Here is a 255972-nt window from a genome sequence, read left to right on the forward strand (position 1 = left end):
TGAACATTTGTGATCCCAAATGGGAAAAGATGGCTTATGGCTTCCTCACTGTCTCTCCCTCATGTCTGTCTTATTCTCACAGCATGGGCTGTCATGTATGACCTCAAGTAAACAACTTCTTCAAAGTTTTGCCCTTTTAATTCATGACTAAATTGCTGCATCGCCTGTAAACTTTAACAGCTGTTTGGTTGCTCATTTGCACTTTCCTGTGTGGCTCATGTTTAGAGTGGAAAATGTCCCTGACAGCTTGCCTGTTATGAATCTACTTGTTCTCATAAAACTTTTTTTTTTTTTCCAGTGCTTGAACATATAGGTCAGTCTCGAAATTTCTTCTCATTGGGGGAAACTTGTAAAGACAAACTACTGTAAAGCGGTGCAGTAAAAGAGTTTATAACTGCTTGTTGATTAAAGAGCTTTTATTTAAAAAAACAGAGATAATTATGTGCACCTATTATAACAGCACATCACTAGTCCACTTTGCAGTCTTATTAGGCATCAGCTAGAGACAAGAGCTGGAGCAATCAAATACATTTACATCAACAGCAAATACTGAGTGTGATTTTCTTTGAGTTTTAAACTCTGAATCACAGCTTTTAAAGGCTTACAGTTCTATTTCATTACCAGTTAACTGTTGAATAAGCAGAAAGAGTCTAAATTAGGTCTTATTCACCTGAGCAAACAGCTGCTGAATACACAGTTTGGTGTTGGATACTGGCTTCCCCTTCCCCAGTTTTAGAGTGAAAGGTAAATATTCCACCCTGGGATGTTGGCAGCACCTGAAACAGTCCAGACCAGGCAACCTTCAGTCCTAGATCTGTTCACTGCAATGAGAAATTTACCAAATGTATACATCTAAATATACTGAACGTGCCAGCTGTGCACACAAAACACATCACCCTCAAATCCACAGTTTATATAGATCTTAAATATGCTGTCATGTTGAAGCATTTATGCCTTGTTTATCAGAGTGTGTGTGTGTGTGTGTGTGTGTGTGTGTGTGTGTGTGTGTGTGTGTGTGTGTGTGTGTGTGTGTGTGTGTGTGTGTGTGTGTGTGTGTGTGTGTGTGTGTGTGTGTGTGTGTGTGTGTGTGTACACTTGTCCCCATTGGCAGCTGCAGCCCTTCATTTTCAGTGCAGTAATAAGCGACTTTACCTGCAGTAATCTTCAGCAATGCGTCTGCACGGCTGCAGCAGATGTGTTCTCTCCGCCCATAATGTTTCAGAGGAAACAGACTCACTGTGGGAAAGAGTGAAGAAAATAATGCCTCTCCTATTCAGAGACTTGAGAAGAGATACATATATTTCCACTATTTGAAATCTGGTACTGCTTCCCTGTGGAAAATTACAACATAATAATGATAATTATATTAGACGTTTTGATCCGGTAACTTTAGTTATAAATAGTAATATTTAGGAATTTGATTTTAAAATATTATTTTAAAATACGTAGGCATATACTTTAATGACAATGTAAGGTTTTAAAGTAATGGTCAAACTTAAAAGATGGTTTGATGAAAATAACAAACCATCTGCCTACAAGGCAATGCAAGATCTGTACTGTTCACTTATTTGGTCATATTTAGGCTATGTAAAGCAATGAAAGAAATATACGCCATTTTTATTTGACATTCATAAGACATTTTTAAATACAGAAAGAGCAGTAAGAATTAATCCATGAAGTGGATTCAAGAGAACACACCAGCAGACTGTTTATTAAGTCAGGACTATTGAAACTTAAAGATTTAGTTGAGTTACACATAGTATATGTTATGCACAGATCAAAATCAGAGTATTACCAGAAAATATATAAAGAACCATAGAAGGAAATTTGATTTTAAACATTAATGTGCACGGATTACTTTAAGGCAGATGTTTATTTCAGTGGTTGCCATCAAACTGTGGAATTCTCTACTGAATGATTTATAAAGAGCTCTAGAAATATTTTTCAGTTCAAGAAAATATATAAAGACAGAATATTTAGTTTTCGGTAATCTATTTACTCAGTAGACAGTTAATTTTTGTATATGGCTCCTGATTCTTGTCTCATGTTACTGTAAGTAATTGTTGTTAAGTAACTTTAATTGACAGACCATGTATTTTTACTGTTTATTTACTTTTTCAGCAAGAGGCAAGCAAAAGAAGAGTCTGCTTCTCCCTGGTCCTTAACAGTCATAGGGTTTGTAAAAAGAGTTGTGTTTTGATTGTGAATAGCTGACTTTATTTTTTACGTTTTTTTGGAGTTGTGCATTACCATGAGCAGAACAAATAAGAAAGAAATGAAAGTACCGCAACATTTTTGTTCTTATCAGCTCAGATCAGCCTTTGAAGCCTTCAGAGTTGTGAAACTCTGTTTGTTCTACAGTTTGGAAGTAGACATTTTATTTTTCAGCATGGTCTGACCTGTCTCACACACACACACACACACACACACACACACACACACACACACACACACACACACACACACACACACACACACACACACACACACACACACACACACACACACACACACACACACACACACACAAACACACGGAGGACAAAGTAGTAGGTGGATGTTCCAGACAAAGTTGTTTGCTTTATAGTCAAACTTGGGAGAGAGGCTTTGAATTCTCATTAAGTAGGACTTTATTTGGCTTATTTTTATCAGTTATTTATTTAGTTTTTTGGACAAGTCTCTTATCAGTTAAAGGAAAAGTCTGATGAGAGGAGCCTCCATGAAGATCAATTAGACTGACAAGATATGATATGTTAATTATTAAGCTTTCGAGGTGCTGGTAGCCTGGTCTTGTTGTGTCTAGACTGAGCCAGACTTAATATTTTCCCTGCTTCCAGTCCTTTGGCTAAGCCAAGCTTACCATCTCCTTGCTCCAACCTCATAGATGATTAAAGTAGGTCTTCATTATATATATTGGTTAAAGGTAACCAGTGAGAAGACAGTTAAGGAATAGTTTGATATTTTTGGGAAAAATGCTTATTTGCCTTCTTGCTGAGAATAAGTTGAGGAGACTCTCATGTATGTTTCTGTTTGTTAAATATGAAACCAAAGCCGAGAGACGATTAACTTAGAGTAACTGCAGGGGAAAACAGCTAATTAACACATAATATCCAGTGTACAAAAAAAAGAGGTGTAACATTGGCCCGTTATATGTGTATAGTTGCATGCTAATAATTTTTTGTTGGCGAACTGCAGGTATCAGCCAGCAGAAACCTATAGGTTTGGACAGAGCCAGGGTAGCTGTTTCCAATGCTTCCAGTCTTCATGCTGGTAAGTTATTTGACTTCAGCTATTGGCATCAGCTCCATACTTAACACATACATAGTGGAAAGCAAGAAGCATATTTGCCAAAATATCAATATATATTCCTTTAACATTGATTGCAAACTATTACGTGTACTTCAGCTCTAATTAAGTATTCACCTAACTTGAGTGCCATACCAGAGCCCTGTGAGGTTTTGGTCTCTAAATTGTGGGTGTGTAGTTTACACCTTACCTGTCACATCGTGGCCAGACTGTGTGGTTTCTGTTTATTTATGTATGAAAAACACAGGAATATATGTGGGCTGAATTAAAGAGGAGGAGGCCCTAAAGACCCACTCTGAGCCCACCGGCAAGAGAACCAACGGGGCCGAAGAAACCCTCCATTACACCACAGCTTTATTTTTAGCCAACATTCTTCAACTCAACAAAGAAGTCATTCAAGTTAATCCTGAGGCAAATATTTCATAGTGAGTTATAGAAATATATCATGGCATTTATTTACATTAATGCTAGGATCACTTCATCAACATTTGATGAAGATGGTGAATCCTCACACAAACATTTTCTCAGTGGGATTAGGAGGAGAGAGGGAGAGCACAGCTTCTTCATAAAGTATGAGCTGAAAGAAAAAAACAACAACGATCCTGCTCATTGGATATGACCGCTCGGCTACTTCAACAACATTCGAACATTCTTCAGTGGCATTAGAAAATATTTGGAGAGAGAGGGAGAAGGAGAGAAACCCAAGACATAAACATGTGGGGCTGGGAGAGCTAACAGGCTCAGTAGGACAACCTGCCAACGGGAGCTGTGGCTTCCAGGAATGTGCACAAACACACCGCCTCTCTGTTGCCCTCAGTGCCGGGTATCATCTGTGCTCCAAATTTTCATTTTCTGTCTGTCTCACCTGCAACTTTCAGACGTTTGAAAGTGGAAACTGATATTTTTGAGCTAAAAACTGCTGAATGCAAATATTTTGTTCCAATTTTTGCTACGGTTATTTTTTTTACATTTTTACATTTTACATTTTTGCAAAAGAAGACTTAAAGGAATAGTTCAACATTTGTGAAATATTTTTATTTACTTTATCGCCAAGAGTAAAGTGAGAAGATTGTTACCACTATCTTTGTGGTAAATATAAAGCTAGAGCCAGCTGCTGATTAGCATAGCTAAGCATAACGATGTGAACCAGGGGTAAACAGCTAGCCTTGCTCTCTCAACAGGTAGCAAAATCTACCTACCATCACCTCTAAAGTTCACTGATTAAAGTGTTTGATTAATCCATACAAAAAAAGATGACAACTGTTCATTTTAGGCATCACCAGATACCGTTTCTCCTGTCTGCTTCTCCAAGTGCGGAGCATGCCAACTGCAATCCAAATTACTGTATGTAATACTGACTATGCACAATATATGTATTATGTAGAAAGTCATCTTGCAGTAACCTACCTCAGGTCAAGGTTTTTAGAAGGGCTTGGGAAAAAACATATGTACTTAGAGCTAAATTTGAATGTTTGGTTTAAAAACACAAGGAACACCACAGGGAAGCTTCTGAATTATATGAAATTCTACAATAATAATAATAATGGACCCACCCTTTAAGCTAACCCACTGCTGGCTGAAGCCTTACATTTACTGGACAGACAAGAGAGTGGTTTCTCTGGAATTATATAGAGGGGTGTCTGAGATAGCATTTTGAGTTACATGAGGTAGTGCTCTCAAATAAACACCTTAAAAAATGTATTTCTTTGTAGATTCTCCTTAAATAACTATAATATATATCATGAAAGTACAAAATGTGTTAATCAAACTTTTGGTCTGACCTTGCTCCCCATGTCCGTTTTATTTAAGTACTTACCGTTTTGGGGCAGAGGTGTGATGGCAGCATGTTGTTGTTCCTGCCCCGTTCACTTCACCTTGACGGCTCACCAGCTGCTCGCTCAGCAGTGAGTCGACAGCACAGACAGCAGCTCGTTTACACAACCCCCAATTCCAATGTTTCCCTCCATCAAGTTTGTGTAATTTACTTCATGCATGTCACTCATGATAGTATAATTTTCTTCATCACATGCCACAACAGTAGAGTTTTGGTCACAGGTGATGACAGTTTAAGACGTTTGTGGAGTGACTTATAGCCTTCTGCATGGTCCACAGTTGGTCTCACACTGCAGCTTCACACCATATGCCCTGTTGTCTTTGCACCATGTGTCTGCCCGACCTTTTTGGAATTTCAAAATAATACTGCACCAATGTCACCCAAGTAAATTATTGTGTTGCATTTGGTCCAGTACTGCAGGGTATTTAGAGGTGCAAGTCTGAACACTATTTGATCCTCCGATGTTTCTGTTATCAATGTGACTGTGAATGCTGCCAAGCACTTGATTCATTAAGAGCTTTGTTCCTCCAGGAGCAAAAACAAAACTGTCAAAAGAGATTTATTGCAAGGTGTGTTTATTAGAGATATTGCTCCAGGAACATAATCGGTATTTTACAAATACAGTCTAGGAAAATAATAATGCATGTGTCACCAGATTTAAAGTCACAGTGGTTTGATTGTTGAAAATGCACAGAAAATTCTGAATGAGAAGGTTATGTTTTATGCAGGGAAAGGCAATCTAGCAGGTGGATACGCACCCCATTCAAATTGTTGATTGTTTTTTGAGTAATGTAAACTCTAAGTGTTTCTGGCAAGGTGCCATTCCAGGAAATTCATTTGAGTGAGTGGCAGATAAAGACTCTTTTCATTGCACTGGGGCACTGGAGCAGGCCTGTCATATAGTTTCAAGGCAGAGCTGTGCCCCTGCCTGAATGAAAATACAGCATGGAAAGAATTTCCTGAAGTGAAACTCAATCACATTTGCCACTAAACAGCCGAATATGCACTGAAGGAATCATCAGCAAAGTCTTGAGTGGCTTGTTAAAGCAGTCCTTGAAAACTATAGAATAGTAGCCCAACAATCAAAGTTAGGAAAAAGAAAAAGCTACAGCCCCATGAAAGGAAAAGGTCAGTGGATGGAACAATAACAACATTATGTGTAATTCAAAAATGCACTGAATATTGGTTTTCCTCTTTACAATTATTCTATTTCTTCCATCAGAGACCTTGAAATGTTCTGACTTTGTCTGAGAAGTTTTTTCTCAGAGTAGAAGGATGGACTGGCCGCCAAGGGCGACAGTGGCATTGCTGAAGATGGTGTGGCAGCGGAGGCCATAATCCGTGGCTTTCCTGTGCTGACTGGTCTCTCAGAGCCCAGCCGGTGTTGGGTTTCCATCCAAGCAGCTGGGCGAGGGTGTTTTGTGGTCTTCTTCAGTCCTCTTTGAAAGAGGATAGTCGAGTCGAGTCCCTCCATGAGGCCCTGAGGACCCTGCCACTGCAGCCACACTGAAGAGAGACGTCCCTGTTGCAGGCCGGCATGAGCAGCTGGAAGACTCTGGGAGACATTGGCAACAGGTGAACACAGCACCAGTGTGAAGGAGAATATCTGGCAAGTGACTTGGAAGGTCTTGAACCAATGTGGGAACTCAGGATGTTGTCAATATGGGTGAAATGTGTCTGACTCAAATGGTAGAAAGAAAGAAACAAATGTTTTCAGTTTCGGGAAGGTTCAGACAGGGTGGGGCGTACGGAACTTGTGAAGCAGCTCTCCTGCTGGGAGAGACCCAAAGTTAGTTGAAGCTTTGTCTCTTACCCCCCACAGAGGGAGTGGACACATCTAGGAAGGGCCTTGACAGTGTGTTGACTAGCCTTTTTGTCAATCTGACGTATCTAGTGTTTCTAGATCCAGGAAGGCCTCAGGGTCTAAATGGTTTTCTTGTATTTTCGCTGGCCACACAGATGGTGGAAAATAGCTCTGTAGTGGGTTTTGCTTGGCCGGGCAGCTCTGTTTTATTTGGAGTCCTGCACTAAAGGATGAGTCGCCCAGTTTGACTGGAGCGGGCCCAAGGCCTTTGGACATCACACAGGCACTAAAATCCATATGCGAAATGTATAAACAGCGGCCAGTGTTTATTTACAGCATTTTAACCTTCAGCATGTACCCAATTCTTGCTAGCTCCACACTCTTGAAAAAAGTGACTGAATTCTAGCATACCTGTGTTCATTAAGGGCAATAAGCACATACAACAAACACAAACAAAAGCAGGTTCCACGGGCATTTTTGTCAATGCAACTTAATTTTAGTATCCTGTTAAAAAATGTAGTTCAACTATATCTTCTTAATTTGCTGCAGGCTTGGAGTTGGTAGAAACTAAGCACAGCAAGAAGACTCGTCCTGACTGCTCTCAGAGTCCATGTAGATTAATGAAATACTTCCACATTTTGGGAAATGTGCAGATTCAATTTATTCCCAAGAGTTTGGTGAGAAGTTGGAACAGTCATGTCTAAGATAAGGCCTAAGCAAACCCATAGCCGAAGCTTTATATTTACTGGACAGATATGAGACTGGTATCAATCTTCTCATCTAACTCTCTGAAAGAAAGTAAATAAGTGTATCCCAAATTACTCTTGAGGTGTTTTGGATGTTTAGTGGGTCCCTTGTGACCATTTGGAGTGGGCAAGTTTAATCATGGGAGTTTAAGGGATGTGTTCGGATCTGGTTTAGAGACCTCCATCACTCACAGGGTTAAACTGCGGCTGCTCCGACCCCCAACAGAAAAAAATGCCTAATTCCATAACTCTCAGTTAACTTTCAAAGAGTTAAGCAGCATATTCACACACACACAATGGGATCCAATACATTACTCTGCGAAAGTAACAGCGCCTTGTTTCACAGATGTCACAGCCATGTTGCATGGATCTCATTTATATGTATAGATTCATCTTTGCAAGGACACAAGCAGCCACAAGGACATTTGAAGCTGACCAAGCATTCACGAGTGTTTGAGAGCTTCTGTAACTTTTCATTGAACACATTGACATGAAAATAAGGGTATTTTTAAACGTGCCTTTTTTAGCGAAAGGTCTATGGGTTATATTTCAGAAAAATGCTTTCTCTGCTGTTGAACATCCAAATATATATATATTATATAAATTCTTTGAATACTCAACCATTGGTTTGAAGATGGATACACATGGGCACATGAAAATAATAAGTCAGCAGAATTCTCATCCTTATTGTGACTAGACACCAGGATTACATGAAAATATGCAAGTAGTCTTTTATTTCTCTGGAAAAACAGAGATTGTTTGAGCTGTACCTCAGAGCAGTGATTATGGTGGTGCACTTGGGATGGCTGAGGTGGTCGAAATAGGAGCCTGGGGATTTTATGACTGTTCTGAATCCAGGAATGGCATGTCTGTTTCTGCTTCTCTTGGTTGTCGACCAAACTGTGATAATCCATGAGGAGAGTGTCCACCACAAACCACAAAAAGGCTTTGCACATAACCTTACCACCCATGTTAGCTCGAAGCATTAGTTTGTTCAGACTTACACTGTACTTGAAGCTATATAGAGGTATACTTCTGCTTATACTCGAAGTACCTGAAAATCAACCCAAACAGCTATCTTAAGCCTAAGAGTGCAAATAACATCAAAGCTTGATAACAGATAAGAAGTTGGTGCTGTATTTTTATATTATGAAAATGATATACAGTCAATCATGACCCTCATTTCTAAGCCCTCTAACATTTATTTTCAGACCTAAAGCATTTGCATAGATGTTTTCATACTCATCTAACAGGACGTATTATGTTCAACAATAATGATGCACTTTCCAATATCATGAAGTATTCAGTTGGTGTACCTCAAGGATTGGTGTTAGGCCTTCTACAATTAGGCATCCCACAACAGTGTAAAGGGATAGAGTTGCAAATGTATGCCGATGACACTGTTGTATACACACAGATTAGAAACTTGTTTGTCTCTATGTAGCAAAATGTAACGTAACAAAATAACTAAAAATATTTGGATTCTTTCATTTGTATACAAAATCGTTTTTTTTTAATTTGTATAATTTGTGCTGACATGCTGTGTAATGCACTTGTTTTATCCTGTTGGTTTATTGTTGTTCTGTCATTGTACAATTGTGATTATGGTACAATACATCGAATAGAAACATTGAAGTTTTATATCATACATTTGTCCCTTACTAGTAACTGACATAAAACGCTAGCACACTAGTTGATATTATTTCTTTTGTCCTATTTTTTTTCATTGTCACATGGCCAGACCATAAAGTGACTTTAAACAATCACCTCACAAATATTACATTAATTAGCTTCTGAATTAAGTTTTATTTGACATGCACTTGCTTTAAATACTAGAGTACTGCTTTCTCTAAACTGTTATTTTAGATGGCAAAATATCCCAACTTTCAGAGAGAATACTCTAAGCTTATTCCCATAATTGCTATCCTCTAAATGTGTGCTCTGAGCCCTCATGTTTTCTTTTTCATCAGCTCATTTAAACTAAGTTATGTGTCTTTCTCTATCTATCACAGCATGTCTTGTACCAGTACGCGTGGAATGATTATACCATGGCACACATTTTCTCCGGTGGCTGACTGTGAGGGCACCTTGAGTTACAGCCACTTCAAAGTCTGGTGTTAGTGGTCCATTAACCTCTAGTAATTAAAGTGTCACTTTAAATGGCATGGAGCTCACTGCTCTCTCTGGACTGTGAAAAAACTGTAGAATAAAAAAAGCTGCATAGAAAGCATAGTTTCCAACAGTCCAGCCTCATTACCAGCATAAAGGCAGAGATATTTTGGCAGTGGAGTTGTAATGATTGGGCTTTCCATGCGGGCCCTATGTAACATGTTGGCTATAATTTCCTCCCTGTGTTCACCTATGTTTTGTCAGCTTGTAAATTTGTCATGAATTAATTGGAAGGTACAATACTGTGTCAGAGAAGCCATTTGCTGTTGAAATAACCTTTACTGTATGTGCTCATTTAACATATTCTGGCCCCCTTATTTTCAAATGGCCTCATATAAAGTCGATACTGCAGATATGGAGTGAGGACTTAAAAGCAGAAATACTTTCCATACCAGACAAGCACGGAGCAAATCAAAATGGAAAAGTCTCAGGGTCCATTTACCATTTGACAGAGAGACGATTCAAATGTTGGTTATAGACTCAACATCTGTCCAAGTAACGATGAGCAGCCTTACGAGAAAGGCCATACCCTTATGATTGTACATGGGGGTGATGATGGTAAGTATGTGCATGCATGAGCACTTACTGCCTGTATTATCTAGAGATTAAAAGGACACATGTGATGGCAAATTACCCTAAAAAAAGAATTCAGCAAAGTTTAAAATGTCGCCCAATAGCATTTCACATTATGATACTGTATATCCAGTATTAAATCATAATCAGAAAGTTGAAATAAGCTACTGTCAGCAGTTTACTTTGAAGTTTTCCCATAAATGACACAGTCAGTTCAACAGTTGGGCGATTATGACTTTCTTTGGACAGACAAATAAAAAAGGTCTTGGAAAATTAAATTAGGTTTTCAGAGTTTTAGAGGCACTATGCCTTGCCAACCTCAATATAATAACCGTAAAACTATTACAACCTGAGAAGTGTTGGTATTGGCAGCTTGTCAGAGCAGGGGCAGTTAAACAGTGCCATTTGAGACTAGCTGCCATGTGCACACATTTGTAATTCCATGAATTTGACAATGACCTGCACTATCTGTTCACAATCCAACAACTATACCAATGAGACACATTCTAGAAAGGTAGAAATTAGTTTTACTCTTATTGATGTGTAACTGATGCCCAGAAGTTGTAACAAAAGCATAATAGTCCACTCTTCTCATTACTTTTCCAGCAGTATAACATATGACGTTTTGGGCCCATGTCCAGCACACTCGCCACCATCTGTATGGCATTACTTGGTACATTTTTAAGTGCATGGCTGTGTTTCAAAAGAATGTATTTCCTAACTTTCTTCACAAAAGACAGAATATCAATCTACAGACATACTTAACTGTAGATTGCTATTCTGTTTTTTTAATGAAGAAAGACAGGAAATACGCTTGCACTTGGCTGTAAATATCAGAAACATTAATGAGGCCAACCAGATTGTCTGTCTGGTCTTTTTATGCACATTACCATACAACTACCTTTGCACTGCCCTCATTCACACCTCATGGTTTTTGAACATCTGTATATATAAATTTCAATAATTTAACATATTTGAATATTTCCTATACATTTTCAGTATGTGTAGCAGGGAGCAATCCAGTATTGTATAATGGCAGTACAGCTGAGCCTTGAGCCTTGTTAAAGGAAATGGACACTGCAGGTGTGATAAAGGCTTTGGCCAGTTTGTATGAAGGACATTTCTCAGCTGGATCCTTCCCAGCACCGGATCACCCGCAGGCAAAGGCCAAAAAAACAACGACTATAAACTGGTTAGAGTCACAGCAGGAGTTCAAATTCTGCTTGTTTTATTTGGTTGGTTTCTTAGATTCTCTTGTTGAGCTACTTTACTACCTGTTATGATATATGGAGATCTCTAGGAGTGTGTAAGTAAAACAAATCACTATGAAGGTATGGGTCTCTGTTGGAGAATTATTTTTCACCTCACTTTTCTTGGGGCGAGGATAACTTACCTTCTCCTCAACCGGTTGCTTTCTGCAGGCAACTGGGTAGCGTGCCAGAAACACTAAAAATAAAGAAATGAGAAGAATTTAACCCCTATCACAAACATGCCTAAACTGGGGAGAGATTAAAGGCTGCTTCCGAAAAATAACATTTCTGGAGGTGGACAATAATTCCATTTATTCCATGAGATATTTTCTTTTTACACATGAGCCTCTTTCCTAGGTTGAGAATGAAAACTGATGCTTTTGTTTTTGGTTTGTATCATTTTACGCAGAAGCTAGGCCACTGAGGAATTTCTCTTGCCAGAAATAATTTAAGGGGATATTATGAGTCAGTATGAAAAGGCTACTGTTTCCCAAATTGTCATACCTTAGACTGGGGAACTGCTGATATAATACTTCAGATTAGTTAAAGTTAGATTATTCCCCTGGAAAAGTTAATGATGAACAATTTCTTATGAATAAATTCTAACAAATGTGTATACTGTAATAAGCATACATAACAACAAACCATTTAAATACTTATATAAATTGACTATAGAAAACCTTTGTGTGGATTGATAAAGTATTTGAATAGTAAAGCAACATCACTTATACATTATGAAAATGCCCTTTGATGCTGATGCTGTCCTAACAAAACATGCTGGCAGCAAAGTTCTGTTTGATAAGGTTCCTAATTTATCACCCTTTGGTTTCTTCGTGAACCACATCTAATTCTGTTCCTCCCTGACAGACTTTTTAAATATTTTCTAAAAATACCCAAAGCAAAATTATTCAAAAAAATATTATTATTACGAAACATATTTTTATTGTTTACATTTTACAGCCAATAAGCCCACACAAACACTTGTTTGCACTCTGGCATCTGACATAAACAATTGCCAATTCTAATAGACACATACCCACTTGAAAAAGTTACATTAAGTGTGCATTATTTACCTACCACCTAACCCCACGCTGCAACAGCAGAAAGCTGAAGGAGTCAAACAAATTTTCTATAGGCAAAAAGGCTTTAATAGCTAACTGCACCTTGTACTGGTGTCTATTATATGATACTGATATCGATTGGTATGTGACGCTAAATGTCTAATTGTTTGAACATAATAGCATAAAAATCTGTTAAAATCAGTCCCCTGTTTGACACCCCTTAACACGCTCTAATGACAAGAAACCTCTAAAGAATAGATTAGAATACATTTATAGATTCATGTTTGATATGCATGAATCCATGAAAAATGTAAGTAATGTAATGCAATAACACCAATCACTGTGAGATTTGCTAAAAAAGGAAATAGATGAAAAAAGAGTAGCATGAGAATGAGTATCCCTTATCTGCCATTAAAGAGCAACACTCCCCTCTGCTGTCCACCAGTTGTGCACTATCCAACTGCTTCATATATCTTCATTCATTTAATTCATTCTGGCAGTTTGGCACATGATGGACATTAAATCTGACACCTCAGTACAGTGTATTTGGTGTTAAGACATCACCACACATCTGACTGAATCGCAGTGATGCTACATTCCTGTTTCGCCACTAGATGGCGTAAGGGCATCACCACTAACAGGTGACATATTCTGTTGCTATGGTGATGACGCTGGTGATTGAAAACTGTAGCACAACCGCTGCTTCAACACTTCATGTCCTATAAGGTTATATTAACATGTTTGTTTTATGTCGTAGTTTTTTAAAACTTCAAATGTCTCATGTTGAATGACGTGATTAGAAATATAACCGTGATTGAACGCCTCTCTATCTCTATCTCTCTCTATCTCTCTCTATAGGCCCTGGTTTTCCCATGATGCATCGCTTTATTGTGTCTCGTAGCTCGGGGAGATGACAGAGAACTGACACACAGCCACCCTCCCCTCTCACGCGCGCCCCGGAAAGCGACCGCGCGAGATGCCACACAAGGCCGGACGTTCTTAGCCGGTGAAGGCTCGTGTGCTGCGCGACCATCCAAGACCTGGAGCAGGACACTCGACGGGGCTGCGTGTCTGAGCCATAAGGCAAGCTGTCTATTGGAGATGTGTGGTCGGAGCCTCGTTAGCTGATCGGCTAGCCTAGCATATTTAAAGAGCATTATTTAATTAAAAATGTATTTTATATGCTATTTTGAAATTGTAGTGTGCAAATCTTCATTGATATCAAGTGTTTTTAATTTAGATATGTCGTCAAAGAATAAAGGGGGGGTTGTTGCTCATATATGTTCATTGTTTATATTATTTTTTGATCATTTCCTGTTGTGTATAGCAAGGGAGTATTGGGACTGGACAGCTCCTCCCTGGACAGCTGCAGTACACAACATCAGCTGCAAGGACAGTCTTTGTGATCATCCTACAGCACATCAGGTCATAAAGACAGCAAGGGGGAGTGAAATGTGTCGTCCAGTCCTGGATTTACCACCACTAATGCTTTAGTTGATACTGGTAAAGAAGGTTAATGTCATGTGTTGAGAGGCTTGACAGTAACATGTGTGTGTGTGTGTGTGTGTGTGTGTGTGTGTGTGTGTGTGTGTGTGTGTGTGTGTGTGTGTGTGTGTGAAGTCATGATCCTGTGAAATGTGGGTTTGGGTTGCTGTCCGCAATGCAGGTGCTGAAATTGAAAGTGCACGTCGCATATGTCCCGTGGGCTGTGTTTTTAATGGGTATGCTGGTTAACTTTTAGTTGTTTACCATGTTTTATATGCTTATTATTGGCACGACAGGCGTTCAGATGTTACAGTTACCTTAAACATAAACGTGTGCAAGTACTGGCAACAAAACTAGAGAAGGTATGCTAAGAAAAGCAATAGCTTCACCACAGGAAGACTTGTGACTGCTAAGCGCTTGTTCAGGCTGAAGATGGTAGCTACGAGCTAATGTTTCATGCTGCTGCAGTTCATTGATTATTTATGTTCTCTGTATAAGGGAATAAGTGGTTTGTTTATTAGGAAAAGAAAGACACGGGGATGGGAGGGACAGGTCGCACTGGTTTAACATTAATCTGTTTTCTCTAGAACAGACAGTTACTAATAGATTTGGATTAACCCCTACATTGTCTCTGAACAAAGGGAAATCAACGTTATTGACTCTACTCCTATACTCCTGTGTACCAGTGTCACCTCCACGCTATGGCATGAGCTGTGTTTTGAGGTGAGGTCATGTCTTTGCAAATGGAAAGCTATCCAAGCTATTCTAGGAAAGAGCTGGGATGAGAGAAATGCTTGCAGCACAGGGTTTATCGGAAGGACTCCACATTACTCATCAATAATAGATTATCTCCTCAGCTTTTATGTGCATCACTGGTTCTGTTTGTGATTACCAGTTTGTGTTTTGATTAAAACATGCTTTCCTTTTTCCTCTGTAAGCCATGAAAAAATAATGTCACACAGAAACTGGGAAGTGTGTCCAGCGAGGTGTCGTTGGATATATTATTCATGTTAGAGAGCTGATGATGTAAGAGTGAGAAGCTATGGGATGTTTTATTGAAGCACAGTAATGTATGCAGGGTGAGAGTGAGGCTTCCTCTGCACTCAGAAGGGTTGTTGCAGGGATCAATGTGCTTTCAACTCTCAGCCCAGTACAGTTGTCTGGCAGACGATGAAGATGTTGGGGCTGAGTGATTGTTTCTCTCACTCTGATTTGGCTCTGGAGACAAGGACATCCAGGGAAGGGGGGGACGTGGAAGGTTGGGTCTCCTTGACACTGCAAGCCTTCATGCCACGCCCAGTGTCATTGTGTTCCACTTTGTTGTTATTTTTAGTCTTTGTTGTTATCGACCATGGTATGGACACCTGCCATCTATTGCATTTATTCACACACAAAGTGAAGAGAAAATGTACACGTTTCTAATTTGCCAATTTAATTCCAGTGTAAGAATTGAACTTAATATTCTCACATATCTGCTCTGCTGTGGAAAAGTATTTCCTTTAGAATGTCCTAAAATAACAATATACAGTGTAGATTAGATTAGCATAAATAAGATTAGTGTTACCTTTCAGATGTCTGATTTTATGAGGCCCACACTGCTCACTCTCAAATTCTTAATCAATAACTTCATGACAGTGATTGGTTGATAATAACAGCAAGCAAAAAGGGAGTGTGCCTATTTATGGATCGCTTGCCCTTATTGGCTCCAGTCTGAACGTAGCATTGACCAGCTTTCTTAATGATGATAGCGTACACACCTGCTCTGCAAATTAATAAATGTGCATCCTCAGCATGTTTTCTTAATTGGTGCTCTTTTTACCAATGAACATTTTTTCTTGCTTGGTAAGTTGAAGTGCCAAATGCCCTCCATTGTGAATGACTTTGATGGTATTATTTAATGCTAATAAGGTCGATCTGTCATCTGAAACAGATCTTGGCAGACAGAGCAAGGTTGGAGCACGTCCCTAAACCCAGAAGTTTAGATGCGAAAGGGTGAGAAATGACGGCCTGTTTGCCGGATAGATTGACTTTACTTTTATCGTCTTCTCCTTCTCTCTCTTGCTCTCTGTCTCTTCTAGTTTTCTGTCACCTGTGTCTGGAGGTCGCAAGGCTGGTGTGTGTCTGAACATTATCAGCCATGGCATCAGCAAATGTTACACTGGAAAATCAGCTGCACAGTACACAGAAAAACCTGCTCTTCCTCCAGCAGGACCATGCCAGCACGTTGAAGGGGCTACACGCAGAGATCCGCAGGTTACAACAGCAATGCACAGGTGAACACGGCCGCTAGTAGCCACCTCTCGTCTCCTCTTGCTGCGTAAAACCAGAGAGGATATCTTATGAGATCAGATGGATCACTTGCAAACAGCGAATTAAATAATAAAGTATCCTTGAATTCATAGCTGGGGCAGATCAGATGTAAAACCTAAATGGATATTTGAGACCAAGAGTCAACAAGATGCTGTGGGGCCACTATTAAACCTTTTAGATAGAATATGATGACTTATGGGAAATGCACTCAGGTATCAGTAAGTACACTTTGCACTGTAGCAATGCGAAACCTGTATTAAGCATTCCACCAAAAGGAAGGATATAAAGATCGCTCTGATTTCCCGTATGCTTGGCTAACCTGTCTCTAAAGCTGACGTGGAACTCTCACTAATCTTGTTAAAGGAATACTTGGCCATATGGAATCCACGGACACGTATGCCCCTGACATGCATTGCTGCTAGTTAGTGTGTATAAGGAGGATGCTGTTTGATAGCGGTCCTTTTTGCAACCTCATGTGACCCTCTCCTTTTTTCACAGATCTGACATATGAGCTCACTGTGAGAAGCTCTGATCCCTCAGGTAAGCCTCTATCGTACAGTACAGTACAGTACACACACATATCTGCTTTTCTACAGACTTTCAATGTCTAGTGTAATTAGTTACAACCAGTATTAATTTGCTGTTACACTGTGTCACATTAGATTGACTAAGAAAGGTCTTATAAAGTACTTGCAACAAGTCGTTTCCCCCTGGTCTAATAATTATATTAAATCTAGTTATATTTAAGAGTACAGTTTTATTTCTAAACAACATAAACTGTAAAAGTGCACAGCAGCGGCGACAAAACAGTCAAGGCTATAAATCTGTGTTTTCTGCGAACATAGAGGTCTGTGTCATTTGAAAGAGCAGGGGGCTCTGCCTGTTTCCTGGTAACAAAGTCCCACCCAGGAAGCATTGCAATGTGGGACTCCCTGGTGTTCATTAGAATTCCCACTGCCCAATGACCCTCCCCCCACGTAACCATGGCCATGACATGGAGTCACAACACTGATCTGATTCACGCCCAGCTCCTCTGTCTTTATACTGACAGCAGAGTACAGTCAGGGAGGCCCCTGGCAGGCTGCAAACAGCTTAATTTATTTACATGCTACCGATGACCCCGCCGATGTGTGTAGCTGAACAGGAAGCAAGATGCGTCTCACCAGGGTCACTATATGTTGCTTGCTTTTTAACATGGCTGGCCCAGATCTGAGCAATGATGTCAAGGCCTCCAGCTAGAGTCACTATCATGTTAGCGTGGGATATCTCTGAGCTTGGAGTGCAGTAAATGAGATTATCTGTCACAGTGCTAATGCACAGCCTGCAACCTGCTTAGTGCAGCAGGCCACAGCTGCTCCAACTGGTCTGGAAATGTACCACCCCCACCTTGGAGAAATACTGAGAAAGCATCTTTCTATCCATCCCTCTATTTGATTGAGCAATAAATTATAAACTAGACATTGAGCACTTGAACATTGCATTATATTGTCCATAACCGTATATACATAATACACAGTTGTATTTTATTCCACCGTTTTTGCACATGTACAAACATGGTTGTGTAGACAGTAACTGGGTGGGGCAGGCCAGCGTGGCGGCACAGTGATGAAGGTCAGAGAAGAGCACTGCTCTTGCCGTCTACCAGAGTTGTAATGTGAGACTGGAGCTCTCTGCCCACTGCAGATTAGTCTCCATATGATCATACTGTCTCTGTCAGCTGGCAGACTTTCCATAGTCAGTGTCTGCTCTTAATGTACTAATCATTGGTGCCGTCCGGGGAGAGTAATGTCTCCGGTCTCTGTTTCTGTATTTCTTGTGTAAATATGTGTACTTATGTTTGCTGTTTACTACATATATACATCTGTCCACACACATCAGAGCTGCTTTAACAGTTTTTTGTTGTGTGTGTACAGACAGCGGTGAAGTCCGCTGCAAGGAGCTGCAAAGGAGGTGTGAGGAGCTTGAGGCCCAGCTCAAGAAGAAGGAGGAGGAGAACACAGAGCTGCTCAGGGACCTTGAGCAGAAGAACGCCATGATCTCTGTCCTGGAAAACACCATTAAGGAGAGAGAGAAGAAGTACCTGGAGGAGCTGAAGATGAAGAGCCACAAGCTGGCTGTTTTATCCGGGGAGCTGGAGCAGAGAGCGAGCACGATTGCTTACCTGACCTCACAGCTTCACGCCACCAAGAAGAAGCTGTTGGCCGGCAGTTCGTCTGAGGCCAGCCCCAACGTTAGTCCAGTCACTTCATACAAGCCCTCGCCTCCACCGGCCAAAGACAGGCAACCTGAAACCCCACGGCGACGCATGAAGAAGAGTCTCTCCCAGCCTCTTCACCCAGAGTTGACTGAGGTGTATCGGCTCGGCCCGGACGGTAGGCGGTTGGTTCTGCGGGAGACCGTAGACGCCATGCCAGACCCCACACCTTTCCTGCAGGCCGGGAGAGACTCTCCCGAACCGCAGGTGGTGCGAGAACGGCCTGCCGTCATCCCTCCTATATCCTCCGAGCGCTCCCCCATGGCTCCCCTGGGTGCCAGCCCCCGACACAGCCCTGCTCGGGACCGTCAGCACAGGGCTCACGTGGGCGTGGCCCACCGCATTCCACATGGCACCCCTCCAATGGCCCCACCGCAAGCAGAGCTGGAGACACTGGCAGTGGACCAGGTCAAAGATGAGAAGGTTGTGCGGAAGCGCTCGGGAACTGACAGAACAGTTTAACACTGCAAAGCTAACATGCACATAAATGCACACACACACACACACACACACACACACACACACACACACACACACACACACACACACACACACACACACACACACACACACACACACACACACACACACACACACACACACATCCACTGTAAACACACTGCAAGAGCAGGAAGGAGCCTGATCCACTGTGTAGCCTGCTTTTTACGCAACACTGCAATATGAAAAATGATATGTTAAAAATTATAATTTTGTCCATGGTATTCCATAAAGACTTGTTTTTCTTAATATACATTAGAAAATGACTACTATAAAGCATGCCAAATGTTTCTTATTTACAACCAACGAGATCTTGTATAATACACAGCTTGACTTTTGCTTAGACTTTCTCTTCATTCTGTTTTATGAAGTGCATACAACAAATTCTCAGCCAAATATCTGCATCAGTGCCTGCTGGACCGGATCAACCATACACAAACTGTGTCGTGTATTCATGGCTCATAGTTACAGTTACATATCTCTATCTGCTATATCTTCTCAACAACAGTCTGGACATATCAACAAACTATACAACACGATGTCTGCAGCTGCATAGGATAGAACTGAAATTATTAAACTACTACTCCCAGAATGTCTCTTATCTTCTAGTGATATCAGTATAATAACATTACTGTATGTACGAGCTGCATAATGTGCAATTGAGGTTTGCTGGTGGAGGGTGAAAGCTGTAATTTCACCTTTCCTCTGTTGACTTGCATAAACAGCACTGGTGCACATGTGTAAATGCAGTATGAAATGATGGTGAACGGGGCGTAAATTTGTGTGTGTGTATGAGCGAGAGAGTGTGTTTCAGAGAGAGACAATGAAGGCCATTGTGAGGATAAGTTTTGGCTTAAACAATATCCACTGAATTTGTGATACAAGGGCATTTTTTGCAACACTGCTGTAATAGGATTTTGTGATATTATTAACTGTACTTTGTAAAGGCTGTACATTTGTAATGAATTCTTTTTTTTAATTTATTGTTTAATAAAGAACACAAAACCACCCCCAAATATTGACAGTAGACACTGCACCACCAACATAACGGTAATTATCACTTAATAACCTGCTTTCTCATTAATATTACTTGTCCTTGAAGTATACGAATGAATCAATACAATAAAGCAATGCTTTTTTTAAAATTTGGTTACTTGGTTTCCGTTTGTAAAGATGAGTAAACAATTTAAGGAAAATACAGTTTTAGGTGTCTTAGTAAGGTTCTGGGGCCATTAAGAGCCTCCAGAATAACTTCAATTCAAATCTATTACAAGTCCACAGGAGAAATGAAAACCACTTTTCCAGAAGAGATTCCCTCATTGTATGTTTTGAAGGTTGTTGTGGAGAGCACTTTCTAACATGTTTGTTCAAAATCTCCCACAAGTTGTTGGAAAGGTCATAGCATATGATTCTGTACATGTTCAAACTCAGTGAACCATTTAATGTCCCCTGAAACTGTAATCAGATACTGGTACCAGGGCGTAAGCACAGGAACAATATTAATCACTGATCTGATGAGTTAAAAGTTAAATGTCTGGTGAAAGTGCACTTCAGATCTAATGAGATTGATCAGATTATCATGATGGGGAAAGTGAGCATTATACACTAATCTTTATCCGTATAAAACAATAAACATTTAGTATCATATTAAACATGACTGTGTTTTACACCAACATCAACTTAATGTCACTCTGACTCTGCAGAGTCTGCCGATACTGAAAAGCGACACCAATCACATTGAAAAAGCAGGAAATCTGTGTACGTACTTTAACCGTTTGCCCACTAGGTGTCGTCCTTTATTTACAGTAAAAGCTTAGTGGAACTAGGACATGCTATCAGTATACATGCCAACACCACAACACTTATTTTGTAATGCTACATTATTAAATCTTTGGATTTCAGTTCCTGCTCCATATATTTTGGTCTCCCAAACAAACCACATCACACACAGGACTCTCATGTGGGCTACCAGAACCAGGATTGAGAATGTGATCATAAAAACAACTGCTGGACTCTCCACACTCTCCATACTGTAAAAATGTTATAATAAAAACAAAAGAAGCACAAAACAAGTTGAAAAGAAAAAGGACTTTGGATTTTGAAACATTATCATCCCAGGTGTGGATTTGACAGGCATTTTATTCAAATGGTTTTTGTATAGCCTAATATCACAATTCACAAATTGTGACAACCTGGATTTTAAACCAGATCTCACCACCGGTTACACCCCGGAAACACCCACCTTTTTCACTCTACGCACCGATTCGTTGACAGTTTACGCGGCAATTCAACCTGGATTACCTGCCGGCATATCTGTCATTCAGTTTAGCAGGACCTCGAGAGAGATGACAGGAGGCCGGAGCTAAACGCATATAGAGGATACAACCAGAGTCAGGTCCTCAAAAAGAAAACCCTTCAACCTGGTAAAACCTCCACCACCGACAGTCCTCCGATACACTCTGTCCACAATCCCATATCGCTCCAGATCCACTGGCTCACCTGGAGACCGGCCTTCACCTGTAGCTGAGAAAGAAACCCTGGAGTGGAATTTTGTGTTTGATTGTTTTTTGTTGTGTTGGCTTTGGGGACTGTGGGATTTTTGAGGGTTCTTGTCTTGTGTGTGGAAACCTTAAATATATTAATATTTTGAAATTCTCTAAACTTGTGTGTTTGTGTTCTTGTTCGGGGTAAATTAGGTCATTCAATGTGTGGGGTGTACATATAAAATGGATGTACAGCCTTTGTGACGGTTGTTTGTGTATATAAAAAGAGAAAAGGACAAAATGACTAACATAAAAAGCAACTGTGACTGACGCATCTTAAATGCCAGGAGAGAAACCTGGCTGGGACCCCTGACAAAAGAAAATTAAAAGACCACATCTCAGTGAAGCTGGCACAAAATGTACCTCATGGGGCTTTACAATCTTTACAACATATGACATTCTCTGTCCTTGGACCCCCGCCTCTGTTAAGTTACTACTCCCCCCCAAAAAAAAAAAAAAAAAAAAAAAAAAAAAAAAAAAAAAAAAGGAAAAGAAGGAGGCAACCTCAAGCAGAGCAGCTTAAGAGAGCTCCCTCTCCTCATGCATCGATTACTAGGAATGTCTTACCCTCATTCCGATGCACGTTTTGATTAGAGTAGTCCTCAGTGGCCTCTGCCTCTCATCCATCCTACATGTTTTCCCTTAACAAAAACCAATCCTCTGCTCTGCCACTGCTATCAGTATGTATCCAAATATGTTTTTATATTACTCCCAGAAATAAAGAATTTAGGTTTAATTTTGTTTTTGTTTTAATTTAGGTAAAAACAGTCTTAAATCAAAGATATTTTGCACAAAGATTGACACAATTCCATAGCAGAGCTGATTCTTTTGCCCTATTGGCTTTATTATATTTGGGACCAGACTTTACAGGCTAAATGCTAAAGAGGCGGTGCTTAAAACGACCAGTAAAGCAACTATAGCTCTATTTAAAAGAAAGCAGTTAATTATCTGGGCCAGTTAAAATATAAGTGTGAATGACAGTGACCCCTGGTGGCCAAATTACTCTACATACTTCAGTAAAACATATCTTTATTTTGAGTAAAGAAATGGCTCTTTTATCAGATATATCCACTAAACGTTTAAACAGTACACCATCTTATTAAACATTACTTTTATTAACCATGGATAGTGACGAGTTGTGGAAAGGTGTGTGTATAATAAAGACTGAGACTTTTTCGACATACTATGACTATTTTTTAACTTTTTTCGACACCTTATATACTATCACTTTATTTAAACATACTATGCTATGACTTTTGTCGACTCTTTATACTTTTTTCAACATACTATAAGATGACTTTTTTATCATTTTGTTCTTATACTATAATATGACTTTTTTTTGACATGCTATACTATGACTTTTTCATGAATTTTTTTTTTACATACTATGAATTTTTTCATGACATGCTATACTATGACTTTATTTTTTCGACACCTTATATACTGACTTTTTAAACATACTATACTATGACTTTTGTCGACTCTTTATACTATGACTTTTTTCGACACCTTATAGACTGACTTTTTTTCAACATTCTATACTATGACTATTTTTCGATATAATATTCTATGACTTTTTTCCTTACATACTATGATTATTTTTATGCTTTTTTTCAACAAAGTCATAGTATATATGACATTTTCGACATATATACTATGACTTTTTTGACACCTTATATACCATGACTTTTTTTTAAACATACCATACTATGACTGTTGTCGACTCTTTATACTTTGACTTTTTACGACTTACTATAATATGGCTTTTTCAACATATATACTATGACTTTTTTTGAAAAAATTTGACATGCAATTCATCTATACTTTTTTTTTTTTATACTTTACCCTCAATTTGGTAAAAATATCCTCACTTTTTAAAAATATCCTCAATTTGGTAAAAAATCCTCACTATTTCAAAATATACTCTTTTTGGTAGAATATCTCACTTTTAAAAAATATCATCCCTTGGGTAAAATTTCCTCACTTTTTAAAAATATCCTCAATTTGGTAAAATAGCCTCACTTTTTAAAAATATCCTCACTTTTTAAAAATATCATCCCTTGTAAAAATATCCTCACTTTTTAAAAATATCATCCCTTTGGTAAAATCTCCTCGCTTTTTAAAAATATCCTCACTTTCTAAAAATAACATTTGGTAAAATCTCCTCAATTTGATAAAACTGCAACACTTCCGTACAAAACTGGGACTCAGACGCAGAAGGAAGCAACAGAGAATAATTATAATACAAAATAAAACTTTACTTGATACTCCAGAGGTCATACATCGGAAGGCAGTCAAAGAAAACGACCAAGTCCATTCAGGGAAAAAAAACACAACATCCAAAATCCAGGCAGAGTCAAAAAACCAGGCAAGCCAACACAAGGAAATCCAGCTAGGAAAGCATGTGCACACTAAGGAGACGAAAACAATCTGGCAGAGGGTGAAATTACAAACAAGCTACAGGTGTGTGGGGAAACCTACAGAAAGTAAAACTAGACACCATACACAAGAACCGTGACAACAAAATAAAACAGGAAGCGAATACAAAAGAAAACAGACTGAACAGATCACACTTTTGAAAAATATCCCACTTTTGAAAAATATCCTCATTTTTTGTAAATATATTTGGTAAAATATCATTACATTACAGTCTTTTGAAAAATATCCTCACTTTTTAAAAATATCCTCACTTTTGAAAAACATCCTCACTTTGGAAAATATCGTCAATTTTTAAAAATATCCTCACTTTTGAAAAATATCCTCACTTTTGAAAAATATCCTCACTTTTGAAAAAAAAGCTGTGACCGGGTGGATCGGCCGCAGGGACCTATCCTCACTTTTGAAAAATATCCTCACTTTTGAAACTAGGAAGGAGCTGTTCCCTATATCAAGAAAGAAGGGAAGTCACGTTTTAAAAAAATCAATTTGGTAAAAAAAATCCTCACTTTTGAAAAATATCCTCACTTTTGAAAAATATCCTCACTTTTGAAAGCTATCTCACTTTTGAAAATATCCTCACTTTTGAAAAAATATCCTCACTTTTGAAAAATATCCTCAATTTTGAAAAATATCCTCACTTTTGAAAAACATCCTCACTTTGGTAAAATATCCTCACTTCTTAAAAATATCATCCTTTGGTAAAAAAATATTATCACTTTTTTAAAATATCCTCACTCTGGAAAACATCCTCACTTTTTAAAAATATCCTCCCTTTTGAAAAATATACACACTTTTTAAAAATATCCTCACTTTCAAAAAATATCCTCACTTTTGAAAAATATCCTCACTTTGAAAAATATCCTCACTTTTGAAAAATATTCTCACTTTTGAAAAATATCCTCACTTTTAAATATCCTCACTTTTGAAAATATCCTGACTTTTGAAAAATATCCTTTTGAAAAATATCTTTTGAAAAATATCCTCGCTTTTCAAAAATATCCTCGCTTTTCAAAAATATCCTCGCTTTTCAAAAATATCCTCACTTTTGAAAAATATCCTCACTTTTTAAAAATATCATCCCTTTGGTAAAAAATCCTCACTTTTTAAAAATATCCTCCCTTTTGAAAAATATACACACTTTTTAAAAATATCCTCACTTTGGTAAAAAAATCCTCACTTTTTAAAAAATATCCTCTCTTTGGTAAAATATCCTCACTTTTTAAAAGTGTCCTCACTTTTCCTCACTTTTTAAAAATATCCTCACTTTTGAAAAATATCCTCACTTTTTAAAAATATCATCCCTTTGGTAAAATATCCTCACTTTTTAAAATATCCTCACTTTTTAAAAATATCCTCACTTTTGAAAAATACCCTCACTTTATAAAAATATCATCCCTTTGGTAAAATATCCTCACTTTTGAAATATATCCTCACTTTTGAAATATATTCTCACTTTTCAAAAATATCCTCACTTTATTTTTACTTTTTTCTTTATACTATGACTTTTTTTAAACATACCATACTATGACTGTTGTCGACTTTTTATACTATGACTTTTTAATTACTTTTTTTTTTTACTTACTTACTTTATGACTTTTTTCACTTGCCTTTTGGAGGCCTTTGTATTTCATTTGTTTGTATCCCTCTTATTATTACTATTATTATAAATGTGAATATGACACTGAAATTATTAAGTTGGTAAAATGACTATGACTTTTTTTTCACAACTTTTTCGACACCTTATATACTATGATTTTTTTTAAACATACCATACTATGACTGTTGTCGACTCTTTATACTATGACTTTTTAATTACTTTTTTCAACATACTATAAGATGACTTGACAGGGTACTATACTATTAAAATTGTATAACTTTTCTCAACATGCTGAACTATGATTTTTATGTCTTTTTCGACATGCTATTCTATGACTTTTTTATCACTTTTTTCAACACATTTCGATATACCATCCAATTACTTTTTGTAACCTTTTTTTGACATGCTATACTTTGACTTTGTTATGACATTTTTCGACATGCCACACATGCCATGACTTTTTTCTGACTTTTTCTGACCTACTAGTATGACTTTTTGGGGCATGCTATACTATGAATTTTTCAACATGCTACTTTTTATGACTTGTTTGATATACTCACTTTGACTATTTCGGACATGCTATACTATGATTTTTTCATGACTTTTTTCGACATGCTATACTTTTACTTTTTAATAGCTTCTCACAACATACTATAATGACATTTTTATGACTTTCTTCGGCATGCTATTCTATTACTTATTTCGACATACTTTTGGACTTTTATTGACATGAGTTTTTTACAACTTTGTTTCGAAAATATGAAAATATGTATTTTTTTTAACATGCTATACTATGACTTATTTGATATACTATACAATGTCTTTCTTCAACTTACTATATACTATGACTTTTTCCACATACTAAACCATCACATCATGAATTTTTTTAGGGATATTCTACTGTCACTTTTTAGGACATTTTCTTTTTACATACTATAGTTGGACTTGTACGTCATACCATACAAGACTCAAGGTTCAATGATCATTTATTTAAATTTTATTCAAAAATAGAATGGCATCCTTGAATTTCATTTTTGAGTTGAAATTGGGAGGTATTTAAACGGCAACAACAAAACCATTTTCTGGGCTGATGATATTCTCAACGTGTTAACATTAAAAATCCAACAAGGAGACATTGTCCATCCAACTTTGAATATACATGCATTATTGATACAAACACAGAATCAGCCTCCTCTCGTCCCACCAGAGTCCTTCGCTCTGTACTGCGATCCACCCATAAAGTGCAGTGTTATCCAGGAAGCCACGATGGAGCCAGGTCTCGGTAAAGATGTAACATTTTTTAAGACATTTTTATTTTGACATACTCTACTATGACTCTTTTTCCACATACAGTATTATGACTTTTTTCAATATACTATACTGTGACTTTTTTAGGTATTTTTTGACATTATAATATGACTTTTTAATGACTTTTTTAACACCATACTATGACTTTTCTCAACATGCTATACTATGGCTATTTCATGACTTTTATTTTGAAATACTATACTATGTTGATTTTTATGACTCTTTTCAACAAACTATACGAAGAATTTTCTCAACATTATAAAATATGCCTTTTTTTCGACATACTACAATGTGGCTTTTTATTTCATTGTTCAACACAGTATACTGTGCTTTTGATTAATTAATGTTTCAACATGCTTTACTATTGATTTTTTTGCTGAAATATGACTTTTCTTCACTTTTTTATTTTATATTTTATTTTATATACTCTACTATGACTTTTCAAAATACTATACTATGACTTGTTCATGATATTTTTTATGACATTCTGTTCTATGACATATTTCATTGCAGTTTCCCAACATCCTATGCTATGACTGTATTATGAGATTTTTGGCATACTTTACCATGACTTCTTATAACATTATTTGACAGTTTTCATGAAAATGTTCAACTTACAATACCATGACTTTATTTTGACATACTATTCTTTTACTTTTTTCATGATATATTTCGACTTACTATACTATGACTTTTTTGACGAACTGCTATAAGCCTTTTTTTAAATAAAATTTTCAAAATAGTAGAAACTACCTTTCACATACAATACTATGAGTTTTTACGTGAAACTTTTTGAGATACTACACTATGACTGTTTTTCAGACGTTCTATACAAATACATTTTTCATGAAATTTTCAACATACTACATTATGAGTAATCATGACATATATGATTATATTACTATAATTTCTTTGACATTATATAATATGATAATGGATTTTTTTGTCCTTTTATTTAAGGGGTGATTCACAATATCTGTCAGTTTACCCACTTTTGTAGTAAAATGTTTTATAGCAGGATCCATTTTATATGTGGGAGACCTAAGAGAAAATGAAAAAGAAATGTTTTGTTGCACCTCCGTTAATAGTATATTAATATCTCAAGATAATAGGTGCCTTCCCACTACAGTCTCTGGTGCTGGTACCATAAATGAATCTCCACTGCAGGTTGAAAAAATAATAGGCCCACAAGTCTCCCTGTCAAACCTCCTGAGGTGTGGTGTTACCACTGGAATAAACAAAATGTCCAATAGCCTTCATCTTAGTTCTGCTTCGAACACCGTGACGGACACCAACGTATAAATACCACGACAGACAAGTGATTAAAATAAATTTTATTTTGGGAAACATATTTGGTTAAACTCACTTAAGGTAGGCTTGTCAGTCCTCACAGGTATGTTGCAGTGAAGCTAAATATACTTATTGATTAAATCATTTGGCATAATATTCTCTTTACTTTCAAACTTACAGTTCAAAAGGCCACTTAATGCACTTTACAGGACTTTCAATAAAGGACATTTAAAGACATCAATAATCACATTCTACAAACAACAAATAAACTTGTTCTCACACAAAAAGACCAGAAAAATTAAAAGCATTACTAGTCTCGCAGTTTAAGAACAGATTTTAAACTGTAAATATATTCACTTTTGACTTGAGATCCTTGAGATCCTGATGGAATAGCAGATCTAAAAACGTTCAAGTTGAAAAGCATTTTAATTTAGAAAAGAAAAAAATATATTTAAAAAGGCCTTTTTGGCACGCCTCCACCGAAAAAGACATATTTTTATTTTTTATTAATGAAGGAAAGTGCCTTGTTTTCATTATGATATTGATTTGACATCACTTACAGTAATGATTTAGCAACTGCTAATGTAGTTCTTCAGTACTTTTTTTTACTCCTATGAATTCTAGCTCACAGAAATAGTTTTAGGAGATACAGTTTGATATGTTGATGCAGAGCTTTGGACTTGCCATGTGCTGCCTGTGCTGTCACTGTGCAGGCTCTAATCTCTTGGCTGGCGATGTCATCTTCTTCTGTTGAAAGCCTGGACAGAGAGGTGACCATTTGTTACCAAAACATTTATATTACAGTCCAAAAGAGTAAGAAATCTTAAAGTGCAAACCTGAATCTGTAAGGGTTAACTGATTTAATTCTTCCTCCAGCTGCTCATCGGTAATATCAAAGGGTCTGTAAGGAACCGCAGGCAGAGAACTGAGCAGGTCGGTACCTGGGAGGCTCGGCTCCCCGGGGATTCGCAGACCGTTTGTTGGAACTTCAGGAAAACTTGAGATTGAATCCGGCTTTGATTCGTCCAACAAAGATTTCAGTTCCTCCTCCAACTCATCTATGTCTTCATCTACAAAAAACACATGACAAACTTAAACCCTCATTGATATTGATATATATACACAATGTATTTAAGATCTAACAGTATGTCATACCTGCGCTGGTCACGCCACTGGATATAGTTTTGTTCACTTCATCTTGAGTGTCACACAGCTGGTTAAATCATAGGAAAGATACAATAAGATGTTTAAGTGCAAGATTTAATTAAAATGATAAAAAAAACAATTAACTATCTGTTAATATACATCTACTGTACCTCCTGTATTTGATCCACAAGACTCTCAGCACGTTCCACAGTCACATCCTTAAGAGAGAGTCTCAGGGCCGACACTCCGGCCTGATAAGCTTGCATAACCTACAAACATGATCAGCACACACTTACAATACTGACAACACACTTGGTTACTGATAACTAAACAGAAAGAGAGCTGAACTTTGCCCTCTTACCATCTTATCAGTCTGCGACTGGGCTATTCTGTCCAGGATTCCTCTGATGGACTCCAGTTTTGCAAACAAGCTGTCTGCTCTCTTTTCCACCCTTTTGCGGCCCCTTAAACTCCTCAGCGCCTGTGGGAGAGACAGTGAACATTACCACTGAAACCAGTGCTATGATGTTTGGTTTGCTCACAGTAAGACGTTTTTTGTTATTGTTATGGTAAATGTTATTAGTACCTGGGATTTCTTCCCTTCCCTGAGAAGTGTCCTTGCTTCCTCTTTGCACCTGCACGTAGATAATGCAAAGCTTTAGCAATGATTACACGTAAGTCTGACTTTCAGAACCATTTAAATGTAATGCAGACCTTCTGACTAATTAGTCCAATACCTGGGAAAAAAGACAACTAAAGCATTCGGCGCAGCATTCGGCGCAGGCTGAAAACTCACTTCTTCAAAAAGTACTACCCTGAGCCTTCCTCGTAGCACTTATTGCATTCGTATTAGTTGTTGCACTTATTGTATTCGTATTCGTTTACTGCACTTATCCTATTCGTAGTAGTTTGTAGCACTTATTGTATTCGTATTAGTCTGTTGCAATTATTGTTTTCGTAGTAATTTGCCTCTGCACTAGACTTTTGCTGTGGTTTATGCTTTTAAGATGCTTGTTTAAGAAAGGAGATGCACTTATGACTTCTGGTGACTAGTAGTTCTCTTGAATACCTATGATGAATACACTTCCTGTAAGTCGCTTTGGATAAAAGCGTCTGCTAAATGACTGTAATGTAATGTGTAATGCATCAAGTTGCACATTTGGTGCTGGTTATTTCACAATTGGAACAAGTTAATGACTACATCACATAAGGTAATGTAATTTTCTAAAATAAAAGTACCATCTTCTTTGACATCAACCAATCAGGGATCAATACTCATTCTGTTTCTACTTTAAGTTCATATTTGAGTTGATGTACTTGTCAGCTTCAAGGCCCAGTTTCTCCACCCGCTCTCCCAGCAGCTTCTCACTGCGCTGCAGCTGGTAGATTCCCATATCCACATCGCTGACTGGGGAAACATTATCCTGCCCAGCCAGACAAAACTTGACAATCTGTAAAGAAGACACATGAAGACAGTTGAAAATAAAAACATTAAACCAGCAATCTGAGTATATCTCTTATCAGGCCTTGACGTAAAAGATAACTTGCAAACAGTGGGGGTTTTCTGAATGAGAGTTTGTTCACCTTCTCGCCCTCGTGCACAGAAACCGTCACTTGCTTGTCCCTCTGCAGCTGCAGGAGAGCCATGCACAGGGTGCTCTCATCAGCACAGACATCAGAGGAGAGAGTGCAGAGTTCTGGAAATGACAGGATGGAGCGGCTGGCAAATCCACTGCTCCTGTACACCTTCAGTAATTCAACTGCTTTCTCCTGGAAAACAAAAGAAAACTAGCTTTATATCCAGCAGCTGCCACAATAACAATTATTGCCAGGCCTGAAAAATCAGAGATTGGGAAAGAGAAAACCATTCAGCGTGGTTGCAAGTTGATCTGCCTTCAATTTTTCAATTCAATTCAGTTTATTTTGTATAGCCCAGAATCACAAATTACAAATTTGCCTCAGAGGGCTTTACAATCTGTACACATGCGACATCCTCACATCGGCACAGGAAAAAACTCCCCTAAAAAGCCCCTTCAACAGGGAGAAAAAAGGAAGAAACCTATGGGAGAGAGACAGAGGAGGGATCCTTCTCCCAGGATGGACAGAATGCAATAGATGTCATGTGTACAGAAGGACCAGCATAACAGAGATACAACACATTCAATGTATATGACATAAATGATTCATATAATAAGAGTAGTAAGCAGAGTAACGAAGGAAAAAACAATTAAGACTACTTATAATAACAGCAGCAATTATTATAGTAGAATTATAATGTGCTTCAAAGTAACGTTAACTTAGGCACACTGGTTTGCATATTTCTATTTTTATTCAGATGCATACTATATTTAATTAAGATAATTATATGTATCAACTTGTTGTACTGGACATCTGTTGCCAAATGCTCAACATTTTCCTGCAATAAGAAATGCAACAACAAAACAAACAAAAAAAACATGGTGCCTCTTAATCACATCAGGTTAAACAAACCTTCACTAGCTCAATGACAACAAAGGACTCCTCCAAAGGCACCCGGTTGCTTCCCAGAAGAGTTGAGAAGGTCCATTTCAGAGGCTTCACCAGCAGCAGGCCAACACCCCAGGACAGCCAGCCACAGTCCACATTGGCAGCAAACTCTGACTCCCTCTGGATCTTCCCACACCTGGCAGAGGTAGAAACACAGGAGATGTAACCAGATCGACCCACAGAGGACAGTAAGAGTAAGCACAGTGACTGACACAGGACCAGTTACCTGGCCATGGACTGGATGACAGTCGCCAAGCCCAGAGGGGATTTGTCTTTCCTCCTGAAGGTCTTGTTCAGGTCCTGCAGGTTGACGCACACTGCGCCTCGGTCCCTGCAGCCTTTAACGACCAGAGCCGTCCAGAAGTCCATCTTACTGTCCCAGTCCGTCGTGTTGACGTCTCGGTTCTCATTAAAGTCCGAGAACATAAAGTTCATCCGCTCGTCGTCGCACCATTCGGGTGGCAGGGACATTTCTGTGGCGTGAGACATTTGCAACACCTAAACTTTAGCTCAACCTTTATCCACGTAAATGTTAACGTTATGTTCGCTAACAACACCCACTACCTGCTCTCCTTCTGAGCCAAAACAACAAACAAACACGTGACTGAAGGAGAACAAGCCCTCACTTCAACATGATGCGTCGATGTTCGGCTAACGAGAGCTAAGGCTGCACATGTCAACAACAACACAGGTCGCGCGTGTTTTAGAATTCAGAACAGTGCGAAAAGGCGGTGATACTGTGTGGTGGTAAGGAATGCTATCACTCCGCCCACGCAGACACCCCCCGAGAGACAAAACAAGCGCACCTATAACTCTGCTCAGGAACATTCATTTTGCGCACTTGACGCGCATATCCCCTGAAACAGATGAGTTATATTAAGATAAGATAAGATAAGATAAGATAAGATAAGATAAGATAAGATAAGATAAGATAAGATAAGATAAGATAAGATAATCCTTTATTAGTTTATACATTTGCAGGCTTACAGCAGCATAGAGTAAAGTGCACACAAGAGACATAGTAGAAGAAAGACAAGATCAAATAAAATAAAAAAATGAAAAGTATTATAAATAAGCAATAAAAAACAGTAGAAAATCAACAATAACTGAAATATTATATTTACAGACAGAAAAAACTATTTTAACTATTATTGCACAGTGTAATGTATATTCTTCCCATAAGATAAAATAAGATAATCCTTTATTAGTCCCGCAGCGGGGACATTTACAGGATTACAGCAGCAGAGTATAGTGCAAAACAAGAGACATAGTAAAAGAAAAACAAGATCAAATAAAATGAAATAAAAAACAAGTATTATAAATAAGCAATAAAAAACAGTAAAAAAAAAAAAATCCACAATAACTGAAATATTATATGTACAGACAGAAAAACTATTATAGCTATAAATTGCACAGTGTATTTTATTGCACATGTGGCATGTGGTCTGCTGGGAGCAGAGTTGATACATGCGTGGTTTAACTGGTTTTTTTTTTATTATTTCTTAATAATTAAGCCTTTATTAGTCCCACAATGGGGAAATTATTTCTCTGCATTTAACCCATCCCGGAGGAGCAGCCTGTAGTCTACAACTCAAAGGGCCATATACGACATTACCCAGATTTAACAGCTTACACTCTGATATGGCAGTGGTTCTCAAAGGGGGGTACATGTACCCCTGGGGGTAAGTGAAGGCACTCCAGGGGGTATGTGAGATTTTTTTAAAATATATTTAAAATTACCATCCATTCAAAAATCCTTTAAAAATAGTTATTTAATAAATATTCCATAAAATATAAGTGTAAGTTCATAAACTGAATTCAATGCAACAATGCAATCTTCAGTGTTGACAGTTTAATAAATCAGACACTGATGACACAGCGCTGTGTATTACATCTTTTTTTTCAACCAAAAATGCTTTGCGCTGGTTAGGGGGTACTTGGCTGAAAAAATATTTCACAGGGGGTACATCACTGAAAAAAAATAAAAGGTTGAGAACCACTGTGATATGGTACCAGTTCTTTAAGACTCATTCGTACTGCAATACAAGAGAAACTACTGGTGGCTGCATGAGTTGAGTTATGGGGTTATCTAACCACATAAGACAGGACACAGAATGGTTCATGGGCTGTAAACTGAATTTAATCATAACCTCTTCCATGTGCAAATGTAAAACACAACAATTAAATACAGTTTGTGACTGTACATAAAAAAAACCCAGGAGATTATTATAACTTTTTTATAACTTTAATATACATTCCTCAGAATGTTGTGTAATGTCTCTCAAATTGTTTATTGGTTATAATCCCCAAATTTGCAATCCAATTGCCTCTTAATTCCAATTTCCCCCCCAAAAATCCCACTGTTGGGATTTTAAAACACTACATTCTAAAAAGCAGTTTCACATTTTCAGTTAATTTTTGCCCCCAAAAAAAATTAGTTTGATGATTAGTTTTCTCATGCTTCAGAATGGCTCTGATCCTATGTTATTATTGCAGAATGAACATTAAATCCCCGAAAAATACAATGGTATCTCATATATAGAGATAGACATAATCAAGGATTTGAAGTATTGCAATGGTAAGTATTGCTTGTACATAGTTCTATCATATCTATTATACTGTGTCATGCAAAATGCTACACAGATAAACTATACCGCGTCATTTACAAAAACGTCATAGTTTTACAGTCAGTTAAAATATCCAGACTCATCCAGTGAATAATTCTGTCGATGCACATGCATATTTTCACATTAGTAAAATGCAGCATACAGTATAATATTTTTGAAAAATAGTTAATGTTTTGTAGAACAGAAGCAAATATGCGGCAGTGACACAACACTTATGTTGGCATGTTACTCATGCTGTGTCTCGTCACATTATTTCATTCAGATGTTTAGGTATAGTGCATAAAAATAGATTAATCATTTAATCAGTTCCCTCGCTTTAAAACATCAGGTGTAACAGCAGACCTTAAGTTACATGGCTTTAACATTTTGCAGTCATTCCTTTATTTGGCACATGTTGATAATTGCTTAGAAACACCTCCTTGCGCTCTGACTGTAGGATGTCTACTTGGCACTGAGATCCACCACCAGGTGCTGGTAGGCCAGGGTGTTGCCTTTGAAGCTAGCAGCCAGCATTATGTCCTTGTTGTCTACAGATACCAAGCTGAAGGCTCGCGGGGCTCTCATGTTGAGCTCCTGGAAGGGCTGAAAGCGTTGTGTGAGGTCATCCCACAGGTATACTCTGGAGAAGGAGAAATCACTTCCAAGAATTAGGTACTGGCGGAGGCCTACTGTGAAGGGATACACTGCCATTGAGCCTCGAGAGGGAAGAGTCTGGATCTCTGTGAAACGCTGCCCTTCCCAGCGGAGGATCTTGGAGTCGCCTATGAAGCGTGTGAGGCAAAGGTAAAGAACTTTCCTCACCCAAAAGTGCTTAACCATCTGCACATCTGCTAGCTCTGTGATTTGGGAGAAGAAAGCAAACTGCTTCTGGCCTCTGTTCCACTGGTAAACCACTGGCGGCTGAGAGGCGCTGGAGAGGATGAGGTGAGGCTTTCCCCCAACATCAAGGAACTCCACATGTGTGTCCCGATGCCAGGGGTGAAGGGACTGGTGGGTATAGAAACCATTGCTGTTCCAGCGATAAATGCTGGTGGAGCCTGCCTTGGAGCTGTCTGCTACTACAAAGTACCACTCGTCATCCAGCTGGAAGGTCTCCACAAAGTTGGGCTTCCTCACACGAGTGGTGTCAATGTCTTGGATCTTTACAAAGCGCTGCGGGTCCTCTTCCCACCTGCGATTACAAACAGGTTGTCATATTATTCCTACAGATTTCCAGAGTTAAAATAATCTTTTGGGAAACACATTTATTTACTTTCTTGCCAAGCGTTAGATGAGAAGATTGATACCACTCTCAGCACACATTGAGGAATTTATTGCTTTATGATTGACTACATTTACCATCAACACCAATGGGACTTCTGCATAAAAGGTGGCGACTTTCTTCCCTTAAGGTTATGTTTTTGATATGCTGGAGAAATTCAACAGGGGACTAAACCTGCAAGATTAGATTGAAAGACTTACTTGTAGATATGAGATCCACCAAAGAGTTGAGCGACAACCATGTAAAGACTGTTGCTTATCACCACAGGTTTGCAGTACACAGCAGAGCGAGCTGCATGAGAGATACACATAAGCAGAAAAGCCATTAGGATTATTTTTTAACACATGGAATGGTACGATATTTGTGCTTTCATTGCTGACAACTTACAGGTAATGTTATGAAACATCCTGAAGACCATCTCCACGTGATCCCATACAAACAAGGTGCAGAACCCTGAGTCAGGCTGAGCAAAGACCACAAACTGATCCTCATTGAACTCATAGGACTCCACTGACACAGAGTGGAAAGGGAAGGTTTCATAAACAGCAAAATCTATGGGAAGACAATGTGGAATTACAATACTTATAAAACAAGAAGTTATGCCGTGACACCATCAAAATGTTTTGATAGAGAGAAGGTTAAACCGGCGCTGATGCAGTTGAAGTCTCGTGGTGTGAGGTCGTGGATTCGGCGTCCTTGGAATTCAAAAGGGCTGGCACAGTAGATAGCAGGAACAGAAGTGTTGGTCTTCTCCATCCAGTCAACCAGCCATTTGATCTTACAGTCGCAGCGGAAAGAGTTCCCGCGCAGGTCTCTGAGTAACAAATAAGGAAGAAAGACAATATCAGTTTATATCTCAAATGCTCAAATGTAAATCAGATTCAGCTTTATTGGCCAAGTATGTTTGCACATACAAGGAATTTTAATCTGGTTTTTTTCTTCATTTTTCTTCATCTTTCTCGTACTCACACAGTGTTAATAACTGCCAATAACAGCTAGGGACAAAGAATGTTATGTACACTAGTAAAACAAATCTTTTTAGACTGAATAGAAAGAAAAAACAGTGTTTTAGTGCACAAGCATGGTTTGACACAAACCACACTATGGAGCCTGACAGTTTTGCAGCGGAGTGTGGTTGTCCACTAAACCCTCAGGGAACCCCAGCAAACCAGTGTTTTGCAGTGACAGATTGTAGGGTCAAAGTTCTTGGATTGTATAGACACTGTTTTTATTTCAGTGAAGGCACACTTACAAATCTGTGAGGATGTCCAGATGTTTGAAGAGATCTCTTGGCAGCTGCTGCAGGTTGTTGTTTGAGAGAGATCTGGAAAAAAAAACATGTGCTGTCAGTTGTATTATATATAATTGCTAAAGAAACTGTACAACTTCTCTTTCTAGATTATTTTCAAACATTCTGGTTTCTAAATGTATTTTAGCTTTTTTCTGATAGTCTATTGTGCAAAGTTACAACTGGTAGACAGGGTTTCTGATTGTATTAGCTCAACACAATACTTACAGATGAGTCAGGGACTTGAGTCCTCTGAGGGTGTACTTTGAGAGAGCCTGGATGTCGTTATTCTCAATAAACCTGGTGAGAACAAACCACTCAAATGTCACACAGTGATGACAAACTTTGAAATTCAGCCTGTATTATAGGATGTCATGCTTGTTTAAGAACCAGGTTGTGTTGTCAGTGCAGGGTAGAATAGGAATTTGAATGTAATTATGTCAGTTATAGCACAGTCGGCATCTGGTTAATCTACTGTCAAAAGGTAACGGCTTGTCTATTTTGAGGAAATACGTTTTAGTTGAAAACAAATGGAGATGTGACAATGCAGGTAAATATTTAATTATTTTTATTTTCTATTTGATAGATCCTACTGACTAACACAATCAGTGTATAAACTGCAAGAAGTACTTAAAAAATGTTGTTTTATGCCTTTGATTAATGTGATAAAAATAAGTGCAGCCAGTGTTACCAAGGTCTGCATGTCAGCATCATTTGATCCCATCCTGTCAACGTTTTGTCTATTGATAGACGAGGACATACAGCATGTGCAGAGGTGGTTGGATATGAAAGTGGGACTTTATTAGTATTCATAGAGGGTAGTGACGGTATTGGCAGTGATGCAGAGAGCCCTGATGGCTGGGCTGCAGCCAAAGCCACACAGCAAGCAGCCGGAGGCAGGGCCATAACTGAGAGCTGCATGCTCCAAGCCATCAGCTAACTACTTTCTAAAGCCCATCAATTCACAGAATGGCATATTCAGCTTTATCACACTATAGAGGCAGTGTGCTCGCTGTCCTAGGAGGATTTATTTTCAGTAAACTTTTGGCATTCTTCGCAATACTGCAGTCCCCTCCTGAAATCTTAAAGTGCAGCCTTGAGGTTAATTATATTCACTTTACGGGAAAATAAAGCTACCTAGGCCCATTGTCATTAATCATTCATAAAGCTAAGTAATGCATGACAGGAAGAAAGGAATGCAATATTCAAAATCTGTGGAGAACTTTGCTATTAAGCGAGCCTGCGTAACTTTTGCTAAATTGCAAACACATGATGCAAAACTGGTAGAAGTAATGTGGTAGTCAAATTCAGCAAACTGACTCAGCAACAGTTACACAGCAGTATTTATTTAAAGTGTGTATTGAGTTTTGAACTGATCAAGGGTGTGTTTTACAGCTTATGCATTTCATTTTCTATTTGTGATAGAAATGTGCAAGAGTATTTATTTGTTCAAATGTTACATGGTTTCACCTTAAAACTGTTCCTTTAGCTTTAGCTTTTACCTTTTTTTGTCATTACACACACAGTAATATAAGATTTAACATTTTATCAATATTTTAAAAAATCTGATGCACCAAAATGCAGCAAGTTAAAACTTACAGGTACTGCAGGTGAGACAGGCCAGCAAAGGCATCATCAGCAACCATGGTGAATGTGTTGGAGTTCAAGAGCCTGCAAAAAGGAGACAATAATGATCAAGTCATGTAGATAGTGCGGTAAATGTTCAACCGAAGTGAGAAGGCTAAACAATCAACTGACACATCAATATCTAAAAGGAATTATTTCTATTTGCCTTTGGGTTAATTCAGAGATGCGTTCTAAAGAAGAGAGAACTAGGCATTCATTTAAAACAGTTTTAGTCTCTATCACATAAAACATTCACACTATATAAAGCTAATTTAATATTAACAGATAAATACTTTGAAATCACACAAACACACATAGACCTAGACAAAAAAACACACACAGACGTGACCACACATTCATGATTGCATCTGAGTAGATAAATGGCCCTTTGTCCGGCAGAGCAGAACTGAAGGGACTCAGTGATTGGCAACGACACTGATACAGAGCCACTTTACTCTTATTACTGCTATGTCACCACTGTTTTCAATAAGCATTCATTTCTAGTAGCTGAAGTCACTTCCATTGTCACTGCAATACAAGAGCTGTCTGCGAGCGCTACAATATCGGCTGTGTTATAACACGTGTGACATTAGTTGTTGTGAGTTTATTTTTAAATAGGAATTAAGAGTTTATGATGTTTGAAGTTTGTGAAAGTGCTCTGTTGTGTTTCGGGACACTCACAGGAACTGCAGTAGATGAAGGTGCGAGAAAGCTCCCTCTGGGATTGTAGTAAAGGCTGCGTTGACCATCGTCCTGTTCAGACAAACAACATCATCATCATCAGATAGTGTAGAAGAGTCTCTTCATGTGTTTAATGGTGGAAAATGTCTGATTCCAGCATTGACTGTCTTTTATTTCATTAATGACTTCTCTCAGGACCTGGTTTTCCTTGGGGTTTAAATATGAAGTAGGGCTAAATCTTAAAAAGAACTAGGACACACAAGTTCCTTCTTCACATCTTCTTCCCTATTGTAAAAGGAGGACACCTCCAGCAGCCTGTGCTCTGGAATTCCCCTGACTCAATATTCAATCCTATGGCGATGGGGGTCACTGTCACGTGAAAGGGAGCACCTTGTATTCTTCTCAGCAAAACATTATATTCCCACATCGAGTGTTAAGCTTTCCATTTCATTACATTTGCTCCATGTATTGAATGTATCTCTGAACTCTCTTTCAAGATTATATCTCTCAGAGGAGAAGCAGGTCTCTTGCAGAGAAATAGGGAATCTATTGTTAGTATCACTCTCTGGAGCTCGACAGGATTTCACAGCTGTGCTCCCCCAGCTAAGTTCAGAAAAGAAGTACAGTAAAGGGACATTTGTATTATCATTATTATTAATACTATCTTGTAATTCTGTTGGGTATAAATCTCTCTGTTAATGCAAAGACACATTGCATCAAGAAAACTTCAGCTGGCAACATAGCTATATTCACTTTTAGTTAATTAAAAGACAACTAGGAATTCACACATCATTACATAACGGAGAATGACATCAGTGATGTAGCCATCTCTACCAGCCTGCATTATGCTCACACTTCATACAGGTTATGAAAAGATGCCTTTGAAGAGTAGAAACCACAGGCATGTACAAATGTTGGACTCACAGAGAGATGATTCCTGGTGGGAAGCTCTTGGGGATGGCCTTGGTATCCACACAGAAGGCACTGTCTTTGGTGCAGGAGCAGGTCGCAGGACATCTGGGAATCTTTGGGGCTCTCCTGGCGTTTGATTCCCTCGGCAGGCAGAGACACAGACACAGGAGCGACAAGCAGATCAGCCTCGTCCATCTCTGTCCGAGCTCCAGCATCCTTGGGCAGGAGAAAAGGGAAGCCGTGTGGATGAGCTTCTTGAAGTTTCTCCTCAGAGGCGATGGTCAGCCTGCCTACAACCCCAGCAGCTCTGATAATGCTCAGCACAGAGTTGAGCATGAGAGTGAGGGGATGGGTAAGAGAGAAATAAAGGGAGGGAGGAGGGAAAGTAAGCGTAGTCCTGTGTATCCCCAGTGGGTGGGTGTGTGCTGCAGCTTCCTTGGATCTGTGTAATCTTTCTCTCTCAGGAGCTGCTGCCAGAGAGCAGACTGCAGGAATGACGAGTAAGGCTGCTTTCTCCGCACTAGGACCTGTAGGAAGCGTAGCTGACAATGAATTATTTACTACTGCACACGCAGAAAACATTAGAACAACAGCAGAGGGAGAGAGGGGTGAGGAGGTTGGGCCAGTGCTGATGGAACATTATACTGCCATGTTCTGTGAGGCTCTTATCAGGTGTGAAGTCGTGTCGAGCTGCTGCGGTCATGAGAGCTGATAAGGAGGCATCAAGGATGCAGGGGAAAACCTGTGTGCATGCATCCATGTGTCAGTGGCTGTTTGTGTGGGAGGGTGTTTGCATTTTGGCAGCTTTAAACAGCAACCAGTGATTTTTTGGTGCACACCAAGAAACACAGCCTAATGATGCAGCCAATAATGCTTAACAGAATACCCTAGTGATGTACCAGAAAAGAGTGGTGATTGTATCAAAACTTGTATTTTAAAGCCATTTTAAAGCCACTACCTCTCAGATGACAGTGACAATGAATAACATATTTAACCCTGTGAAGCCTAAGTTAAAAAAGAAAAATGGTTTTAAGAAAAAAAACAAAAAACTGTGGGCCTCACAGTGTTGCTCCAGTGATGAAGTCATCACTGGATGATAAGTGATAAGTCCCCCAACCTCTAATAGGTTGGGGGACTTATGAGAGACAGATCAAACAGGAATGGTCTAATTCAAAGAAGCAGAAGTTGAGATATCCTAACTTTTGGTTTGTAATATGGGTCGAGCGCCACCAGGTCCTACAATTCCCATAATGCAACTGAACAGCGTCTTGGCCCTCCCTGCCTGGTAACCCCACATCTTTCAAACTTCTACCTCCAGTTTTTAACGTTAGATTTCTATTAAAAATCTGATTGTATTTACAGGCTGACCTCTTTTGACATGTGAATATTAATGTGTAAAATTGTTGGAGGACTTCTTTAATATGGTTTTAGAAAATAAAAGCCTTCTTTTTTTGTTTCTGCTCTAATGCCATCAGAGACACAATGTGTGCAAAATATATTTTGCCTTCTTACATTGAATGATAAAATGCACAAACAGCAGATGAGAAACAAATACTCGATATGACACTATGACAACATTTCTGCCCTGTGACTCAGTCTTGAGACGCCAGAGGGCGCTGTTGACCACAAAATAAAGTCAAACCCAGGCAGGTGACCATGGAGAGCGGCTGAATGGCCACTGGCAGGGCTGCAGCCTCAGTGCCAGGCATTACCAGCCTTCCCTCACAAGGACTCTGTTGTCACAAGCAAAGGGACCCTGCAACACTCTGTCTGTCCAGGTCCCGGCACATTGTTCCCAACCCAGACAGGCAGGAGGGACACAGCATGTGGCGTTAAACATCCGAGACGAAGCAGCAGTATTTTTTAATGATAACTATTTTAGACAACATTCAACAAAATACAACTTGTCAATGAATCAGTGTTGTTTTTCCTTCAATTTTCTTTCTTCCTCTCTTCCTTTATTTTAGTCATAGCCCCATGTCCTCTAAATCTGTGCCCACTGTAAACCATGAAATTAAATAAAAAGCATTATCTCAATGGATGAAATAGGAAAAGCTCAGAATGTCTTCAGGGGCTTTATTTAAAATATGTTAGATATTGTATTTGTCTTGGGACAGTTTGATGGTTATCAGTAAAAAAAATAATATACTGTCTTTGAACAGAAATCTGTCCATCCCTCAAGTCTGTGAGGCCTCATTGTACATAACAGACACTTTTACCCGGTGATTTCCCATGTGGATCAGTTAAATTATGGGCGTCTCTTTGCGCATTAAGGAATGCCATTTCCTGTACAGGAGCTATTTTTATGCTTTATTTTCTCTTGTGCTTTGGTACAGTGTGTTTGCATGCATCTTAGTTTTTATGTTATGCTCAGCTAGGAGCAGTTAATGCCTGAGCTTACTCCCTGCTGAACTCCACCCCATCCAAACCTCCGGTGGGAACCAACATAATTGCATGGCATAGAGAACAGAGCATGAAACAGCAGCTGGAACCCTAACACGTCCCGTGTGAGGCAGAGGAATCTGAAATGCTACTGAGATTAAGCCACTAAATTCTCTCCATACAAGTATACTTAACTAAATCATAGGTTTCCGTCTAAAATGCTGTTTTGGAAAATGTGCTTTATAAAGTAAATCAACCATGATATCTAAAAGAAAATGCACGCTTTTGTCTTCACAAGCAACTGTTTTCCATTTGACAGACTACTTTTGTAGCAACTCTTAAAGGAATAGTTTAACATTTTGGGAATTATGCTTATTTTCTTTCTTTGCGGGAGTTCACTATATACCACACCCATGCGTGTACGGTAAATAGCATTCTCGAATCCATGGCAAATAAATACTGGTTTGAGTCTAGAGCCAGCAGCCAGTTAGCCTAGCTTAGCAGAAGGGTGGAATTGGGAAACAGCTAGCTTGGTCCTGTCTGAACAAAATCCGCCTACCATAACTTCTAATGCTCACTAATACGTATCCTGTGTGTTAAATCTGTACAAAAACAAATTAAAGTGTAAATGCATTAATTAATGAACTTGAGGTGTTATTTTAAACTTTGGACAGAGCTAGCTAGCCGTTTCTGCTCCCACTCCTAATGCAAAGCTAACCACTTTGAAAGAGAGCGATGAAGCATATTTCCAAAATTGTCCAACTATTCCTTTGATGCATTTTATTTTCATTTTTTTAACACGTTAATTTGATTTATATTCTTACTCAAACTTGCAAAAACGTAAAACATTAAATCTTCTTTTAAGTTGATGTGGCGAACTTTAGCAAACAGTTGTTATTTACACATCCGGCAGATACAGAGCAACATTATTCATTTGGAGAATTTCGAGTTCAACATTCACTCTCTTTTAGCTTTGATTTTGGTTTCTCACAACTCCTGACTGTTAAACTGCTAAATGTTCCACAGTGTTGGCCAGCTAATTGCTAACTGCTGTTTGATGCTGAGCAGGTTGTGTACAGTGGGTTTTTACCTGCCTTCTGCGGTTGAAAAACAACACTATGAGAGCAGAGAAAGTAAACCAAAACTGTAAAGTTGGAGGCTGGACAACTAAACAACAAGCTGAAACTTGCTTTTCAATTCCAATAAATTGAGGGGATTTGAAGATTAGGATTAGGATTCGTTGTAGGAGCATCCCTACCAGTGAGTCCATTTACATTGCCACATCATCATTTATAAAATATTTTTAAAATAAAAGGCAAACTGTGAGGATTCAGTGTGTTTCTACTAAGAGAGCAGCCTCAGCACATCTCGCAGTCAGTCAGGTCATGCATAGCATTAGCAGCTGTGCCTCTTGAACCGTCTTGTTTCATATCAACTTTTCAAGTAATAAAAGAAGTTCAGCCAAACTACCACTCAAGGAGGAACACTTGGCCATGCTGAGTTTGGCAAAAATGAGTCATCAAACATCACAAGTGTTTCTTTCTCCTGTGCCAGACCCTCATCATCTCATTATACCCTCCTCTGTAAGGCACGTTTGTATTCCAAAATCAGAGCTTTTCCCCTCTCCACGGGCCGGCCCTGCTTCAGAGGGAATCAACCCTGTTTGGACAACTTTAACTCTACGTCAAGGCTCGTTTAATGCACGTTTAATACTTCAGCTTCAAACCCACATCCCACTCTGATTATGGGCCAAGGAGTCTGAAAAGACCTCTCTGTTTGTCTGTTTCCTTTTCTGTTTGGCTTTCACGGTTTAGCCTCCTGGCTGCACAGGAAGCAGGAAAAAACAAAGTAGGAAAAAAGACTAAATGAGTTTCACCTCAGTGCTTTTTCGGGGAAAATCCCAGGTGCTCCAGGCAATGTGCTTAATACAGGAGTCACAAAGGTGTTGAGACTTCAGTCAGACATGTACGCACACGTTATGGTGTTTCTATTCTGTTGATACTGTGCTGTTGGAGACATGAATGTAATATGTCTGCAGCTCCTCTGCATATCTTTACACAAAGTGATTAACAGAGAGGGACAAAGGCACAAATAAACAGACAATTCGGAGGTATTAAATCATAAACTTAATCTTCATGCGTCCTCATGAGGCCACTAGCTGATAGATGCCAATAATTCAGTTGGCCAAGTCTGAGGACAAGTTGACGTCAGATGTCCTCCTCGGTGAGTCAGGAGCAAAAAATGTATTCACACGTGACCAAGAAATTCAATAAGGTAAGTGTTTGTCACTACAAGGCTTGCTGAGTGCATGTTTTCATGTTTGATGAGTCTGTCTTTAAAAAGCAATCGTCGGGCTGCAAACATGCCAATAAAATTCACAATTATTTCATATAAAACAATAAAGGTTGGTGCTTTGGGCAAGTCTAATAACAGCAATGAAATCTGTGAAATGAAACTGCAATGCTGTAGGATACATTTAAGATTTTATACCAAACTGTGCCAAGAAAACAACTGTCCAAAATTGCTCTTATTCCTCGCCTCCCTCTTTAAGTGCGGCTCAGTCACTGGAAGGTATGTCAGCCAATCTCATCCCAGGCTCAATTCAATTAAAGAGAGTACAAAGACATACGGCTCAGGGTCGCGTGATATGATTAGAGTTCTGTGCACAACGACGCTGCTGCTTTGATTCATGCCCTCTCTTATCTGGTCACTCACAGCGACGGGCTCAAACCACTGAGCCAAGGAGGGCTCCCTCAGGTGTGCTGCAGTATCCTCAAGGGGCTATTGAAGGCATCCTGAACGGATCTCCGACAATCATCAGGTCATACTGTCATTGCAATGAAAACAGGCTGCAGGGACAGAACAGGCACAAACACAAAATCAGTTTGTTCTTAGGCAGGGATTTTTGGTTGATCAGCATTCTGACATTTTTAAGACACATGGGATGAAGAAAATCCTCCAAACCAAAGGCCATGCTGCTATCTTAGTTTTCAATCAGGACAATGCAGAGGAGCAACTGTACCCCAAACCCCTCCCTCCCCATCTTCTAGCTGAGCTGCCATAAAAGACAGGTGATACGCCTCTTGGGACAGGGATGTGTCGGAGGAATGCGTGTGCAGGTAACCTGCCGCCTGTGGGGACTGTGGAGAAAGGCCCAGCACACCAGTTGATCCTGTTTGATAAAGGCCCTGACAGGCCCAGATTATATGTCTCAGCCTGGAGGAGGTGTCTGTGTCTCATTCCTGCGCCGAAGAAAGTCGATCTTGTGGGAAAGAGGCGGGGCCATGCCTGTAGGCGTCAGTTTTTGTATGGACGCCAACACACACCTTGTTGGGAAGACACCACTACCACCACCCCCCCATCTCCACCTCCCTGCTAGCTCAACACCAAACAAACACCCTCACCCATCTCATTTAACTGACCACACCCGTGCCTCTAGACGCCATAAATACTCTTTCCCTGAATCGGGACAGAGATACATTTTGTGGCCAGAAATGTTTGCTTCAAAATGTAATTTTTAGCCTTGTGCATACAGACACCTTGAAACACTTACTAGGTATTAGTCTGTAGTTACAACAGGAAGCATACAGGGGATAGAGTAACACATTTGTGTTTCAGGGGAACCTTGGATTAAATAACACAAACTTTAACTTGTTTTTTTCTATTACTCAGTATATAATACAAAGTTTTTTCCTTTTATGTTTTTCATAATAAATGCAAAATATTGCAGGCTTCATAACCACTATTTACTTTAGAATTACCATCAAAATGGGTAAACAAGAAACATGGGTAAGCAAGATTTATTTTAAATATTATGTAATTATAATTGTCCATGTTTAATGTGGAACCTGTGTCCTTTTGTTGTTGTTTTTTGGTGAATACTTTGAAGTTTGTTATGTAAAGGTTGCTTTGTGACAGAATTAAATCAAACCAACTACAACTACATAATTAAAGAGAGTGAAATAGGGGGGAATAAAGGACCACATATAGATAAAGGCATTCTCTATAGATAGAGATTCTCATTGATTTGTCCTGATCATAGTGTGAAATTAAAAAGTAACGTCCATTCCCTAGCCTGAAATTCCTTATGCATGCTTTTCAATAAAAGTGTGTAGAACTATGTGATACTTTAATGAATACTATGTCCCGGTACTCTTTATGTTGTGTGTTGACCTATAAAGTAAATGGTATTAAGTATTCCATATTTAATTGCTTTTTACAATGTAATTTCTAAATAATAACTGCATTTTGCGGATTTTAATTCAAAGCCTTATCCCATTTAAATCCAACTGATCTTAACATATTTCTTGTAGTGTAGGGATCGGATACTTCCCCATGAACTTATTTGCTTATGGTTTGTGATGTGGAGAAAAGATGGAAAAAGGCAGTGTCTCAAAGACAATGGTGAGACACAGTGAGTGACAGGCCGTGCCCCAGGCTCACCCCTTCTGTTCTGTCTGTCCCACAGAGCAGCCGGGGCGCCGGGGACCTGTCATACAGACAGCCATCTCACAAACAGGGGCCCAGGCCCTCTGTGGGGACAGAAACGTCAACAACCAAATAGCACAGACGAGGAGAGGACGCCGACTGCCTTCGTCATTTCAGCTTCAGGAGGCAAACAGAGGGTTCAGCACTGAGACTTCCACATCCGTTGACAAAACATTTATAAAATATCATTAAAGTATTACATATTTTGTTCTGCAAGAGTGAACTACACCCAAAACCACAGTGGCTGCATTTAGATACAAAACAGCTGCCTATCATTTTAACTATTGTTAACGGAGGCGGGGAATCTGTCACAGTGAGCAAACAACAGAAAATTTTAATTCCTCCTCTGTTTTGAAATCAACAATCTATGGTGAACCGGAGCCAAGCCTGTCTGCTGTGGTTACCCACACACTTCATGTCTGAGGTCTCGGTTTTTATGTGCTCATCATAAGGAGGAATGCAAGGATGAGACACATGTCTCCTTCACCTTGCACATGGACACTGGCCGGAATGATATTCATGAGTTCCAGTATTGCACTGCTGTAACCCTTGTCTCTGTCCCCTCATGTACGCACATCATGAAAGCTCCTCTACACTAAACTCTCCTCCCTGGCTCCCATAAATAATCAGTTAATTTGTGAGGAGACAGAGGTGCACAACAGCGGGCTGATGTCACCGCTCCTTGATTCCAGGAGGCTCAAATAAGCAAAGACACACACACACACGCTATCACCAGTACCATCATCACCACTGGCGTCACCCTCCCAGGATCGTCTCTCCTAACTGCGGCTGAGAAAGACACTCTGATTGACGACGTGTCTTCTCCACAGGGTGGCAGAGAGTTGAAGGGCAGGTCATCTGTCACCACTGACAGGAAACGCACAGGGTGGAGATTAATGGTGAGGCTCCGGCTTTTTCTCTGGACCTGGAGATGATAATCCCAAACTGGAATAAATCAACCCATCTCTGGTAAACAAGAAGATAAAGCAATTCATCTAACAGGCCACCAAGGAAACATACATGTCTCATCTTGCTCAGATTACTGACTTTTGAAAAGATGTGCAGTTTGCAGATGATATGTTGATGTTTAGTAATTTATGTCTTCAAGATGTGACGATGCAACGATGCATTCATATTGAGAAAGGCAACCAATTTGTGTTATTATGCAATTAACTGAGATATTTAAATTAACAACTTCAATGAATTAAAAAGATGAATTGACCTCAGAGGAGATGGCAGTGAAATGAAACAAGTGGGACTGTCTAAAAATAGCAATATATACTGTAAACTATATCATATTTACCTTTTAAAGGCTTACTCCAGCCATCATACTTCAACATGTAAAGCTAGGGGACTCACAAGAAACAGATTTGAACAAATCTCCATGCTAGCTGCTCCCTGAGGCTGTCCTTTTTTACAGCATGTTCTTTGAGTTAAATGCTAGTGCTAGCATGCTAACAACAATATCAAAGGAAATCTAATGTTCACAATGTTAGTTTAATGTGTTAGCATGCTAACATTTGCTAATTAGCACTTCATACAAAGTAAAGCTGAACAAGTAGAAATTTTATACCAACATGTCATTATTTCTTTGTCTTTTTTTTGCCCATTTAATAAGTGATACTGATGAAAATTACCTCACTGAACCACTCTGCAGGTTGGAATAATAAACTCAACCGTCATTTTTGTTCGTATTTAGACTGAAACAATAATAGGATTTCTTATGTTTAATCATGCAAATCTCAAAGATTACATGTTTGTTAATGCCTATTTTGCTGTAAAATAATATATTTTGACTCTTTTCTTTGTTGCATTCCAACTGAAGGTGTAATATTGATTTTAGGTAGCCCACATTTTGCAAAACGTCTTAAAAAATAAGCTTGTATAATGGGAGACATATTAGGCTGACCAGAATTGAACAAGGAGTGTGGCTGAAGCTTGACATAATAATTACAAGGTAAAGCTTGGGTGAGTGAAATTCGAGTATTACAAAATCAGTCATAGAGTAATTTATCTGAGAAGGCAAAAACAGGACATGGTGGTCTCTTTAATCATAGTGTTAAGAAACCATTTAATTAGATGCTGTCGTCTTCCCCAATCACCACAGTTGACAATAAACACCTTCCTGTGTGTGTCCCCCATCACTGCAAAATAATCACAAACACACTAATTGAGTTCAGAAATTGCAGCTATCAGCAGCACACTATACTGGAGGATGGCTGATGAACTTTGCTCTACGAAACTCTTCCTGTGCCATCTGTCAGAAGTGATAACACGTCGCGCCTAATGGCACCTGTGCTCCTCACTCTGCACCATTAGCAGGTTATAAAGCGAGGCCTCTCAAGTCCTTTCTATTCTTGAATAGTGCTCTTCATCATCACCTAGACCACGTCACAGATGATACTGTTTATTATCCCCGTTTCCAGGAGTGGATGATATTTATCCCAAAAACAGTAATGTTAAATGTTTTTTTAAATCTTGGAAGTGTATGTGGAAACCAGGACATGGCTGTACACATTAAGCCAGACATGACATTGTACACTAGAAGGTCATGACGTGTATTGTATAGCATACAATATGTTGGTGTATATAAACAAATCCCAACTGCTTGGATTCAGAAAACTGTTGGAATAAAAGTAACACGGATCCGTTTCTGATTAACAAACTGTTCTCCTCCTTCTCCTCCTCTGCTGTAATACAGTATGCACAGAAGGCTAACTGCATTGACCCAAGCAGTAAGAGCTGGCTTTTAAAAAGGTCGAGAGCCGGCCGCGCTGTGTGGCTGATTTTAGCCTGTTGCGTGGAGACTGCAATCCAGGTGATGCATCAGCCAATGGCAGGAAGCCAGAGCCAGACACGGGCATCAAGGTTGGTGTAGCTGATGGATGGAAGTGTAGCACCAGCACTTGCCAAGCCATTCCCACGGCCATAAATTACATGTTTACTGCCGGCTGTGGCTCTCTGCGCTCGCCAACATTTCGTCTGATGTCAGCAGCACATTATCATATCTAATCAGGCCCCAGCAACCTGTGTTAAATGGGTGGGGGATTTGAGTGGCCATCGTTCCATCTCTGTAAACATGATTTACATCACAAACATGAAAATCTCGATATTTATTGACCCGTTTATGGAGTCGAGTTCAAACTCTGAAAGCTTTGGCGGTTTGTTTTTCGATAGCATTTTATTTAATGTAATCCTTTTTACGATGACATACGTGTTCTGCAACCCTTCGTCAGAAGTTATATGGCAGCAGATGTAACTCCTGTTAAAGCATTTACAGTAGAAGATAAGTTCATCATATGGAAGGCATGCACAGTGGAAGTGCATGATGTTGACTGAAGCAAATTACTCTGGATTTAAACAAGCATGGCATACAACCCGGAATATTTACAGTTGTGACCATCCTTGAAATCAATGAACAATATTGAATGAGTCGAGATAAAATTTTCCACAAACATCCAGCATACATACAGACAGTCAAACAGTCACGCACACAGACATACAACAAATATTTTCATAAATCTATCTCTTCTGATGGAGAGAAACCCCAAAACACTGAGTTACACTGTATTGCAGGTTTGTGTGATGAAAAGCACTTACAGTTAAAAAATAGAAAACCCAATATATATTTTTCCATTGATGATTATGCAGTAAATTTAGGGGAATCAAAGCCGTGATACAGCAAAAAAACTGGCCATGTTATCCTCAGCAATTTAACGATATTCTCATGTAACAACTGCCCCTACAGACTATATTAAAAAATGGATCAAACAAAAGCATCCTTGTACAAAAGAAAATAAATCAATTATGGTAATAAAAATAAGAGTACAATGTAAATATATATTCATATTTATAATTTTCTAACTGTATTTACAAGAAGGTAATGAATGATGCAGAGGACCACGGTGCTGCATGTCCCTTGGTAGTATATTCTCTGGATTTGGTCTGAAAAGCAGAATATTGTCCTTCACTACTGAGGAAACAACCGCGAAAGGGAAAAAAACCCCAACAGAACGAACAAAAATGTGACATTATCATAGTCAGTCCTTTCGATTCTCCTCACCCATGGAATGCCGAAAGCGGAGAGAAGAGTGGGGGTCTGCTCTTTTTTTTTTCTGACACTGTGCCAAACTGCCATGTCTGTTAATACAAAGTGCCCCATTAACACCGTCACCACCAAGAACCAGGGAAATGGCTGCACTCCTCAGTCCATGTGATCCAACAAGTTCTACGAAGTGTCTCCCCGAGCTCCTTTCTCACAGAGCACTGAGGGTTTTTTAGCTTCATCTCTGGGAATGCGGGGTAGATTCCAACCCCATGAGGCAGGGAGCGGAGGAAATGTCAATGTTTTTCTGAATGGAGATGAGGTATCAGCGTTTCTTAATGGCGGCACCATTAGAGTGGGGAGGGAACTTTGGCAGGCAGGGCTCCTCCGCTCCGGCATCGTGGGAGAAGACGGAGTCCTCGCCCGAGGAGCATGTGGAGCTGCGGGTGTCCGGGTAGTTGGGGGAATATTGGTCCAGAGGCACTGACAGCTCCAAATACTCCTGAAAGCAACAAAGAGAGGAAGACAGAATTTATTTTACATTTAATCTCCAAAACAGACATTTCTGCTTCATCGTTGCATGATGAAGAGGGAAGGACTGACCTGGTTGGCGGTCATGGCCAGGCAGCGATCCAGGTCCTCCACCAGCTGCTTGAATGTGGGTCTATGAGAGGGCACAGCATGCCAGCAGTCCCTCATCATCATGTACCTGCAGAGATCAAGAAATTTTAAAATTGAGCAGTCAAAATGATCTTGCCTTTAATCTTTGCGCAGATATAAAAAATAAATAAAAAAGTTTATGTTAAATTCTTGTGAGGATTGGTTATAAACCTGACGTCCAGCTGTAGCTGGAAGGTGACAGTCTAAAACCAATTTGTTCCATTTGGAGCTCACTCAAGTGGGAGTGTTTCCTTTTATTGGCCATCACACAAACAATGGTAGGTATCATTATTATGTTGCTAAGGACCTGGAATTTTTCTGATATAAATCATGGCAAATATAAATATTGATTGCAAACTGTTTTTGCCAAGCATGAGACACATCAGCAACACTGAGCGTCAATATCCTTGCACATTGTCAGTCACCTTCAAATGACTTTTTTTAAGCAATAAACCTGGCTTACTCTCTTGTCAATTATCGCTCAGATAGGGAAAAAAAGATTGTTTTAATCAAAACCCAACGTCATCCCTTTAATAGTTGTAATATTAAAGCAGGCAACATCTGGTTCAGAGTGAGTCAGGTTGTGACCGAGAAAGCTCAAAAACAGAAAACCTCTCAGCATTATATTTGCAACTCATTTAAGATAAGATAAGATAAGATAATCCTTTATTAGTCCCGCAGCGGGGAATTTACCATCACTTGCTTAAAAAACAATCCTCATGATTTCTCCAGTGTGATAACAACAATGTAGCTCTGTCATAACTACAGGGTTGTTTTGATCATGTCGTGTTCATATTCTGTATGATCAGTGTCAAGTGTGCTTAAAAATAAATTATTATAATTATAATGCATCTGGCAAATCCGTACCATTTAATATTCTCCCTATTAGTTTAATTTAACCAAATAAGGAAATGCTGGGAAAGAGATATTACGAGTTCTGTCTGACTGAGGAACGTGTTTGATTTGGGGTTTGCAGTGTTTCCTTACAGTTCATGAGTGCATGTTGAGGGCTGGTCCATACGGTGACCTTCCTTCAGCAGCTTGAACAGCTCCTCCACTGGGACTCCGGGATACGGAGAGCCCCCCAGGGTGAAGATCTCCCAAAGCAGCACCCCAAATGACCAGCTGCGGACAGAAACAGTCAGGAGCATCTACATTTTCTGCACCACTAAATATTTTCCTCACATTCCTTGGAAGAAATAATGACTTGTGATACTCACACATCACTTTGGTGGGTGTAAATCCGGTCAAACAGAGCCTCGGGGGCCATCCACTTGACAGGTAAACGACCCTGTGGAAAATGTATGCATGTTATGGCTGTCTACAGTATTGAGGCTGTTCCATGGGCCTGTGTGCCCAACAAATGATAAGGATACTCACATTGGTGGTCTTCTTATAGTAATCAATGTGGTGGATATCTCTCGCCAGGCCGAAGTCCGCTATTTTCATCACGTTGTCCTCCGTTACCAAAACATTGCGAGCTGCTAGATCTCTGTGGATGCACTACAGAAATAACAAACATTAATAAAACTGAACCAATATCCTGGGAGTCAGTTTCTCAAATACAAGGCCTAATCTTTTGTGCATAGTTACTATTCAAAGTCATGTACATTTTGCATAGAGACCTATTTCTCTTCCTTTCTCAACCTGGGTTGAGAATGAATACTTGTACTTTGTTGTTACCTTTTTGGAGGACAAGTACTCCATGCCTCGTGCCACTTGATAAGCACAGGACACCAGGTCTTTGATGGACATGTTCTCCACAGGAATCTGGTCTGGGTTGTAGCAGTACTCCATGCCTGGTGGGCGCCGAGCTCGCAAGTACTCCCGCAAGTTGCCCTTGGATGCATACTCTACTATCACATACAGGGGACCTAAAAACAAATACAAGAATAAATCTAAAGTAAATCATCGCCCTAAAATTAGGCCATGTAACATACAATTTTGAATAGGGACATTGGGATTATTTTGTGTATTTGATCAAAATGATGGCCGCATTTAGAAATTATCATAAGGGCAAAAAATAATCTTTATAATGGGAGAGGGAGTATTCACAGTGTGCATTTACAGCACATGACCAAATACTTAAAACTGAAATCTATGACTGATGGTGTCACATAAGTAAATCCCACAAGTAAAGCTGCACCGTACAATTATATTTCTATTGATTCATTTTATGATTATTTTTTGGATTAGTCGATTAATCTATCAACCAATATATTCATTTTAATAAAGACATGTTTTTAAAGTCAAGATTGATATAACAAAATAGATAATAAAAATTTGTCTGACTAATATTTTGATATCTTATTCAATCATCTTCTCTTAAACACAAACGCGTGCAAAAAAATAAGTAAACAAAAATAACGGCACTTACTGGCAGAAGTTGTAAATACTCGATAGATATACGCAAATGAGTTACTTGAAATACAACTACATGTCAAAACAGTCATTAAAGTGGAGTAAACGGAGAGCTTTATGTTTCAGTGTTGAAGCAACAGAGCAGTGTGCACTGCAGGGTCATTAGAGGTTAGTTTTCTTTAGTTTTTTTGTCTGGGATGATTGGCGGAAATGGCAGCAGCCGTGGTCGATTCAAACTGCGAGTTCGGAACTTGGTGTCGGACTGGTTTACTCATGCTGTTCTACACATCTCTCAAAGTTATGTTAATGTGTGTGCATGTGCGTGTGCATGTGTGTGTGTGTGAGGGCAGGTCAGTAGCAGACCCGGACTGTCTGGTCCTACCATCCTGTGTGCAGGCTCCCAGCAGATTAATGATGTTCTTGTGCTTCCCAATGATCTTCATCATCTCCATCTCTGAAATCAGGTCCGACAGGTCTTTCTCTGTGGCGTCAGCTGTGGGGATTAACCATATTAGGGCAATTAGTCATGTTCTGTTGGTGAAAACGCCCAAAACGACCTCACAATAACCATCCTGCAAAGTATATACACCAACACTGCAGCTCTTGCGGAGTTAGGCTGGCGTTTGTCTTGGAGAACGCTCCCTGGGGAAAGGCACTTAAAAAGTAGGAGACAATAAATGCTACTTTCCCCACATCCTCACTCCTCCGTGTAGTTTAATGAACACTGTTTTATATGGGATGTCAAGGGTTCTCATAAATTTGTACTCTGCTCTCCCATTTGCGCCGTGGCTGGGATCCAGTGGCAGATGTCTCCTAGTATCTGTTCATTACTGTTTGGGTGTTGGAAGTTTTCTCGTCCCTGGAGCAGTGACTTCATGCTTCTATAAGATCTATTACTATAAACTGAAGAGCTTTCCTCTCCGCCAATCTTATTCCATCAGATGTCCTTAGGTTCACTACCAATCAATCCAAGTCTACAGTTTACCCACAAGACTGAGAACAGCTTACTTACATTTCAACATTTTGACTGCAACCTTGGTCACACGGTTTGGCTTCTCTTTGTCAAGACCCAGCGCCTCTCCCATCACCACCTGACCGAAGCAGCCTTCACCCAGCGGCTTCCCAAGAACAAGTCTGTGAGGAGGAGAAGTCACTTGAGACAGTCATCAACAGTCAGGGGAGTTCAACTCCAAAATCTTTATTATGCGAGTGTGAAGTTTGGCTTTTCATTATGAAGCTTCAAGTTGATTATAAAACTAAAATTAAGTTCAATTTCAGACACTGTGCTTTTTCAGGTTTAGTTCAGTTTTGCACAGACTGCTGCTCTGTAAAACAACATTGTTCTGGTGCAGTTTCAGTGCCTTTGTGTACGTGAAAGAGAGAAACTCACTTTCCTTGTGCAGCTGGTTTCTGTCCCACAGACAGACCATTTCAAACCAGTAACTTTACTTCCAGAAGGTCACTTGTCTAGCCTCAAAGATGTCCTTGCACTGTCTAAAGGTTTTGACCAGGACATACCTTTCCCGGTAAAGCTCCCAGCGGGGATCCTGGGGCAGTTCATACTCCGACACCCCTGACAGCATTGGAGACCCGCTGGAAGAGAGGCGGGAGGGACGAACCAGCATCACTCCAGAGTGGATGGAGGAGCTAGAGTCCACAGACACCTGAGGAAAAGAAGACTGAAATTACTTCTCTCATAGAGGAACAGACACCAGCAGCAAGAGCTTATTTAGTAGTTGAAGAAATGTAGGACTGTATAAACCCCACCCAAACCAGCCAGGTTTATCAAACCAATGGAGAACAAATACTCCTCCAATGCACATACTTACCTGATGAACAAGACCTCAAGGAGCTAAAATAAACCGGAAAGCCCTTTGAATAGATGCTTTTAGTTTTCTGTTAGCAGCTGAGCCAAAGAGCTCAAATACATTGTGAAGCTTTGAACTTACAAATAACCTGAACAAATGGCATACTAAGAGAGAAAGAAGAGATGAAAAAGGTATATATGTTCCAAACCCCCTATCTACTTTCTGTTACCTGTCTGCGCAGCGGGATGCTTTTGGCCAGCTTGTGGACGGCCAGCTGACTGTTGAAGTCACTCTTCTTTGAGGAGGTGCGAATCTTCACTATAATTGCGATGGCAATCATGACCGCGATGAAAAAGAAGCCCACGCAGTAGATGACCACCTCCAGGTAGGTGTGGTTGGCTGGAGGATAGTGCGGGACCGCTAGATGGGGGCGGGGGGGAATGCAGGGTGACAGGGAGCAGGAAGGGGAGGGGTCAGCTGTCATCCATGAAATTAAACTACTACAGAAGGTCTGACTTTATTTATCCAATAATCACACCAAATCATACCCATGCTTTCATGTACACTGCAACACAAATAAACCAAACTGACAAACCAAAAACACACACACACACACACAGCTGCTCTGTCTAAAAACCAGAGCCTTTGACACATTAAAAGGACAGAAATAAATTTAGAGCACAATTATCACTTCTTTGAAACACATGGCTTCACTTTGCTAATATGAGAAGTAGTCAATGAATCACTGAGAAATAGTTGGGAAAAACCCAAATGACTCCAATTCTGTGTTACACAAGCATTGTTTGATACAGATAATCTGGTTTTTTTTTAGCAGACACATTAGATATTTTGATACGGACTTAGTAATATATATATTTTAACAGTTTACCAGTGTGCAAAGGATCTGACTTTCATACAGAGCATCAACACATCATTTCTACAATGTTTCAAACATCATTAATTACCATTTTAATGTCTACTTGTAGGTCTAAAAGCAGCAACAAAATATTAAATTCTGACTCCATTTGTAAAGCTATTTTTAACGAGTTGTGTGTTGGTGCTGGTAATATAAACAATGTCTCTTTTAAGAAAACGACATATTTATGTGTTAAAATAATTTCTCAAACAATAGTCCAATTCAGATCTTGTTTTTTTCCTCCCATTAAGTGAAAACACCGACATTTATTCATACCAACTCTAGGGGTGTAATGGGTTCCATAATTCAGTGATGCAAGAAAAGATGCATACCTTGGCTTGGGATGTGGCGTTGTGTTCAGTTCAGAAAACAGTTTTGATTGCGTTTCTTGTTCATACACAAGTCTACCCATAAACTTAAATCCTGTTGAGGTCATTAATGATGCAGTTAAAATTATTACGCCTCTTCTTTATCCTTGAACATTTTAAATCCATACAACTGCTCATTCCTGTCTGGTGCATTGCTAAAAACACTTCAGAATGAACATGAACATCCATTTTTGCAATGCACAATTTTATTTAATTAACATCAGCTTTACTTGTTCAGGAGAAGATGCAAATACTGCAAATAGTTAAGTTGCTAATCCAGAACCTTAATAACTGCTAGGTTTGTAATTAAATTTAGATGCACATTTGCACTCACGATAAATCTCTAATAATCGCAGCAAGTTTACTAATGAAAATATTATTGTTGGAGGCATTGTGTTGCCTCCTGTTATTGAGAGGCAACACATATATCACATGCAAGTAATTTGTGCTGGAAGCATAACATGTTAAACAATGCATCCCAAACCAAGGGTGCCAAACTGACTGCAGCGTACCGTTACACCCCTAACCAACACCAGCAACACAAGTGAGCTGCACTTGTGTGAAGAGGCTGACTGACAAGCAGCTTGATAATTGGACAAATGCCCATTTCAACCCTGAGGAATGAGACACATCCACTACAGCGGGCCAATTATCAAAGCATGCCGCTGTGATCACAGCAGGAAATGACATAAGGAATACATGTCATTTGTAGCACTTGTCAAAGAAAATCAGCTTTACACCAAAATCGAATGCAAACACCAGTTAAAGAGCAGGATAGGAGAGACAGTTTATGATCAGAGCTGCCAAACAACCCCTCCATGTGAAGTTCTACATGGCTGACACCATTCATTTTACCTCTATGTATGTGGTCTTGTTTTTACAACACTACTGGCCTGTTTCTATATGTTAATTTTTTTGTCATGGTGGATCACGTAGCTGGCAGATCTTGGGGTTGTTTGGCATTTGCTGATTTAATTTAAGAAACTGCAGAGCATGGCTCATACTCTCCCATCTAGAGACTTTAGATGGAGCAGGAGCCATGCTGAGGACAGACAGAGGCGAAGTTTTAGTACTCGTAACTCGCACTGGCTTCCCCCTCACATTGTTTTACAGAACTAGAGTCAGACAAGACCCTTTTCTGTCAAAAATGTGAAGGTGGACAGCCAGGCTGGAGTTGGAAAAGGGGAAACATGAACAAATAGGAGAGAGACAGAACCACTGATACCTTCAAAAACGATCAACCATGCAGAGTGATGAGAGAACCCGATAGAATTGCCCGCCAAGCAGGTGTACTCCCCAGCGTCATCAAAAGACACATTTCTCAGTTGGAGGACTTCCATTTCCTTGTCCGTGGTGTTAAGGCCAGCGGTCTAGAAAATAACAAAGGAAGCAGACCCAACAAGAGGCCCAAGAGGGGAAAAGGAACCATGAGTAAAGGATTCTGAAAGAGAAAAGGGATGGAGGAGCGTTCTCCTCCTCGATCCAACACCATCTGCCCAAAAAGTACCAGCGAGAGCCCCTGCAGGGGACTCCAGTATCTGTTAGTGGAGGAGCAGGTTAGGTTGACTGCGCTTCGGAACCCCACATTGGGTCACCCCATCACCACATCAAATACCTCAGTCTCATCTCTACATGCAAGAGATGGGCAACATGGAAAACTCCACAGCAGAACAGGGCACACTCAAATTCACACTCATACTTATGATAGGTTCTCAGAGGAGGACAGCTGGAAATAGACAAAGGGGAGAGAGCTTGTGAGCCGTGAAAGGAGGACTTTGAAGGGCAAGGGAGCAAGAGTAATAGAAGAAGATGGCAAGAGAGGCCCTTATTAGGAGGGCACAGCACAGGCATGGGGCAGGAATGAAAAACGGGTCCAACATCGACCTGAGACTAAACACTTTCAACTGTTCTGCTGGGAATTTTCCATAGCGTCATTTACAGTCAGGAGCACTGAGGCAGGAGAGAGGGAGGGAGAAATGGAGAGGGAGGGAGGAGAGAAACAGCTGAGGTTGTCTGGAGTTATACAGCCCTAGTTTTTCCAGGTGGTCCTAGAAGCGCCTCCACTGTGTGGCCCCTGAACTGCTGCGTGGTGGTTACCTGTGGGCTCATATCTGGTGACAGTCAGCCAGGCCGACTGATTGGCCTCTCCTATATAATTGGACACTTTACATATATACTCTCCGCTCTCCTCCTCAGTCACATTGTAGAGGGTCAGCACCTGAGCGTCCGAGCTATTGACCCCAGAATGCTGGAAATAAAAACACGTCATGTGCAGCACAGAAAAAAAATAGTAGCAAAACACAAAATGTAATTAGAGTAGAGAATTCAGGACATTTTTTTCAAATTTGTTTAGGTTGTGTTCAGAGTTAAAATAACAAGATAAAGTTCATATATTGCACATGGTGCCATATTGACCCCTTTAACAGAAGTATTGGCTATGTCAGAAAATAACTGACATAGCAAAATAGGACATATCTAATCTAAACCAAATTCCTCCATTTTCCTATTAAGCATTAACAAAAATATTTATACAGGCTTGTTGCTGCAGAATTTATGAGAGAGCTTCTACCTTGAGGACGCGGACATAGGGTAAACCATCAGGACCAACTCGGCTCCCGTTGAGCTCAATGTGCTTCAGCCACTGGATATGAGGCTGAGGGTCGCTGAACACTTTGCACTCAAACTCCACGTCGCTGCCCACCACTGCGGTGCGATTAGCTGGCAGGCCAGCCTGCAGGATTGGCCTGTGGGGAGAACGCTCTGCAACACAACCAAAACACGCACAAATGTTAGTTTAGAAGAAGTTTGGCGAGCAGTAGTGTTGCATAACAGGACCTTTCTCGACACAATGTGTCAGTGCTAAAGAATGGTCTGATCCACACAATCATTCTGTTTACACTCTTGTTTGTATTTTTTTTAAACAATCACAATCCTATTCGGCAGTGATAAACACAGGATGCAGCAACTTTGACCTTGGAAAATAGATACAGACACAGATGGCGCAAGGAGAGGAGAATGTCCTGTGAAATATGCAAACATCTACGAGCTTATACGGGTTTCCAAACTTTTTCATGAAATCTCAAGGACTCATAATAGAATTTCCATGAGCGTTCACAACCTATAGGTACACAAACGGTATAGTCCAAATGCAAATAATTGTATGAAAATCAAAACAGCAGACTTTTTAAATCTGTAAAAGTTATTATATTCATATTCAGTTAAATACTTCAAACTACAGGCGCATTCAATACATTGTTCACCTTTATCAGTGTGAAACAAAACTGAATTTATAATCAAATGCATTAAGAATACACCGATAAATCATTAAATCATAAATCATTTCTTGATGCAAATCTGAAAAAACAAATGTAGCAACATAACGATACACGTTAAAATACATTCGCCTTTATGTGGCATTAAATGGAAGGTTCTCCAGAGAAGATCTATGTAACAATTCATTTCATAACACACTACAAAATTCCATGACTTTTCCACGAAACCCTCAAGGATTTCATCAATTCCATGACTTTTCCAGGTTTTCCTTGACCGCAAGAACCCTTTTTTATAGACCGACAGACTAGGCAAGCAGTGAAGCTACCACGCAATATCAAAGACAAACACATGCAATAAGTACAAAGTACACACGGCTGACTGATTTTCAAACACAAGCTAAATAAAACCTCCGTCACGTCAAGGCTCTGGAAATGCCCGGGGCAGATGGCAAACAAGGTCACCTGTATAAACTCATGTGTAAATTTCAGATTGTCATTTCTTATCTTGAGAATTAAAGCGGCTATTTTTTCAGCTATGAGCTGCTTGTGTGATTGTTAAGAGTTGGCCACAATAGCATGTTACGTTATCTGATCTGGAGCGGTTACTGTGAAATTAAATGTTGGTGCTCTATTTTGATGACCGATTACTCCAAAATAAAGTTACAAGCCAAGTATCTGGACGAATTTCAACTGGCCAGGAGTTTCTGACCAAGACATTTGTGGCAATATCACTGCTCATCAGGGTATAGACCTCTACTGAGGTCAGGAGAAGCCCAGGGGACAACAGTGACTGAGGAAGTGGGTCCGTGATTTATTAAACCAGTGGCGTAAGAGCGAGTCACAGGGCAATTCCTAGAGGAGCCATAACTTCTCTCAACATGGACCCATCATTCAAGCCACAAGTAAACAGGCTATATTTATCAAACGGCTGAAAAAGGGACCCAGCTCCCTCTACACAACACCATGCCCCTGTGCTTTTGTGATAAGAATCACATTCGACTGGTTAGTCAGATATTTGTGAAATTGCTCCAACATGACTCTAGAGCCTTATGAATATTCAACAGGTGATTAAAACATGGTCAATAAAGCTTGATCGTAGTTTAACACACAAACAACGTAATTACAGTTAACACTTACCGACAACATCGAGCTGGTAGGTGTGATTGATGCTGCCGTACTGGTTTTCCACCACACAGGTATAGTTTCCCTTGTCAGAGGGTACTACAGATTCCATGATGATGGTCCAGACATGGTCACGGACCTAAGAATTTGGGAAAAAGTGAAGGTTACAGTGGTTGGCTTGGCATAAAGTACAGACAGAACTTCTGCTCATAGTGAAATATGTTGCATTTGTTAAGCTAATGACCATTTCAGGACATAGAGTTAGGTATGAGATAGAGCAGGTAAAACCCCCAGCTGTGTGCACAGCTCCTCCAGTCTGCATGTCGAAGGGTCTTTGGTCAAGATATTGAACCCCAAATTGCTCCTGAAGGCTGTGCGTTTGTTGTGAGAATGATTAGATTAGATTCTGGCGCTGGTGTTACCTTGTATATCAGCCTCTGCCATCAGAGTAGGAACATGTGTGTGAATGGGGTAAATGTTGGCATGTAGTGTAAAGCCCTTTCAGTGGGCGGAAGACTGGAAAGGCGCCGTTTACCATCAAAGCTAAAATGTTTTCAATCAAATTTAATTAAAATAAATGAGGCCAGTAGTAACTCAATCATTGCAACAGGGAGCTAGACTGCAATACTGTGTTTAATAGCTAAAAACTTAAAGAACTAAATAACTTTTGCATTTTTCTCCATCTGCTTTCTCCCAATATGAATTGTCGTAAATCCATTTTATTTTTCATTTCAAAGCCTCGCCTAACAAGGTCAATGATGTGTGATAACAAGATAAACCACTACTCCTTCTTCCTGTGACACCACCCAATGTTCTAAACAGCGGATCTTTGTCTAACCAAACAAAGAGCACAGGAAAATATGTACATGTTTTATATACATCTGCCCCAACCTGTCTTGTAAGCGCCAACTGATGTCTGGCTCTTTTTTTCCAAGACATGTTATAGTTTTTCTTCCATAAATCTGCCAAGACCGGCAGTGTGTGATTAACCAACGGACCTCTAAGGCAATGGCAACATCAAACATGCATATACACAGACTGAGCCATACGGTTTCCCTCATTTAGCTAAAAACGTGATGAGGGAGTCCAGCTGCCTGCTGCCAGATGTGTTTTGCTTGGCTTCATATACATGTGGTCTACATTATTCCCTCCCTCCTGCACGTCTCTACGCAGACGATATGAACAATAGAAGACTGGCTATAAAAGCAAGAGTGTGGGAGGGATATGAGAGACGTCCCCGGACGCCAACGCAGACCTTTGCACCTTAACTGAAAAAGAAAAAAAAATCAACGGCAGCCAGATGGTTAAGTGTGCTGCCTGGCTGGGTGGGGGGCTTGAGGATGGGGGGAGGGGAGGCAGCTGAGAGGAAACTCCTAAATGTGTCCCAGCTGGGGAGGGAGATGGGCTAGGCCAGCATGAGACAAGGCTGGACTGGCCTACACCTTGATGGGAAGAGCAGATGCAGGGAAGGAGGACGGCTGTTTCTTAGTGCACAAACATCACACACCTGTGAGGCAACTGCCACTGAATGCAGCTATTCACAGAGAAGTCAATGTAAAAAAGGTACAAAAAGCACAATATTTATACAGCCCCCAAAAACATAATGACCACATCATATGATAGTTGATTACATTTTGGATAAATACAATGGCGTCCTTGTGCCCAACAGGAAAGGATAGTTGGCATTAAAGCTCAGACCAAATCATAAAATCAGATACATTATGGTGATCTTTAAAGGGTCATGATGCAGTTTACTGTAAATTGTGGTATATAACAGGACATCAGAGGGTGTAACCTTATGCTCTGTGTGGACATCAGCGAACCAGCAAATTTGTTGTGACCGCCACTGAGCTACAAGCAATCAACTGCATATGTATCATAACACGTCCTTTAAGCAGAAAGTACAAAAAGGACTACTGCTCGTATGTGATGTCAGCAGCGGTCTATGTACGCGTCTGTTTTGGAGTTTAACCGAGACTGTGGATTTACTGCTGCGTGGATGTAATTACAGAAAAGACAATACTCTGAAACCCAGAATGAGGACAGCCAATGTTATCCTTCATCTAAACGGGTGGCTAGGATTGCCCACCTGGAGGTATTATCACTATGGCACACCGTTCCTTTTTGTGGCATAGGGTATCATCTTGTGTTGTTTTTCTCAGGTCAAATGTAAAACTTGCCTCCGTTTACCACTTGCAGGATGCGTTTCTTATTCCGGGGGAGGGGGTGGAGATGTAATGTGGAGATGAGATCACTGATACATCTCGACTAGTAGTGAATGAGCTTGGAGAGACTCAATAACAAATACTAAGGAAGGTGTAGTGTCACTAAGAAGAAGCTATGGGGAACACATTTCAAAAATATATGTATTCTTAAATTATTAACCTTGAAGCCTCCAATGCGATGGTCCCTCTTGAACTCCCTGCCATTCTTGTACCATTTCAGGATGGGATTTGGGTTTCCACTGGCCTGGCATCGAAACTTCACCGTCTTACTGGCTGGGACAGCATGAAGCTTTTTCTCCATCTTCTCTGGATGAGCCCATTGTGGGGCCATTGCTAAAGAATAAGACAGAAAAAAAAAAACATATGAGTCACATAAATCTATATTAAATTTAGTATAGATCACACATTACATTGTGTGTATTTTCTTAAACTTGAGGGCACAAAACACTAAAGCTTTTATTTACTACATTACATAATGACCCCTCTGAGAATCACCACCTTATCTTGGTGGAGGGTCTATGCTATGACCCTGGGAGCTGTGTTGTCTGGGGCAATTGCTCCCAGTAGGGTTTCCCAAGGCCAATTGGTCCCAGGGGAGGAGCCAGACCAAGAGCAATTCAGAGACTAAATATGCAGAACTTTGGCCTAAACAGAGAAATCAAGGCCACCTCTTGGGGACAGACCTTGGAAGGGAACGTCTGGTGCCCAGTCGGGCAGAACCCGACAGAAGTACATGGAGCCACGGCCACGTTTGGTACACCACCCAAAGGGATGAGCCTTGGGGTCAGCAAGCAAAGGCTGGACCCTAAGTGTGCTGACCCTTGGCATCACAGGGCTGGACCCTCCATATCCGGAGTTGCCCTAGGTAAGAGGTGTCAGGTGGGTGTCGGTGGTTATGGGCTAATCGCGCTGTGATGTAGTTTTGCTTAAACATTGCAGTCATATCATCAGCCAGCCTTGGACATTTGAGTTATGACTGAAAGAATGAGATTGACGATACAAGTGGCCGATATAAGTTTCCTTCATATGGTGGTTGGGCGCACCCTTAAAGACTACTGTACTTGGCATGCTCCCACCGCAACCCAGCCTTGGTTAAGCGGCGAAAAATAGAATGATTGCATAATGCATGTTCACCCAAAGAGTTCTTAATTATAGTCACAAGGCTTGGCTGAACTGGATGGGGGGAGATATTGAGTTTCTTTGAATAAAAACAAACACATTTTTAAGATGCTGTGGCGTCAAAATGGCCTCAGTTAAATAGAGTGATGTTGCCGGATGGGTCAGGGGGGAGATAAAGCTCTGGAAGTCAGAGTACAAACTCAAGGTCGGCATGCTTAACATCCTTAGCAGCCGCTGGATTCTTTGTGGGCAGTAAGAGCCAGATGATAAAGCCTGAGTGTCCTAATTACTCTGTAGACAAATTGGATGACTCCTAAGGTTAACCACGATTAGTCACAGCAGAGACATTCCTCATGTAAAAGTTGTAACTGAGGTAGTGAAAACACTCTGATTCAGAGTGAAATCATTCACCCAAGTGTGACCAACACACACATGGCAGACCTATAAGTGAATCATAAAGCTTTCAAATAACTGACCATTCATGACAATTACTCATAACCCTGTGACTCCTTTTCTCACAGTTGCATTATTAACTTCAAGAGATCAGCAGCACACTTACGCAGCAGTTTTTGACTGCCTAACAGTTTGGCCTCCTCCGATGAAGACTCTTCATCTTCATCATCATCCTCTGATGAGGCAAGGGTATCAACTAGTGAAACACAAAGTGACAGTTCAATTAAACTGATATACAGTGACACTACAGGTTGAAGACCAAGAAAAGAAAAGACAAAGTATGGGCACAATCTTTGACAGGGGTCAGTATTTGATCCACGCTTTACTTGCTACAAATCAAGTATAAACATATTTTAAATAATACAATATTAATATGAATTAATACAATACAATACAATATGAATTGAAAAAAAAACTTTTGTTTTAGTGATAAATACCAAAGGACATTTCCATGCCCCTTACTTTTCATTTTTGATTTCAACATTGTGATGCCTTTTTATGATCGTTATCTGAATTATTTACTTTTACACTATGAGTAAAAGAATTTGACTATGCAGTGACAAAAAAAAAAAACAAAATAAAAAATAACAAAACCACAAAGGCTGCTCTTATTCATCATTCTATGACTTTACCTGTGACGTTGAAGTAGACGCTGTGGTTGCCGAAGGTGGTGCATGCATACAGACCAGAGTCCGTCAGCTCAACGGTCTCGATCTCCAGCTGGCCGTTGCGGATGCGTGTGTGCTCTCCATCCACCACTGCCACATGGTCTTTGGTCCAGTTGACTGCATGGAGGGAGTCTTTGGCAGAGCAGCTCAGATCCAGATGATCCCCAGGATAGAGAGTGAACAGGTCCGCTTGTGTTTCCACAGAGACTAACAAGAAAAATAGTAGGAAATTGTTTAAGTGACAGTTTAGCAGTTATTTAAAACTCAACCTTATGCAGCCTTATCATAAAAACAATAATGGCCAAACGAGAAAATAAAAAGCTAAAAAGGCAGGCCCAATTAACTATATGACAAATGCAAGTAATTCACAATAAGATAAATGCACAATATGTGTTTAAATAATAAATAGTAACTGACGAGGTGAAGAGTGCATAAAATGTTCAAGGAGCTTTCGCACAAAACGTGGCTGTATCTGTACTGTAGACACATAAAAATGAACTTCAATCAACAGGGTCCAAGAGGAGAAGAGCAGAAAAGTCCTTGCATGATTTCCTCCCAGCAAACTGCCTGCCTAACCTGTCCCTCAAATTTAATCATATCCAAAATTAGTTAAGGCCCTATCGTCAGGCAGGCAAGGAGCTACTTGGGGGAAGGAAGGTGAAATTCAATTAGAGGATTGAAGAGATGGGAAGGTGTCATGGAAGCGAGACACCTGAGCCCCCCTGTTCTAAATGACTACGTAGTCAACGAGGGGGAGGGGGTAACCCAATTACCCCGACACGTTCTCCATCACGATAGGGTTGTTTGTCTAGTTACAAAAAGGTAAAAACCGTCACTGGCCAAAACATAAGGTGCACTGTTCTAATTAGCATCCTGATTTTATGGACAGTACGGCTGCAACTACCTATTATTTTCAATAACAATTCGTGGACAGATTATTTTCTTCTTGAATTATTATTTATAAGATGTCAGAAAATAGTGAAAAATGAAAAAGAGCCCAAGAGGATGTCTTCAAATGTCTTGTTTATCCAAACAGCACTCATAAGTATTAAGTAGACACAAGCAAAGACAGAGAAGAAAAATCATCCCATTTGAGGAGCTGGAAACAAACAATAGTTTGACTCAAATGATTATTAAATAGCTGTCAATACATCTTTTGTTGACCGACTGATTGAATAATCAACTAGTCCCGTCAGCTCTAGTTCACATAGTTGTTGTTGTTTTAGCCAAGTAGCAACACAAAAGTAATTCCCTGTGGCAGAACCATAACGTAAAATATCGAGTGATTTTACTCTTCCTCCTTTCCCATTTCCTACATAGCCCCTCTGGTATTGGAGCAAGAAATACAGAACCAGATAATCAAATGGCCCCGGTGGTAAGCGATCCGTCAAGATGAGATTATTCCGAAATGTTCTCAAAGTGCACTGTGTTTGTAGAACGCACTTCCTCAGAACAGGAAGCACATCTATAGAGCATAAGATCAGCACAGCATCAGCAAACCTGACTAATCCCTCCCACCAACACAACAAAGGCCTACAAACAATAAAGGGGAAGAGGGAGCAGGGAGAGCGAGCCAGTGAGCATGTGCACAGGAGCGAGCCAGAGAGGGCCTGCAGCGGCAGGTTCTAGTGCCAGTTGCTATGGTGACCCCACTTGGGCCTAGTAAAGGTATTTCCTGGATCACATATGTCTGACAGGCCCTTAATCCCAGCAGGAAAAGGGGCCAGGGGGTAGGATCAACTTTCTCCTAAAAAACAAAAACCAAACGGGGGGAAAGCCGGACAGGCATTCAGTGATGGACTCCAGCTATCCAACCAGGACGCAGCCTTAACCTAACAGTGCTGTGTGTGTATGCGTGCATGTGTGTGTGTGTGTGTGTGTGTGTGGGTGGGGGTGGGGGTGTTTCTGTCCCTGCCCTCTAAATGGAGATGCCACTGATAAGACTGTGTCAACATCCCAGCTGTTAATCTGGCCGCAGACATCATAAAGTGGCCATAAAAGCTGTAAAGTTTGCGTGTTGCTTTATTGTAGGCCACAACCAGGACCATTTGTGCTTCTGCGACAACCTGCTTTAAACTGGAGTTAAGATATAACAAGATTTAGTCAAATCAACCTACTACTGTGTCAATTAATGTGATACAAATAAACCCCAGCACACTTTTATCACTCACAGTGAATTTATTTTCAACTCTCCACACTGAAGGAGGTGCCAAGTTTCCAGCATTTCCTTTCAATTTGTGGACGTTTCATCAATCATCCTGCCGCTATGATTGGATTAAAATGGATTAAAGACCATATTTTCAGAAAGCGACCAGTCTGGAATGTGTTCTACCGTCCATTAGGAAAAATTGATTGACATCGTTTAAAATCAGCTTAATGACAAATCATTAAAGGATTTATTTTGTGAATAAGAAATCATTGAGAGGTTTTAAACTAGAGGGGGAACAAAGCTCACTAGTCTGTCAATTCAAGACTAACTAAAAAAGAGTTGGCGCCAGACTATGGAACCTACTCTGGCTGCAAAATAGGAAGCAATATGCCGCGTGAATGACTTCTGGGATTTCCTGCTCTCACTGGAGTGATGGTTGAATGCAGTAAAGTCCAGCTGGCTGAGGCTCTGCGGTGGCACACAGAGGAAAATGGCCATGTCAAGTTTCCTCTGCTGATTTGACCACAGCAGAGTGAAGGGGAGGCTGACATGTAGAGAGGAATGATAGGAGACAAAAGGCAGGCCTTGCAGGAAGCAAAAGAAGAGGACAATGCCTATTAGCAAGCCCAAAAAATTCACTAAGCGAGTGTCCCTCCTGAAAGCACTCCAGTGGAGGAGCTTTTCATTCCTAAATGAGCCGCTGACAATCAGCATGGATTAACACTTGGGAGCTACAAGAATTACTGTGTCATTCAAATGAGTTCAGCCACATTTCACCTCCCATAATGATCTTAATGACTAACGCAGCTAAACCAGGACTTCCTAGAAGGAGGAAACTTTATGTTGATCTAGTTATTTTACTACGATTATAAGTACAGTCTGTGCTGCTGCAGGTTTGTCTAAGGAGACACACATGCTCACACAGTTTGAAAAATACCATTAAATGGCTTGCAGAGACATGTTGCAACATGGACTAAAGTAATCCTCTACACTCAAACAACACATGCGTCGCTGTCCTTTCTAACCAGATTTTTTACCTTTGACCTAAAGTCCCATGAATAACTGATAAAAAAGTTTTTTATTGTGTCTAAGCTGTGCATAGTTGTTCAGCCATGTTAAGCATTAGAAGATCAAACTGCATCAGAAAGCTTCATTTAAAAAAGAGAAAGACTGGAATGAGGTTCTTCCAAACTTTTGCTCATGCTTTACAAATGTAGCTTTGACATCATGTTCATTGCCCTGACTCTATACATAAATAGCTTTGGGGGAAATGTGCTTTTTCTCCTTTTATTTTCATGCTTATCAACACACCAGGAAATACAGAATGGACAAAAGGAAATTTGACTTCTGAGCGTTTAGATTCACAAAAGCATAATCATCATTAACCACCATGATAAAAAGTTTGTCTACAAAATCTTGTCTTGACAGTATTTTGTATCTCAGCTCCAATGTGTGCAATGCATGCGCAGCTCCTTTGCGGCCTTTATGAAGTATCTAGCAGATTTGACACTGGTTTGAGATTTTAGTCATTTGAAAACAACAAATTATTGCTCCTCTATTATCAGCTGGATGTGTGTTATGAAATGATATTCGTTTTACTGTCATAATATCTTTATATTGGCATGAAATTGCTTGCCTACTGAATGGTTTAACCATTTGTCTAATGTAATTCTCAAATTTCATCTTAAATTGTTGCTACCGTTTTGTTTTTTTAATGTCTTTAATTTATAAAGCACCATTTTAAAATTCAAATTAAAGTAGTTTTGTACATCGATGTTGAATTTTCTAAACAGAAAAACAGCCTTCATCTAAGAATGTTTTATATTTTCTTATGTTTACTGCCAACAACGGGTTTGTACCAAAGGATAAAGCATAGGAGTTGATCTGTGTCACCAACGCCATAATAACCAGTTGGTTATCCTTGAGTGGAAATGAATGCTGACAAGGGAAAAGTAAAATGAATCTGGTGTAATCCTTATACTCAGTTCACTTTGTTTTGTCCACAGAGTCATGCTCCTCTGGGCCTCCATCACTGTCTGAAAAGAGTCTTTCTCAGGACTGTGGCAGCTCTAGATTTTAAGAGCTCTCAATGAAAGGGTCAGCGGCTCATCTACTCTGAATGACAGCAGAGCATCGAGTCAAAAAAAATCCTCGGAGAACGACATAAAAATAGCTTTCTGACATTACACTGTCGCATCTAAAAGGATGTTCTGACACCGAAATGATTCCAACAAAACACAAGTTGCTCTGAAAAATCTCACTGAGAAAACTTTAAGACAGGGCTGTAATTGTTTGAATGGCTATCCATGTGGCCCCTTAAAAAAAAAGTAATTAAATGAATTTGTTCGGAGAATATTCTTTTCTTATGGGAACAACACAAAACAAAAATCCCCAAGACAAACAAAGAATCATGCATAAAACATGACCACTTCCATAGAACTGTTGTGTTTCCCCAACCAAGACAAAAGGAATTCAACCAAATGCTTCTGCTGTGATTGTTTGTCGACAGCTGAAGCCATCCGTCACCCAGCGGGGGGGGAGGGGGGGGAAAGTGAAGCATTCCCTGGCAAGAAGTCAGTGGGGGAGCAGGAGAAAAAGCACAGAGGCGCATAGATAGTACCTGGCCATTTGGTGATTAAGAGCTGGGTGGAGTGTAAATGCATCAGACTTCCCCCACCCTCATGGAAATTTATGGCTCACCTTAGAAGACAAACATTCTCCTCAGAAACCTTATCCTCGGGGATAAGGGAGGGCTCAAAGTAGCATCTTCTTTCCTTTTCTTAAAAAAAAGGAAAAACTAGCTAATTTATGGTTTCCCTGGCAGTTAACTCCTCTCTCAGTGACAACAAATACCTTTTCATTACAAAGGAGGAGAGGAGCATGGACGGCTAGGTAGTGGGGCTGCCCTGAGGCTACAGATGGGAGTCATTTACTCCTCCCTGTCCCACCGTTGGCTTAAACACAGACACACAAAGTTTATTTTAGGGCTTACAGCCCAAGAGAGACCCTCTTGTTTAATTACTCTAATTATAATGTTGAGCTTTATCATATTCTTTTGCTGCTCCCCACTTCCGACTGTAAAGTGTAAACATCCAAACCCCATCTAGCCACAAGTCCGGGCAGCTATTACACCGCTGGACTGAATCCAAGAGACACATTTTTAAGGATTTGATTTCAGAGCCTCGTTCCCCTTTTCAGAAACTTATCTTGTGTAACAGCCAGACTGGTCTCCATACTTTATAGGGAATCTCAAAGTTGCACGGTCCAGTTTAAGAACAAAATAAAAATCATTAGAGCAAAACTTCAGACTGTAAATTTTTTTAAGAAGAGAACCCATTTCCCTTGAGTTAGTTTAGTTAGCCAGGAAAAACAGAAAAGGTATTACTAATAGTCAGACACACAGTTGTGCCACATCTGACACAGTAAAGCGCAGTCAAACATCAGACTCAGGCAAATGGGGGTGGTGGAGGAAACACTGACGCTACAAAGGACAGACTTCACCAAGGCCTGGAGTGTGTTAGGATTACATTCCTGTACAAAGAACAAAGCTTTGATTATCAATGGACTGTTTCTCAAGGCAAGAGTCGAGATAAGTCAGACTTCATAAGTTAAAAAGGTAACATGATATTAAAAAATACTGCACCCAGGACTAGAAAAAAAAAAGCAGTGTACACATGAAATTTGAAAAGCCTTACGACATCAAGCCATCTTACCTTCATCAGTGTTGGGAGGCCGGCACTGGGTCCTTAAAACTTGGGAGAATATAACCAGACACAGAAGTACACTTGGCCTCATCAGCATCCTGCTGAGGGAGCTACAACTGTTGGCTTTTCTGCGACTGGCACTCCATTCAGGCCGTTGGGGCATCAGCAGTGGGTCATTCACAGTGGTAATCTAAAAACAAACAAAGAGTAATTAAAAAAATGAATGCATGGCCAAGTGAGCAAGCCTCATACCTTCACAGTTCTGTTATGGGTACGAAAAACAATGAGTCAAAATCAGTTCAGGCTCCAAGTTTTTTTATAAAGAAATTTATGGAAATGTTAGTGGAAAATAAACTCTGTTATGCAAGAGAGACAAATCTGTTGTGTGGCTCTTCATAATGAAAGAATCAAGAATGATGTACTTTTTCCTTTTTTTGAACAAATGGCAATCTTTATTTTTGTTGACAGGGAAATTCCTCTCTCGTCTAAAAAGAAGAGAATATTCTGTCTGACCACAAGGTTCAAGGTAGGTACTTGAGCGTTTAGGTCAGCTTGTACAAGAACACCGATAAGAAGCTCGCTCTGATTGCTCAAGCAAACAAACTCTGGATAAATCTTGCCCATTTCTTGGGCATTGAAAATTTTCAATGCTTCAAAGTAACTAATCATTCACTCACTCACAAGTATGAACTTGTAAAGACTGCCACTCAGACAATGTTAATGTTTTTGCTGTTGGTGTTGAAGAATGTACAGTACCCTCCAAAATGGGGGCACAGTACTATTGGGTGACCCTGACATGCACATCTGCTTGCATCATCACCTCTGCAGCATCTGGCCAGAGATTAACACTTGCCCCGAACCCCCATAACCCCCCTTGAGGAATTTGTTTAAGACCAACCAAATAAATCCACAGCCCGTTATGTGACACCCTTGTAGAGAGAGTACGCTGGGCCATCATTTCCACGCTGAGAGATCTATCACCCAACAGTTGGTTTTGGTCCCAGAGCCCAAATTGACCCCCCTGCAACCATTTGCTCCAATGAGTTGTCAGGAAGGGTCCAACAAATGCTGTTTTTTTTTTTTTAATCCTAGTCAAGTCAAGCCTAAGATATCAAATAAATGGAGTCATAAACTAATCTAAAATATCGTAGTCCATAATGTAAAACAACAACAAAAACAGCAGCTTCACATCTGGGTCAAAGAAACCCAGACTGGGTTTACGTCCTTACACAGAGTCATGTTCAGATGCAGCTGTGGTTTTCTTCCAGAGGTGAACCCTTGTGTGAGTGTTCGTCCCTGAAACACTCATTGTGTTCTCCTCAAACTCAATTCAATTTCACTTTCTAAGAAAAGGCCCAGTGTTCCAGCAGCTGAGCTGTGTCAGGAGGTCCGAGGGGGATAAAGGAGCGTGGTCATCGCGGCTCCGTAAGCAGTGACTCAGTGTTTGGGGGCGCTCCAACAAAGTGCTTCTGATGCCAGACAGAAGGAACCGCAGAGAGCGGCCGACCACGTTCCCTTGGCCCTCGTCACTACGACAACCGTCGATAATTGAGAGTGGAGGAAGTAGCTTCTTCAAAGTATGACACAACACTTTGTCATCTTCCACTCCCGCGGGAGGAAGCCTTAAACATACAGTGTGTCTTACTATCCACACAAGAGGGCACACTTGTCGGGAACGTGCGAGTTACTGAAAATACAGACTGACCAACACAATGGAATGATGATATTGTTGGCCAATATTGGAGGGTTGTTTTTACTTAAAGTTACTATCAGAGCTAAACCGATAAACTGGCCGAGCCACTATTATCTTAATGCTGGATAGATATATTGCAATGGTTGGCCAATAAGTTTGATAAAAATTTCCTAAAAATGCCAAACTAGATCTGAGGTCATTTAGAGACCATGTAACCATTGCGTAGTTTGTTTTGCTGCAAAATGTCCTATTAAGCATGTATATTGGTTACAATACTTTAAAAAAACAAATCTAAATCAAGATTGTTATTCGTTTCTCAATTAGCAATACAAGTTTGGCCTCAAAACTCCAGCATCTGTTGGGCTGCAGTTACTATGTATAAAAATGTAATTTTGTGTACTAATCAAAATGTTCTTTTACTTTGTGCTTACTGTCATTGTCTTAAAGTATTGCTGAATTGTAAAATATACTGCCTCAGGACAAACTGAAAAACCACAACCAACATCTATCCATAGATCCTGTGTTTCATGGCTCTTTTTAGTGAGCAGCCCTCTGGTTTACCACTTCCTAAACCTTTTTATTTTGAGAGCTCTCATTATTTCTAATACTTGTTGGTGAGGCATGAAAATACATTCTGAGTTTTGCTGCTCACATTGTTAGAAAACAGGTTTTGCATATAAATGTATGAAACGATATGGAATAAAAAAAAAAATCAAAAAACAAGCCAAGAATGATCCGTAGCTAATGAACACTGACTGGACATTGGAAAGAAATCAGATTTTTTTCCCCTGCATATCCAACCCCGCTATAAGAGAGGACAACACTTCACACAAAACCTGGCAAATAAAAAGGGGTTAAACTAAACAGATTAGAACATGCAAGACATATTTAGCTTCTCTCATTATATAAAGACAAAGGTTACAGGCCTAACCCATAACATGGCCTGCACCATAATTACTGTTCACCGCCAGCCATGCATAAAATTCCTCAGCTCCCTCAATTATGGAGCCCCCTCCCCAGTTATCTCTGCACTCCCAGCCAGCAACAGGCCAGTCTGCACACGGCTGCAGCCCAGCGGACATAAGAGCATCAGACCGTCTCCCCAGGCTTCTGTTTTCACAAAAACAGAAACTTCTGTGTTTTGTTTTTTTTTTCCTTCTTTGCAGCCTCACAAACTGAATCGCTGGTTTGCCACCTGAGTGCCATGGAGGGAGATCAGGTGTCATGAAGATTACACTCAAATGTAAAGACAATCAATGTCAGGCCATCCGACACTGAGCCATTTGGTCGACACTTAAAGTGCTTTAAGCTACATTCAGTCCTTTTCAGATGCATGAACTATGTTTATTTTTGTTTCTCCCCAAGGGAGGTTGAAGCGGGACACACAACTCTATCCCTGAAGATGTTACCAACATGCACAGAATACTTTACATTAAATTAAATCAGCCTAAAAACATCCTCAATGCATGCACACACAATCAAATTAAATCCTTCCCTTCTCGAGAACAACGTACTTAAATCTACAACTTACATCTACTTACTAGGTAAATAAAAACTCACACAAAGCTTGCAACATTTGAAACATTAAATTCAATGCCACATTTATTGGTGGATGTAGTTATAATAAATACAATCTTAAGTCCCAATAACTGTGTGCAAAGGGAGCAGCCTAGTAAATTAAAGGGCACGGCTATTCCTCACTTCCCATTATATGGTTAAGGAGAAAACTTTTTTCCTCCTGGTGAACTCCCTGTAGACATGCTGCTTTTCCAAACCATCCATCTTCTCCCTCTCCCATTATATCAGAACATTTAGGGGCTTTACATAACATCAGACTGGCCCCTCCAGACCCAGTCTTCATGACAGATGTAGTAATGATGGCTGTCCTCAGAGAATATTAAGACATTACTTCACCGCATTTCAAAGTAATTTGTCCCCATGATTTGAAAGAAATATTGCAATCATGTTCATTTAACTTCTTCAGTTTAGTTGGAGCCTGGGACTTAAAAATCAAACAGTGTTTAATACACTGTTTGATTTGACTGCGGATAGATATGGTGAGAAGGACCTGGATCCTTTTTGCAGAGATAAAACCCCAATAAACAGCTACTTGCAAACACATATCACAAGAAAATAAAGAAGTTCAGAAAAGTGCAACGGATCCATTAAGCCAAACTCAATTGTTTAGGAGAAGAAGAAAAAAAGGAATAGCGCCATCACGTGCAGCTCTAAACATTTGATTTCTTGCTTTCACCCTTGATGTTATTTTTGTCTTAGTCAGTAAAGTAGATGATCTAATCTGATCAAAGGCGTTTGCTGTGACTCGAGACAGAAAAGTGTTGTTTGCAGGACTGCAGGCAACATTTGGGCCTTGTGCTTTAACCTTCCCGTTTGTTCCCTTTTCATTTTCCAGCATGGAGGAGACTGAGGTGTTAGCGCGCATTAAACAGACACCGAAAAGGCTCTCTCAAGAAAGCAAAAATGCAAACAGAAACATACGTTTTCACCAGATTTCTCAACCAACTACAGAGCGCACACATATTTTCCTAAAACAAAACAGGTGGTTGTTTATAAGAAATAAAAAATAACTCCATATCTCACTTTTAAGAAGCACGATTCTTGAATGAGCTCCCTCATTGGAAAATAGATTCATCAATAAATCAAAAATGACTAAAATGTAGAACAATATCCAAACCCTTTGGCACGTGAACATAAAGTAAAGCTAAATGAGAGAGGAGGAATAATGGGGGGGGGACAACTCACCTTACTGGCGGGGGCTGTGAAGCAGCCAGTGTTGGGCTGAGAAGGAGAGACTCCGGAGCCAAGATTTGATGATCAGAAAAAAAAAAAAAAAAAAAAAAAAAAAAACTTCCCCGAATATCAGTAATATCCAGGAGTCAATGCGATGTCCGCTAACGAAGCTCACTGGCCCCAAACTATCAACGTTTGGCTACAAAGCGTGCGCATATTTCTGCAAAAACTTGCGCGAGAGAGAAAGAGAATGAACGTGCGTAGTAGCCCACTCCAAGAAAAAATACAAAATAATACAAAATAATCAAAGAGGAGCTGGAAAAAAAAAAACCTTCCTTTTCAACGTTTCTTGATTAACTTTGCATTAACCCCTTGTTGTATCTTCCCTAACAGAGCCGGAGAAGAGCGTGCGCTACTTCTCGGTAACGCTGCTCTCTTTATCCCGAAACGTTTCGCTCGCGATGAAATGAAGTCGCCTCACCTCCGACAAAAACAAACTGTATCCCAAAGTTGTTCAACTCACTCTAACTCAATTTCTGCAAAGAAAATGTCGTTCGGTACTATGTGTCTACAAAAGATGCGGTACTTGAATGAATCCTAGAAAGTATTTTTTGACGAATCCTGGCGGAGAAATGCTGTTAAACAAGGAGAGTCCGAGCTGCTCCAAACCTCCCCCCTTAAATCTGAGACTATGCGCATCCTCCGGACCATTGTCGAGACAGAAGCAGTAACAAGGACAACTTCCTTCTTCTGCTACAAAATAAAAGGCATCCTCGGCATCTGGAACTAAACCGGACTGAATTGGCTAAATAAAAGCCTGAAAAAGAAAAGGGTACACATTGATTGGTTAGAGTGGAAATGACTGGGGTGATTATAACTTGGGGGGGATGCATTTATTAAAGATAAAACCGAAACCCACCATTACATTGAAATGGAGAGCAAACATTACTTTTATTTGGTTATTTGCTCATGACCAATTGTTGTCACACACATACACACACACGTTTGGTTCGTGTGATACCTACATCTTACTTGTACTTGAGTTCACCCTGGAATTAATTTGTTGTTCTTTAAAGTTGTTGCACTGTGTGTTTCTATAAAACAAATTAATAAAAAAGACTAATGTTGGTACAAATCACCTGGAAATATTGTGCATCTGCACCGTATTTCAATGAGAATATATATATTTTTTTTTACAAAACATTATCCACTCCATGTTCCATGCACCGTCTGTTTCAATGTTGTGTTTGTTGTTGAGCTCCACACAAATGTCATTTTCCCCCCCCTTGTGGCTTTTATTTTGAATATAAAACAGCCGGAATACCGCCATGCTTCAGGCTGTTACTTTCTAGCTTGACGCAGGTCTGCACGGGCTGGTAGAAACCTGGCTCTCCCCTGCCATCCACGGCACCAGAGCTCCACCAACTCCCCACACAGAGCTCTTTGCATTGTGGGATTGGAGACTAAACGACACAAAGGCTAATACTGTGACTTTAAATAATTATAGTGCTCCTTTGCAACTTTCAACTATAACAGTGGATATAAACAACAAAAACTCACCTTCAATCTACAAACTCAGTCCTGATCACAACAAAAACAAGAAATATACAGAATAAAACATGAGAAATATCAAATGCATGTTCAATCATATACTTCAACAAGAATCCTATAAGATCACTGAATTCAACAGACACATAATAAGAGCCATAGTAAACAGGATTCATTCCTATCGAACACCGCTTTTATTTAGGACACTCTGGAATCACTGAAAAAAGCCCCATGTAGATATAAAAGAACAACAATATGTTTGTTGCATTTTACAAAGAAGTTGAGCTCTTAGTGAAAACTATAACTACAATTTCCGAACTAAAAGCATATTGTTCCTTGAAAAGTTGCACTAACACAGAGAGAGCAGATGCTGATGCTAGACCTGAGAAGACAAAGGGATATCAGTGTAAAGAGATGTTTACTGACTAATTGAGCGGGCAATACCATGAGTGTATATCTGAGGGGAGACATTTGTTTGATAAGGACATTAAGAATTCAGATAACCAACATGAATACCAATGCACTGACAGAAAGTAAGCACTTTCATCAACTTCCCGTTCAAGGCAACTATAAAATAGCTTTGTTGTGCTGGCGTGAAGATCATATGCTTTGGCAGCATTTCAAACAGCATCAGAATTTCAAATGTGAACCTCAACTCAGCACAAACATAAGTTTGCACTGTCTGATGAAACGCATAGCTCAGCTAATATGCTCTTTGATTTCATGTCACAAATGATTGACGACTGCAGAGACACACGCCGTCCAGCTTGGTAGTTAGATTAAAGAATGGGATGACAAAGAAACAGATCTGTGTTTCAACATGTGTCAGCCTTTCATCTTCCATGCAAAGTTAACCTTGTGTGATGTCAAAGACGTTTATAAAACGAGTCGACTTTATTTGCTTTACATTATAGAAAATCCAATTTAAGTATTCTAAAGATCAGTACTAAGGAGTCATACATAAACAAAAATGCATGAGTTTACAGGTTGTATGACCAAGTGTTGATACTGGGATCAATCCACTGAAAAATGAGATCAAAACAGAACAATCAACTGTATTAATCAAAACTTCAGAAAAGGAAATGCATCAAGATACAAACATTGTCTTTGAGTAAAACACAGTAGAATTAAGGGTCTAGATAGGTGAATATACTTTAAATACTAAATGTTGTGATACTGTGAAGTTATCTGAAATTATTATTTTGATAACAGCAGCTTTGTCACGCTTAAACACTCAGTAGAAAGAACGTAATTACATGCACAACACACGCAGGTTCAAATTGTGAATGTTATACTGATAACTTTGTCCCTTGTGTTGTCATCAGTTTAAAACCACAGTTGTGTTCAATAACTTTTCTTAACTCAACTGATTTTACACATCAAAGTCTGTAGCGAGTAGTAGCCTTCTATTTTATATGTGAAATAGTTCTATACTTCCTATGTGGCTCCAGAGGTTTCTTTGGGAAGTTTAAAAAACGTGCATCATTTGATGCAATTTATCAGCGTTCAGCATCAGTTGGTGTTGAAAAAAATCAGGTAGTTAGAAGAAAATGAGGGGACCAGACCTCTGTAGCCCCCTTTTCATAGAGTGTTGCAGGAAAGAGTCCATAAAGCTGGAAATGTGTGAGCATTTTTCTTTCTTTTGTTCCACTTTATAAATCCTCTTTTGATTTTTGTAGCTCATACGTGTCTAAAAATAGGGGTTGCTTACAAGTGGCTAAATTAAACTACAAAACGTCATCACGCCTTCACAGCCTTGTTGTGTATACTCGCACTCATGCAACTGTGGTAGTTTTTTTAAGGCACTTCAAAAATCATAAAAGCTGTGTTCATTTGTAAATATTATCTTAGTGAGTATCATAAACTTGTGTTTTCCACAGAGTGTATTTTCCGCAATGATCCAAAATCTATTAGAAAGATCCCATCGGCTTTTTGTCAAGGAAACTGGTCGAATACTAACTTCTGGGTTGGCCACCATAAATAAATGATCCACGCACCGCTCTATTGCAGCCACTAACTGAACATACCAGAATCTCAGACCAAAACGTGGGTGGTCAAGTTGCATTTTGGGTAATGTAGAAAACTGTTTTATTCACAAGAAAGCCAAATTTAGGGAATTAAAAAGGAAAAATCTCTGGTTCTGTTTAGTTAATTTTGATACTTTTTTAAGTACCCATAGTGAATCAGAGAATGTTAATGCTAATCCAAACAGGTGGAGTACTCTTTACACGCATAATGACATTCACACATAATGACATTCTGTTTTTTTAATTGGTAAGCTTTTGAGGTGCTGGTAGCCAGATTTAGTGAGACAGAGCTAAACTAGCTGTTTTTCTCCTTCGAGTCTTTATGCTAAGCTAAGCTTACCGTCTTCAGGTTGTAGCTTTATATTTCACGTAGCCTGCAGACATGACAGTGGTGTCCACCTTCTCAACAAACGCTTGGCAATAAAGCAAAAACGCAATATTTATATATTATATATATATATATATATATATATATATATATAGCCTTTATTAGTATATATAGCCTTTATTAGTCCCACAATGGGGAAATTATTTCTCTGCATTTAACCCATCCCGGAGGATCAGTGGGCTGCAATGAAGCGCCCGGGGAGCAACTTGGGGTTAGGTGTCTTGCTCAAGGACACCTCGGCATGTTGCCGGTAGAGGGGTTTGAACCACCAACCTTGTGGTTACGGGACAAGCGCTCTACCTCATGTGCCACAGCCGCAATGTATATTATAATATATATATTATAATCATTATATATATAATCATTTCTTATTCATACTGTCTTTATGTTACATGTTTAGATTGGTGTATTTCAGTCAGACACTCTTTTTGTGCTTTTTTTTGTCAAATGCACTTTGAGTTGAAATTAACTTGCAGCTTCAAAGAGAGCTGCTGACTATGTAGCAGATGGACTGTGAATCTGACAACCGCATACATACCAGAGAAAAACCCAGCATGTTTATTACCGTATCTAATAGTGAGAGTTAAACAGCCATGTGCTGCCATAAGCCACATCTTAGGAATTCATAGCATCAAAACACGACTGAGAAGATCTTTGATGCCAAAGCAGTTTAAAAAAACACATCTTTTATAGACTTTTCTTTTTGTGTCGCAGATAAAGAGTTCCCTTGGGATGTGCAACAAGCTGCTAATGATTCAAAACAGTTTTACAGAGGACAAGAAAGCCTTGGCAGAAGTCATGACATATGGAGATTGTTTATTCATTCTGTTGCCTATTGTTTTCCTCTGATGATAAGAGGTGATATATCTGAAACTCTGGAAATCTTCATCTCAGTCTAAACAGTGACAGTTTGGGTGGTAAAATTGGTGCAAAACAGATGAGACTAATAAAAGATTGGTTGTTTATAGGAGCACAGGGGCGACACACTGTCTATATTTCTGGTTCACTAGCACACATAGGAGAGTGAAAGCAGATCTTGTATTATGTGGGGGCTAATTTGAAAAAGCTCCAGTCATTATTCATTAACCTGTCCCTGTGATGTGTACATACCATGGTAGCTCAAGAAACATATAGGTGAACTTACCGACAAAGCTTAACTGAAAGGCTATAAACATGAAGGCACAACGTTTATGATTTTAATTAATTATTACACAGTGCAGTTTCTTTTCATCTGTGAGGAAATGCTAAAAATGTCACAGGTTGTCTATAAAGGGGGAAATCCAGTAAATAGGACCAGGATAGGTTTTAACGTCAGTTGCACTTAAACACAGTCTGTTTTAAGATGAGGTGGGGCATTTCTGGTCACTCCTCACTTCCTTTCAGCGTAAGGAAATGTGCCGGACACTGTTAAAGCCAGGAATACCTTATGCAAAAGCAAACTGAAGGCAGACTAAGCCACAAATCAGCATGAGAACAAACAGAGAGTCATGCAATCCACAGAGTGAACAATATCTGCCCCAGGAACTCTTTGCATGATGATTTCCCTAGCAGCTTCTTCATCGCCCCAAAGTGGTGTTTTATTGTCCTCGTGTTTTTCAGTGTTTGCATTCCATTGTTACTGGGCAAGTACAAATATCCTCCTTTATGCAGAAAAAAAAAAAACCTCAGACAGGCGTTCCACTACGTTGTTTGAGCCCAGCCCTCATCCATCCATCAGCAGTGGCCCTGTTCTACGCAGGGCCCCCCAAAACTCTGCTCACCACCCCCGGCCTGCTCTTTGACATAACGCTGTTGTGGCTTTCCGGGCCTTTATGCTGGCTGTTGTCTGAGGCAGATTGAAGACCCTTTGTGTGCGTCAGCCCCTGTCCTGAGTGGCCGGGGAGGAACCTGCTGGGCTGCGAGTGGAGAGACAGGAATGTGCATATGAATGGGCCAGTGTGTGCCGGGCACCTGCTGACAGAGGGACGCCGTGCCTCTATGAGTCTTAGTTCATCAGCGTAACCATCTTGTTCAATTACACATGCAGCGCGGTGCTGCGTTCCCTGGTCATTCACACTGAATGGGAGTATTGTCACTGCAGTCGTGAATATTTTGCTGTTTGGTATTGTAGGGGAGGTCTCAACAAATGTGGTGTCATTGTTTCAGGTGTGAATAATCACCAAATTCAGCGATTTACTTCTGTCCTTCAGTTGTACTCCAACTACATTGCAATGAATGAAATGAAGAATCAGATTTATCTGATCTGATTTATACAAAATAAGGGCTTGCAGGAGCTTGTCTTTACATGAAGTATGCCTTTAATGCTTCACTTCTGACGCAGAATGAAAAAAAAGCAGACCCTATTCATCAAAGATGACAGTTTTAGATATGACTCTTATCCAGTTCCCGAAAGTCTTTATCTGACTATTTATTAAAAAAAACAACAACACACACAGCACTACTCAATTTCAGGCTCACAATTTCCACCTAAACAATGGTATATATTGATGATCTTGGTTGTCCCTGTAGGTAATAATATAACACATTATGATTTTATATCATGCTATAGTGACAAAAAAGAGGAAACAATAGGTATAACGATATGTCATGAATTGGTGCTCGGTTTAATATATTCTACATTTTTATTAGAACTTTTAAACTAATGACTAATGATTTAATGACATTAAATCATGAAAACCAGTACTATCACTTGCTGATGGCCCATACACCCACATCTGCATATTTATGTACCAAATACTGCAATTATTTGATCAATCCTGCAGGGCAAAAATGTTTGTCTTAACAAAATCCTATTTTAAATTTATATGGAAAACTTATCAGCCCCCAGTTGCCTATTTACACATGAAGATGATACATATAGTATTCAACATAAGACCTCATGGTTTTGCCCACCTGATGAATGCACGTCCACTATTCACTATTTTCTTGAAGCCTGAGGCAAATATCGGACTATTAAGCTGCTGCCAAATGCTCTCAAACTGAAAAGTTGTTGGCTCGAAAACAAAAATTTGCAAAAAGAAGCCAAAAAGCACCGTAGAGCTGAGAGGAAGTAGAGAGACGGGTGATAATTCTCTATGGATTTGTCACTCCGTCTGTCTTTCAACATCCTTACACATGATCATTTTATCCACTTAATTAATATAAATAGTGAGCATTGGTGGTTTAAGGTAGTACTTTTTAGGATAAGGTTTTTTTTTCCAGTTTTATTAGAGACTTCATGTAAAACCAACCTTACTGATAATTGTATCTGTAAGACAAGCATCATCAACAGCACATCAACAGCCATCTGTTAGTGCAGTAGTCTGTAGGTGAAACTGGATGAATTATTAATCTTTTGCTATAAACTACAGAAGGAAAACAAACCACATGTAAAATAGACATGCCTTTTAAAACGCTGGAGTCTGAGGATGGATGACAAATAAACCCGTGCAAATGAACAGTGAAATGAAATGAAAAAGCTCAGCAAGGGGCATGGGCAGTAGATGGTTCCTCTGCAGATTTGGCAGATGAGAAATAATAATCTGTCTGGTACGATGGGACCTAGAAATATGAGCCCAAAAGCTTCATTAATTGTCCTCTGACTCATATGGTAGAGCTTATGGGTTGTTTGTCTGGCCCTGCTTTTGAGAAGATTACATCTCCATAATCAATAAAAAGAAACCATCCACCACAGAGTCTGAAAAAAAACATCTGGGAAAATAAACTTCCCTCCCTCAAATATACCCACAATAACAGAGATATGACCGCATGTTCACTAAGCACAATTTCTTGGGGAATCTTTTTCATGATTTCATGATTTTCGGCGGTAGAGATGTTGTGACATTGCCCAGATGTGTCGGTTGACTTTTAGTACAAGTTTGGTTGCAGGAACCCAGATCCTGTTGACATGGCTTCTACATCAAATATTTAAATAACTGTGAGATCTATGATGTGGTTTTAAAGTCAGATCAAAATATGAAGCGAGAATGTTGATTATATCTACAAAAAACATGTATCACATGGTCCCGATTTGTGTTTGGCCGGATCACCTGATAAACCTGACATTTCCCACAGTCACTGCGCCGATTGCCTGGAAGAGCTGAGCTGCAGCCTCTGGACTCTTGGCTTTCATCACCCGCTGACCTGGAAAATGGGAGCGTAAGATCTGCAACATCACTTGAACAGGCAGACAACATGCTGCTTTGAGGTGGGAGTGGGCCTAAATTGGATTATGCAGCATCTCCAAGCAGCAGCTCCCGTAGATTTGATTACACACGCCCCCCCTCACCCATCACCCACACCCCTACTTCCCCGATTTCCCCGATGCAGATGAGACAAAGTGGGGCGGTCCTCCATGCCAGAGTCTGGTACTCCACTACTTAATGTGTGCCCATCTGCCAGCCATTTACCTGATTACTTCGGGATAACTCCGACAGCTCAGGCTCTGCCAGGGCAGCTGGGAGGCAAGAGAGGGGCATTAGTTTTGTACAGGTGGACACAGGAAAGATAAAGACCGGATGACCCTTTTTATCTGTGAAAACACCCATCCGGATATCACCAAAATGGAATTAACTGACATTTGGCACAGTTGAATAGAATGGTGAATTATACATATATTTTTAGCGTTGAAAAACTTGATTTTTTTTAACCGCAAAAACTCATTTTACAGCTTATACATACTTGTCAAACTATATGAAACACACACAAAGGACAAGCTGTTCTCATCATCCGACTCGTAGGCGAAAGCGAAGTTTAAAATAAAGTCTCTGACTTCAGATCCTCCATGCAAGCTTGGCAAACAGACCACCTTCTATTTCTGAGGAAAATAAGATCCAGTCCTGGTTTAACTTGGGCTCATTATGGTGGAAGTGGGTTTCAAGGCCAGGAAGTTTCATTGCTTTCCAAATAAATCTCACTAAACAGAGCTGTAATCCAAATTCTTCATCTTGTGGAGTCCTCCCATTACGAGAAAGCTCTCAAAAAGCTAGGCTTAAAAAAAAAAAAAAAAAAAAATCATACTTTATCCATCAGTTGTTGTAACATTTGTACTGACAATGCTGAGTAGATTTAATTAATTGATATGAATATTTTTTTAAAGACCACTCTGCCTTTTTCACCAGCCAGTCTGGTTGTTTCCACATAAAAGGTCAAGCAGCTCTCGAATTCAAAGGAGCACATGAAAAATTATCAAAAAGGAAAGAGGCAGTTTAATATTCCTTCGCTTTTACTGAGCGACACAGAGGGTTTTCATTACCTCACTCCCTGCTCGCAAATCTCAGACATCAACTTTGATTATATTACGTAGAACCTGGCAAGGGATCAATCAGAAGGTGTTGTGGGTGGGTGTGATAGTCTGAGCACCAGTCAAAATTTCTGCTGTGATTCAAACTGCATATTATGCTTTGTTCTTCCCGCCATTGCAAAAACAAACATGATATCTGCTAAACAATCTCCTCAGTGAGCAGTGGAGCAGTGAAAAAAGACTTGGCAAACCCCTGCTATTACTGACATGTGGCATTCAAAATGGGGGATCTGAGTTCCGAGTACCTTGTCCCTAACAGCTCCTCAGCTGTGTGGAAGGAGGGACTTGTCACTGAGCGTAAACAGCTCTTTTGACTTAGTTCTGCGAGCTAAAATACCCCCACATCTCACTCCATCTACCCCCCGACACCCCATCTACTTGTGCTGTTTGGCGTCAGCTGCAATGAGCTCCAGATGTGGCCTGGCACCCCTCCAGTCACGGCACTGGATGTGGTTTGAAGGTAGTTTAGAAACACCGCCCACCAGCAGACCCAATGAAAGTTCCTCAGAATTCAGGGAGAGGTTTCTGTCGCAGGGTCGTATTTGTGGCGACTGTAGGAGCGCAGAAGAAGTACAGTACAAACAGTGCACATCTGTGAAAGGCTAAGGGGATCTACTTCTTGTATGTGCATATGTTACTTATTGAACATGTTTTGAATAAGTAAGTATATGAGACAATATTTGAAAGTATTTCCATCTGTTTCAGTAGATATGGAAATATCAACATCCTTTATTCACCCCTAGGCTTCCATCCTTTGTTCACTTTGCATAAAAATACTGGTTTTAAAAAAAGCACTCAGTTAAGTGTCCTGCCTTCGATAACTAAAGATAGTTTGTGCTATCTCAGCCGGAGTGACAAGACAAACGCTAACAACTGCTAATCCTTAAAAAGAAAAAAGTTTGAAAGATATTTCAGCCAGGCAGTTTGGTGAAACTACTATTTATTTTTTCTTAATCTGCCATTATAGGTCACTATAATACACAGGGATGTATCAATAACCACAGGAAAAACAGACTAGCAACCGCAGTTCCAGGTTGGTGGACAGTTGTGAGGCTGAGATCATTACTTCAACAAAAAATATGCTGCGTATTTTCTCACAGTAGAAGAGTGTGAATAATTTAAACCAGAAGCAGGATATGCCAAATATTTGCTGAAATACTCAGCAACATAAATGTAGTACTGTAGAAGCAGCTGAAGCATGCTGCTAGCAACGGGTCACGAGCAAAATATGTAGGCTGAGCTTGAGTGTTCCTAAAGACCATGTCAAATTTTTAACTTATGTGTAAAGATGCCAATGTGTGAAAATGAACTGGAATTCAACAGTTTAGATAAAGAAAAACCCCCTCTTCATCAGTAAACAACCCACTGGGCAATAAACATAATTATACCGTTAAACAGTGGTGTCCTTCCATGATGTCTCACTATCAGCTGCAACAGTCACACTGATGCTTTTCTCTCTTTGTAACAGTTACCCTGTTTAGTTTTCCAACAGTGTCCTGGAAGGATCGGATGAGGTCACTGTGTGTGAGCTGCCAGCTAATTCACTCGGTGTCCTGGAACAAACAACATGCTACGTTTAAGACAATAGCTCCCCCTGCTGCCACAGGAAAAGCCCAGCAATGATCCCTTCACAAAAAATTGCCAGAGAGAGTTGTACAGATAAAAAAAACACAGGCTAAAAAATGTTGGGCTCCAGTTTTAATACAAACTTCTTTGTCAAACATGCCGCATGTTCAAAGAAAACCATCCTTAATTCTGCAGGGAGAGCAAACGCAGGTGCTTGTAGGGCACAGCTCAAATACAGTTTAAATGCTACACATTGTGGGTTTAAGTGCAGTATTTCAAAGAGAAATTTCAGTACTCATAACAAGACTTTGTGCCTTTTAAACTGGACTTTTGATCCCGTCTGTCCTGTCAGTAGCTACGTTGTTCTCCTGCTCTTCTCTTGTATTGAACTTAGAAATATGTATGTCAGGCTAATTCCAAGGTGAAAAATCCACATTAAAGATCAGTGCACCGCACCATCTGGTGATGTGGGGGTATTCATTTGATTCTTCCGACTGGTCAATAACATCTGTCTGTTTCCTCATCCCCACTCAGCCCTCAGACTTAAACTATATACCTCTGCCTTAACTTGCTCTTCATAACACAAAGGCTGATGTGTGTAAACAGAATTATTAATAATTTGACAACTACCTGATAAGAGTGAAGCAGCAACAGACTCTGGATGCTGGTGTTATTTAACAGGTTTTACGAGTTTCTACAATTTAAAACTAGGAGGTGTAAATATTACACATGCAGTAAAAAAGAAATCAAAAACAGGATGATGTTCATGGTATGAAGATAGAAAATGTAATGTTGTGTCCTCCCAGTTTTGTTCTGTGGCTCTTTGCTGATGTTCAAATGAAAAAGGTGTAGCCAGATGTAACAAATCCAGGTCAGGATGAGACTGAAGCGAACCTCACCCAGTAGGTTTTAGCTCATGTTAATTATATGACCTCAGCGTAGCCCAGACACAGTGTGTCTGTCGTCACCGAGGAGGTTTTAACAGCTCCTGCAGATCTTGCTGCGGTGCCAGCTGGAAGGGAAGCTGGAGCCTCTTGTTCACCTGGCTGCAGAGTGCTGGACAGTGCTCCAGAAGCAGCTCACACACCTCTGCATGACCCTGCTCTGCAGCCTGCTCAAGCATTCAACAGAGCAACAAATACAGGCACTGGTTAAATGATTCATCAAACTATCTCTGGCATGCTTTTATTATTGTTGGCAGCTCTGTACCTTATGTAAAGGGGATGCACCATCGTCATCACAGATCATTGGATCTGCTCTGTGGTGCAGCAGGAGTCTGATCACATCGAGGCGGCCGCAGTAAGCTGATCGATGGAGTGGTGTGGCACCGCCTGACGTCTGGGGAGATGCACAAGCACCATTCTCAAGAAGAAACTTGCATACAGCGTGATGACCACTGCGGCTTGCATAGTGCTGAGAAAAAATACACAAATATGATGCAGGAATTTAGATACATGGGGCCACTGCAGCAATTACAGCAAAACATCCTCCCAGCAAACTCACCAGAGCTGTGTATCCAGCTGAGTCTCTCAGGTTAGGGTCAGTGCCCTTATGCACCAAGAACTTGACCCTCTCCAAGTCCCCATCCATTGCAGCAGACCAGATACCTGCATAGAAGAATGACAAACAACAAACTTCTTAGACAGATCAGTCAAATAGTTGTTAGCCAAGCCCTTTAATCAAAAGGTGAAAGCAGTCAATTTAATATATGTTGTATATAATTTCACTCTATCAGAACTGTGTGGTTTACAGTTGAATGCAAACCTCGTTCAAATTCCATTTCACTCAAAGTCTGGTAAACACTGGGAGAGGAGACTGGATTGGAGCAACAGGAACAAGGGTGTCTATCAGACGCCATTGTATTATTTGCCGCATGCAGGATAGAAATAGCTGCAGACTGATTGTAAACTGAAGCTAGACACTGTTTTTTGAGGTATATGCATAGGTTACAGGCATCATGCTGTTGGACAGTTCCGTGTTTTTTCTTCGTCTATCGTTGATAACTTAGTGGTGCATTACTATCACCACCAGGCGTATCTTAGAAACACACACTCCCCAAAATAACATCAATAAACGATTATTTAACCGAATAAAAAACAATGTTATGAGTCAGAAACGAGTTGAAACAACGCAAATGGCTACTATTTGTTGTATACAAAACGAAAAAATACTCAGGAGGTCTACTATAGGTGGCTACACTTTGAAACCAGGCACCCCGATGCATAAAACAAGCGTCTCTATGTCACGTGTAAACACTCCGACCAATTGCAGAGCTGTAGTAAGAAGGCTTCCTTCAAGTACTCTGTGATTTGCTCGTTTTGTCAAGGTCTTGTCCCGGTTTGCGTCACAGATTTGTTTTGGACAAGCGGGGGACAATTACACAGCCTTCCTTTGTACTGTGGCAGCATAATAATAATGAAAAGCGAATATTTTCACTGGTGCAAAGGAAAATTTAAATTGCCTGTAAATATCACCAATAAAACTACTCATCAATTTTGTTAGTGATGTATTACGCCTATATAACTTATATTTTAGGTCCCCTTTAATGCCCTAGTACAATGTAAGTATGTGAAACGCTGCTAGTAAATACTTACTTGAAACTGTATCTTTAAATAAGGGTGAGATATTACAATTCAAGCCAGACCCTACCCTTACTTGGGCGTATTGTCCGTGACGTTACCTGTTTTTCCGATAGCCTTTGAAGGCATCCTTTGTCTCGTGTTGTTGTCTGATGCAGCTAGCTGTCTTTAGCCAGGTTGAATCTGCAAAACCACATTGTTCTTGAAAGTTGTAACAAAGCACTTACAACCAAAGCGCCTAAAGAATGAGAAGAGTCACCCTGTTTGTTAACGGGACATCTAAAGATGGCAAGGTGGGTAACAACTCTGTGGGGCTGTTTACTTCAGTGCTTGGGCCGCAGAATGACTGGCTTTTCCCCCTGAACATACATGTGTGTGATCACAGCTGTGGACTATAGTAAAGTGTACCTGCTATCAACACTGTTCATATGAAGCCAAGGCACACGTGGGTCTGCATGACATTCTTTGATAAATGTAACTGTTAGATCAACCTAACTGCGACACATTCATCGACACTAATACACTGTGCATTACAGTAGTTATAATAGTTTCTGTCTGTATATATAATATTTCATTTCATTTTTTTTTAAGTATGTCTCCTCTATGCTGCTGTAATCCTGTACATTTCCCCCACTGCGGGACTAATAAAGGATTATTTTTATCTTATCTTATTAGTCAGGAGGAACCTATTTCCTTTAACACTTACATCCCTAACAACCAAATGCTTTTTAAACATGTCTTTTTTAGGTTGTAGCAGTATATGGGACCTTGGCCGACTTACTATCTGTAGCAAGCAGTAAGTTAGGAATCAAAGCTGCCTCTGTATACAATGGAAAGGGTGGTCTCATAGATGACATTGCTCTCATAAGGTAAGATCATCATGATTAAAATACATGTAAAGCTTGATCGCATTATGAGCATAACCATCTTAATCTGTGACTTGTCTGTTTCTATAACAGAGATGACGACGTGCTGTATGTGTCAGAAGGAGACCCGTTTGTTGGTGAGTGCTGCAGGGAGTCTCATCCATTGTCAGGTTAAATATGGTCTCAGTCACTGGACACTCAGTCATCTTCTTCTCCTTTGTTACATCACAGACCCTCAAAATGAACCCAAGGTTACATCTGATCAGCAGGGAGCACACTCTGACTGGCTGACCCTTAACATTGGTGGTCGTCTCTTCACCACCACCAGGTATCTTTGTTGTTAATGCTGATTTCACTAGTAATAAACTCATTATAAAATACGTCTGATTGCTGTACCACAGTGTGCATTTATATTTGTTTTTCTTTCGTTACAGTTACATTTCCATTTCCATTCATTGTCTTTTTTTGTTGAATGTGTCTATTTTGTGTTCAGGAGTACCTTGGTCAGCAAGGAGCCAGAGAGTATGCTTGCTCATATGTTTCGAGAAAAAGGTAAGTTATGGCTAATCGGCCGACTAGCCAGTCAGTAATCATTTCCTTTTGGTTAAATGTGAAGCATCCTTTAAAATGTGTTTTCTCGACCTCTGTGTTTGATCCAGATGTGTGGGGGAACACGCAAGACGAGCATGGGGCTTACCTAATCGACCGCAGCCCTGAATACTTCGAGCCTATTCTCAACTACTTGAGACATGGTCAGCTCATTATCAATGAAGGCATAAATATACGAGGTAAGCTGTCTGATGAAACCCCGATATTTCGGAGTCTACCGGAATCAATCCGAGGAGGGTTAATTAATTAAATTTCCTTATAGAATTTGTGCTAAATGTCTTCCAGGTGTCCTCGAGGAGGCTCGGTTCTTTGGAATTGAGCAGCTTGCTGAACAGCTGGAAGTAGCAATCAAGGTAATATGAAGTGTGGAAAGTAAATAGTTGTAATTTGGAAATGCAATCACTCCCTTGAATGCATCGTGACTTACCACATTATGCTTCCTTTCAAAACAGAACACACAGCCACCAGAGGACCACTCTCCCATTTCCCGCAAGGAGTTTGTTCGTTTTCTTCTGGCAACCCCCACCAAGTCAGAACTTCGCTGTCAGGTACAGCTACATTTAAAATGTGTTCATTCACCCCTTCATTTCACCGTTTCAAGTCAATATTTGACGTCATCACTCTCAATGTTTTTTTAGGGTCTTAATTTCAGTGGTGCCGATCTGTCACGACTTGATTTGCGCTACATCAATTTCAAGATGGCTAATCTCAGCCGCTGCAACCTGACACATGCCAACCTGTGCTGTTCCAATCTGGAGCGGGCTGATCTCTCTGGAGCCAACCTGGATGTAAGTCTTAAAACTCTCTTCTTGTCAGCACTTAATGATCCACGTGCACATAAAGTATTAACAGAGACACACTATGTGCAGAATGTTCTCAAAAGTCTCTTATGTGAGGAAACAAACATTTTCTAATTCTGTGGAAGTTGTGTGTCATTTTTGTGATTTTTTATTTTATTTTTATTTGTTGGCCTTCCTGCTGTTGAACAATGGACTTGAGTTTCTTTGGTTTTAGCCACTTCACACTTACTGCCCCCTCAGTTGTATGGAGAAAGGACCCTTCTGTTCTCAAACACCTACTCTCACATTCACCTCAATAAAAGAACAATGAGCAGACTGTTTTTTTCCTCGGTCTGGTAACTAAACATACATTCCTTGTAGGGCGTAACTCAACCTGAACTTACATTAACATTATGAATGCTTCTGATCTGTGTTGTCTTTTGAAGGGTGCTAACCTACAAGGGGTGAAGATGCTCTGTTCCAATGCGGAGGGAGCTTCTCTCAAAGGATGCAATTTTGAAGATCCATCTGGACTGAAGGCCAACCTGGAAGGTAAACCATCACAACTCTTAAACAAAGTATATAGCAGTTAAACAAATATAGTCATGTTTTAACCAAATGTTTTTTATAACCAGGCGCTAACCTGAAAGGTGTTGACATGGAAGGAAGCCAAATGACCGGAATCAACCTGCGTGTGGCCACTCTGAAAAATGCAAAGCTGAAGAACTGCAACCTGCGGGGAGCCACTTTGGCAGGAACTGACCTGGAGGTGAGTTAGGCCATCAGATGGGATTATCTCTGAAAACACTCACGTTGACCTCAGCTGGTAATCTTATTTACAGCTGCTATCTAGGGGGTAAAAAGGAACATAAACAAGCAGTTAGTACAATGGATACAATTAATTCAATTTTTTTTTTGTATCTTTGTTGAAATGTAATGCTTTTTTCTGCATTAGGTTTTTATGTTTTAGGCTTATTTTGCAAGTGAATTAAAGTGTTGGAGGTATCAGTTTGATTTGTAGAGGACTAGCGTTTTCAACCTGAAGTGTGCATGTGATAATCAATGTATATATTAAATTGGGAGGCTTCACTGATTCTTTTTCCTGGGGGATAACATAACATGTTGACTGTAAATGTTCAAGGTTTACACGAGCCTTTGGAGGCTTACAAAAAGTAACAGGACTAGACTATAGCAACAAAAACTTTGGTTCTCAGGCTGTTGGTTGGACAAAACAAGCAATCTAAATATGTGAATTTAACCTTTGGGAAATATGTATATTTTGGGGCATAAACTACAATGATTAAAAATGACAGATGTCACCATATGTTAGTATGTTTTCCAACCTGCCCCTGTAAAACATCTATAATACACAAACACAGTTCTCCAGTTACATTGCAGGTTTTTTACCTAAGCCATCTAATATTCCTTTTTTGTTTTGCGTCTGCTTCCTTTTTGCAGAACTGTGACCTGTCCGGCTGCGATCTACAAGAAGCCAACCTAAGAGGCTCCAATGTAAAAGGAGCCATCTTTGAAGAGATGCTGACCCCTCTGCACATGTCACAGAGTGTCAGATAACTGAGCACACACATCAGTGTCCAGTGTGAGGCCAAAGCTGGCCTCTTTATTGCTCTTTCCTTCAACCCTCTCCTCCAGTATATTCCCCTACTCTCACTCTTTACCTGTCTGCAGCACAGGTAGTTATATGCACATCCCTGGCATTCCACCTACATTATGTTAGCTTTAAATATCTTGCACTAGAATTTATTCAGGGTTGTCTATATATGTTTGTACGGTAGGATGTTTTTAAAATGTTCAGCTGCATTTATCACCAAAACCAAATAATGTTCCTTGTGTATGTAGACGTGTTCTGGATGCAATCCAACGACTATACTCGTTTAATGTTCAACATAATTTATATTCACTTTATGTTACTTGACGTGTTAGCGAGAGTCAAAATCACATTATCTGTGTGCAGTGAAGATCGGAGTGCTGAGCTTCACTGAATGCTGCTGTAGCAGAAATAGAGGGTGTCGCTCACCAATAACTGTGTCGTTATATATATTCCTGTTTAAGTATGTAACCGAATTTTGCTGGAATTGACATATTACAAAGGAAGCAATGCAAGCCAAAGCCATAACAATAGCACAGTCTCAAAGGCTAAGGGTGCTGTTGGTTCACCGTTAAACTATACGTCAGGCTAGTTTTAAACACAGCTTGGGTATGCAATACATTATTTACAGCTGTGAGGTTTCTTCTTTCCTACTTTTAAATATTGTTTCTTAAAAAGCTTTCCCTTGTCTTGCGTTCTGTGAATCTACCTCTTTTTTTAATCCGGTGTGCGAGTGATCCACAAATTGCATGCATTCGACTTCTTATTGTAATGTTTATGTATGACACTTGTTACTCTTAAGTTTCCCATTCGGAGAAAACTTGGTGTGCTTTAACAGAATGACATTTTTACATGTTGATGTTGTTAGTGTGGGTTCGCCTGGAAACATGTTCCATGTATGGATTTATATCACTTAATCATGCTTTGAACTTATTTGCACAAGTATATGTTAAATTGTATACATGTTACACTTTTTCACCAAAAATGTTTGGTGCTTGTAATCTTAATGAAAATCAAATCCAATGTTTCCAAAACTTCCAAAACATGCATTATTAGAGGTTGTCAAGGATGTCACGTTGCATGTGTGAAGAGCTAAATTCGTCTCTGACTAGAGAAGTTTCTCTAGCTGTAGCTCAAAGCTGCTCTGATGCAATACTATTCACTCAGTTCAATAGTAGGTACCCAGCCTGTGAGAATGAATGATGAAGGCAATCATATTGTGTATTTCACCTTGAGCGTGAAAATCAATGGAAGAGCTATGGTTATTTATTTTAATACATCTCACTGAATGCAATATGGGGCAATGGTTGGTTTGTGTTTGAGACAGAGTGGTGTAGGGCTCCCCATCTATGATTATTGCACTCGACCGTGGAAATATATTTCCATGAATGACTGTTATAAATAAACTGCTATGAAGAAGAAAAAAACTTTGTCATCACATTTTTTTTTTGTCTTAGTTTTGAATGAGCTCGTGTTTCGTACAATCAAAATGTGTCATAAAAGGGTCAGACAGGAAATAGCTGAAAATGGTCGTACTATATAACTAACACACCAATTGTAATCTTGTAAACTCTGGAAGTCGCCTATAAGTGTTGCTTAATCCCACTTTGTGACCCCCTGTTGTGAAGTGACGGGCTAAAAAAGGGGGTGCGGGGAGCATAGGTTTATATAAACCTTGGAAAATATTGTGTGCAGAAGGATTCAAAAAGAACAGCAGACAAGAACAAATCAGAGAAGCCTCATGAACAGAAGGTAAGAAACTATGACAGTGTTTGTGGGTTAAACTAAAAGTATATGTTAAAAACATAATATGCTTATACGATATGTGCAATCTTTCCCCCCCCATCAGAATGGCGACAAAAACCTTGGCATTGTGGCTGCTACTGGTGGGGGCAGTATTGCCTCAGGGCTGCTGTCAGCACTGGTCATATGGACTGAACCCAGGAGGGAAGAGGGATCTGGACAGGCTTTCAGACACACTGGGCAATGTAAAGGTTATGTCATTATTTATCAGTCTCATGGCTACTCAAATGTTTCCTCAACATCGGTTTCCCCCTGTTTGTGTTTATCCTTTGGCACATATTCATTGTGATGTTTTCTTTCTTCAACAGCTAGTCGAGGCGTTTCCACAGGTGGAAACTCCCTGCAGTGTTTTGGGTTGTGCAGAGGAATCACCTATTGCCAAAATCTACAGATCGAAAGGATTTCTTGTAAGTTTTGCTCATTTGTAATTCTGTTTATTTTTTTCTGTTGACGACTACAGTATCATTACCATGTATCACCTCATGGTTCTTAGAAAGTTTGAAGTTATTCTCACAGAATTAATCTCTTCTTCTCTCTTAGGGCAGTATCACCGACAGGGAAAATGGACACATAACCTACTAAAGATGATGTATATTTGAATCTACAATAAATATTATATAAGCATATCACCATTGTTGTGGTTGTTGCTCGACATTATATATTTCCAAATCACAGACGCAAGCTACACTCTTCTACTTTACTATAAGGCTACTGCTCTACCTCTAAATGTCTCAACAACTTAATTCATAAAAATAAAAATAAGGATTTTAATTCCTAACATGATTCTGATTTATGTACCAGCAGTTACCAAATTCATGATGAATAATTTCAAAACTAAACATAATAGAGTAGCTTGTTATAAAATTGTTATACGGGTGATACGTTTTTCTTAAATTCACAAAAAAGTTAAATGATGTGGCTGCTGGACCTTGGATTTTAAATAAGTGAAGGTGACGCACAACATGTAACAGGATTTGGGGTTTGGCAAGGCTTAGTGTGAAATATATACATTTGTTTGAGTCTTTTTTTGCATTGTTAGAGAGCAAAAGGCTGTTTTTCATGCATGGTTGAAGAGCTTGTGAATACACCAGCTGTAACATCAAGTGGGTGAGAGACCTTGGTGCAATCCCCTGATACATCAACACCAAAAGTTTAAGACTTGGGAAATGATTTGGGACGTGTCTGTCATGAATGGAGTGACATGACTTTACTTTTGACTTGCTAAACAGTTACTTGGTCCCTCTGCTTCAAACAGCAGTACAATTTAATTCATCCTCTGCTTAAAAAAGGGTGTTTTTTCCCTGCAGTGTCACAGAGAATCACAGGGTTCCATGATTATGTCATGAGTGTTCCGCTCATTATGACATCTATAATGATGCATCAGTTCTAGAACCAACCGGTCCACAATACTGGACTAGGATTCTACACAGATCACTCACTTCTACACAGAGCCTGGACGGAGAAACACTTGTCTTCAGCGGCAAATTCACAACCAGCCAACTTCCGCCATCTGGTTCTTCACACTCAACAATATCTGTGTTCAGCTGACATGGAGAGCAAACACAGAAGAAGAGACGGTGCCATTTGATTGACCAAGGTAAACATTATTATTACAAACATGTTCAGAAAAACTGTGCTTATCTAGGCCAACTCAATACTTTTGTTTCTTTATATTTTGTCTGACGTTTTAACAAATTATATTATTTTCCTAGAAACCATGTGAATGTTACAATACTAGTTAATCAAGTGTCAAAGTTGAAGCTATTATAACTGATATTATTTCTTATCCAGGCAGTCAGTCTGTGTCAGTAGCTGCTTACAACTCAATAATACACAGATAATTAGTTATTTGATTAACATAGAATGACTTCATGTTGCTTTTACTGATACATTTCCTAAAAGTTGATTGTACTGTTACAAGTTTGTCTGGAAAAAACAAATTCATATCGGTTTCAATCAAGCCGTTGCACTTTTTATTGCAATTCCTACTGATTTTCATGCAATTAATTCAATGTTTATCTCAAGCAATTTTTCACAAAACTGCGCCATAGTTTAGCATTAACTTTACTCCTGACAAATTTGTACAGTACATGAAACTACCCACAGTATATAAAGTAGTTACACCGAGGTCAGCAACAATATTAAATTGCTGCATTTCACATGTTAATGTTTCAGGATTTAATACTATATCATAATAAAACATAGACATAGATATGTAGATTTTTCTGCATATCTTAACTTTTTACAATTTGCTAGTAAAACATACCATTAATTATTTTTGCAGAACTGTGACCTGTCCGGCTGCGATCTACAAGAAGCCAACCTAAGAGGCTCCAATGTAAAAGGAGCCATCTTTGAAGATATGCTGACCCCTCTGCACATGTCACAGAGTGTCAGATAACTGAGCACACACATCAGTGTGTGCTCAGTGTCCTATTAATAATGATGAATACAATATTTATTCTATAACGCAAGATCAGACTTGAAATTAAAAAATTGTGTCAGGTACAGGGCAACTTACAATAGTAATTTCCTGTGCTTTGGTGGAAAGTTGCCAGAAGAAAGATTTTGTAATATCTTGCAACAAAAAGAGTATAAATATTAATATAAATTAATTCAATACTTTAAATTCACATAGATGTTTTTGATTGGTTTACATCATAGCTTTATTTCACAGCATACTATTAATTACGACACAAAGTATGTAGCGTATTCACACATAGTTTGTGGATCTTTGAGTAACAGATGTAAGCTTAGCGTCTGTTCGCCGTGAGACTTGCCGTCAGACTTCTGAGATTTTTGAGCCCGGCTAAAAGCTTTAAAGTGGCCCTATTATGCTTTTCCACTTTTTTCCTCTTCATTAGTGTGTTATATATATTTTTGTACAGGTAAAAGGTCCGTAGAGTGTTAACCCTGAAGTCCAAGCCTAAAAGGAGTTACCCTCCCCCTCAGAAACACTGCTCCTGAGCTCCTGAAACGGCTCCATTGAATTCTCTCCTTCACTTCCGTAACTTCATGAGGTCACAATGTTACAGAAGTGACGTAAAACTCTCCGGCTAGTTTGGCCTGCCCTCAAACAACAAAAGAGAGAGACAGAGCTGGAGCTCCGGAGGAAAAGTTTTTTGAAATGTGAAACGTTGACCAATCTCAAGAGAGCAGGCTAGCTGACCAATCAGAGCAGACTTTGCTTTCTGGAGGGAGGAGCATGCGCTACAACGGAGCGTTTCAGAGAGAGGGTGAGAAGAGATGCTGCAGGACAGTCAAGTAAGAAAAAAAAGATGGATTATGAGCATTAACGCATGTAAACATGTTGTAGTTGTAACTTAAGATAAAAATATGCACCCGGAAAATAGCATAATAGGGCCTGTTTAACCTAAACTTTACTCCTGACAAATTTGTACAGTACATGAAACTACCCACAGTATATAAAGTAGTTACACCGGGGCCAGCAAGAATATTAAATTGCTGCATGCTACATGTTAATGTTTCAGGATTTAATACTATATCATAATAAAACATAGACATAGACAGACCATTCTTTCTGAATATCTTAAGTTTTTACAATTTGCTGGTAAAACATATATTTAATTCTTACAGGACCTTTAAATACAAGTAATGCGTATTTTTAACATTGTTGTATTGCACCTTTTACTTAAGTAAATAATCTGGATATTTTCACCAGTGAAAGCATTGAAAGAGATGTTATTAATAATGATGACAAGACAATATTTATTCTATAACGCAAGATCAGATTTGAAATAAAAAAATTGTGTCAGGTACAAGGCAACTTACAATAGTAATTTCCTGTGCTTTGGTGAAAAGTTGCCAGAAGAATAAAATTGTAATATCTTACAACAATAAGAATATAAATATTAATATAAATGAATTCAATACTTAAAATCCACCTAGAGGTTTTTGATTGGTTTACCTCATAGCTCTATTTCACAGCATACTATTAATTACGACACAAAGTATGTAGCGTATTCACACATAGTATGTGGATCTTTGAATAACAGATGTGAGTCTACTGAACATATTCACAGTCTTGTGAGATTTTGAGCCCGGCTAAAAGCTTTAATATGTTTTAATTTGCTTTCATGCAAGAAAGTTACCGTTTGGATTCCCAAAATATGGTCAGTTTATTCAAATCACGCCTGTCTGACAATTTGCAGCAACGTTTTCAGAGATGTTCCAGAGCTACTCTCACATAGTACGTACTGTTGCATGCTCATATATCACTGCCCAGAGGATTGACTGTCAGAAAAACTAGAAGAGCATGCTGGATGGCACACTGCAAAATGCGACCAGATGCAGTAGGACATCTTGGTATTTTTGGGGCATTTGACTATGTATTGACTATGTTATGTTGGGATAACTAAATTGTTTTCTGGCATACTAAATAATACGGTAGTCGGGTCTTGGAACACACAGAGTACTTGTGACCGCAAACAGATTTGACCCCCCTTGTCCTCGGGTCAAAGTGACCCGCCGCCGTCGTCAGGCCGGTCTGACCGAACCTCTCCCCCCTTGTCCTCGGGTCAAAGTGACCCAACGCAGCGGATCCTTCGCCGCCGTCGCCTTCATGCCGGACCGTGACCGGGTCAAGGTGACCCGTCGCCGTGTTCTTGTATACAGCGTGAGGACAACGGGAGGGTTAAGCCTACTTTTTACCGTCCATCTTCCTCGTCTACTTCTGTCTTATATCTTTCAACTCCATATGTCCTTAAACTTCCTACTGCTTCCTTTCCGTAACATTTACCCTATATATTCTTCAACGGCCTTTCTTTATTTCCTTAACCCTAGCTTCCTCTCCCATCCACCCTTCCTCTTTTATCTTGCTTTCACTACCTCTCCACTCATCTCGGTCTGACCGAACCTCTCCCCCCCTTGTCCTCGGGTCAAAGTGACCCAACGCCGCGGACCCTTCGCCGCCGTCGCCTTAACGCCGGTCTGACCGAACCTCCCCCCTTGTCCTCGGGTCAAGGTGACCCGTCGCCGTGTTCTTGTATACAGCGTGAGGACAACGGGAGGGTTAAGCCTACTTTCTACTGTCCATCTTCCTCGTCTACTTCTGTCTTATATCTTTCAACTCCATATGTCCTTAAACTTCCTACTGCTTCCTTTCCGTAACATTTACCCTATATATTCTTCAACGGCCTTTCTTTATTTCCTTAACCCTAGCTTCCTCTCCCGTCCACCCTTCCTCTTTTATCTTGCTTTCACTACCTCTCCACTCATCTCCTTGTCTTCCGTCCTTCTCCCCTTCACCCTTTCTCCTTAAACTTTATTCCTTTTACCATCTTTCCTTCTCTGTCATGTACCTCTCCTCCTTTCTCTCATCCTTCTTGTACATGTACTTCACCCTTGGATGGGAGCACGGAGGCCTTTTCCCTCCTTGTTTGTATTCCTCGTCTTCCTCTTGTACATATTTTCCATCCTTCCTCACTTCCTCCCCCAGCTTGTCTTTAGTCTGTCTCTCCTTTTCCCTTTCATCTTCCTTATTTTACCTCTATATTGCTCTGGCTCTGACCCCCATCCACCCTTCCTCTACTTCATCCCCCTTTTCTTTTCATGTCTGCCCTTCCTCTCCTTTATTTTACGTTCTTTCCTCTCCACTTTCTACTTCATCCTCCGCCCTGTCTTTCATTTCCTCTCCAACCTTCCTATCCTGTTTTCCTTTCTCTTTACCCCATCTTCTGTCCATTTACCACCCACCCTTCTTCTCCTTTATCTCACACGGTTAAATCCTCTTAATTTCTTTTTATCTTCATCCATTACCTGTCCATGTATTCTTCATCAGCCCTCCATCTAGAAAGGGTTATATCTCTCTCCATTTCATCTCCACCCTTCCTCTCTCTCTCTGACTTTATCTTCCTCCTTCCATCCAGCTATTTGTCTTTGAACTTATTTCCTTAAATTCTCCATCCTTTCTATCCCACATCTTAACTTCTTTACTACTATATTTTACCTCCCTCCATCTCTATCCAACCTACCTCTGTTCTAAATTTACCTTCCTTATCTCTCCATCTTCATCCTCCTTTCCAACTTTTGTCTCTTTTAACTTCCTTCCTTTACCTCACTGCCCTTTCTTTCCTTCATCAGATGTAGAGCCCTCTCCCATCTTTACTTCAACTATTCTGTCTTCCTTCTCTTCTCGCTTCCTTTCCCTTGTCTTTCCCTTTCCACACTTCCTTCTTCCTGTCCTTTACATCTCCATATTTCCTATAGCCTTGCTGTTTCATATTCATGTGTTTGTCATCTTCTCTCCTTTCCTTCTTTGATTTTTTCAACTTTCTATCTTTACCTCTCAGCCCTTCTTCCATCTTCATCATTTACTTCCATCCACTCTTCCTTTCTGAATGGTCCGTCCTGCACTTCTCTGTTCTTTTTAACGATCATCTTCCTTCCTTTAACAACCATCATTCCTCCTCATCAGCTTCCTCCCTTTCCCATCTACGCTTCCTCAGCTTCATCTGCCTTCCTTTACCTCTCCCCCTTCTACCTCCCCAATACTTGTTCCTTCTATCTTCCTTTCTTCCTTAACTTCTCTATTGTCTCTTCGTTTCTTCTCATCCTCCTCGCTCTCCCATCCACATTTCATCCATTTTAACTTCCTTTGCCTGCTTTCCTTTACCTTTCCTCTTCTTCATCTTCTTCTCTCTTATCTTCTTTCATGTACATCTCCCTGTTTATTCTTTACTTTTCTTCTTGTACTTGTCCTTAACCCTTGGATGGGAGATGGAGAGGTATTTTCCCATCTTCACCCTCTTCCCTTTAACCATGCACACTTCCTGTCTTTCATTTTCCTCTTCACGCTTTTGTCCACTTAAGCCTACTTTTTACCTCCATCGTCCTTGTCTACCTCTGTCTTTTCTATCTTTCTCTACTCTTTAGCTCCTTAAAAGTCCTGCTCCTTCCTTCCCTTAGCATTTCTACCTAATAGATTCTTAAAACGCCTTATCTTCATTTCCTTAACCCTTGGTACACTTAGCTTCCTCACCCATCCATCCTTCCTCTTTTATCTTGCTTTCTCTACGTCTCCACTCATCATCTCCTTGTCTTCCTTCCTTCTCCCCTTCACCCTTCCTCTCCTTAAACTTTGTTGCTTTTACCATCTTTCCTTCTTGTCTTGTCTACTCTTGCTACCCTTTTTATTTATCCCTCATCTTCCTTCCTTCACCTCTCCATCTCTTCCTTTAACATCCATCCTTCATCTTTGTCATCTTCCTCCCTTTCTCGTCTATGCTTCCTCGGCTTTGTCTTCCTTTCTTTACCTCTCCGCCATTTCAATCATTCCTCTTCCTCCCTTTATATCCACTCATGTCCTTTACAATTTTCTATCGAGTATTTCTCTCCTTCATGATGGGAGAGCAAGGAAGATGAAAGAGAGAAAGAGAAAGATGTGAGTCCCATCCCCCTTTCATATTTTTCGACTGCCTTTGCTTTCACTCATTCATCTTTCTCATCCTCTGTCATGTACCTCTGCTCCTTTCTCCTTTCTTCTTTCTTGTACATACTCCACCCTTGGATGGGAGCTTGGAGGCCTTTTTCACTCCTGTTTTTGTATTCCTCATCTTCCTCTTGTACATATTTCCATCCTTCATCCACTTCCTCCCCTTAAACATTTCTCCCCCATCTCTAGCCTGCCCATCATTCACCTGCCTCCCTTTATTTCCTTTCACTTTAATCTTCCTACCCCATTCCTTCAACCCTTCCGATCCCTTATATTTCTTTGTTGCCTTACTTACTCTTCACCCTTCTCTCCCACCCATTGATCTCATCTTCCTCCCTCTTTCATCCACCTTTCCATCCATCTTCATCTTCCTTACCTTAACCATTCAATTAACCAACATCTTCCTACCCTTCAGTTTTCTTTCTTTCCTCTCCTAAATCCCCCGTCCTATGCCTGTCTTCACCTTCATCTTCCTCCTTTTGCCCTTCTACCTACCCAACATCTTCCTCACTGTTCTTCCTGTATATCTCCACCCGCTCCTTAGTTCAACTTTCCTCTCCACCTTTTCTATCACTTATCTCTCGCCCTCTCTGTTCTATTTCCATCAGCTTGTCTTTAGTCTGTCTCTCCTTTCTCTCATTTTCCCTTCCATCTTATTTTACCTCTATATTGCTTTTGTTCTAACCCCCATCCACCCTTCCTCTACTTCATCCCCCGTTTCTTTTCCTGTCTGCCCTTGCTCTCCTTTATTTTCCGTTCTTTTCTCTCCACCCTCTACTTCATCCCCCGCCCTGTCTTTCAACCTTCCTATCCTCAATTTTCCTTTCTCTTTACCCCATCTTCTGTCCATTTACCACCCACCCTTCGTCTCCTTTATCTCTCTAAGTTAAATCCTCTTAATTTCTTTTCATCTTCATCCATTACCTGTCCATCTATTCTTCATCAACCCTCCATCTAGAAAGGGTTTTATTTCTCTCCACTTCATCTCCACCCTTCCTCTCTCTCTCTCTGATTTTATCTTCCTCCTTCCATCCAGCTATTTCCCTTTCAACAAATTTCCATAAATTAAATTCAATTCAGTTTATTTTGTATAGCCCAGAATCACAAATTACAGAGGGCTTTACAATCTGTACACATGCGACATCCTCTGTCCTTCCCTCACATCGGCACAGGAAAAACTCCCCTAAAAACCCCTTTAACAGGGAGAAAAAAGGAAGAAACCTATGGGAGAACGACAGAGGAGGGATCCTTCTCCCAGGATGGACAGAATGCAATAGATGTCATGTGTACAGAAGGACCAGCATAACAGAGATACAACACATTCAATGTATATGACATAAATGATTCATATAATAAGACTAATTATAATAACAGCAGCAATTATTATAGTAGAATTATAATTAATCCTTTCTATCCCACATCTTAACTTCTTTACTACTATATTTTACCTCCCTCCCTCTCTATCTCTTTTCCTCATAGCTCTATTTCACAGCATATTATTAATTACAACACAAAGTATGTAGCGTATTCACACATAGTATGTGGATCTTTGAATAACAGATGTGAGTCTACTGAACATATTCACAGTCTTGTGAGATTTTGAGCCCGGCTAAAAGCTTTAATATGTTTTAATTTGCTTTCATGTAAGAAAGTTACTATTTAGATTCCCAAAATATGGTCAGTATATTCAAATAACGCATGTTTGACAATTTGTAGCAACGTTTTCAGAGATGTAGCAGAGCTACTCTCACATAGTACGTATTGTTGCATGCTCATATATCACTGCCCAGAGGATTGACTGTCAGAAAAACTAGAAATGCATGCTGGATGGCACACTGCAAAATGCAGTAGGACATCTTGGTATTTTTTGGGCATTTGACTATGTATTGACTTTGTTTTCTGGCATACTAAATAATACAGTAGTCGGGTCTTGGAACACACAGAGTACTTGTGACCGCAAACAGATTTGTCAGCTGTGTTTCTCCTCTTAATGCGTGTAAAGTTGCAGCTCACACAGTTTAGGAGGTCAAGGTCAAAAGGAGATCCTGGAGAAAATAATGCAACTGTTTGACTGGCTTCAACAGGAAGCATGTACTAATCAGTTTTTGTTCACTCAATCCTCTTTGACTTCATCTCCCTCCTTCACACTTCCTCATTGTTCCTCTGTGACATATCTGTGCTCACTCGCCCTCTCTGTTCTATTTCCATCAGCTTGTCTTTAGTCCGTTTCTCCTTTCTCTCCTTTTCCCTTTCATCTTCCTTATTTTACCTCTATATTGCTTTTGTTCTAACCCCCATCCACCCTTCCTCTACTTCATCCCCCTTTTCTTTTCCTGTCTGCCCTTGCTCTCTTTTATTTTACTTTCATTCCTCTCCACTTTCTACTTCATCCCCTGCACTGTCTTTATTTTACTCTCAAACCTTAACCTCAATTTTCCTTTCTCTTTACCCCATCTTCTTTCCATTTACCACCCACCTTGTTCTCCTTTATCTCTCTTTCTGATCAATCCTCCTGATTTATTTTTATCTTCCTCCATTACCCGTCAATATATCTTTTATCAACCATCCATCTAGAAAGGGTTATATCTCTCCACACTTCATCTCCATCTTCTTTGTTTCCCTTCCAACGTTTGCCTTTTTTTTTAAACTTCCTCCTCTTTTCTATCCTTCATGGATGGTATTTGTGGGTTACTCTCACATCCCTCCTGATCCTTTGTTACTTTAATTATCCAACTTTACTGTCCTCCATCTTCTTGATTCCTTTTTATTCCTAATGGTTCTCATTTCCTCTTCATTTTTCTTTCCCCTCCATGGCAGAGGTAATATCATCTCCCTTCTTCTTTATCTTGCTTCTTTTGTCATCCTCTCCTTAATTATCATGTCCTTCTTTTCCCTCCCTTTTCTCTTACCCTCTCTTACTTCATCTTCACACTCTCCATTCTACTATAATTTACATCTCCACCTTTCCTGTGTTGAACTTTCCTTCCCTTCACCTCATCACCATCTCCATCTCCTTCTATCTCTCACATCATGCTTTCCTTTCCTTGCACCCTGTCCCTTCCAACTATCACTCCTCATCATTTTTTGTTTACGTCCCAAACTTTTCTCTACATCTCTCACCCTCTTCAATCCACAACCATGTCCTTCAATTTATCCTCTTACTTTCCATTTCCTTCCTTTTTAACCAACACTTCCTCCCCTTAATCCTTTTTTCTTTTCTCTCCATATCCTTCATGGATGGGATACTTAGGGCCTATGTCTTCCTGTCTTTCATCTTTCCTGAAAAAAAGAGAATTCTTTATCAACTTAAAAAAATGACTTCAATTGTGAACACATAAATGAAAAAAGTTTACTTAACTCAATTTCAAAGTAGTTGTGTTAATCTTTTTAACTTCATCTATATAAATTCAATATCAGACATTCTCCTTTACCTTGCATCCTTTATAGGCTTCTTTTGTTTCCCATCTGCCCTCCCCTTCTTGATCTTCTATCATTTACCCATTCACTCTTCCTCTTCTTCACCTTTCATCCATCTGCACTTCCTGTGCCTTCACTATATGGTTTTATCCATCTTTGCCCTTCCTTGATTTAAATGTTTTCCCTCAAATTCCCTTTTCTTCACATTTCATCCTTTACACATCCACTCACCCTCCCTTATTCATCCTCTCTTCATCGTCCTTCCTTTACCTCTCCACCTTCACCCATTCTTCTCCCTCAGCTTGGTGTTCAGCACCGTGGCCTCACAGAAAGAAGGCGCTGACGTTGTCTCTGTTTCAAATAAACAACTTAAAATTATTACTTTGAAATGTCTCTGTGTCTCGTACTTTATCATATGAATTATACTAAAGCCTTTGTTATAATGATTAGTTTAATATGTAAAGTAAGCATTCTGAAATTGGACATTTGGTACATTATTTCTGTTTTGTAAAGAAAAACACTATCAAAAAATGTTTTCAATATAAAAGGGATAATTGCAGAGCCAAGCTGATGAGGTATCAAATAAAAATGCTTTCAATGTTTCATATGTAGCATTTTTCCATGAATGTAACGGTATGGTATTAAAGTAAAAGATCAGAACACTTCTTCCACCACTGGTCATGAGCAACACCAACCCAACAGATGTGAATGTGTTGACTTATAGATTTAGAGGGGTGGAGTGAAAAACATTTATGTGGCAACGGACAACTTTTTACAGCAGACATTTTGACTTGCAGAAAAAACCAGGAGTAAAACATTTAGTTAATGATGGCTCCTCATCATGGCTCATTGGTGTCTTAGCAAGCCGTGCCAGTGAGCCAGCATGCACAATACCAGCACCCTGGGACTAGCTCACCTAAATGGACGGCACTAATTATTAATTCTGATATGTTAAAATATCTGCTGTGAAAAAAAGTATTTTAAAGTATTATATACTATAATAGTTATATTATGAAGAAATATTGTGTCAAATTGACCTGGTCAACACCAGATGAAAGTACTAAAAGTTCAGAATATGTTTTTTCTTTTCGCAAAAATTTTAACTGGGTCATTTTGACACCAAACAGCACATTTAGGTGAACTGGGCTCAATGTTCAGCCACCAGATGGCACCAGAAAACAACCTGAGATTTCATCCTTGAAGTTTCTACTCTTTCATTACTGTAGTGTTTTAATGCCTGTCTGATTCATTAAATAACGTACCATTAAATAAAAATCTAAACAATCTCTCTGACTGCTGCTGAGATTTTATCTACTGTATTTTCCATAAGGCTGGATCAGACCCTGCCAATACTTATTTTAATTTACTGCACTTTATGGTGTTTGTTCACCATGAGGTCATGTGTCTAAAGCCAATTTATTGTATTGTAATAGCTCGTTGCTTGCTTGGCTCCACAATCTCCTTTGAATTCTAAAAGTGATTGTTCACGGTTGGATAAGCAACATGAAAATGATTCGACCTGGCGACACATGTGTGTGTGTGTTTGCCATTAGCGCATGGAGTTTAAACAAACTGAATAAGAAATCGAAGTTCATTCATCATGGAGATTTGACGGTGATACAACAGCCTGTAATATCCTGCTGAAGAGCGTATAGCCAGGTCACACTCTTATCTCCAATGGAAAGTGTTTTTTTCACAAGTAGTTCAATCAGTTTGTCACTTTGCTGTTACTCAGCAGACAATCACCTCCGTGGGTTTGAGCTACTTTTGTTCACATACACCCGACACCATATGGGTCAAGTATTGTTCTTCAGTGAAAGCGATTTGATAAGGGATTAATAAATGCAAAGCAATAGCACAGCAAGACACAAACCATTTACTTATGATCAACTGATCTTTGTGGTCTTGATGATTGGTACTGCTAACATTGTGGACAATAACTCTCAGTGCTCATCTACCCTCTATGTTCAAATCAAACATATCATATTAGAATTACTGCAGCAAAAGTTATTTACATTTTTTTAAAAGTAGCCCTAAATTGGGTTCTTAAATTATATATTCAGACAGAAGCAGGCATTTTATATTTTGCAAACTATATCAATAAAATACCTGTTGGAGACATGCAGGTCTACAGACCCTGCTGAGCTTCTAGGCTACTTTCACAGCTGTGAGGTCCACCGGGTTACTTCTAATTAGTCTTACTGAGACCAGTCTGAAACAAATTGAATTAATAAAAGAGAACATCTGTCATAATCTAAGAGCTGAGTAAGGCCAGCAGCAGAGTCTAAATAAATGTTATGTATTTAATTCTTGCAGAGCCTCTGGTCCCTAAAATTGTGGATGAATCAATAATAAGGATTTTTAATGGCCGATTTTTTTATCATCATAGCAGGAAGTGCTAATTACCTTAAAGGAATAGGTCAGCATTTTGGGAATTACGAATATTTGCTTGCTTGCCGAGTGTTAGCTGACTAGATTGATATGCTACTTTATGTTTTAATATGAGGCTGCCACCAGCAGCTGGTCAGCTTAGTTTAGCATGAAGACTGGAAATGGGAAAACAGCTAGCCTGCCCCTGACCAAAGGTGATATCTAGCCTTTAGCTTGATGTTTAGCCCAGATTGCATTCATTATGTTAAGCTGAGAGTGAGAGATGTAGGTCTATCGATCTTCTCTTCCCTCTTGATACTCCCTTGTCTGCTGGATCATTATGAAGCCCAGCTAGCTAAATTTAGCATATAGACTGATGGAACCAGGGCAGTAAATTAACAAATCTTCCACGGCTTAGCACCTCTAAATCTCACACTTTTACTTTTTTTAATCATCACATTATGGACTGAAGTTATACCATTTGCAATTCAATGCTCAGTTTATATTGTAATAATTTTCTCATAATGTATTAACTGATTATACTATGCATTAAACTGTTATTACGTTATATGCTCATGGTTTCTTACATTATGCACTACTTATTACATTTTGAGCTTTTATTACATTTAAATGATTACATTATGGGCCGTTATTACATAATGAGTTGCTTAATGGCAAGTCATAGTGTCTGCTGTAAAATAAAACACTATTACTTTGTGTGACTGCTTACGATTCTACCACCTTGATAAGCCAGTTCAAGTCAAAAGGACAGGTACTGTATGTGCAAGCCCCGACAAAAGAATGTTATGTCTCACTTTCTTTGTCATCCTTCTTTTCAAACGAGTGAACCATGAAACTGAGCTGGTTCAAGTAGAACTGCCCAGCATAGCGTAGCCCTCTTGGTGTTTAATAAAGTGCCTTTAATAGCTTGGTGCTGTCTATCAGCTTGAAGGAAATCCATTGAAACCCCCTAGGAAGCTGTAACCAGGCAACTAAAGCAGGCCGTGGTCCACCTGTTGTCTTCTGATCAAAGGAAAGGTAAGGTCAGACGGAGAGGCCAGAGCTTAAATGGTCAGGTCTTTGTTTGTCCGTTGAAAAAAAATAGACCTACCTACCTACCTACCTACCTACCTACCTACCTACCTACCTACCTACCTACCTACCTACCTATATATATATGCTTATATTCTAGTCCTATTTTAATTTTGTGAAGACTGCACATGCATCCCCTAAACCAATTCTCTGGAAAAACTGGCTGACACCAATTAGGGGGTTTCTATTCCTGGCTTTCAAGTCTGCTTGTGTTATGCAAGACAGAATTGTGTTGGTGTGTGTATGTGTGTGTGTGTGTGTGTGTGTGTGTGTGTGTGTGTGTGTGTGTGTGTGTGTGTGTGTGTGTGTGTGTGTGTGTGTGTGTGTGTGTGTGTGTGTGTGTGTGTGTGTTATTAATACTACAGAAGAAACAGACAAAATTGAGGCCTAGAAATATCTTCATGTATACACTCGAGATTTCTAGATTTATTCCAAAAGCGCAGACCCGCAGGATTGTTCTACCTTGAATTCATCTCGGAGGATACCATGTGTATGCCTCGGGTCTTGCTAAAAGTGGTCTAACATTACAATAATGCTGTTATGGTATCAGACACTACAATAGTAAACAGGTAAAAACAGGAAAGGCTCCCTGATATAAACCCTCCCATGACTGATGAATGAGGAAGCGCCTGATCCAAGCCACGAGGATAATTTAATATAAGAGAACAAGGAAGTATCGACTGAGCTGATCTAAATGTTTGACCCTTAGATGAGTTACCTGTCAGCGCCCTACAGATGTTAACATGTATAATACCATGATTATGATTCCCGAGGCAGCAGCCCAACTTCCTCTGACCTTTTCATCTGCCAGAACAAAAAGATTAGTTCCTTCTCACAAGGGGATCAAAGGTATACAAAGCCCATGACTTTGTCTGACATCAATGCATACAAGATTTTCCATGAAAAAGAATCCTTTTGAAGCGTATCAATTTTGTGACACATTATGTACCTTTTATCACAATTCCTTAGCTCAGCATGGAGCCTGCGGATTCACATTATACTGTAGATCATGTGAATACTCTCTCTATATATATAGAGAGTATATATATCTTGTTACATTTTCATCTTCACCAGTGTTAGTGGAGTAACATTCACACATCAGGGAAGGTGTTTGTTTCGATGAAGCAACAGAATAAATTGCAAGCTATTATTATAACTATTAATATGGGAACGAGGCAGAATAGGAGTCATTATGCCCTCTTATTACAAGAGGCAAGGCAGTAAAAAAGTTTGATAGAAGAAATTTAAATGCTCAAAACAACAGCTTGAGGAAATCTCTCGCCAGCTATGTGGTGCATGTTGTTCCTGTGATCTGGAGAGATTGCTTATGAGAATCTCTCTAAATGAAAACGCAGAGAGCCAAGAAGCTAATCTTTCTGGAACTGCTCCACTGACAAGGAGAGTCTGGCCCTGTGGAATCATTAAGGGTCTGTCTTCAACTGTTCTTCATTTCATAGCTGTCACGTGCCCATAGCCCTTTTTGCAGTTACTGAGGTAACAATGTTAAACGGTATCTTTTAAGTTCCACTCATTGTCAAGTGTCGCTGGAGTACGTCAGCACCTCCAGCATCTTGGGTCCATTCATCCAAACAAAATGAACACCGCTACTTCACTCAGTGGTGTTCTCAAAAAGAAGGTAAGAGGAAGGAAATATAGGAAAGGAGAGGGGATTGACAGTCTGTGAAGGTCAGCTCAGGCAAAGGCAGCGCAGGAAGCACATTGTCAATTATTCTAACAAGGACCTCTGAGAGCTCTCTTTTGGGCTACATTGCCCTTGTATAACAGTTTTGGAGGTTGTATGAGACAAAAACGGTTTGGCTTCCTGTAAGGTGTAAAAACATGCCACACAACCTCCTGACGTTCCCATGAAAGCTAAAAGGCAGCAACAATCTTACCCTCTCCTTTCCTTTCAGTTGATATCTTCTTCTTTAAAAAAGTACAATTGTTAACATGCGTTCCCCCACAACATGAATATTTAGCACAATTCCCACTGATCTCTCCTACTGTTTTTTTACCCTCACCATGCTGTTTAAAATCGAAGGCACCAAAAACAAGACTGATTTATTCAACACTACAAGCACATCTAAGATGTGTCGTGATCTCAGACGTCCCCCTGAATAATGCACACAGAGGCAGCACACTGAATTTGACCTCGGAAAGAAACAAAGATTTCGCAAAATTGACTGTTTAGAAAATATTCTTTCCCCTGTACCAGAGCATTGACAAGTGATGATTGACGCACGTGTATGCACATTAGCGCTATGATCTCTGGGAAATTAGGATCACACACTCCACTCTCTTTCCTAAAGTGGAAATGCCTGGTCTAATCAGAGACTAAGGACTGATGATGTGATTGAACTGACTTCCAGGATGACAGTGAAAATTGTATTCTGTGTTTAACAGACACTCAGAAAGCAGACATGAGATCTGGCAACAAAATGAAATACAAGTACAAAGTACAAGAATCAACCGTCAAAATTGTGACTCATCAAAACAAAATATTACACATAGACGTAATCATTAAAGATGATAGTAAATGTTTTAATTCAGTTCAATACCACAAACTTACAACAGGTTTCCTAAGAGATATCTGCTATGCTACACAGTGCTCTTTATTCCCCACCACACCATAAGCCATAACTGTCACATAATTTCCAGGCCTTACATGTATTTAGCAATGTTATATACAGCCGACGAAACCCGCTCTGATAAAAATGTCCTTTACTGCCTCTTTTATTTTGTTTTATGGCACTTGATATATGGTTGTTAAATGGCACATCTTATGAGAAAAAAACATCCCACGCTCATAATACACTTGAGCACAGACCTTGGCGGACAGCATGGAATGTATATGGGCATAGCCAAGGTTCTCTGTAAAAGATCATTACATCGTTGTGTGGTGATTTTAGGTAATAATAAATGCATTAAGATGATGCTAGTAAATGGTCTCAGTGAACGCCCAGAGACATTTAATGCACTAATGTTTTCTCCTTCAGTTATGTCATAAGCTACTCAGGCAATAATCATTAACACATCACAGTTTACTTAATATTTTCATCAATACTGATAATAGAAAACAGCTAAATTGAAAAGAACATTTGCAGTGCCCCAACCCTTTTGTCCTTCCAATTGTCTCGGGTGTTTCCATTGCTCACATTTAAAGCAGGTAAAAGTGTGAAAAGCAAACCCTAAACAGCTGATATTCATTAAAATGTGACAATCGAAGTAGATATCAGTGCTTTAAAAATAAAAAACCTGACGGATGTATACCAAATGAAATGCCGTCTCTTCATTCGTATGTGCCCACAGCACACGGAGCATGAACTATACAGACTACAGTTGCAAAAGTGCTCATCTAAAGTGCCTTCAGTCGCAATACTTAAACTTGTCCAACCTTTGCACCATCAATTTGTTATCTACTTCCTCTTACATGTGAGCTCATACTGATTCAAGGGCATCGTGCCATGCTGGTTTAGTGTCTTCAGTCGTCTCTCTATGGACTGCTGTTGTAAGGTTTATAACTTTGTAAATGTCAACCTCGCTTTTGGAAGCAACGAAGCCTGAAAAGCTCCAAAGGATGACACAATGAGGGCTGAAGAGGCCCTAGCAGTCTCTTTGTCTTTCACTGAAAAGGCTTATATCTAGGTATTGATGCTGATAGATCCATTGCTCAAGATTGAACCCTTGGTGACCTCTGTGCTGACAGTGGAGAGCGGGACACTCTCGTACCTCTCCGTCACCCCCCAGCAGCGACAGCGCAACAGGGTGGACTTGAGCTGTTTCTGGAAGTTGCTGTTGAGGAAACCATAGATGATGGGGTTGACGCAGGTGGAGGCCATGGCCGTGAGGTGGCAGAATGAGAAGATGACGTCGTGGCCACAGGACGGGATGGCCTCGTGGTTCCAGTCAAACACTGTGTTAAAGACATTGAGAGGGAGCCAGGCGATGGCGAACGCCACCACTATGGAGATTAACATGGCGTTGATCCTCGTGGCGCCTTTGTTTTTCTTCTGGGTGTTCCTGCCGCGCTCCACCATGTCCTTCCTCCTCCTGAGGCGCAGGTAGATGTGCAGGTAGCAGAGCATGATGAGGGTGAGAGGAAGGAAGTACTGGAAGACAAGCAGGAAGGTGGTGTAAGCTTGCCGTTCTTCAACAGATGGCCACCGCTCCATACAAAAGAGGTGGTCGTTGATTGGGAATGGCATGCTGACGTTCTGGAAAGGCAAGGTGAGAACGCTGTATGGGAGGAAAGGCACCGAGATGAGGCAGGCCACGATCCAGGTGACAACCACGGCCAGGTAAGACTGGCCCACCATGGGCTTCCATCCAGTCGGGTGGACAATGAGCTGGTAGCGCTCCATGGCGATGAGGACGAGGGAGAAGATGGAGACGGTGACTGATATACACTGGATGAAGGGCGTGAGCTTGCAGAGGACTTCCCCTAGGATCCAGTGGTCCATCAGTGTGTAGATAATAGTGACCGGCAGGCACATTATGCACATGAGGATGTCAGAACAGGACAGGTTGGCGATGAAGATGTTGGTGACGTTGCGCATCTCCTTGTGCCGCGTGATGACAAACACCAGGCAAGAGTTCCCGATGAGACCCACCGCCATAACTGTGCTGTAAGCAACGATGAGAAAAGTGGTGCCACTCACGGAGAGCGAGCAGTCCTCGGTGAAATCCCACGGTATCTCTCTCCACAAGGCTTGGTTGTGATTGGTGTTGTGCTGCAGCTCCATGGCGGGTTTTCCTGGGCTCGCTTCAAAGGCCAGGCTACTAATTAGACTAATTTAATGTGTCACACCTGGTGTAATTACTTCATGAATAACATTTGCATTTTTTTATAGCTTTGCCTCATCCTTAATCTTTGACGGTCTTCACAACAGACTTAATTTGCTGCCTGAAAAAAAAGGAAGAAAAGGAAATGAGTAACCAGAGTTTATTTGTAAAGCTATAAACTCTTGAAGTATTAAGAGGTTGGTTTATCAGTGAAATATAATGCAGCTCCCATAAAAACTGTAGAATGAAATGAAATGAACCCTTACTTGCTTGTTTTTAATTAAGATATTTGGCAGAAGCCGATGCAGGACTTTATAATCATAGTGCACACAAGTGTCTTTTTAGTGTGTTTAGTGGTCCAGTTTAACCTTAACAGTGTATTCAGTAGATCAGAAATATAGTCATATGAATGGAATAATCAACATTAGTATAGAGATATCATGAGGTTGATCTTCAACCCCCACAAGGACTGGCTATAAGAAGAAATGATGCAGATCCAGTCTCCGTGGAATCCCTATAATGGCATGCTGATTTAAATTTCCATCACAATACCGTTATGATGACTGCTCCTTCAGAGACAATCACTCCCTCTCACTGTTTTCTCCCCTTAGACGGCGGGGAATTTACTCTGTTTCTGTCCATAAAGGAACAGATACCTCTCGTTGTCAATTAGCATTCACACAATAGCTTCTCAGATTCTAAAGCACATTCAGCATTTACAATCTTCTCCAAATTAATGTACTGGAAAACCGAAAAGAATTACACCAAGACCAAGAAAATCTGACTGGTGTGTGTGGATGTGTACGTACATGCATATTTATGTGTTTGTGTGCATGCAGCACAGTGAAAAACAGTACCAATTATCCAAGATGTTTTGCCCATGGCTCAATTCCTCAAAAATGAGTTTTGCAGCACAGCTATGCAAACAGAAGGAAATCTACAGGATTCAAAGGATTTATCATTTTTAATTGAGCACTCCTTAATGATGACAAATGTTGACAGGTAGGAATATAATTCCTTGTGGCTGTCTCTATGATGAGTAGAAATGTCCTATTATAATGAGCTGCTGCCTCTGTGGTGATTACAAACAAAGCCAGAGTATTCATAACAAAAGTGAACACTTGTACCTGGAGCTAAGTACGGCAAATACCACTTGAATTCATTGGCACATATTATATCCATGCTGCAGCCTTGATGCTGGGTATTTATGGCAGAATTTGGACACTTGCAGTGATGCATCGCTTTATGTTGTGTCTGCTGGTAAAGGATAGTCCAAAGTAGTTTACTATGATTATACAGGTTATTTGCAGGTTACACACCAAAAAAAATCGACCGCAGAAAAAAATCGATATGAAATTAACTGTGAAGTCCATGCAGAAAAAAAAGAAATTTGAGCTCATGCTATTTATCTCAAAATGGAGATGTTTGAAAATTGTTAACACGATATTCAATCTGTCCTTCACATGATTCAAATCACCTCATCAAACCACTTTGGCATGATGCACAAGTCTGGATTTTGTCATGCAAAAAAAAAAAATATCATAAACATCACGAACCGGCGGATGAAAAAAAAAAACGCACGAAGGGATGGAAAGTGTGTGAGAGGTTTGTGTATGTGCACCCTACCCTCCGTCTCTGCAGCTGTCCTGGATCCACCGTCTGTCTGCAGCTGCGTGTCTGCAGTGTGGCGGACGCTCTCGGCTCCGGACAGGTGGAGGAGACTCCTCTCTGTCCTCCAGTGGACCAAACCACCTCCTTGCGCTCACTGCTGTCCTGTCGGGGGGGGATTGATCACTCATTTCCACCTTAATGTCCACTTAACACCTTAACACTAAACAGCGTTGCTTTTAAGCATATCCTCCTAAAGGAGAGCAGTCTAACCAGTTAGTTAGAATAAAACTAAAGATCCCATCAGCATAACTACTAAAGCTCCTGACAACACAGGGAATTCAAAACAGATAAGGTTATTCTAACTCACTATACCACACCTTGAAGAGGCTATAAAGAAACAGTGGACAGAAAAACTAGAGCCATTATAGCTGTATCGAAGACCGAGCCTATAGGAAAATGCAATATTTACTTTAATAATCTCACACCATAAAAGAGTTGCAGGCTAGCACGAAATTACAATTAGCTGTCAAATCAGCCATCGTTTCTTACCGAGATGCTTCTTTCTTCTCGGACTTCCAGCGTTGCTTTGCCTCAGGTGAGACACAACCAGAGTTTTTGGTCGAGGAGAAGGTAGGAGGCGTCCTGCCACGATCACTGATAGGAGCCGAGATATCCCTTAAAGCGACCTTATGCCTCCGACTCTCAGGCAGGGAGAGATGTGATTGGGAACATGTTACATAATAAAAATTCTCCGTGGCTCGCACGCACGCACGCACGCACGCACGCTTGTACAGGCACGCGCCCTCAGAGGGGCCATTGGGGAAATTGAGTTATTTGAAATTTGTGCTCGTGGTGGGTTTCACCCAAATGTACTAGTGAGCGGCACTAGATGATTCATTTAGTCCGTCATAAAGGAGCATCATGCTGAGCCCTCTCATACTGAGGCAAGTTTCATATATCCCCAATGAGAAATAGATGTAATATGTGTGTGATGTTGATATGTGATATTATCTTTGAGCAATGTTTAAAATGACTTACTGCGATTGCTATACAATGTCTATATACAGTATCATGTATTATTTTCAAATCAGGACTGTACAGAGTTTAATTTGGATGTACTTAGCTGAGGATAAACAGAAATTCAAACACATATTTTGTTATGGTTTCACACCCTGCGATGGTCTGTGGGTAAAAAGCTCTTACGAATAAAGTGTTAGTTGAAGAAGATAAATGTCAACTATAGAGGACACATTCATCATCTTGTGTTCCCATTTCAATTTAGTTTATTTTGTCACCCAAAACACTATGATGCATACGCTACATCTAAAATACATTCTAAGCCAGAATTTTTAGCTACCACAAGAAACCTATTGTGTTGATTTTGGCAGTCCCTCTGGATGAAAGTGGTTGTGGTTTAAAGCACCAGAGTCCCTTTAGAAAACATCTCTCGGTTCTGACAGTCTTCAGGCTTGGTTCTGGTTCTCCCGTGCCCCCCTTCTGACATGTGGACCCAACAATACAGCTTGTGTCTCCAGACGTTGTTTTTTTTGCGTAAAAGGCACAGAAGTCTACTCCTCCAGAGCTCAGAATACAGGTCGATGGTGGCAGCAAAGGCGGATCTGGGTCTGTCCGCGGTGGGCTGAGTCTGAGCTGAAGGACTTTCTGATGAACCTGCATTATTTTTCTGTTTTTGCATGGAAGCTTACTCTGTAACCAACGACAAGCATTAAGAAAAAAATATATAGAAACTGGCAGTCATCTTGCTGATGGTCGCGTTTACTATTGAAGGTCCTATAGAGGTCAAAGTTCCTCACAGTAACTTTGAACAGAATATTGATGGATACTGATGGACATCGATTGATATGTGTATGTATTCTTCACCTTGTCGATGTGTAATCTACTGCATGCATACCCAAAACTTACCACACAGGTCCTCTGCGTCTGCTGTGTGCACCTTTGCATAATTCTTTGACGTCCATACAAACTAAAACATCATCACGATTAGGATCTCTGTCCTTATCCCTTAGCAGATAACACCTAGAGCTATTTTAAACCCATTCTTTGCACCTCTCTTGCCTGTGCAACAGATTGTTAACGGCTTCTTCACACTGTCCCCACACACTCCTGTTTCAAGTGGAGGCAGTATGAGAGAACAGTAATAGCTGTTTGTCTGAGAGGCAGAACGGTGAAATGACTTGCCACCAACAACAACAGGTCTGTGGGTGTTTACTTGACACAGACAGACGGGTGTCAAGTCACTCAAGACGATTAATATATGCACATATTTTTCAGAGAAAAGCAGGAATGCTTAAAAAGAACAGGATGAACATTACTGCAGGACTGGATGTTTTGCCTCAAATCAGCAAATATTCAATATATTGAAACACGGAATGGCCGTTGTACCTCTTCCCTTGTGCAATCTCTTCTACTGTCACTCACATTTAGATTTTTCTTTCAGCTGGTGTTGTTTTGCCGGTAAAAGAGAGAAAACATTTCTTAGAATAAGTCTTAGATGTCGAAAGACAATGGAGCACTATGGTGACATGATATTGTTGTTGTTTTTTTAAAGTGTGTCCACCAGTTTATCTGTGATTGATAAGTGACAAGTTGATGGGCTCGAGGGTGTTCAGCACAATCAAGTGTGACCCTTGTGCAATCTAAAAGAGAAAGGGAACATGGTTTCTAAAACAAACATTTCTTTCACAGAGCACATGTGCATAGACAAACAGAAAGCAAATGACATTTTGTTCCATCTTTGGTAAGAAGGCAGAACAAGGACAGATAACATGTTCCAAACTGTTTTGAAACATTATCTCACTATCGCATGAAATATTTGATTGCTCTTTGATCACTTCTTTTATTCGGTACACTCTATCAACTGTTTAGACTCCCATCCTGTGTCCATTTACACAATCCATAATTTGACTCGATTCGAGGACATGTCCATATTAGGATTCAGAGAGAGACCAATCTTACACAACGCATTTGTGAGTGGTTCTTGTGGGAACATTTCAAATAGTTGTATGTGTCACTGCCAGTGTAAATCAGTATGTAGCATGCCCTATTGTGGAGGATTGTTCCCTTACCAACTTTAATAGCATTCGGGGAGCAGTTGTTCCTCTGTAAGCCCATTGTAGTTTTATGGGTGATTCATTTTATGTTGACAATAAAAAAAATCACTTTAACAGACCTTTAATATCTTCTGCTGTGTGCAGTGAGGCTTCACAATTGATTTTCAACGCCAGCCAGCCAAATCAGAAATAAATGGTGGCTCTCTGTAACTTCACATTTTGTTCAGTCGTGAAAAGGGGTACAGAAAGAAATACATAAGAAACCGTTAAAATACACACAAGGAAACCACAGTTTGTGTTGCCTATGACACCTTTGTAAATATTTGGTGATGGCAAGAAGGCCCTTAATAATGTAAAAATAATGTATATTATTAAACCTGGATCAAAAAAACACTTCATACTGCTGTGAGAGGGGCCTTTATGTTGTGGATCCAGGCTAGAAATTTTAATGATGGAATGGAAGGAGTCAGAATTATAAATAAAACTAAATAAAAAATTGATTGTGATGGCACAGATGAAATGTAGTTATGGCAGAAGCATAAGTATGATGTGTTTAATTTTGTGCAAGGGTTATTGTTAATTAATGGGATCATAGTTAAGTGTCTGAAGCCATAAGAAAGCTGGATCACAACAAAATAAATATTAGGGGATAATACATGTAATTATGCCGATAAGAATGTGATGCTCTTCACGCCACGTGTTGTAGTTCTGTGCAGATTGTAAAGCCCTCTGAGGCAAATTTGTGATTTTGGGCTATACAAATAAATGTAACTGAATTTAATTGTAGTTGGTATGGTATTCTATACGAGTTCAGGGCTGATAGTTCCTGTTATTAAAGATAAAGGATGTCTTTGTGTAATAGTATTAATAAATATCAGCATGTAGGGTCATTAGAATTGTGAAAATGGAAACAACAAGGATAGAAAATAACTACTTCTGAGTTCTTACAGTGAACGATACGGTCAAACGTTTTTCCGATGAAGTCATGGATAGCAGAAATACAGTATACATAATGGTAATAAATTGATAGTGACAATGTTGTAAATATTGACAAAGGGTACCACATTTTGATGTAAATTTCACATTACTGTAAAATTGGGTCAACGTCTGTCAGAGATTACTGTATGGTCCTGTTTATATCTCACCTATGGTGTTAGTATAAAGAGATGTGAATGAAAAGATTTACAGTCACTAACACTTACTCCATGGGAATGTTATTCCGGGCCAATACTTTACAGTGCAGGTCATACATTAGTTTGTATAAATATAAACATATGTCAGGAAGTAATAATTATCTTAAAGCAAACGTGTACCACATTATCAAAAACCAAACCGTATACATACCGTCTAGTTTCTACTGTATACTATATATTTGTTAGTTTTGAGAATGAGAGATTCTGACTGACTGAGTTTTTTTAATCTCAATATTTTATTGTGATATATATAGGTGAATGTATTAATGATTTATGATTCTTATGTGATGCCTGTCACATCCAATATGTATTCTGTTTGATGTCAGTGATATTGTGTAGGATATTAGAAAGAAAGAAAGAAAGAAAGAAAGAAAGAAAGAAAGAAAGAAAGAAAGAAAGAAAGAAAGAAAGAGAAAGAAAGAAAGAACGAAAGCATTCAAAACAGTTAAGAAAAAAAGTTGATATACATGTCAAATTAAATCACAACTCTATGTTTAGTTTAACTTTTGACCTGCCCACTGTTCACCTCATATAAGCAGCAAAATTATTCCAGGATTTTAATGGGCGTGAAAGGCCAAAAGCTTACAATACAAAATCCGAACAAGGCTGGGGTCTAATCCATCATCCAAAATCAAACAACCAAACACAGAAACTGTATTGATCATTTTGCTTAATTTTCCCTTCAACCCCTCCCTCATTGCAACCATAAATCCATACGCATTGTGTACAGGGAGCTACTCATTGAACAGAGGACAATTTCCCCTGCAGTATTACAGCCCCTTACAAGGACTAAGTTGAAGTGATCCTTGACACCATCACTGGAACACAGTCCCATAAATCCCCCCAAGGCTTTAAATAACCCCAGCCAAGAACAAATGCCACAATGCCATAGGTACTCGTGGAGGACAAACGACCCCCATCAGGTGCACAGATCAAATCTGACACAGGAGCTCACCCTGATGCTCCTCTGTTCAAGTGCGACTTTTGTGAGCAGCTGGTATTATACTGTTAGATTTAAGAGGTTGTTCGTCGTGACAAACCCACAGATAAGTATCACCCAAGTACTGCAATTCCCCTTAACGCTACAGAGCTATAGCAGGTTTTTTTATTTCCGGCCAACAGCTGAACTGATTTAGTCGAGTCTCACCACTTTCATCAACAATCTTTTTCGGCCACAGTAAACAGCTGTTTTCATCTGGAAACAAAGGTCTTGGGCAGACTACCTGGACTATATAGGGGAGCATTTAGCAGCTAAACAGCCAGACATCTCCCTCAGGATTAAACGAAAAACAATCATGTAGCTAAAACGAGGGTTAATACTGGACCTACAGTTGACAGGTGGAAAACAAAACTCTAAATGGACGGTGATGTAGCTCCATATCCGTTGGATGTGAAGCTAAATAGGCACCAGTTTGCCATCACGTTCACCACATCAATTTAAAAAGGTGATAATATGTCAGGGTTTCGTCCGCAGATTTTTTCTGCTGCACCCAAGCGGTCAAACATCAAGAAAGCAATCACAGGTTTATACAGATAAGTAATATACTTCAAACTAGGTAAAGGAATAATTCTTCATTTTGGGAAAAAGATTTTTATTGTTTATTCGCTTTTGTTATTGATTCACTTTCTTGTGGAGTGTTTTATGAGAAGAGTGATACCACAGATTGTTAGCTAAGCTTAACATAACGACAAGGTATTTATATATTTTTGCAAAACTAGGCAACTCTCACCAAAACAGAGTTAGAGGTGCTTGGTAGGTAGATTTTGTTACTTTTGGCCTGAACCAGCAGTTTTCCTCCTGTCTTAATGCTAAGCTAGCTGCTAGCTTCATATTACCATACACGCATGAAAGTAGTATAAATCTTTTCATCTAAATTTCGGCAAGAAAGCCAATTTATCCACATTATATGTTTCCAAGTCACTAACCTATATGGAAAACTTAGGGTTCTAGTTTTACACCATAAAGTCTGCCAAATATGAAATGAAGCAAAGCTAAATAAAATTGATTTCAATTTTGGTATGTGCTTCTTCAGAAATTACATTTAGTATGGTGGAATAAACTGATTTATGGAAAGGAGAAAAGAGCAATAGAGAGAGATGGAGAACTGGAGAGGAGCCTGAGATTGGGGTTTATTAAAACACAATTGCATTAGCGAACTGAAAGGTAGAATCAATCCTGCGTGCATTAGACCAGCTGACCCTCCTTTAATTCATATAAATGTTCTGCATGTCCGACCTCTTTTCTCAAGCAATATAAGTATTCTACTCAGCTCCAGTCACATCTGTGTGCAGCACAGACAACTCCTTTTTCCGCCTCCCTTTTTGACTGTTCCTCTGTGTCGGCATATGATTCAGGATTTACACTAACGTTGTCACAGCGAATAAGATGGTGGAAGTCACAGCCCAAAAATAGCCCTCATCCCAATAGCAAGAGGTGAAAACTGGATTCAGAGGTAGCACGACGTGATAAAGTTAGGACAGCAGGTTGTTATTGATCCACAGAGGTCTTGTTCAATATGAGTCCCAATCCATTCCACTGACACATGGCAGATATGACCAACCAACCATTCAGGTTATTGGCCACAGTTCAGCTTTATCCTGATTTAAAAAGTCCCTTTCTTTTTGGCCTGGTTGCAAGTGTTGGAAAAGACGGCAGTTACCAGGGTTACTGTATATGGCTATGTTCCCGAAAAGCGCAGGATGTGCATACTGATCATGCTTCGATAACCATAATAATAATTATAGTTAATTAGTTAATAATATAGTTATAGTTAATTATATAATTTCATGTCAGCATCAAACCAGAGACATTTTCCATCGCTTCCGATATTCCACTAGCAGGGCAGGCAAACTGTTTGGGATGCAGAGACCAAACCTCTCCTTTGAGAACAGCTGTCAAAGCAGTACAGCCGAGCTATTTGGTGTTATCAAGTCTCTGCTTGCAGTCTTGTATAATACTTCCCACTGGGAATGGTTTCCTGCCACGTGTAGGCCATGCGAAGAAGTGATGATCCAGCCTCCGTCTGTTGTCCGAGCACATGGAACAACTGAAAGAAACGGCTTTTTATTTTACTCAGTGTTTTCTTCTTTATATTAATACGAACTGACATCCCTGCATCCTTTAGAGCAGCACATATTGTTAAGACGCTTAAATATTTCAGTGCCATTGGTTTGTTTTCTCTAAGTCCCCAGTGAGGCAGGCAGATCTCCCAGCCTTTTAAAAGACCAATGACTCTCTGACCTCAGAGAGGGCCAAACCCAAGGAAGATAAAAAAACAAAAAACATTGCTTTAGCTAACTCGGGAGTTGCAATTATGTTCAAACAGTAAATGTCAATATTTTTAAAAGTTAAATCATCCAGATTCCTTATACAATACAGAGTAGAAATGGCTTTTTTCCCCAACAATCCCACAGTGCCGTGACTTTGCAATTCTCACAGAGTGATGCATAATTACAAAAAAATATAGTCATGCATCTCTGTCCAAATCCTGTGGCAGTGTGAATGACCCCCCGCTGTTCATCATTTCAGGAGAATTACATGTATGGATCACCCAGTGGATGCCGTACTCAGACGGTTGGCAGGCTTCATCAAACAGCCTTGCTGGAAGTTGTTGCAAACAGGATTCTGGTGCAGAGGAAAATTGATTGCTCGCCTCACAGTCACAGAGCAGCCCCAACAAAATTGCACCTGCCAGGCTGCACCTCCGTCACTTTACAACCCACCGTTCGACGTATGAATCACAGAGCGGGGACTACTGTCCCATTTCTTATTTTGAAGGGCACTCTTTCTTGATTATGACTCTACAGTAAAACTTACAAACAATTAGAAGAAACTATTGTATGTAGAAAGGCTGCTCATAAAGATTTCAGCTCTTACATGAAAAAAGCCGTCTGGATTTAAGTCAAGTGTGCAACAATGATGGTACAGTTTTTTTCTATTTCGTGGCATATTTACCTGCCAAATTTCCTGTGCCATACTAAAGGTGGCAGGTAGTTGGCAACCATCTCAGATGGGATGCTGATAGAATGAATGGCACTACTGGAGCTGTGCTGTCCCAAAGTAATTAGTTGTATTGTGCTCTGGTCTTTCTTCTCTTGTCAAATGCACCATAAGGGACACATGCTGCAGAGCAAGGCATGTTTGCTTTTTTCCAGCAACCTGCTGCACTGGATGATTCCTTGTTAGAGCCGATAATGCTACTCACTCACTTTCCTTATCAAAGGATTGCCACAAAAGGCATCAAAAGATGGTCTCCTGTAGTAAATATTTGAATGAAGGTTAAACGTCTTAACAGGGCAGTATTTGTGTAACAGAGATGCTCATACCAGCTCAAGGTCATGGACTATTTCAAGTCTTGGTAACTGCTTTATCCAACATCCCTTTTTAAAAGTCTGTTTTTAGTATAGATTGACAGTTAATTCTGTAAATGCCGGCCCACTTTGTTTTCATCTCTTTGTCATTTCTTCCTCCAGCTTGCGGAGCGCATGCTGCACAGCCTTTTCCCTGATGAGAGGAGACGGCCCACTGCAAATGTACTGGAACGCTCTACTCAATATGGGCAAATCCAGGCTCTCTTTGACCTCCAAGAAGGTCCAACAAAAACAAAAACCATGCTCTCAGGCTTTGTCAGTGATTATGCCACCCTAATCAGCATGGGAAAATGCTTCCTTATTCATATTGTGCAATTAAAAAGTAAAATGTGCATCCCTGTGTGATACCAGCCGCTAAGAACGTTTGACACCTTATATTATTATTATTATTATTATATAAACGAAATGTAGTATCACTCTCAACATTATCTTAATTGTCTGAGACTGATGACTATTTTTCTACTGTTGCCATTTACTGTGAATAATTTGTAAAAAAATGTTGTGACTAGAGCTACAACTAACAATACATTTTCAAATGAATCATTTGGTCTATTAAATGTCAGAAAGTAGTGAAATCGTATGTCACTTGTTTTAAAACAATCAAATCGTTCTTTTTGTCCAACAATCTTTCCAAAACCTAAAGATATTTTGTTTATATGGCATAAGAAAAAGAAATGGAAAAGGAAATTAATTTTAAGTTTTAAATAATATAAAATAAAATAAAAGTCTTCAACAATTAATTGATCATTAAAATAGTAATGTTCCTGCCCGTTGGAGAAACTAACTTTGGTGGAGTAGGTATATATTTGCAGTGCATCATGTTTGTTCAGGGAGCTGCAGCAGACTCCACATCTGGTAGGAACTATGATAGGGCATTTCTTCAGCCACATGACAGATGTGTCAGGGAAAAAAATGTATGATTTGCCATTTGAAAAGGGCATTTTTGCACCTTAGACAAAAAGCCAGGGAGCTTCCCCCCTGTGCATTCCACTGCAATGTATATTAGACTGGAAAATAAATCAAGTGATGGATTATTCCAACAGTGTTATTGCGAGTGGAAAAATCTCTCCTCTTCATGTCAGGAAATGATATATGCAAATTGAAACCTCGGCAGAAGATAAATGAGATTGTAAAACCTAATATGGAAGCCACAATTTTTATAAAAAGAGCATCATGACTGGCTCCCTAAGAAAATCTATCTGGCAGCTCATGCAGTTATCAAACAGTGGAGAATCAATCTGAAAAGCATTTGATCAGATGGAGACCAAATATTGGAGGGGCGAAAATAATAAAATCAACAAAAAGTTGGCCAGAACAATAAAAAACTTTTTTAGCACAGTTTAAAAGTTTTTCCTATTATTTGATTTGATTTGATTATTTAAACACAAAGATATATTGTATATTTCTTGTTTAAATAAACTTTTGATATAAGTGTTTTCACTGCCATTTTGTATTTCAAAAGGTGAACTGTGCTAGCAAATGGAGGAAGAAAGTAGCAATACCATATTAAATTCCCTTACCATTTAAAGTGAAGAAAAAGTACATAAGTATTATCTGTCATAATGATGTAATTGTCTGAAATAAAAGTACGAATGACAAAGAAAGGCCCCTTCAAGATGTTTAATTATTCATTCAACAATATGTATGCATTATGTGTCTGTTTCAGGTTGTCCTCAGCATAACAACTGTTTTGTTGTTGATCAGGCTGTGTAATGAATAGGTAACAGAAGTCGATAAAATATACAAAATTAATTAAATTAAATTAAATAAAGGATTGTGTAAAGTGTAAAGTTATAGGAAAATAGAAGCTCCAGTGCCTTTATACATTAAAGAGCAAATGTAATTGGTACTACTTCCAACCTCTGGTGCTGGTGTATCTGTATGACATGCAGTGTGACAGCAAAACCGGGTAGAAATGGCCTTTGAGACATTTGAGCAGGAAACAGCATCCTCTTGTGTTTAGATAAAGAGTCACAGTATCTAAACATTTTTTTAAATTAATACTTATATCATCAATATGAATAATCAGAAACTAAAAATAGAGATAAAAACGAATGACTAATTCTACACACTCATGTTTACCTTATCATGTTAAAGGACTAATTGAAAATGTCCTATTATTGCCTGCAGTGTAACAGGAGTCTCTGATTGGCTCCTTCTTTGAAAGGGGGCGGGACAAAAACAACAGCAACGACCAATAGCGTGCGAGCTCACAGTCCGAGACCAAAAAGTAAACAGACTTGTTTTGATCTGTCAAAAAATCAGACGACAGTGCCAGTCCTTCTACAGGAGTATTTATACATGTCATTGTGACCAATCTGTCCTTTTAAATCTGTTTGTTTTTGACGAACACGAAGGTCTCTTCTTCCCTCAGGTTTGATACCGTTACGAGTATTTATCTTAATGATTTATAGCGTGTTGCATTAGCTAGCAGGCTAACCAGCTGGCAGCTTACCAACATGTCGTTCGCAGTGTAAACCAACTTACCATTAGCTGTGGCAGCTAGCAGTAGGTCAACGGAAGGGCGTTCGCATGTAACTATATGTGTGCACTGGACAGACAATGAAGCCTGAACATCAGTACTCCTGCATGGCTGAGGAGGGGAAGCTGAGTCGGAGGGGAGGACGCGCTGGCTCGTCGGGCCGCCCGAGCCGACAGACCTACAAGAGTCCAGCCCATCTCCAGAGCCTGCTGGACGGCCTGCTGGCGCTCAGAGAGAGTGGCATCCTGTTTGATGTGGTGCTGCTGGTGGAGGGTCGACCCATCCAAGCCCACCGTATACTTCTGGCAGCCTCTTGTGATTATTTTAGGTAAAGCTCACAGCAGGTTGCTTTACTTTCTTTTTTTTTGTGTGTGTGTGTGTGTGTCCTTGTATGGGCAAGAAGATGCAACTTTCACTTTTGTTTCCAACCATGCAGATACTATTTATTTACAGAGATGCTTTTACTGTTTAGGGTTTTGTTTTGTAGCAGCAGGTACAGTACCAGTCAAAAGGTTGGACACACCTTCTCATTCAACTACTTTGAAGAATCTAAAATATGAAACATATTCTGGTTTGTTAAACATTTGTTTGTTTACCACATAATTCCATATGTGTTCCTTTATAGTTTGGATGTCTTCAATATTAATCTACAATGTAGAAAAAAATAAAAATAAAGAAAAACCATTTGAATGAGAAGGTGTGTCCAAACTTTTGACTGGTACTGTAAATGTAATCGAGATAAATGATAAGATAAGATAAGATAAGATAAGATAAGATAAGATAATCCTTTATTAGTCCCGCAGCGGGGAAATTTACAGCTGAGGCTCAGTATATTCAACAATGATATTGTTAAAAGCATGACGGTTTTTGATGGGTACAGAAATTATTTTTCAGGTAATTATTTGGCTTAACATAATGCCTATTCTTTTGGTAATTTATCTCTGAAAATTACGTAGAAACGTGTAAGAGAAAGATGAGGTGGATATCATGCAGCAAAAGTGAAACTGGAGTCATGTGATCATCACTGGGCCACCAGATTACCAAACAATAAGCCATTTAACAATATGTCACTTTTCTCCAACAGGGGAATGTTTGCCGGAGGCCTTCGCGAGTCACAGCAAAAGGAGATCCCGATTCATGGAGTGACTTACATGGCCATGAAAAAAATACTTGACTACATTTACACGTCAGAGATTGAGTTAGACCTGGATTGTGTGCAGGAGGTCCTGATAGCTGCCACACTAGTACAGGTAAACTCTTTATTTGCTAGATTACGTTGATAGTTGTGTGTTTACTTCAGGTAATCTTTGTCTTTTTGTGTTTTTAAAGCTTGAGCTCGTCATCAGCTTTTGCTGTGACTTCCTTTTCTCCTGGCTGGACGAGAGCAACATTTTAGAGGTCCATAATCTAGCTGATCTCTACGGACTGCCACAACTCAATGCCAGGGTCCACTCCTACATCCTCAGTAACATCCAAACTTTGTCTCGCACCGATGTGTACCGACAACTCCCCCTGACGAAGTCTTCAGCGCGCTGAGCAGTGAAGAGCTTCAAGTGAACAGTGAGAACGAGGTGTACGAGGCAGCTCTCCACTACCACTTCAGTCCTGTGCAGGTGGAAACTGACCAGGTGTACTTGCAGGTCAGTCACAAGGTGTGTGCATTTTCTCATCTCCACCAGATACACACTATATAGCAGATACACACTATTTTTACTTTATATATATACACACTATATATATATATATATATATATATATATTTACTTTAAGTTTACTCACACTTTGTCAAAGCTTTATCAGCCTGAATTGCAATCAACTCATTTGTTTATCTTTTTGACTCAAAGGACAATCTCAAGATGCTTGACGCTGTGCGTTTCTGCCTGATTGAGAAACAAGTGTTGCAGAGGCTGTATGGCAGACTGAGCGAGTGTCCACTGAAGGACTCTGTGTCAGCTGCCATGCGGTACCATGAGCAGGAGATCTGGCAGCCCGTCATGCAAAGTCCTCTCACCCAGCCACGGTCCACCTTCCGATGCATATTGGGCTTTGGGGGGATGTTTACCTCCAGCTCCCTAACAGACAACGAGCATTTGTTTCAGGTGTTCCACCCGAGCTGGGGGGAGTGGAGGACTCTCACTGCAGCTAACACCCCCCGAATGTCCAACCAGGGCATCGCTGTGCTCAACAACTTTGTTTATCTAATTGGAGGAGACAAGAACACCAGTGGGTTTCGTGCAGAGACGCGCTGCTGGAGGTGAGATCGCATCCCATTAGTTCAATTTAAAAGAGTGCAGACCTGAACTGTTGATGGATTGAATTGATTATCGATTAATCTCTTTATTATTTTTATCAAATCATTGTTCAGTGTTTATTAGAGCTGGAATTATCAGTCAAATAAGTGATGAGTTGATTGATTAATTCACAACTATTTTGATTATAGGATTATTTTACCAATATCCCTTTTTGTTTTTGATCAAATAACAAACATTTTACGTTTTGTTTCTTTAAGAAAAGAATGTGACCAAAATACGTACTGATCAGAACATTTAACAGTTGAAAAATGAGCCAGTGGTTTCTGGTGGACAAACTGTATTGGCGTCAGTGTGTCTTAACTACAGCAAACATATCTTTAGCATTTCTGAACTGCAATCCCATATCGTCTGACATATTTGCAGACACAGGTGTATTTTTCAATAAGCTAATATTGACTAGTATGCAAGCCCACCTGATTTGTTGATCCGACTCTAGTCTATAAAATGTCAGACAATAGTTTAAAATGTTCTCAGATTGCTTGCTTTGATTAGGTGTTCAAAATCCAAAGAAAGTGAGTTTACACAGATATAAAACAGGGAAAAGAAGCAAATCCTCAAAGTGAATACACTGGATATAGTGAATGTGAGGCATTTTAGCTTAATAAATTATTTAATCGATTAGCAAAATAAAAACAATAACACTTTGATGGTTTCTCAGATCCACAAATTTTATTGTCGTTTTGGTTGTCCAAAACGACATCTGTACTGTACTGTTCTGTGAGCACAGACTTTCTTCTTGCTTGATTGAATTTTAGAAGTTATATTTTTCCTTCACCTTATTGATACACTTTTTTCTCCCCAGATACGACCCTCGTCACAACAGCTGGTGCTCCATCCAGCCCCTGCAGCAGCAGCATGCTGACCACAGTGTTTGTGTGATGGGCGGCTTTATTTATGCCACTGGAGGACGGGACTACAGCAATGAACTTGAGACGGTGGAGCGCTATGACCCACACACCAACATGTGGGAATTTGCATCACCCCTGAAGAGAGAGGTATGAGAAAGGTTGAAAGATTCAAACAAAGCATGTAATACTGCTACCATCCACACGATGGTGCCATATACCCACCTAAGTATTGTTAATGCTGCTTGCCTGATATATACCAGGTAATTCACCTTACCTAGAACTTCCTTTAATCCTAGTCTAACTATTATTCCAGGTTTACGCACACGCTGGAGCCGTGTTGGATGGGAAAATGTATATAACATGCGGGCGCAGAGGACTGGCGTACCTCAGAGAGACCTACTGTTTTGACCCTGTGGCCAATAATTGGACAGCTTGTGCTGAGGGGCCGGTGGAGCGAGCGTGGCATGGCATGACTGCTGTTAACGGACGCATTTATGTTATTGGTGGAAGCAATGATGAGCGTGGATATCGGCGTGACGTCCTGAAGGTACAATGCTACAAGTTATCAGCAACAATGAAGGCATTGTTTACACTGGTAAACAATAGTCTCATGGTCCGTCATTCAGTTTAAAGTGTTTTGTTTTTTTCATTTTCACATACATAGCTGTTCTTTCATTATGACATATCTATTTTGTTTTCTTTCTGTTAACCATTTGTTTTTTCTATGCGATGTTGCAAAAATTTGTCTCAGAGCGCCCCGACTTCTCTCACTCCTCTCTGTCTTACAAATTTAAATGAAAAATGATTCTATAGTCTATTGAGTTAAACCTTATTTTACCTTATTATGAAGTCAATTGTAAGCTAAAAAGCCAGAAAGTACTCTTAGCAGTGCCTTCCGACAGAGTTAAATATATATAATATAATATTTAATATTGTTTGCACAGCACTTTAATGAAACTGACAGCAAGTTGTTTCCTGTTTATTTTTTTTCTCAGGTTGCATGCTTTGAACCTGAAGCCAACTCTTGGTCTTTACTGACCCCCCTCCGTGCGGGACATGGAGAACCCGGCATAGCTGTGCTGGACAGTCGCATCTACGTCCTGGGAGGACGCTCTCATGACAAAGGCAACAGGATGAAATACGTTCACGTGTACAACACTGACGCAGACGAGTGGGAGAACGAGACGGAGTTTAAGGAGCGCGTCTCTGGACTGGCGGCCTGCGTGGTGCTCATGTCCTCCACTGTGATCGCCCAGGCCAGGAGCTGGGAGCAGCGCACAAGGGCTTCATGGGAAGATGTGAACATGGACAACTCGGATGACTCAAGTGAGGATTGAAGCAGCTGCGTTGAACTGAATGTCTGTCTGATCACTGGAGACTGTCACGCACTTTTCTTACACCGCATGTTGAAGTACCTGGAGGATATTTTTTGGGCAGCATCGTGTCCTCCTTGCACGTCGATCACTTTGAGTGCCTCTGAGCCAAAGTGTCGTTCAGGACCTTTGCATACTTTTTCTTACTTTTTAAACATCTTAGATAATCAGAACCGTGCATATGGATCCCAGCTGAAATGCTTCTGTTTGTTTCTGACCCCTCATAATAACCACTAAATAAACACTGTAGCTGCGTCTGCATTGTTTATCATAGAGAGAAGCTCTATAGCTTTAATGACATTAAGCAGTGAAAACCACTGGCTATGCAATAGCACTTTCAGTGACTTAAGTTTGACAGAGGTTCATTTAAAATTGGATTAAGACTTTAGAGATATACAGGCATTGATTACCTTAAGCTTAATTGTTCATTTATGGGAATTTAATATCATTGTGGGTTTTTAAATATAATTTAGTGATTGTCTTCACCCTAGCAGTTACTGGTTATTTACAGGAACTGCAATAAGAGATATTTCCCCCTCCCAACGAGTAACCATTAAAGAGGTACTGCACAAAAAACATGTTTTTGAGCAGTAAACTAAATTAAGTGACTGTAATGTGATGAAACACATTAATGCTGAAAATCAGCGTTTCATGGGTTGAACATGACCCAACACGCCGTCTACTGTTTAAGCTGTGAACCCTGCAAGGCCAGTGCTGACATGACGCTTTGGATTATGTCCTGAAATGTATATATAAAGAAGAAAGTTAACGTGCTCTAATCACTCACTGAGCAACTCCTTCCTCACACAACCACAACCCCCTCCTCAGCCCCTCATTGCCTCTTGCCCACTTTTTGCATTTTTTCAAAACTATGGAGTGGGTGGAGTTAGGGCCAGACCCACAGTTACACTTTTAATTATATTTTAACATAGTGCCTTGTATTTATGGTTAGGTACTTAACTTGTGCTCTGAAGTGTATATTTTATGTTTCAGTTTATTCTGGGTATGGATATGAGCCCTTAATATTATGCCTCTGACATCACAATTTGTTTTTAAAAAAAACGATGAAATAATTTGTGTTTGTACCTGAATGACGAGGCGTTGGTGCTGCAGGTTGTAGACCCCACCAGCTCACAATAAGTTGCCATGTCTGTATATGATTTATGAATGTCAATTCACCATTATTGTTAAATTTGTTATGTCCTTTCATTAATCTTCCATACTGAATAACTTATTTCCTTACCGAATACATACATCACAATGAGGAGCGGATTTTAAATATTTCCAGCCTGCTTAGTCAAGCTTTTTTCCATGCTTCTGCTTGATACCACCCCTCATTGTTATGCTGCTTGTTATAAACATTTAAGAAGCTTAATGACAAAATCCACTGTGAATCCTTTACAACTCTGTTATTGAAAAACTCCAGGAAATCTGTTTTTATTTATTTTTATTTTCCCTGTAATGAGAATTTCGGCTTAAGAAAATAATGCAGTATATTAGAACACACTGTCACACAAGACATGCAAACATATTATCCTATTCATGACTTACATTTTGCGATCTAATAAAGATAGAGATACATATTGTTTTTTGTCATCTGTGTGAACGTTAGTTTGACAGATATTTTAAAACTATTTGACTACATTTAGTTCAACAAAATAATGAAAGGATTGTGTATATGTTGTTCATCTCAGTGTCGAGGGGACTTAAAGCACCATTTTGGCTTCATGTTGGGAAATAAAATGACGACGCTTCATTTTGCAGATGCATAACTCAGCTTGCAAGTTTAGTTTGTTGTGTTTAGTTTACAATCAGTTGTTGATTTCCAAAGTAGTTTCCCTCAAAGAACTGACATTTAAATAAAACCTGCAGGAAACATTATCAAACAGCTAACCAAATAAGTGGAACAACATCAGCAAGAAGACCCCTTATGTCTAAACCTACAGATTGGCATTCTATATATATATACACACACACATACAGTACCAGTCAAAAGTTTGGACACACCTTCTCATTCAACTACTTTGAAGAATCTAAAATAAAACATATTCTGGTTTGTTGAGCATTTGTTTGTTTTACCACATAATTCCATATGTGTTCCTTCATAGTTTGGATGTCTTCAATATTAATCTACAATGTAGAAAAAATACAAATAAAGAAAAGCCATTGAATGAGAAGGTGTGTCCAAACTTTTGACTGGTACTATATATATATATATATATATATATATATATATATATATAGATAGATATATATATAGATAGATAGATAGATAGATAGATAGATAGATAGATAGATAGAGACAACAGGATTCCTAAGTGTAGTACGCAAGGAAGTGGTTGATGACATCACGACTTCTCATCTGGACAGTTCAACAGTGTGTCGTTGTACTCACCTGTCTGAACGGCAGGTCCTCCACAATCTGCTCCAGGATCAACTTCTCTACTCGTTCATTCTCAATGAACAGTATAACCAGTCCCCCCGGGCTCTCTGTCCCAGTAGAACCAGTCCACTCACTGGGCCTCACGGGCCGTTGCACTCCCTTAAATTCAAAGTGTATTGAACTGAATGATGCTCCTACGGGGATGAACAGTGTTACACACATCACTGAAGGCACAAGTTCCTCAATGCAGACGGGGCCGTTGAAGTTGTCCACTTGAGCATGTTAGCATTTAGCATGTTAGCTTGACCCAGCGTGACCCCTCTGTAGCCTGCAGGTCACGTGGGCTTGTCACTTAGCGCGCCCGCCAGGTGATGCATTAAATCAGTCCATGGACGGATGGAGCTCTGCCCTCCTGCGGCCGCAGACACACCTGCAGATACTTTTACTGCTTCAACACTGATTAATATTATCTTCTTTTTTGTCTCACATCGTTTATCAGGATTGTTTTAATGTTACTTTTGTTTTTACTCTGTAACATGCAACTTGAAATGTGGCAAAGTACGACAGCAGAGAACAGTTGGTTGGTTGGCACACTTTTCACTCTGCTGTATTTCTCTGACAGAATTAATGTTAGAATATTATAACCCACAGCAAATGATAGGTTAAAGTCAGCTATAAATCATCTTTTAATGTTTACTAAGTTTCATTTTAACAATGTTAAAATGTTATATTTACCAAAAATCAGGAGACCTATAGACAAATTCGAACATCTATTGCACACAAGAAACGGAAAATACGAAAATGTTATAGAATGTCTGCCCGTCTTTTAAAACAAGACTACATTCTCAAGCAATCCATCAAAAGGAATTTCCAATGACTTTCGCCATGGACCATTCAAAATCATAATAATGAATTAACAATATAAATACTGTTTTCTTTTATCTTACAAAACACCCCCAGCAAAATTACAAAGCCACAGTTACACTAATGGACAAGTGCCAACAAATCCCAAAAATAAGTGTGCAAACCAACCTCAAATTTGACCCAACTTTTGGATGATATTATGTTAGCCAGCTACCATCACTCATCCAAGACTTCTAATGAAGCTGGACCATATTTCTATCAACTAGAAGTAACACACTTCACAATATCTCTAACACAGTTTTTTAATAAAGCGTCATAGCGGTCTGCCAACCAACCCTGAAATATTGGTCTACTTAAGTAAATGCAAAATTACTGTTACTGCTACAGGTAGGCCCATACAAAAACATATATATATTTTAAAGTATGTAGAGTTAATGTCATTTGTTACTTTCACCCCTGCTATGGTACTTAATGAGTTTAGAACTTGTGTCTTCCCTTTTTTATGAACGTCCATGTTGCTTTAATAGAAGATCTTCACTGATGTCTGTCTTCCTTGTTTATACTGTGGTGGGTGCTGCCTCATGCGCTTTATTCCGCCCAGTCTCTGCTATTTCCTCTCCATTTGGCCCTCCACTCCGTCAGCTTTATGAAGGCTGACTGCTGCTTTCCTCTACATCTGTTACCCCCCGTCGGCCCTAAGTGAGTGCCCCCCCCTCCCCTCTCTATTTCACACTGTTGTGCCAGCCCCCACCAAGTTGTCTGGTAGGATGTGCTGACACCAGCCCTGGACATCCAGGATCAACAATCTGCTGCGTTTATGCTTCTTTTCATTCCAAAGCTGCAGTACCACCCGGGGATACTTAAGACATATGTCATGCACTTAACTACGTCAGCGGCCTTTACTGGCATTGAAGTGCAGGTCGATCTGGTGCTCTTTGCAGGACCATTATCAGAGCAATTAAAAGGCCCACATTACCCATTGATGTGGAGCTATGCAGATTAAACCCAGTGGAGTTGTTGATGTGTGTGTCGAGGGAATCGTACAAAGTGCTTGCTTTGATTCTTGATTCTCCTGCTGTGTAGGGTGGGACGTCCTCAGCTAGCTCGTCTGACAAAAAGTCAGTTCAGAACAAAAGAACGTCACTTGTAGATGGAAATGTGGACTCAAAAAGGCTCTTTTTCCTCCTCTGGACATCTATGAAACACTTTTTCTTTAACTTCAAACACATTTTAGGCATTGACCAAAGGCCCTGACTAACATGACATGTGCAGTGAATGCAACAAGTAGAACACGTTATATACAGAATATACCGTTTTACTGCGATGTGAATGATCAGATAGCTTCAGTATAACATGATCTGAAGGTAGCATTTATTCAAACAAGGGCAGGATGTCCATTCTAACCTGTTGACCTCCAGAAGATGTTTCTCAATCTACCCCTCTGTCAAACCCCTGCTCTTAGTCCTTAATAAAAAAGATACACTCAGTTATGAAAGATATACAGCAATTGTGAAACAACTCTTACAATATACGACTGATTTTCCTTGTTATGCAGCCTCTGACTGTTTGCTTTATTCTTCTATTGAGACAACAAGGTTTGTCTGACAAATTTATCCTGATAATTAAACCAAATTGACATTTTGTTTCTCTTCTTTCATTCATTCATATTTGAATATAATGAAATCAAGTCAGAGGTCTGTAGGTAGGCGGTGGCAAATCCCCCCCAAAAGAATAAGATTGACAAAGGTTTCACTTTGTTTTTACCTTTACACATAATAGACAAGCACAACACAAAGCACATTGATACTAAAGTTAATACAAAGGTGAATAAAAGCAGTTTGCATTGCGCTTCATATACGGATAATACAGTATAATCATATCACAATAATTCTTAGAATACATTTTCGATGAGAGAGAGAGGAGTCTTCTGATACAATATTTAAATTAATGAAATTAAGAATAATTATGAAAGATTTGTTCCATGTTATAATAAAGAATATCAAAGAAAATGTAATTAAAGGAAAAGCACAATTTAAGAAGTACACAGATGTAAGACAAACTGTCAGTATTGAAATCCTTTTTGTATTTAGGAAACATACAGAATGTCTGGCTTGTATTTAAGGAGCTATCTAAATTGACTTCCCTCACTTTATTTGTTAAGAAGTATTTATTTATACACGATGTGAGGACCAATATCCTGTATTTATTATTGTGCTTGGTTCAAAACAATAACTTGTGGAAAAAGGATCTTTATTTGATGATTTTAATTCCCCAGTTCCTTGAAATAGAATTTTATCCTTTTTGGGTTTAATCAAAGAGCTGAACTCAGGGGATAATACTCCAATATTCCAGAATTTGAGCTTCAGCACAGTGCCCTTCTCACCCAGCAGAAGAGATCTCTCCTTTCTTATCTTTAATAAAGTTATGAAATGAAATTTGTGCCACATAACCGGAGATGTCTGGGGTTGGACTTACTGGTTCAAGAAGCCTCCAATATAATGAATCATACTGGTAATAAACCACAGCAGAGATGTTCTTAAAGAATGCCCCCTCCCCCCCTCCTCTTCCCTGGACTTTACAACAGTCATTAGCAGCTCATATCCACCCAGGGTGGATGCGATGGGCCCCGCTTGTGTTTTTCAGCTGTGAAAAGGACCCAAACAGCCCCCCGTTTTCATGCTTTTTAAGGCTCATTGAGATGGAGAACGAGAGTCGTGCGATGCTTTATGATGCCGGTGGGTAAACCTCAGCAGGTGAGCCGGAGTCACGGTTATACAATGTCTTTAATGCATGCTGGGCCTGTTGGAACTGCAGAGTGGCCCTCGTTAGATCAACAAAGAGGAAATACAAACAAACGCCATTAGAGGATGTGATGCTTATCAGAGCTGGCCAGGTATGCAGATGTGCACCCGCAAACAAAGACACCTTTACAATACACTCATTCATTCTTTCTGCATGCAGAAGATGGATTAGATGAGAACCAGAACCACAGGCTGGACATTTGCAACTTAATGGCTAGTACAACCCGTGGACGATATGTAGGTCTGGGCTCTGGTCATAACCAATCAGAGGGTTTGCAGTGATATCGGATTATCACGATGTGTTATACTGTACGCATAATAAGTAAGGAAGTATTATTGATGCCATCAGTCTACGTTTTGTTAATACAGTGGCATCGACTTCTGGCATCAAATGCAAACTAGGTGTCTTCTAAAAGAATGTTCTATATTTGTTTAGATTATAGATTGAAAATATTTATAATATATATTTTCACACAAACAAGACATCAAATTGAGTTATTCGTAAGTTTTTATTTTCAGATCACATCACAATTTGAAGACGACATACATTGCACACTTATGTTTTATTCTTTCTTACAAAAATAATATTTAAACTTGTAGATGAGATGAAATACAAAATAAATAGACAATTCAACAATAAAACAATAATACAGCATGGCGTAGCACACTTTGGTTTCAGTCAGCAGAACTGGAGTCTGAGTCCTGCCAGTCTGAACAGAAGGCAGCGACAGGCGTGTCCTTGTACTTCTTCTCATCTTTCAGTTTTTCTATTGTTGTCGCAGCCCTCAGCCTCGTCTCGGCATGCAATCTCATAGCTGTGAGCCCTGGATCTGCATTCTGGCAGGATGGGGTAGCAGCAGCATCGGTTAAAGTCACTCTCAGTCAGTTATCATTGAAGATCCCTTCACCAGCATGAGTAAGAGAACAGCGGGTACTGGCTCCACTCAGCCACGTTGCCATGGTGATAGCCGTGGTGCACAGCTTGTGTGGTGTAGTCAGCGGTCAGGTGATGAGGAGGTGGATACTGGGAAGGCCCAGGGCCGCTCCACTGTCCAAGGGGCTGCTCGGCGCTGTATGGGCTGTAGATGTGGTGGCTGATCACCCCCGGCTTACCCGCCTGGGCCATGGTCATGTTGAGGACCCCGGGGTAGTCCTGGGGGGCAGGGAGGTGCTGGGGGGCGCAAGGCGGAGGGCCAACTTCATGTGTGCGGGGCTTTGAGGGGTCATGGTCTGGGACGGTGGCGACATCAGGGACTCTGGACTCAAAGCTGCTGCGTCCTGATCCGCTGTTGCTGCTGCCGACGCTGGAGGAGGGAGAGGGAGACTTTCCGTACTCGTGGAACCTGAGGAGCAAAAGGAGGGTCGGTTACTGTCTGTTCACATAATGACAACATTATACATTATATTATTATATTATATTTGTCTCATAACCTGTATATATATATACCTGTATGGCTGGTAGGACGCTGGAGCAGGAACAAGCTGCTCTGTGTTGTACATGTCCCTGGGGTCTGCCCCAGCGGGAGACTCAGTCCTCACACTGTGCTCCCTGTCAGCAGTCCACGGGGAGTAACGCTCCTCTTTGACGCTGTCAGCCTCTTTGCTTTTGGGCAGGTCTCCTTCCTCGCCTTCGTAACCCTCGTAGGATGACCGGCAGAAATCTGAAGGGACCAAAATTGTTAGGTCAGTTTTGGATTACAGGACAAGAAAGTGCAAACATCCACAGCAGGAAGAGATTCTTAAACTGTACCTGCTGGACTGTCCTCCTCAGAGTCTCTGTTCAACGTGTCTGACATCTTGGATCGTTTTTCCAGGCAGGTTGGGTTCTTGTTTGAACGCCTGCAGAGGAACATCAGGTTTAATTAAAACAATGCATTACTTTAAAAACAATCTACTGTAAATTCAATCTGAAGACCTCCATTTTTCCGTCCTTATCATCAGTACCTGCATGCGACTAGTGTTACACCCACCTTTTCTTACTTGTGCCTTCATCCCGGAAACCTTTTGCAAATGGGTTGTGATCAATCTTCAGCTTTGTAATCTGTAGGCGGGGAAATCAAATTAGTAAAAATGCCAATGATGTGTGATGTCCTGCCAGTGGTTTGAAGGGAGAGAAACTGACCTTGGTGTTCTGGTACGCTGTGACCGCCGTGAAGGAAGTCTCAGGGAAGGTGAAGGTCTGGAAAACACTCCAGCGGACACTGAACAGGTCCTCCGCCTGGACGATGTGGAAGCGCGGGTGGTATCGATGCATGGAGTGCAAAATGATCTGCAAACGGGAAGAGGGTGATTAATTCAGACCACTTTTTCTGTGCTTTGAGCTTCATTTTACAAGTATCCACTTTGCTGCTGCCGAAGCATCCAGTCTGTAAGTGTAACTAGTCCACCAAGTACTTAAACTATCCAATATCCTTCAACAAAGCAGTTTGGATATCATTTGGAAATACAGAGTTCTTGTTAAGGCCCTTATTCCAAGTGTTCTTACTTACATGGCCGTGCTGATCGAGTGTATTGTTGGTGAGCTTGAGCTTGAGGAAGGAGATGGACTGCTTCATCCAGTGGCTCCCCGGGGCTGGAGACTCCGGGTGGAGGTACGTCCTGCAGGGAGGCTGGGGCTCCGCTTTCCCTGCCACCTCCCATTTTTCTTTATTCCACTGTAGGCCGGAGACAGATAGTCAGTCAGTCTGGTTATTTACAGAAGGAGATTCCTCGTCTTCCCTTCCCATAGTGTGAGAGGACGACGGGAGAGAGTGCCGAGTGACTGCTGGCCAGTACCACCCACAGAGATAGGGGGTAGTACAGTGGGACTCCCAGCAGGGGATAGAAAAACAGGAAGAGATAGCACCCTTTGATCTACAACGTCGGGAGAGGGGGAGGGGTGGGGGGGTTGATAAACAGGGGATGTCTTGTCTGAAGATACTGGTAACCACTGAGGGATACCTACAGCCAAAGCCATAGCTGTGGTGAGTCAAGGCCACTCTTAATTGTTAGAAAGTAAAGGGCATTTTCTCAACTGAAAATCACTGACTCATTCATAAGTGAAGGAAAAGTAACGTTTGTCTTACCTTGTATCTGAAACCATCCACAGGGACCATGTCAACCAGTAAGATGTACTTGGCACATGGAATAAGGCCCGCCAGATTAATCTTGCAGTGTGGAAACATCCTCCTGGAAAACATAGGAAGGGACACATGAGAAGAAAAAAAAAAACGAGCAAACAGCAGCCAAAGAAGAAACTACTTTTTTTGCATCAGATGTTATTCTTCTCTCTCTTCTTACCTGCCCGGTTTAGTGATAATCATCTCTGTTCCTATTTCATAAAAGTTCTTCCAGAGTTCAGGGTCCTCCAGAGTCAACCTGATGTTGCCCTGGAGATAGGCATCGGGGCCAGCAGCCATGGAGGAGGGAGGAGGGACGCTGAAGTTTGGCTTCAAATCTAAAAGTGAACAAGAATCATCATAGCCACATGCATCAGTAAATGTGGTAGAAGTCAGGTTAAAGAAAGGAAAGCTCAGGTAAGACAAAACAACTGAGGACAACACTGGTTTGGGAATTCGTCCAACAAACATCGGTCAACACTCACCTCTAATGGACTGCATTGTTGAGGTTCAGCAGAAGCACAGAAATAGCTTGAAAGAACTTCATGCACTGAAGGCAAATAAGCAATCCTAGTATCCGTGATATCCAAGAGTTTCTTCAGCTCTCTGTTCACTCCTTGATCTCCTTCCTCATGTGAAAAAATAAAAAGAGAAATCCAGCAGCTCAGGGAGTCAGAAGGTTAGTGAGTCTTGATGCAGCAGATATTTCAGAGATCATGAGTCCTGCTGGGAGTGGTGACCATGACTTTTAAGGAGAGCCGGGGAGTGGGTTGGGTCAAGAGAGCCATTCCCAGGCTTTGAAGTGGCACAATGATGAGTCAGAGCCCCGCTGTGATTGGAGGGTGCTGGAAATCAAAGGGACTTAACAGAGCCTTGATACCGTCCCCACAGGAAGGGGGACGAAGGAAACGCATCTTTATTAACTGCTAAGAGACTTTAAAACCAATATGGACGAACTTCCCCGCTGCAGATCGGGGCTCGCAGCAGCACCAGAATCTGTGTAAATACAGTTACACAGACATAACTACACACCAAAATGGCATTTAGAGTGTTTGTGCAATGTGGCAAATACCCAATATATTAGATTCAACAAACAAGATGAAACTGCAATATAATGGAGGATGCATTTAATTTAGTTTTGTGTGTAAATCGGAGGAATCATTATTTTCTTTAAAAAATTGTTTTCTGTAGGTATAACCCTTATTCTAACACTAATTATTACACACAACCTTTTTATTGATCTGAATTTAGATAAAAATGACAATCACAATTTTGTGACATCAAATATGCGTTTTATCTTTACACAACTTTATTCTCAGCTTTCTCCATAATAGAAAATTACGCAGTGGGTGTAAACCCATAATGGTGTAATAACATGTGCTCTTTCTGCAGGTAACTCTTACCTGGGGGCGTCCTCTGAAGCCTCTGCAGGCAGAGGTGGTGGTGGGTTGTGTATTGAGGTGTCTAGACAGGCCCATGCTCTGATAGATAATCTCATTAGGCTAGTTTCCCTTGCTAGTTTCTGCATGTGGAGAAAGCCTTGTGTATAGGCAGGCAATTAACAGCCAGTTAGCACCACAAGCCCAAGTCAGCCTTGAATGGGACAGGAGGAGTCTGAGAATAAAGACTGGCCGCAACAACCCCGGCCGTCCTCCCAACATCCACATCCAGGCAAAATCCACGGGTGTCATTCATAGGCCTGTCTCGTTCCATGTTACTTCAGCCAAAACAAATGCTAAACTGCAAGCATTAGCATAGAGGAACAACATTAGACCACAGTCTTCCCTCTCGTTTCCACCAACATGAAAATTTGAATTGAAGTGACTTTCACATCTCATTCAACCTCTTTTTCTAGCATAGACACACCACTTCCACTTACATTTCTCATTGTATTCTCATGTCTGCATGGTGCATACAGTGCCTTCTGTAAGCTCAGCTCTCTGACACTAACAAGGGATTTGCGCAACTGTATGGATAACAGTTTGAATAGTAAAACCAAATGTAACATATGATCTAGAGGTTTAAAAGCAATGGTGTGCAGCATGCATGGGTCCCACAGTTTTAAAACTAGATCAGCTATCTGTAGAATCAGCAGTAAAGTGAGCACAAATAGATATTCACTGCTAGAAAGTCTTCCCTGTGAAAATATTGACTAGCCTCTTTAGGGCTTCTGCGCATGGTCGATGCAGAATAAAAAGGATAATAACGTTCAGCTTGTAATGATGCACTTAAAGATGCAGAGATCTCCGTACGATAATTTACTCTTGATGCAGGACCCTCCCAGCACCGCCCCCTCGGCCTTAAACTTAGTGCGATGTGTTTTTATCCTCCTTATGTGAAACCAACTGTTGTCGAGGAGTTATTAATCACAGGTTCGGTGTTGCTCTCCTCACTTAGCACTTAGCGAGCTCTTCTCTGGGTCCTGCATGGGGACCCCCTTCGACGGCTTCGCGGGGGCAGAGAGGTCACACAAATCTGTGAGTGTTTAGGAGGAAGACGCTACGAGAATTAAAGGGGATTTGACGAGAAGTCCTCTGCACTGCAGCTCTAGCAGCGGGGTGTGTCGGTGTGTCTGAGCCGAGGTGTACATTTCAGCAGCGGCAGTGTCAATCCCATTACGCACTGGGTCTGGAGGTGACAGGTGGGACTGGTAAATGCCTCGCTGCATGGCCTGGGGACAAAAGTTGGGTACAGAGGGCCATGACAGGGAGCTCTGGCTTATCTAACAGCCGGTCCGGGGGCGAATTGGACTGGATGACACATCAGGGAGGTCACCTGGAGAGGACTGATAAGGAGTGCAAACCACAAACATGATGGAATTTTTTGAAGGCCCTAAATAAACTGTATGAATGTAACTGCTTCATATCATTTTAGAGTAAATATTGAGTCTTTAGGACTGATCATAGATATCTTTTGTTATAATAAACAGCTGATTCCTCCTGTTCAACTGAAGCCCCACATCTCATACATGGTTCCACTGTGGCGTTTTCCTTCCTGCGTCTACTCCTGGATCACCTTCGGTAGCGATGTTCCACCTCCCAGGTGTCAGTCTTTGGCCATTTGCTTTAACTGCACAGATCCCCTTGTGCTCGACAGTTAACAGCTGCCAATATACAGCCAGGACCCGGGGATCAGACGGCTCTCCAGCAGCCCAATAAAGAGCCCCCGGAGTGGACTGACGAGAAATCTCACACCTTTCGCTCACATTAGCCATGCAGCATGCCCTTTTGATGCTTAATTGGCCACTTTGAGGGGTTTGTAGAGATAGCAGCCCCATGGCTGGAGACAACATGATGTCACAGGAGACCGAACAATCTCACATTGGGGAGGGGGGGCGGATGCCTTTACCTGACAACAGGTCGATTGTGATTTAGATTTATCTGCTAAGAGATGCTGTGTGTCGCGATTAGAGAGGATTCATAATATAATGTTTAGTTTTTGGCACTGACGAGAACTTTAATCTATAGATCTGCATATAAATAACACCGAAGCTCAACAGGAAAGCAGAACTGATCAATCATATTTTATTAAAGGTCAATTCATCAATTTAACCCTTATAGTTTGAAAAGATTATACAAAAAACACACATTCTTACTGTAAACTTAATCTTTTACGATTTCCTCTCTGGCATCCCTGATTTACCTCCAGAGTGACCGTTGTCTCACGTGCACCAACTAGGGGGCCGGGCGAGCTCACATTTGGTCCACCACATAAGAAAACAAACCTCAAATCTAGCTTGCCTGGCAAAGGGGGCAAATGACAACTTCACAGCACTTCATAAGAAACTCCTGGAAGTTGCTAATGAAGACTAATGACTTCCCTCGTGTCGGAGACTTCACACCAGAGTGTACAAGCCCTTTGACCACAAAGTCAGTGTGGTCAGCAGGGTGGTCCGCCGGCTACAAGAGTCAGAGAGCCCACAGCTCCACTGGAAGAGGACGCGTTTTCATATTTATTTTAGATTTACAAACGATTTAAAAGCAGATTTTCACAATGTTCACAAATGCCTTTCCTTTATTTTGTTTTCCTGTTTAAGGGTTTATTGGGGAATTTCTTCTTGTCTGAATCAAGGACAGAGCTTGTTGTATGATGTACAGATTGTAGAGCCCTTCAAGGTACATTTGCGATTTTGCGCTTGATAAATAAAATTGACTCGATTCCTTCAATGAACATTGGTCAGGTGGTTTCCTTATTTTATCATGTTAGCCTGTGGAGTTGTATAGTTGGAAGTTTTAAGAGAAAATGTAAAGTTTATATTTGTGTTTCATTATCAGCCAAAGTTAATCAGGATCAAGCTCTGAGTGAGCGTGTAAGTGATTAACTTTTAACAACTTGTTTTCAGTCTCATAAGCCACAAACACAGTCTGAAGATAAATTGACTGTTAAGAAAGTAGCTGTCATGGTCACTGTAAAAATATTGTGTGATCATGTGTGTGTTTTAGCAAGTGACCATCACCTTCCTCTTTAGAGTACTGGATGAACATCTTCTGACTGGTGCCAGTCCCAGCCCGTCCGACATTCACCTGATGATTTCTTGGAAATTTATTAAACCAAAATGAACGTTAAAACCAAAGCACAATAATGAAAAATATTGTTTGGATACAAAAACTTATTTAATATCTTTTTGTTTATTTTGTTAATTTATTTATTGACAAATGGTGGGTTTTAGCCTTGTCATTTGTCAATTGACAGGAAAAAAATTGATGCATTTGAACTATTCTATATTCTTAATACTTGTTTGTAGTGTGTGTGTGACAGTTGTCCCTGACCCTGTACGTAATCTTATGCTGCCCTCTAAGCTTAATATTATTTAAAACACTTTTATCTGGTTAAATAAAGGAAAATGAAATACAATACATTTAGGATGCATACATACGTGATGTAGATATAGCAGTATTGCCACACCAAAACCGTCATAGCAGTGAACTAAATGTGTAATTCTTCGTTCATTTATGAGTAAAAGTGTATTTTTTAGTCTAATATTATCAATCTAAATCAAGCTGTTTGGGTAATTTCGTCATTTTTCCATTACTTAGTTATAAGTAAAAAAAATAATTGAGGATGCTGCACTACTACTGCACTCACTCGAGGAATTGATACGTTCATTAACAAGAATAGAAAAAAATTATAAATATTAGAAACTCTCAGGTGTTGTCAATCAACTGTACCAGTACCTATACATGTTGTAGGATGCTCTTACTTTTGCTAGTCTTGTATCTTTAGAGAATTGTTGAGAGGGTTGATCTCAAGCTTCAGTAAGCATGGGGTGCCCGTTGGTCTTATAGTAAACCATATTTATGGCGGTCACAGTATCAAACTGCTCCCTAAGGAACCTAACTGTTATTCTCAGAGGTCTGGGCTCATACAGACTACAGACAAAACCACCGTCTTACCTGATGCAAGGACTTCTGAATGGTAATTGAAGGAGCACACTGAACAAAAATGTGTTTCTCAAATATATTTTTGGTTTGACATCTATAATGCATTCATTTCAGACTTGGAGAACAGTTCCCCCTCCAGCAGCCTGAGCCAGGGGGGGGGTTACACTCTGGTACACTACCAGAAGAATAGAAAAAATATCTTACACCCAAAAAATAAACAAAACCAACAAAAAGAAATACAACAATTTTTTTCCAAAGGGTAATAGTTTACAATATTTCATTTGTGTCTTTTTAAAAATTATTTTTAGACAGCTTTCAAGAAACACAATCAGTAAATATCTCTCATATTTTTATAGAAAACAATCTGTAAAAAACATTCTATTGTCTTCCTCTGAGTTAAACTAGAATTGTGACAAATTAACCAAAATGGTTTCAGTGGAAAGGCATCTGTATTAGAAAGTTTCCTCGGCAATCATTTCAATTTCACTGAAATCAGGAACGATCATGTGAAGCGTCTGTTCACGCCGAGTCGCTTCCGGAGTTGACTGAAATTGAAGTGAAACCTCACCCTAATGTTTACACCCTCCAACATGCACACACGTCTCCAGCTCAATACTCAACCCATTAAAGCCAAACACGTTGGAGAGGCTATCTGGACTGTGATATGTACAAAAGCCAATTCATAATAACGGAAACCTCTTTCCACATCATTCAGATCAGTGCTGGTGACAGGATGTCCTTGTGGTAAGAACTGTTCCTCGTAGCTACAAATGCACACAAAGAAAATAAAAATATATATATAGGACAAAATATTACAAGAATACAAAAATAGCACAAAGTTAAGTGTCAACTGAAAAACATCCCAAACATTCAGTGTAAACATTTCCAATCTGCTACAGGTTGTGAGGCGAAACCCTCGAATGCAGCCGATTGTCCTTATTTCACCTTTGTGTTCAATAAAATATGTTGTGTACCAATGCTATGTGTGTTGCAGAAGAAATTGCCAAACCATGCCAAAGTAAGTGATCAAAGTGTCGGACAGCAGGTACATGCTGCTGAGCATCGGTCCAGACTGAGGCACCTCAGATTGGGCGACTTCCTCAGACGGGGATTTATCTGCAGCTTGGACATACAGTCAGCACACAACATATAAGTATAAACACGGAACTGGTCGGCTTTAAAGGCTAAACGTCTTTTGTACCAGATCCAGTGTACGGTGGAGTGCAGGAGAGCTGGATACACCGATGTGTGATATGCATAAATGGCACATTATAGACATGCTGTGAGACTAAAGCCATCGTCGTCTGTCTCAAACACCATCACTGTTGACAAGCAGCGCAGCACGGTGACACGACAGGCAATGAGAATACTGCATTTTTTTCAGTTTGGGAGTGCTTTTTCTGTAATGCACATGAGGGAGCGGTAGCATCAACACAGACAGCTGCAGTGACATGTACCGTTCTTTTTTTTTTTTTTTTTTAAGTACGAGGGCACAGAGGTGACGCCAAGTTGCGACGAAAAGTTTTGTTCAGTTTCTGCGTGCACACAAGGCCTTCGGCGGCTCAGATGTCCATGTAATCGTCCTCTTCGTCCGACTCGCTTTCCAGAGACGACTCCTGGCTGGATGTCTCCTGCACCTCCAGCGCCGGCTGGCTCAGAGTGTCCTTTTTGACTGTGGCTGCAGACTGAGATGACAGGATGACGTTCTGTAGAGGAGCAGACAGCAGGGAACACTGTTGAGCGTTAGTCTTCAATACAGTTTAAGCTTTGAACTCTGCTATACAAATTATACACCAGTAGCTAGATTGGTATTTTTCATTATTGTGATGTCATTTCTTGAAATCTCTTCAAATGCTTCATATCAATAACATCTATTCAACCTACTCTAAAAGGTTATGTAAGTCAATAAACCATAAAAATTGAAAGCAAATACTGAAATGTTGTCATTAATAAATACAAATACTACAAAAATCTGCCATTTCTTCATTAAAATAAAATTTGACTTAATAAACATAAATGCATTAATATAGGAAGATTAACTAAATATTCTTAAACACTCAATTAGTTATTTTTTCTATATTATTTGAACTTATTGCCCAGCTACTCTGGTGCTGAATGTACTGATTTGCTATTGTTGTTTTATTGTCGCTTTCTTCGCTTTTTTCTGATGTTATATTAACTATGTTAATGTTAACTATGCTAAAAACCGAGCTACTGTTCCTCCCGGGGAAGGGCTGCCCGCACCGAGACCTGTCCATCACCATTGATGATGCCGTAGTGACGCCAACTCGGACTGTGAGGAATCTGGGTGTGACCCTGGACGACCAACTGTCGTTCTCAGCAAACATTGCATCGGTCACACGCTCCTGCAGATTCCTCCTCTACAACATCAGGAGGATTCGCCCCTTCCTCACTGACGAGACGGCGCAGGTGCTCATCCAGGCTCTGGTCATCTCCCGCCTGGACTACTGCAACTCACTACTTGCCGGAGCCCCGGCGTCGGCCATCAGACCTCTGGAGCTTGTCCAGAAAGCTGCAGCACGTCTGGTGTTCAATCGCCCCAAGTTCTCCCACACAACTTCCCTTCTCCGTTCTCTACACTGGCTCCCTGTAAGAGCTCGCATCCAGTTTAAGACTCTGGTGCTAGCCTACAGGGCAGTGAAAGGAACAGCTCCTTCCTATCTCCAGGCCTTGGTCAAGCCCTACACCCCCGCCCGACCACTTCGCTCTGCTGCCTCGGGCGACTGGTTGCCCCGTCGCTCAGAGGTCCCTGCGGCCGATCCACCCGGTCACAGCTTTTTACCGTCCTGGCCCCTCAGTGGTGGAATGAACTCCCCACTGACGTCAGGACAGCAGAGTCGCTGCCCATCTTTCGGCGCAGGCTGAAAACTCACCTCTTCATGAAGCACTACCCTGAGCCTTCCTCGTAGCACTTATTGCATTCGTATTAGTTGTTGCACTTACTGTATTCGTATCAGTTCGCTGCACTTATTGAATTCGTATTTGTTTACTGCACTTATCCTACTCGTAGTAGTTTGTAGCACTTATTATATTCGTATTAGTCTGTTGCAATTATTGTTTTCGTAGTAATTTGCCTCTGCACTATACTTTTGCTCTGGTTTATGCTTTAAGATGCTTGTTTAAGAAAGGAGATGCACTTATGACTTCTGGTGACTAGTAGTTCTCTTGAATACCTATGTTGAATACACTTCCTGTAAGTCGCTTTGGATAAAAGCGTCTGCTAAATGACTGTAATGTAATGTAACTATGTACATTTAAAATTTTGAGCTATGCTCATTTTTATGTGCAAATTGCAAAGGCGTTGAAAGTTCCCTTAAGTTAGGCTCCACATGTAACGGAACGCAATGACGTGATCACAAGCGTACAACGTGATGACGCCAAAGGCAGAAGCCGTAGCTTCCCGCTACAAAAGGAACGAATGCTCTTGCTAATACTGTTTTCAGTTTATATTGATTTAAACAGAATCATGCAAACAATGTTTCTGCATTTTAAAAAAGGGTTCAACAGCTGCATGAAGGGTTCTGAGCACTCACACAGAAACACATATGAAGAGGCAAACTGCATACCTTAAGTCTTTGTTTGGTTTCCTCTGAGATGCTGCCTTTCGGGGACAGAAGTGTGGGTGTCGGAGGGGTTACTGTGATTTCTGGTGGGAACTTGGTGACGGTGGAAGGGATGAAAAGCTTTGGCATGTTTTGTGGGACACGGGAGCGGATTCGGTTGGGGTCTGGAAGTTTAGACTGATCATCGCTGGCATACTGCTGCTGGTCTGAGAGAGAAAAATAAGAGGACATGCTTAATATTAATACAATTCAACCCATCTACCCTGCTGTGGCTTTTTATTTTTCTGTCACACCTATCATTCAAAGGTTCTGACCTTGGCTAGGTTGTGCGGTGCTACATGTGGCGGTTTCCTCCTGGAACCAGGCTGCTGCTGACTCTTGGCCTTGGGATACAGTGGCGAGTTTCATCTGCTGACAAAGGTGCGACTCCTGCTGTCGGTACGCGAGTCCCTCTGAGGGCTCCTCCCGCTCCTCTGTGGGCACAAACAATACACCAACAAAACACCCGTTAAAGCTATATCATCACAGTTTTACAATATTTGTAATTCTTGAGAGATCCGAAGGTCATCTCTCAAGAATTGTCATTAGGTAAGATGTTTCTGCACGACTTAAAAGTGGATTTTGAATAAAGTCCATGTAATATAATACTCCTGAGGGTCATGCATCTTTAAACGATCAGCTGTGTCAAGTTTGTTGCCTGCAAGATTTGGTTTCAGGGGTTGCAGTAAAAAGCTCAGAGCCAATGGCTGAAAATGGGCCAAAAACAGGAAGAGAGCCAAATGCAGCAGCTCCACCCACTGAGCACTTATCTGACAGCTGAAAGCTGCATCAACAACAAGAGGATGGACTTCAGTGTCTCCAAATGATTTTTACTGCCATCTAATGGTTCTACTAGCCTAAAAAAAAATCAAATCTAATCATTTTTTAGATAGTCTAAATAATAATCAAATCTAATGACTACAAAGGAAAATACACTGGCAAATAATACACATTGATGATTCAAGCTTGTTGGTATTTTTTTTTTTATCAGGGGAATTCAGGCTGAAGAAACTGGCTGCAGGAATTGCCCTTAGATAATAAACGCGTGACAAACAGCAAACCAGACTATTCTTTTTCATGATCAGCCAAACCCTCCAGAAGCTCAGAAAAAGAGAAACAGCCTGGAGGACACCGATTCCCTAAACTCTTGTTGGGGAAATGACAAAACATAAAAGGCGAAACATAAGCAGGCCAGAGTCTGCTGTTATGTAACAGATGTGTGGAAGTCCACAGGCGCACCCTGCTGGTCACATGGACTACAGCACCTAAGGATCTTCACAAACTGAATTCACAATTGCAAAAGAGCAATTCCTCTCTAAAGCTTTCTATGCATCAGAGAGGACGATATCTTTCATAAATACACGTGTACGTTACATTGTGGCTAGAGCAATAAATCACCATAGAGCGGTGTTGAGAGCGGAGGCCGCTGTACCTGTGTGTGGTAGGAAGGCCATGGCCGCAGCGGGGTGGCTAGCTGCTCTCCTGTGCTGATCGTGGAAGCCTGAGGCTTGAGGTCTGGACAGCTTGCTCAGGGGCTCAAACACCACTTTGGCTTGACCCTCCAGGGTGGACAGCGGGTGGCAGGTAGTGTGGCTGAGAAGGACAGGTGACGACAGGGAGGCGGGGAAGAAGACGTCTCGGTGGTCCTTGGTGCACTTGGGTGTGGTCGGGGCATCGCCTGCAGACTGTTGGAGACAGAAGGAAAGCAGTGGTCGTGAGAAGGTGTGACTGATTTCGGGGATCCATCTGCAGCGTTAACCGTCCTCTGCTCAGGTAGATTTCTGGGAAAACAGCACATCCTCTTCCCTGTGGACAGAATCTTGTCAGAGACTCACAGCCACAGATGATGCCACTGCACCTTTTCAAAACACCACATCAGCAATATCAGTCTAAGCCCTTTCACACAAGCGGTAATGAAATCCCTTACGGCGTTGCGATGTAGTCCCCCAGGGGCTCAGAGGCTCAGTTGTGTGCTGGACTCTGTGTTAGGTGCTGGCAAGGAGCGCAGCTCTACGCCACACTACATCCCTGTGAGCCACTTTCCTGTGTGTCCTTTAGAGGACCACTTACAAACACGAGAGCTGCACAAACAACCTGTGACAACAGCCGCCCTGCTCCCACAGCAGCTGCCATGGCAACACCGAGGAGCACAGTAAAATAGAAATGAGTACACCTTCTCTAGTTTTCAATTTTAAAGGGATGAAAAGTTGGAATGACAACTAGCCTTTATACGCTTTTAATCCCAGCTCTTCACTTTTAGGTATGAACCGTGGCAAAAATTAACAAGCTGAAAAGAATGATGATATATCCAGTGTTAGGACACACAGAATTGTACTGCATTAATAATGCAGATGTGTAAAAAGTTAATACAACTTCAGTTTTGCGTCAGAGAATGAGAACGCTTCTATTTCAGAGGTACATTTATCAGGATATCAAAGCCTAGAGGAAACGCACAGGGCCACACTACTGTCATGACAAGCATGCTTTGACAGATACAGTATGTTAGCACAAGATCATTTGGCAATAACATCGCATACCATTTCTTTCTCTGGCTCTCTGCTGGGAGTTTAAGTCAAATTGTGTTCTGAATCACAGCTGTGTATGACAGAGCTCCCAACGGGATTCACACAGCAGAGCACAGACAAATCAAACAAACAGAGTAGCCTTCCAAAAGCTTAGACAGATCCTTCAGCTCAACACAGAGTGGCACACAGCAGCTTCAAGCGCGCAGCAGCTCCACAGCCAGCTTTGATGATTCATATCTCATGAATTAAACATCGCCAACGAAGACACCAACAAGTCAGCTGGACCGTGTGCATAAGAAAAACATTGAACCTGAGAAAATTGCAGCACATCGCATGCAACCGGAGGTCCCACAATGTGAACTGAAAGATGGTTCCGGGCAATTATTGAGATTGGGCATTAAATCAGATTAGAACAGCCGTAGTTGTCGTGGAGAGTTTTTGTCATGTTTTCAACACAATTGAATGACCGACAAACCGAACATTGTAATTCAATTGCCTGTCCAAACGGGAGGGACTGACACTGGAGCTCATTTGTGAAGCATTTGCTTCACAAATGAGCTCCATTTGTTAAGTTTTCATTCTTCCAGTTTTTGGAAGAATAAAAACTTAACATTCTTCCAAGCCTGCTGAGATACAGCAGGAGAGACTGGAGTGCTTGAAAAGAACGGCACCGTAGAAAGCAAAAGGATCATGAAAATATATCAAGTAACAAAATATGTTCATCATTGACTGTAACTAAGCGCACAGGTCATGTAGCCTCGTCATTTTTTCCTTCTGATATGGCATCAAACTGAGGGAGCTAACAATACACCGACCACAACGCAGCCAGTTTTTCTCGCTCAGCACTATGCGAGCAGATCTCGCTCTTGCACTTGTGTGGGCTTGAAGGAAAGTGTGAATCTGCAAAGAAGCAGGCAAGAATTCATGCCCTCGAGCTGAGAACTCTAAGTGCCTACTCACATTTCTCCATACATACAAGTGCAACCAAATGCAAACCACGACATGAGCTGGTGTCACGATAATTACACATAAACAAACAGCGGTTAGATCAGACTGCAGAAAAAAGCAGAGGCATCTTATCAGCATCAAGAGAAAACAAGAACACAAAACCACCACATGCAAGGCCATTGTCATAATAACAAGACACCATGTATACCTGACATGTTAAATGCAATCTCATTTGAAATAAACCATCATATTAAAACACGTGTTGCAGACGTGAAGTGCATCAACAGATTATCGAGATCTATACAGGTAAATAAACAACAGGAAACTTGTTCCAAAAGGTGCTCATACAGATGTTTAGGTAAAACGAAAAGATTCTAATTCCAACCAACTCTTTCACACATTTGAGAATTGTGGCTTGTGCTTCTGTGCCTCATCTGCACCATTATCTCTGTGTGGTGTGTTTAGGTGTGAAAATTAGACAAACGACTGTACAGACAAAACTAACGCAAACAACAAAAAAGATTCATGCAGAAAATAAGAGGACGCGATCAGTGAACTAGGAAAACAGATGTATTTTGCCCACAGCTACTTCTTGTGAGCCTGAGGTTCGGGGAACATCACCGTGACAACAGGATGTGGGCCGAGAGACCCTTGTCAATTGTGTGGGCAGGAGGAGGGATGTGAGGAAGGGGGAGTCGCCGCCACAGGATGGAAGCAGAGGAACGAACGTTCTGATGAAGAATATGAGTACTGAGGACAAAGCGGAGCTAATAGTTGGTTTAGCACTAGCGGAAACATTTAGATTTCCTAGAATTAGACACATATATATATATATACACACACACAATGTATTTACATAATATTTACATAATAAGCAACAAGCATACCGATGCTCATTTGAATACGATGACATGTTAAGCTTGGCCAGTGAGGCTGAAGGGACAACAGGGAGCATTCACACCACGCTTTGGGCTATATTTAGCACTGGCGGGCTGAAGCAGGACAGACTTGAAGTTACTTATCAGTTTAGCACATTTTACTAGAGATGCTGCACTTGTTATTATAACCTATATAGCAGACAAGTAAAAACAGCATTTAACCTACATGGATTGGCAGATGGTTGGGGTGTATAACATGGGGACAACTCAGATATAGATGGTTGTTGTTGCTCACTAAAATACTGCTAATGCACCATAAACTTGTCTTGAGTAAAGCCTTAAATCATCAAAGCCTTATGTGAGACTATTCCCATAACAATGTAGTAAAGTATTTTGCCTCAACTTGGATAAAACAGGAATAGATTGAATGTACATTTAGCTTTCTAAATAAATGTAAACTACAACATGAGCTGTGATGCACAAGGGAGACAAACTGTAGAGTTGTGTTTTACCTGTCTTTGGGCAGAAGTGGCCAACTGTATCTGGCAGAACTTCACAGCTTGGTCCAGAGCGACATCCTCATCAACCTGAGACAGGAGAACGAGCAGAACAGGGACATTAAGGGCACAGCGACATATGCTTGTCGTCATATTCCTCAGTGACTAATATTTTCACACGTCTTTTTTTACTCTTCAGTAAAACCTCCTCCCGCAACACTAGAGCAGTGTGTGTATTTTGCAAATTCACCATATACTTCTGAGGCGACCTGTTATGTGAACACACACCATGTTCATTACCTACTATGTCTCCACACTAAAGTCAAACCAACAAAATATTCAGATTCTGTGTCAAAGCCAGTAGGAGGTTTTTTTCTGCCTCTGATCATAGCACCAGCAAAGAAAGGCTCACATTAAGGCCCGGTACAGCAAGTGGATGTGTGGGAGTTAGTGAGCTTAGCCACAGACCTACATCGTACACTTAGCAGTAATCTTGTTCACACAGCTGTTATGTTCCTTCCAGCAGCCTGCTGCATGCAGAGGTTCAGGGACCCCCAAAGGGAGGGATTTTACAGCGGCCTCATTCCAGCTTCCAAATGATGCCAATTGTTAAATGGACTGAGTCAAGCTTCAGTGCCTCACAGAGGACAGCCCACTTTCAATTCATGTCTTGCGCACTAAAAACCTCCCCTGTCAAACCACATACAGTTTGCGGCGGTGAGTTATCATTACACATTATTTCTATTCGAATGGTGGGAATTTCATCTACAAGCATCTCTAACACATTATCTTAATGTGACGATATACTGTATTCTGATGGTGTCTGTCAAGAGCCCACGGTTATGAGGCTCTTTGAAAGTGTACCACCTTAAGAGTGAGCTGAAAAAAAAAAAGTATAATATTTGACTGACATAAGCAGAAGTAATAACACAGAATGAAGGATGCAAACGATGCAAGATACAGATCAAAACAACTATAACTAGATGCAGCTGTGCAGTGCAGCAAACCACAAAACCACTGCACAAGTAGGTGCACAAACAGAAGATGCTTCTGGAAAATATCCAGGCATATTAATTGCACAAGTCATTTGCTGACAGGAAACATGCCGTGGCAGGTTCTGGCTACTCTCTCTTATAGGTGTGTCTAAGAAAATATTCTCTTTGCCGTCTCTTAAATGAGCACAGGAACAAAACATCTTAGCTGTACCACAAGAACCTAAGAAATCCCCCAAAAAACCACAAGAGCTGCTGAAGCTGGCTGATCTCCTCTGATTTCTTCTTTCTCCTTTTCCGCTGTCCCTTGCTTCCTACTTTCCCAGATATAGCTCTCTGGCATTACACAGCTAATGACACGGCAACTTCTGTAGGGCAAGCATTGATCTTCAGCTCAATATGGCTTTATGCTGATGTGGGCTGTTCTGTAACTGCAGTATCAATGCCATAGAAAGCACTAAAAGCTGGACAAATTTTTAACAACAGAGGGAACATTTGCTCTAAAAGAGATACAAAGGAACTTCTCGCTTCTTTGACACTTCCTACGCAGGAGAACGTTAACATAATGATTTATGAATTTCACATAATAAGCTTAGTTATTCATATAGCAACCCTCTCCCTGCTTCTACTATGAACTACAAGCAGTCAGAAGTTACTATTCATTTCAAAAATACATATAATCTAATGGACAAAAGTCATAACATTTAACAGTAATCAAAGATCTTTGTCTCTGTGACAAGCGCTGTCTCACTACACATATATTTTCTTTTTGGCTCCAGTTCTACAGCCATAACAAAAGACTCTTTGACCGTTTAATAGTAGTTTTTAAAAAAAGCTTTAGCTGACATAGACTCTAGAAAATAGTTTCATTACGTTCAAAATGAGGTTGAGAATGCAGTAATGAGATGCATTCATTTCCTAGTTTAATTGAAAAAAATTAAAACAAAAAAAACTAACAATGATTGAATCACAACAGTTCCCCCACCTACTTGTGACTAAAAACAAAAACAAATCCCAATTCATCTTAAAAATACCCTGTAGTTACTTTTAGAGTGAGCAACGTGTTTCAGGAGTGACAGAAGAAGACACAGGTTGAATTTGGGTTACTGTGCGTAAAAACAAAACCGCACTATATGAGCTGGATTCATCGCAGTGTTTGAAATCTGAAAGAGGGAAAGTCCCACTTCTACGTCTGATGTTGTGTTACTAATTTAGTTAGAAGAGGGGTTTCCCAAGCCCAATCTATTTCAGAAGGGAACTTGTGAAGCTTGCATGACAAAAATAAAAAAAGGATTGCAGCGCATATACTCCCCACAATAATGCTATCTGTTTGTGCACAGCACAGGTATCTTTGTACATTTATGAGATGTTTTACCTGTTTCATGAGCATATAAGTCTCTGACATGATCTTTTCAATGCGAGCCAGGTCGTAGGTCATGACTTTCTGGCCTTGCTGCCAAACCCTGTAGGCATCAAGCAGTAACGTTTTTCCGGACTCCACATCCTCAAGAAGCTTCCTTTTCCTGTTTGGCCGCCGTAGTATCCCCTGATCAGTCCCGCCGGCTGCCACAGTGACCTTGGTTGCCGAGGCTTGGAGCTGCTGCTGCCTGGAACTGATACTTAGCTCCTCTAGAGACAGCTCTGGTGTCCGGCTGCTGTCAGTCACTTTCTGCTGGGGCTCCACGACACTCAGGGAGGTCTCAGCCTCTGCTTGGATGCCCTGAGAATCTGTGGTTATAGAAGGCCTCCTCCAGAGGCCAGAGTCCATCTCCATGGGCTCCTCTGTCCCCGCTTTGTGTCCCTCCGTGCCAGCAGTCTCTACCTTCCCAGGGTAGATTTCCTGAACTTTACTCCCTTTATCTACGGATGACGGTGGAGGGGGGAGTTGTGCCTGGGAGGCTTCCTTGGGCCCTATGTCTGTTGCACAGGCTCCCTCCGTGATCCCAGGCTTCTTAGGTGGAGCATGTTTGCTGTCCTCCGAACTGGGCCTGTTGGATGCGTCTGTTGTGGTCATCTCCCCCATGGAGGGCACAGGCGCTTTGTGAAGCTGCTCAGACACCTGAAAGAAAACAGAACCAGTCAAAATATGAAGTGGGTGCATGCCAAACGTCTAAATCGCTGAGCGGCCATCAGAGTGTGTAAGTGTGTAGTGATTTGTTCTCCCTTACCCCTGTGAGACTGTTCAGATTGTCCTCCAGGACTTTTACAGTTAGGAAGAATGCTCTCTTGGCCAAAACCTGGCGATCAACATCCCGTAAATACTTCCTTTGTAGCAGAGAAAGAAGCAAGGGAGATGTCATGGAACAAATACATAATACATAACAGAAACAACAGTGCCAACAAAGTGGGTCCTTACTTTCCCTGGTCAGGGGTTCTCTGCAGCATAAAAGAGACTTTCACCAGAGTATCGTGATCCTTAAGCTGAGACAACACCTCCAACAAGAGGACAATGGATCGGTTCATATGAGATGCAAAACTTCCCGGGCGATCAATCTCATCCACTGGAATACGCCAGATGCCCTGAAAGAGGCGGAGAGAGAGAGAGAGAGAGAGAGAGAGAGAGAGAGAAGCAGAATAGCAAGTTAAGTTTGACTGTTGTACAAACTATAAAACATGGATCAATTAGAAATATTATTCCAAATGGCAAAATGGTGTCCAGGAGAAGCTGCCAACATTTAGCTGGTTTCACAAAAGGTTTTAAAAGACCTTTAAAGTGTATGAGTGTAGAAAACAATCAACAGGGAGACGTGGAAAAACAGAAAGGAAAGTAGAGGAAAACGCAAGAGGAATTAATGGGAGTTAAAAACATGGCATTAAAGCAAGAAAGAGCTAATGAGGGGATGGGAAGGCTGCAGGAGAGATCTTGCGGACTGGCTGGCCATGTGGGAGGTGGGGAGGAAGGGATGGGGGGGCTTTCTCTCTGTGCACACATGATAGGCAGCCTCATTAGTGCTCAGCTCTGTCCAAGCAAAGCAACAGACCAGCAGACTGGCTGCCAACAAACCCAGTCCTCGTTTGCAGGAAGCGTGATGAGCTGCTTTTTTGATGGACGAGTCCACCTTTTCTGTGAGCACATGTCCTCTCAGCAGGTGAAGCGAGGCGAGGTTCTCGCACTCTGAATCTACTGATGCGAGTGCAGATGGTGGCCTAGGCTGTGCACAGTCATATAGCACATGGCGCTGAATAACGCTCCTGGCCTCAGAAAACGTGTGCGAGACAAAGGAAAGATGACCATATCAGGTTTAGAACAAAAACAAATGAGATGGCTCCATCCGCTGCCGAAGGCACTGGGGAGCGCTGCCCTCCTCACAGACAGACCCAGATTGTCAGATGACATTTCCAAAGCAACCGGAGAGGAACAAAGCCGTGAAGAGAGGCAAATAAAACCCTTCAAAGCAAATCACATTCCAAAGGCAGACTTAAACCTTGTTTATACCTGCGCGTGGAAAAGTGGTACGAGCCTACATCGAGTGCCACGTGAGCTACCAGCATGCACAAAAGGCGTTTATGCTCTACACACTGCAAACTAAACATTTTACAGAGAAGAAGCAAGAAAACAATGGGGGCTATAAAAAAAATCTCCACAATGCCGAGGAGGAATTGTAATGAAATCTAATCTTATATCTCAGGCCTTTATACAAGCCCTGTTAAGAAAGAAGTCAAGTATTAAATGCATTATTATGAAACGGTTGAAAATCCTGTTAATTTGATTTGGCGGCACAGTATACACGCAACTGACTGAAAAGCCGAGTGCCCGCACAGCGTGGACCGGGCTCAAAAAATGTAGAGGTGCACGAGCAAGCACCACAAGCTGCTGTGATGTAACTTTCTGGCACGCCGGCTTCACTATGAGTATAGACCAGACTTTATAGCCGGCTCACGAGATGGAGCTCACTGACAAAGTGTCAAATTGGCAAACTAAAAAGGTTCTTTAGTTCAGATCTGGTGGTCAACAAAAGCTCTGAAGATCAAGCGTATGGCTCCAATGCCTGCGTGAAAACGAGAAGATTTATTATCATATGATGCAATCAGGCAGGGCTTCGGAAGGTTTAACCTTTCAATGCACAGATTAGCAAATGCCTCCAACAGGAATAGTATGATGAGGGGGTGGGCTCCGCACACTTAGAAAAAAAACCCATCTCTAATGGAGGAGAGTTGTTCTTCATCAGAGACCCATCCAACAGCAGCAAATCTGTTCGGGGAAAGCAGAGCCGTGGCTTTACACAGATTATGCTGTAGCACAACAGCTAAAGCAGATTTGTAAGACTAACGGCATTGATTTTAAGCATCTTTTTTTGTGTGAGAGAAAATATGACCATTGCTTGATATCTAGAGCAGCTTTGGCAGATGTGACCAATACATAACGGGAAAAAAAAATCAGACGGAGATTAAGATGCATAGCAAACAAGGGATGGGCTAAACAAGGGGTTAAATACACGACAAGAGAAGCTTTGGTACAAATGGTTCAAAAGGGTTCCTCTGTTTGGTTGTAGAGGCTGAGGAGAACAATTAGAAAGAAGATAAGTCACACCATTATGTAATCTTGTTCATGTATTACAAAAAGCAACATACTGTTGCAGCATGACAAAAGAAGGCAAAAAAAGTAGGTACTAAGTACTGATAGTCCCTCTTCTTCCTTGTGTAAAAGAATGGACCAAAACAAAATGCTGGCTGTCTGCTGAACAAGATCTGGAGGAAATCCACAACCTGTTGTTATATCAACTTCACGTACTCATGTCTTAACATGCTGTCAGTGGCAGGAAAGGCATAGGCCCAAAATATGACCATGGTAAAACTTATTAACTGCAAGGAATTTGCACAAAGTGAGAGTTAATGTGTATTGTGGCAACCAGCATTCACCAATGCATCTTACTGGTAACAACATCATCGATATTTCATCAACCAACTACAACTTTAGACTGGAGGATTCAAAAGAAAAATCAAAGAGGGATGGTTACCTGCATTTGGCAGGTGGGAGGTGTACATTTACATAAATCTACATTTTTATATCTTACATGCAGAAATCTGAACATTTAAGACCCTCAGGAGGAGTTACTTAAATGCATTTTCATCTGCTGATGTGTAACATTCAACAAGAGCGTCTCTGAATCAAGAAGACCACTCCAAGTATAACACAACTCTCGGAAAACGACACAGAAACTCTGCTCACGCCACAATTAACACAAACTTGTGCTTGGTTTTGTAAAAGTCAGAAGAAAAAAAGAAAGAGAGAAAGCGACTCACCATCACCAAAGAAAGCTACTCCACTGCGCTCGTGTTAGTAATTTTAGGACAGTTTCTTGCTGGAGGTAGCAGCACCAGCAGCACCAGCAGCAGCGCCTCCACCCTGAAAGAGGCTCACGCTGAGAGACCAAGGGGTGGGCTGCATTTGGGTGCTAGGGCAGCGAGAAGAAGAGGGAAGCACAGCTGCACACGGCAGAACAGGAGCAGAGGAAGAGGAGAATGGCAGCCGCCTTGGCAGAAGGAGAAGCAGCGCTGGAGTCAGGGCCTATAAGCTCAGTATGCCAGTGACTCGTTCCTCTCCTGCCTTCAAACCCTGCCATCTCAAAACAAAAACACCCACGCACTCTATCTCCGCTCTCCCCTGACCCCAGCCTGCTGGAGTTCTCTCTCTCTCTCTCTCTCCCCCCCCCTCCTCCTCCCTTCCTCTTCTCTCGCACTATACACAGCGTACAGCCAATCCTCGTAGGCCTCTGCCAGCCAATCGGATGCAAGTCGATAAACTCCCGCCCCATTAGTACACACCCACTCAATACACACACAAACAGAGGAGCGTGAGAGAGAGAGAGAGAGAGTAATGAGGAAGCAGAACGAGTGCAACAGAGAGCTGAGATGTGTAGAGAGAATAAGGGCCAGGGGGAGGGGCAGAGTGAGATCAACCTGAAGACGGAGCAACAGGAAAAGAACAACAGAACGTAAACTGGCTGAAAAATGCTCAATCAAAAGAAACTCAATGCTACCACATCAACGTAGTAGGAGGCACTAAGTGGATGGTACATCGATAGTTGTGAAAAAGGCCAGGTTTGTATGAGTAAAAACCCCCATTAACCACAGAGACACCAACTGTTAAGACAGTGCTGCCTGAACAGATAAGATTGCGTTGTGCACACACAGTATTTCCTCAGGCAGCAGTATACTGACAACAGAGCCCTCACCTTCTTCCTTTCCTCTCTTTCAACTCGGGTCGTGTCTCTCCAGCTGTCCACCGTAAACATACTAAGCAAACACAACTTGTTTTTCCTGCTTCCTGTTGTGTAAGGGAGGTTCAGAATCTGCTGAAAAATGTGAAGCTCAAGTGAGCAGAGAGCAGGAGAAGGCAATGGAAAACACACCAGCAGCCAGATTCAACCAAGTACAATCAAAGTTAAATTTAAAACATAACTTCTACAAAATGAACTCATTGGGCCAACACTCCTCCCCTAAGAAAACCCCCCCAAAAAACAGGTTCTCCTGAGTGAAGCTCCACCTCCACCTCCACCACATTGCACAGCTGAGCACACAAATGTTTGAGTCATACATCAAACCACAGCAAGCAATAACTGTTTCCCAGAAGATTATCCTAACTGAATATAAGAAGACACTGAGGCCTACCTATGAGCAAAGTTGCAACTAAAACAGTCAAATCAAACGTGAATGCTGGTTCTGAAAAGACGATATCCGTTCAAAACACGTTCTCCGCAAAGTTGCAGGACCAGGATGGATTATGTTTTTTCTGAAATGTAGCAACAAGGACATCCATTTTCTCTGGAGCTTCGTAGAGACAGAACAAGTGAGGGGGTGGAAGAATATGTAAGCAAAAGTATGTGTATATATGTGTGTGTGTGTGTGTGTGTGTGTGTGCGCGTGTGTGTCTGGTCGTGGGGAAGGAGGGAGGAGGAATCACCGTGCCAGAGGGAAAACACAGGGACTCTACACGATCTCAGTAGTCCTGAGCAGCCAGAGGGCCTGTTATTACAGCAGCATTACAACCAGTGTCATTAGATTCAGGCTTGAAATTCTGTAAAAAAAAGGTCTCAGAATAATAAGATTACTATATTCCATTATAATAATTTACCCACAATGATACAACACAAGATGATTTTTGCAATAATCTTTCCAGGGTCTATGTTACTTAACAATATCTTTGCAATTCAAGAGGAAGATATACCCCCTAAAATCCAAGTTATTCCTCAAACAGCAGATATATTCTGGGTTTATTCACTGCATTATAAAAGGGCTTTAATCCAACACCTGAAACCAAACAGGAAGTAGAGAAGTGAGTCTGAGCTAGGGCTAGGCAATAATTCAATATGATAATTTATCGTCTTTCAATGGAAACATTTCGTGATGATGCCAAAGTACTGTTCCTTTGTCACTATTTAATTCACACGAGAAAAAAACAAAAACATCTGGTTATTTTATATAGGCTATATATTTATTGAATTACCAAAAACCATCACAATATTGTGATATTGATATTGAGATATGAAATGACCTATATTGGCATAGAAGAGTTTGGCCATTTTGCCAACGGCACAGAAGTGAAAAAATAAATAAATCCATGCCATCATTTAAAATGTCAAACAGCCAGTAACTGGCAAAAAAAACAAAACAAGAGTTCAAATGCCTTAGTATCACAACACAAATGTTAGTGTATCAATAATGTATCGCAAAAGACTATATCATGACATATTACAATATTAATTATATATCTCTGACTTCATAACTAAATTCAATAACAACATCATACATAATTATGAGTTTATCATCCGATTAAAAGTGATCTGGCCCACCTAGAGAGCACTCGTGCTGACAACCACACTGATAAATTATGCAACACAACCTCGTCTGGTTCATTTCTAAACAGCAATATATAGGTTACTTTGCAGGCCCCGGTTAGAGGAGTCCAGCCAGAGCAAGAGGGGAAAGTAGGGCATCATGACCTACATTAGAGAACTCCAACAGGCTCATTGAGGTGCGTACAGAGTCAACTTTTCCTGACATCAAGATGCCATATGTTTGATATGTGACCAACACCCTTTGTCCATTTGTGGCAGCTTTCATGCTGCTCACTATGACACTTGAGAAATGACTCTAACACATACAATATATCTATCAAACACTGGCACTGAGTGATAAGTCCGGCTAAACACATCTGTCAGCTGAGACTGATTTGCCAAAAGTATACAGCTTCTAAAAGCTGACTTTAGGAGTTCTGGCTCAAAAGCCACTTCTACATGGCAAAAAATGGTGTTCTGAACAATGACTTTTTTAGCAATTTACGATTGGAAAAAAAATGTTGCCAAAATGAAGGGTGAAACATGATGCGTTTCCACAACTTTTTTAGAAAGGTTTGTATTGTCCTGTGGTAGTGAAGAGAGAGGGCTTCATTTGAAGGGAACAGTTAAGCTTCAACAGTTGGTACGCCAGGGTGGCAGGTTTGCCTCCATAAGGGGCTCTGGGAGAACCCAGTGGGAGCCAGAGCGCTGCAGAGCTCTCCTCCAGCTCAGACCTGGCCCACAATCTGTTACCAGAAGCTTTCTCGAGTCAGCATTTGACTCTACAGCCTACACAATCATCTACGTTTAAAACAGTGTGCAACACCAAAAATATGCCACCAAAAACTGACTTATAGGCAATGCTGACAGGATGCAACGTTCTGCTTGTATTATCTGCTCTGTAACAAAAGCAAGAGCATTTAGGCTTCGACAAATCTCACGAGGAACAAATCAAAAAGTAAGCCGATTTCAGCACCCACTGAAAAGAGTGATAATATCTGCTTCAAGTGAAAAGAGTTTAATAAACTGACATGCAGAACAGATGACAGATTCAGTCAGTAATCTCTTTCACTGGGACCCAGCAGAGGCCTTGTAATTCTTTGAGGCAGATAATTCAACAATTCCCCGCTGTGCGACTTTATTCATAGCAGCGCATGTATCTAGTGATTCATACTGAAGACTGATTCTTTTGCATCCAATTGAATTAGGTTAATAACATGTGTGAAAAGCGTAAACCTAACAGTAGTACGCCAATCATCCGCTCACAGCAAAGACGCAGACAGCTCATTAGTCACAAACGTGAGGACACACTTCAGGGCTTCACTGCTTCTTCCTCTCGGAGTCTCCATTAGCTGCTACTGTGCAAGTACATTTATGGGGAAGCTTCATTTTATAGTAAGCTGAGAACACATTCATAAGTATTTTATAGTATATGTAAAGCCAGAGATGACATACACAATTGAAAAACAACCTGTAGAAGTGAATGATTTTAGTGTCAACACATTCACCCAGCAACCTTGGCTTGGCCCAGGTGACAATTTTTGCTTCAGGAATAATACTTTCTTTGCAAATACCCTGTCAGGTGCTGTGCTGTTATACACATTTTTAGCAAAAGTAATGCCTGAATCTTCATTACCAAGTTAAATCTAGTCAAGTGAAATGTTTTATGTTACTTCTGAGGAAAATGAAAAAATGTTAATGAGATCTTAACGATTTTTGGTGTCACTATAATAGATTCCCAGTACATCCAGTGATGACAGGTGTCTGCAAAATGTATTTAGCAATTAGGGATTATGAAGATCTGTTCTATAGACATGCTGCTTCTTCCACCCTTAAACCTTTAAATTCTGTATATCACTCACCCTAAGAATTATCTACGGGGATACTTACTGAAACTGGTACCCACCATTGTACTCTGTACAACAAGGTTGGTCGTGATATGCAGTGGCATCTCTTTCTTTAAAAAGTCATTGTTGGAGATCTGCCACCTTTTATAACCTCGCTATTGGTCTGAACCTCTAGACCTTATCAGACTTGCTCCAATGACATTTTACCCCATTCTGCAGTTGCTTTTTAATTGATTGTCTTTTATTATTATCTATTATGTGCTGTATATTCTCGACATAATGGCCCTCTGGATGATCTATTGAGATCAAACAAAGTTTGAATAATGATGTGGAGAGGAGAAAAACCATGTTGAACACGGTGAAATGACTTACATTGAACAGGTTTGTCTTGTTTCTTTCACAGAAAAGTCCTTGTGCTGGCATGTGCTTCAGCTGTTGCCATGGGACACTGCTTCCTAGCAACACATCTCGGGCCCACTGTAGGTTCTGTGGTGGGAAATAAATAAATAAATGAAAGAAAAAAAGAAAAACATAAATTTGAATGCAGACTTCTATATAAACACAGCAGTATTCCTAATTAGCAATTAATTAGGAATATCGCCCATTACCAAAGGGATACCCCTGCTTCAGCAGAAAAGATTGACAGATGTGATAACAAACATATATCATCGCATCAAGTAATTCATATATTGAAACACACAAAAAAAGAGGAAATTATGCTCATTTGCAAATCAGGAAAATGCAGAGCGATGACTCACAATTCAGTGTCTACACCAGAGCCCCGTTTGAAAGGATAGCAAGCTAACGCCACTTCATGTTATCTTTCACAAACCCAGTAGGCTATAGCATGAAATTACAGGCTCCTTCTCCCTCCATCTTTGGGAGTGGGGATAAAGCTGGCCAGTCAATGTGAGAGGAGCAGTTGTCCTGAGAACAAAAGGGGCACTAAGGCTTTTAACACTGGATTTGTCTGGTTGTGAGGGCAGCTAAGCAACCTGTGTCAACAGCATCACATAACATGACTGTGACATCAAGTCACTGCCAGTGTGCATTTATATTCATCCAGTTCTGCCGATAACTCCAAGGTGGCAACAACTGAGGAAAACCCTCACACCTGTGTAAGCGTCTATCAAAAGATATTCTACATTAAATTGAGCCTCAAGGAAATTGTCTTTAATACTTATTAACTCTAGCTGTTACTAATAAAACAAAAACAAACTAATGTTTCTTCAGTCTTGAAGCAAATTAGGAATACATTACTGCAGGGAGCCATAAAACACATGATGCTGCACATATAGTACTCGGAGGTCAAATGAGCATATTACAAAACATAAAATTTAAAAGAGCTTAGTCCTTTCCATTCTCAATTCCCCCTTATAGTAGGGACAAAGGCTGTATTAAAAAGTTTGCCAAAAGGGAGTGCTGACAGAAGGATGCCACCAGAGGAAAGCTCAACGCAACCTCACTGTGCCAAACTGGCTGAGAGAGCACTGCGCTACCACCCACGCACACCTCTGCCCACAGAGCCTTATAGCCAACACAGGCTGTTTCAGCAACTCGTGTATTACTGCAGAGCTCACAAACCCACAAGATACAAGGAAAAACAAAACCCGATAGCCGTTGCAGCACTGATATACTCGTCATTGAAACAATGAAAGTAAAAGGTCATTTGACTTTTGAGGAAATTGTAGGAATTCTTAGCAAGCCCAATCTTCTGTAAATGTCACCATTGATGATTATAGGTGTATCGCTTAGGTTTAATGACTTGGCCTTTGAAATGCGATGAGAATGGACTAGTCCCATCAACTAACAAGGGGTGGACTGACCTGATGGGTTTTGCTGTTGGTGTAGAAGAAGGCCAGTCGATAGAGACTCTTGTAGTGCTGAGGGAAGCGGCCGAGGCAGAGGAAGAGAGCACGGACACACATTTGCACCAGCATACGTCTCTGGTCGCCGCGCTCTGTGGGCAGGGCCTTGGGCACCTCGATCACCTCAGCGGGGGGCTCTGGCTTCCTTTTTCCTTCACTGACTGGGGTTTGAGGAGCAGCCTGTTGAAGGTGGGCTGGCTTTGGAGGGGTGGCTGGGACAGGCAGAGGATAAGAACAATGGTCCGAAGAGACCTTGGGGGCTGAAGACTCAGGGAGTGTCACCACCACAGCTTCTACCCCTTCCTGGAGAACTTTTTCTTCCGCCTGGATGCCAGAATGTTCTCCATGTGACACTAAAGCAGGATTTAAATGAAAGACTTTAGGACTTGAGTTTTGCACGTTAGATCAGTGTTCTGCTTGCTTAATATGAAGCATGTAAACATCAAGACGCCACAACTGACTATAGGATTTCAGTCTTTTGTGCAAATTGTTATGTTAATTGATTCCAATGTTTCAGGTTAACACAGCAAGAAAAGATTTGTAAGTTCACTCCAAGTGTACCTGTGTCCTCAGATGCAAACTGTCCGTCCTTCACAGGGGTGGTACTTTCTGATGAGGATGAACTGGCTTTCCCAGAAGCAGGTTTGTGGCTGCTGTCTTGTGAGCTGGTGGGATCTGTGAAGGCATCCTGGGTGGAGTTGGAGTCAGAGAGAATCACCACATCACTGTCCTGACTGCGTTCTGACAAAACAAAAGAAACATCATGGATCATGCCACCAGTTGCATGGACCCAGATCAAGCAAATGACTTCAGGGAATATCAGAGATAAATACACATAAAATTATGTTGTTTTTTCTGTTCAAAAAGTGGGGGTTTGCCTACTTCTTTAAAAAAATATATTATACTATAATTTCAGGTGGGACAATCTTTCATTGGTCAATAAATTAAGATTACAGTTTTGTATGAATTTCAACCAATTATCCATATTATCTTATGGCATACTTTAGCAGCATGCTCTGGAGGCCTTTTCAAAGTGTTGTTTGGCTACTTGGGTTTTTTAATGCCAAACATTGCCTGTTACAATATGGGGGGAAAATATCTAATTATGAAACAAGAATAGGTCATTAGCCACAAATTCTTATTAGTGCATCCCTAATGACACATTGTTATAAAAGGAGAGATGGTTTGTTTTTTGTGAGTGGTCCAAAACCAAAATACCAGCATTCCTCTAAATTGCCAAGTTGTGCAGCCTCAGCAAAAATACAGTCCTTGGCAAGGAGCTGTAACTAACAGAATCAGAAGGGCAATAAGCGTTTTGCTATTTCAGTGTATAATGCACACAGGGGACTTTTCAAAAAAGATTCACAGTCATGAGTTAACAACAGAGTTACTATTATACTGTATGGTTTGCGTAAACTGACAGTTGTGTGTTTCCCACAAGAATGCACTTCATTTTGGATAAATAAACATAGCCTCTTAAAGAGTTTGGTGGGTTTGAAGAGCAGTACCATTCAGTGAAGCCAGCCACATTGGAGACCTGGGCAGGCAGTAATCATGGTCAAACTCTGGTGAGGCTGTTGAAGATATGGGGAGCTGGTTTTAAAATATTATCAAAAAAAAATATGTATCTATGAATTTATATTTCCCTCAAAAATAAATAAATTACCTTTCTTGACAACTGAATACAGATTCGATGCCACTCCCCTTGAAAATGTTGAACCTGATTCAGACACAAATATCTATAAGTGCAGTCCAAGTGTTTCTAAAGATCAATATTTCTCTCCTAAACTGAAAAATAAGGCATGTGATATGATCAGTGGATACAACCTAGCGCTAGCTCTTTATCAAAGCAGTAAAGACACTCCCCATCTAGCTACTGTCATTTTGCCCAATAAACTATTATCCTCTCCCATTTACTTTCAATAAAGCAGCACAGGGTAAGAAAAGAAAAGAAAAAAAGAATACTTCTAATATGTAGATGAGGAACAGGAGATCATAAAATAAACTTTTTCCCAAATAATTATTAGATAAAGGCAGGTCTGAATCAGGCCCCACACTCTTGTCACCTTGCTGTCCTTTAAGCAGGGCTGAAGCCAGAGAAATTGGACATGTGCAAACATGTGCATGGTGGGGTATTTCCACCTGACAATAATAGGCCGGCAACATTCTTCTTGGCTTGACATTTTCCCACTAATTGGTCATAATTGGAAATTATATACCAATTAGTGGAAAACAGCAACACACATGATTCATGAGAGATTTTGAAATATCCAAAGAGAGTTTGACTTCCTGTCAAATTAAGCCCACACCAAACTCAAATAAGATGTAACCACATGATACACCAGACAATTAAGTGAAGTGTGATAAAGGACTGACTTTGTCTAGTCGTGAAGACATTCACCCCATTAGAACTACATGCATATAAAATGGCAAAGCAGGTGGTAAAAGCAAGCAGGCAAAGAGGTAGCAGGCAGGTAGGTAGGTAGGTAGGAAGGAATCTGGAAAGGGTGACAAAACTGGCAACATGGGCAATATGGCTGCGTTATTTGCACATTCAAGCTAAACATGACACATGGGGAGGGTGAACAGATGTCACGGTTTTTGTCATATCGAAAAAATGGTCAAGAGTGTTTTCTCCGAACAGCATTTAGGCTTCAGTTTCACAATACCCTGCACGGAGTTACAACTAATAAAAAATGTTAACTCTGATCCCTGCCTTTCTGAATTTCGGACATCTTAAGCAAAGAAATAATTCTGAAACTCTTGCAGACAAACGGAGTATCTTCTCTGAAATTTGAACAAAGACAATTGGAACACTGCAAGTACAAGAATAAACATAAACGATGTGCATGACTCAAAAGGTTAGTTATGATGTTCATCGTACACACACACACACACACACACACACACACACACACACACACACACACACACACACACACACACACACACACACACACACACACACACACACACACACACACACACACACTGTTTACTGAAAGCAATAATTTACATCTAACAAATTCCTCAAGCGACTATCAAGTTTGTTTTTCAAAATTAATGATCTTCTATTTTCACATCCATCTTCATGAGAACAGTAAACATTTCTATGAGGGTTGTATAACAATGAAAACTTCACTGTTTCTCAGAATTGCCATGTTGAGTACTTCAATTGAACACACCATCCAATTGGATGAACTTGGATGAACAGACTGCTCTAAAGTGATTTAGAGCAGTCTGTAGTTTTGTATAATATATGTGCTTGTGTGTGGTTGGCTTGCTGGTTTGTTGTGCATCTTATTCCTTTTCTTATTTCTTCTGCTGTACTCAGGGGCTTCTTGCAAAACAGATCTTAACCTCAATAAATTACCTGATTAACTAAAGGTTATAATAATAAGGCAGGTGCTTGCTGATAAATATATAATAAGTGTAATCAGGACTTGGTTGCTATTAGCAGATGCTCTGGATTAGCATCAGGGATCTCTGAAAATGTGAGAACTCTGTTTACCCAACACACAGTGAGGCAACAATCAGGATCATTAACAATTTGCCGCGATGTCTCCATGATGCTGTAGCCTTAAGGAAGTAACAACAAAGCAACAATTGAAACATTAGGAGAGGCAAGGTGATTGGTAAGAGAAGAAAATAAGAACAGCAATCAAGCAATGACCAGAAATTGATGTTATTTCAGCACACATACACACACGCACAGAGTGAGCGAGTGAGTGAGTGCTCTCTGTAAAACTGAATCTTCACATCTATTTGTTTCCACAATGCTGCTTTGTCAGGCTTAGCAAATTAGTCAAATAATCAGAAGCCATATTGCCCATTTCACCACATCCCAATCACCCAGTGCATGGGGATCATTGTAACTGAAACCAAAGCCATTAAGCATGGTGATTAGCAATCTGAGCACTCCCCAGTGGGTTCCTGTCCCAGTGCAGAAAGGGCAAAGAGCCCAACCCCAGAGACAGTGTCTAGGACTGGGACTGTACCATCAGCCTGCTGCTCCTCATGCCGCTGCTGCTGCCACTGCTGTCGTCGGAGTGTTTTGCGTTTGGCGTAATCATGGTCAAACGGCGTGGCCACGTAAGGCGGGGATGTCAGACCTGGGGTGGCAGCTGACAGACGCGGGGAGCCGATGACGTTCCCTATGCAAACTGACGAGCAATTAAAGTCTTCATCCGTCATGGAGGGGGGTTTCTCCCTGCAGTGAATCAAGAACAACAACGACATAAATGTTCAGCCGTGAGATTGAATGCTTTTTTTTTTTTTTTTTTCGTAATTCCTGTTGGATTACAGATCTGTATCTTACTTTTCAAGGGACCTAGGCATGCTTGGCATGCTCTTCTCTTCCCCCCTGGCAAATGGCCCGGTAGCGGCTTCAACCAGCAAAGTGAAGAAGAGCTCGTGTTCCAGATCAGGAACATCCCCTTCTAATAGTTTTAGAGTGGTGGCGCTGAGACGGAAATGCAACTAGAAGACGGAAGTTGGGAAAAATTGTCTTTATGCAAAATGACTTTAAATGTGAATGCTGTTAACTCTGTAACAGAATCAATGTGACACAACTAGAAACTATTTAAGCTACAGGCAACATGTAGTTTACCTCCAGGGCCTCCATGGCAAGGTCAGGAGGATTATGGTAATGGATTTTCCGGGGGTACCTAGCAGCTTCTTCATGCAGATAGTGGGCTGCCTATAAATATAAAGAGGAGAGAGTCACAAACCCAACACAATCATCTGGCAATACAAATGAACAGGTTAAATGGAGGGAATGAGTTCAATAAGGAGTAGAAGACAGCCATGTGTGCGGACATCAGGGTTCACTGTGTTCAAACTGACCCACTCATCCTCTGCTGAACTCCATGACATTTAGATCATACGGGTTCATTTGCCTCCAATGATCTAATCAGAACAACAGAGCGATGACTAACTCCATACATTGTTCTCTCTAGGAATAAAACATCTTGCGAGGGTGGAAGGGCAGCGATCTTTGTTTCTGTAGGCGGGTTATGAAACAACTCCTGGGAGATCAAGAAAAATGTCTGCAACCAACCAAAGGATTATTCCAGTTTCTTTCAATTACGGTTATTATTTCCCTGGTTTTTACCATCACAGAAAATAACTATGTAAACATTTCCCCTACATACCTCACTGACTTCTATAAATTAGTCCATTAAACTGAAGTTCTTGATACATGAATTTCTCATTAGGAAAAAAGTATGGTGTTCAAGACTTGGTGTGAATCATATCTTAAACTTAAAGAACCCTATATTTTCTGTATTTTCTCTGTGAGAGAGCAGTATCCTACTACATTTCTAAAATCAGTTATCAGGATGGAGGAAAACATAAAATGGAAGCCTAACGCCCACCCGCCGGTTGCCCCTCAGGCTAGCACTGTTGCATTTGTTTGCACTGTTAGCGTTGTTTGCATCGTTAGTTGAGAGCTGCCGGCTCAGCCGTCGCCAAGGGAGAGAGCCGTGGGGTCTTAAAAGACTTTTATTTTTTGGACACATTTTATCTGATGCCGGAGTAAATAAACATCTCAACAATTAGGTTAATTATTAAAACATAAATTATAGTTTTATCAGGTAAAACTTGACTTTATGACCTGAAATTGTTTACCTTTTTGTAAAGCTGCAGATATTCCACAGGAGACTTTTTGCGTTTCTCTGCTATCTTCCCGAGCATGTAGTGAATGAGCCACTCTTCTTCATCACTGTCACCCTCACAACGGGAAGCCCCCTGGAAACACTGGGATGCTGTCTCCAACATTGAGTCTCTCCTTTCTTCCATCTGAAACAACACGCGCACACGCACACACACACGCACACACACGCACACGCACACAGCCTTCATGAGTAATTTAGCTCAAGGTGACAGATCAATTTACTCTACAACAAATTCCCATCTGGAACAAGCAAAAGTGACAGGATGGATGTGACATCTGTTTAGCTCACACGTGGAAAATATGACATAAAAGTGGATTTAACATGATCTGACAGGAAATACAGATTAGCAACAAGATAACTTTGTTAACTTGTACCTCACCTGTTTAACCACCTCTGGGGGGAGCTCGTTGCGCCACTGCTTTAGCTGCCTTGAAGCAAATGTGTGCAGCGCATATGAAATGGTACCGTACTCGATCCACAGAGACAGGTTGGAGCTGTCTATTTCCAGGGCCCTCTTAAAGCAGTTAAGCACTGCCTGGGAGTGTTTCCATATAGGAACGTCACTTTTCAGCTCATTGGAGTTGAGCTTTTCCTGAATACGACTGGCCCTAGCTAAAGCCATACCGGCCCAGGAGTCAAACCTGAGGAAAGATTCATGTTTCTAGTCAAGTCATTGCACTTGATGTATAATGGTAAAATGCAAGATGACGAACCCTAACCATTCACATTCACTTGCTAAAATTCATTACATAAATAGATGTTTGTAATGTGCACAATCATTGACACTAGTGTAGAGAAATGAGTTACCTGTTGGGACACACGCATATGTCATGCATATAGAACTTGATGGCTTTGGACTGCTCCTTGTTCTTGAAATGGTAATCAGCCAGCAGGTAGTACATCTCATTAATGATCGGAGGTGCAGGAGCACTACCCTCAGGAAGACATGGGGCCTTAAAGAGATCAAAATTGAACAATTCTTTAATAAATCATGATTCTCTGTGACAAACCTGCAAATTAAGTTGAGAGAGTGACAAATAAAGAGAGCAAGTTTTAAAACTATTTAGGATGCGTGAGTCACTGGTCTTCCTCACATTCACTGTGGGCCCACCAACTGACCTTTTCTATTATGCCCTCAATATAGGCTGCCACTTCATCCATGGTGAGAGTGGGGGTGTCACTCGTGGGGGCGATGCCAGCAAACCTCCTCAGCAGATTGGCCAATTCCGCAGACACTGTGCTCGTCTTATAGCTGTCAAACTCAGGCAGTGACTTTGGTTTGAAATACTGGAACATAAAGAGCGCATCACACCAGAGTAGCTCAACCTGCAAAACACAAAAAGATTCCACAGAAAACATTAGTCAGAATGCCAGTCACCTATGTGCACTGATACACAACTGTGGGAATGACACCCACCTGGTGGATGGACACATGCACTACAACAATACAAGAGACCAGGGTCTGTATCTACTAAGCTTCACAGAGTCATGAGTCACTCTAGTGGTTAAAATCTCACAATATTATCAGAGTAATGATAGCGACTCGGACTTTCATATCTTTTAAATTAAGATCAAATATAGCTATTGACAAGTGGAACAAATGGTAGATTAACCATATATTTTTGTATCTTTAGTTTCTTGAAAACAGCTTGAAAAGCTGGAGACAGAAGTGGACAACAGTAAGTGAAGTGCTGCAGATCTGATTGTGTTTGTTTGTGGTTTGTGATTGATCTAAATTTGTTCACTTTTCTCAGTCAGTGAATCAATGCTATTATGCCGTTAATGGCATTTGTCTTCCTCAATTTTAATTCAATGACACCAGCCGTGCGTACCTTAAAAGCCCACATAACAGCATTAATGGATGAAGCAGACCTTCGTGTTTTGTGAGGGTCAATGAAGGCACATGTCTGCGTCATTGGCAGTCATTTATGTAGGTTTGCCAACACATGTGAGAAATCATACCAATTAGTCAAAGCCTTGAGCCATTTTCACCACCTCTTCACTATTTCACCGCCTCTTTAACACCCTTTGCCTATTATCTAAATAGCAGCTCAGCCGCAATTGAGTTGTTTGTTATGTTTTACATTTTAGATTACATAATGTATATTGGTAAAAAAAAAAAAAAAAAAAAAAAAAAAAAAAAAAAAAAGGTAAAAGGCAAGCATAGCTGAGATTTACTTTTGCAGTATGTAACTAAATTGATTAACTTCCGAGCAGCAATCACTTTAAGTTTACACAAGTTTATGAAACTAATTAATAGGGCTGCACAATTGTGGCCAAAATGATAATACTATTATTTTTTTATCAACACTGAGATCATGACTATTTAGTGATTTTAAGGACAAAATATTTGTATTGCTCTTTAGTATTTCATCAACAGAGCACTGCTTTTACTCCCATGTTTTGCTACAGTCCTGCTTATGTAAAAATCTTTGCATCAAAATAAGACTTAAAATAATGTTTAAAAAAATGAGAAATATACACTATATAAATATACTATATACTTTTGTATGCTGGACTGCAGGCACTCAGGTTAGTTTTTCACAGGCTGATGCTGTAAGGTATGCAACATGACAGATCCCCCAAAGTGAAGTGAAATAATCTCGATTGCACCCTGGTGGCTATTAGTTAAGGAATCGCTTGATTTGATATGCAGCAGAGTTTTCTATGAGGGTAGCACGCATTTTTAGATGTAAACATGACAGTCGATCATGTTCATTTAATTGTGCGAAGCCAAAATCCTAATAGTCATTAATATTTGATTAATTGTGCAGCCATCCTGATTACAATATATTAAATCAAAGGCATGACCAGAGAGACTTTTAGAAGCATCTGAGTGAGTGACCTGTGGAGATGAGTGGTCCTCAAGGTAGCGGGCCTTGCTCTTCTTACTAGGGTAGGCATAGAGGCAGAAAAAGCACTGCTCCAAGGCCATTTCCAACTCCTCTTTGTAGGGATGAGCGTCATTGTTGGAAGACACTGCAACCTCTTTTTTCAAAACTTGAACCTGTAATAAACATAAGAATTAATCTCTGTCAAACTGTTAACACAAATGCATTTAGTTACACTAACACTAATAAATATATGTCAGGTCTATAGCCGATGCAATATTCAAACTAAAAAGGCAAATATGCAAACTGTGCATTCACTTATTAGCCGTTTCAGAATAAAGTACAGGCAGAGAAGAGTCTACAAAAAGACTTACATAGAACTTGAGGAGTGCGCCATCGGAGTTGCAGCACATGGAGCGACGGCCAAGATACTCATGGGCTGTGTTCAGAAGCATCAGGGAGGAGGGCAGCATGGGAGTGTCTGACTCATCTGAAAAGGATCTGAAAGGGTCATTCTGTGTAACAACTACCATGGCAGAAACATCAAGTGAAACCCAGAGGCATCAAAGCAAGAAGTCAACAAACCTTCATCATCCCCTAAAGAAATATGCTGTCGAAGCATACAGTTAAAAGCAGCCTCCTCATGTTTGATAATGCGATACAGGATGATCCAAGGCAGAACCGAGAAGAAATAAGGCTCCTTGGGATCGTCGGAAATGTTCATGCTCAAATCAATCAGCTGAAAACACAAAAACAGCCACACAACCAATTAAACTCAGATCAGTGTCTTATCAAAGTGTCACTTTAACGGTTGTTCTAGGAAACTAAATGTTTTCTTTGTCTCCCTTCTTACCTGAATTAGATTGTTTGCCAGTCGCGCCATACTAGAGAAGTGGGGGACATTGCTTAGAAGCTCTGAGTCTTTGATGAAGCAGATCTCGGTGCCATCCAGCAACTCTCCAATAGTACTGACCCACTCCTCCTTACTAGGGGGAGAGTTGTGTGCAGCAGAGTTGAGCTGCTGCAGGGCTTCATTCAGAGCCATCTCGCTGCACTCAAAACATTGCTGGTAGTCCTCCAGCTTCAACAGAGCATTCTAGGCCAGAGAGAAAGACCAAATTCAGTGAAGAAGTGCCAACATTCACACATTTCAATATATAGATATATAGGTTGGCTAAATATAGTTGTAGCACATCCAACCTGCAGTAGCATCAGCTGAGCAGGCCGCTCTGGTGCTGAGCTCACAAACTCTAGAGGTTTACTCCGGTTGCCATAATTAAGAGTGGGCTGCAGCAGGCGCACAACTGAGTCATATTCTGCAGACTCGAAGAGACGCTGGATCTCCTCCAAAGACTGACAACGCTCCAGAGACTTCAGCCTCTTGTCAATCTGTTCATGGGGACAGAGAAAAAACAAATGAAACCCACAATCAAAACAGCTGGAAGCTCTTACAGGGACTTGCTAACAGCTGTTTGTTTTATAATATGCTAAAAAAAAAAAAAAATTTCTCTTGTAATAGTAATTTCTCTTGTGAAAACTTTTTTAGGAAATATTTCTAAAATTATATAATTATATGTTTGAAATTAGGGTTGTATTGACTTAATAAAAACATTTAATCCGCCAGAATACTGACCTCCTCCACAGAGATTGCTGCATCTACCCGAAGGTTAGGCAGACTGATGGTGTAATGTTTCCCATCAGGGGTCTTTGGTTTGCTCTGCAACAGGCCAACACAGACATCATAGCTCTCCAGGGCCGACTCCATGTCTCCCTGACAAAAGACAAGAAAAACAGGCTTACAAGTCACATCTGGCTGAGCTGAGGGGGAAAGGACTCATATGATGAAAAAATAAACAACAAAATATAGACTTTACCTGCAGGGCCAAGAATCGTGCCTTCAGCCAGTAGACGCGCACCATGACATCCAGCCAGTCATCCTCAAACAGGTCTTTTTGGGATGAACCTAAGGCCAGAAGTAACAAATCACTCTGGAAGTGCTGCCCAGGGAATTCGGAGTCAGCTGCATCACTGCTGGGACAAATGCTGCTGCTTCTTCTTGGAGACACTAGACAAGGAAAGATGTATAACAAGCCATGTGTAAACATGTCGTTACCCCCCATATGACTTTCAAATACTTAGCAAATTCTGTATGTCATCATGTTTAAAACTGACCTTACAGTGCCCCCTTTAGGCCAACCTGTTCATTTTTCTTATTGAAAAACACCTTAATAACATGTATTTGTGTAATAATTTGGTCAGTAGTACTTGAGATATGACATGAAAAATAACAGACATTGAAGCCTCTTTTGGCTTTAACATACCGCAGAGCAGCACTGCAATACATCAATCAACCCTGTGTTGTCCAAATCAATTCAGAAATAATTGTGGGTTAGCTAACTGGTACTCACAAGTCTTCCCTTTGTTGTGTATCCATTGCTCCAACTGCAACTCCATACACGCTAAGCTCATGGCCAACATTTCCTGTACATGTAGCAGATATAGACACTTATCAGAGGTTATTGTGGGTGAAAAAATTTTGATTAAAAAAAAACTATAGTTTCAATGGTTCCAATTCAAGAAGAATTAATCTTCTATAGACTCTGGATTATGCAGATATTTTAAAAAATTGTATCCAGAGTGAGTTTCACACATTTAAAACAATCTTTATTTAAATAATAAAATTTAAGTTCAAGTACTGAACCGGTTTTCTTGTCATTTACCCGAATGTGTTGGTTGCTGCAATCCCGGAGCAGAGGGTTAGGAAGACCACTGCTGTGCTTCCTCCAGGTCTGATGGACCTCCAGAACCACAGCAGTCAGCCCCCGAGGCCACTCTACCAGAAACTTCTGACCCACTGCTTTCAGATAGCGCATCATCACATCCAGTATGCCACCATTGGTCATATTATTGAGCAGGAAGTTGTGGACATCCTGTTGTTCTACAGAAGAGGAGGCAGAGTTTGTTGATCGGGCTGGGAAATTATTCAATTATCTGATTTATCGTTTTGCAATGGAAACATATTGTGATGAAATAATATTTCCAAATATATCATGATACACAATTATTGTCTAAATTGAGTAGAACAAGCACTTATTAACTCAAATTCCTCAGAAATGTTGATGTGAAATCATTTGAAGATTGTGGTTTTGTTTTTATACCACATTTTAGAATACCACTCAGTCAAATTCCATTACCAAACTTTGTATGTATGTAAATATTTATTTTTCTCTTTAAATCAACTTGAAACTGTATATATATATTTTTGCACTTAAACTTTCACAACAACTAATTAATACAGTGCACAAAGATAAGCTTTACCATGTGGTTATTTCATATAAATGATTCATTGAATTCCCAGAAAACATGCTATATAGTGATATCGTCATTGAAATATGAAAATTACCTATATCATGATAGAAGATTTGGGCCATATCGCCCATTTGTTTATATAACAAAAAGCAATATTGCACAACAGTGTATTTTAAATGAGTATCCACATACCAGATTCCATGTATTCAACCGAGTCGGCAGGCGGGCAACTCCCATGTAGAGGCTGCATGTCCTCCTTCGCATCACACGGAGTGTCAAGATTACTCAGACTCTCATCATCATTGTCAGGATCAAACTTCTTTAGCCTAAGAAAAAACAGCAAAATTGATTTTTACCAACAAAGCTATAATGAATTATATATTTATGCTTTATATATTAGGTTTAGTGTTAAGATACCTGGAAGGCAGGTATTTAAAAAGTAGCTCCTGAAAATCAATCTTCTCTTCTTTCTTGCATTTTGTGTTTCGAACACGTGCCGAACGCCGCTTGGCTGTCTCCCCGCTATCTTCTACAACTCGTTTCCTTTTCGGGGCTTTCTTCACTTTATCTGTCAGTGAAACTTCTATTGCTGTCACTGTGAACATACAGTAGGTTAAAAAGAAACATTAAATCTTACAGATTAGTTATACAGTGGATCAATACCCAAATAATAAAAAGGAGGCATCCCTCTTTATAAACCACTTACCGACTGGGGGAGCAGAAGTTGTGACCTCTACTGTGGTCTGGGCTGGGGTAATCTGAGGTTGAGTGCTGGGTTGGGGCATCACTGCTGGTTCAGGGAGGACCATTGGTGGCAGGGATGAGCTGGGGCTGCTGCTCAGCACAGTGGTCTGGGCCATACTGATAGGGCTGCTGGGTTGGGGGAGGTTCTGGAGGAAGTTTGGGTCACGGTACTCTGACAAATCAATTCTGCGGCCAAGACTCGGGTGAGGTGGCTCACATGTGGTCTGATGTCTGTACATTGCAAGGAGGCCCTCACCCACATGCTTCCATCTGAGATACAAAAACAGTTGATTATTATTAGCTCAATTTATCTTTAAAAAAGGAGCGGTCACTGCTTCATACGGGGGGAAAAACAAGGTCAAAACCAGATATTAGGACCCTCCGGAGAAAAGGTTAACAAAAACGTTCACAGAATTGAGCCCAGAAAACAATTACTTTTCACGTTAGTAGAGCTCAACCAAGAATTTAAGTTAAGTATTTCTCTTTTCTTCTTTCTCTAGCTTTATTATCATTGGTAATAATTGGTCTATCCTCAAATAACATAAGCTCAAATGTGATTAGTAAAGTTAAAACAACTCACGAGAGGCAGCGGATGGGCTGAACCAGGACAAGGTCGGGTTTTGGTTCACAGTGAGAGAGAGCCTGTCTGCGCTTCCGTAACTCCAGGGCCTCCTCCACAATGGATTTGCTTTCTTCAATCTCCACTTCCACATAGTGAATAGACATATCACTGCAAATGACCCACAACACAGCACGGATGATTGTCAGTGATGTGAAAGTAAAGAGCTGCAGCTAGAACACATTCTTAAGAGATGGAGGAATAAAAAAGCGAGCTTGCTTCACCATTTCATGAACATCTGCATCGTGTCCCTCTTCAGACAGGGCTGCTCCTTAAATATTTTCTCCTTTAACACCAGGCCTTTAGTGTAGCAATGATCCCTCTCTAGGGCTTTAGCGATGAAGTACAAGCAGCCTGGAAAATGTATGCAGATGATAGTTAGTGGTTTTTTATGTAGTTGTACTTTTGCACTGGTAATGAGAGATGATGGATTACATACAGGTGTAGTCACTGAGTGTGTAGAGAATAGTTATGAGGTTGTCCAGGCAGGGCCAGTGGTCTGGGTTACAGTGCAATCCCTCCTCGAAGGCATGTCGAGCCAGAGGAATGCGCACCAGTCGCACAGCCACCTGACCAATTTTGTACCACATGTTGACATCAGTGGAATCCAACATAACTGCCTAAGAAAAGAACAGAGCAGATATATGATCTGAACACTCACCGGAGTAATTCAATTGTGTCAAAATGAAGCATTAAGTAGCACAAAGCGGTGAAATGCCAACAATGATTAAAATGGCTTTTTTTTTTTTTTTACCTCCAAATAAAACTCCATAGCCGTCTCCAGGTCATCCCCCAATGCAGCCATAGTAGCCAAGTTTTTAAAAGTAGAATATTTCAACATCAGTCCGGGATGCTTGAGACCCACTTTCTGATCATCCGAGGGCATGGCCTAAAATATTAGAGGATACGTCAAATTTACACCAAACACAGTGTAATACAGATTTCCCTAAGACCTCAAGTAATATCGATGAAAGCACGAATGGTATGTGGGCAGGGTTTATCCTACCACAAAGTCAAACCTGAAGTCCATATTGTACATTTTATTTTATCAGTGAATAATGGCACTTTAATCAGAATTCTGCGACAATGTTGGCGCAGCATCGGACATAAAATAGAGTATTATTTAGCAAACGTGGACCTCCACACTTTGTGTAAAAATCAGGATATTTTGTTATCAATAGTACAAAACTAATAAGAAATGTACATCTCTTACAGTGTCACCAAGAACCAAACAAATAAATGAACAAGTGAAGACTATTTCAGCACCAGTTCTTGAAAATAATACATGTGTTCAGAGGACAATGTGTGTGAATTATCTAACCTATGAATACTGATCAGAATTGAATTGGGATATTTTACCTCTTTGAGCAGGGGAGTTTTGAGAAGCTCATGATAGGCCTGGGCAGATTCCACAAACTTGTCATGTTTTTGGAGATCTAACGCTTTGTGATATAAAGCAAATGCCTCGGCTTCCTGCAGACAGAAATAGAAGAAACATTTGCATCTAATTTTCAGAGAAAAAAAAACAACGTCTGCATCAGCGGACAGGCCTGATCTTGCTGATTCATCTGCATATTGTCAGTACCTGAGCCTCTTTTGTCCGACTCTTGCTACTTCTAAAGGGGTCTTCAGACTCATCTGCAGCTGTCGAGGCAGCATTCAGTGCTGCTATGCGAATCTGCAAAGAACACAGAAAAAGAGGCAGATATATATAACTTGTGATGGGGAGCGTGTAACTATTGCTACAAAACAGCTTCTGGGAATACACAAGCCTTACCATTGTTAATGTGGCCAGCAGACCTTCCGCCTTCACAGTGTGTAGCTTTGGATAGGATCTGAAGAAATGTGTGGAAACAGGAGAAAAGCAGGCAAGACAACAAGTCAGCAAACAAATTATAACGTCACCAGACAATCCCCTACCAAGCCTTGCTCCAGTGGAAGGCCACTGTAACATTCATTCATTCATTTTGATTTCAGTGCATGTGACAGCTGCTGTGACTCAGTAAAACCCACCAACTCGACAAAGAGAGGATCAATGCAACCTGCTGACACTGCTTGGCACAGCTGCTTATGGAGAAGGGCTTGGGACCAACACACTTAGCTACCCTTGCAACATTCACAACACTTAGCATGATTAGCTTAGCTCTGCTGTGGGGGATTGCTGCAGTGTGTCCTGAACAAGTAGCATGTTAAAGCTTTATTGGTGAACACAACTCCACACAGCAGCTGGTGATCATAGTGTCCTGCCTGGCTAACAGCTCAAACTCGTGTCGGCTAACCGCTGGAGATAAGCTAGCTGACATTAGCATTAGCAGCTAACGTTAGCTGTGTTTCACCGGGTGTCCATCACTAGTAAACCTTGTCGACTTACCGTTCATTCCCGCTTTAAATGCATTTGCATCGTTGCTATAACTACAGCAAGGCAGCAAACTCTAAACATGTTTAAAATAAACACTACTGTCACATGTGGACGTGTGTCACAAACGAGCACAAAGCAAGTTTGTAACTTCATTTGTTCTTCATCCTTTGTTGTTGCTAACGTTACGAGGGTTTGCGTCACACCCGGCCAGTTAGTAAAGTCGTCCCTGATTGGTCGATACGCTGTAGGTGTATTCATGTGACCAATCATATGTCACGATATTGTGTGGGACCACAGTATGAATGCTGATCGCACTAAAATGACATTTACCACAATAAATGCTTTAAAATTGCAATAAAGAAAAAAAAAAAAACCAGAACATCAACGTTTTTTTTATAGTTTTTCTAACCTCTCAAAATAGTTAAAATATATCTTAAAGTACAGATATCACCTTGTAGTAATTGGAGGACATACTCTTAACTCATGGGAGCCAAAAAACACACCCTGCCGCATCTTAAAAAAAATGTCAAATCATGCAACAACATATTTAGAGCACTATTGCTGCAGCACGGCGCAATCTATGGTCTCTCAGAGATTGGGTTTATTAAAGATGCAGTTCATATGAGCTGATCTAAAGAATAACCAGGTAGTTTGGAATAATGTCTTATATAGTTAGTCATAGTCAGTGCACTCTGCTTTATATATTTAAAGTCAGCATGTGCAATGTGTAACCTGTATGGTCAAATGATAACCACTAGAGGGCCAACTTTTAATTTATAATCCAGTAAAAATGGATTATATCGTGATGAATTGCATTTCAGTTGTTTTAAAATACATTTACTGAAAATACAATTCCTTTACTGAGAAATTCTGTGAGTCGGAGGAGGGGACATTCTGTCCTTGCTGTAATTTCCTATCTTGCATACTACCTCAGACTTGATTATTTTTCCAAGATTAAGGTGGTATTTATTTAATCACAGGATATACCAAATTTTGTTTTTAGCTGATTTGCTTGCATTGGCTTGCTGTGACATTTAATTGTGATACTTAGATCATAATTATATTTTTATTAAAATTATTTCTAACACAGCAGACTTCTATCCGGCAGTATTTCAAGAGTTTGTACAGTGTCATGCCATATACATTGTGTCTTTGTCAGGATTTATGGAGGCTAATTGTGACAACATCTGCAGTTTTTAGGAGTAACAGTATATACTGTTTTGTCCTCAGCGACCCTGTCTGTTGCAGTCCCTTGTTGCTCCACCGCTTATCCCCGCCTCCGCCACCCCCCACACTCATCCTCAGTCACCCCACCCCATCTCTCCCTTGGCTGAGACTGGCTGGCTGGCACCATTATCAATTCCTTCTGTCAGCATGCCTGAAAAAAGTAGCTTACGTCACGGTCATTACTGGCTCTATAAAAGCCAGTGTAATGCAGATTCACTGTGCAGTCAACCCAGCTCCATTTCTAGACATAGAGAAGGCCGTTTCTTCCAGTCATGACTTCCGCTGGCTTTGGCTCTTACTTCCCTTCTTCTTACAAGAGGAGGGTAGTTGTGCGCAATGCAGGATATGGAGCTGGAGGAGGAATAGGATCTAGGTCTGTCTACTCCAGCCATGCTGCTCCAATAACTTCCTATGCATCATCACGCAGAAGTTATCCAACACAAAGCCGAGCCTTTTCCAGCTACTCCTCTGTGCTTTCTGCTCCAGTGTCAGCTGCCACTGAGATTCGCCTTGACCAAGCAGCCCAGGTTAGTTCTGATTTCAAAGTACTCAGGACCCAGGAGAAGGCCGAGCTGCAGGACCTGAATGACCGTTTTGTGAGCTTCATTGAGAGGGTCCATGAACTTGAACAGCAGAACAAGTTGTTGGAGACTGAACTTCTGCTGCTAAGGCAGAAGCAGGCGGAGCCATCCAACCTTCGGGCCCTGTATGAGCATGAGATCCGCCAGCTCCGTGCTGCTGTAGAGGAGGCCCAACATGAGAAGCAAGCAGCCCAGGACCATAGGGATGAGATGGAGAACGTGTTTAGTAACATGCAAAAACGCTACGAAGACGAAGTTCTCGGCAGAGAGGAATCAGAGGGCAGGCTCATGGATGCCAGGAAGGGAGCAGATGAGGCTGCACTGGGCCGGGCTGAGATGGAGAAAAGAGTTGGGACCCTGCTGGATGAGCTGGTCTTCCTAAAGCGCCTTTGCGAGGGTGAGATTGCAGAGCTGCAGGCCCAAATACAGTACAGCGCAGAGGTGTCGATGGAGATGGAGGTTACCAAACCAGACCTATCCACTGCCCTCCGTGACATCCGTGTTCAGTATGAGAAGCTGGCACATCAAAACCTTCAGTCAGCTGAGGAATGGTTCTGCAACAAGGTGAATGTGATGACAGTAGGCTCTTCTCGCAACACAGAGAGTGCACGTAATGCCAAAGATGAGACTGCAGAATACCGCCGGCTCCTCAAAACGAGAATGCTGGAGATTGATGCCTGTCGTGAGATGAATCAAACTCTTGAAAACCAACTGCAGGACGTGGAGGAGAAACAGAGTGCTGAGATCTCTGCACTGCAGGTGAGTAACAGAAAGAAACTGAAATAAGGGGACAGCCCTGAAAAGTCTTACTGCTAGTGTGACCAGCTATAGAGCACACAGTTATACCCTGAAGATTATGAGACGCAATTTGCATCCAGCCCATAATGTTAAACTAACATGTCACTTTTTTCTATACAGGATACAATAAGTCAACTGGAGGACGAGTTGAGAGCAAACAAGAATGACATGGCTCACTACTTGAAAGATTATCAGGACCTTTTGAATGTGAAGATGGCCTTGGAGATTGAGATTGCAGCCTACAGGTACAAGTCTTATCCACTTTATAGTGTTTTTAAATTGTATTGTAATTCAAATGAATACCATCAGCCACAATGATTTAGCATCTCATTTACTTGATGTCATATCTGTTCTTACTTGTTAGGCAACTCCTTGAGGGAGAGGAGAACCGTCTAAATGTGTCTGGACTAGGGTCCTTCAACGTTTACTCCCAGGCCATGTACGCTGCTCCGTCCTACGGAAGAACACAATTCTCCCTGCAGTCTCAGCTGAGCTCTGCAGCTCCGTACTCCCTGAGTTCTCGCTTGTATATGTCATCACTTTCCAAAGAGGAGACAATATCCGCAAGCCAAGCACAGCAGGCGGAGGCCAGCCCTCCTCACGAGGAAGAGGAAGAGGAGGAGGAGCAGGTAGAAGAGGAGGAGAAGGAGGAGGAAGCAGAGGAGGAGAAGGAAGAGGAGAAGGAGGAGGAAGCGGAGGAAGATCATGGAGAAGAGGGGGAGGAAGAGAAAGAGGAGGAGGAGGCAGAAGTAGAGGAGGAGGAAAAACAAGAAGAGGGAGAAAAAGAAGCAGATGGAGAAGGTTAGTGTGTTTAATTTGTATGTGCATATGTGTAATAGTAAATTAACTCTAACTTTTATCTCCCCTAACATGGTTTTTGAAATGAAGAAGGTGAGGCAGCGGATGGAGAAGAAGATGAAAAGGAAGGAGGAGAAGGAGGAGAAGAGATCCCACCTCAACATGAGGAGGATGCTGAGCAGAAAGAGGAAGAGGCAGACAAGGAGGAGAAGGAAACTGAAAAACAAGAAGAGGTGGAGGCCGAAGAGAAAAATGGAAAAAGAGCAGATGAAAAAGTTAAAATTTAAATGCTTTAAAAATACCTGCTAGCATCGAAGCTGAAGGATGTCTTATCTGGTGCTCTATATGTACAAAGATATCTCTAAAATTCTAACCAAATGAAAATCTCTTGAATTCAGAAGACAACATGTTGGCAAATAAATTGCCTGTATGATCAACTTGAGTGAACAACAGCATGTGCGCAAACTGTACCAGCAAAGAAATGTAACATTATAAAAAACTAATCAGATAGAATGTGATATGTGACAGGTGTCTGAGGTAGAAATTCTGCGTTGAGGAGATTTGTTTGCAACCCTAACACCTGTGTGCTTTACACCAATACATGCCTGCAGACTCTGTGTATGTGCAATACCAAGTTAGAAATGCCTTAATCCAAGTACTCACTTGGTGCTTTAAATCCATGATGTGCTGCATTGAACTCTAATAAAGCCTTGAAGCCTTGTCAACCCAGAACAGACCCTTCATTTTTAATCCGAAACAGAAACCGTTGCAATGAAGTGTCACAAATGAACATTTAGGCAGAAAATGATATTAATTGTCCAAGCTCTGTGACTCACTTTCACAAGCAAGGATAGATAGTTTTACTTGCTAATTTATCTCACAATGTTCTTTTCTCACCAGAATGTTAATAGAGGTTAATGGGAAAAGCACATAGATGGCAGCCAAACAGCCTTTGGTTTTATCCATATTGATAAATCAGTCCTAAATTGACTGGAAAGGAGGGCTGCGGCAAACCAGTAAAGTCAGCAAGTCTGGATTGTTTGGGATGCTTTCAGCAAAATACCTCCATCCAACCTTTGAAATCAAAATGCATGAAAAACACACAAAAAAACACAGTCTATCAGACACTATTACGCTTCACATTTCAAACATGACCTAACAATAAAACCTCATTAAATTTCTCTTGACTTCGCTAAACCACATTCTAGGTATGAAATGAGTTACAGACGCATTTTTGTCTTTATCTCCAGTCAGCAGGTCATCTCTGGCCTGATGTGCCTCCAGTCTCTATGTGATCGGTGAGCTGACAGCGGTGTTTTTCCTGCTGCCTCACCCACATCCACATCACTGTCCATAAATCAGGGAGCACTGAAACCTTTATGACTCAGCTAGTCTGCTGCACCAAAGAATCTGGCCAAGTGTCAACTCACGCAGGACAGCAAGAGAGAGAGGAGGAGAGAGTGGAGGAGAGAGTGGAGGAGAGAGTGGAGGAGAGTGAGCAATTTAATTATTTCATTAGAGAGAGAGAGAGAGAGAGAGAGAAAGAGGAGAAGAGGAAAAATATCTTGCTGCACTAAACCTTGACAGAGGACAGACTTTTTACCCATCAATGAGGTGGAGAGACCAGGGGCTTCCTTTATTCATCTGCAGAGATGCAATCCCTATCACACAAATGAACCCCAACACCTCACACCCATGTAAACAAACACAGCATCTTCTCTTTGGAATAACTGCAGCACACTTTGAAATATTGCATCATCTCATAACTGTAACATATGCACATCACTCCCCTTGTCTTACATGTGGTACGTGTTCGGGACAATCTTGCATGTGTCAAAGCAAGGCCCTAAACTGTATTCAATCTCCTCTCCATCCTACTGTTCTCAGTGTACCCCACTCTGAGCTAAACTACATTATCCCCCTCCGTCTGTAAGTAAGACCAGACCCAGCCCAGAGGGGCACTCCATTTAATCTCTAGAAATTCATCTTTGCATTGAAGTTGGCTGCACTTACTCACATCATTCAGCACTCAAAGAGATAGCAATACTGTAAATGTTTTCTTATTGATTTAAAAAAAGTACAGCAGGGTTGCACTAGTGGCAGGATTTTAATATACAAACCACCCTGCAGACAGAATGCTGAAGTAGTGATAGAGCTCTTTAAAATAGATACAGTAAACCACCAGCAGGATATATAGATACTCCCTAAGGTGCTCATAATGTATTACTCATGTCACATACAGCTATGGCCTGCAAGTGTGTGCGTGTGTGTGTGTGTGCGTGTATGTGTGTGTGCGTTGGTGTGCGTCAGGGCATGTCGGGACACAGATCCTCAGTAAATGTAGCACATCAAACCAAAGCTGTATTATTTTTTATTATCACATTTCATCTCCCAGATATTGAGTTTCAGCCGCTCTTTCATCTGTCATATTTGGGCTGTAAACGGACTGGTATATAAATCTTATAACTCCCTCTTCCTCTTGTGGGCAAACACTATGTCAGCGGGAAGGAGACCCATCATTGAAGCCCACTGAGACCTCCCAGAACTAAGATGCTTTGATGAAAAACAAAAAGCTGAAGGGGCAGCAGGAGACATCAGCAGCAGCTCCTGTAAAAACTATTAGTATTGTACGTGTACAGCACAGGAGGTTGTTTTTAAAAACGTTTCTGTGTTTGTGTCCTACAGGGAACTTGTAAAAGTCATAAGTCCAAACACATTCTAGATAGTCTCATTATACTTTGTGGTTTCACGCAATTATGTCACCACACCTAAATATGACAAATGTTTTAAAAAACTAACTTTGAAAATATGACTTCTTGACACATGTATTCCTAGAATTTAACATCAAGTTGTCTGAAAGCTGGCTTGGCTGAGAGTAATGCAACAATGAAAAATAATATCAGCTCTTCATTACAGCAAATGCATATTGTATTTCAGGAGGCTACACAATACAATGATTGACTGTTTGGACCTGATTTCAGAAATCTGAGCTGCAGAACAGGCTAGTATCAACACTGGTTGTTACTTTTGTACTCACATGAGAACATTTACGTTTACAACCAAATTGATGCTGAGGAGAAATGCTGCACTTAAGTGTTCTCAGAAGCAAGCTCCTGCAGCATAAAAACACATTTTACATGCAATGTTTAAATGGATATACGTGGGGAATAGAATCTCACAGAGCAGGTGCTTTTCAAATCTTTGGAAACACAATACTTTCACATTGAGAGAAGTCTTCCTGAATGTATATATATTTTGTATTAAATGTGGGTGTGCTCACCCCTCTCAGACTGTGAAGGCCCCGATCTAGACACTGAGGGTGGCCACGCTGCAGTTTGCCTTCTTAGTTGTCAGATAGCCACGCTTTGTCTCCGCAAAGAAAAGGGAGACGAAGATAAGAGTTGTGGCTCCCTCTGCTGATCTCAGAGAATCACTTAATTAAAAGGCTCTGTCGAAAAAAGCTTTCACATTGGCCTGGAAGACAGCAGACTGAGACTATTTCATTAAAAAATGTGACTCTCCCACTCTAAAAATAGATACTTGCTTCTTCTGGTGTGCACATAGCTACAGTTTGCAGATGGCCTTATGTGCCCACTACAGGGGTACAAGGATGCTTCACTGACTCAGATGGAGACAAATGTGGGAGCCTTGGGGCACATCCATTCTCATGCATCACAACTTCGAAATAAGACGTTAGACTTATGGATATAAATGTGCTAATCCTAACAGTCCTGCATTCACACTATATATATTTCCTACTGCCGTGTCTGTATTTCTTTAGGCTGAAAGTGAGACCTTTCTGTGCAAAATAACACATTATCTGGCAAGCCTGTACCTTTCTCACATTGAAGGATATATCGCACGCTGAGTAAATGCACAGGAATTCATCAAGGTGTGACTATAAGTACAGAAGAATATAGACAGCTTGCACCATTTCACATTGACCATGGTGACACATATATAGGATCTGACGTCATCCAGCAAGCGCCTTAGAAAACATAAATGTTTGTAACATTTTGCAGAAAAGCTTGGATATTGCTCTGCCAAAAGTCAACAGTAGATCAACTCCTGCCTCAGGATGTTGAGCCCTTTTGCCCAGATAGTGCATTGACCTATCCGCACAACATTGCAGGACCAGGTTATTACCTGAATCTGCTGCCAGACAGCCAGGTGGATGCTGAGGCCCACTTTGCCTCTGGCGTCCTGCGTTCCTGGCAGTGGACCCATAAATCCATTAGGTCTTTTGTCTGCTTTTGTCTCAGGAATTGAACACCTCAGTGGGGCTACGATCAGTGTTTAGAGCCCCAACACTCAGCAGTCTCTGAAGGATTGTAGTTCATCGTCATTGAAATCACAGTTCCCTGAGTTTAGTAGTGTCTGCCACTGAAGTCAGCCACTGAATAACAGTGGAGTCAAGTCAGGTCAAGCTTTATTAAAATGATTAATTTCATACATATGGATGCTTGATGTGCTTCATCTTTTTGCATCCCATAAAAATAAAACACACGGGCACATGCACTCAAGCATGTACGCTCACAAGCTAATCAAATGCTCTAGAGTGTGGGAAGGTGGATGGTGAATAGGCAGCATATTTATTATTATTTCAGCTGTCTGTCATGCTGAATGTTCATTCATAATGTATCTGTTTGGCAACACACTGAAAGGCCCTCAGGCGAAATAAACAGACAAGAACAGTAGCTTCATCCTTCTTATTTTTTTATATCTACAATAACTACGGCCCATTTTCCCCACAACACTTCATCACTTTCATGCAGAAAGTGAGCACAATCAGTCTTAACATTCAGCTGTTCTGGCTCTGTATCAACATGTGCACCTGTTTCCATTTACCTTGCACATCCGCACATGGTCAGAGAATATTTTTTTACCAACATTTCTAAGATGCTGCTCCTTGTCAGGGATTTTTAATAGAAGTACGCCTGACTCATAACACATTCTGATCTAGGTTAGAAGATGAGGGGAGGGGAGATCTCCTGTGAAGACTTAGCCTGTCTGTATTGCTTCAGGAGCATTCAACATCAGACGAACTAAAGAGTTCAACTTTGCTATTCAAGCTGTCACACACATTTATGCGAGGCATGCACGCACCAACACACACCCAAACCAGCACCCCATCTGAATTTAATGATCTCCCTTTATGGATTATGCGGGGGAAGAGTTAAGAGTGGTCAGTAAAGTTTCATAGAAGCAGATATTTAAAATGCTATGCCACAACGAAATGTAACCCATTCTTGAGGTCTTACCAGTGACATTCTATTATATGCAATAGCACAAAGCAGTCAGGTGATGGCAATATTGTATTCCTTTTTACAGATTTGATTGTTTTTAACTTTTACAGTAATAGCCCAACATTTGATGAGAAGTGTGAGAGAAATTGCCAAGGGAATAAAGAGAATCAAAGGGGAAAAGGGCATGAGCAGTTTTGAATCCCCCTCACAACGAATTCTAATAGAGCCCAGGAGAAATAGGTCACAATAATCATGTGGAACAGTCAAAGCTGTAACCTTGAAAATTCGACATAAAGCTGCGAAATACATTTATAGTACCTGATTTTCAGGATGAGCTTGTTGGAATCCTTGAATTTTGTGAGGTTTGCAACCAAACAGCAGACACTAAATACACTGGGTGTTAAAAATGAGGAAAGCATTTCATAGTTATGCTTCTGTGTAACTTCACTTTTGTATTGTGTGGTGAAAAAAGGCATCAACTAAATCATGTTATTATCTAAAGGCACAATCTTTTAAAATGTATTTTTGCGTGATTTGGCCTGTAAAACGTCTCACTGCTATTTTGGAGTTGCCATATGTTCAATAGCTCTGTCCTTTGTAAAATAATAGGAGTCAATAATATCTGTCAATCAGACGGTGTTGTTTTGTGTTAGTGCTGATTCACTACAAGCTGTGTTTTAATGCAACAACATCAAAATAGATGGGGGGAAATTTGGACATCACCCTGCGAAACAACGAAAGCACTGGAAGGCTGAACATTATTGACAGCACCATTTGGCTGACCAGCAACAGCAGACAATACACACACACACACACACACACACACACACACACACACACACACACACACACACACACACACACACACACACACACACACACACACACACACACACACACACACACACACACACACACATGATGGGCAAACAAAAGGCTAAGTGGACTACCAGATCTCGGCCAGCTGCTGTAAATTACTTTACTGTGCAGAGAAGGAGGGTGGTGGGCGATATTTGTGATATACTGGCCTTGTTGAAATGACATTTAAATTAAAGTCAAAAGCCTCTTTGATGGTAAAGTTTAACACCATTGTTTTGGTCACACTTCCATTTGCTTTTATGAACAGTTATAATATGCATAGTTACTACAAATTCAGCTTCTTGGATTACCTCCCAGCAGGTTACAGATTCACAATCTTAGAGGACGTGTGGCGTACTTGTGGATGGGATTTGCGTGTTTATTTATACATATACTTATATGTAGGTTAAGGTGCACTTATGTGTATAGGGAAGTACATGTGAATGAGAATTAATGGAGTTCCATGTAGCTGCCTTTGAGTTAAGTGTTGAATGTTTTTCATTTTTTTAACATGTACCGGTAATGTCTTTATTTTTTTATGACTGTACCTGAAACTTATTTTTTGTATCTTTGTATCTATATATAATGTTAACATGTCCAAAAGAATAAAAAAAAAAAAGTCCCAGCAGGTTTAGTACAGTCATGCTCACTTTGGTCTCATATATAAACCGGTCAATGTGAGCAGCAGCATGGACTTTTGCAGTTCAATTTCATTTCAAATTAAAAACAATAACCTGCTAATAACTTATTTATGACACATCAGTGATTTATAACTCTGGTTTCAATTAATTATCCCTCTCTCTAGATAGTCAAATTGTGTGCCAGCGGCTCTAAAAAATCTGGAGTGCCGACCCCATCAGGAGTCCTTGAAGCAAAGCGAGGGACAGGTCAGTCTCATTATCATTTCACTGAATTTAATTTTGAGATCATTTGAGGTTTTATGTGGAGTGGCTACAGTTATCGATTGACTAGTGTTCAGGGCAAAATGAAACAGCTTCAGCTTGACGAAATGCGTGTCTGTGGTGTGACGGTGTAGTGTGGACGCGTGTTGTTGTTGTGGGGGGTGGGGGGGGGGAGAGAGAGAGTTTGGGAAGCTCATGGTTCACGCCTCTCTCCCTCTCTCTCCCCCCTTTCTCTCTCCCTCCCTCTCCTCTCCTCTCCCCTCCCCGTTTACAAGTCATGATGGCGGAACTGTAGTTCTCGAGACGAGCAGGAGTGCACCGCCCGTCCTCGTTTGGCATTTGTATATAGTTATTTATTTATTCAGCTTTTACATCCATCTTCCTACCCCCTAAAAAAAAAAAAAAAAATGACCCGCTGGATCCCAACTAAAAAAGAGAAGTACGGAGTCGGTAAGTTCTCAAATATAAGCTCCGTCTCTGTGTGTGTGTGTGTGTGTGTGTGTGTGTGTGTGTGTTTGTTAGTGGGAGGCTCGTCAGAGTGAACTCCCAACTAAAGTTAACTTTCAGGGGAGAGGACACTCTGAAGTTGTGAGACAAAAGTTTTGGGAGACTTTTGTTGTTGTTGATGCACAGAGGGCATAGAAAATGAAGCCCACCCTGGGTTTCACAAACTTTTTGTATTATTATTATTATTATTACAGAGAACTCGGATGTTTACCTTCCTTGCTGTCCCTGGTGGACTCTAGATATTTGGTTGCTGTGTAGTAAGAAATAACTTGTATAACTGTCCATAATAGGTGGTGAGGAAAAAAATGGAAAAGAGCCAAGAGTTCAATGAGCATACCAGTCATTCTTGTGCTTAAAACCTTGCTGAGCTGACTTGTGGAAGTTGCAGTGATCTTAAATGAATCCTCTTTTTTTTTTTTTTTTTTTTTTTTTGCTGCTGGCAGGTCCCCTGAAACCCCCCCAAGTACTCCTGTAGGGCCCCACATGGGAGCCACTGCTGTGTCTGTACTGTATGCATGTCAGATAAGAGAGCAGCATTTACACAGGAATTGTCAGTGTCGCTTAGTTACACTTACACACACTTACCCTTAACTGTATGTGTTTCGAGGCTATTACGCACTTTTTGTGTTCCTTTAAACTTCACGAAATGGTTGCAACAAGGTGTGGCCCTGTCTTATTTATATGTGTGTGTGTGTGTGTGTGTGTGTGTTTGTGGTCTTACTGTGCATGCATGTTCATGCTATCAGGTAGGCTTCCACGCCCTCAGGGCAAATCCGTGCAACTTGTAGGCTCCATGAGAAATTCCTTTCAGGTTCACTGTAATGACTGAATCTTCGGCACAGGTTGGCTGGTCATTGGCGCTGACTCACCGTTAAATCTGTGCTACAGACTCTTTTACAGACAGTGGTTCCTGGTCTGCAGCAGATGCATTAGACAAGAGGAAAACCCTTCATGTGTGGATGGTGAATGCGCCTATTGTATGTTAGTCTTTCTGGAGTATGTGTGAATCAGCGCCCAGGACAAAAAAAAAATGCCTTGCTCTAACCTGAATCCTCTCACGACTTTATCTTTAAAGAACGTGTTGTGCGCTCTGTGGTGACCTAAACATTCTTAAGCCACAAGTGCAGGTGGGTATGGATTGCTGTGCTGCATAAACACTACCCGCTTGGTTGTGACCTTGTTATAGTAGCTGACGTTGAGGATTTTTTTTTTTTTTTGGTGTTAATCTTTTTAGATCCCACTATGGCGTTCAAAAAGTGTTGCTCTGTGTGATTGTGTACACTGTGCCATTCTGCTGCCATTCGCCTCAGACACGGGGCAGGAGTCACTAACACTTTAATCCTTAAAATGCCATCGGACCCTGTACAAGGTCTTACATTGTTAATCCGATTAGTCAACCAAGGCTGTGCCCAAATACAGGCAAATACATTTTGAGATGAAAGATGAGTCGCGGGTTTCTGATAATATCAATTATATCTTACTAGCTAATAGGGGAATGTGGATAAAATGGGGCTTAAGATATCAACACAATCTTTAATGGTGAATTTGTGACACCATCATAGATAGCATCCTAATTTTAAAATCCTTAAGAGAAGCACTGCACTAGAGTCTCAAATGAGTAGTTGAAACCAGCAGGGCGAAAAACTTGTTTAGTTTAATTAACTCTATTTTTACATTATTTGCATCCATAATGATATCCCATGGCTTCATTGGATTTCAGGGCAAGGTCTCCTTTAAGAGCGGTCATGTAAATGTGTACATGAACAAAACACCAGATGGAGCAGGCTGTTTTTAGTTATAGTGTACAGGAACCACATTACACATTTGTGGTGAACTGATGCCATAGTCGAATAACAGTAATATAGGAAGTTAAAGCATAAGTCCACTGATTTTAAACATCAAGTCTGTTAACAGGTGGTGTAGAACCCTGTTGAGGTACACTGCATATGCGAAACTAGTTTGAAGCCTTTTGGGTCTCTACAGGGAGTCACTGAAGGTTACTGAAGTCTGCCGCTGTCGACTACAAATTTGAAAATGAAAACAAATCTAGGGATTTAGAGAGAGGTGTGGTTAGCAGACCTCTGTAGTCCTCTTCTCTTTGAAGCATGAGCTCTGCTTGAATTTAGCTGCTTGAGGCTACATTATCTGCTACTAGAACTACACACCCAGATCTCCCATTGCATTGTGGGTAATGTAGGCACTCGGTTTTGACAAGGAAGATGAATACGTGGATTGAAAAGACGATATCTCTGGTTCTGCTGCATTGATTTTGATCCTTTGTTTTTTTTAATAAACCTGTGCATCATGAGATGGAAATGTTATAGTAGTACAGTGGTAAATTGGTGGAGTGCTACATTAAGAGTCATTTTAAATTGAATATACAGTATGTTAAAATGCTTAATTTGTATAACAATATTTGTCTGGGTTATTCCACCCAAAAAATCAATAAACTAGTCTAAAGGAAAAGAAAAAAAATCCTCCATTGTTGACAAGTCCATATCTTATGTTTCATATGATATGTTTCATTTTAAAAGTGAAATAATTGGATGCAAGATGTCTCCTATGTCACTGACAAGCAGACTCTCAGTTCATGTGCACTGGAGGCATCAGGTGTCCACGTCCAAGTTATATATTGCGCCATGATTGGCTTCCAAACAAGTTGTGATGTCCTAAATCATGCTTGAATGTGTCACTTTTTCAACTGATTGCCAAACTCTGCACAGTAAAGCACAACCATCCAATAAGCAAAACACATTTTTGAGTGGAGGGGGACTTAAATATTTAATTGGTTATATTGACCACATCTGATCCATTGCAGCAAACCTGTAGAGTTTACATGTTGTGTTCTTATGTTGTACAATAATGTTCTCATAATGATTATAATGACACAAGCAGCACTACTACCTTCTATAATTACCTTGAGTTCTCTTTAGGGAACTGCCATTCAAGCTGCTGAAGCAATAACGACTGACTTGTGCATGCACTCACTGTGGTTCTGTGAAAAGGGGTTTCAAATACTCAGCCACAACTTCCACTATGTTGTGTTATGCAATAAATAACAAATATGTTTCCTTAAAATGATCAAGAGCTTCACGATGTTTGCTCTGCAGGTGTTTCGTGCTATGTGGGCGTCTTATTACCACAACAAATCTAAAGCTGTTGAGATTTGCTGCCTCCGTAGATCGCAATCAAAACATCCCTGTTTGTTCATCTTGCGATGTCATATCTGATTTCTGGCAGTAAGAAAAGTGTTGACCTTGTTCTCAGTTTTGATGGACTGACCAGATGGTTGGATGGTCAGTGATGACTTTTTAAACTTGGACACATCATTTCAGAGTAGTTCTTTAGGAATCTGGAGAAAGACTTTTGCTTTTCTCCTTCAGATAAGGCACTTGTAATTTTCTTTGTAGCAGGGTTTTAAAGCAGGTTCAAAAGATGATGGTCTGTTTCTATCCCCTTTTCACTATTAGCTTTGAACCTTAGAATTGGCTTTCAGATTTATGGATAACCTATAAGGACTTATTAGCTGGAGCACACTTTTAAGAGCTACAGATCGTCTCTGGCTGTCTAGACAGCAGACGGGAGGCAAAAGGATTTTCTACTGAAGTCTTTATGTTTGGAAATGGCCTGCCTGGGGGGGAACTGGCCCAAAAGTAAAGTTTTATAGACTTGCTTTTTCCTCATGACCAGTTTTACTTGATATATATGATAATCACTGAATGGTAGCTTCCTAAAGACAATTAGGAATTCATAACAAATATCGTTTTTTATGTTATACCCTTGCCTTTCATTGATTTGACGCTAAAATTCTACCAGATTTTGTTGTGAGGATTTTCCTGTTTAGCAGGTAAAATGTTTTGCTTACAAGCTGTACTGTACAGGTAAAATTATTCTTTTTTTTTTTTTAAATCAGAGACCGTTTTTCTAGCATCATATATGTCTCTGCCACATTTCTCTATGATTTAATTTCTTTTATGATTTAAGGTTTTTCATTCAATCAGAATCAATCTATACGTTTGAAGATCGGTTGCTAGGCTCTAATTGTATCATATTGTGTTATTGTGTGTGTTACCATGACCATAACTTTATGTTTTGCTTTCACATCCAGTCAGTGATGAGAACAATGGATTCTCATTGAAACACGTTAACTTTGATGAGCTGCCAGCAGCTGCTCGAACTGTTCAGCCGTGGTGTTCTTTAATTGTTGGCTAATCCACTTCTATGATAAATCATTTAGAGTGAATCAGGCTGACTTTGCTTCAACATTAGTATGCACATTAACTTGAACCCACACAGACTGAGGCTTTATCGGAATTTACTACAGCGGCTTCAGGCTGAGCATTTAAAAGGAAGATAGTGTGTCTCAGAGTTGTACAGATGAGCTGTGCTGCCATCCCAGACTGTTGCTTTTGGTTTAGACACTGTGTCAAGTGGGTGAATGGACCATTGTCACTCTCGGCATGACGAGAGGAAGATGTCATTTTTCCAGTGCACATTTCATTCAATATTCTTCCGGCTTTCACAAATAATTTCTTGGTGAAAACAAATACTCTTTTCAAGAGAATTCACAGCGTGTGTCAGTTTTTATGTGTGTGTGTAAGAAAAGTGTCTTTGGTATTTCTTCTGATCCCATATAGTTTGTTTTCCTTTTTTTGAAGTCCGGATGAGGGCTCTCTTAGAAAGGCGTCCTTCATGTGAACCTGTGCAGGTGATATCCTCACACAGCCCGCATGGGTCTAACTTTGTATTTTCAGAGCTCCATGGGCTTGTTACACAAATGCAGTCTTAACCTAAAAATTCAGGATTCCCTGTTGAGAGATTTCGGCGCGGGCAAATGATTATTATGGAAAGCTGGAAAAAAATCTGTCCGTGAGGAGGATGTCACGGAGAGAGAAGGGTAGCCACATTGAATGTTTTGTCAAGTTTTGGTATTCAGACTGAGGTGCGATAAGCCCAGCCAGTTGAAGCGTGCTGTGAAATATAGCCTCCAGCAACAAGCATTATCACCATGCAAGTCAGGGCAGAGCTCGGCTCATAGTATAACTGACTACGAGAGTGGCTGCTTGCTATTGTGGCTCCCTCAAGTCATGGCAAAGACCTTTGCTACACTATTGTTTGCCAAGGTTTCTCTTTTGCAACTCCTGTCTAGTTTTGTGTGTGTGTGTGTGTGTGTGTGTGTGTGTGTGTGTGTGTGTGTGTGTGTGTGTGTGTGTGTGTGTGTGTGTGTGTGTGTGTGTGTGTGTGTGTGTGTGTGTGTGTGTGTGTGTGTGTGTGTGTGTGTGTGTGCGTGTGTGCATACGGGTGGGTGTGAACGCATGTGTGTGTTTCTGTGTGCATTCGCAGACTTTTTCTTGTGTGATCCCTCCCATGTGTGTCCTGGTAAGAGAGTTAAAAAAGGAAAGACAGGAGACGGCTCCCGGAAAGCTGTTGGGTTAATAAAGTGAGTGAAGGGAAGGGCCAGTTGGCACAGACACAACCTGCAAATTGTAACTATTGACCAAAGGCCGCAGTGGTATGATGATATCAGAATTATAGAGGAAGTGATGCCATCGCCTTTTGAGCTCTGCTCCTCTTTGTTGGTTTTTTCAACACTCTGAATCTACCTGCTCCAGTACAATCATTAACTGGAACTTCAAACAAAGCCTAAGGGCATCTGTTTCAATTAAGAATCGTCAAAATGCTTTAAAGGTTTAAGTCACAAAGGCTGGCTGCACAAGCATTAAGCCTGCTGTTTCAAACACCAGTAAGATGAGGAATAAATCAAAGATCAAGATCCTCTTTGCTTAAGAGTCGAAGTTCTGCTACAAGAAGGGGGAATTGGTTTTTTTTTCCTGGGAGAAACTGCAAACCTCTGATCCAGAAGGCTTTTTTAAAAAACAGATTTGCGCAGTGAGTGATTGAAAAGGGATTTGGGTTTTTTCTTAATCCACTGGACCTTGAGTAGGAACAAACTCATCAGTCAAACTGTCTGCCTAAGTGTTTTCTTTGTCAACAGTATTTATTGAATGTTTAGTGTTTTTTTTTTTCTCATAATGAGACAGTCCTACTTTGTCCTTCAGCAATCTACAACTATGAGCCGAGCAGGGAGCAGGAGCTGTGTCTTCAGGTCGGGGACACGGTGCACATACTTGAGAAATTGGAAGGTGAGCGAGCCTGAACACACAACAGGCCCCGACACATCCCTCTTTTACTTCTCTAAAGCAAGCTGCCACAGGAACTTAAATGAAATGTTGAACTAACTGTGCGCTCGATATTCTATGCATAATAATGTAAATTAGTCCGCAGCATTGTCCTCCTGACAGGATGGACTGTCATCACTCCTGTCTCGTCCCTTGCCTCTCTCTCACCGTAACACGTTTCTCTGATCATTAATATTTCCTCAGGCTGGTATAGGGGCTACAGGCTACGCAAGAAATCCCAGAAGGTAAATTCATCATTATCACTCTATTATCCTATAACCAATAGTCTTTATCTATTTTTTTTTTACTGATTTTGCCTCATTGTTTCCTCAGGGCATTTTCCCATCTTCCTACATCCACTTAAAGCAGGCTACGGTTGAGGGAACAGGGTGAGCTCACATATCAGTAAACATATCCTCACGATGATAATCTACTTTGCTTTTGGTTTGCCGCCCCGCCTTGTCATTTGCCAATAACATAGCAGTGCACTTGTAATTACCATAAGTGAAGATTCAGTAATGCATTTTTTGGCCCTGTAGGGAAACCATCCAACTATTTATCATGTATTACAAATGCACTTGAGTCTGTCCAAATTATGTGACATGATTTGTGAGTGATGAGCCACTTTTCCAGTATCTTATTGTTCTCTCCTTGTGGCTGGTAGCCAACAGGAAATAATTATTCCAGCGGACTTGCCCCTGGTGCAGGAGCTCGGTGCTACTCTGAGGGAATGGGCACAGATATGGCAGAAGCTCTACGTGGTATGTGTAGATTGCCTCTCTCCTATCACCTCGGTTTCTTGCACACACCATCCTACTCTTATTCACATTGCTTTGATGCATTTTTGTTTGTTCCACACCTCTGAAGGGTATATAAGTGTGTACATCTTTATCTGACAGGGGAACAAGACAACCCTGTTCAGGGGTGTTCAGCAGATGGCCTACAGCCTCATCGAATATCGATCTCAGATAGTGTCGGGAACGCTGCCTAAGGATGACCTTGTCGAGCTCAGAAAGAAAGTCACAGCAAAGATTGATTACGGGAACCGGTACGAATCCTGCTGCCTTCTTGTACTGCAGTAAACTGCCTTGTGACGCAGACTCCACTGTAAAGTTTTATTTGCTTTTAGATTGTGTCTGTAAACTCAGTTGACACTGTTTAATCCTCTGTGCTGCTCAGGATTCTGGGATTGGACCTGGTGGTGCGAGATGAAGCAGGAAACACACTGGATCCAGACTGGACCAGTACGGTCAGTCTGTTCCGGGCACATGAGACCGCCTCACGCAGTGTTGATGACAGGATACAAGAAGAGAAGGCATGATTTTGATCTATTCATACTAACAGTTACCATTATTCCCCAAAGTAACGGATCATTTTAAAGTAATATCTGTGTCCATGCTCTGCCTGGGACCTTGCTTTTCTGCAGACGCGGCTACAAAACCTGGAAACGAGGCGTCAGACCCTGTTCAGTACGGTACACACCTACAGTCTACTCATGAACCTGAAGAACTTTGTATGCAACATCGGAGAAGATGCTGAGCTGCTCATGTCTCTGTATGACCCCGACCAGTCGGAATTCATCAGGTTTGCTCCTCACTTTTTTCTGCTAATTCCGAAATTGACCATTTGCCAAGTCCCGCCCCTCGAATGCAGACTGCCAAATTCTAGCATAGCATGGGCCAGCCAATCAGGTTCAGATAATAATCCGGCTATTCTTGCAATCATGCAATCATTTAAGGTTTCCTTCATTTTCAAGCTGGTTTATGGGAATTTCAAACTAGTCAGGGTCAGAGAGGCTGAAAGGAGATATATGTTTCTGAACGTTAAGTTTGGTTTAAAACACTGCTCCTTAGGGATGGCCCTGACCTTTGACCCCTCTGCAAAGGGCAAAGTATAAAGACAGAAGGCTTTCAATCGCAGCAGACTCTGACTTTTCACGCAGGAACATTACAGATGATGGCTGTATTATATATAGCAATGACAGTTTGCCAAGCGGTTCTGCCATTACCTGTCTGCTTTGAGAAAAGGTCTATAGATGAATGGATTCTCACATAATTGCTATTCAACATATGCACTCAGCTTTGAATGTTCTTGACACTTTTGGTTTAATTTGGTAAGAAAGATAAAATAATGCAAAGTTTTTACATTAGTTATTTTCTATTTTTCTATTTCTCCTGATGCCTTTAGATAATGTGATTTCTAACTGTGATTCTTATTTAAATTCATGCAGTGAGAACTTCCTAGTGCGCTGGGACAGTATGGGGATGCCTAAAGAAATTGAAAAACTCAACAACCTGCCAGCTCTATTCACGGTAACTGAATCCCAACCCACTGACTGTGTTCCCCCCTGCTTTGGATTTGAACAATCCAAGCGCTGCCTGGAATCTGTAACAAAGAAGACAATTTGCTCCTGGATCGTTTTTAATTTGCTGAAAGTTTCACTGAATGGCTCATACTCACGGCACATCTTTTGAAAATTTGAAAACATTTGCCTCCATTATGTTGCTGCTGTTTTTGTTGGTGACACATTCAGTAGTTCCATCCAAACACGTTATTGTGTTAATCTGCACGTGTGCTACGAGGAATAGTGGTTCAGAGTGTGTAAAACAACATTCATCAATGCAGAGAGATGAAATTTAATCATTATATTAACCTCTTCAAAGTACACAAGTCAAGACATCCTGATAAATAAACACATAAAGATGCTGGAGAGTGATATGTTTAAGGGTTTATTGCATGATTTCATCCTGTAATATTTGCCATCTGGTCTTCAACTCTGGCCATATGAATGCACATAGGCTAGTGATACTTACCGTCCACTGGCTTTTAAATGTAATGCACCTTATCACTTAATATGTCATAATAAATCATCTTTATGGTTGTCCTTTGCGTCCAGGACCTGAGCAGCAGCGACTTGATGAGGCAGCGACTCTTCCTGGTGTGTCAGATCATCAGAGTGGGCAGCATGGAGCTCAAAGAGGGCAAGAAACACACTGGAGGACTGAGGAGGCCATTTGGTGTGGCTGGTGAGCTGCTTTTCAAATGTCCTAATATTTGTTTTCGCAATACAAAAGTCAACACAACATGATGAACGCCACTCCTTTCTGGTGCTATAGTTGCATGAATAGTTCTGTGGAGGTGTAAAAATGAAGGATCCATGTGCTGAATGAAATGGGAGCACCTGATTCCTGACCTAGAAAAATGCCTCTACTCCGCCTTGGCAAAGGAGTCGTGGAAATTGGTTTAGCTCCCGTCTTTTTGTTTTTGGCCAGATCATTAGCGGATTTGATGAGGAATGGTTTCCTCTGGTGTTCCAGCAAATGGACTGAAACCAGAGTTAAAAAGAAACGCTTCACTCAGGAGTCCCATTTCTCTTAGCCAGGAAAAAATAAAAAAAGTAAAACACTTTCGGAAAGGGAGCTGGGTGGAATAAACAGTTCAGAAACATTTGCAAGCTGGAGATCAAGAACCCTCAATCTGTTTTACTATGCTGGTCGACTGCTTAGCCAGGCAACAGGTGAGACAGCACTGCATCTGGTGAATTAGCTTATCTTTGACAACAGTCTGCCGCCTTACTCTGATGTTCTTTTGTCATTGCAGTGATGGACGTTACAGATATCGCCCATGGCAAAACAGACGATGAGGACAAACAGCATTTCATCCCCTTTCAGCAGTGAGTCTTTTTTGACGTTTTCACACTTCTTATACCGTTAACCGACCCAACCTTGTTTTCTAATGTCACACAACAATAATGGAAAAAAAAACAGCAACAAGACGAGTTATATTTGCTTACTGTGTTACATCTTTTTTCAAGGATGCAATTCAACTTTTCAAGGACAAATATGAAAAATAAACTTTTCTGCTCTTCTCAAAGAAAGACTTCAAGGCCATATTTTCATAGCACCTTCACAATAGGGGTGGGGGTGGTGGGGTTCCTAGATCGGAGAGCCACAAAAATATCTTGACTGATTCTTGACATCCAAACCAAATTTCCCGACGTTTTACCTCTATTTGTCTCTTCTCACTGTGTCACAGTTCACTCCGTCTTCTTGAGACCAAAACGTTTTTTGAAGGAGTGAATAGTTATCAGGGCTCATACATTTTTATGACATTTTTCTAACCTGATATACAGAGGCCTTTGCCATTTTATATCTAACTAATTCAGACTAAAGCATAGATTCTGATTCCACATATTTTATGTTTTCTGAGTAAAAGTGACTAGACGTTTGCCAGACATACATTTCTCTTCAATAAAAGCTCATTCTCAAAGTGTGTTCCCTCTAAAAGACAAATTGTACCACAGAACAACCTGTTAAGCTCTTCAGCCTTGACAAATTAATTAATATTTCATTAGCACTGATTGACTTATTTGCCACTGATAATCATGTACTGGATGATTACAAATGAATAACAAGAATGTCATGCTACAGCAAATCATTTTCCAATGACAAATGGAAAGGTTGTATAATTCTAAGATAGAAAGAACAACAGAACACTTTATATGACAGAATTTCTCAACACCGCTACCACACCAATCTATACAGTGCAGTGCAACACTTCATTTGTAATTTCCGAAAGGCTGTCAAAGCATATGACATGTCTCTTCCCTTTATCATTGCATAACCTGTCAATTGTCTAAGGAACTGTGTCCTTGACATTTTGTTTCTGTATTTTAGACTTACAAAAAGTGAGTTAAATAGAGAGGCTCAATATCCACCACAGCCAACTGAAGGGTATTCAAGACTCAAATCAAATGCCAGTTTCAATCCAATATTGACAGTGTAAACCTCTGTTCACATAAAACCTCCTTACAGTAACAGTTTTGTAAAATATAATAACATGCATAATATTATTGTACAGCAAAGAGGATATATCAATACAACAGGTTAATGCCGATCAGGAACTAATGCTCCTGCCTGGCCACAGCATTTAAATGACTATTGTGTCCACTTCTCTTCTGACCAAACCACTACAGTATACTGAGACATATCCCCTTATGTCCGAGTGACATATTGTCCCTTTATAATGATTCTCTTGTCCACTTTCAGTAACTGTGGTAGATAAAACTCAGTTTCACCGCATATAGTATTTAGTTGTTTAAGTTGCACCTTTTGAAATAATTTTGAATATTTGATAAGTCGCACCAAAATTGAGGATGGACATGTTGTCTACTGTACCCTGTAACTGAAAGAAAAACTGTGATAACATGGCGCTTAATTTAACTGCTAATTTAGTGGTATATTTCAAAATACACACAGAAGTAGATGTACTTGGTAACTGTGTTACCTTGCACTATGGTCGTCACTTGAAATATGTGTTGTGTGCGGAGGGACAGCGGTGGAGATCCAGAAATCCTCACATTGCCTTTGCGGCTCCTCAGTCCATTTGTTTGTCACTTGTCAGACACGACAGCAGCTAAATTCTTCTATTCGTCCCGATGCTTTTTCTCTCAGGATAGCTATGGAAACCTACATCCGTCAGAGGCAGCTCATCATGTCTCCGCTCATCCCGTCTCGAGTCATAGGAGAGAACGAGCCGCTCACTGCTGTCTTCAACAAAGTCATTGCGACGCGGGAGGTCAATCACAAAGGCCAGGGTAAAATGGAGTGCTCACAGACAGTGTGTTCCCCTGTGATATCAGAGGGTCGCTCTAAATTGACCTTTCTGTTTTGAGGGAAATAAATGATGTGTGAGAGGTCTACAGGGTGGGTCCTTTCACTGTCTGCCTCATTGAATTTCTTTACATGTTTGCTGGCAGGCTTGTTTGTGACCCTGAAGCTCCTCCCAGGGGACCTTGCCCAAGTCAGGAAGGACTACCCCCACTTTGTCGACCGCAGCACTGCTATCGTGAGGAAAATGGGCTTTCCGGAAATCATCCTCCCAGGTGGATTTAAGTCCTTGTTGCTGGGCATTGCTCTAAATACACCGTGGCCGTGTTCATTTTAATTGCTTACAAAGCCATGGCAAGGTTTTTATGAATTCTCAGCACATCCGCCTGATCATCTGTTGTCCTTTCTCCAGGAATCGTGAGGAATGATATTTACGTAACATTGCTGCAGGGAGAGTTTGACCGTGGTAAAAAGAAGACCCCGAAAAATGTAGAGGTCATACTGAGCGTGCATGATGATGAAGGCAATTCCATGGAGGTAAAATAAACCAGTGAACACATCATATCACCTTCCTTTATTTCTAATTAAGCCTTATGTGGATAACTGTGCAACCATCCAAAAACAACTCTTGTAATTCTGCTTTGAGTGCTGTACTGTTTAGCTAGCCACATTGACATGCATGGTCTCCAGATTATGAATCCTCCAGACTTTGGTGATCCCATGACTTTTCCTCTGGCTTTTTCATGAGGTTGACATTTATGGTTTTAGGTCTAACATTCATGTTTCCTTTTGACTTGTGATAAATCTGGGGATTGCCAGATTTTTCCTTTAGCACCATCATCGGGTCACCATTTTCACTTGTCTTATTCTTTTGTTCATAACTAAATACCTGAAAAACTAATAACATGACACCAGCCTAAGCTGTACGTTGCATTAACTATTTAGTGCTTTATTTCCTATCATGCAAACTAATCTCCTTCCTTCTCTTTCTATAGAAAGTGATATTTCCCGGGGCCGGTTATGATGGCATCACAGAGTACAAGTCTGTCATTTACTACCAGGTGAAGCAGCCTTGTTGGAATGAGACTGTGAAGGTAAGCTTCTGTCAATTACCCCCATGTGTGCAGCCCAGTGCTTCAACCATGATATCTCATGTTCTTTAATTAGTTCTTCAATAAATTAATCTTCTAGGAAAGATATTGACACAGGATGTGCTACTCATACAAATCAGACAGCATTTCTTCCATGTGTATAATCCTGTATTCACATTCATTTCCCTGACTTTTCTCTCCTTCCCGCAAGGTGACAATTCCCATTGAAGACGTCTCCCGCTGTCACCTGAGGGTGATGTTTCGACACCGATCCTCCCAGGACTGTGAGTGACTGTGTCTTATTTGTATGACAAACACCCACGTGTAATCCTGCCTCCATGTTAAATACGGCTACAGTGACTGTCAGGGGGTCTATTCCTATCTTACGCTCCTGTGTATCCTTCAGCTAGGGACAAATCGGAGAAGCCCTTCGGTATGGCCTTCGTCCGGCTCATGAGAGGAGATGGGACCACGCTAAAAGATGGCAGGCATGAACTTATCGTCTATAAGGTACTGTTGCATGGTTGTGGTTTTGCATGTCATTTGATTCACTGCACCTATCTTTAAAGACGCAGGAGATTGTTTTGATCTAATTACACAAAAATGGGTGTCTTGAATAGCTGACAGTGGGTAGATGGATTATGCACGAATCTCTCCTCAATCAATAAATATGAAATTAGATCCCCACCGATCAATAGGCTTCATGATTCATTCCCCATTTTATGAATTTCTTAGGTTGATGTGAAAAAGACAGAGGATGCAAAGGTTTACATCACCTTGCCAGCGACTTGGGCTGAAGTGGAGGAGAAGGAGAAGCAAACAGGGAAACAGTTCCACCATTCAGGAGTGATTCCTGTGACTAAAGACAGCTTCCAGATCGCCACGCTCACCTGCTCCACTAAACTCACTCAGAATGGTACCGTAAAGAGGCATTTTATATTTGTCCCAATCTTCCAGGCTGTCTTTGTGATAATTAAAAGATGTCCTGTCACAAGTCATCTTGAAGGAATGAAACAGATTATACAGCAGATAAAGGGATGCGGGGCCACCTTAATTTCCTCCCCCCAGATTTCCTTGAAATTAATTAATCTGATCTTTATTACTAATATATTGCTGATGTTGATTGGTGTAATTTTTAATAAGGTGTATACTGACATTTAAGGCTTTTAACACAATTTCGTTAACTCATTTGTAACAGAAGATGTGTTGCTCCTACTGATTGTGTTCTGGTGTGTTAATGTTTTTCCAGTGGATTTACTCGGCCTGTTGAACTGGCGGTCTAACCCTGAAGATCTGGACAAGATTCTGCAGAGGCTAATGGAGGTCGAGGGAGGGGAGATTGTCAAAGTAAGTTCTACTGCACTAAATATATGTAATAAGCTGCTATATTTTGAAATATGTTGTATACTGTCCTTTTTATTGGCACTTTTGTAACAGCTTTCTGTTTTTTGCACAGTTTCTCCAGGACACTCTCGATGCCTTGTTCAACATCATGATGGAGACCTCAGAGAAGGACACCTATGACACCCTGGTGTTTGATGCCTTGGTTAGTTTTTTTTTTTTTTTTTTTTTTAAATCAGGCCATAGTGTCAGTGGGTGATATTTTTTATTATGCAATGTGGAAGTGTCAATGACAGGTCTGACAACAAGCCATACAAACTAGCTATCTTAAAGGGGTCACATGTAAAAAGTATTTGTGTTTCACTGATATTCAGTATATGTATATTCTTTCAACTTTGATCTTGCTCTAATTTGGTTTCCTCCTCTTGTTTATAACAGGTATTTATAATCACGCTTATTGGCGATATAAAATTCCAACACTTCAATCCGGTTCTGGAAACCTACATCAACAAGCACTTCAGTGCCACTTTGGCTTACATGTGAGTCTCCGTTCTGTATTTCCCACCTTTCATCACTTCCGCCCTCATCACACTGTTTATTTTTAGTAGGCCTTTTGCTCTTCTTCTCCACCCACACCCAAATTACCAGTCGACCTTGACGCCTGACTCATTTACTTTCTCAGGAAGCTAACGAAGGTGCTTAACTACTACGTGGGCCACGCCGAGGAGCCCGTCCTGTCAGAGAGGCTCTACGCAGCCCTCAAAGCTCTCAAGTACCTGTTCAGGTTTATTGTTCAGTCCCGGGTCCTCTATCTCAGGTATAAGAGACGGCTCCACGCAATGAATCCACTTTTCCCTCTCACATTATAATGATGACTTCCTTTGATGCTTTGATGCCTTGATTCTCAGATTCTATGGGAACAGTGAGGATGGGGACGCTTTCTTCAACTCCATTCGCACCCTTTTCCTGTCTTTCAACACTCTCATGGACAGACCGCTGGATGAGGGAGTGAAGATAAAAGTAAGTTGAAGAAGAGGGGTTGATGTGCCCAGGAGCTGTTTTTTGTATTTTACAACTGAAATCCTTGTGGAAACATTTTTTTAAAAATACACTAATTTATAATTTTCAGTCTCAGCATTGTAAACAACTGCAGTAGTCCAGCTGTGAAAATGTGTTATGGAGAAGTTATTGAAAGGTTTTTCAAATTACCTGTCAAATAAGTGTGGGCTCCCTGTTGGCAGCTTCTCAGGTGAATAAAAGCTCTGGTGAAAAGCTTGTTTTACTAGAGAATAAAATACATCCCTGTGCTTCCGTCTGATGAGACCTGATTCTTTGCTTTTTCAGGGAGCAATATTGAAATACCTCCCCAGCATCATTAATGACATCCAGACTGTATTTGATCCTGTGGAACTCAGGTAAGTCTCCAGAGGGTTTTCACAGCAGGAAATTATAATTGCCTGACTCGGTGCAAATTATCATATTTACCTCTGAGTAAAGGAGGCGTTATTCTCAATTCTTGCAGCTGTAAAATCAACCTTTCATATGGGCTGCTCATTAGTCCTCTGTGACAATAATTACTAGATGTGAAATGTGAATAGCATTCAATTGCCACAGCTGTTTTTTTTGGCTCTTTTCTTTCGTTCTCTTCACAGCGTTCTCCTAGCGAAGTTCATTGAGAGCATTCCTGACTCTCAGCTTGTGCGTCAGAAGCTTGGCTGCATGTGTAAAATGGTGGAGAGTGACCTTTTCAGGCAGCCAGGTAGGAGTCCTCGAGGCTTGAAAAGCACATAATGACATTTCACACAAGATGAAGGGGGGAAAAAAAGTGCTCCGCATCACACCTACATACAAGTTTATCAGAGCAGCTCCATTAAAAGGAAATGTGCTGTGTGATCAAATGAGGACAGTCTTTCTCTGCTCTGTTGCGACAGATTGCCGAGATGTGCTTCTGCCACTTGTTACTGACCAGTTGAGTGGGCAGCTGGACGACCACTCCAGTAAACCAGACCATGAAGCTTGCGCTCAACTGCTCAGCACAGTGTTGGACAACTTGGACCGCAAGGACGTGGTAAGGCATCATAATTTACCTTTAAACACACAGGGTTTATTAGATTAAAGGGTCGGTACACACAAATTACAGAAATTTGTTATTGAGAGGAGAAGCAGCAAAAATTAGTTTCCGGCACAGGGTGGCTGAGCTCACCTCGGCTGACTGGGGTAAAGAGCTCAGACCTCTGTGGGGACCTCAGAGTAAGACTGCTGCTGTTGTGCATAAAAAAGGACCCGTTGAGGTGATTCGGGTCTGTCTTCAGAGGTTTTCTGGGCCAGTCCAACTGGAAGGAAGCCCCGGGGCAGACCCAGAGCATGCTGGAGGAATTACATATCCCATCTGGGATGGTAGCACCAAGTTGTCCCCAGGGAGGAGCTGGAGGAAGAAGCTACGGAGAGGAACATCTGGGCTGCCCTGTATAGCCTGCTGCCAGATAAGCGGTTTAAAATGGATGACTAGTTGGCCCATCTAGTCATGGTGTCGGGTAGTTTTTGGTTTCATATGCCTAGTTTTAGAGATATGTGTCTGCAATGTCTGCTACCACCCCAATACAATGGAGGTGAATGGAATTTTGTTTGTGATGATCACAGCATTGAAAAATGGCAACAATATATTTTTCCACAAAGAATACCCCAGTAACTCTGGATAATCCATCTCCAAAATCATTTTTTGTCTGACCAGCAGGCCAAAGTAACAAAGATATTTATTAAACTAACTAATTCAGGACAAAGAAAAGCAGAAAGTCCTTACAATTTAGAGGCTGGTAGCATGAATGGCATTTCTGCTTTTAAAATCACTGAAACAGTTAAACAATTATCAAAATAGTTCCAAAATAGTTAAGCTTTAGTTTGTTTCTTCTTTCTACTGAAGAAAACCTTTTACAGAGTTGATTGTCAATAGTAACTGGAACATTGATCCGAAGAAGACACAAGACTGATACATTTTTACTGTGAGCCATACAAAAGAAAATGCATTCACCTCCGTTGTATTGAGGTGGAGGGTGAAATCTCAAAGACAACTTTCTTAAATCCAAAAAAAGCAAAAAATGTGAGTTATTTTTGTAATTTTGGTGAACCGACCCATTGATATTGACAACACCTTGTAGCATGTCTGTGTCGCTGTGTTTCAGTTGATAATTGTAACTGAGGCTGTTCTGTCTGTGCAGGGTCCAACCAGAGGTCACGTCCAGCTGATAATGGAGAGGCTCCTCCGCAGGGTTAATCGCACTGTCATCAGCATGGAGAGATCCTCCCCTCTCATTGTAAGACACCACTTTTGTGTTACAGCTGAAATATGTCCTTGACGACTACGTCCTCAGCATTCATTTCAGTATTAACGTCAACCAAACCTAAATATATGAGTTTACCAATCTTTTAAGTGTCGTTACAAAACACATCAAGTACACAAATACAACAAGAAACGTGTGATATCGTGTGAGTGATAGTTGACTCCTCTGCTGCAGGGCCACTATCTCGCCTGCATGACGGCCATCCTGAAGCAAATGGATGACATGCATTACGCCCACTACATCAGCACCTTCAAGACAAGACAGGATATCATTGTAAGTGTCCTGGTTCCTCCCCTGTTGGCTACATCTTGTCCTGAAACATCTCATCAATAACAGACATTAAACCACCCAGGCCACTTACTGCTCCTTAGGGGAATATTGATTATAGACATTTCATGCAATGGATTGGACTGACACGATGGTTATGTCAGTGGGTGTCCATTATGCCACGGAAGCATTATGCATGCCTGACATGTAGCAGCCCTGCTTTGGATTTTCTTAGTTTGGATAAGAGCGACAGTGTACATACACTTGCAGTAAAGATTTTATTCCCGTGCTACCCTCAGGACTTCCTCATGGAGACATTCATCATGTTTAAGGACCTCATGGGAGACGTCTTCCCTGCTGACTGGATGATCATGAACCTTGTGCAGATGCAGGTCTTCCTGAGGGCCATCAACCAGTACTCCGACGTCCTCAACATGTATTTTTTGGACCAGGCACATTTTGAACTCCAGGTGTGTCTTCGTCCTCCCCCGCCTGGGTTGAGGTTACATTTCTTATTGAACACAAAATCAAAAGCCGGTGTTATGAGAAGGTAATTATGGTATTAATATTTGAAAACCCTGCTCCCCTCGCAGCTGTGGAATAACTACTTTCATTTGACTGTGGCGTTCCTCACCCACAAGACACTGCAGCTGGAGTCCTTCTCTCAGGAGAAACGAAACAAGATACTGAACAAGTGAGATCATTTACAATTCATCAAAAAGATTATTTAAATAGAGAAAACTTAATTTAACAGTCCTTTGATTTAAATTTGCCACAGATATGGAGACATGAGGAAGACTATTGGGTTTAAGATCAGAGATATGTGGTACAATCTCGGTGAGTATTTTGCACCATCTGATAATGCTGCTATTACCATAGAGTTTGTGGCATTGTTTATTCAGTGGCTGCTAGTAATGCAAGGGGAATAACAAGACAATATTTTTTATTGTCCGGTTTCACAGTGTGTTGTTGTTTTGTTTGCGACATTATTAGATTCGTTCTCTGTTTGTTGAGAAATGAGAAAGCAGCTTATTGCCTTCTCCAATCACACTATGATATTTCTGCGTGATAATGTTTCGTTGTCCCTCAGGCCCCCAGAAAATGAAATTCATCCCAGCCATGGTCGGGCCCATTCTGGAGGTCACCCTGGTGCCGGAGCCAGAACTTAGGAAAGCCACCATCCCCATCTTCTTTGATATGATGCAGTGTGAGCACAACTTCAACCCCGGACGCACATTTGAAAAGGTAAACATTTTCCTCAGAAGTTCAGTAATTTGGTGTTTTTTGTTTAAATTAAACTGAAGCTGCTCTCAGGCTGTATGCTATGTGTATTTTGATGTGTCCTTTTTTTTTTATTCCATTCTTATCTTTGCAGTTTGAGAACGAACTGATAACAAAATTGGACCAAGAGGTGGAAGGAGGGCGAGGGGATGAGCAGTACAAAGTCCTGCTGGAGAAAACGTGAGGCCAAATATTTTTTTAAACTCTTAAAGTTGTTTAAAGGGATATTTCAGATGGTTTTACTTATCCGTAGGCAGTGTATCACCTACAGTAGATTACGTTAAGCACGCTCCCAGTTTGGATAGGCTGACTGTAGTACTAGCAATGTACTGCCGGGGACATGGGGAAGCAGCAAAATGTACTTTAGCTGCCTAGAAATGTTTTGTAAGATACAGCTGTACTTTTCTTTGCTTTTGTGCTCCTGTCTGTTTCTCCAAACTCCATCTACTGTAGATTACACACTGACTATGGAAAACTACTTCATACAACCCCACTTCAAACAAATCAAGCTATCCCTTTAAGTAGTAAAACAAACATAGTAAAAATCTGTCTTTTCTGTGTGATGGGGGTTTCACATAGGAGTGCTTCTAAAGTACAACAAAGGCATTTGTGATTGTGTTTTTCAAAAAGCCCTTGAAGAGCAAGAAGGACAAGACAACTGTTAGAATTGTAACAAACCCTCTAATCAATAGATAACTCTCTGGGACAGATTGTACAGACGCAAAAAATTGCAGAAAACTGATTTTAATGTGCTTGTCAGGAGGAAAGGCAGGCTTTGCAATACTGATAATCCTGAAATAGCCCTTCACAGCTACAGTGTAGCTAAATAGTTTGTTTGTATGTGCAGGTTGCTGGAACACTGCAGACGGCACAGATACCTGTCACAGTCAGGAGAGGAGCTGGCTTTGCTGCTGAGCAGCCTGCTGGAGAATCTCCTGGCGTACCGCACCATCACACACGACGAAAGCCCTGAGCACCGCATGAGCTGCACTGTCAATGTGCTGGTATGCCCCGTGCCTATATTGACAAAACGGTTATCACTGTTTGTGCATGTACACAAAGCAATTACCTGTGCTGTTCTGAAAATTGCTCAAGAGAAAATGTTTTCAAGAGTATGCAATTAAGATGTTTTTTCTCTTGCAGAATTTCTACAAAGAAAAAAAGAGGGAAGACATTTACATCCGGTGAGTCAGAAGGAGACACAGAGCATCTGGTCCCCGGGCCAAAAAGTTCACTGTGTCTCACTAATGTGCTCTTGTAACCAGGTACTTGTACAAGCTGCGAGATTTGCACCTGGACTGTGAGAACTACACTGAGGCCTCCTACACTCTGCTACTACATGCTGAATTACTGGAGGTCTTTGACACATCCTTGTCTTTTTTCACCTTTTAAAGATCAATTTTTTTTTTATGTTTGAGCTGTTTAACCCTTGCTTGAACTACCTGCTCCTAAATGTTCTCCTGATTGTTGATTTAAATCCCCAGTGGTCTGACAAACCCTGCGCACCTCATCTGATACCTGGAGATGGGAAGCATGTATGGACCCAACAGGAGCTGAAAGAGAGGCTCATCCAGGAGATCATATGTTATTTGGACAAGGGCAAGGTTAGTATGGGCTGCACCGCACGTGAACTGGTGTCAAAAAGTCAGATTGCCTAAGTTAGCCATATAAGTTAGCATTGTGAAACTGGTGGGGAAGTTCCTTAAGCTCTATGTTTTTGTTAGTATTCAAATCTCTCACACACTCCCTCGAAGCGCGGAGGTGGGTTTTTTACAGAGGACAGCCGTGGAAGCCAGATGGCAAAGTTTAGCTTGTGAGCTTGTTTTTGTTTTGTGTGCCCTTTTAAGTGAGAGATACACATGTCTTTTCAGATGTGGGAGAAGGCCATTGAGCTGGGCAAGCAGTTGGCCAAGATGCACGAGAGCCACATGTTTGACTTCATGGAGCTGAGCCAGCTGCTGGTAAGAGAACGCGTGAATTGCAATTCAGCCTTAAAAACAAAATGTTCCTAAAACCTCTGAAAAAGGATGCTGTATACACTGAAATGAAAACAACCTAAATTATTTTATTTTGAATGCCTCATTAAGATTACTGAGATTAGTCTGATGAGTAATAGTTGACAACAATTGTGTTCCAGCTTGTGCAAGGCTGAGTGCCTTGTACAAGCCAGTTGAGAAAAGATGTGTTAACCTGTTTACCCATGGGGAAAGCAAAATTGTGTCTGCTAATTCTGCAGAGTTTTGATTTATTATGAAGAATCTACTTAGAAAGTATCTCAGTGGTTATTCTGATGGTGCTCCAATAATATTTTCTCATAATTACTGAAAAAAACACAGCAACCACATTTCTTTTTTGAAGATGTTATTGTAATCTATTCATTTTGAATTATTTCTGTAACCTTGTACAGTCTATTTACAACACACTGTGTATGAATTGCAGTCTTACCATTCTTTGTCCTCTCCCACAGAAAAAGCAAGCCCAGTTCTATGAAAACATAATGCATGCAATGCGGCCACAGCCAGAGTACTTTGCTGTTGGATATTATGGCCTTGGATTCCCTTCTTTCCTCAGGGTGAGGAAATGATTACCTAGTTCAATAAATAAAGACTTGCACTGTGCTCATGTAATGATCTGGCTTTTAGAAAAAATGTCATGTGCAATATTGCTGATAAGGCTGATTGGCTTTTTGATGACACAAGAAAATGTCAGAATTAATACAGTCCCTCTCATTTATTATGGAAATAAGCTTGATTGTAATTCTAGCTTATTATTGTGTTTCGTTGGTATTGTGTTCACTGAAATGTTCTGCTACAGAACAAGATGTTCATCTACCGAGGCAAGGAGTACGAGTGGCTTGAAGACTTCAGCGTGAAGCTGCTCTCTCAGTTCCCCAACGCATCAAGGATGACCAGCACAGCGCCCCCTGGGGATGACATCAGCAACTCCTCTGGACAGTGTATCCTTATATAAATATAATAAACCACAAGAAAGCTTTTTTTTAATCAAGCCATGTTAGCAGCATAGCTCAAGGGAGGTTGACATTTTGTGTTTTACGTGCAATATCTCGACAACTATTGGGATAGTCATACACACATTCCTGTCCCAAATACCTATCTGTAATAAAAAAATAATATAGTGCCATCATCATATCAATATTTTGATGTGTCTGATGCTTTGAATAATGAGCATCAGCTTTTAGCTGTACCTTGTGTTTATTGCTGATAGAGAAATGTTAGCATGCTATAATGCTACATTTAATGTTGGACTTGGGAAACATTAAACCTGCTAAATATCAGCATGTTAACATTGTCTTGTGAGCATGTTTGAATGCTCAAGTCAGCATTATTCACCTCTGTGTAATAAGCAAAGACTGACTGACTGAGTGCTAGAATATCACTAGACTTGTTTGACAATTACAGATTCAAAAATGTAATCGGATTTAATGTAACTTTGCTTTGTCTGCTTCTCCACACTATTCCTGGTGTTGTCCTTAGCTGAACTTCACAGACATCCAGTGCTTTACTGTCAAGCCTGTTCTCACCGTGCCGCACCAGTTTAAAGACAAGGGGGTTCCAGAGCAGATATTAAAGTGCGTAACTGAAACACTTAGATGGCTGATTTATCTTCCTGTGAATATCTTGGGATTTATAGTTCTCTGGTCAAACTGCTATATCACTGCTGTCCTTCCCTGTTCTTTTGCAGCTATTACAGAACCAATGAAGTGGACCAGTTCAAGTATTCCAGGCCCTTCAGGAAAGGTGAAAAGGATCCAGACAATGAATTTGCAGTGAGCATTTTTTTTATTTACTTCAAAGTACTAATATGTGTAAGCACACACCCATAATTAATAATAAAAGAAGCATAAACAATCCTGTTTCTTCACATACCTCACTCTGAATATTAATACAGGCATTCAAATTTCACCCTTTAATATTTTATTGGTATGTATTCTGCCCTACAGACCATGTGGATTGAGAGAACAACGTACATTACAGCCTACTTCTTCCCAGGGATTCTGAAATGGTTTGAAGTCAAATCTGTCTCAGTGGTAAGAAGACAACTTGATGTTCAAACTTTGTTGTTTCTTGTTGTTAAAACATTTAAATGATACTTTATGTAATACTCCTGATGTGCAGGAGGAGATCAGTCCTTTGGCGAACGCCATAGAGACAATGGAGATGGCCAATGAAAAGCTAAGTAACCTGGTGCAACAGCAGGCCTGCGATCTCACGTTGTCCATCAACCCACTGTCCATGATGCTCAGCGGCATTGTTGACCCTGCTGTCATGGGCGGCTCCTCCAACTATGAGAAGGTTTGACTATTTTCATTTATTTTTTTCAGCAGCGTGCACAAATAGACAGATAAAAGCAGACAAGACAGACACTGTAAGAGTACAGAGTCCCCAAAGGTTGTGCCATTGTCTGACTACTGCTGCTCTGCACTGTATTTGTTAGATTTGAGCTGTTTGCTAAGTCAGGTTCAGATTGTGTGCACAGTTGGCTCTAAAGTAATTAATTTGGAAAATAATGTACTGCTTTCAAACCTTGCCACAATACACTCATAACCGTTAAATCATACAACTGTAAAATGTGTAGATCTTGTTTTCTTGAACAGCAGTTCTGGCTGGCCTCAAGCCTGTTTTGAGCTTCAAAGTTTCATTCATACGGGAGCCGCAGTGGCCTCTTTGTCATGCTGTGGAAACCTGTTCATTGTGGCTTGCAGCTGAATTGTAACAGTTTGTGTCAAAAGCTGCCCAATTTTCATCTTGCTTTGATCCTCTGCAGGCGTTCTTTACAGACACCTACATCCAAGAGCACCCAGAGGATCACGAGCGCATTGACGTCCTTAAACAGCTCATCGCCCTGCAGGTAAATCCTTCCGCGATCATTGTCATTGACACTGGCCTCAAAGCAGAACATGTTTTGTAATACTTAAGTGCCTGTCTTCCCTTCTAGATCCCTCTCTTGGCAGATGGGATTCGCATCCACGGGGAGAAGACAACGGAGCAGCTGAAGCCCTTGCACAACCGTCTGGTTACTTGCTTCCAAGACCTTCGGGAGAAAGTGGAGAAGCATTACGGCGTCATAACCTTGGTGCGTTGCCAGCCGCAAACTCAATTTAATGTAAGAGGGTGCCAACTTAAGCGATTGGCCCTCTTGCCTTCCTATCAAACGCTTCTCATTCAAAGCAGAGTGTACGTTGTTTTAGCGCAGGACCATAAATCTTCCTTTAGCCAGTCCACTGCGACCCGAGTTATGCCTGTCATTGTGCTCCTCCTGTGCCAAGATTCTCCGATGATGCTTAATCCCATTTGTGTGTCCCAGCCCTGCTCTCTCGCTGAGAGGAAGAAGAGCCGCGTGGGCTCCGCAGTGATGCCCTACATCTTGTCCTCCACCCTCCGTCGCATGTCTACTATCTCAACCGTCTCCAACGCCTCCTCAGGCCTCTCCAGCGGCTCCGCATCCTCAGATGGACCCTCCAGCATTTCCTCCCAAGAGTCAGTCCCCCTGCATCCTCTCCTTGCTCCTTGCTACCTTTGTCTACCTTTACCCTTGTCATTGTTGTTTTGCCATCACAACAGAGACTGCTTTCTTCAAACGCTGATTTTTGTCTTTGCTCAAATCAAAATGACTTTAAGATTTTACATATCTCTGCATAGCTCGTTCTCCGCACCTGATTATTCACAAGCGGCCCTTTGTTGTCCCATTCCAGCCCTCGCAGGGCCTCGGTTTTGTCCCGCTCGGAGGAGGACAACAGGATTGGTCGAAAGAACAGGAAGGAATGGAGCGTCAGCAAATCCCAGGTCCTACTAGAGAGGCAGTCAGATGAGGTAAGGCCTCATGTCCGTGTGTTATTTTTGTATATATATATGTTCTGCTATTTTCATTTCCGTGACAACACACTTCCCCTCAGGTGATTATATAAGCTGTTTACTAGACCATATCAACCTAATATTGAGTTTTTGTAACTCAGCTGTGAATTGTGGGTAGCTCCATTATGCTTGACTATTTCACAAAGGAAGCCTATATCTTTGCTTTCCTGTGTTTATTCCAGACCCCTCCAGAGAAGCAGCAGAGACCCAAGAGTTTACAACTAGGGGACCGACGGCTTACCATCTCCTTGTTCCATGGTGCTTCATCCCAGCTCAGCTTGTCTAACCCTCTCAGCCCGCTACCGGCCTCTCCACAAACACCTCGCACACCACGCAGCTCCAGTATGTAGCAAAAACACTACTGCTCTGACAAACAGTGCACTGCATGCCATCATTTTATTTTCTCTTAAAAATATGCCTTGCACACAGAAAAGGAAGAATACCTTGCCGACTAACTTTGTGTAAGCACAGTGTGGTCTGTAGCACTAATCAGGTCACACACACACACACACACACACACACACACACACACACACACACACACACACACACACACACACACACACACACACACACACACACACACATTCACAGATGCATGCGGTCTGAAATGCTTTTCTTTCTTCTCTCCTGTGGTAGGTTATTCATCGCTTCTCAGTGACAATGATGTCAATACCATAGACACCCCAGGGACCCCCCCACCCATGCCTCCGAAGAAACACCCGCACGAGATTGACAACCCCGGGTTCTCTTCAGAGGTACATCTACTTGGAGAAAATAGCACCCCCTTACTAATGCATATTTAATGGCGCATAAACGTTAAAATATTCTGTTTTTATTCTTTTTTATTTGAAGTCCTAACATGAACTCTCTTCTCCCTTTCCGCTCAGTTCATTCCTCCGCTACCAATGAAAATTGAGAGCAAGCCTCCTCCTCCGCCTCCGAAAACTCGGAAGTCGATGTTCTCCACATACGATCACACCCCCCACTAAGGCTACACCTACACACAGGCTTTAAAGTTTCACTAATTGTCTGATATCGCTGTGATGAAAGTGCACCTTCAATTTTTTGGCATTGTGGAAACGCACAGTACGGCACAGACGCCGGACCATCCACGTGGGTTGAATGCAAGATTTGCTGCGGAAAATAATTATTTCTGATGCAAGTTACTAATAATTCCAAGCAGTCCTTTGTTCTCAAGTTTTAGTGGATGTTTTGTTTTTTAGCTGCAAGGATGAGTTTTGTAAGAGGGGATATTGTCATAAGAGGGTACTAGTGTGCAAAAATGGATAAATGATTTTGGGTACATAAGGCCAGCACATCCTTGGATTCAGTGTGCTTTTTAAGACTTAATGAAACAGTGATTAGATGCTTTTCATAAAGAAAAGTCAGTATGTTGCACAGACTTTATCACTCCCAGGGAAAACGAATGACCAATGCTGCAATATAATATTAAGCTTTTATGCGCTGGAGTAACACTGGATGACTTCTTTTCCCCCAAGCTGTTTACCGTCATTCCATATTTTAACAGGAGGAAGCTGCATTAGATACATGTTGAACTTGATCAAGCGCAGGGAATATAATGTGCAGAATGTAATTGTTAGTTTGAAATGTAGTTATTTTGTGTGTAACATTATGATCAAACCCATTTTCCCAAACCACAATGTTTTAGAGACACTGGATGGCATTAATGAATGTGTTGAAGATTATCCATTTGTTTTGATGTTTATTATGAACTGAATACTGTAACTGATGCTTCTGAACTGCATCACGTTGATGTTGGTGTTCAGTGGAAGTAGATTTTTCCTTAGCGGGATAGTTTTACATTTTGGGAAATACACAACCTTGCCGAGAGTTGAATAAGAGATTGATAGCCCTCTCATGTCTATATGGTTAATATGGAGCTGGAGCTAGCAGCTGTTGAGCTTAGCATAGCATAGCATAGCATAGCATAACAACTGGAAACATTAGGGGACAGCTGGCCTGGCTCTGCATAAAGATAACACAATATGCCTACCAGCACTGAAGCTCCCTAATTAGCATGCAATATCTTGTTTTTTTTATTGCAATACATTGCCAGACTTTATGCTAAGCTAAGCTAACCGGCAGCTGGCTCCATATATTTATTTACCGTACAAACATGGATGGTATCGATCTTCTCATATTATTCCCGATAATAAGAAAGAAAGTAAATAAGTGTGCTTCACAAAATGTATAACCGGTCTTTAATAGCACTCTAAACGCTGTATGGTGCGAGACTAAATGCCTTTGAAGTTCACTTTAGTTTTGTATTTGAGGTCTTGATCTGCAGATTTTCTTTTTAATCAATTCATTATTGAAATTTAAATTATGCTATTCATACATTTTTTATATTCCCATTGTTTCTGCACACACAGTATGTACAGAGGTTTTTTTATGCAGCATAAATTGAGTCTAACTTTACTGTGCGCTGCTTACATTTTTATAAAAAGACACAATACAATTTATGTGCCTTCAGAGTGCTAAATCTATGCATGTAAACCTATTTGAAAAATGATCAAATGTCAGTATTTTATTTTTAGGTCTTAAATTGTTTCACAAGGGATTCCTTTTTTTGTACGGTACACATTTCTTGACAGCAAGCATCAAAGAAATTTTATACAAACAATGCCTCAAGAGATATATAATGATCTTTTTTATGAACAAGCTGTTGTTGACTGAACAAAAAATAAAGACTTATTGAAAGACCAGCAAATTCTTGTTGACATTTATTGTTTAAGAAAGGCATCTTCTCCATCTCTTAACCAGAGTCCTGTCAACACAGTGAATACAGATTACTCTCTCTGCCTTCACTGGAACTTGGCGCTCACACAGACAGCCATTTGGACGCTGCTGATAGCGTGAAGAATTACACATTCAATCTCAAAACATCCAACAAACTGGTATAGAACTAGGGAATTATGTATTTTCAAATACAATTTCAGTAGGTGTAGGATAACCAAGCCTCTTTAGCTCATGCAGGAGATAAAAAAGCTTCATTTGGGGAGGCCATCCGTAGCGAGGAGTTCATGAGATGTTTATGGGAGTTGAGTGATGGGTGCCGGTTTTGCTAATCTGGATTGCTAATGGCCTGTTCCTTCCTGTCAGATATTGAAGTATTGGATATAACTCTCCCCGCGAGTCTCAGGGGCAACAAGCATTTGAAGTGAAGTTCACCCATGCAAGGAGAGCAGCGTTGCAACTGTCGGGTTTGGCTGGATGCACAGGAACATCTCCATGGAAACAATCTCCATACTGTAGACATGTTTACAGCTTCATGCTGCAGAGAATCTGAGGACATCAACACAGCAACAGTCTCGTTCTATTCATGTTCATTGCAGGCGTCTTCCAGCCCCCTTCTAAACTGACAATACGCCAATGACACATCTGTGTCTAACTTTGAGTTGTATGAAATCTGAGGTCACACACACACACGCACACACTTTCCACTACCTTGAGACAACACTCCAAGTAAAGCAGTTTTAAAGTTTATTTTTTCCCAGGCGAAAGGTACACAGAAGGTTTAAAATTCATGGAAATAATTTAAAATTTTTGAGCTATTTTATACTTCTCTACTCCACTCTCAGGGGGAAATATACTTACTATATGTGTCAGCTATAACAAATGCTATAATGACTTGCAGATTTAGATTTTACATTAAAAAACCTAATGCTATAAAATTTCACTGATACTACCTCTGAACTTTTTTAAGATTTTGAATGCAGGACTTACTTGTAATAAATTATTTGACATTATTGTATTGGTTCTTTTTACATAAAGGAAAGGGGCTTGTGCACCCTCATTTGGATATCTGGAGTGCCTACTGACCAACAGACTGTGAAATAAAAACCCAGTCAGTTTTTGTGGGCCGCCTAGATCAGGAAACTTGTGATTCAACAAGCCATTCACATTTAGCTCCTTTTCCTAAATTCCATGCAGGCTCATTAGAATAGTGTGCCCCACCCATATGAGTATTTCCCCCCCATGTCTTGAGGAAATACCTTTTCAAAGCAGACTGCACTTTTCAGGAGTAGGGCTTAAAGAGACAGGCACTAAAACAGAGCTTCAGACGGACAGCGAACACTGGTATATATTAAAATAGACAGTATGAGAAAACTTCTTTTTTTTTTTTATTAAAGCATGTAAACATGTTCTAGAAGAAAACAAAAGTACAAGTATGAACCTGAATATAAGCATCACATGTCCCCTTTAAGAAAAGGATCTAAATACTTTTTTCACTGCCATTACCCGAGCAAGTATGAAGATAGAGAATAATATGATTGTATTTTATTACATTATTGCATCCTTATTGGCCAGTATGTTATCATACTGTTCTGTTTTTGCTCCTGTCATGCCAACCCAAGTGCCTCCAATAGAGAGAGTAAGACTGGGGATGGGATGGAAGCCAAGGTTTGGTACAACTTAACTTCCCTGCATCAAAGGAAGATATGCCCTTTCTTATTTTGTCCATTTAGCTGCAGGAGGCATCCCGATCTTCTGTTTGTAGTGGGATTAGCTGCACTATTGTATCTCTGCTTTGAACCTCAATTGGTGATGCCAGGGGGCGTGAACTAATGGAGCATTGCAAAGAGGTCTGCTGGCTTTTTCTAAACCCTATTTACACAGGGTAGGTTTGCTGGGCACGAGTGCGCTTTTCAGGAACGCCCAGTGTCACGCCCACACACACAGATGCAGTTACACACACTCACACCTGAGTGCTGTCGAGTACAGGCAGTAACACTTCTGTTGAGGACCAATGAACAGATACACAGGAGACAGTGGCGATAGCAAGGGCTTTTCCACATCAAGTACACCCCCCCCCCCCTAAACTGTAGCAGGAGTTTGGACTGGTAACCTTCCAGTCATAAGCAGGCTCCTGTTGTCCCTGTGTGCAGCTTAAACCATCTGCAACCTGGCTCAGTAAATTCTCTTAAAACCTCTGTGAGGAAAAATAAAAAGAGAGTTCAGGCTATGTGTACTTTCTTGTTTTATTAATATGCTCTGTGCTCTCACCACGGACACATGTATTTTTTAACAATTTTAGATGGGTGCAGAGTTACATCATGTCCAGGCAACCATGCCTGGGGATCTATTTTACAGGCTGACTATTATTTGTTCTACTGAAATATTAATATTCATAGATACAGTCTGATGAGCGTGTGATTTGGATGGAAAGCAGGTTACCTGGCCGCTGTGATCTTTGATCACTTCAACAGATCCAACCTGCTTCTCTAACATGGATAACACTGCTAAAATAAAGCATTTATGTAAGAAAATGTAATTGATGGTGATAAAGCAGGACATTAGTCATTTCTGTAATTGCTACCACAAAAGGTAAAGTAATAAGTTACTTCAAAGCTTTTAATAAATCCAGACAATGAGCAATTGATTTCAGCACAAATTGGCTTCTCAGGTTTTACCTTGTGCAGTAGTGCTGGGTTTGGCCTTTTGTTCAGGCACCTTCAGAAAAGACAAACACGGATATTCATCCAGGCAGACATTAAAATCATGTATCAGAGCTTTCCAGAAAGTCTTTTTTCCGTAGATCAGCACTGTGGCGGTGACTGTCGTGTAGATGGACGTGAAGAAGAACGTGAGTGTGATGATGTTCTTGTGGTTCACTGATATCTCGCAGTGTACGTACAGGTCTATCACGAGGAAGAGGATGAAGACGGCCACTAGTGATAAGGCCATCCGGATCACCCTCATCTGAGAGCCCAGCTTTGGGCCGTGGGCTCCGTTTGCACTGGCCTTCATGTGGCGGAGATGGATTGACAGGTGGACGGAGATGGAGATGCAGCATTTCACCATGATCACCCCTGGCAGCACATCAGCGAAGACCAGAAACATGGCTTGGTAGACCTCTTCAGAGTGAGTGATGGGCATTAAAACCCCACAGTCTTTGATGGCCACGGTGAAGTTTTCATGGTGAAAGACCACTAGCATCGGCATGCTGGTGCCCAAGCCGCACAGAGGGATGAGAAACACAGCCAAGCCCACGTGTTTGAGGATGGCAGCCTGGATCTGTGTGTAGCAGTGATTGGGTGTGGTAACCAGCTTGGTGCTGTAGTAAAAAGTGAGAAAGCTAGTGTCCCACATGATGGTGAACTTGAGGCTGTAGATCAACAGCAGCATGACGGTGTAGTGCATCTCGGCAATGCGGCACTTACTGTCCACACCGTCCATGCTCATCCAGAAGTAACAGACCAGCTGGTGAGCCACATTGGCCAAAGACAGAGCCAGGATGATGGTTTCACTGGGACTCCACTTCTTTTTCTGCCTGTAGCTCCACAGACTCATCAAGAAGATGTAGACATTAAAGAAGACGGTTGTGACGGCCAACAGACCTGTCATCACCCAGAGGGACAACTTATTCACCCCATACATAATGATAATCTTCACCCCAAACACATCTGCAACCTTTATGAGAAAAACCTATTTCACTATGTGGCACTCAGCAGTTTGTTGGGGGGCTCTGAAGTCTCTTGCTTTTGCTTTGTTCAAAAAGTTGATAAGAAGGCAAAACAATATGCATACACACTCCAAACCAGAGAATTCTTCATTTTACTTTGGTGGTGTGGCCTGAGGAAAAAGAGTTACACATTTAGATTCTGAAATACATACAAAAGATCCAAATAAGCTCAATTAAAATCTTTATTCTTAAACTCTATTATGGTTAAGAATACATGTTATCAACAATTTAGGTGGCATTATGCAAAACAGAGTAAAGTGCAGCTGAGGTAAGAAGGTTGGAGCAATTAGGGTTTTAGAAACATCCATTTTTACCTCAAACGAAGCTCCCATCGGTTGGATCAGGCTTTTCATCACATTCAACACTCTGTGCCTGCTAGTCGTCACAATGCATTGTCTGACTCAATATCTTTGGCTGTAGTAGAAGAATCCTTTGTTTTGTTTTGTTTATCCCTCCCCTGAAGTTGTCTGCACAATGCTCTCAGCAAGGTGAAATCCTTGGACTTACGTGTTCCTTGGGTGGTATAACTATATAAGCATTGGATGTGATTTGCATGAGTTATGACCACAGGTAGTGGTGACGGTGTATTTGCATTGACATGAGGTGTTCAAGACATGTGCTCATTATGAATATCCGGTCACTTTACTGTATGGCAATCAGTGCAGCATGACAGCACAGCCGATCCGCAGACCACACTCTGCCGGACTCTGCATGCAAATGGTTATTCCTGCGGCTCGGCCACTTATTTACAAACACAAAACCACACACACACACAGACACACACACACACACACACACACACACACATGCACATACACACGCACACACGCACATGCACAAACACACGCACCCACCTATTTACCTGATAAGAAAAGCAAATCACCTGTGAATCACCTTCAGGAGCCTTTCTAATGCGCCACCATATCGACTCTGTACAGTCGAGGAAACTGACTTTGTACAAAGACTTTGTCAAACACTGCACTGCAGAAGCAAACAAGATATAAAATGCAATTCTGCAGCGCTTTGTCCTGCAAATTAAAAAAATTCCAGGGTGAAAATTCCCATAAGAGGATCGGAGGCAAAATTAACTTCACACTCTGATTCATGAGCAGCTCATAGTTTGAATCTTTATAAATACAATTCAGCCCTTGGCCCTGTTCTTCAAACGTAGTTTAGCTAATTCAGGCTAACAAGCATATATCAGGCTAAATGAAACCTGCTTATTCTCATCCAGCTAATTTAGTTCTTTGAAAGCAGCTCGAGGATTGGTTTGCAAATCCTGGATGAGGTTATCTTGGGCAGCAGTGCACACTTCTGTTGAAATAAAGGCAATTTTAGTGTGGATTAGCATGCTATGAGGCAATAGATGCATTCATAATTTCAGTTTACGTGTTCCTGGTGTAATATTGTTGTACTTTGGAAACAATGTTTCCACACTTTCATCACTGTTAAACAGTCTACGAGTGATGGTGTGTACTCCCCATTGTCTGCCAAGCTAATCATAAGCTTGTATTGAAAAGTAAACCTTAATAATATCTTTTAAAAGCAGCTTTAATTGCAGAATTTTCAGGAAAGTGGCGTCTGCAGTTCATAATTGTATACATTTTAGTGTCAAATGGCAAATTCCTACTTTAATATCAAATGAAATGCCATACATTATGCCTTCATGCATTTTGTTAGAGCCTAACCACCCGAGGTCCTTGAATGCAGCTATAAGTCACGCACACACACAAGCAATATCATAATTCTTCTGGCTGAGATAATTAATGCAGCTTTGAAGAACCAAAAAAACCAGACTCATATCAAATCACAAAGATTGTAATCTGGATAATTTGGTTATCCACGTACAAAGAAAGGGGCCCTGAAAATAATCAGTCTCAATTTGTGAAAACGAAAATGTAAATACACCAAGTTCAAGATTTTAAAGCTTTTTCAATGCACTCCCAATTAAGTTGTTGATTAAACTATATTTGAACCTCCGACAATATATATCATTGTTTTCAAATAATATTTTATATTGCATATCAAAACTAAATGCCTAATTTCATTATGTTGCGAAATTAAGATTAATTTAATTGAGTTTGATCTTTTTCCTAGAGATTTACATTTACATTTTCGGAGGGGGAGATGTGTTTCAAATGTTGTTTTATTATGCTGTGTCAGCCCAGATATCATAAAGCAATAAAAGATGGACCCATGGCACAAAAACCTGGCTGCTCAGTGAGCCATGAATGAGATTTAGATGGTACTCTCCTCATCAACCTCTCAGCTAAAAATGTTTTATTGTCCACATATTTAAAAAAAAGTTATAAAGTGATTGAAAAAAAAGCACAGGTTAAAAATACAAGTATTAAGATATATACATTTTACATACAGTTTTAGCAAAATCAGTGTAACAATGAGAAGCAGCAGTGGTGTGCTTCAGTGCATTATGAAAGGCAACCAGTTGTACATTTTTGTTCGAGTTAAGATTGAATTCCCAATAAGTTTTATATGAACACTTCCATGATACTCCAGTTAAATATATTGAATTGCACCATTTGTGATATATATTCTTTACATTGAGTTTTTTAAAATTTAATATTTTTACATCCCCCTCTTTAAAAGGCTTAGTTTTATACAAAAGTGTATCAGGCATTTGGATGTAGTTACACAGGGTATCCGTATTGATGGTCGTATTTGAGGGAAGGACGACCTGATGCGCCGTTACTCTCGCCAGTGTAGACGGGACTCGGGCCTGATTCACTGACGCTGGGCAGGTTTTTCCTCACAGAGCTGTATTGCACCCCGGGGTGGGTGCGGTACGCCAACACTGAGCGGAAACTGGAGTTTCTGCTGGAGGGCCTGCTCTCCGGGGCCACGGCGTCCTCCCTAAAGGAAACAAGTCACCAGGTCACAGGTCTCCATCAGACACTCCTCATATTTTAGACTATTTCATGAATGTTTTAAATTTTAATTGTTTTCAGCTCAGGTACGATACCTTAATTCGTTTGCGATCTCTTTCTCATAGCGACGCTTATGGCAGCAGCAGATCAGGAGCCAGATGAGAAGCAGGAGGAGGAGCAGCAGCAAGATAGCACCTATCACTGCCCCAACTATGACACCCACCTTATTGGTAGCTGCAAAAGAGGACATGGTGCTATCAGGTCACACATCTCTGCTCTCAATATTTGTAATTACAGCTTTAACAAGAGGCTTGCATGTCATTTTACGACTTGCTTTACAGACTATTGCAAATACTGGAAAGCATGCATTAGAAAAAAAAGGCACCCTTCAGGATTTAAGAGTATTAAGTAGGCCTATTTAAGAGTAAAGTCAGACAATAACTTACGGTTGTATGCACGCAGCGTATATTTACACTGCTCTTGGCCCACAGCATTTTTCGCCTCACACATGTAACTTCCAATGTTGCTGTCTGTATGGTTCTTTATCAAAAGCTCCCCACTCTCTGTGTCTTAAGAAGAAAGAAGAGAGCATACATATATATTATACAAGAACTGCGTCACGAAAGCAATACAGAAAAGCCTTTTTATTTGTTAAGATGCTTCCTCACCTTGGGTTGCATCGGATGGCATTGCACCTCCGCTCTCTCTCTTCCACGTGTAACTGAGAGGAATGGATCCCTGAGAGGATTTGCAGCGGAGGGAAACTGGGCCACCTTTCTCCTCTCCGCCTTCAATCCAGCACTTTGGCACTGATGGGGGAGCTAGTGAAAGACAAAATGAATAAACACATTAATGCTCTGTGATACCATGGGAGGAGTAGAGGTGAGAAAGAGGAGAGCAATCTGAGGTATGGCTACAGAGCATAGGCGTAACCACTGACTGAGACATAACAGAAACTAGATAGAGCCTCCACATTCCATATGAAGGAGAGTAACACCTGAAAAAAAGAATAGGAGGCGTGAGAAAAAGAACAGGTAAAACTGGTAAAGAAAAACTCCTCCTTACCCATAACCACAAGAGTGACTTTTCTCATGTCAACACCTGGCGCCTTCTTGACTTTACACTGGTAGGTGCCTGTGTCTGAGGGCCTCACATCAGAGATAGAGATGGAAGCGTCTCCCTGCTTGGGGTCGCCTATGAACTTGAGCCTTCTGGAGACTCCGGGGTCGCCGTACTGGTGCATCAAGCCCCCTGTATGTGATAAGATCTGAGATACAAAGAGTGGTTTGAGTGATGACACTTCTTCAAAAAGCAGGTTTTCCCACTAACAGAGCCCAGAGGTCAAAAGATAACCCCCACTCTTGCATGTTTAGTGATTACTCAACTGTAGTAATTTGCCCAACCTCCCAGACAGGTTTCATTACAACATTCCTCTCTGTTCACAAAAACACACACCTACCAGTTGGTCTTTCTGTGTCATGTCTGGGCTGACGTTGGACCACTCAATGTCCAGCTCCCCTTTGTCTTGAGGTGCGGAGCTGTAGGTGCATCCAAGGTTGACAGTCCCCCCCTGGGCCATTTGAATGGTCTGTGGCCCTGAAGACGTCACTTGCATTGCCTCAGTCACATCTGATGGGTCAGACAAACTCACGTCAGATTTGTCTTATTTATAATTTACACTTCCTCCTCCCTCCAATTTTCATAAGCTTCTACCTGAGCTAAAAGACATACATGAAATAGACAGAAAATAATTCTCTCTCTCTGAACTGCATATATATTTTTCCAACTTAATGGTTTCAAGCTCTGGGCTTGTGCTCGTAAACAGTCTCAGAGTGGAGTAGGTGCTGATCTGAGACTAATTGGCCTCTTAAGTCAAACTGAGGATGATTTGGAGCTGGAATTGAAGGAAAAGTGGTACTTTTGTGAAAATGAGTTGTGTATTAATTTAAAACTCCTGAGGCTCATTAGTTGTCAGAAATATATAGGTAAATGATGATGAAAACTGAACCCACTTGAAAAATGTACTTGACAAGTGGCAGTTAAAAGCTGCTTCTGGGTTGATACACACCCTGCTTACTCAGTGTTTACCGCCATCATGGATTTTAATTATTGCTGATAGCTTGGTGTTTACAGAAAGAACTCAATGCTGATTGTTATTACGTGCCGGTGTGCCTCAACATATCCCAGCGATTTATCTTGGTAATGTTATCATTCAACTTCTCAGACATCTGGAGCAAATTTCTTTTCACAATTTCCCCATCTAGGTAATTAACCTTCACTTAAATATCTTAATGGATCACGTTGATAAATCAAACCAGCCTCTCTTTCAAGACCATTAAAATTATATATAACTCTCTGAAAGCACTTCAATGACACAAAACAAACTACGTCAGAGGTGTTCATGAAAGCATGTAAATGGCAGATGATAGAAGGGAGCCTGAAAAAAACACAAATTAGTCAGTCAAATGTTTACACTGCCAAAGCCCTCTGGGGCAAAATGCTGGGATCTACGGAAGATGTGTTTTCCATGTGGAGAGGCAGTCACTTAGCTTAACACAAAGAGCTGCAAATATTTAAATATTCACCGCCTTTGGGCCTAGAATAGCCGGGAGTTTTGCATGTGATCTATATGTACACTTCCACTCTGCTGCATGCATTTAATTTCATTTCACTTTTATGTCGTTTGTGTATCAATATAAAAGAAGCCGAAGAGTAATTCCTCCACTGGGGACAATCAGGTCCCTCAGTGTCTTTCTTTACAAACCAGTTTGACAGGAGTACATATAAGAAGGGGCTATGAATGTTATGCAGGCCACCTGTCAGCCACCCACATTATATGTACATAGTTTATTGATTGTCTGCAATGCAATTCACTCAGTGGTACAACTGTCAGATCATCAGCTGAGAGCATACCAGACTGGCCAGTGTATTGTGTGAGTCACAGCCCAGACTGAAACCAAAAACAGTCCTGTAAGTGATCATATAAATTCTGCTCTCTATGATCAGAATATCTAAGCCTTCTCATAAAAAGGGCCGTCAGTGTATTTTCTTTGGGCCTTACTTATCTGAAACCTAAAACACATTCCTGATATAAAATTAGACTCACCTGTCTTCAGCCGAATTGTGAGCAGAAACAGCACTGCCACCTTTAGCCTTGTGCTTGTGAATACAGGCTCCATTATAACCCTGAAAGCAAGTGCAAAACGAAGTGAAGTACTTTGAGAATGTATTTCCAGTGTCTGTCTACTAGCTTTGAATGTTTTTATTTTGAGCTCTACTGTCATCTACCTCTCTAACACAGCTGTTTGTCTTAAAGCAAACATACAAGTTGGAGTGTAAGAATTACTGTTCTTAATTTGTTTCCCTTTCTTGAAGCAGGTAAGGTTTAGAACAAATGTGAATATCAATGCGGAAGTTAAGATCAACTGTTTTATTCTAAAGTAAACACTGTCAAGAAAACAAAATAGAGAAAAATAAAGTAGCTCTGACATACCTTAAAGTTTAGGAATAATCCAAAGTAAAAGTATGTCCTTGGAGGATCTGGCAGTGCTTCAGTACTGGTGGAGCTGGCTTATTTGTTCTCAGGTGAAACTCAGTAGCAGTAACTATGGCCACACCCTCTCTGTCCATAGTGCATCTGCTGGCCACTCCCACAGTCTGGAACATTTTAAACCTCCTTCAAATAGGTTTTAATTTATGAAATTTATGAAACTTAATTTATGAAACTTGCTTTTTGAAAGTTGGAAATGTTTAACTTAATATAAAACAAAATAGGAAATAGAAAATCAGTTTTGGATTTGTTTTCTAATCACAGGTTTATGTGCAGTAGTTTATAACAGAGATTAATTATTACCTGCCAGTTCTGAGCTGTTCAGCAACTATTTTGCTTGCGCTGCATGTTATGATGGTAAGCATATCTATCATCTGTCATTCCATAATGATGCATATCAGGACTTCCTGTGTGTCAATATAATTTTATTTCTGTATGCTGTCATGTTAATGTTTGGATGTAGTAAAATTGGTTTCTCCATAATAAATGTTCAGTATGTAAATGACACACCCTTCTGACACGCCTGTGAAAACATGTTCACTGAAAGACAGTAAACAATGAGCCGTGTGTTGATTTGTACCGCATTGCCAAGACGTTGACTGAGCTGCAAACTCTAGTGCAACTGCTGCACTATTAGGTCAGTAAATAAAACCTTTATTATATGATTTAGCTCACCACAGAAATCACAAATAGTTTGAGCCATACAAACCGGCCTAAAGTGTCACAATTTCTTATCAGCTATGAATGATTTACTGAAATGGAGAATTTTTAGATATCATCTGTTTTAAAATACCAACCTTCACTGTGGCAGGTGACCCAAAAAATTAAAGTAAAGACTGCAAGTAAGGTTGAATTGAGCGAGGAAATGATTCAGTATTGAATACTTGAGAGTGTACAGTAGGTGATGTGAGCATGGAGCATGACGTTTGCCATTAGGAAACTTAAGTGCTGGGTTAATGTGATCCTGCCAATAATGTTCATTAAAGAGATGAACAAATTAGTAACGCTCAGGATGAAACATGATCAGAGAGTAAATTTACAACAGCACCACCCGACTTCCTTTTGTGTTCCAGGCTCTGTGTTTGCAAGCTGTATACCTGGGTTTCAAGCAGGGTGCATTAGTGACATTACATCTATGACTCTGTCAACAAATGTGTTCATGAGTGATCCTGCAAATGTCATGGTGTGTGTAATGCTATGCGGTTAGCTGCTTTACTAACAGGTGGTTAATTGCCCTACTTGTTCCCCCCAATGGTTTAAGAGGAGGTTCTGGCACCGGAGTGCTGTGCTGAACAGACTGTGTGAAAGGACAAGGCAAGACCAAACAGACAGTAATGGGACACAAGACCACTGCAGGAGAGAGAGTGGGAACAAGCATGATGAATACGCTCGCGACCTCCCTGACACAGCAGCCTTTTTGACACCCAATGCTTTCTTAATTATCCCACTAAACTTGGTTGATGAGAGGTACCCAAACTCATGCCATGTCTCTGCAGCCAAGATTTGACTCTAACCCCATCCATCTTACCAGATTTGGCAAATGGTCCCTAATCACACCACAGGGTAGCAAACAAACCACATTGACAGATGTCCAAATTACAAGTAAACAGCCGAGCAGAGGAGGCAAACAAATGACCAAAGCAGGGAGGGGAGAGGCTACAGAGAGGCTTGCCAGCAGCCATACTGAAATAGCACGGCAGCGTGAGTCACGGTGTGTCAATGTCAGGCAGCCGGTTGGGCACATGTATTCATCTTTTTAAGGTGGAACGCCACTGGGACAAGGATGGCGCTTCTGGCAGAGGGAGGCAGTCACTCAGCCCCTCAAAGAGCTACGTGAGTGGAATTCAGCCAGCACATTCTGGGCCGCACACTATATTCATGACCCCCTGAATCTCTGCAATTAAATGTTCACTCTGACAGTGAAATTGATTTTTTGTCTCCTTTACAACAATCAGTCGCTATTCACAGATGTCCTGCCCGTCATAAACATATTCTGCAGCTTGGATGGTTACACCACGCAATAATGAGTACAGTGGTAGCACCGCGTCGCCAGTCATCATCAAGTTAAAGGTGTTGTGTTGGTTTACTGTGAACCTGGTGTGATTACTCGCTCTCTCTCCAATCAGAGTGAATTTTCAGTTGCTCCTGCCGGTTATGTTTTCATGCCATGCTAGGGGAAAAAATAATAAAGAGGCAAATGCAAGGATTCATCCCAGCCTCCGTTATTGTTTTGTAAAGTCCACTAAGGAAAGGGCACAGCTATCATCAAATCATGCTTGAATGATGCTGGACCCAACAGTACAAAATCACAGTGGTTGCCTACTACAGTATGCTTTCATTCTCTAGAGTTAATGATTTTGAAACTATTGCGGCAAGAAACCGTAGTGATTTGATTTTTGCATCTACAGCATTGAAAGAGGATATAAAAGGAAAACCTAGATTGGGGCAAATAAGCCTGAAAACACAACATCCCACTTAACCAAGGAAATCTGAGAAGAGTCAGCTGGTTACTGCATCAAATAGGCACCAAGGACACAAATAGAGTGTTTATGTTCCCGCAAATCACTTCCACAGTGAATCTCTGTCCGTGTTTGGACAATTATGATCAGCAGAGAGTCCATCTAAACAAAGTATGTGTGCCAAAACCCTATCCTGCCCATGCAGACAAAACACTTCCTGTGGTAAACCCACATGAAACAAGAAAAATCCCTGACAGTCCTGCTTCATTTACAGTAGGCCGCTCTGCAGGCCTATTTCTACTTCTAACCTCTGAACATGAAAAGGCAGGGCTCTATGAGAAAATTCTGCATATAAAATATAAATGGGAATTTATCGTGTATTTACTACTCCATCCCACCCTCGGTTCACAAGCTGCCCACCCACTTATACCCCCGCACATACACAGCCTCCAGCAGTGTGAGCATAGACGGTGGACCCCGTAATCCAATAAGTTGTGCTTCTTGTGCTAAACCCAGTGAAGTCTGGCACACAGAGAGAGTCCATGGAGACTAACGGTCCCTTAAGCCTCGCCCGCAGGAGTGGGATAGAAAAGCTGTATGCTCTGAAAAAGAACTTCAGATCTCTTTCCCCTCTCTGCTTCCACGATAGCTCATATTTCCCACACACATTGGGAAATTATGATATAATGATGTATATCAATGCTGACTTTTCTATTAAAAAAACAAAACAAATTAAGAGAAATATTCTTCGAAAAACAGCGTTGTTCACCAACTGTGTTATGGAAAAAGTCTTGTGATGAAAATGAGCACAATGTTATGCTTTATTGTCTGTATCCTCAGTCAATAAAACACACACACACACACACACAACATTCATTTTGAGAAAATTATTCCTGCAGAATTGAAACTCAGTTGAATGGATTTGCGTACATGCTTGGCCATGCTTGAAAGCAACTTAATAATTCATAGAGTGACTGCAATTATCATCAAAACACTAACAATAGTTTTTGGAATAGAATTTGCATTCTTTTGATGCTGTTTGTCCTTGTTGTCTGTCACGGCCACAAATTAGTGAACTTGACTTTTTTGTAGTCAGGCAGTAATGGTTAATGCTGGGCAGCAATAAAAGCATGACACAAGCACTCCTGCTATTATACAACATGGTCGGACGCTTCATCCACTGTTGTCATTTACAAACTGCTGCTAATCCTTGCTCTTACCTTAAATGTATCCCAGATCTTAAAGGAATAGTTAAACATTTTGAAATTGTATAAGTTGTCAAAGTATAAAAACAACAAGTAACTTCATCACTTGGTAGAAGCACATACAGCTCTAAACAAAAGATTGACGGTTTATCACCTTATTGACCTTTTGATCAACATGAATTAAACACATCTTCACACAAAACTATGTAATCTACTGTAACTTTATTTACAACATCATTTGGAATAACTAGCTTGTTACACAATAATATACCCATGACATGGAATACTGGACTGTGCCTAACCTATAATGGACATAGTTTACCTAACCAGATGAGTCTCCACTGTGACTCTGTGTTTTGGACTCGGACAATTTCTGTTATATTATATTGAACTTCTGTTATGATATCATATTGTTTTAAACATGTTCATGGCATGTAACAACAGTAAGATGACCAGCTGATTCCAGCGCTGCATTGGGAGGACTGATCTAATCCGCTACATAACATAAGGGCCTTTGTTTTTCAGGCTTCTGTGGAAGAAATTAAAAAATATATTTTTTTCTTCACTTCTGTTAGTCCTTCACAATGTACGTTTTATTATAAAAATGATCAAATATTTGATAATGGGACACATTCTGGTCCTAAACAGGAAGTTAAAAGACAACGTAACAGACTCAGATAAGGTCAAAAAGTTGATATGGCTAACATGTAAGCAAATAAATGTGTATTACACATCCAGCAACATCTATTTCAAGTCAGGTTTGTTTCACCTTGGTGAATGTAAGTCCAATATTCTTGCCTGGTAACCTAGAGTCGTTTTTTAGACGGATGCAGCTCTAAACAGGTTAAGTGGTGAGACTGAACCGAAGTCCTGGGCCATAAAACCAAAACAATGATCTGACAGACGCTCCGTAAAGCTGCTGAGAGCAGCAGAATCGAGGGATATTCCTCTGTGGGTTTATCATTACAAGCAACCTTTCACATTACACAGTCATTTGAGCCATTGTTCATATAAAAATATTGATTAGAACCGCTTTAACTTATTATTAACCCTCGCCTGATCCCGACTTTGAATTTATATCAAACTGCAAACCATAAACTAGCCTGTTAAGAAGCAAGGGCAGGCCAGAAGACATCAAGTATTGACCTCACATAATACTCTGAAGGTCTAAAACTTCTCTCTCTCCCTATGTTTATCTCTCTCTCTCACACACACACCATCTACCGAAATAAATAGATGGTGTGGGTGGCTTGGGGCTGTGAATAGAGCTGCCCATTCGAACTGAAAGCAAAAACCAGTTTTGACACAAGTCATGTGTGATAGAGAGAAAGAAGTCAGACAGGAATGCTAGATGATTTTCATTTGTGATTTTGTACTGAACTGTGAACTCCAACCAGAGAAGCCCTTGCTTGCTCCACTTAAGACACACAGATGTCTAATATCACACAGTGCAGTAAGGATTAGATGGGCCGGATCACACAATCTGTGCTGTTTTCTCCATTGTTCAGATGAATAATTAGAAACAATGCGGCAAATTTTGAAAATAGGTGACACCAGCAACATAACAATGCTGCTGGTGTCACCTAAAGGGTGGTCCTAAAGTCCTCATACCTGTAATTAAATAAATAAGCATGTTTCTTTCATAACATACATTAACACCCAGATGTTATTTGAAGAAAAGGGCATATTTTAAGCAGTCTAATGTTCATAGATGTTTACTGCTCCATATCTTTTCTTGTCACTTACATTAGGCTATAGTTTCTCATCCACATCAGGGCTCATATTTTCCCCTGCCAGACACATTGGATAAAAAAAAGGCTTTGTGTGTCTTGGATTTGTGTTTTTGTGTGATAAGGTGCTTTATGCTTGAGCAGTTGCATGGGTCAATCCTCATCAAGATGTTTAATGAGTATTTTAATGACTCACTGCGCAAATGAGAAGAGAGGATAAGGTATAGACTTATAGAGGTGAGCGGATGTTTGAAACTGCATAGTGTTCTTACATTTTATTGATAAATCTTTGATTATGCACGTTTATTTACAGTAATATAGATGTGATGCATTGTTTTGATGCATTAAACATTAATCCTGTTGAAGGAGAGAGACATATTGTGCCTTGATTACAACATCTGTGTCTGTCATCTGTCATGCACAATTTCATGATTGTGTAAATAATGTGCTACTCGCAATATTTAAATTATTTACTTTAATAAAGGTATTGTGGGCAAAGATGTTTTTGACTTTATAAACATAAGATTTTTCAAATATATATTTTTTAAATACCGTCGGCTCTGCCTACTAAATGCATGGTTTAAAGGAGGAGTCATATTTATTTTATTCTATTATGATAAACCTGGGCACTGTAGTTTATTTTGAGTGGATCCCACATTCACAGTCCTGCAGATTTTGTTTATAAAAGTATACATTTGTGACCCTTTTGCAAAAGATTTACGTCATAAGGAGAAACAATATGCTTGGGGCTGAGAACCACGGACAAGCTTGGGAAGTTGGGGTGTTAAGAGACGCCCTAACACATTGGTCGTTGTGGTGTTTTAATGGGAATTGTTGACAATAACATAAATATTGAGTATCAGCAGTCTCATCCTTTAACTGTTTTAAGAAACAAATGTATACTGCTTTAAAGATGCAGATTAGTGCAGTTTCTAATATATAAATGTATTACATGACCATGTTTACTTATTTGTATGCTTGATTTGTAATTCAAATGCACATTCTTGATGTCATGTACAGACCATAGCATGCTGAAAAATTACTGTAATCATTTCTACAAATCCTGCCTCCATTACTTGTCCTTTAGAGGTTAGTGTCACAGAAATGTCAAACACACAATTAAAATGACAATAATGTAAAAACCCACTATCGCTTAGTCATTTCAAATGTCCTGCTCCTCTGGCATGCATGCATTGAATAAAGCGGATAAATAAATCAAATCTGTTTAAAATGTGAAAATTTCTTTGTTGTCTAACCAAGCAAAGCGATTTGCTATGACAACACTCATTGCACATGACTACACAAGTTATCATAACATTATAGAGATGACTGCATTAAGGACAGAGTGCATGAATATTGCAGTGATGTATTTTTGTGTAAAAATGCATATTGCATAAGATATGAAAATGGAAATAATGCTAATTGTCCCAGAACCAAATTATTTAATAGATACCCAGTGTGAATTGTATCAATCAATGGTATTGTTTCAAGAGCAATCGGACACTAAAGGCAACAATGAATTTCTCATCAGCTAACCGCTAATTAATTAGTTCACTATTTCTAGCCGCAGTAATCAAATGCTCATGGTGATCCACAGACGCCAACTTCTGTCTCTGAGACAAAGCCCTATTCATAAATATCATGAGTTATAGATTAGCCTGGGGAGTTACAGAGCAAATTACCTCAGCATATTGGTGTGTTATTGAACTGAATGTAAATGCTTGTAGATTAAATGTATTCTTTAGAAGTAGCTTTTCTCACTCTGGTTTGTTGTTTTGACACAAAAAAGCAGATTGTTCACTGTTGTCGAATCATCACAGGCTCTATCATATGTAGCTTTTGAAAAGATTATAATTTGAAGTTTGTTCTGCTCTTAGATAAAAGTACTAAAAACAACAAGAACTGTCAATTTAAATCAGCTGTGAGGAGGCATGTTTGTAACAGCAATCGTGATAAATGATGATTTGGAGTCGCACGGGGGACCTCAATCATATATCATTACAAGATTTGTCAACTACAGTGATTTGTTAACAAGTGAGAGTTTTACTGCCCCTTTGGCAAAAATGAGCGATGTGTTGCTTTCAGGGGCTGAAGCTCTGACCAAGAGATTTAATTCTTTAAGCCAAAAAAATGTCAAATGATAAAACAGCATTGTAATGACACTACTATCAAATGTGATATATATCCACTTCTGCTGATGGAGCTTTGCTCTAATTAGCAAACAAGTTCTGCTGAAAATGTGGTTCTATTATTTATGTCACAGTGTCAACAGTGTCCGGCCAATGCTCTTTGGTTTGCCATTGAGGTCCATGGATGCACAATTTACTCAACACCACTTCTGCAACACAGAAATCCCAGAGGACCCTGTAGGTAAAATCCCAGCTGCTATAAGGCTCAGTCGAACCTCAGTGATCCGACATCCATCAGCCGCCCAATCATTCCTGTGTAACTTGTTTTTTTCCCTGCCCTTTAACAACATTCACTGTGGAGTCTCTGTGGTAATAAAGATCGTTTCGGTGCTTTTTATCTTTATTAGGGTGTTTCAGAACACTGTGGCACTGTATGCCCCTGTTGCTCTAATGCTGCGATCATTCATGCAGTAGGAGAGAAGCCCACAGCATTGAGCCTGAGGGACTTCTGTCAAAAGGACTCCCTTCTCAGGAAAAAACTTAATAAGAGCCATATTTTATAGCTGTTTATAATGGCAGTGTTTGTGCTTCTGCTGTTACATGCAGTATGTTGGAATCCAAACATTTGCAGGTTTGGATTTTGAATATCTTGTTTCAGTGGTTTAATACCTGCCTCCAAATGATATACATATTGCATTCTAATTCAGCTCCTCATGAATTAAAAGAACAACAACGACAATGGAAAGAATCTTGAAAGGATGTGCACCTGATTCACATAATTAGTTTTTATTTTTGTTAGTTTGTGCACCGGTTTTGTCAAGTCAGCTGGTCTGTCAGTCACATAGGCAGCTGTCAAATCACAAGACTGTCTTTGAAGGGATTTGTGTGTGTGTGTGTGTGTGTGTGTGTGTGTGTGTGTGTGTGTGTGTGTGTGTGTGTGTGTGTGTGTGTGTGTGTGTGTGTGTGTGTGTGTGTGTGTGTGTGTGGGTGTGTGAGGTTACCAAACACAGCAAATTTATTTCCACAGAACTGAATGACTTTCCTTTTTTACCTCTAACGTTGATCCTCCAAGGACACTCCCACAGTGTCTTTATCATAGGGACTATGATGTTTTATTACTAAGGAAAGAACAATATGACTAGGTGTACAGCTTATAAATCGTATACATTTAATTGTTGTTGGCTTTTGGTTGATTTCCCCAGTGTGGAAAACAGAGCAGTTGAAGAATCAGGGGAAATAAATCAGAGAAACAATGAAACATCTCCAAAGAAAGCACTATATTGCTGTTACATCATACAGTGTGCATGTTAGATACAAGATCACTTCATCTAAGTTCTAAATCTGTGGCCGCAACATATACAACTGGTTAAAGGCTCTAAATGTAGCAGACATTTTGTCAAAGGGAAGTAAAAAAGCAGCTATAAAGGTCAAGCTGTTAACTGCTTTTATGCTGCAAATGATTTTCTGATGTTAAGTAAACCAAAGCTGCTCTGGGATCACTTAATATGGATGAGAGAGTAACTCGTAAAATGTAATATATCACACTAGATGTTTGGAACAACCTTTTCACTTCTGGTTCTTATAATGTGTTACAATATCGCTGAAAGCATTCGACTGTAATGGAAAGCTTTATTACTGTGAACAAAGTTGAATGCCGGAATCATTAAAAAGACACAAATCACAACTGTAATAAAGATACTGACCAGACACGACTACACAATGAATAATTGTGTTGACTGATTGAATTTTCTTCCTCTTACTGCTTTAACAAATGCAGAGCAATTTCTCATTAAGCAGTACCATCCTGTGTATGTGCACGTTTCAACTGAGTTATGGATTGAAAAGGGAGAAAATAAAAAATTCTAAGGTCTTTATGATAACCACCAACACTTTGACATGAAAAAAGAAGCAGCAAGGCCATTTTCTGTTCCTCCGAGGGTCCACTGGGACACGTAACAAAAGCATTAGCATTCAAATTAATTTTACAGGTGACATGCGTTACACAAAAGGTGGGGTTACATAGAAATCCTATTTTGGAGCGCAGCAGACAGGTCAACTTTTCTCCCAAACTGTGCCAACTCTCTTTGAATACTTTCACACTTCAATGACTCTCTATTTTCAGCTGACATTAATCATTTGAACTGTACTGCCTGGAACTCATTATTTTGACTAGCTGGCTTAAAGGTAGTACATGTTGGACCTTTAAATTCACATCAGAGTAAACATGATGCTACTAGTTGTTAAGGGAGAAAGACGCAAAAAAGATAGAAAGAAAAAAAAGAAAAAATGAAAGAGTGATTCTTTTCTGTCTAGTGAGCTTTTTTGGTCCAATTTAAGACCTCTTGCTCGATCATCCTTGAAGAAATCCCTTCCAGTCGATGGTAGAATAAGTGCAAACGCAGTAGGGAGTACAATAATGAAATAGGCTCATGGAAAGGAGCTATGATCATTTATAGAACATTAGCACAATTTATTTGCTGATAAGGAATTCTTCAACATTTTCTGTAAATATGCTAATTATCTTTCTTGCAGGGAGTTAGTTGAGAAGGTCGATACCACTCTCATGTCTGTTGGTTCGCTAAATATGAAGCTACAGTCTTAGCTGTTAGCTTAGCTTAGCATAAGTAATGAAAGAAGAGGGAATAGCTGGCCTGACTCTGTCCAAAGGTAACACTCTGTCACTTATCTGGTTTGTTTAGTCCCAACAAGAAAAAGTCCTGCAGTGTTGTGCTCACATTGAGGTCGCCAGGCAACCAGCAGAGACTCCAGGAAGTTATTGTTCCTGGCTACAAAATAGTCCAGTACAGATACTTCAACTTCTAGTGTTCACACTTTGGTTTTTGCAGGAACAAGGCAGATTTCAGTCTTTATGCTAAACTAAGCCAACCAGCTAACTGGACAGACAAGAGAGTGATGTTGATCTTCTCATCTTACTAACTGCAACAAAGCAAATAAGTAATATATTTACCAAAATGTTGAACTATTACTTTGAGTTACTTACCTCATAAATGCAAATCAGGCAACAAGACAAAAAGAAAATGTGTATTTGGGGGTATATTTACAATTTTTTTGTGCGTATCTTTTTAGTCTCTTGCGCAATCTTGGACAATGATGAGCAGAATGTCGCACACATGTTACCTAAGAAAAGATCCCCAGTAGAAGATGTAAATCAAAATTTCATGCCTGCCAGTGAGTGGTGAGCAAGTTACCCCTCACCGTGAGTGTTTACAGGAAGCACGCACTGTATTTCTGGATGTTTACAGGCAAGATTTTACTGATTCTGTTTTTGGACCAGCTCATCCGCTTTGACTGCCTTACGGTTTAATACATCATTTAACTCAAAAAGACATTTTTCATCTCTTGAACATAGTTTTTGGAGTGTTAAGTGTGGTTCTTTTTGTGCATTGTAACACTAAGTCAATAATGTGCACTCCCACAATTTATTATTCAAAACAATATCCTCAATAATGATCTGCAAGATGTAGATCACAGCTCTCTAATCAGCATTCTCCTCTCAACTACACAACACCAACAGATTTCAAAACATGGGGAATTGCTTTTCATCAGTCATTATATGACAAATCAAACACTAATTACAATATCTGCCAACACTGGATCAACAAATCATTTGTTCTGTTCATATTACATTTTTTTGTATGCCCTCACATAGTTTCCCATTGGCCCTCAAGAGAAGTTCATCATATGCAAGTGCTAGAAACTAAATATATGGATATAAACTCTGTTGGCAGCGAGCCTACATGCCTGTCTGGGGGCGGAATAAAAGCCTGAGTCATGTTTAGAAAGTTAATTGTGGGAGATCATAAATCCTTATCTGAACAACCTTTGACCAGTCAAACTTTACTCCACACGAGATGTGTGAACATGCTGATGGTTTATTAAAGAAGAGAAATCCGATGTCTTTACTTCAAAACAGGTCTGAGAGGACAACTGACAGCTATGGGTGAAGGACTGTTGTGAGCAATAGATTATTGTTTTTCTCACACAGGAAGAAAAACACCTTTTTGATTGCTCTTACAGACACGCACCAGCTTTGCCTAATCCTTCATGTACATATGTCCCCTGGTGCAAGTTAATTTTCTCTCCTCACAGTGAGAAAGCCGGGGAAAAAGAGTAACAAGACAGGGAGAAAATGGAGGAGATGACGGGAAGAAGACAGACAAAAGTGGGTGATATCATAATAGCAGAACTGCCTTGACCCGTAACATCCACATCAGTCCCTCGATAGCCTGCCTCTATTTCATGGTTATATAAAAAAGAGATTCTTTTTTTGTTTTTCGTTTGACTGAACTGGAATTTCTTTTTGTATCATGTACAAGCAAAGAATTGCATCGCTTTCATGGGTTCCACTTTCACTGAAAGCTAACCTATGTATGAGAAAACCAAGAGTATAACACAGCTCATTTCTAATAGGGGCCCCCCAGTTCAAGGTGGGTAACCAAAATACAATCAATACTGTTGTCAATACCAGGAGAGAATGGGAGAGAAGAGAGCCAGAAAACAAGATACGTGACGGAAAATATGTCAGCTCCCCTCGCATGCAGCAGCAAATCCAATGGATTGTATAACATCAAGCGCACAATGCATGGATTTAGTGAAAGGATTTTTTTTCTCTCAGTGTGAGGCATTGGTGGTCGATATTCTCATCACACACAATTTTTCATCAATTGTAAAGTGAATCTTTTAATTATACAGTCATTATCACATAGAATAGCTAGTCCCCATTTTATCATGTCTTTACACAAACAATGCATAATCATTATGATAGGAATAATCAATACAAAAATCTTTTATGAAAATCATCGTTATTTCTGACACAACAAGGCCCTAGTTGGACCTGACAGATTTTTTTTTCAGCTTGGTAAACATCAGTCCTGAGATTAGACTTGAATATAGTTTTGTTTGTTTAGCATGAACCTCAATGAACCGAAATGCGACTTTATCATCAATTAGAACTGATCATTTAATTAGAGAGAAGAGCATCTAATAGTAAGGAGATTGGTTTCATGCAAAAGATCTCAGGACGAGAGGCTCTCTCTACGATTGTTCCCCCACTTATAGTGGTAGCGCTACTTCTAGTTGCTGCATTAATATGCCAAATGCAGCAGAGTTTAACTGGACAAATAGTATCTTGTGAGAATAAGGTGCAACACTGTAACTCTTCCAACCAGAAGTCAGTAAACCAGGAGACTATCAGATCACCCCCATAACAGGCTCACACACATACACTCAAAGATGCACACATACACCCTAAATTCTTTACAAGCCACATAATAAAAATCAAAACTAGCAAGTAAAAAGTGGCTTTGTTGGTTCGTATGTTCTATGGCAATATAGTTTGACTAGGAATAAGGTCAGTCTCTCTACAGGGCTCACTTCTACTGTAGCAGTGGTCCAGGCGGTACGTTAGATCGTAGACAGCTAACCTGGCTGACCCCGCCACTGTTCTCGTGTCAGTCAGGGTGATAATTAGCTCCAAATATATCTCTCCGTTCCAGTCTTCTTCGTCTATGCACGTAATGATATTGTACTATGCCCCCAAGTATTTCCTTCAGTGCTGCAGAATCTATCATCTCACATTAGAGATAAAAGCACTTAATCTTGTGGAAAAACCATTTACCTCTGCTTAGCAATTGCACTTTTAGTCTCGTAAGGCAGAGTTGGCAGCTCAGACCTCACATTCGATGGATCCTGATATGGTGCACGTGCACGGCCTTGACTCATTCACCAAAGAGTCCATTGTCTCCGAGTTGGAATGGTAGCTCAGATAGTACTCTTGCAGCTGAGAGTTAAGGTCCTGCTCCTGCTTACGGGCCTTTTTCCTGCGCTTATGGTTGACTGAGTGCTGCTGCAGCTGCCTCATGGTGTTGGGGTAGCGCCTCCACGAGACATAAATAACCAGGAGGATCAATGCCACTGACAGGAACAGGGCTACGCTGCCTGCAATGATTTTATGGAAAGCCATATGTTCAAAGTGTAGTTCTGGGATTAATGATGTAGGGGGTTCAGGAGAGATGGCCGATGTGGAGCTCATGTTTGCGGCCTCTGTTGTCTTTCCATCTGTCGCACTAGGACGGACAGTTGAAGGGGTTGACCTCTGTACCGGTGACTCAGAACCAGGGTCTGTTGTGAGGTCAGGGTCAGCTGTGATGTTCACAACCTGAGTGGACGTCAGAACGATGAGAGAAGTGGTTGAGAAAACATTAGAAAGGTCCACACACGTAGAGTGATTCTTCACCACGTCCACGACTCTTTCGCCCTGCACAGACTTGGGGCTGCTGCATATCATACTGATGTCTTTAGGATCTCTGAAGTTTTTGAGCCATCCCATGAGAGGGCAGATGCTGGGGCTGCAGTCCCAGGCGTTACCTGCCAGGCTGACAGTGGTCAGTGAGGTCCACGCTGCCACGGCCTTCACAGGCACGCTGCTGAGCTTGTTCGATTCAAGGTTGAGTATTTGTAAGTTCGGCATACACTGGAAAACCATCGGGTCCAACATTTGGATTTCATTCCCTGACAGGTCCAATTTCTGGAGTTTGTGCCAGGTCCAAGGCACGCCTTGATTGATGGATCGTATGCGGTTCCATTGCAAATATAGAGCCTGCAGGTTGGTAAGGCGCGGGAAAATGAAGAAATTAATCCTGGAAAATTGATTGTGCTCTAAATGAAGTTCTTTCAGCTTGAACAGCCCTAAGAACGTTGTGCGGGTAAGGCTCCGCAAACGATTGTAACCCAAGTCCAAAAACTCCAGGCTGCGGCATTCAAGAAAAGTACGGATGAGGATCTGCTTCAGGCCATTGGACCGAAGGTGGAGATTTTGTAGCTTGCGCAGACCATTAAGATGCCCTGGCTGCAGAGACTGCAGCTGATTATAGGACAGGTCCAGGTTTCGCAGGTTTGGTATTGCGCTGAATGTGTTATTGTGCAGATGAGTTATTTTGTTGGAGCTGAGGATGAGTTCTTTGAGCCTGCGCACACCATGGAAAGCTAAAGCATCTATATCTTTGATGGCGTTGTGGTCCAAATAAAGCCAGATAAGCTGATTGAGGTGAGCGAATTGGTACGGCAACAGAACCAGCAGGCTGTTGTAGCGCAGAGACAAACCTTGGCATCCCGTGGTGATGTTTTCTGGGATGCCTTGGAAGATGCCCGACTCGCAATAAACAATCTTCCCTTCGCAGCGACAACTCGCAGGGCACATCCTCTCCCCCTTGCTGAGCAGCAGCAAAACAGCTGCCTGCAGAAGAAGACATGATAGCCTCCAGTCCAACATCACAGAACCTGTTGGGGGTAGAGTGGGGCAAAGGCAATCAAAGGGATGACTTGGTTTTCCAGAATGTGTTTGTTTAAAGACGTTCAAATAAGAAAAATGTGAGTAATTCATTCTTCAAACGGGAGATGGTGTAGTGAGGAGCAGCGTGAGGTCTGCTGTCTGAGACACCAGAGCCGGCTGCCTCATGAAGAATTAAACAGAGTCTGACGGTAGCTACTTTTAAGGTGAGCAATGTATGGAAATATTTAGAGACAGAGAAAGGAATACTGTTAAGAAAGGTCATTAAAATGAATGCTTGAATAAATAGTAAACCTCCTTACTATCTAGATGTAAGATATTCAGTTACTGAACTATTACATCTGTCAGTAGGCTATAAGCTTGATAATAGCTGTCGTCTTGGCTACAAGGAGCCTCAAGAGGAAGAAACTGTGTCAGTAAATTGTGAAGAACACAATGACTTACCCATCGTTACTGAGGGAAGGAGTAATCCTCTGCACATTAAACTGCCCCTCAGATGGAACAATCGCAGTTCATGCAGCCTCAGAGTCGATCCACATGCCGAGCATTACTTATGTCTTCAATTAAAGGGGAATATCTAATTTTTGCAAGTTTTCCGCAGCGGTGCAAGCTCCCCCTTGATCGGTAGCAAGACGCCTTCACACTTGGGTCGTAGTTGGAGACGCCGCTGTAGTTCAGCCTGCTGTGTGCGCAATTACCCATTTGAGCGCCTGATCCTCCAAACCATGCAGTTTTTCTCTCTCTCCTCTCTCTCTCTCTCTCTCTCTCTCTCTCTCTCCCCCCTCTCTCCTTATGTCTCTCCTCTCTCCCTCTGTCTCTTTCTCCCCTCTCGAAGGCGTAGGCGTCCTTAAGCACAAAAATAAAAATATATATATATATATAATACAAATATACTATATAGGTTAGTGTAGGCTAACAGACATGTATATGCAGCTATTATTGAATTCATTCATTGAGAGTTATGTATTTTTTTTTTCATTAACTGTCTATGTTTTATGTCACGTTTAAGGCTTAATAATAGCATGTGGAATCGGAATGTAGGTGAGGATATAAACACCTTGCTCATGGTTGAGGGGTTTATGAATTAAAAAATATATATAAAATTAAGATAAATATAAGGTAAAGTTTGATTTGGTGAAATGTTTGCAGTAGCCCTTAGATTTACATTTTTTTTTAAATTATTTTATTCATTATTTTTCCATTAAAATTTTACATGCTCATAATCCAAAACTTGCTGAAATGTGGGGCGACCATGAGGATTTACAGTATGACGATTGCATCATACACAATGTTATAATAGTGCTGACCATGATGAGGATCATTTTTGGATGACCACCATTCATTAATACTTTCAATCATTCAGGAAAATCAGGAAGTTTTGTAGTAATTATTTGATGTGTGATCCACACCATTAGGCAGCAGGTGGGAGTGTAGATAAACAAATAACACCTCTTGGAGATGCTGCTGAAGAGGTGGGATTATCAGTATTCAAATTAATGGCCTTTATGAAGTGGGCAGTCAACTGGCATCATAGGACAGAGTAAAACATGCGTTAAGTAGGAGTAGATGGGGAAACCTGTAGTTTTATGGTCATATTATACCAATTATTCATTTTTTTCTCATGCTGCTTTGCACAGACGTTCATCACATTGGACACAACAGTGTTAAAAAACACAATTCTTTACAGCACAGCCTTGGAGAGTTTGAGTCGTAATGTGTGGTAACAGCAGCCCCTTGTGCATGCAAAAAGTAATGCCCTGTTTCAAGAGATGTTGACATTAATCCACAAATACATGACTTCAGAATAGATAAGAGAGGAATCATCACCCAGATCACTTGTGGTTGAAAGAAATGAGCTAATGAATTCATATGAATGTCTGGCGGGGAGCGTGGTAATGTTCTTGGTCAAACAGGATTTCCTCTGATGCCTGTGGATTGTGTTACAAAGAAATGGATTCATGAAATCTGCTCCATGAACACCACAGCAGGGGTGAATCTAAGATGTGTGAAAAAGAGCTATTCTGTTAAGATAATACCTCCCAGACTCATAGTAGCACATTTTTCAAATGAATGTCAAACTAAATTGTCTCTTCAAAGGGTGCGCTGCCTCATGTCACTCAAGAAATGTGCACCTGAAGTGTGGAAAAAAGGGCTGCTCATGACAATGACACTGTAAAGTGGGGCTGCTTTAAGGCAACATTCCATCAGAAGAATACTGTGAGAGCCGAACCACTCAGTGAGGGAGGATCTGCTGTACTGATTTATGGAACGGAAACTATCTTGTACATGAAAATGTAGAGAAATAAATTTGAATGTCTGCACACCAGCCAGATCTTGAAATTTGCCAGTGTAATCATCCTCAGATAGATGAAAACTACCATCTTCTACTTCTACTCTTCTACTAGCTAGGTGGATAATATGTTATAGATTCATATGTTAACCTGTTTCAAACCCATTCAGATATTTTAAAGTGTGAGTCTTAAATTATGTTAATGTAGACCTCTATAGTAGGAGCTTCTGAAAAGTTGAATTTTAATGCATGTATATATTCTTTTCATATGCACAACACACTGTACTGTATCCGAAAATACGGACACATGGATATAGATTTAATTGTCTGCTCAGTCATCTTTCACCAACCTTTTACCCTTCTCACTGAGACGTGTTCTCAAACAATTATATGTCAGACCAAAGCGTGCAGCCATGTCACCCATCTGCAGATTATCACCAGTATTTATAAAATGGCCTTTCATGATATTTCACAGACCTAATCTGGAAGCTAATCTCTTGATAAAAGTCAGTCGCCTCTGTCTTGAGATGGATAGACCGCTTTACAATTATCCACAAACACCTTTTGAATAACTCATGGTACACACATTTAAGTAAATCAGTGCAAGCTGTGATTTTCATGCTAAATTGGCCATTCCATCACTGATGTGGTCTGCATTAAAAGCCAGGAGTACAGGGAAGGAAAAGAAAAGATTGAGTCTATGATGCAGTTCGTGGACTTCGCTTATTTCATGATTTTGAATGCTTTCTCTTAAAGGTTTTTTTTGTTTCGTTTTACAGTTAGACAAGGTGCATTGAAGTGAATTGAGTGCTAAAGAATCCATATTGAAACTGAAAGTGTTCTGAAGGTTTTTAGAACATCCGGTCGCTCATGCAAACACACAACTCTGTCACCTCAGGTGCTTCATTCAAATTGTATTTGCACATGAAGAACAAACAAGGTACAAACAACCATACAGCATTCTGACTACAATAAGATGTAAGAGCTTAACAGAAAAACAAACATTCAGGTGCCTGAATTACTGAAAAGAAACTAAATAAATAAATTAGTTATTTAGTTAAAGGTTTTACACAGAATTCAGATTGTAAATATAGCAGCAAACAACTAGTTGGGAAAGAAAAGGCTGGATTTTTTTGAACATCACCTTAGATTTTATAACCGTACTTATATAATTATGACTCTTTATGTAATTCAGATAAAGTCCTTTTAAATTGGGAGGGATGCTCTAATAAGTAAAGCAGTTGATTGTTTTTTTTTTAGCTAATTAAAGTGTGATCAAATGTATTATTAGGATAAAACCACTTGAGATGTGCATCATGTTTTGGAGGTTATGCCAACATATGTCAGATTTACTACATAAAAACAGAGCAGTAACTGAATAAATAAGAAATAGAAAGACAAGCTACAAACATTAATTAATGACAACATTGAAAACATTATAACCACAAGGGGGCCATAGTTTCTTTAATAGATAAATAGTAGAGTGTGAGCAGATCACCAAATAGTGGAGGGGCTTTGGAAATAGCTCAGTGCTGAAGCTTAATGCAAATCTCATTCAGTATTTGTGTGTGTGCATTTGGCTTAAGTGCTGTATGTTTTTCAGAGAGTAAATACATGCCATGCAGTGCATGAGCATGCACTTAAGGACTCTGTGAGTGTGTGTTTTGGGACAAAGCCTTCAGGCATTTCCGGTTTACACACAATACACTTTGGGCTTCTGTGTGTCATTAGATTTTCAATTTATTTTAATTGGTTCTAAATAAATGATCATGTAAAAATGTTACCTATTGCGACCTTAACTTGATTTTTAGTTTTTCCCTAATGGAGAAGAACCATTATCGGCACAACAACACTGAACACATTTTTGATTTAAAAAAAAAAACAAAACTCTATGCCCAGTGGTCTTGTGAACAGTGTGTGCACTATGCATTATGGATAAGGAAATAATGAAAAATAAAATAAACAGAGTTGCAAAAGAAGAACCTTTACATTTGTGAAATGACTGTAATGTAATGTAATGCAATGTGATGCAGGACAATGCTAGTATTGCAGGGAACTATCAAGTGGTTATTTCACGCAGGATTTTAAGGCCGAAGCCCATTATCAACATCTCTATAATGCATTACCAGCTGATCCTCACGGGCTTCCTTGCAGAAGAGTGTTTTCTTATGCATGAGAGCGACATTTACAAAAGGTAGACTACCACATACAAGTTTGTTAAATGTTGCTGAAGCATAGAGTGTTTTAATGGTGTTTTCAACCAGCTTTCTCTCATTATCTTTGTGAAATGCGGAGCACCTCTGTTGCTGGTGTTTCATTATGCGAATTGGTCTGAAGACATGAGAAGCTTATCACACATAACAGAATATGAATCCAGGTCGGATGAAAAACTTTTCAGTTTTCAATTATCACAAAACTCAAAGAATTCCCTTAGCGCTCTCAGAATGATCCAGCAGAGGCAAAACTTTTAGGACTTTTACTTAAATAAGAACAAGGCACAGACCCAATCAACGAAGAAGAATAAGCTGAAGATACATTTTTAGAAAACCACTTTATAGATAGCATATAATCAGAGCAAAGTTAATATCCAACCATTGGCATTTCAAAAGAGAAAAATAAGTAAGTATATGCAGTACTTCTTCTCCCCCCTTCATTTGAATCATAGAAGCAGCAGGGGATAAAGTACCAGATGTTTTGTGATGAGTCCTCTTCTCAGGAATATTTAACTGCTGCTTGGATATTTTGTATGTGTAATTTTCCGGGTAATTAACACATTTAGGAGTCAGGGTAAATAGGAGCTGCTTCAAAACTGTTTTAAGTCAGTCTTCGATCTAATTAGTTTACTATTTATACATTTCAACACTGTGTTTCAGTGGAATTTATTATGCTGCAAAATAGCAGGACCACCCCTTGCTCTATTATTCAGGGCTCAGTCAGTCACAGACAGTCATTAAAGTTTCATAGAAAGCAATTTGGTTGCTGAGTTATTTGCAAAGTGAGGTGAGTGCCACTATACCTTTGTTGTGTATGGCTTGGGTTTCCATGCTTTTCATGTCAAGAGAGCATCATTGTGTGTTCATTTTTATTCAGTGATGCCTGTGGAAACACTATCAAGAACTACAGATGATCATCAAGGAGTCAGCGGGTCACGACACATAAGTCTGTTTGGAAAAACATAAGGTTTTTCCAAACAGTCAAATTCCTGCCATTAAAGTTGTGAGGCTTCCTCCAATGTTGAGAGTCGACTATAAATATAGTGTGAAACTTCTTTGATTATTGGTCCATATATTTCTGCATTGTGGGTATATGTCAGTCCCAAAAATGACAGATTAAATGTGAAAGTGGGTCATGTCAGATTTGTTTCGACAACACAAATAAGAATTGATGCATGGACCACAGGGAATTTAAACGCATTTAGCATGGGATGATTGCACAACAGCAACATGCTGTGAATTTGAAAGATTGGGATTAAAACTGAAGACTGAAAAGCTTCCTTCCCCCATAAGAATCTGTGGAATATTCATTTTCATATATCATTAACAGATTTTGAAAATATTCAGACCGAGTGCTTTGACTTGTGGATAAAGAGTTAAGTGACTACTCATGATAGACAGACATGAATTCAAAGTATATTTTTACTAATTATAACCAACTTGGGGGCTGCACGGTGGTGTAGTGGTTAGCACTGTCGCCTCACAGCAAGAGCATTTCCCAGGCTGGACAACCTTCTGTGTGGAGTTTGCATGTTCTCCCTGTGTCAGCGTGGGTTCTCTCCGGGTTCTCCAGCTTCCTCCCACAGTCCAAAGACATACAGCTTAGGTGCATTGAAGACTCTAAATTGCCCGTAGGTGTGGATGTGAGTGTGAATGGTTGTTTGTCTCTATATGTCAGCCCTGCGACAGACTGGCGACCTGTCCTCGGTGTACCCTGCCTTCGCCCATTGACAGCTGAGATAGGCTCCAGCACCCCTGCGACCCTTAACTGGATAAGCAGGTTACGGAAAATGGATGGATGGATGGATAACCAACTTGGTTCCAATCATAAATATAGGCTACCACAGATATGTGCAATTGTTTTTTTAAGTTAATTATTTTTTCAAACAATAGTCCAAATTGTTAAACTCAATTAATATTTTTACTCAAAAGCAGAACTTGGACAAGATCCGGTAACAGTTTAAAGTGGACTTTATTCAAACTAGTGTGAGTGGAGGTTTGAGTGAGCAGGGCAGAGCAGATCAGAGCAGGCAGAGGGAGCATGCTGTCGGCTTCCCTCAGATAGGGAATGACCCTGAGGCGCCAGTAGAAGCGCAGTTAAACAAGGATCAGGTAAACATGAGGAAAGGTAACTAGAGTTAAAGTTTTGCCGAGGCATTGGTGCCATGTTATTTAACTGAACTATCTAGCAAGGACTGGAGTGTAGAAATACTGCAGGAGCTTGATGAGGGGATGGGTCTCAGGTGTGCAGGTTGATTAGCAGCAGGAGTGTGAAGTGGGGACCTCATGGTTGCACAAGCTCTGAACAATATGAAATACTTGATATATTCCCAAATCCATACAAGCACATCCAAAACACATGATTCTTGATCTTTCAAATGCTTTTGACCAAGTGACATATTATACAGATTTGAGTTGAAACTGGAATCTTTTTTGAAGGTTTAATGACTTTAAGTAATACATTGTGATATGTCACTTTTTGAAACCATTCCCTCAGCGGTACCTCAAGGCTCCTTTCCTGGGCCAGTCTAATGTACCCTCTAATGATCACTCTAATGCTACTGACAAAATAATAAAAAGAAACTTCTTGCAGGTGACACAAGTCTTATAATTTCCATACTTGTTTTAGTCTAATCAATGTCTTTTGGGTTTGTTAAAAATGTGTATATCTCTTTAATCTTAATGTCGTTAGTCACATGAGTCTGACAAAGACTTAATGAATGCTGCTTAATTTGAAAGCATCATCAGACCACATCCATGCAAGGACATTGAAGGAGACAGTCAAACCTGTGCACAGTGTACAGGGTAATGTATGTGCCATTCTTCCAGTCACCTTGGTGTGTGTGTGAGAGAGTATGCACATGTTTATGTCCCGTCCTTAGTTAGCTTATTGATTGAACAATAGAAATTAAATCAAAGACTGCCACTGAAGTGCTAGATGCATCAGTTTTATTTTTGTTTCCACCACAAACTATCTGCAATTTGAGTTCATTAATGTCCATCACAGGTAATTACGCTACTCATTAAGTACGAGGGCAGAGGGACCCATTAGAAGTGATGACTTCGACCCTGACTCAAAGTCCCATTATGAGGCCTTGAGAGCACCTTTTGTTTACACATGACAGATTTCATTGTCGATACGTCACAATGACCTGTGGAGGAAAATACACGTTGAGCTTTCTTAACTTTTTCCTTGGCATGGATTTAAAATGACATTTAAAACCAAAGAATGAGGTAAAAATATCCACCCATCTGTTGTTTTTCTCTGTATACTGAATCTACACTGCCAGTCAAAATTCTGTGTTAGTAATTCTGGTTACATTTCAAATATTGTGCTTATGGTAATTACCTAAAGTCAGAAAATATAAGAAAGCAATATGTAGATAAAATAATGTAACAGGAAATGGCCATCATGTGAATCTGATAGATACATTTTTCTTACCTGTTACAGTGTTTTACGGGAAGACATACTTATGGCTTAGCTGACCTTTTTCATGAGTATTCAACAATATGTTATTAGTGGGGGGTACTTGTAGTTAAAACTCTTGCAGACACTGTTGCTTTGCAGACAGGCAATTAAATCATAAATAGCATATGATACAGTGCTGATACAGTGTCAGGTACATATTTCTATACATTAGCAATTGGTTCATTACACATTATGCATCTGGCACCACAGCAGCAAACAGATGCCTAATTTGTCCAATTACAATGAAGAAAAATAGCCAACATTTACTCAAAATAACGTAATGAGTTATTTTGTGAGGTACTTGAGTATTTCATACTACAATTCTGTTCCACTACATTTTGGAGAAATAGATTGTATATTTTACTCACCTACATGCATTTGAATGATATATTTATTAGTTACTTCAATTAAGATTGCACAAAACAAAAATGTACTTCTAAAATATGATGCATTTTTAAAGATTAAACTACCCAATAGTACAAACACAAATTAAAGATATATCTGCTCCTTCAGTATTAATGCAACTGTTATATTATTCCATAATCAAATATAAGGGCACAGAAGTGATAATCATTGCTCAGCAGGCACATTTCTAGTTTTGTATTCAAGCCTTCAGTTAGCAAGATGCATAATGTATCTAAAATGCTGAAAAATATAAGCTGTTCAGAAGCATCTGACTTGCAGTAGATAATCACACATATCTAAATGCGGAGCAAACAGACTCCCCCATTCCTCTGCTTCAATTGATATGCAGGCTCTGTTCACCAGGACAATGGAGTCTACTTTGGTGTGGGCCGCTGAGAGTCACCCAGTGACCAGGAGATGGCATCTCAAGTCCTGAAACGAGCTTCAGAGAGCTCAGTTTAGTCCTACAGCAACATCATTCCTGTTGCTGTACAGCTGATTTATTCTCGATGCCACGGTCATCGGGTCTAATCCACGGCAGACTGCGCCTTCTCCCTCCGCCGACCACATCTCAATCTGGATACATCCAACTTGTCAGGGTTCGGACCCTCAGTTTATTCCTGTCAAATTTCTTCACTTGTTCGCTTTCCGTTGTCTTTTTTTTTTCTGTCACTTCACCTAGATTTCACAATTGGCGACTCGGGTGTTTAAGATGTATTTTCCCAGCCTCCCACAGTAAACGCGCTCAACAGTTTCATTCTCCTGACTCCACAA

At 40.5% G+C, this 255972-nt stretch overlaps 16 protein-coding genes across 24 annotated transcripts; 6 read left to right on the plus strand and 10 right to left on the minus strand.

Moving 5' to 3' along the window:
- Positions 1-16184: 16184 nt before the first annotated feature.
- On the plus strand, positions 16185-19298 carry ccdc92 (coiled-coil domain containing 92). The gene is made up of 4 exons (XM_054611608.1): positions 16185-16220; positions 16307-16501; positions 17037-17078; positions 18452-19298. Exons 2-4 carry the CDS (start codon positions 16366-16368, stop codon positions 19252-19254), a joined length of 981 nt encoding a protein of 326 aa, XP_054467583.1. The 5' UTR covers positions 16185-16220; positions 16307-16365; the 3' UTR covers positions 19255-19298.
- Positions 19299-28495: 9197 nt separating this feature from the next.
- chmp7 (charged multivesicular body protein 7) lies at positions 28496-32806 on the minus strand. 2 transcript variants are annotated; one of them, XM_054611162.1, is made up of 10 exons: positions 32366-32806; positions 32104-32275; positions 31198-31383; positions 30931-31064; positions 30200-30248; positions 29975-30094; positions 29784-29882; positions 29623-29680; positions 29409-29537; positions 28496-29225 (listed from the first exon to the last, which is right to left on the minus strand). In XM_054611162.1, the coding sequence occupies exons 1-10, from the start codon at positions 32626-32628 to the stop codon at positions 29170-29172; spliced, it is 1266 nt and encodes a 421-aa protein (XP_054467137.1). In that variant the 5' UTR covers positions 32629-32806; the 3' UTR covers positions 28496-29169. The 2 variants fall into 2 exon arrangements, with proteins under 2 accessions (XP_054467137.1, XP_054467136.1); XM_054611161.1 differs by having other exon boundaries at positions 29304-29537.
- Positions 32807-35207: 2401 nt separating this feature from the next.
- Positions 35208-40749, minus strand: lgi3 (leucine-rich repeat LGI family, member 3). Its single transcript, XM_054611339.1, has 9 exons — positions 40547-40749; positions 39623-39694; positions 38915-38986; positions 37544-37615; positions 37280-37351; positions 36672-36841; positions 36415-36579; positions 36228-36318; positions 35208-35937 (listed from the first exon to the last, which is right to left on the minus strand). The coding sequence occupies exons 1-9, from the start codon at positions 40747-40749 to the stop codon at positions 35208-35210; spliced, it is 1647 nt and encodes a 548-aa protein (XP_054467314.1).
- A 9818-nt stretch (positions 40750-50567) lies between these two features.
- On the minus strand, positions 50568-77474 carry fgfr1a (fibroblast growth factor receptor 1a). Of its 2 annotated transcripts, none has more exons than XM_054611710.1 (18): positions 76731-77474; positions 72284-72464; positions 66386-66628; positions 65860-65949; positions 64342-64514; positions 61972-62095; positions 60132-60322; positions 59660-59810; positions 56508-56698; positions 55989-56134; positions 55483-55604; positions 54853-54963; positions 53793-53983; positions 53490-53612; positions 53330-53400; positions 53097-53234; positions 52053-52158; positions 50568-51951 (listed from the first exon to the last, which is right to left on the minus strand). In XM_054611710.1, the coding sequence occupies exons 2-18, from the start codon at positions 72435-72437 to the stop codon at positions 51775-51777; spliced, it is 2502 nt and encodes an 833-aa protein (XP_054467685.1). In that variant the 5' UTR covers positions 72438-72464; positions 76731-77474; the 3' UTR covers positions 50568-51774. The 2 variants fall into 2 exon arrangements, with proteins under 2 accessions (XP_054467685.1, XP_054467684.1); XM_054611709.1 differs by lacking the exon at positions 59660-59810 and adding an exon at positions 58788-58932 and having other exon boundaries at positions 76731-77471.
- A 10177-nt stretch (positions 77475-87651) lies between these two features.
- ankrd39 (ankyrin repeat domain 39) lies at positions 87652-89706 on the minus strand. Its single transcript, XM_054611486.1, has 4 exons — positions 89293-89706; positions 89032-89135; positions 88738-88941; positions 87652-88639 (listed from the first exon to the last, which is right to left on the minus strand). The coding sequence occupies exons 1-4, from the start codon at positions 89384-89386 to the stop codon at positions 88493-88495; spliced, it is 549 nt and encodes a 182-aa protein (XP_054467461.1). The 5' UTR covers positions 89387-89706; the 3' UTR covers positions 87652-88492.
- A 542-nt stretch (positions 89707-90248) lies between these two features.
- kctd9a (potassium channel tetramerization domain containing 9a) lies at positions 90249-95384 on the plus strand. Its single transcript, XM_054610959.1, has 12 exons — positions 90249-90400; positions 90855-90976; positions 91067-91110; positions 91205-91301; positions 91467-91525; positions 91633-91761; positions 91868-91935; positions 92035-92130; positions 92221-92370; positions 92808-92913; positions 92997-93130; positions 93820-95384. The coding sequence occupies exons 1-12, from the start codon at positions 90353-90355 to the stop codon at positions 93934-93936; spliced, it is 1170 nt and encodes a 389-aa protein (XP_054466934.1). The 5' UTR covers positions 90249-90352; the 3' UTR covers positions 93937-95384.
- A 327-nt stretch (positions 95385-95711) lies between these two features.
- Positions 95712-96355, plus strand: LOC129101414 (progonadoliberin-1-like). The gene is made up of 4 exons (XM_054611227.1): positions 95712-95722; positions 95820-95958; positions 96082-96180; positions 96314-96355. The coding sequence occupies exons 1-4, from the start codon at positions 95712-95714 to the stop codon at positions 96353-96355; spliced, it is 291 nt and encodes a 96-aa protein (XP_054467202.1).
- Positions 96356-112721: 16366 nt separating this feature from the next.
- Positions 112722-117071, minus strand: npy8br (neuropeptide Y receptor Y8b). Its single transcript, XM_054611323.1, has 3 exons — positions 117048-117071; positions 116514-116660; positions 112722-115008 (listed from the first exon to the last, which is right to left on the minus strand). The coding sequence occupies exon 3, from the start codon at positions 114845-114847 to the stop codon at positions 113747-113749; it is 1101 nt and encodes a 366-aa protein (XP_054467298.1). The 5' UTR covers positions 114848-115008; positions 116514-116660; positions 117048-117071; the 3' UTR covers positions 112722-113746.
- A 10261-nt stretch (positions 117072-127332) lies between these two features.
- klhl22 (kelch-like family member 22) lies at positions 127333-133729 on the plus strand. Its single transcript, XM_054610698.1, is given in 8 exon segments — positions 127333-127943; positions 128700-128865; positions 128945-129128; positions 129131-129255; positions 129460-129869; positions 130730-130922; positions 131089-131322; positions 131771-133729. Coding segments are annotated over 8 exon segments (1902 nt in total). The 5' UTR covers positions 127333-127695; the 3' UTR covers positions 132113-133729.
- Positions 133730-139100: 5371 nt separating this feature from the next.
- tbx16 (T-box transcription factor 16) lies at positions 139101-141795 on the minus strand. The gene is made up of 9 exons (XM_054611595.1): positions 141780-141795; positions 141476-141632; positions 141262-141364; positions 140686-140850; positions 140319-140465; positions 140167-140237; positions 139947-140035; positions 139644-139857; positions 139101-139539 (listed from the first exon to the last, which is right to left on the minus strand). Exons 1-9 carry the CDS (start codon positions 141793-141795, stop codon positions 139101-139103), a joined length of 1401 nt encoding a protein of 466 aa, XP_054467570.1.
- Positions 141796-148134: 6339 nt separating this feature from the next.
- Positions 148135-194828, minus strand: cabin1 (calcineurin binding protein 1). Of its 7 annotated transcripts, none has more exons than XM_054611174.1 (41): positions 194807-194828; positions 182587-182644; positions 182395-182487; positions 182169-182282; positions 181564-181698; positions 181249-181429; positions 181034-181163; positions 180771-180920; positions 180153-180460; positions 179864-180041; positions 179639-179772; positions 178858-179075; positions 178546-178618; positions 178012-178202; positions 177771-177908; positions 177338-177526; positions 176991-177233; positions 176723-176876; positions 176512-176627; positions 176152-176313; positions 174426-174632; positions 174114-174259; positions 173686-173947; positions 173260-173430; positions 172241-172330; positions 171950-172110; positions 171630-171841; positions 169298-169351; positions 169140-169205; positions 168193-168372; positions 167590-167984; positions 166136-166249; positions 162315-162431; positions 158495-158658; positions 158307-158403; positions 157514-158197; positions 155162-155236; positions 151731-151983; positions 150574-150732; positions 150263-150465; positions 148135-148381 (listed from the first exon to the last, which is right to left on the minus strand). In XM_054611174.1, exons 1-41 carry the CDS (start codon positions 194821-194823, stop codon positions 148238-148240), a joined length of 6936 nt encoding a protein of 2311 aa, XP_054467149.1. In that variant the 5' UTR covers positions 194824-194828; the 3' UTR covers positions 148135-148237. The 7 variants fall into 7 exon arrangements, with proteins under 7 accessions (XP_054467149.1, XP_054467148.1, XP_054467152.1 ...); XM_054611173.1 differs by having other exon boundaries at positions 162315-162434; XM_054611177.1 differs by lacking the exon at positions 194807-194828 and adding an exon at positions 183620-183669 and having other exon boundaries at positions 162315-162434.
- Positions 184668-186841, plus strand: neflb (neurofilament light chain b; the record flags this gene model as incomplete). The annotated part of the gene is made up of 4 exons (XM_054611182.1): positions 184668-185735; positions 185895-186019; positions 186139-186575; positions 186663-186841. Coding segments are annotated over exons 1-4 (1809 nt in total), but the record flags the coding sequence as incomplete, so codon positions are not given.
- On the plus strand, positions 193852-221789 carry dock5 (dedicator of cytokinesis 5). Its single transcript, XM_054611181.1, has 51 exons — positions 193852-194028; positions 200145-200228; positions 200469-200509; positions 200598-200653; positions 200929-201025; positions 201164-201312; positions 201444-201579; positions 201691-201848; positions 202495-202576; positions 203161-203290; positions 203865-203937; positions 205718-205860; positions 206023-206148; positions 206286-206410; positions 206869-206967; positions 207176-207248; positions 207371-207474; positions 207700-207880; positions 208214-208311; positions 208421-208510; positions 208744-208844; positions 208988-209122; positions 209214-209325; positions 209650-209720; positions 209958-210064; positions 210237-210373; positions 211521-211616; positions 211818-211916; positions 212210-212380; positions 212504-212604; positions 212689-212747; positions 213001-213155; positions 213286-213371; positions 214039-214195; positions 214335-214375; positions 214457-214547; positions 214676-214795; positions 215063-215152; positions 215659-215763; positions 216006-216147; positions 216699-216780; positions 216894-216978; positions 217153-217239; positions 217328-217504; positions 217977-218060; positions 218148-218285; positions 218517-218689; positions 218905-219022; positions 219247-219406; positions 219704-219822; positions 219955-221789. The coding sequence occupies exons 1-51, from the start codon at positions 193986-193988 to the stop codon at positions 220054-220056; spliced, it is 5589 nt and encodes a 1862-aa protein (XP_054467156.1). The 5' UTR covers positions 193852-193985; the 3' UTR covers positions 220057-221789.
- A 2702-nt stretch (positions 221790-224491) lies between these two features.
- LOC129100676 (uncharacterized) lies at positions 224492-225469 on the minus strand. The gene has a single exon (XM_054610115.1). The coding sequence runs from the start codon at positions 225467-225469 to the stop codon at positions 224492-224494; it is 978 nt and encodes a 325-aa protein (XP_054466090.1).
- A 2244-nt stretch (positions 225470-227713) lies between these two features.
- On the minus strand, positions 227714-232020 carry vsig8b (V-set and immunoglobulin domain containing 8b). The gene is made up of 8 exons (XM_054611520.1): positions 231933-232020; positions 231546-231625; positions 229899-230068; positions 229505-229706; positions 229108-229260; positions 228886-229008; positions 228535-228673; positions 227714-228425 (listed from the first exon to the last, which is right to left on the minus strand). Exons 2-8 carry the CDS (start codon positions 231616-231618, stop codon positions 228203-228205), a joined length of 1083 nt encoding a protein of 360 aa, XP_054467495.1. The 5' UTR covers positions 231619-231625; positions 231933-232020; the 3' UTR covers positions 227714-228202.
- A 13178-nt stretch (positions 232021-245198) lies between these two features.
- Positions 245199-247269, minus strand: lrrtm4l2 (leucine rich repeat transmembrane neuronal 4 like 2). Its single transcript, XM_054610116.1, has 3 exons — positions 247266-247269; positions 245641-246811; positions 245199-245598 (listed from the first exon to the last, which is right to left on the minus strand). Exons 1-3 carry the CDS (start codon positions 247267-247269, stop codon positions 245199-245201), a joined length of 1575 nt encoding a protein of 524 aa, XP_054466091.1.
- Positions 247270-255972: the final 8703 nt, after the last annotated feature.

The sequence above is a fragment of the Anoplopoma fimbria genome, chromosome 13, assembly GCF_027596085.1.
Source record: "Anoplopoma fimbria isolate UVic2021 breed Golden Eagle Sablefish chromosome 13, Afim_UVic_2022, whole genome shotgun sequence".
Classification (NCBI taxonomy): domain Eukaryota; kingdom Metazoa; phylum Chordata; class Actinopteri; order Perciformes; family Anoplopomatidae; genus Anoplopoma; species Anoplopoma fimbria.

What these genes read in the sequence shown, in the direction of transcription:
- ccdc92 (XM_054611608.1), top strand. Translation starts at nt 16,366, where the DNA reads ATGGCATCAGCAAATGTTACACTGGAAAATCAGCTGCACAGTACACAG. An exon ending in GTTACAACAGCAATGCACAG is followed by an intron (nt 16,502 to 17,036) that starts GTGAACACGGCC and finishes CTTTTTTCACAG; the next exon opens with ATCTGACATATGAGCTCACT. An exon ending in GAGAAGCTCTGATCCCTCAG is followed by an intron (nt 17,079 to 18,451) that starts GTAAGCCTCTAT and finishes GTGTGTGTACAG; the next exon opens with ACAGCGGTGAAGTCCGCTGC.
- chmp7 (XM_054611161.1), bottom strand. Translation starts at nt 32,628, where the DNA reads ATGTCTCACGCCACAGAAATGTCCCTGCCACCCGAATGGTGCGACGAC. An exon ending in GGGAAGGGAAGAAATCCCAG is followed by an intron (nt 30,095 to 30,199) that starts GTACTAATAACA and finishes TCTCTCCCACAG; the next exon opens with GCGCTGAGGAGTTTAAGGGG. An exon ending in CAGTGGCGTGACCAGCGCAG is followed by an intron (nt 29,538 to 29,622) that starts GTATGACATACT and finishes TGTTTTTTGTAG; the next exon opens with ATGAAGACATAGATGAGTTG.
- lgi3 (XM_054611339.1), bottom strand. Translation starts at nt 40,749, where the DNA reads ATGCTGGAGCTCGGACAGAGATGGACGAGGCTGATCTGCTTGTCGCTC. An exon ending in CTTCATCTACTGCAGTTCCT is followed by an intron (nt 38,987 to 39,622) that starts GTGAGTGTCCCG and finishes TCCTTTTTGCAG; the next exon opens with GCTCTTGAACTCCAACACAT. An exon ending in CTGTCTCACCTGCAGTACCT is followed by an intron (nt 37,616 to 38,914) that starts GTAAGTTTTAAC and finishes TGTTCTCACCAG; the next exon opens with GTTTATTGAGAATAACGACA.
- fgfr1a (XM_054611710.1), bottom strand. Translation starts at nt 72,437, where the DNA reads ATGCCCCAACGGCCTGAATGGAGTGCCAGTCGCAGAAAAGCCAACAGT. An exon ending in CGTCTACTTCAACGTCACAG is followed by an intron (nt 65,950 to 66,385) that starts GTAAAGTCATAG and finishes GTGTTTCACTAG; the next exon opens with TTGATACCCTTGCCTCATCA. An exon ending in TGGGAGCTTTACCGGGAAAG is followed by an intron (nt 55,605 to 55,988) that starts GTATGTCCTGGT and finishes TCCTCCTCACAG; the next exon opens with ACTTGTTCTTGGGAAGCCGC.
- ankrd39 (XM_054611486.1), bottom strand. Translation starts at nt 89,386, where the DNA reads ATGGCGTCTGATAGACACCCTTGTTCCTGTTGCTCCAATCCAGTCTCC. An exon ending in TGAAATGGAATTTGAACGAG is followed by an intron (nt 89,136 to 89,292) that starts GTTTGCATTCAA and finishes TCTTCTATGCAG; the next exon opens with GTATCTGGTCTGCTGCAATG. An exon ending in CAGCTGGATACACAGCTCTG is followed by an intron (nt 88,942 to 89,031) that starts GTGAGTTTGCTG and finishes ATTTTTTCTCAG; the next exon opens with CACTATGCAAGCCGCAGTGG.
- kctd9a (XM_054610959.1), top strand. Translation starts at nt 90,353, where the DNA reads ATGAGAAGAGTCACCCTGTTTGTTAACGGGACATCTAAAGATGGCAAG. An exon ending in GATGACATTGCTCTCATAAG is followed by an intron (nt 90,977 to 91,066) that starts GTAAGATCATCA and finishes TTTCTATAACAG; the next exon opens with AGATGACGACGTGCTGTATG. An exon ending in AGCTGGAAGTAGCAATCAAG is followed by an intron (nt 91,936 to 92,034) that starts GTAATATGAAGT and finishes CTTTCAAAACAG; the next exon opens with AACACACAGCCACCAGAGGA.
- LOC129101414 (XM_054611227.1), top strand. An exon ending in TTTCAGACACACTGGGCAAT is followed by an intron (nt 95,959 to 96,081) that starts GTAAAGGTTATG and finishes TTTCTTCAACAG; the next exon opens with CTAGTCGAGGCGTTTCCACA. An exon ending in ACAGATCGAAAGGATTTCTT is followed by an intron (nt 96,181 to 96,313) that starts GTAAGTTTTGCT and finishes CTTCTCTCTTAG; the next exon opens with GGCAGTATCACCGACAGGGA.
- npy8br (XM_054611323.1), bottom strand. Translation starts at nt 114,847, where the DNA reads ATGGAGCTGCAGCACAACACCAATCACAACCAAGCCTTGTGGAGAGAG.
- tbx16 (XM_054611595.1), bottom strand. An exon ending in ATTATCACTAAACCGGGCAG is followed by an intron (nt 141,365 to 141,475) that starts GTAAGAAGAGAG and finishes TATGTTTTCCAG; the next exon opens with GAGGATGTTTCCACACTGCA. An exon ending in GAAGGCACAAGTAAGAAAAG is followed by an intron (nt 140,036 to 140,166) that starts GTGGGTGTAACA and finishes GTTCCTCTGCAG; the next exon opens with GCGTTCAAACAAGAACCCAA.
- dock5 (XM_054611181.1), top strand. Translation starts at nt 193,986, where the DNA reads ATGACCCGCTGGATCCCAACTAAAAAAGAGAAGTACGGAGTCG. An exon ending in TGACCTTTTCAGGCAGCCAG is followed by an intron (nt 210,065 to 210,236) that starts GTAGGAGTCCTC and finishes CTGTTGCGACAG; the next exon opens with ATTGCCGAGATGTGCTTCTG. An exon ending in AGGCACATTTTGAACTCCAG is followed by an intron (nt 212,381 to 212,503) that starts GTGTGTCTTCGT and finishes CTCCCCTCGCAG; the next exon opens with CTGTGGAATAACTACTTTCA.
- cabin1 (XM_054611173.1), bottom strand. An exon ending in CACGATTCTTGGCCCTGCAG is followed by an intron (nt 177,909 to 178,011) that starts GTAAAGTCTATA and finishes GTCTTTTGTCAG; the next exon opens with GGAGACATGGAGTCGGCCCT. An exon ending in AGGACCACTCATCTCCACAG is followed by an intron (nt 174,633 to 176,151) that starts GTCACTCACTCA and finishes TGTGTTTTGCAG; the next exon opens with GTTGAGCTACTCTGGTGTGA.
- LOC129100676 (XM_054610115.1), bottom strand. Translation starts at nt 225,469, where the DNA reads ATGTATGGGGTGAATAAGTTGTCCCTCTGGGTGATGACAGGTCTGTTG.
- vsig8b (XM_054611520.1), bottom strand. Translation starts at nt 231,618, where the DNA reads ATGGAGCCTGTATTCACAAGCACAAGGCTAAAGGTGGCAGTGCTGTTT. An exon ending in TGACACAGAAAGACCAACTG is followed by an intron (nt 229,707 to 229,898) that starts GTAGGTGTGTGT and finishes TTTGTATCTCAG; the next exon opens with ATCTTATCACATACAGGGGG. An exon ending in AGTCACTCTTGTGGTTATGG is followed by an intron (nt 229,261 to 229,504) that starts GTAAGGAGGAGT and finishes GTCTTTCACTAG; the next exon opens with CTCCCCCATCAGTGCCAAAG.
- lrrtm4l2 (XM_054610116.1), bottom strand. An exon ending in ACAACAGACCCTGGTTCTGA is followed by an intron (nt 245,599 to 245,640) that starts GTCACCGGTACA and finishes TGTCCGTCCTAG; the next exon opens with TGCGACAGATGGAAAGACAA.